This window comes from Meleagris gallopavo, chromosome 10 (assembly GCF_905368555.1).
Source record: "Meleagris gallopavo chromosome 10, MGAL_WU_HG_1.1, whole genome shotgun sequence".
Lineage (NCBI taxonomy): Eukaryota > Metazoa > Chordata > Aves > Galliformes > Phasianidae > Meleagris > Meleagris gallopavo.
Window position 1 is genome coordinate 3,442,814 of NC_139413.1, and position 287,285 is coordinate 3,730,098.

A 287,285-nucleotide genomic window follows, 5' to 3' on the forward strand; every position below is an offset into this window, starting at 1 on the left:
GAGAGGCAGAGAGCAGGAGTGATATTAAAGCAGTTTGAGTGCAGTCACGGAAGCAATAAACCCAAATCTTTAAATCCATCTAATGCCCTGTGATCAAATCCCAAATTCCCTGCTCCTGTGCAGCAGCTGCAGAGGCAGAACCTGGAGCTGGTGGGGAGAAGCAAACTCTGAGACACGAGGAGACTTCCTCTCCTCGGATGGTGTGCACGGTGCGTCCAATTTTCATATAAATATTAATATTATTGCATGGCCTCACCGTGTGCTCATGCTGTGGGTTGCAGCCGACACCGCCGTCTATAAAATGCTTATTACCAGCAGATAGCTTTCTGAAAACATCCAATAAAGCCATGTTTATAGATCAGAGGCAGCACATGAGAAACCAAATGGATTTTTCATTTTGTGTTTGAGGGAAACGACCCAGCACTGCTGCTGACAGCATGGAGACCTGTTGCTCCTTGGGAGAGGCAGCTTTAAAAGAAAAAAAATAAATACAAATGAAACAGAAAAAAAGGACCCCCAAAGGGTTGGGTTTTGGGGAAAAGTCAGCGGGCAGTGCTCCCAGGCAGCATCCTCTGCTCTGGTCCCTCTCCCTCGTCGCTTTCATGCTGTCCCGGGTAAGCGATGCTGATGTTGGCACTTCATCATCATTAAAGAGTCGTTGCTGCTACGAGCCCTTGATTTCTCATCTGTCCACACCAAGAGCATCTCCATCACCAGAATAAATTACTCCTAAAAGCGGAGGCGATAGGCTCAGTGATGATGAGCCGGGTCCCAGGGAGAGGCAGGTTGAATGCAGAGTTACCCCCTTGCTCACCGGGACAGCCCCATCCCAGGGTAGCAGTCAGCAGCAACCTTTCCTTCTGCAACATTTCCCTGCACCTTTGATTTAAATGAGCCCAGGCGAGTGGGACTGTTCTCCTGGCCACTATGCTCAGTGCCCAGGTAAACCTGTGATGCTGCAAAGCAAGGGCAGGCAAGTTTTCTTTCCCCATTATGGCCACACCGTTGTCTTTTTGGGTAATTTTCTCTTGCCGATCTTCTGCTTCGTGGGCTTTCCAAAAGCTCCTTGCTAGGAAACCTCCTTTCCCCCAGTCCCAGCCCACACCCCAGCCAAGCATTGCTGACTCCGCCGGCTTTGCATCAGCGCAACGAACGGCTTCGCAGGCTCGCAGACAGACAAATAGCTCTGTAAACAGCCACAGGAAAAATTGGCACCTGGGGGACGTTGTTCCAAGGACTGCGCTAAATGCAGGGATTTTAAACCATGATTTTTATGGCAAACAAGCACGACACGCTTGCAGGGGGAGCGCTCACACGCTGCCTTCTGCATCTCCATCCCCTTCTCGCCCTCAGGCAGAGGGATGTGCAGGTGAGGTTGCAGCATCCCTGGGATGCAGCAGCGTGCAACAGGTTCCTGGGGTTGTTAAAAATGCAAAATGCCCTTCAGTGCTGCTATTACCAAGACAATTCATTCCGATGTTACAGCGTGTTAAGGAGCATATTAAAGCAATTAAGCTCTGCGTTCAGGTTTCATACCTGGAATTAGATGAGGCTCTGGTAGCTCTGGGAGGGCTCCAGGAGTAGCTGGTGTCAGGGGACAGAGGTGGCTGCAATGGGACTCACGCATTGGCCCCATCATGTGGCATGCTATAGCAGCCCCCTGCCCACCACTGCCTGATGGACAAGAGGGAAGCTGGAGCCTTCGCTGTAGGAAGCACAATGCAGTACTGTTTGGAAGGGGGATGAATCCGTGCCCATTTCACAGATGGGTAAAACAGTCCTGGAAGGGCTGGGATCACCAACCCCGGGTCCTACAGACTCAACTTTCTGTTCATCATTGTGAAGCCCTGTTTCTCTTCAAACAGGCAACACGCAGTACTGGTGTTTCCATCTCTGGGCTGCACAGGGGTTATTAGGGAAAAGAAAGATGATAAATAAAGATAAATGGAGGAAAGGGAAGCGTGCTGGCAGTCCTTCTTCATCATCCCTTTCCTTCCTTAAGCAGATCAAATTATGATCTGAAATCACTGAATACATATTTTATTATGTGGATAATTTAAAGGAGAAGGGTGTGAGAGAGAATTCGTAAGGCGCAGCGGTGTTAGAAGACAAAGAGTTACCATTAATCTCCTACTGGGAGGAAAAAAAAAGAACAGGAGAAAATGAATGGGAGGAGGAAAGAGAGGTGAGAAGCGTCCATGGCTCACAAGCATCGTGGTGGTGCGTGTGTTGCTCCTGAACAACTTCTGAGCCCTGTGGCCCCTGCTTGCCCTTGCCAGGGTTGTGCCCAGGGCTACATCCTTGCGGTCTGCTGGGCTTTGGCTCAACTTAGGCGGCAGCTGGAGCGTGATGCTGCCATGACTTTGAGGGGTTGCCCCTCCTCGTCACCCCTCTGCCCCTGCTGATCGATAGTGGCTTTGGGATGTTTGTTGGTCGGCGTGGGATCAGGAGGAGATGCTGAGTTTGTGACTTAATAGAAATAAGCCACAGAATCGTCATGTATAGGGTGTGGGAGGCAAGGGTTGGAAAAGAGGAGGGCACGAAGACCTGACTGAAGAGGGTACATCCACACCAGAGACCCAGGGAAGGCTGCATGGTCAGGGAAGGGCTGAGAGATGCGAGTCGATGGGGGCCTGAGCACAAGACAAAGGGGCTGAATTCTGGCTTCAGTGGGATGTTATTTGCAGACACTCACATTTTCAAGTTGTCTTGAATGGGGTTTGGTCTTCACTGCCAGCAAAGACAGATACCAGGTCGAAAGGAACTTTTGGGATTAAAAACATACATACAACATCTGTATGTTTTTAGGGGTATCTGGAATTCAGAGTGCTGTTTGTTTCATTGAGGACAAGTGAGTTTCTCCCTACCCAACGAGCACATTTCCTGGGTGGAAGGACATTGGGTTGGGTTCACACCTACAGCCTTCACTCCCCTCCTTGCTGCTCAAGTGCACAAATGCAATTAACTGGGGGAAGAGTGGTCCCTGTAAGAAATAAAGGAGGGGGAATTCTGTAAAAAAAACAACCCCCAAAGCTTGTTTACCCACAGCGAGGTTCCTGCTAGAGGGAAAGGAGCATCCTCAGGTCCAGACCTGCGGTAACACTTGGCTAAAGTGAGCTCAATGATGTCCTTTGCCCCAGGGAAACACTGAATTTGCTCTTTCCCTGCACACCTGGATCCTGTATGCTGTCCCTTGGAGGGTCTGCTGGCAAAGCACAGGGTCAGAGGGATGCACGAGCAGGCAGAGCTGTGTGCAAGCTGCTAGCTTACATTTTGCAAACTGCATTACCACTGCAGCAATCCCCACAAAAATCATCCCAGGTGCAGCAAACAGGAATGAAACTCTACCCAAAGCCCCCAGGCTGCATGAGCAGTTTGGGATTCGTGTGTTCGGCTTGCACCACTGACTTGATTTCAGCTGTCATATGCTATTACTCACGACTCCTAAGGATGGCCTGTATGTTCTTTTAATTTGAACGTCTCCAAATTATGTTCCTTGGCTGCCTGAGAGGATTTTAGAGATGAGGTGGCAGTGCTGTCCAGCTGCAGCTGCCAGCAGCCCCCAGCCCGACGGTGGGATTTCAGGGAGAACGTTGGGGCTGGAGGTGCTCGTGCCCCACAGCTACTTGTGCAAGTCCTCAAGAAGCCCCTGCATGCCCTGCCCCAAAGGCTTTTTCCCACTGCTCGATTTTAGAGGACGAGTTCTTATTCTGCCTCTGCTGAGTAGCAACGGTGAATCATCATCCAGACCCAGATTTAAGGGGGTGAAATTTAAAGTAGGAACGTATAAAATTCCTGTTTCTGGAGCTAAGCTAAGATTTAAAACCGCTGTTTTTGGTGAAGCTGACTCAACTCAAATGGCTTGTCAACGGGGAGCAAGGAAGGCAGACTTGCTTTAACCCAAACAATTTCATTTCATTAACAAAGAGTGAAGACACAGAACAAATACCCCAGCATTGCCTTTTTGAGCAGAGAGCAGGGTGGGAAGACTCCCAGGACCAGAACCCATTCTCAAAGCAGAACTAAAGCAACATGAAGGTCACCAGCAGGCTGTGGGGATGGGCTCTGGTCTTTGTGTCACAAATCCTGCCACACCACTGCTCCCTGGAGGCTTCAGCTCCTTGGCTCCCCATGCCATGGCAGGCAATGGGCTAACAGGGTGCTTTCTGCCAGCCAAATGTCAGGGTTTGGCTGCCCTCTGGCCTCCTCCAACAAGGAGAAAGGAAAGATGACTACTGAGCAAGGAAGGATTGGCTTTGCTTTTCCAATTATCTGCCGGTGTCTTTGCAATCTTCTGGAGTTAGACCAAATTAAACAAACAAGGATCCAGCATGCGAGTTGAATGCTGGCGATAGCAGCCTGCCTGCACTTGCTGCTGAAGAGCCCTGACATATTGATATTAATTTAAATTTCCCCTTGACCATCACTTTCGATTCCCTCCAGCAATGAACTTCTTTTTACCGCTGAAGCGTGTTCCTCCCACTCTTCTATTAAATGCTTTAAGATTAATTAAAAAGGTTGGCTTGCTGTGTAGGATTTCGAATCCCCTTTCTTGCAGAAAAACCCTTCCTCACCCAACACCTCTCTCAGGGACACAAGCACTGGAGGCAAAAGCTGCTGTGGGGCAGCTACCAGCCACAGGCTTTGTCACTTTGGTCTTCCAAAGCAAGAAACTGTAAGGACTGCACGCACCTACCAACTGCAATTAATTTTCACAATGAGAGTTAAGCACTGGAACAAGTTTCCCAGAGAGGCTTAAGAACCTCTGTCCTTGCTTGGTTGAGCTTTTGAGCATCTCCAAGCCCTGGAGCAACCCTAACCAGCTTTGAAGCTCTGAGCAGGGGGTGGAGCAGAGACTTCCAGAGGTGCCTCCTGAATTTGATTACTCTCCGACATTAAAAAACACTGAAAACCTCACTGGGGCCATGGGTTGAAGATGGAAAGGAGGCTGCTGAAGGCTAGCACGATGCTGAAGGAACATAGCATGGTATCAGTACACCAAGTGCGTGAATTGGGAACTCACCAGCCATTAACCAGCCTGCCTGGGGATGGCTTCTTCTCAAAACAGTAGATGAGAGCTTCTGCAGGTCTGTGCAAGAGTTGTTTGGAAAAGGAAAACCACTGCTTCTTCCACAGCCTCTGTTAACTGGACCTGCTCCTTCCACGTGGGTCATCTGCAGGATCCTCACTTCTCCTGGCAAACACCACACACAGCAAACCAATGGCTTTTGGATAGCGAGCTGCTCGTACAGAGGACACGGGAAGACGACTAATTCAAAAGAAATTCAACCAAGCGCCGTTAAAAGATTATGGTAATTATATGCAACTTAATACACGTCAACACTGAGAGTTACCTGAAGGAAAGAAAATTAAGGGGATTAAAATAAGGAGCATATCACTTGTGACAAAAAGACAAAGACAAAAAATGCCATCAACCTGTGTTTATGAGCTGCTGTGTTTCTAATTAGGGCCAGACTCTGAATTTGCATTTTATCTTGATTGAAGCGGAATGAAAACCTAGAAAATAAAGGAGGCTAATGTTAAACTGTTTTCACTGCTTTATTCAAGGAGTAACCTTACAGCATTCAAAATAGCTGTTTTTTTTCTCTTCTGTTTTCAACATCTCATCCTCATCAGAGCCATTTCAATTTAAAGTCCAGAGGACATTCAAGTAGGGAGCAGAGGAGGAATGAAGGCAGCTGCCAAGTGGCTGCTCGTGGCATGGAGCAGGGGGACAAGAAATGTGCCCGAGGGGTCCTGTCACAACACCAGACACAACAGCAGCAGCTCAAATCAAAACAAATCAATGGGCACCAATAAATGAGACAGGCTGAGGGAAACCCAGCATCCAAGGCAGGGATCTCAGGCACAGGCACCCACCCTGAGAGCGCAGTGAAAACTGAGACGGACTGCTTGGCAGGAGGCCGAAGGAACCCATCTTGATTCCTTCTATCACAGCGACCCTGGTGACTCACGTGGCTGAGACCTGCAGCCCTGCAGCAAGACATTATGATCTCATGCTCTGTTCTGTCTCCCTGCTCTCCTTGCTCTCACTATCCCGGCACGTCAGCAACCCCAAAGAGACCCAGCGCACACCAGGTGCTGCCCATGTAGCTCTTGGAGTTGAGCACCCCCAGCTTCCTCCCAGCTGGACACAGCTTTCCAGAAGCCAGCAAGGATTCGCATCCCACTCCCTTCTATCTGAGAGCTACAGCACACCTGTCTGCTGCAGCTCAGCTGGAAACAAGCACGAGCATTGGATCAGGACAGGGTCTGTCCTCAGCTCTGACGTACAGCTATGTAAAACGTCAGTTCCAGGCATTTACCACCTTTCACACACAGCAGGCACAGCTGCATGACTGGCGGCCCAAGCCTGCAGCAAGACCTCGCTGTGCTCACGCACGGCACACAAAACCCCATGCAGCAACCCCAAGCCTTGGAGGCACAAGGGAGAATGAACGAACTCAAAGGGGCTCCGCTTGTGAATTGAAATGCTGCCTACAGGTATCGCTGTGTGCATTGCACCTTCACTACGTGCAACGAGAAAAAGCTGCTACACCCACCCATTCCACTTCCAGGTTTAACAAGTGCTGGCAGCTCCGTGTGACTGCTGCTCCTGGGGACCATCTGCGCCTTCTTCCTCCCCCTGCTCTTCTGACAACAAAGCAACGACAGCAACCAGACATCATGGTTTATTCCCCCTCCGTATGTACAATTAAGTGTATGCACGACCATTAAAAATAAGGCTACTTATATCATGGCTCTGAAACACGTTACAAACCAACTCTATCCCCTCTCCTGTTACAGCATTCACAACGCTCAGCTTCCATTGATGGTTTGCAGAGGGGCAAACATCAGCAGACCACACGGGAGACGAGTGGTGCAGGGCTTTGGTAACTGGATCAAGATGCTTTTTCCTCTAGCTGATGTAGTCAAAGAGAGGCAGCTCAGTGTCAATGAGGGCACCTCTCCACGATGTCTCAGTGAGGGCAGTCCAGGTCCCAGGCAGCTGCAGCTCACATCATTTCTGCACAGTCGGTGGCAGGCAGCAGAGGACCGGGCTCACGTGGGTGAAAGGCTGACTTACTCCTCTCCTTTGGAGCAGCCCCTTAGGGCCAGAGCAGGGCCATAAAGGGAAGAAGAAGGGGAAGCTGCCCTTCTCTTCTGGGTAACCAAAGGACTTTAGTCTCCAGCGACGTCTACCTGGGTGACATTTCTCAACATTTAATGCATCTAAAAAATAAAATCAAAGGAACAACTCAACCGTATCTGAAAGCGAATTGCTTGCACATCCAGGTAAGGCTTAGAGACTTTATGCCGACAGGGATGAAGGAATAGTCCAGATAAAGATGAGTGGAGATATGCAACTGAGGACAGCCCTGTGTGGTCCGGTAAGCTCCCTTCCCCAGTAAATCTGTTCCCATATGCAACAAGAGAGAATCTTCCAGCTTCAGCTTGTGGCTCAATAAATTTTATTATTCCTTTTTGTTTTTATTTAAAAGAATTTGTTTTCCTGTCATAAAAATTAGACAACCATACCACCACCAGCAGCAGCAAAGTCTGTGGAGTTAATGTTGATGGCAGACAGTTCACCGGTGTTCCCAGCGCCTCAAAAATGTCCTTGAAAGTCCATATATGGGAAAACAAACAAACAAACAAACATGGTGGTTTTGGGGAGGAACATCAAGGTGGTTTCGGTTTCTTGTCCTACTGAAGATCCCAGATGAACACTGCAGCATATCAGCAGGACCAAGTACCTCAAGCCTTGAGAAAAGCCTTCATACCAGCTCCAGTACCTGATTAATAGGGAAGAAAAGGCGTGCAGAATAGGAATTTATGATGTTCATTATCTCCTACATCAGCATATAGATCACTAGGACAGGTCTGACCCTTCTTGTCTCCACCTCTTACCCTTTATTCACCAGCATGCAATAATATCAAACAAATGAGATGAGCACTATGAGGGCTGTCACCTGCTGAGCTATTTGTACAGCTTGTAACAACCCAGGGTGGTTTTGCTGGGGACAACTGAGGGCTGTAAGCCCATGGACACGGGCTGCCATGGTGGAGAGGGATGGGCCCACAGCATAACTGCAAATCCTGCCCTTTCCTGGGCACTGCCAAACTGTCGCACCTTCCCCACTATCTGTTAACAAGCTCAAATAGAAAGACCAGAATCCAAATAACCTTGGCTGCTGACACATTTCTCTCTCCACCTTCTCTCATTAACAAGCAAAGGGCATGAGCAAAACCACTCCTGTTGCTGCTGGATTCACTTAAAGGTATCAGAAGCATCGCTGTGCTTTGCCCATTTAAGTAGGAAGGAAGTGACCAAAGTAATGAGCAACCAATTCCAAAGTCTGCCAAATAAATCACCTACAAATGAAAGGCTAAAGCATCACACACGGCAGTAACAGGAGTAACCAGGCCAATCGTGGTCTAAAAAGGAGGAAAAACATAAACCTAGTCACAGAAACACAGATGACTTGGGACTAATTTCTGCTTTTTCAGTGATTTTTCCAGGTTCCTTCAGACCATTGGATCTGGTCTGGCTCCAGAAAATTGTTGTCATATGATGGCACAAGGGAGAACTGGGAGGAGGAAGCTCAGATTCACAAGGGTGACAACACAGCATGGAACTCTGCAGACAGCAAGTAAATTCCTTTATCAGCAGACATGGAAAGTGTCAGAGCTCTGGGCTACGAGCCTGCAGCATGAACACCAAGCCTCAAAAGCACGGTGGAGGTGAAAGCTGCTGGGTTCAATCCAGGACAATGCTGGACCTGGAGCTCTCCAAAGGAGCAGCACCTGGGTTTGGGCAATATTTCTGCTCGGCTGTGTGTTTGATAGAGACACAAAGTGGGACAAACGTTATTTGACATTGTGTGGACAGAAATATGTTGAACAGATATTCTGGAAAGACTGAAAAGCACTGAAAGCCTGGCAAAACATTAGCCTCTGTGTGCACAGGGAAGGCCGTTGCTTTCGTAAAACTCTACGTTGGCAGCTGCTGTCTGTTAAAGTCAGTCCACATGCTCAGAGCAAGCAACGCGAGGGAGCAGCCCTGCTCATTTCAAGCACTGCTCTAGCTGGCTGCACATCAGGAGCTCAGCTTTCAGCTCTGCTGCACCAGCCAGAAGATGGGGTCTGGCTAATGCCAGCGAGCAAATGCAGAGCCTCCTCTGCTGTCACAAAAATCAACACGAGCGCGTGGAGATGTTTGTGCCAGACAGCACTAATTTAAAACCTCTCCATTCAAAGCAACGCCACGCAGCTGCTTTCGAACCAATGCGGAAACGCAGCGGCTGCTGTGGCAACTGAGACGTGGCACCTATTATCAGTCAGGAAAAATATTGCATACATAACACCCAGTGCCAGGCCTGTGTTTAATTTAAGCAGCACATCACTGCAGAGCATCGAGCTCTCCCGATGCAGGCCGGTTTCCCTTCTGCACTGTTCAGAGCCAAGGGGCAGTGGGTGCAGGGCAGCACCAGCAGCTTTCTGCACCCTGCTCCTACCTCTGCTGTATGCTCACTCCTCCACGTGCCAGAGGCAAATACATCATTTAAAATGCATACTTCCACGGCTGGGATAACCTCCTCTGATGCTTTCTCCTGGCTGTACCATGTCTGTGGCCTCGCTCTTTACTAACAACGGATTTGAGCGCTTAAAGAGAAGATGTACAAAATAACTTACCTTAATTGTACCCTGACTGTTAGCAGCAATTAGCACGTTGGACTCCTGGAAAAAAAAAGAGGAGGCACTGTCACTATTTGCCATTGCTTTCCCATTTTTTCCTTTTTCTTTTTTTTTTTTGGAAGAAACAGCTGTGAAGTAGTTGCTTTTTACCTTAAACATTGTAAGTGTATCTAATAGCAAAAGGAACTTAACTCTTCCCACTTCCAGGATGCTTTTGAGACTTTTATGAGTCTTCATAAAAGTTATATTATCTTAAAGAGTTAGAAAGCAATAATCCCTAGTGCTCGTACACAGCTTAAATCTCAAAAGCAATTTACAAACATGAATTAATCCTCACAGTCCCCTTGTGAAGTGGGCAAATAATAACAATCATTTCGTCTTTTGGCAGCATATGGACAAAGGTCTCTGGTGCCCTACCTAACTAAACCAACTCATCAATGTGACAAAAGCTCTCCAGCTCAGCCAAGGGGTTTCCAACCAACGGAACAAAGAGGGAAAAGAGTAGCTTTGTCTTACCCCGCTGTCAGAAAGCAACAGCAAATACACCACATTTGGAAGGAAAGGAAAAGAGGGCTTCAGCTTTGCCATGATTCAGAAAGACAGCACCTGCTTACCTCCTGTGAACCAATGGGGTTTTCTTAGGAGATATCTTGGTTGTCCGCAAATTAACGCCTGCCACACCACCAGGTAACCTCAGGCATACACTGTGTGCCAGCCACAGACAGGAGGACCTCTGCCCTGCTGCCTGAATGCCTGATGTGATCAGCAGTGCAAACACACCCTCCCAAGCAGAATCAGTTAGGGCAGGGAAATCCCAAACGAACGACACAGTGCCTAAAAAAACTGAGCTCTATAGCGATGGCAGCAGCACTGGAAGTAACCCCTCCCTACCTGGTGTCCTGCATGCCCTTTTCCAGCCATCCAGCAGCACTATATACAGCAATGCTATATGCTGCCAAACCACCTGCCACAAACTGTTTTGTCTAACGATAGCCGATATCTTTCCTCCAACATCTTTCAATTTCTCTTGCTGCTGCTATCCGTTCTCAAAGTTGCTGTAATTATCCCATCACTTAACGCATGCATTTTTAATGAATGTGACTGGAAAAAACCTGCCGGTGTTCAGCAGGCTGGAGGTGGCCATGCAGCAGGCACATCACTGCCCGGGGCTCAGGGCGATGGATGGGGCTGCATGCTGGATGGATGGAGCTCTGGGAGCCTGCACAGCCACCAGCTCCGAAGCAGAGGGAGGGAATTCCCATTCGATGTGTAAGTCCACTGATCGGATAAGAGCAGTATTCTGGTGGGCTAATTGTTAGAAATGGAATTGTTCGACCCTCCAGTTCTGTCCATTAGGGGATTAGTTACTTCTCCTGGTATTATCTCAGCAATGATCCTCCAATGTCAAAGTTCCCAAGAAGAAAATACATCCTCAAAGGAAACATATACTCCAATTTCCATAAATTTGGAGGCTAGCAGAGTCTAATCCTGTGAGCTCCCCAGCTTCTGGTTAACAGGTACAATCCAAAAAACAGCAGAAAGGATGCAGATCTAAGTGTGATCTGGTGACCAGAACAGCGAGCGGATCGCTCTGGGATGCCTGATAGGATTTTGGGGGAGAGGCACAGGTACCAATCCACTGAACAGTGCCAAAGAGTGAACTCCTGGGTACAGATGGTCTGGGGCCTGAATGATTCCTGTATGCGCTGCGAGTGATTGGTAATTCATCCCGTGGCTGCAGTCTGCTGGGGTACCACTGTAAATGAACTCTGGTTCAATGAACAGTTTTACCTTGCTAAATAAAATAAAAACGCCAGAGGGTAATATACTCTCACTCTCTAGTTCTTCAGAAGTCACCGTTTCTTCAGCAGGGCTTGAGCTAATCGCTGCTCCGCCACTTTCATCCACAACCACAACACACAAATGAGAGCAGACAGCAGCAAAATTAGCACCAAATCTGTCATTGAACAAACAGGGACTCGTGTGTTAGGCATTCCAACATTGCTTCTCTGGGAACACAGCAAGGGAACTCTTTAATCCTCTAGAGGAACAACGCTCTTCCTTCTGTGCTGCCCGTGAAACAAGCAATACATGCAAGGCATCAAAACCCTAAGCAAGTCGTGCAGCTGCTTAGATAGCAGCGTGAGCCCTGTCAGTTTATACCTCCCAGCAGCAACGCACACGTTGAGCCAATCTGTTTGCCTGGGTGGGTAGAACAGTTACCTCAAAGAACAACTGCCATGGCCACCTCATCTGGCAGAGCTATGGCACCACTGTGAGCACCCAGGCATGAACAAACAGGCTCCCACTGTTGGCTTTGACTGCACGTCCTACTTGATCTCTCTGATACCGTGCGTGGCAGGATGGTTGGAAGGCTGGCCTTTGATCCCTCTCTAATTTACTGCATGAGCCCAAAGATCCCAAAGCAGAGGTAGGGGGATGTGGAAGACCCACCACGATTGAATGCTTGTGCCCTGGAGTAACCAAGTTTTGGAATGACTCTGCTACACACACATCCCTGGGTCCTGCTGTGGGTGGTGAGCAGCTGCCTTTTGCAGCAGGAGCTGTAGGTGCCAGCTGCCTTTGCTAAAAGAAGATTGAAGGGGAAAACAAAAATAAAGAACAAACATGATAAAAATCAAGCGAAGGTTTTACTGCCTGGCAAACAGCAGCATTTTTCCATCCAGCACGCATTACTGCACCCTGATGAAACGTGGCAACCTCCCCCATGCACATCAGGGCAGATAAGGGTGATGGGCAGAGATGTGATGCACAGAATCACAGAATTGTAGGGGTTGGAAGGGACCTCTAGAGATCATCGAGACCAACCCCCCCATGCAGCGTGCATGGGTCCCTGCCATGAGATAACACAGCATTTCAACAAGCCAGGGACAGCCACAGAACTGACATGAGACTGTTGAAGATTTTTGGTCCTGTTAAATCAGTAGAAAAGAGCATGGCTCTGGGGACTGTCAGAACTATGCAGTCGGAGTTATGCACAAATTTTAAAAAGATTAATTGACAAATCTAGGTGCACCTCAGGACTTGCATCGAGATGAACACAGAGTGCAGGTTCCACAGATGCTCCAGGGCTGAAGTCTTGTCTTGTGCTGAGAACAGCCTTTCTTTCATGCTGTCTTTTCCCTCAGGTGCCCTGACATTACTATGACAAGTCTGACAGACAGTTGCTCTACGTTGGGAAGGGCTCAAGTCCACCACCAATCCCTTCCTTCCTACAGACTGGATCTACACGGAGACAGGCACTATGCAAAATGAATTCGTAGTGAGAGCAAAGGTGGCCCAGTCAGAAGCACCTCTGACCTGAACCTGGCATCCCCATCACCCGGAGCTGGAAGAATGTGACTCACGCACCCCAAGCAACTTCAAAGCACTCACCCTTGGGATCTGACGGGACTTTCACTGATTGCACCAAAAGAAGAAATTGCTACAGCACATTCTTGAAGGGAAAGAAAAACAAAATCAAATCTGGGACCTTCCTGAGTAGATGAGATACCTGCTACATTCATCATTCAAAGGAGTTATTCACCTGGTGACAGCTGGGTTTGAAGCACTCTGATTTCCTTTCCTCCTAGATGAGCCCTGCGTTTGGATGGCCCTGGGGAGGCAATTTGTACAAGGGAGGGAGGGGAAGGCAAGCCTGGCTGGCTGCTGGTATTCATGCAAGAGCAGTCAGAGAATCAGAATTGCTCTGGAAGTTTCCTGAAGCTTGAGGTAACTCAGCTGAACAACTGATGCCCTGAAAATTGTCAGAGCTGCTTCAGTGTGATAGGAAGTAAGGGCTGTAGCTCTGTGCAAGAAAACATCGGTGGGCGTAACTGGATGAAAGTCACCCCAGATGGATAGTTGTTAGAGCCACAATAAGGGCACAGCTTCTTGGATGGGCACACACTGGCACTCAAGCATACAACTCTGCAGTGCAATTGCATAACCCATCTCTGCCAGCCCCCCTTGTCAACAAAGAGGTGAGCAGGACACCCTCAGCCTCCAGATGCTGTGCATCCCTCATCAGTGGGCTCCTGGAAATCACAGGCAAGTTGCTTAAGGTCTTCCTCTCCCGATAATTTTTTAGAGGGCCCGTCCCAAAAGGTACAGGCAAGATGAACACAAATAACTTATCTTTTTTTCCTTTAATCCTCTTTGCAAGACCACTCACCCGCTGCTAACCCACATACACCAAAGCTTAAATTCAGACCTTTCCACTCTCTGCTGCAACTTTCCCTGAAGGAAAAGCTGAAGCATCATCCACACAAAGAGCTCAGATGCACACTTGAAACATCTCTGCCCCTCCAGTATGAATCGGAGCACTTGTGTATGAACACAACCTACACTTCTACAGTTTGCAAATGGAATAGTTTTGTGATTGCTGGTCCAACCAGACCGGAGTCGGAGCTCTTGAAGAGCTGCTAAATGCACTGGGTAGCTAACAGACAATGCTTTAACTGCGTATGCAAACACATAAAAGATGCAGCAGCACTCCTCAGTGCCATTAACCAGACGCAACTAAGCTTCAAACCAACTTGGCCAGCTGCTTCCCACAAGGACTGCGCTGAGGAAGAAGCCTGCTTAATGGAGAAAAGAGACAACGTGGACTTATTTCCTACTTTTGCACTCTCCCCTGTCTCCTACAAATAGCAACAAGAATGCAACGGGCTGAAGAAATTGCTTGTTAGGAAGATTAATGTACCGATGGTGGAGCAAGATTTTTCTCCAAATTATATGTGCACGTGTTCACACAACAGACTCAAAATCTTATTTGGGACTTTCAATGTCTTATAAATAATTACAGAAGATGAACTCGTGCCTCTCCTATCCCTACCCTTCTGCATAAATAAACCACATTCCCTTCAAAACTTCCAGCCCCATCGTCATTGAGGTAAGCGCGAGTTTTCTGCATTTTCAGCTAGATTTGTTCTATAGATTCACAGTTAGGATTCTTAAAGAACTTATTTTAAATTAACAACTTCTCACCTTCCCGCCCCAGCAGACGTTTTTGCTAACAAAAGCCTGGTTTGTCAGCAATTCTCTTTCAAGCAGCTCAGCCCCAAACACGTATTCAAAGGAGCTAGAGCTCTAATTAAGAAAAGCTGTTGATACAATAGCAAGATATACTAGCTGAGAAAGCTTGTGCTCAAATGGCCATTGTTTTATGTTATTTATAGGCAGAATTAAAGTGCACAGTTGGATTAAATCTAGTGCAGCTTGCACAGAAAGCCATTTTTTAACAGCAAAGCTACTTAGTCCTTACAGGAGATGGCTATTACTCAAGACATATTCCATGGAAAGTTCTCACACCGACACCATGCACGAAGCCTTTCCATGTATCAAGATGCGTGAAAGTGGTTCCCCAACAGAACACCAATGCTTGACTGCTCTTCATCTTGTAATTAGCAGATTATAATGGCTTTTCACTCTAAATCCCCTGAGATCCAGCTATTTTCTTGTTGCATGACTCAAGTCAGCTTTTGTTTTTGAAAGAAAATTACAAATTCCAACCTGCGAAACAAGATGAACCTCCGGCATACAAAATCAAATGCTAAAAAGTCCAACCAATAAATTACACCTCTCCCCAGCAGGGCAGTACTTTGCATGTGGAATTCTCTTCTTTCCATTGTTGCAGTACAATCGTTATCGATGAACAGCTGCATGGTGCAGTGGTTAGCAGCAGTTTCCAACCTGTTATCTCCCCGTGCTCCAGAGCCCACTTCACGTGCCATCACACCTGCCTAACATCAATCCCTGTGGAATAAATTCAACAGGATGCTATCTACTCTGGGAACATCAGGTCTGAGCAGAAATTAATTAATTCTTTAAACTGAGCAGCTTTTTAAAGAAAGAGGTCTTCCATACAAACCATGTCACACCAAGGCATTTCAGTAGCAGCACCATCCAGCTTTTAAACCTGGAACAGAACACGTGCCTAAACAGTCGTTTTTAAGCCTTAGAAACTGTATTTTTATCTCGTTCCGAAGGTAATTCCTTTGTACACGGAGATAAAGCCTCCTTAGGCTTATCTGGGGGGGGGGAGAAATGCAACAACTCAATCTAAAAAGGTCTCATCTGTGCCTCTTTCTAGCTCCAGCTGCACAGACAATTTTTTTCCCCTCTAGGTTTATAAATGCTACACAGCCACACCTGCACAGCATCATAAAGGTATTTTCTTAACACATTAACCTAGAGATTTACAGATGACAACACTCCTTCAAGTTGCTTTCTTTAGAAAGGGTTGCCCACAATCACATATGCGCTTTCCTCTCACGTAGGAATTCACGGGTACTCTATAAAGGAGAAAAAGCTTTCAAACAAATTAGTTTTCATCATTCTGCCTCATGCAGAGCTTGCAGCTTCTGCACAAGATGAATCTAGCCTCGCTGGGAAATGTGCACAGGTAGAAAGTCAGCATCTTGTTGAATCCCTGCTCTCATTTTTCTGCAATCCCATCCTTTCACCTCTTTACCGTGGACACTTTTATTAAAAGTTTCCTGACACATCCACAACTGGTATTTTCCAACCACAACTCCCAGGACGTGAATACATCCCTCATTCCAGCCCTACGAAAGCCTCCCAGAAGAAGCAGTCTTCTCATTTATGGATTTTACACTTAATGTATTTTTCTACTTTTATTCAGACAGAACTCAGCACAAGAAGAAACCGTATAACTGGAGGCTCATTCGCTATCATACAGACAGGTCTCTGTATTCACAGCCCACGGGTGCTCAGAGGCAAGCAGTCCAAGACTTGCTCCAATGACATACTCAAATAAATAGTAAGCCATCTCTCAGCCAAGTGAGAAATCACTTTTTCATAGCGTGACCTTTCTTTTCAGCATGTAGCTCTCAAGAAAACAAGATCAACACGGCAACTGAAGAGCAGGCTCCAAGAAAACAGGCACACGTGTATGGAGCAGCACGCGGACAGGCACCAATCTGCTCCTTCCTACACCATCTTCTGAATTCAAGATGGAAACGGAGGCCAATGGCGATGACTGAAGAGAGCAAGGCAAGCTGTGCAAAGGCAAGAGCCAGCCAGCAAAGCCCAGCCCAGGATGGTAACCCTGCTGATTACGGTTATGGGCAACAGCCTCTATCATTTAGGTGCTTTGGAACAAAACCATTTTTGATGAGCACCCAATTTATTTAGAATTCAACACGAGGATAACTTGTCAGAGCCTTATTACTTTGCATCTAATGCAGACTGAACGACACAGCTCTAACAGCTGTTGCACACTCCCCATCAGGCAAGGTAGACTGACATACATTAAAAGCAAATTACGTTGGTATTAACGTACACACCCTGCCAGCCCTCATTCTTCCCAAAGGGCAAGTCTTCTCGTCCTGTGTGTGTGGGACTGCTGAGCTCTGGTGCCCATTATATGCGGCAAAGTCTCTAAAGCTGCTTGTTTCTATCATCCTATATCCTGGGATTTCAGACACTTGCCATAAACAAACAGCTCAAGGCCTTGAACAAAGCATCAGCAGTACATAAATACAGCTTGCAATAAGCCTACAAAAAATATGTACATAAACATGCAACACATTAGCATCAATATTGTAAAGCTACAGGAAGTGGTTAGGCATTAGTTTAGTGAAAACAGCTTTTAGCATCTATTCTGTTAGTTCTAAAGCCCCCAAACATTCATTTGGCAATTCTACATATTGCAACGCAGCATTGCTTCACAACTGCATCGTCCAAGAACCACATTCTTGCTGCCCATACATTTTCCTCCTTCCCTCCCTCCTCCTGTTTGTTGTGCTCAGTCATTACCTCATGCTGGAGGTGATGAATTTAATCTCTTCCCAACCAAGGTCATACTGCCCTGCCCATCAGAGCTGCGTGTGGCAAAAGGAAGCCCCAGGGTGCTAGCACTTACTATTGCTATTGCTATACATTTCTCTCCCAAATGCTCATTTAATCAGAAACAAAACGTGTGATCCCAGACACTGCCACAAAGTCTGCCTAAGAGTACTCAGAAATGTGATCTAAATCCGGTAGTTTAGATTTTCATCTTATGCAGACCAACTGCAAGCCATCAGGGATCAGAGGCTGTAAATAGAAGTCAGTAGAACGTGAAAAGCCTTTTCAGACCAAGCTATCCTGGAATTGCACAAGCAGCTCACCCTATAAACGCAGCCTACCATGGGTGCTGAAGGCTTCCGGTGCATAGCAAAGAGCCCTGCTTCCAACTGCTGCTCTGGGCTGCGGAGTGGGGGGAACAGGTGCTGATGGGAACCCCTGAGAGATGCTAAAGCCATCTTTTTCTGTTACCCAGCCTCTTGGTCCTCCTCCATTTACAACACACTCCTTCACAGAATCACGGAACGGCCAGGGTTGGGAAGGAACCTCAAGGACCATGAATCTCCAACCCCCTGCCACACGCAGGGCCAACAACCTCCACATTTCAGAGCAGCCCAGGCTGCCCAGGGCCCCATCCAACCTGGCCTTGAACACCTCCAGGGATGGACGGGGCATCCACAGCCTCCCTGGGCAGCTGTTCCAGCACCTCACCGCTCTCATGGCAAAGAACTTCCCCCTGACATCCAACCTCAATCTGCCCTCCCTCAACTTCAAACCATTTTCCCTTGTCCTGCTGTTATCTACCCTTTCCAAGAGGGGAGAGTTCTCCTTGACCTATTGTAAAGGGCTAACTCCAATTTGTTTAAGCATTTCTTTGCATTTAGTTAGTCCTCATGTGCCTCTTTCTTTCACACTCCCATGTTCTTCCATCTCTCTTCTGTTCTCTTCTCATTTTCACCACACCAGGGCTTTCTTTTCCAGCAACACTAAATCCAGCTGCTCAGTTTCCTCTTTCTAATCTTCACACACTGGTCTGTGCAAGAGCACTCTGATCTCTCCCACACCATCTGTCCATAGCCTCAGAAGCTTTATATCTGAGACCATTCTCCTTAGCACTGGATCTCACACCACACCCCTCCATTCTGCGCTCTTTATTTAAGCTTCAGGTGCCCAGCTTTGACACCAGCTTTGTAAATCCTGCCTCCCTTCCTTTTCGACCCTTTTGCCTCCAACACGCTATCTTATCTCCCACACCAGCACACACACCTTGCTTGGGTTCTGACAGGGAATGGATGCTGGCTAACCCTCCCCTCCAGTCCCCGTAACCCATTCTTTGACCAACTGTATCTACTTCCACACATCTTCTCAGCTCTCCATCCTCCTAAGTCCCTGACCTCACTAGCACACTCTGACAACATATCTGTTCCTTTGGTCCCTGCTTTGGCTTGCAGCTACAGCTCATTTTCACTTTCACCTCAAACATCTGCCCAGCCAGGAAAAAAAAGAAAAGAATATACGGAGGCAGAAGCCTTGTGACTGGAGACTGAAACTCCACGTTACCTGGTGGGGAAAATAACTGTTGCAGGGCCAGGAGTGTTCAGCAGGCAGTGATCCATGTCAGCAGCCTGGCAGACACACATTCCCCCAGACATACTTTCTTTTGTGTTGTTTTTTTTTTCCCCTGCTTCACAGGAACAAATTTTGCATGTCATCTGCTGCGCCGAACTGAAGCGCTCTCTTCTGCATGCTGACAAACGGTTTCCAAGTTGGGCCAGGACGACATGTCATGTTCCCTGCTCTCTGAAGCTCAGTGCATGCTGATGGCATCCCTGCACCAGGCATTACAGCTTGGGTGCTGCTGTTAAATCAGCCCCCATGAAGAAATACCACTAAATAAGCCAACTGCTGGTCAAGCTCCTGCTTCCCCTCTATCCCAATACCATCCTCTACATTTTCAGTACCAGCTTCAAACCTCTACACAGGCGGATGATACAGTCTTAAAACTGACCCAACCCCCTTGATGTTAACATTTTAAATTATTAAGGCTTATTTTTTTCCTAACACCAATAAATCATTTATATGCGCACATTTAATTAACAATCCAATCAGTAAAAACAACTTAGCATTCACACAGCACGTTCTATCAGAGGAACCAAAGGCACATTACAACATTAATTAAGTGTAACAAATGTCCTGGCGAGCCAACCAACTATTATCCTACTTTGACACGTGGGGAAACAGAGGCAACACACCCGCTGGATTTGCCCCAGGTTAATCCTGATGTTCACAACTAGGAACTGAAGACAAAAAGCAGGGAGTAATGCCATTGAGATTTAGCTCTCTTAATAAGCATTTCTCTTCTGAGCTGTGGTATTTACTTATTTGCTGATGAGAAATCTGTTCCATCTGCATTTCTCTCCCAAACAGTCCAGGGGCACAAATGATTGCTGTTAATCACACTAAGCCACAGGTCTGCCAGGTGAGGCTGAACGTACTGCATCCAACATGCACTGTGCTCGTGGCTCTTCCTATCCCATAGCTCACACCTATGCACACTTGGTATACAGGGCACTTGCTTTGTAGGACCTACGCCAATGTCTGCTATCTCCCATGCACTCTGCCCACTTCTGCTTTTGCTTTGAGGGGATACCCTGGAGAAGAACAATCAAACATAGATGGTGGCAATCAGCGCAGGAGAATGGGTTAACACTAAAAGATGTCAGGAATGATGAAGAGATCCATGCTGAGGCAGGCTGGCTGGGTCAGCAAGAGGGGAACATCTTGGCAAAATCTCATGGAATGGCTGACGGACTGAGGAAATCAATTTATTTAAACTGATAACAGATTCATACTCTGCTACCGTTCATTTTGGACGGTTTGGCTGTCAAACCTTCAGGGGCAATAGGCTGTCACTTGCTGTCTGTTTGGACAATACCCAGCAAATTGGGTCTCGTACTGATCATGGCTTCTTTGCACTGTGCTAATGAAAGTCACCTCCACCTTCGCCTGATGCAGACGGGAGAAAAAAGCTCACATTAAGACAACCACATTCTGACAGTTAATTTGCAAGCTTTGAACTGCAATAACGTCCCTTTTGAAGTGAAATCCCACCTCCAAACCCTGATGCTACAGCAACAGCACAGGAGGTATGACAGCTACTGCACAGGTTGCGTAGCAGCGGTGTGCTGCTACGTTGTGCTGGTGGCAGTGCCAGGCAGGGAAATGGGGCACTGCAAAACTCCAAGCTTCCTGCTGATTGAAGAATGCAATCTGTAACACCTGACTTGTGCTACATGGAGGTTTAGGGGTAATGGTGACTCAAAACACACACTTTCAGCATCTCCCTCCACATCCAAGACAACTTTGAAGGTTTGAAACGTACGATAATATCCTCACCATTTTGTTGATAGGCCTTGGAATAATACTGCACAGAGACCCAAGTGCTCTGATACCTGTGAAACACACTGACTAACTGAACGAAGAAATATAAGGGTTTCAGTGCATGGTTTCAGTTATTCTCCTTCGGCCAGGAGTGGGGTTTTTAATAGCAACTGAAATGAAACCAAGGGTCTAGCTGTCAATACTGAAGATGCTGTCTGCAGGGCCAAAATGAGTGCATGCCTAAGATGCTATACCTCTAGCTAACATTGCATGCAGAGAAGACAGAGGTTTAGGCATCTATGCGACAAGCAGAGCTACAAGCAAGGGTCAGGGAAGCGAGACACAACAGGAGAACAAAAGCATCTGATCCCCATAGGTTGCTTCCACCCAAAGGGCTGCAGCAGTATGGTGGTAAGAACAGCAAAGGGAAGGGTAAGATAGCTCGACCTGTAGCTGTATAACCACTATAGGAAATATAAAAATATATACACACAGCCTTTTTTTCTAAAGCAGGAGAAAATACATAAACCAAGATGCAACTCTGAACACAAATGTTTCCACATAAGAGTTTTTGGCAGAGTGGGAGGAGATGTGTCAGAAAAAGCTAGGGGAGATCTCAGGGAAAGGCAGAAGGCCAAAGCCCTGTACAGCACCCTAGAACATGGTATGGCTTTGGTGTGCCACAAATGAAATCACCAGAACCTGGTGAGAGAAAAGGAACAAACTGTGTCTTGCAGAGAAAATGCTAACATTAGCGTGCATACAAGCTTCATGAAATTACCCCCATACTAAAGCTATTTATAACATACACCTATTTGAAGAAGAGGACTTTGATTTAATGAATACAAGTTTAATTAAAGTAAAACAATACTTTCCATTAATCTTGAAATCATTCATAACCTGCTGCTCTCCTTCAACATTCAATCTATTTAATGGTATAAGCAGACCAAGTGCAGTGCTACACACCTGAAGCCTCCTGCAATGTAGACAAGGCAGTGCAAGTTTTACCATATCATGTTGCCTTCTCTAGTCTCCAGAAACAGGAAGCTGTCTCTCCTGAAAATGCTGTTTTTCCAAGTGCTCCAGATGCAGCGAGCAAATATTTTCATCGATTGCACTGATGAACACATAAGAAAATTAATAGGAGGTAATAGGCTGATAAACTTGAGATTGGCAATGGAAATGGCTACAGCCTCTGTTTTCCTCTTCTGCGTTCTGTTCTGGTGCTACAGGGTAAGCATGAATAGGGCTGGAGCAGCTGAGCAGGGAGTTCTCTCCTCGCCAACAGAGACATTTCCTTGCTCACCCGTGACCACAAAGAGGGCTGGAGTCAGACTGGCTTGGCATCAGCGTGGTCTCTGTAAATCCTTATCAGTATGGGCACATGCAAAGGTGGCTCAACTGGACCTCGAGCTGGGTCACGTTAGCAAGGCTGGGAGGCAGAGTGTTATCTTCCACTTGGAAGCTAAAAGAAATCTTGGAATTGCTGAAGGAAGGTATGTTGCAGCCCACACAGCACTTCTGCAAGCGAGCTTTCAAAGGCAGGCCACACTGCAAAATATCAGTGCTGATTACCAAATGGTACTGCTGGTACTGAAAGACAGTACAGTAAATTGAATTTTAATAAGGAGTAAAGCTCTGACACTGAAGGTGAAGAACTTCATTAAACAAAACCATAGATTGTACAGATGATACATAAGAGGTTGTTTCTCTAATATCCTTCTGCTGATGCTTTCTCTATTGTATTCATCTGAGGGAGAAGTGAGCAGGAAGAGATGATGGCTATGCCTTAGGTATTGAGAATGATGAGAGCTCAGCTTTATAGCTTTAGTGCAGTAAGTGCAAAGCATGACATCTTCCCTACTTAGTTCTGCAGAATGACCTATTCAAAAGGTAATAATGAACTGCACATCATCTAAAGGAATCAATTGCGCTCCTCTGCTTGCTTCCCTGATCCCATCCATCTAAAATGCCCCAGAATCCAGAAGGACAGGTGAAACCAGCAACAGAAATGCATCCGAGAGATCAGAAATCACCGAGTCATTCAACTGTAGAAAAGCATCGCAGATTTCAAAACTACGAGAATGCAAAATTAACAGCCTACCAAAAACTGAAATTGGAGTCAGAAGAAAAAGGTAGGATGTTCTTAGACAAGTTCACTGATTGTGAGAAGAAAAAACAACCCAATCTCTGCACACAATCCTTACAGCTAGAGAGAAAACTCCCATTCTTTCTTACAGCTCCCTGTAACTCAGTCACTTCTGGAGGGATATCAGGAGGTAGCCCCCAAATTCTAATTGCATTTGCTATTATACTAATCGTGTGGATTTCAATGGGTAAAATCAGTGGGACTCACATACCAGGTATTCTCCACAATACTAGAGGAGAAGTCATCCGAAAATCCTGATGGGCTTTTTTTGTCTAAGGTCTTTAAATAATTCAGAGAGGAGTTGTCAAGCTGAATCTGCAAAGCTCCCTTGACTTTGTACTTTCACTGTTAGTCTGACTGCCTATTGTTTACAAAGACAAAAGGGAAAACATTACTGGATCGTATGCCCAGAGTGAGGGGGTCAAGGACTAGAAGGACAAGGGCTACCAGTGGAGAAGTCATAAAATCCAGATGGCAAAGATGCAATAGGTGAAACCCAGATGCACCAGCAAAACGGCAAGAGAAAGTTCCTGGTTCGGTTGTGCTCTGAATAAGCAGCGCTAGCAATTTCGTGTATAATATCAAGTCATTCTTTAAAAAAGGAAAACCCCAAATGCAAATGGTAACTTTAATTAGTTAGCAATTAAAAGCACAACTTTTCAGCTGTACAGCTGCAGCCACCTCTTCCAGATCCGTCTCACCAGGCAGTAGGCCAGCACTTAATAATCACCCGAAACCCCAGAGAGAGCAATTTCATCCTACTCGCTTTTCCTTTCAGTCTGTGGGCTCTCTGGCCAGACAAACACGGCGAGAAGATTCCCCAGGTCCCATCTGGGGACACCAGCAACGACTGCAGCGGCCCCTGGCATCCCAGGGAGCTCCAAAGTGCCTTTTAGGTATAAATACCCATATATATTTTAAATGACTCTGGGATGTGAGCAGCTTTGACAAGGTTTTGCACAGTCATTTCCAATCACAAGTGAAAGCCTGGCTTGCAGCAAATTACTGCTTCACGAAGCAGCAGGAAGAATTGAGAGGGAACAGAAACCTAGGAGCCCTGTCCCACACCTGTGCATCTCTCCAGAGGGAATTCAATCACTTCCACCTATAAACCAAATGAGGACTTTTTTTTTAAAAAAAAAAAAAAAAAAAAAAGGAAAATGCAATAGCTATGATTGTAATCTTGCTTTAAACTACATGGCTGGCCTAGCTCTAAGCAATTACACACAACTTTGGGTTGCCCAATGGCCCTCCCCATGCTGTAGGACCACTGCAGCTGGCAGCAGAACAAGCTGTCCTCACACATTTTGGCATAAAACATGTATGGAGGGGAACGATCCAGTTTAGTTGGCTCTCCTAAAGCAGACAGAGACCTCCACTTTACTCTAGGAAGACTGCAAGGGTGGACAAAACACTTGTTTTGCCCCCAACTGGTCCCAACAGCTTCCAGTCCTCGAGCATTTTGTGATTAAAGCAGACTTTTATTAGAGTCTTTTATCCCAAGCTTCTGACCGTATCCAATCTGAAACGAAACATGATTTTAATGCATGCAAATAAGCTGTCAGAAAAAGGATTCAAATACTAGAAAAGTATCAGAAAGTGGGAAGTTTAACTCAGAAGGTCAAAATCATTCTGGCCACAAGAAAGAGACTGCACAAAGCACAGGAATAACAGCACTCAGCAACACCCCAAAGACTCTTTCTTAGTCTTTCTTATTTGCTAGGTGACTGCTAGCTAGCAGGAGTGCCTGAAGCCGCAGTGCCTTTAATAAGCCCCTAAATCTCCTGGCCTTGACTACCCTCCTAAACTACAGGGAGCAGCATGCCAGCAGCGTGCTGGCTGCCAGCATCCTTACAGCAAGGCCATTAAACAACAAGCTGCTGTGTTGTTTTTTTGTTGTTGTTGTTGTTGGATGTGGTACATGCATCTCAAATGAGTACTACCAGATCCCAAATGTTCCCCATCACAAACCATTCTCAGCTGGGAGTCCTGAAATGAAGCGATGGACCACGGAGTTCATGCATGCCAGCCCAAAAGCCCTGGAGAATGAGATGCTCCTCCTTGTTCTTGGGCCTCCAAAAGGGGCAAGTAAACCCCTAGAAATCATTGTCGTGTTCTATAAGTGGAGATTTAGGACAAGCTACGAGCTCCATGCACTTCTTGCTGAAAAAGAGGAGCTACAGAAGGCATTAATTCTTAAAAGATACAGCAACTGTAGTACAAAAAAACTCTGAAAACATTATTCTTTCCAAAGAGGCAGCAAGTGAAGCAGCAGCGTCCTCCTTCACATGGTGCACATCACAAGCAGCTCACAAGGCCTGTGATTTCTTAGCACTGCAAGACTGTAAAAGGATTTCGATCAAGTGGGTAATGTTCTACATCACTGTTTAAGGACAATTCAATCACCTTCTGGATTAAGCTTTGCTCCCGATTAATCTTAACAGAGAGCAATGAATAGGAAATCCAGGTCTCAGGAATGAGGAAGATTTTATCTTTAAACCCAATTCACAAGCAAAATCACCTCTCTTACAACGGATAATTCTACTACTGTTCAAGTTATTTTCACACAGTGGGTATAAAAATTATCTCCGGATATCTCAAATTGAAAGGAGTGATTTTTACACACTGTCTTTCTGAACACAGATTAACAAAACTGTATCAGAAAGAGGAGCTCAGCTATCAAGAAATCCATTAAGCCACGACAACACTAATAGCAAAAAGGACGTTTAAAAAGATTCAAGTACATAAAGAAAAAATTGTGTTACATACTACTGGAATTGCAGGAATGAGTGAATGAATGAGCCCCTGGTGCTGAGGTGCACAGCACCTCTGGATATCCTCCAGCAACGTAAGTAGGGGGCTATACACCCGAGCTCTGCTGATGACAGCAAACACTTCTGGCATTTGATCAGTTTTAGTTTATATTTTTAACCTAATCTGCTTCCTCCTCCCTGGCTTATTGCCTTTTAAATACTCTTTCTGCAGAGATGCTGCTGTTTGCTCACTCCTCCACGTACATCACGGCTCTGGAGCAGGTACCTGCTGCTTCCTCGCGGGCTGCTGGAACCCGAGAGCAAGTCAGAGCAGAGATGGGAAGAAATACAGGACAAAGTACAGTCAATCTGAAAATAACAACAACTGTTCTTTGCCAGGACTAAGCACAGCTTATTTCCCGTCACAGCAAAACTATGTGCTCTGCCACATCATCAGCAGAAAGACAGCTCCTGCAGGGAGTTCATGATCATCTACTGCCCCAGCTAAGGCATCCAAGGAGGAAATAAATGACACAGGAAGAAACGGCCTCCAAAAAGCCCCACGCAGCACACACGCAGGGTAAGGGACAGAGACAACGCGGCTCAGCTTGCGACAGGTTCATTACTTCATCCCCTTTTATTTATAGGGAGAGGGACTCCGATTCCACATCTACGTGTTATCTGAAATTAATACAGGAGCCCCCGCCTGGCTGAGAACACACTTGTCAGCACTGTAAAAGCACTTTCAACCTGCACATAAAGGAGAATGGAAGCCTTAAGAGCCTGCCCAAACACGAGCTATCACCAGTTCTGCAGTGGGAAGGGAGCTGTAATTCCAGTTCAGGATGACTATCAAAAGCTAAGAATTGTGCAGTGGGCTCACAAGGAAGCAGCCCTTGTCCCACCTGTATGTTCAGCCTGCTCTGCTCCTGGGGAAAGCAAGAAGCATCACTCTGAGAGCCACAGGGTGATTGCAGAGGTCCACTCCAGGATACTGGGAAAGCTGCTGCCAGCCAGCTGTGCCTCCTCACCCCGTCACCGTACACCTATCCAAACATTTATCTAAAAGAAATCTTTAAAGCAGTATTTTTCTTATACAAACTTCTGAGCATCAGCAGAGCGATTTTCACAGCGTGACTCTGCTTACTCTCTGTAAGGTAAATACATCCCCTCGCACCCTGAAACAAAGCCACCTCGTGCATTCCCAATGCAGGCTGCAGCACCAGAACACAAGTTCCACAAGCTGCTCACTCCTGCTTTCCTTCACATTTTCAAAGAGTTTCCGAGAGTTTAAATTTCTTCTTTTGCATTGTCAAGTCAAGCAAGAACCTAACGAAAACAGAAAGCCTACAGAGAGATGAATTCTTTTGTACTAAATAAGGACATCTGTATTTCACTTCCAGCTCATTTTCTCTTTTTTTTTTTTTTTTTTCCTTTTTCTTTTTTCAAACTACTGCTGGCTCAAATTCATCCCTTCAAATGCTGGAGCTAACGTGCATGTTCTAAACCAAAGCACATACAGAAGCACCATTAAGCTCCTACTTTAATCAAGGATATTTCGCTCTAAACGATCACGGCTTTCCACGAGCACATACTTCCCAGATGAGACAGGCTTTCCATCACGCCGTGGTCAGGAGAACGAACGTGGCCAGAGAAGCTTGCTTGGTAGAAAAATTTTTTCCTGGAAGAACAAGGGCTCAGACAATCAAATTGATCAACCAGGAAATGAGGAAGAAAAAATAATCATATATGCTGCCTTACGCTGGAGGCTTGGCTGAGAATGTGGAGTCCCTGTTAGTGGGGTAGTGAAAAGAGAAGCAGCTTCTTCTCCTCCCGCTGCAATTAATTTATAATGCTATCTGCAGATTACAGGTAAAAGGAATTATTATTATTGCCTTTTTTTTTTTCCCTTTAAGTAGATCTGAACCAATCTTTCCTCCTTGTACATGCAATATTGCTTATCTTCCCTCCAGAATCTCTCATCATTAGAAGTGTGAAAACAATGCAGTTCTATCTGCCTGCTCCCCAGGCTGCACCTCTTAATATTCATTTCAGACATACTAAATAAATCTAGAAAATCCAATGCTGCAGCAAGCAGCTTACTTTTCTACAGCCTTAGCGACTAGATAAGAGCTCAGAAAGTGATGGTGATGGGCCCTAACATAAGAGAGGCACAACTGTTTGAAGACCTCCCCTGCAGAATTCAGAGTGCCTCGTGTAAGGGTGAGCACAGCTCTATTGAGCTGCACAACCTTCACTAACAGCATCACTCCCATCTACAAGGTACCCATTAACTTACTAAGCGTAATTTTCCAGCTGCACTGGATTCCCTTCCTCAGGCAGGGCTGATTAGTATAATTCTGTATGTACTCTACGTACAATAATTACACAGCCTAATTACACAGCCAGGCAGTTGGATTCATTGATGGGGTGACCACTGCATGCAGGTAGCTCGCTCGTCTGCCCTCAGTGAGAATTAGGCTGGGACAACAGCAGAAAGAAAAGCAGTCTTATTTCAGTAGGTTAGAGATTAATCCATTCCTGAGTAGGAACCCAGAAGGATCATCGAGTCCAACTCCCGGCTCCACAAAGGACCACCCAAAATTCAAACCCTATACCTGAAAGAGATGCATCAATCCTTTTTGCCAGGGGAAAACCGGCCCCACAAAAGCCTTAATTCTTCCTCTACCAGCAGGCAATGTGATTGAAACTGAACCAGTCACACGTTGCAAGGTTCTCAGGGTTTTTGCTACTGATAACGGCAGTGCAGAAAGCATAAGGAAACCTTCAGAACAGTCGTTCCAAAGCCAAGCAGTAACTGTTACTGTAAAGACCTACATAAAGCAAAGCTTTTGCAGACAAAACCACCTGTGCATAAATGCTTCCACTTCCCTTTCACCCAGAGATTAAATCATCTGATCAAAATCTTGCGCCAGGAAGAAAAAAAAAAAAAAATCATTTAATATTTTTTTCACTTCATTTAGATTCCGTATAACATTAAATCCTTGCCAGTACAACCACTTAATTGGGAGCACCAGAGCAAAAGGTTGGTGCAGCTCATGAACTGCGACAACGGAACGGTGGTGACCTGGCAGAACTCAGCATCAGCAGGTGTGCCAGAGAATGAGAAAAAGAGTACCCTGAGGTTGTTCTGACTGAAGCAGTGGCAATTGTTAAAGGGGATGAGGTTATAAAACCACCATCAAGCAGCAGTGAGAGAGGAACACCAGCAGTGAGGTTCTGGATGGCCTTGGTGCGGGAATCGTGCTGCTCCACTGAAGCTGGCTTCAAAGGCAGTGGTGAGCCCAGCGCCAACCTGCTCTGCTCTTACTGCTCTAAAACCAGGCTATTCCTTTAGTGCTGAGATGGGAATTTGACCCCTGCAGTTCCCATCGTAAATGGGAGAAGCTTCACTAAACACAGACTGACTGCTGCCTAGCTTGAGAATTGGCTAAAGGAGTCACATCTCACTTTGTGCCAATCAGAGACTTCGAAACAGATGGCACTTCACAAAAGCCAGATGAACTGAAGAGGGGAAAGGGTAACAGTGGTTGCTCAAGTAGCCTTTGTGATGAATTTGAAGGAAAGCAGCTTTTGTCAGAGCTTGAGATCAGTCAATACGTGCCAGCTCTGGTACCTACACATCTCCTCTGCTTCATTCCAACAGTGACTTACAGATTTCAGTGTAGAGAGATGAGAACGGGGACAGCAGCATTATTTAAAAAAAAATAAAATAATAAGGATAGGCCTTCCTATCCAAAGGCTATGAGTTCAGAAAGCAAGCCTAACACCTCTAAGCCCTAGTGCTACAGAGGGCAAAAATCCCCTGAGGCTGAGCTCTCCCACAAGAAGAACAAGCCTGGCAAAAGAGAAGCTTACAACTCACAGTAAGCAGGTTTCTAGGCACCATCTGACCAACCAACACCTCTATCAGTCATTGGATTCAGTGTCTTTACAGCTCAGCAGGACATATATCAGAATTCAGGCCAAGGGTCCAACAACAGCACTGCAGAGGACTCGTGAAGAAGAAAAGAAGTCCTAAACACCTAATTTGAAAAGCAAATGTCTGAATCTGCTCTTATTTTCCCTTCACAGAACACACAAGGGTACCCCCAAGCAACACTGTTATAGAAGTAATTTTCTATCACGTGGTATTGTTTGGGATACAGTTTATGTGAAGGGCTACACAAATCCTGCTACCTCTCTGCTGGTGCCTTGCAGCATTACGGTACAGCAGGGAGCTAAGGATGGAGTTGGGAATGAAGTCAAGGTTACAGCTGACCTCCTGACTTTGGCTCATCTGTTATAAAATTCAGACCTGAATAAAGAACTGATGTTTACAAAAGCAACAGAAGCCCGACAGGAGAGAAACAGCCACTTACAAGTTTAATGACAGCTGCACAGAGACTTCTTTGCATCCTCAGCTCACGGTGTGTACCATACCAATGTATTTTCTGATTGCATTGGGATGCTCTTCTTTTTTAAAACCAAGGAAACAACAAGAGCCTGCTTAGACCTCTGCTTACACCAGCGGTGAACTGCAATCCATTATCTGTACAGCTGCACCACCGGGATCAGCTCCTGGGCTGTAGTGCCAACAGTGCTACGCTGACCGCCGTGTCATTCACTGCTCGAGGAAACAGATGACTGTAATAAGGAGGACCTCAGTCCCACCTGCGTGGCACTTCTGGTGGCGGTAGAAGAGATGCACTGGTAAGCAAATATCAGCTGCAGAAGTTTGGGAGTGTAAGCGCTGCCTTCATTCAGGAAATATGAGCAACTTTGATCTGCCTTCGCTTCCAAAAAACATGGGCCCCGTGGCAATATTCTGTGATTATGCAGGGAAAAAAAGATGCACGCCTCACCTTGCGGAAGGAGAGAGAAATTGAGTTTGCAAATGTAAACGTAAAAGCTAACAAAGGAAAACCAAGCCACCTACACTTCTTGGAGAGGCTATTCTTAAAATAGAAGCTCAAATGATATCAGAGTGCTGCAGTACCACAGGGGACCTGAACTTCCAGAGCTGAACAAAAGCGACAGGCTCACCCCCTCTGCTCACACCAACAGCAGCTCTGCATCTAGAGTTAACGTATGCGTTATGCACCTGCTGGCATGCTGTGCTGAGCCCTGAGACAGCGAAACGAAGGGTGCAACGCATCTTTTTTTTCCCCTCTGAAATGCTCCTCACCAGAGAACCGAGTGCCTGAAACCCTCCATCTCTGCCCACGCTGGGAGGCAGCCCGGGGAGCATCCCGCAGCCAGGGAGAGGGAATAAGAAAAGCACTTACCAATATTCGTCTTCTTGTACAAAAGATTCACACTTAAACACTCTCTCCTAAAGCCTATCATTTACATAATCGCATTACCAACATGGTCTTTCACACTGAGTGAAGTGTCAAAATACTGCAATTTCAATATAGCGCGTGAAACATTAATAATAGAGTATGATGTCTTTCCCCCATGAAGTTCTCTGTGGTTGGACTTCAAGGCTTCCGATAAGGAGTAAAATATTGTTACAGTAACCTGAGCAGTTTTCAGAATCGATTCTCATTAGTCAAACAAAAAAACAGAGCCCAGAAACGAACGTTTGAAGAGATGTGGGTACAAGAGAATACGAGCACGTACAAAACTAAAGGAGCACGCACACTGAACTTGTGACTTCTTCTTTTTGTCTGCAAGGTTGAAATTATTCTGCACGCAAAAATAGTTTTCAAGCAGCATACAAAACAATATATCCTGTGTGTGTTGGTATGCATAAGTAATATGCTAAGATATGGAGGAAAAAAGAATCAAGCATGCATGATGTACGGTGTTATCTTGCAATATTCTGGGTTCCACTTTTTTTCTTTAATGAAAACCAGAGATTCCCAAGCAAGTAAAGGAGGAAAAGACATGAAAAAGATAGAAGGGAAATAAAACATGTTTACAATCTAAGACTGGAAAGCGTGAAGCAGCTAAGTAAAGAAGTCAAAAACTTCTTGTTGAAAGCATTGCCAAAGGCCAGAGAGAAGAAGAGGACACGCAGAGAGGAAGGGGAAGCCATCGCATAGCTCCCAGCTTCACAGCACACATGCTGCAGGGCTTAGGCAAGTTCCACTGACAGGAGGAAAATCTTTGAAGAGTTTTTTCAGGGGGAGGAAAGGAAAGAAAAGAAAATAGAAATCTGATCAAAGCCTTATCTCCTTGCTTTTCTTAAAAGCTGATCGTTCTCAGCTTGCCATAAACTGCTGTGCATTTCAATGATGAGGGAGAACACAAAGAATGCATCCCCGGGATACTGCATCTCCAGCATACTGCAATGCTACAGCAGAGAATGACCTGCGAGAACACCAGGCTGGAGATGCTGCACGGCAATGCTTCTGTGGAGCTCAGCCCAGGTTTGGGAACAAAGGGATGAGCCAGAGAACATCCTTACATGGCCATCCCCACCTGGGTGGGGGGAGGCAAGGACAGATTGGCTCTGACCACCTCAGACAGGTGTTTTGCTCCTAAGCTTTAGCTAGATTCCTGATTACATCTTAACTATGACCTGAGCAACAAGATGAGGAATGCTGCAAAAACAAGAAAATCTTGCCGAAAGTGTTAGGACAAAATTCTCAGCAATTTTGAGGCTTTAAGCTTTTCAGAAGTGAAGCAGAACAACAAAAAAAATATGAAGTCTTACTCTTGTTCCTTCCCTCCCATGCCTCCTTCCCAAATCCCACTGAAATTACCACCTCAAGTTACAAGAGCTGTAGCTGCAGTCAACACAAGTTACTCGAGAATGACACTGAATAAGCTTTTGGTTTTTTGGGAATGACAAAGGAGGTTTCATTTCTAATGTTCATAAGTCACCCAAATTAATTAGTGCTTTAAAACAGCAATGAATCACTTCCCGAAATAATTTGTAGTGGCTAAATTAAATCCAGTGAAGGGAGCCAATTTGCTGATTGTAAATTATCAGAGGCCCTGACTAGTTTGTGTGTACATTGTGTACTGTTTATTAGGCTACTGGGAAACAAAGGATGGCTACTTTTCATCACTGAACAAGATTACAGCCCTATTAAATGACCAGCTTATTGTGAAATAATTATGCGTTTCTATTTACAGAATTCAAGCCAGACATCATTAAATACAAAGCTGAGTGTCAAGAGGAGAGGAACAAACAAATGGAGGAAAAGCTGGCTTTCTGGAGAGCTGCACCAGAATCCACCTGATGGGAATATTTCCATCTCCACAGATTAACGAAAAGAAGTTCAGAGATGCAAAACTAATTATGTAAATGCTTCTGTCATACGACAGTGCCTAAAGGCAGCTTGAAGCCCGAGTCCCTCAGCCTCCTCCTCTCTGCTGCTGCTGCTGGACAACTGTTTCCAGATCCCCTAATTCCAGATCCCTTCTGAAGAGTGCCAACAAGGGGAGGAGATACACAACCAGCATCTGCCACGTAACACAGAAGAGATGGATTCACAGTGCTGCCGTTCTTCCACCTGCTGTGGTCCTCCCAAGCCACCCAGCACACACACACATACGTAAGTAAGGCTTTACCTAAGCTAATTTACACGACATTTTCCTGCCCATATCTTTATCTCCTTACTGGTATCAAAACCTTAACATTTCTGCTTGAGAAACCTTTCCCCAGCTCACCTGCTTATCAGCAGTAATGAATACTCATGCAAACAGGTACAAAATTAAATGGCTTCTTTACAGTGATTATGATAGATTGAGCCACGCTGAATCTACATAATCAAATTGCTTCTGTGTTCAGCAGTAATACCTTTTTGCTGTCCTGGGAGCAGGTTCAGCATTGGGTTTCTCTTCTGACAGCTTCTGAGAAATGCTAACTGCAGATGAGAAAGGGGCTAGTTGAGATGCAATCACAGATGTGTGAGGCACACCCTGAATCTTGCAATATAGGAAACCGGGTCTAATGAAAGGTGCTCCCTTTAGGGAAGGAGAAAACATCATGTCTTCAGTTTGCTTGGATGCTAACGAAATAAAAGAATGTTTCAAGACCAGACTTGGGTTTCAAATAAAGTAAGCTAAATCTTGCCAAGGTACCAGAAATAGAGGCTGTATTATAAAAAGTAGAAGAGGTTGAGGTTGGATATTAGGAGAAGCTTCTCCACAAGAGTGGTGGAGCACTGGCACAGCTGTGCAGGGAGTGGTGGGGTCACCGTCCCTGGAGGTGGTACAGAGCCATACAGATGTGGCACTGAGGGATGTGGGCATGATGGGGTGGGCTTAGGGGTCTCTTCCAACCTTCATTATTCTATGATTCACCAACGTATCAAGTCACTTGGGCCAAAAACTTCCCAAAGCTTTCTCTGTTCTAGAGGAAAAAAAAGTAAGAAATAGCATTCCTCACCAGGTACAAAAAAAGTTTCTTAAATAAAAACACAAAAACAAACCCATTTACTTATATTGAAAATGCAGCATCAAGAGAAGCATGAAGGCTTGCTTCCTCAAGTACACGCTGAAACATTTGTTCTTTTTGAATAGTCTAACAGAAACACTAGCCTACAAGCTAGTACTCATTTCTAAACATTACCTAAGAGCTGAAGAAGTGAATAAGCCTTATGCAAAATGCTAATAAGCACTTCCAGAGAACGATTTCTCTAACTCGTTATGGCTTTGACACACGTGGAGAAAATACATTGCCTGGACCTGTGCAGCTGGAGAAGTGACAGCTGTAGCAAACAGATTTCTGCATCGTCTTAAGCAAGGGAGGACCATGGAAGGGGGAGGAAAAAAAAAAGAGACGGGTTCTGGCAAGGGCTGCTGGCACAGCTTGACATTGGCTCAGGGGGAAGGAAAAGCCTGAGTTACACAAAAATAGGTTTAGGAAAGAATCAATGACATTTCATCTGAAAGTTTTAGCTTAAGTTTTAATTAGGATCCAAGATTTTGCACTTAACTGCATGAAGCAAAGGAATACACGTACTGATGCTTCCCGAGATAACTGACAGATCTGAAACTTACCCATCTCATCTCGAAAGGTTAATTAAAGAACAATCCTTGAGAGCAACACCGTAGAGAAACAGAAAAGAGTCTGCTCCACCTGGGAGTCCTAGGGAAAAGCTGGCAGGCAGCGCCCGCACCCCCACCTGGAAAGCTGCAGTTTGCAAACTGTAATCAGTGCACAGTGACCACTGCCGTGGAGACCCAAAATAATTTTGAACTGGCCCAGCAAGACACTGAGAAGAGCACAGAGCTTGCCCACAGAGCTCACTACGGCTCCTGGGCAAGTGCTGCAGTCCGGGCTGCGCTCTGTGTTTTGACACTGCTCAGCAGAGCGATCGCCACCAGCAGCCAAAGGCAGGGGTGGTAATTCTTATAATTAGGAAACTAAGGCAGAGTGAGTCACCCAGGATCAAAGGCTGCAATTAACCTAGAAACAGGCGCTAGGTTCCCCAGTGCCCGCACACACTGACTGTGCTGCAAAGCAAAGGACTTCTCTCATGCCAGCATCATTAAGAAACACGCCGGCTTTTAGGGAGCCTATATACAAAGCTCATTTGAAAATTTTATGCCTGTTTAAGAGGCATCATCAAAAAGGAGAATAAAAGTTTCATCATTTGAACAAGACTTTGTGGATGTGAGTGACCTTTGGATGTGCAGTAATTTAATTTACTGGGAACACGAGCAAAGTCTCAATTAGGTCTGAGAGGACCACTGCACAACCAGAACAGGAAGAGAAGAGTGTGGATGCAGGGCTGGAGAGCACTTCACCTCTTGGGGAGGCTGCAGGAATAGTACAAGGCAGCAGTGAGGCTTCCTGGCCAAAGCCAGCACAGTTGCTTGCTAGGCATGTAAAGCAGGTTGGCAAGTGCTGCAAAAAGAAGTGAAATACTGAAGCAAAATACTCAGCTCTCAGACCACAGGCAGTTTTCTTTAAAAACTGACGCCAGATGCTGCGGCTGTCATGGGAGATGTTGAAATTTGGTAGCAGAGGAATGAGAGAATGATAAAATCAGGATGGTGACAGATTCTGAATGCTGCTTAACAAAGGGAAGCATCAATGTTATTTGGTACAATCTTTGTGGGCCCAATTTAACTGTTATATTTTAAAATTCTTTCTCACGTTCTCATCACTCAGATTTTTTTGTTCCTGTTACAGAGAATTGTTTGACAGCCCGTGGTGACCCCTCAAAAGTCTCTCAGTGGCCTGAACAGAAGGTTTTCCAGAGTAAGGCACAGTACATCAGAGACAGAAAAGGCTGATAAGGATGGGCAGCAACAGAAATAATCCAGGAGGTGGGACCACTGTTAGTGTGCAGCCTGTAGGAAAGCTGCACAGCAGGTCAGTGGGCAGGACGACCCAACAGAGAAATACTGCAGCAAAGAAAATTTAAGAAAGGGTGTCTACAGACACAGAGTTTCTCTGCAGCACGCTTTAACCCAGCAGAAACATGAAATTACACAACTTCCTATAGTAACTCTTCATCTGAGACATGACAACTGTGTGTACCAATCGCCTGAAACTCCCCAGCCAGGAAAGTGGTGCTGACCCCACACCATTCAGCTCAAACTGAAACCGCCCACTTTTTGCTTTTGAACTGAAAAGCAATCTTTCATTTTAGATTCTTGTGGTGGTTTTTTTCCCCTTGTTTTGTTTTTTTTTGACTTAAAAGCATTCATCTGAAATAAGTTCATGCCAGTGACAATCGAATCACAGCCGTGGGGGCAGTTTCTTCATACACTGCATTTACAAAGATAACGTTTTAGAATTGGCAGATGCTACCCTTCTAAAGTGTTATCTTTGTAAATGCAATGTCTAGAAACATCAATTAGGCAACATTCCACTTCAGCTACTTGATTGACTGCATTTAGGATGAGATCCTCTCCTTCTCCTCCCAAAAAACCAGTAAAGTATCTGATCTGCAAACACTTGCACAGAAGAGTCACTCACTCAAGTTCTTTATGCAAGGTTTTCAAGGACACTCAGAATTTAAAAGCAGCATTCTTGGGTCTCCAAAGCTTCCCCACACCTAAAGGATGCTCAGAAATGTGGATTCAGGTCTGCCTGCAGCATTAGTACACGCTTTACGTATATGAACTGCCTGTCACTGATGTACTCACTGAAGTAACTGCAGCCAGGGCTCACCTCTTTTATATATTTACTCATCCACACATGGGGCACACATTTCAAATAGCAAGCCATGTATACAGGGTAACGTTTAAACCAGAGTACACAGAGAGTATCTGTAAGTGCCTTCATTAAAGCAATGCTTTTGCTAATGCACACACACAACTGAATGCCAGAAGTATAGTGCTGCTTTTAGGATTTCCAATACAAAAGTAAAGGTATTCAGAGCCATGGGTGGAAACCACCAGGCCACAGCAGTTCCTTGTCCCCCAGCATCCTCTCCCTGCAGCTCACAGCACTTCAGTCATCCTTCAGTCTTCACTTTCTTACACAGGTCTGCAACACCCACAAACAGGGAAATACCAAACGCAACCAAACCCTCAGCAATGCCACTTGCTGTGAAATCAGGAGGCATCCTTTCAGCACCCTGCTGTGTGAGTGAGCAGAAAGCTTACCCCATCTGGTAGTGCCCTCCAGCAGACAGCACTCACAAATTCATTTGTGTCATCTTCCTTCCGGTCCTTGTCCAGGACGCTCTTGACCGTATCAAACTTGAATGTTAGGAGTGTCTTTGAGAGGCCTTTATAGTATAGGTAAAGAGAATTATTTTCACTTCCTAGAAATAAAAAAATACAGAAGATTACGTTCTGGAAGCATTAAAAAAAAATACAGTTTCTTAGCTCTTTTATTCTTTCAAGAGATGACATTTCCTCCCAGTGGCTGTCATCACGCTTGTGGTGCCTTGGCAACTGGGCATGCCCCACAGCAAACTTTCACAATGCTTAAAAACAGAACAGTCTTTATAACCAAACAACTGCAGTGTGCAGTGCATTTGTAAAACAAACCAGATCCCAACTTTTCTCCAGAACTTCCTTAAGGTCAAGACTTTTGAGTACGGCACCTACACTAGCATGTGGAATGCATGCTCAGTGTCACAGCTGTGAGGCAGGTAGCACTGTCACACATTTGCTTGCAGTAATCGAATATGACAGTAGGGTCCATAGAGGTTTAAGTGAGAGAAACTAGACAGTAAGTAGGCTTTATTTAAAATCCATCCCAATTTCTGCCTTACAAGCTATGGAGAGATCAGAGAACACATGCTAAGGTCCCTGCAGTGCTGGAGCAGCCATCCCACTCATCTCAGAGGGATCAACCTGCCCATGCTTTTCTACCCAGACCTGAGGATTTGCAGAGGTTCAACAGTCCAAAATGCAGCAAAAAACCCAGAAAGAACCCAAGGAGTAATTGCTTAAGGACAAGTTAGTCTTCTGAAAGTTGTTCATGATGAGGGAGTCACTGCTTCACTAGGCTGAATGCTGAGCTAAGTGACAAGCATGTGACCCACTCGCATGGTCTAGACTGCTAACCTTTCAAAGAAAAAATGCAGAAAGATGCATCAGTTGATAAATTTGAAGGGCGTATGTCGTATGAACACCAACTATGTTAATAAGCAGTTTTTGGTGGCAGCAAGTCTGAACTGCTGTACATAAAGACCTCATCTCAAATGAAAGGAAACCAAGTAGTAGTCCCTTAGGTCAAGCTGCTTACATCATTCCCAGGAAGGCTCAGGACAATCCTCTATTAAGAAGTCCATGCAGCTACAGGGCACATTGCTGGTGTGCTCTGCAAATGAAGAAGCAGGAGCCCCAAGGAATCCCCCCAGCACCGATCAGGGCAGCTGCTCTACTCACCACAGGCAATGTAGTCTCCGTTGGATGCCAGCCCTACAAAATTCTTCTCATTGATGTGGCCCTTGAAGGAACGCAAGCAGTGAGGTTTCCCTACGTTCCACAGCTTCAGCTGACTGTCTGTTGACCTGAAAACAATACTTGAAGTTACAATGCTGCCATACGGCAGGTAATCCTTGCTTGAAACACTCCTCCTGAACACCCTACTTGCAGTGTTAACGTGGGAAGTCTTAGTGTGCTCGCAGAGATTTATCCCACTTTCAATCACGTGCAACCCAGCTTGAGCCTGGCAAAGTATCTGTTCTTTTTTAAAGCCTGTCAAAATGTTTGAATAAAATACTTCCTTGCAGTATTACTCTTCCTCTCTCCTATCAATTGCCGAGTCCTCCACTGAACTGTACAGCCTGTGGAACATAACTGCCTCCTCCAAATCCTTGCAGATCTGGGACACGATTTTTTTCCAACTTCTACAGCACAGAGGAAGTCTGTTCCTTCCTGCCTGCTTGCTGAAATTCTCATTCATGCCTTTACAGAATTCAAGGCGGTCTCCTCCCGTCTGGCTGCCTTGAAAGCACGATGTTCTCCTCCTGCCCAATACCAAGCAGCAGCACTTACAAACCTACGGGGGTTCAGCGTTACTACTTGCATTAAATTCATGTGGATTTCTCTGGTGTAACTGAGACTGCCTAAGATATAAATCTCAAACTTTCGCTGTTTTCACCTTGACAGCAAAGCCAAATATTACTTTTAGAAATACACAACTCCATAGAGATTAAATCAAAATCGATGTTTTGCATTGTTCCCCCACTTGCAAACATACCCGTCTTCAAAATGCTTTTCTATTTACTGTGAGCAAACCTCCCTTTTGGGAAGAGCAAGGTGCTGTAAGTGCAAACTTCTCAGGCTGGTAGAGCTCAAGCAAACTAGGAAGATCCCAGATCTCAGGGCTAATACATTTCCTCAGAGCTGATGGGACTCGAGCCTCTCTCACCTGCCAGGATTTATTGTCTAGCCAGGCTCTGACGTCCCAGCATTCCCTGACTTATGGCTGTGAGCACATCAACAGCTCCTGATGTAGAAGGGACTGGAGCTCAGTTAGCCCACCCTTGAGAAAACAGATAGAGCTGTTCTGAGCTTAAATTTGAAAGAGAATGGGAGTAGGACCTGTCATCTGGCTGAGATGGAAGAAAGGGGAGGCTGGTACAGGCTGCATCACCCAAACTTACTGCTTTTCAAATACTGGGAGTTGGAAGGAAAAAAACAAACCACTCATAACATCCATCAAATATTCCCAACGTAACATATTAATCCAATGTCACATTAGCCTAAAAATATAGCATGAGTGAGATGCACCTCGTGCTTTACTGCAAAAACCTTATCTCAGCCCTCAATGACAGCTGGAATGACAAAGGAGAGATAAGGGAGCTGCAGCAAGATTTGTTAGTCATATGTAATAACAGCATGAGGTCAGATCCCAACAAAGGTATGAACTGTATCTCCAAACACTGTGACTTGAGCAGAAGTGCTATCCTAGTCCCAGGGCTTGACCGGGGAGGCCTAAAAGAGAGCATTCAGTTTCCCTAGCTACACTGCAGCTCACTCACCCTTCCCTTTCACTCATCATCAAAGCAATGCAAAGAAAAGGGAAAAAAATATACGCTACTGGTTTTTGTTTTTCTTTTGTATTTGTTGGTTTTTTTTCATTGTTGTTTGTTTTTGCCTTTTTTTTTTTTTTTTATTGCCCAGAAGTACAAGGACATTGCCTTCTTTGCTGTTAGGATAGCAGTATTATTTTTAAAACGGTACATTTTAAAGCTTCAGAGTTGCCTGGAAACTAAAAATTTCAGAAGGCAGAGTGAAGCAGCAGCAGAATAATCCCTGGTCTACAAGCTGTCAGGTTCCTGTGACAGCTTCTGCTATTAGCTAACCCATCAAGACGACCTTACGTACACAGGCACTTAACCTCCCTGTTTTAGTCACATACATTCTAGATCTTCATTAAAATAAAAACACTTCACATTAAAAGCATTCAATTAGTAATAGGTTAACAATATTCTATCACACTCTAGCCATTTTTTCACTCTTTAGGACAAGTGTGCCATACAAGATGATGGTTACCTGCCACTGTGCCACAAGGATAAGAACAAGCCATTGATCCTTCTGCTGTGACACTGCTCTTCTGGTTTCATACCCTCTCCAAAAAAATATCATGGATGTGCTGCTCTGGTAAATCTGCCTCTCTGTAAATCAGCACTGTAATCGATGTGTTGTGCTAAATACCAGGCAGTTCTGAACATTCTCGAGGTCAAAACCTAACTCTACAGGGCACAGTAAATCAATGCAATCTATAAAACAGCTTTAGCTAGAAATCTAAAGAATCTGAATATTCAAATATTTTTTTTCTTTAAAGGAATTGGTGCACGGCTTTTGGGAGTCACTACTGCTGACTCCCCAGTTTGCAAAATTAAGACATCTATTCTTTCTGACGTTTCCTTTGTTCACACAGAAAGATAGGTGAACCCTAGAGTTAGCTGCCTCATCCTGTTAGTGCCTGTCCAATTCCAACAGCTCTATCGATATTCCTCCCAGGGCTCAGGGATAACTACTCTCATCTGGACAGCTCAAATAGGACAGGGACGTTCTACCCCACGGCATCCTATGCATCATGGCTGTAAAACATTCTCAGCCTCCTTATGCTTCTAGTAAAGGCTTTCTTCTTAGTCAGATCTGGTTCAAAGCATTCAATTTAATTTGATCTATGTTCTAGGTATGAATTTGCACCCTTACAAAGAGCTATAACACTAATGGAAATAAGAAGAGGAACTGATTAAATATAAACAGCACTGGAAGTCACTGGGGAATCTTCCATCACACTGCTCAGATCAGCATAATTCACCAGCAGTCTGAATACTCAGATGTATGCCTCAAGAAGCTCTGCTTTAGCTCCAGGCTGCTAGAGCAAGCTGTGAGAAAACATGGGGAGAACTGAGACAGACAGACATCTACTCAGCTCAAGGAAGCAAGCTGGGACTAGATTTAACCCTGTGATTGCTTCCTGTTGCCCCTGATGTCAACACAATCACATACAACACCTAACATTCCTCTAGCAGCCCATAGCCTTCAAAAGTTATTTGCCTTTTACCCATCGTTTAACAGGGGCTCATCTCTGTTTGGTTCACATACTCAGGCTTACAAATCTTTCCACACGTCATCTGATAGACATACTCACCCCTACATGACTGAAAACTTACTTCGAATGGAGGCAGCCGCATTTGGTTTTGGGGTGATTCCACCTGAGTTGCTTTCACGCTGTGGCTAAACACCCTCGTCAGCTGTAGCAATACTATCTGATCACTTCTGTCACTCATCAGATGCCCTTCTGCTGCAGATTACTATTCTCAGGCTGCCAGCAGCCTTGTCTGCAGCAGGGCTCTGGTCAGGAGCACCCTCAGCATATAGGCTTTTTAGAGGAGGACCATCGACTTGCAACTTCCCAAAGCTGGGGCTTAAGGTCAGAAGTTGAATCCCTTTGTCTTCATGTTCCTCAAGCTTCTCGGCTCCATAAGATAGAGTAGAGCCAAGTAACACGAGGAATGGATTTCTATTTTTGCCTTGGAAAAAGCAAATATCTGCTTCCTAAAAGCACAGCAAGTGTGCGCATCCACCCACGCTGGCCACCTTGCAAAGCTGCCAGAAACCAAGGGCTACCAAGTTCTTACCCTACATAAAAATAAATACTTACGCAGAGACTATTTCCTCCCCGCTCACAAATTTTGCATAGGAGACTGCTTTGCGATGCCCTTTGAACACCATGATGGGTTGCTTAGTGTTGCGAAGATCATAATAGTGGACACAGTGATCTGGAAACAAGAAAGAAGAGGTAACATTTATCAGCTGGGAAGGATGAACGGGACCCCTCATAGGTAATTAGTTCACAATGAAAGTGCTGTCTATGCTGTATCTCACTTCATGCTGCAACTGGGGTAAACACTCTGCACAACAGGAAAGGAGTGTTTAAAATGGGCTGCTTCCAATGGCCCCAGAATTCAGTTCTACAAACCCCACTTAGCCCATGCACAAGGCAGCAGCTAAAAGGACACTCATCACTCCTGCCTTCCTTCTTGGCATTGTGCCTTGGCAGCCTAACTGCCACTTCTAAGGCACCCCCCTCTCTCCTTCCTCAATCTGGCCCCTCTGGAAAACTGCTGAAGAACCTTAGGCTACGAACTCAGTCTGTCTGCTACTGAAACGGCAGAAAACACGGACTGAATTTCTCCTGCTTATCCTATATGGCTAACCTCTATACTTTTGTTTTCGCTTCTCTCCTTGGGCTTTATTACCAATCAAGAGAGAAGAAGCATTTCTGCTTATGAAAGAGACTAAATTTCAGTTCTTTAGATTTAATTCACGGATGTGCTGCAATGCCACAACCACATAAAAAGGATTGCAATGAAATTAGTAATACGTTTTATTTCCTGCACAACTAAATGCCAATTCCCAGGAAAACAGAAAAAGAAAAGCAAGAATTGAAGCCCCCATGAGATCCAAGCCCTAAGGCCACCCACTGCTCTTCCCAGCCTAATGAGGTTAATCAGCTTCTCCCTCCCTGACCTTCCATTGTCAATGCTGAATTTCATTTAATTATCTCCTGCTGCTCTGGACACCCAGGGAGGGCAGGCAACACCGTGTGCATGGAAGCAGAGCAGGAAGTCTCCCTTAGAATTACAGAATCATTAAGGTTGGAAAAGACTATAAAAGAGCATCTAGCCCAATCCTTGACCCATCTCCACCATGACCACTAAACCATGTCCCTCAATGTCACATCTCCGCAGTTCTTGAACACCTCCAGGGACGGTGACTCCACCACCTCCCTGCACAGCCTATGCCAAAGCCCCAACACTCTTCTTGAGAAGAAATTTTCCCTAATACACAAACAGAACCTCCCCTGGTGCAACTTGATGCCATCACCTCTCATCCTGTCACTGCTACCTGGGAGTAGAGGCTGACCCCCACCTCACCACCTCCTTTCTGCCTCCTTTCAGGCAGTTACAGAGAGCAGTGAGGTCTCCCCTGAGCTCCTCTTCTCCACACTGCCCTATCCCATTCCCTCATCTGCTCCCCATCACGCTGTGCTCCACACCCCACACAGCTCCACTGCCCTCAATCTTCTAACCCTGCAATTCAAGGTACCCAGACATCACTCAACACTGCCCTGATCTTCCTTCTGCTGAAAAACGCATCACCAGTGGAAGATTATCACTAAGATTATCCAGAAAGGAATTTAAATGCCAATAGCTGCAGCTACTTCTGTATTTGCATGGTTTCGAAGCAGGGCTCTCAGTCTCACAAACAGTGCCTGGCTGTCTCAGCATCCCACGTGCTTTGGGAGATAACTGGATTCTCATCGATCAGGCCAGGCCACAGCAGCTCTTGAAGCAGAGGCAGATTTTCACCCATATTAAGGGACTAATTGCAGGACACAGAGGGACATGGCCCTATGGCAGAACCTGCAGTCAGATGTGGCAAGCAGGCAAGCTGTCCTCTCTGCTTTAAGTGCCTCATTTCACTGCATATCAATACAGGTCTAGTGGCCTCTCCGCTGAGTTTTCAGCTCCCTCTCTCCAACCGCATCCTTCTCGCAGTGCAGAAGCAGACACTCTGAGTCTCCTCCATCACGGACACCAGGATTCAAGCAGGCAGGGCTTGGCCAAGCTGCCCCTCTGGGTTCAAGCTCTGCAGCTGCTGCGTCCCTTCCCGCTAGCACCTGGACACTGGGAAGTGCCATGCTGCCAAGCACTCCTTCTTCGTCCTCCTGTTCCTTCTACCTCCAAAACAGGAGCCTCAGTGGCTGATGCTATTGACTAAAATCCCAGAGCTTTCCTAAAATACAGGCATTTAATCAGCTTTAGAACAACACGGTGATGCAACACGCATACTCAACAGACGGGATGATTTTCAAGGAGAAGTCAGATTAAGTGTTAAACGTTCCTTCTGTACAATCTGAGCATCTTGTTCCCCTCCATCTCTCTGAAAGCTTGCTTTAAACCAGGCACGTTTGCTAACCTGGCTAGCATACACCTCCTGGAGCTACATCTCCTGGAGCTATGAAACAGTTAACCGGCAATTGTTATTTTAATGAGCAGAAATGATTCTAGCAGGGCTTCCCATTAGGAGCCAGTTAGTAGATAAGCCTTTCAAGCCTATTTTTACTCCCAGTTTCAGCCTCCTCTCCAGCTGGCCTGTCATTAGGATGCCTCTGGATCACCAGATTTTATCCTTCAGAGAGTGACAGGGAAAGGGGGATCTGCAGATGGGCTGAATGAGAATGTGTCAAAGCATCTGGACAACGGGGAAAGGCAAGAGCTGCGGCAGGAACCAGCGGTCCATTGCAGCAAAGGGACACGGAGATGCACTCGCCTCCAAAATATGGCAACAAGCAGCTGAAAGTCCGCTGGCACCCGGCACGACGTGCCTCCCTATGGCAGCAGGGCAATCAATCACTGTCTGCTCTCATCACCGCAGGGCCGGGGGAACGGCAAGGCCAGTGGGCTCTAAAATTAGCCACTTAATTATTAATTGATTATTTCAGCAGCCCAAGTGTTGGCGCGCAATTGAGGTTGGGTTTTTTTTTTTTTTTTATATTTGACTGAAGCAGCTATTTTTAAAGCAGTTATGTGAAGACGAACGCATACTGCATTCATTAAAAGCAGAACAGGTGGTCATGTTTTACAATTAAAGAGATACTCTCTCTTTTAGGCCATATGGACTTTCCGCAAACAAGATAAAAACGCCATCTGCTGAGGAAGAAAACGAAGCTAAATGAGAGGAATACAAGTCCCAGGTAGCCCAGTAGGAGCCCCATGGGGTGGACTGGGATGAGGGCACAGCAGCACTGAGTGCTGTGCAGCTCAGCAATATGAGGTCCTAGGAGCCAGCTGGCGGTCAGGAGAGCGGAGCGGGCACTGAGGGGACACAGCCCCTAAGCTCTGCAATTACCCTTCAACTTTTAAACAAGTCTGCACATTTCTAGAAGCCACAAGCGTTTGTTTCGTTGCCAGTTGTGTACAGCTCTAGTGAGATCTACTGCTGATGGGCGGACAGTTGGACTGGATCATCTCACAGGCCTTTTCCAACCTTAGTGGCTCTGTGATTTCCTTGTTTTGTTGGGCATTAAAACCATCATCCAACAAGTTTTATTACTTTATTTATGTTAAGCTCTACAGTTCCCACCCCTGACCCAAAAGCTCACTTCAAACAATTTCAACTTCCAAATGATATTTCCACAGTTAAAAAGCCTCACACGTAACCCTCAGGCAGCAGCAGCTCCCGAATTCACTTCTGCTTCCGTGTTCTGGCTTAATTGAAATATACACAAGATAATGGGGAGGAGTATGTATACATACCATAACAAATTAAACACTCCGAAGCAATTCTCATCTAATTCAATGTCACTGCAGACACCGAGCATGACAGAATTCTGCTGCTGCTCCTCCTGAATTCAGATTTATCAGGTCATATTATATCTGTTTTTATTGCATTTTTTAAATGGTCTCAGAAGGCAAAAAGGGCAGCTCAGCTCTGCTACCACTGCCAGGAGGTCACAGACCACAGGGCTGAGTTTTTAAATAGCACTTCCAGAAGTGCTTACTTCCTCAACCAAGCAGAGCTTTCACCTTCGAGCCGCCCAGCGACAACTCATCAGGAATTCAGACTTTCTGCTGCAAGCACTGATAAGTCCAGCAAAACTTCCCAGAGATGTCCCAACCCCCCCAGGAAATACAGCCTGTGTCATCAGAGGCTGCCATCACTCACTGGTCAGCTCGTAAATTAGCAAGGCAAGCAGGAGGGCTGGAACACGGGGAGGAGATGAGCATCTCCATCTCAGCTTGGGCACTGAGGAGGGGGGTGAGGTGAACAAACTGATGATGTGGTTATACCAGTGCAGGAAATACCTCCACAAAGAGAGCTGGGAATTGCTAATGGACCCGGCAGCAGCTTCCATAATTTTAGAAGATGTAATTGCTCTTGGATTTTCGGTGGTTTAAACAACAATAAAAAAGAGCAAAGTCTGTGTTTTTGCCAAAAATGCTTTTCCTTACACTTAGGGAGATTTGCTGCTGAAGTTCACAAAACAGCTGTTATCAGAAGGCTCTAAATTCACATCACCTATTGAAAAGCTCTTAAAAATATACTGAGGAGCAACTTTAGATCAAGGTTAGCAAAGAGCATCATAGGGCAGCAGATTTTTTTTCCCCCCTAATGTTTCTCTGAGTACCTGTGCATAGTGGCGGTGACGCACAGACCAATCCAACTCTCCAGGTACCAGCAGTTCCAAGCCACATTCATCTTCCACATCACGTCCTGCACCAGCAGCATTAACTACCCTACAGCTCCAAGTACCTCACAGCCCTCCAAAGCTTTTTTTCTGACTGAGAACCACTTCCTAGAAGGAATATCAAGCCAAGGACAGCAAAACAACAGCTTACCTGCAATGCAACAGCTTTGTATTCAATAGAGGTAGCGACTAGAAAGCCCCAGGAGCTGCACGCAAAGGTCCTGCAGCTCTCCTCAAGAAAACTGAATTGCTGACAAACCGGAGACCATTTTTCTTACTTCATTCAGAAATGCATATTTCTCAGCTGTTCAATATTTATGTTATTGATCTACTCAAAATATAAGCAATTTAAGTTGTTCTCATTTTTCAAGGGCTTACACGCCTGGAAATGCCAGCGGTGCTGACTGCTGCATGTCAGATGGATGCTATAGCCAGGAAGATGCCAGTATCCAAAACTGAAGCTGGAAAGCAGCAAATCAGATGCTGCTTACGGTCTGTGAGAGGCCTTCTGTCATCCAAGCACATTTCAAATTATTATTATTATTATTTAAGTAAACAAGGGATCAAATTCACTTCCTGTATCAATGCTCCAGCTCCAACCTGCAGTCCAGCATGCCTTGTGCTGCAGCTGTTTCACTGAAACAGAAGCCCAGGCTAGAACACAGCTCTCAAACATATTTCTCTTCTGCTTCTTTGTTCACCAACAGCATTACTGTTTATCCAGTATCTCATGTCAGTGGTTGATTATTCCTTCAGATTTGTCTGTTTCCTCTGTGATAGTCAAGTTTGGATCAAAGCAGTGAAATACAATACAGTGAAAATCTGTATGATAGGCAGCAAAAATTAAAGATATTTGTATAAATGCAATTGAGGAGTGGAGGGCAATATTTATACGACTTGCCCAGTAATGTTTAATCTGAATCTGGGCAAAATTGGTGCAAAATCCCTCTGCTCTCCTCCAGTTAGGTTATCCAGACAAAACCAATACAAAAAAAAAAAACCAAAAAACTAACAAAAGGGAACAAAAAAGACCACAAAAAGCACAAAAAAGTAAAGGAAGAGAGGCATGATTTTGGGGGGTTTGATTCTATTTCTGCTTTCAGTGGTTAAAAAATGATTTTGGAAATCCTGAGGGAAGCACCCATTGCTCAATAGACATCAATGTTCAGTGTTCAATGAAACCCCATTATTTATATTTAAATATCTACCTATAGAAAAAGGTCTTTCACTCATTCGTCCTCTGTATACCAAGTGTAAGCAAGAACATTCAGCAGACAGAAAGGATAGAACAAGGCCTTCAAAGCTACCCAGAACTATATCTAGGCAACTTGCTCACAAAGAAAAGAGTCAAACACACAGTCATGCCCCAGTGCACTGCATTGCTTTGAGCCCAGAGGTCCAAACAAAACCTTGTATTTCAAGTGTCTAAGCGAACAGAAAGAGCACACGTTATCACTCCCATGAGTGCCATGCCATAAAGAGAAGGGCAAGCCACCTTAATGAATTTTTGTTCACCGTACACAAACAAGCAATAGAAAAAACAGAACTTTGCCATCAAGACGAGTTAACCAAAAGTCTCTTTTTCTGCCAGGCTCAGTACATTCTGTCCTACAAAAAAGGAAACTTGCATCCTCGGAGGTAAAGGCTCTGGCTAGGCTAAAAATGGAAGCAGAATCAGGAGGCTTAAGTACAACCTCAGTCTTCCCTGTTGAAAACTTTTCTTCTGTTAATGCAGAGAAAGAGGAAGGAGGTGAAAAGGGACAACATCCTGATTTTAAAATAAGCTCACATCAACTGTGCTACACTGTCATATGATGTACTATATTGCATTACATGACTTTTCTGTAAGGACCAGTGCACATAATATGCAAGCTGAGTAAGGGCCAGATAAACAAAAGTGTAGCTCCTTCTCTCAGACATCTGAGATAAGACAGAGAGCTGCTATCGGTGCCCAAGTCTGGAGGATGAAATACTTTAAAATAGATTTCCTTTAATTTGAGAGGAGGCTTACAAAAGCTTCAGTGCTTCACCTGACCTCAAAGCTATCTAACAAGCTACACACTTACAGAGTAACTTGAAAGCTATTAAGAAGAAAGTGGAACCTCCTCAGCAGATCTTCTACCTGCCTCCACACCAGGAAACAGAGCATCCCCAAAAAGCAGTGATTTCTTCAAAGGCTGGTCAAAAAACAACTCAGGATTTAATTACGAAGTCAAAACAGAACCTTAATCTTTAAAACAGCAATTTCTGTTTAAGTCTGTTTTTTATTATTATTTTTTTGCTCAAGGGCCCTTAAAGTCGCAGAATAATGCAGAATGGATTCCAGAGATTTCTTCCAATTGATTCTACTTCTTGCTCTGAGGAGAGCCACCCGCTAAGTCAGTTTCAGGTCAGGTCCAAAAGCTGTGCCCACAGTCCCAGTTCACCTTTGGGCATCTCAAAGATGGTGAATCTGCAAACTCTTCCATCATTTTGGCTGCCCTGAAAAGAACTCTTAAGTCAAAGGATAAGGGAGAAATTTTTTTTTTTTTTTTTTTTTTTTTTTAAGATCCAAATTTGCTTAAACTGTTTGTTATTATTATTCTGGCTTCTTAGATCTTTCACGTTTTGCCTACTTACTCCCACATACTGGAGGTGGTGCGAGGTGCTGCCATGCAACCTTTGTTCACGTGTGACTAACTTTATTCTTACTAGTTAAAAAAAAGAAAAAAGAAAAGGAAAATGAGGAACTACAGAACTTTAACTTTTGCAAAGTCTGTAACACCGAACAACAGCACTTTGAGGTCTTTAAGGGAGTGAGGTAGCTTTGTTCAGAAAAAATATCCAGATGGAAAGTTAACTTCCCCTACAACACAGGGGTAGACTGGAGTCTGAGCATCCATACGTGGGTCTCACTCCAGAGAGAAGGCTGGGGACATAGGAGGGTTGAGTGCTCCAGCTCTGGGAACAATCCAATGCACTAAGGCATGTGAAGACTGGTCTTTTCCAGGGTATAAGGGAGTATGGGGGAAAAAAAAATGGGTCTTTCCTACAGCAACAGAAAGGAAGGATGTAGTTTGAGCTTTCAAGAAAGAATGGTGAGGAAGCCTTCCAGCCAAAGAAGCTCTACAAAAGATTGATTTCACTCTATAGAATAAAACCAGAATGGACTAGGATCAACACAGGCTTTGGTCTATTACAAGCCATTGCAGGGAGAAAAGACAACATGATAGTTTCTACTACATAAAGAAAATAGGTGCTTTGGGAAAAATAAAGAAGACAGCAATGCATGACGCATGGGAAACAAAGTGGACTTGCATTCAAGAAAACAAAGCCCTGCAACAAAAATTATCACAAGAATTTTCTGAAGAAATTAGACAATATCAACAGCAGTGAGTTGACACCACTGCCCTCTTTACCAACTATTTCCTTTACTGTAAGCGAAGAGATTAAATATGGGTTTGATACAGTTTGAAGCAAAGAGCCTTTGGCAGACAAAACAATCCAGAGCATTTTGCTGAAGAATGCAGCGTTCTGCACCTGCAGCATGACAAATCACATGGCAAGGAGAGAACAGAGATAAAACCATTCCATCCCAGCATTTCCCTGCTGGAATCATCACAGCACAGGCTGTGATAACTGATACTTATTTTTCCTGTCCATAGCTTCCCTTCAAAAGAACTCACAAACAAAGAAAATTCTATCCCAGTACATCAGTGTTACATGCACAATTACAATGCTTGCTAGGTACAGCTTCATATTCACGACATTCTGTTGCAGAAGTTACAAGTACTCTGTTTATGTAAGTAAAACAAAACTATCCATTTGAAGCATTTGCTTTACCTCTTCTTTTTAAAAGAAAAGAACAGTTTTCCTGGATACCCGTTTTCTTTTTGCCCTGGGGGGGGGATGTCAGCAATGTATTCAAGGTGCGATGCCCTGCTCAGCAGCAGCCAACTGGAACAACGTCCTTATTTTGTATTTCATGTGTGCACCCAACGTGATTTGGGATGCAGTGCTTCATTCATGTTTGCTCTCGGAGTTCTGTCTAGACAAGTGGTCTCAAACACCTCTGTACACCTCCCAGGGAGCTCATACACATCACAAGCATTTAACAGCCACCCACCAAGGGCCCAGGGTTGGAAAAGCACTCAATAGATTTTTCCCTGTGGGTTTCAAACTCCCTGATGTTCTCTTCCCTTACATCCTGGCTCGGAGGACTACACAACAGTAAGCAAGGTCTCTATGATTTATTTTGCTGGTGGCAAAATCTGAAATGTATCTGTTAAGTAAGCCACAGAGCAGCGATGGTAGCAGGGCTGTTAACGGGGAGTTTCTAAAGCAGAGGAAGGCACACAGGTTTTTGGGGATGACTGCATTCTGACAACTCAATCTCATTTTCTCACGCTGTAATAAAGACTACTGTTGGAGGCAACTGCCCATCATATTTAAAGAATCCAACAGACAAATCCAGCTGAGATCTCCACATAAACAAAGGCAGAATGCAGCTCTGAGATGAAGGAAATGTCTAACAGTCTTCTGTAGGGCAGATTGGATGACGCAGAAAGCAATATGGGAAAGGCTCACCCCATGCAAACTGAATTCAAGGGAGCTGCAGTCGTATGGAGCACAACTGGTAGATTCAGTCTCATGCCTGGCAAAACCAACAGCTCCATAAGCACTCTTACAAGGAAAGGCTCAGGGAGGTGACAGCAGTGGGCTACAGCTTAGCATCTGATATATTCTGACAGAGCTCTGCAGGGAAGACGATATCCTGCTTCAGCCAGTGATTGTAATTTCTAGCAACAAATGCATATATATATTTAATATATATCAACACTAGCACTTCACTGAAGATCTACATCTCCCTCTGCTGAACAGAAAAAGGGAACAGCAGCCTTGATGGGATCTGCCAACAGGGTTTTTAACCTTTGTATTCAACGGATTCCCTACGGCTTGAAGTTACCGATGACATTTGCCAGGGTATGGATAATGGTCTTTATGCACCGGGGACATTTTTTATTGACTTGTCTAAAGCTTTTGACACAGCAGCCCATAAAGCCTCCACTAAGTAACTTGTCTCATATTAAGGAGAGAAGGAGGAGACATAAAGCATTAGAGATCTTAATCTGTTGAGAAAAAGAGCCGAGGTGGGAAGGGGAGCAAAACAGATTTCTCTTGAACTCCTTTGAAACTTTGACCTTTATGGCTTTAAAGAACTGCAGAGATTTCTCATAGGAGCAAGGGATAGAAAGTCTGTATGCAATTCAAAGCTTTTCATCTATCAGATTGCTGGAAAAAAACCCAAAAGATTCAGTACAGATAAGGCAGATGTATCAAAACAAAATTAATGAAGTCAACAGCAGACCTGTAGAAAAGCTACTGTTCAGACTCTTCATCCAACTCTTCTTCTTGACAGTGAGCATGTATGACTATATCCACTGACATACCCACTTCAATGTCCATAAATGACTTTTATGACACCCAGAATATGTGAAGAGAAGTCATTTAATGGTAAGAAGTGCCCCAACCCATGCTATCATTTAGATGCAAGTCTGAAGATGTGAATCATCTCAGGAGCACCAGAAGTCTAATTTGTATAAAGTCTGCTGGCTGCATCCATCACAGCCATTAGTACGACCTCACTTGCTGAGCAGATCTCTCCTGATTCAAGATACTTGCTGCACACAACATTTGACCTTAGTGCAAACCAAAGGTCTCATTACTGATTGCCTCAAAGCTCTGCAATCATGGAGCAGCGATGGAGGTGGTAGACAGGCTCACAGAGACCACAAGCTCCACGACAACAAGTTCATGCAGGTAAGGGCCTGAGCCATTATGAAAGATAGATATGGAAAGAAACATCCTCCCTAAGATTTTATGAGTATGTTTATGGAGCAACAGCGTTAGGGTTTCTGTTGCATCAACAAATATCACACAAGAACCAAACAACCAAACCAAACAAGCTTCATAGCAACCAAACTGGCTCTAGGAAAAGAGCAGGCTGCTGCTATAGGCATTACAATGCACAACTGAGGACATAGATTTGTCAAATTCTCAGTCAAACCTGATGTGGGCCCAGCACTATATGGTGCCTGACTAGCCTGAGGAGATATAAGCTTCCCCCTGCTAGGTTTGGGAGGTGGTGATTTGACTCATCACCTAAATGGCCATCAAAGTAGATTCCAGTCTTGTTGGAAGAGATGATGACTATTAAAGGTATTGTCATAATCGCTAACACTCAAGCTTCAGATAGGAGGGTTTCGATCAAAATCCTGAAGATACGGTAGATAATGCAGATGAGGAAATAAGTATGGAAAAAGTACATGATGATACACAGGTATCCAGTATGGAAAAGAGGAAATCTACTATCTAGCTAGGCAATGAAATGATCCATGGGAAGGATAACTGGATTTGTACATACATCTACAGCCTTTCGTTTTGTCACCAGCTTGAAATGCAAGTGGCTAACAGTTCCTCTTTAGACAAGGCTCCTTTCCATCTAGCCCAAGCTTGAAAACTCTCCTCTTAAAAAACACGTGCAATCTTCAGATGTTCAGCTACTAAGAAACGGAGCCTTCTAGAGAACAGATCACACTGCATTCGTAGGTTGCAGATTTTTTCCTAAGCAACATGACGATTTTCACCAGTTTGTATGGAAAAAGTACTCTATGTTGTTTAAGTCTAAATGCAAACCGTACCCAAATAAAAGCCTGTAAGCAGTTTGAAAAGGAAGTAAAACAGTTAGGCACTAGAGAAGATGTCATTCTAATAAGTAATTTCATTAAATCCAACTATTCAGAAAAAACTGCAGCTTTGGAAACTGACGTTGAAGCAGATTCAACTCTTAGGAATACAGCAAAAAGTCCTAGCAAGAGCAATTTGGCATTTGGAGGAAAAGATGAATCTCAGAGCTGCCTATTCTATTCTTCAATTTCAAGGCTTATTTCAATTTTAATTTAAGTTTTTTAGTGTTGACTAAATGACTTCTGCACCAGTTATAAGACAAAATGTTGAGGAAAAGAATATTTAAGCAAACAATTAGAGAGCTCGTTCCTGCTAACGTCAGATTTATCCTTTTCTCCAGAAAATCAAAGGGAGCTTCTCAAGTTCATTTTATTCGTTCACTTGTCACTGAAGTGTGATGATCTTTGGATAGTTTGGTACCTCCCAGTAGGTCTCTGTAGTACTATTTGCTATGTATTTCAAGTGCTTTACCCAGAGAATCTGAGATGTTTTTTTCTGTGTACATAAAGTTAAATAAGCTTTTAAGTCCTGAAATTTGTACATACAACGTCTCCTGCATGCCTGTGAATGATTTTTTTTTGTCCCCGTCTGATCTGAATGCACTGCACGGCGCCTGGCTGACCTGGCATCTCTCTGTTGGTCCCATACAGGCAAGTCAGTTTACACGCAGCATTGGTTTAAATAACTCGGTGTGGCTGCAGTTCCTCCATTTCTCAGTTCTTAACAGGTGCAGATCCACCATAAATGTCTGAAATCTGAGCCAGAAAGACAGTCTTTGGCCAGGCATCAGGACAGAAGGCACAGTTTGATACTCTCTTTATATTACATTCCAACATTTATGAAGAGGGATCGCTTTTAAATCAAACCTTCAAGACAGTGTTCTAAACTAAACAATCTTACTAAGCTCAGTGCTTCCCCCAGAATAAGTGCTGCCAAGTACTTACATATGATTACTACCACTGGCCAAAACCACAGAATCACAGGAGCTGGAAAGGACCAAAAGAGATCGTTGAGTCCAACCCCCTTGCTAAAGCAGGTATGCTACAACAGATCTCAGAGCTAGACATCCAGCCAGGCCTTCAGTATCTCCATAGAAGGAGACTCCACAACCTCCATGTGCAATCTGCCCCAGTGCTCCATCACCCTTGAAAGAGTTCTTCCACATGTCAGGACAGAACTTCCTGCCTTCAAGTTTTAGGCCATTGCTCCTTGTACCACCACTACACATCACTGAGAAGAGCCTGGCCTCATCCATTCGCCTCCCACGTCTCTTTACGTTGATCAGATCCCCTCTCAGTCTTCTTTCCCCCAGGCTGAACAGACCCAGGTTGCTCAGCCTTTCCTCACATGGGAGATGCTCCAGGCCCTTCATCATCTTTGTGCCCCTCCACTGGACTCCTTCTAGGAGATCCATGTCTTTTTTGTACTGGGGAGCCCAGAACTGGATACAGTCTAAATGTGATCTCACCAGGGCAGAGTAGGAGGGGAAGGATCACCTCCCTCAGACTGCTGGCCACAGTATTTTTAATACACCCCAGAAACCCACTGGCCTTTTTGGCCACAAATGCACACTGCTGGCTCGTGGCCAACCTGCTGTTCACCAGAACGCCCAGGCTCTTCTCCACAGAGCTCCTCTCCAGCAGGTCATTCCCTAACCTGCACTGATGCACGCAGTTACTCCTCCACAGGTACAAGATTCTACACTTGCTCTTGTTAAACCTTGCCAGGTCTCCTCCCTGCCCAACTCACCAGTCTGCCCAGGTCTTGTTGAATGGCAGCACAGCCTTCAGATGTTATCAGCCAATCCTCCCAGTAAATTTGCTGAGGGTGGACTCTAGCCTTTCAACCAGATCACTGATGAAGATATTGAACAAGACCAAAGCCAGCACTGACCTCCAGGGAACACTGCTAGTTACACCTCCAGCCAGTCTCCGTGCCACTGATGACCACCCTCTGAGCTCTGCCAGTCAGCCAGTGCTCAATGCACCTCAACACCCACTCATCTATTCCACATTTTCTAAGTTTCATAACAACGATGTTATGGGAGACCGTAAAAAACACAGATTCTTTCTTTCAAAGTGTCCTTAGAAGACTAAAGAAGGGCTGCAGATGCTTTCCTAGGCTGCAACAAATGCAACATGTGCCATGGTTTCTGGAATTAGTTTCGTTTAAGCCATACGATGTCAAGCACGCATTTGAAAAAGCTTGGCCTTGTTCCCATCTTTCCCTGCCAATAGCCTCAGAAATTATGGACAAGAGGAAACTCACTGAATACTCATAAGGAGTTAAGATACCCTGCAGGTCCAGCTCAACAGAATTTACAGGCAAGTCCTGGACTGCTGCACGTTGCACCAGTTCCATAAAGGCTGAATTCTGAGCGTTGCTGTGAACTTTATCTGCATGCTTCAAAGAAATGCCTAACTTTAGCCTATGCCTTTGAATAATGAGCTCAATTCACAAGCTGAAGGCAATCTTGTAGCTTAAGCTCAAAGAAGTTGCTTAACTCCACCCTAAACATATCACATTTTCACACGGATAGATCCTTTCTGAGTCACTTCTGGCTCTCAGTAGAGCAAAGTACTTACCCAGGAGAATCTATTAAGGTAAGACCTTGCTTTCAGCTGGAAAACATTAATTCTCTTCCAAAAAGGCACGCTGCCTTCTTGGTCATTAATATCACATCATTCTTCTAAGACGAGTGACAAGGCAGGCAAGCCACCCAGATCTCAGGCAGCGTGAAAGCCTGGCTCTACAGAAAGATATTTGGAAAAGAGAAATCACTCCTCCAGTTAGTGCAGCAAGAAAATCAATATTTCACTGGATGAAGATGGTCTTCAATGCAGTCCTGCTTAGGCACCAGGTACATTAGCAAAATTGAATGATGCTGACTAAAAAACCACACGTGATCTTGAACTCTAAGTGCATAACAGCTGTGCAGAGAATTTAAGAGGTGGGGATACAGTTGAAAAAAAATCAAAACAAAGCTGTTGACATAGCAACAGGAGTCCTTTTTCAAGTTGTATGCCATGAATCAGAATCATTAGTTTTGTGGCCTTTCAACGAGGAATGAAAGGCTGTGGCATTCAAAGCCAGAGCGTGACGCCACTCTGTAATGCTGAAGATGGTGCAAGAAAAAGATTTTAAATAGCATGCAAAACCTGCTGGGCAAGGGCAAAGTCATCTGGGAAGGACAGGCAGTTTCTTGGGAAGTGCTCTTGCTTAGCAGCATTGTACAAGTTGAGAAGGGAAGACAGAAAAAAGACAGAATGGGCAAGGAATATGTGGACAGGAACAAGTGGAGAAGCCTGAGTGTAGGGAAGAGACTCCCCCAGCCTAGACAACCTCAACCTCTGAGGCTGTAGTTTTCTGTAAGCATTAATGCCTACACAATGAGTGCTGCCCTATGCTTTTCTGGGTCAGTTCACTTGAATCCACGCTGTCAACAGTTTGTGACAACGCAGGGAGATCTGACTGAGGTTGAAACCAACCCACCAAAATGTTAAGCTCTGAACATGATGCAGCTGTGCCACTGCACTTCTGTCTACATATACTCATCAGCTGTTTCCACTTGTTTGTACGACTCCTGGGAAGCAGGTAGTCTGCCTTGCAGCTGCGCAGCACTGAGGGGCACCTCCCATCCCCAACTCAACCTGCCACATTTATGGGTCCTGCATGGAGAAAAACCACATGAAAGAAGATGATGAATCTAGTGCAAGAATTCAGGAATTTGAAGTTTTGATGATCTGATCTCCCCATAATATATGGGAAATAAAAGGTCAGCAGTAGCTGCTGACGGTATTATAGCATGCTGGGAATAAAGCACTGCTGCTATCAATAGCTGTGCTTAGCTCACTGGAGATAGCAGACAAGCTGATCTCACCCAGACTGCATAACTTGGACTTTCGAGCTGCCAACTGTATGCATTTGCAGCCCATTTTTACTTTTTTTTTTTTCCCCCTAAAAGCAAGGAAACAGTATGCTCGAAAATATATAGGTTGAGGGCATCAATGCTGTTGCTGGAGCAGAACAATAACAACTTTGGCCATGATTTATATGGCTAATTTCAGGATAAAGACCCATCTATTTTTAAAAAGAGGAAAAGACCACAAAATTACCCAATTCTATATTCGTCAGTGATTACAGTTTATACTGCACAATGTTTCAACTCAGTAAGCATGCAAATAGAATATTTTATTAAAACAGACAAGAGGGATCTTTTCTTCTTTATGTGCCCTCTCCACTGCAATGGATTTTATCAGGTTGCAGTCTGATGTGATAGCTTTCTTCTCACCTGAAAGGCCTGTCAAATTTTAAGACAATTATTTCCTAAACCAAACACCTATTCCTCTATTTTAGTCTCTACTTCCACTTTATTGCTTGTTTGCTTTGTTTTAAGCCACAAAAATGATCTCTTGGTCATCTGAAAGCTTTCAAAGTAAAGAGTCCAGAGAAGAAACATCTATCATCCATATAAGATGGGATCTGGGATCTGATTCTGCAACAGCAGAAGCAACAGCAACTGAACCAGTTTTCTGCTGCATCTACTCAAAGCCAAGCCAGTACTTCACTCTACAGGAAGACACTTGATACGGAGATAAAGCACAGCTACATCCAACCCAAATATCACAGCCACTGCTCGCATTACCACTATTCCCAGTTACTTGTGGGTAAACTGAAGCACAGAAGAAATCCACAGATACAATAAATTCCAATCCTAGCTCTTCTCAGATGACGATGTTCAAGGCTGAAAGTTCTCCTGCCGCCTATAAAGGGCAGGGATCTTCTGAGGGACTCAGCATGGGGAAATGGATGACAGTGTCCACAGGGTGCTGCCTGCCTCGGCTCACATCATTTGTACCATGAAAATTAGCAAGCATTCAGGCATTTCAGAGAAATAGGAAGGGAGATGCTTCAAAAACTGAAGAAAGCATGCAATTACAAAGTGAATCTCTCTCTGAATATTTTACCCATAGCATCGCTGGTAAAGGTAAGCAAAGAGTCAACATTTTACTAACAAATGAGAAGGGATACATAAATAGGAGATAAGGCAGAGAGGATCTTAAGACAGCCATTCTGTTTTTGCAGACAACACAAAGCGGGGATCAGCACAGAGATTCAAGGAGATGCTGATCTGACTGTAGTATCTGATGAGGAAAAACTACTTCTAAGAGGCATTCTAAATAGACAGATGCAAGTGGACACAATGCTTTTGGCAAAGGTAGAGGAAAACCTTTTCATTCATCAAGATGCAGAAGGACAAGGCCTTACTAAAAAGGATTTCAGCTGTAGGGAAGGCTGAAGATCGAGCCTCAAGAGAAAATAAAGGGAAATAATAATTGGAAAAAGAAAATGTGTGACAAAGACTAGCAGTGAAACCCTAGACTTGTAGTCAGAATTGCAATACTTAAGCAAGGCTACCAACTTGCAACCTATCCCATGTATGGAGAAAGGGAGAATGGAAGGTGTATATAGTAATTTAATAATTAACCAATCCACATCATCCTTTTATATTTCAAATATTAGGTTCTTTTCCCACCGACCAGTTCATCAATTGCTTCTCTCCTCAAGCTTTAAGCTGTAAGGATATATACACACATACAGGCACACAAATACAGCATCAAATTCCACCAAACCAACACCATGAAGCACATACAGGAGCAGCACTTCTGCTTAAACACTGCACCCAATTCTGTTGCGTGGGCAGTGTTAGGAAATCAGGGCTCCTTTATCATTGGATCAATCACTGGAAATGTAGATGACATGAATTATCGTAACTGAAACTCCTCTGAACACCTAAGCAAGTCAACGCAGAGACAAGCCCACTTCCTAAAACTGCTCACTATACTCCTTAGTGAGTGAATCTTTTGTACTACTCACCTTTATTCCTGTGATGGCAACCAGGAACCTCCACATCCCCATGCCTTTTCTTTTTAAACACTGCTTAACATAGCTTTTCTCTTCCTTTATTAATTTTATTGCCCACGTGACAAACACACTATTCACAAGTTACAGTTTTTTGGTTTTTTTTTTTTTGTTTTTTTAAACCATGGACTCAGTGAAATTAGTAAACAAGATCAGTTGAAATTGATGGAGAAGAAAAAACTGCTTCTGTCATAACACATTAAACAGGAGAGTGCCTACTTTCATACTCACTATAGAGTAAAATAAACTAATTTCTTTGCTCTGAATTTTTAATTTTAGAAATAAAACCAGCTTTTAAGATCCCTCTTTTTTGGTTAATCTCGTATGGCATTTTTTCACTTGTATTTATTGCTGAAAGATCAATTAAAATTCTTCTGTGGGAAATCATTCCCATCAGTACAATTAGTCCACATAATTGCTCCCGCAACCACCATTAAATATCCATTTTACTTTTTATTTAGACAATTACTAAGCATCAAGAAGATGCTTGGTAATTGATGGTAAAGATGCTTTTACTTTTTACAAAAATCATCTTCTGCCTTCCTCCTATGCGCTCTTCCCTTCTACAAATACTGTTTTACCCTCAGCTATCTCAATCTCAAAAATGCACACATAGTCTTACGAAGCTTCCAGTTAACCCCTAATGTCCACTAATGCCTCTTTCCCCACCTAACTTGCTGAAGACAAGTGTGGTTTCAGTTTGGCATGAGTGTGGCCTGATAGATACAGACACACAATTTGTTTTCATCCCACGTGCCCCTACAGCTCCAAAAACCTCCATAGATTTATCTGTGCCTTATTCTCTCCTCTGCCTTTCAGGTGGAAAAGAATCTCAGCCACTGATTCATCAGGAAGAATTCTGCTTCATGGTGCTGTTACGTATCTATTTTAATCACTAGCTGATCCATTTGGAGCTAGTGCTCTCATCGTTCCCTAGAGCCTTTCACAGATAGCCCCTTTCATTCAAACGTTGCTAGTAGGTATTGTAATTCAATTCTATTCTTGCATGTAATTCACTAACCTTCAGCAAGATGCCTGTCAAGCAAGTCAATATTTTACACTCCAACTTGAATCCATTTTTTGCAGTGTATCAAAATGCAAATGTATTTTTTCCTCCTAAGAGTCAATTCTAAGTAGAACCAGTCTGGAAATCGGAACACCTAAAGAAAATGGCAAACTAGCTGTTGCAAGAATGCCATCAACATATCTCCCAAAGTCCAGAGATCGCAAGTGTCATCAGAACATCTAGTTACAAGCACATTAAAACTCCCTGAGGAGAAAGGAAATGCAGAGTTGGTTAAACATTTATAGGTACCTCTAAGTTTCAATTGCTGCACGCATAGCACAATGCAGTTTCCTCCTGAAGTGATACCCATTCTGCTTGCAAGACTTTGTACAAACACCAAAACCTATTTCATCCAAGTGAATAGAAGTCTCATCGTGCCTTTCCCGGTGACATCAAGAAATCCCCAAAACCATTAACAGAGATGCTTTACTCAACCTAGGAAAACATCAGCCCATGCACAGGGATCATAGCTGCAGCTATGGGAAACACGCACAGCCACTGTTCTACAGCACACCTCAGGTAAAACCAGTTGAAACTCCCAGTATGATTTTCTACTATTTATAAGCAATGCTGTAAATTTGAAAGAACAACTATCACCATGTTAACACGTTAACCTTGCTTCAAGACTCACAAAGCTACGGTTTGCCTGGTTGCCTTAGCTATCTCAATAAACACATTGTGCCTCTCGCTTTCATGAGCTTTTTTCTCTGATACACGGGCAAATTAAAAAGTCAAGCTGCAGGAAGGAGTTGACACTCAGGTATCATGATGCCTTCTGGGTGACTGCACATTTGAAAAGCCTTACTCAGAGACATTTTAACTGCGAAGATACTACACTGCCAAGAACAGCAGCCAACCTTGAGAAAGAAGAAGCTTAAAGGAAAGAAGAGACAATATCTCTTTGCTCAAAGATCCTTTCACCTACCTGCACAGCCAAAGGCTAGGTGGTATCTAGAAGAGGGGCTGAATTTGACACAACACACGTTTGCCTTGGCTTCGATGCTTGCTACGGAGTTGTCCAAATTGGTAGACCACAGCTTCACTAGAGGAACAGAAAAAGAATTAGTAAGCAAAAACACCCAACTTTATCTGAAAAGTATAGGATCTCATTCATTATTAAAACTATGAACAACCTCATTTGCCAAGCTGTTAACAATTAGAAATGATCAGATTCTAACTGATGGCTACTGAGCCCGATAACTTTCCCAGGTACATCAACACTCCACTCATCCCCACACGCTCAGGAGATGCTGAAGGCACACGTCCCACACAGGTGATGGGTGCAAACAGATGACTCACTGATATGTTATAATCTCAGCATTTAAGATCACTGGACTGCAGATCCATATAACCACGAGCAGGAATGTTTAAACCCCTTTTGTTCTTTGTTCCCTTGCTGAGATGTACAGAACTCCGTGCTCCAAGGCAGAACTGCTTTGCACTTAATAAATGCACCTAATTGTATGCTTAAACACAAGTGAGTAAGAACAACTTGTTTTATTCTCAAGAAACTGGCACAGACAGAAAAGAAATCAGTATGCTAGCTTCCTATGATGATATATTTCCTCGGTACAAAGAACTCTACTGTTTCTCAACACTGCTGTGTGAACACTGATTAAACTATGTTGTACAGAACAAGCTCTTCCCCAAAAGTACTACAGTGCTTCACAGGAAGATCAACAGAAAACACCAGTGGCTTTTCAAAATTTAGCTTTCTCGCTCTCCACAAAAACTTCAAGCATCGTTTAACGTTCAAGATGAAGTGATAGGTGCTCCCCACATGGTCAGTCCATAGAATGGTTTGAGTTTGAAGGTATCTTAAAGATCCTCTAGTTCCAATGCTCTGTCGTGGATAGGGCTGTCACTCATCAGATCAGGTTGCCCAGGGCTCCGTCCAACCTGGCCTGGAGCACCTCCAGGGATAGGGCACCCATAGCTTCTCTGGGCAGCCTGTAACAGCACCCCACCACCATCCTGTGAAGAATTTCTTTCTTGTCTCTAACCTCCACCTACCCTTTTTTAGTTTAAAGCTCATTAACCACTGTCTGATTCCTACACGCTCTTACAAAAAGTCCCTTCCTAGCTTTCCAGTGGGTCCCCCTTTATGTATTGGAAGGCCACAACGAGGTCACCCTGAAGCCTTCTCTTCTCCAAGCTAAACAAGCCCAACTCCCTCAACCGTTCTCCATAGGAAAGGTGCTCCAGCCCTCTGAGCATCTTTGTGACCCCTCTCTGGTCTTGCTCCAACAGCTCTGCAGCCTTCTTGTGCTGTACACAGTACTCCAGATGGAACAGGGCAGAGCAGAAGGGGACGGTCACCTCGCTCACACTGACTGATAACCGTGCTGCTTTTGGTGGAGTTGAAGATAGTTGGAAAACGTACACCACTGGCAAAGGTACAGATGCCCTGCACACAGCATACAAGCGTCAGCAAGGTTAATTGAAGTCTACAGCAGGTTGTGCTGTACGTGAGCATCACCAACTGTGTTCTGGGGCAGAGCAAGCTAAAGCCAAGAAGCTGAGCATGTAGGAGATACACAAAGGCTCAAACCCTGTAACAGCTCCAAGAGCTGGTTAGGCTTATTCAGATCTGTGGCCATCTCTGCCATCTTTTGATAGAAGGCTTGCTTTGGAGGTGAAGGAGTGAGTAAAAATGGCAAGGAAGAGTAGGAATCTTGTTTTCCACTGTAGTCAATAAAGCAGTGAAATAAGAAGTCTCATGTTGAGTCCCTTCCACTTGCAGAGCGCTCCTCTGCACTTTCTCCTGGTCATCCATTCCCTGGAGCTTTGAAGGAAAAGCAAGGCTTCAGTGTGGATTACTGGGGGTGTCTTAAGTCAAGGAGGAATGTTGGCAGGTTCTTTCCAATGCTCCTACTTTTTAATAGTACTGATATTAACAAAAAGCTGGCAATGTCTGAACATACCTTGGAGAACAGCTTCAGGAATAGAGGAAACATACAACTACTCAGAGCACACCAACACATCATTTTTAAATACAGCACTATGCTGGCATCTGACAGCTGCCTGGAACCATTACAAGGCAGCGTGAAGACAACACAAACACTGATGCATAGCAGATTTACATAAAGCCATTACGTAAAATTCAAGGAAAACAGCACCCACACTGTTGTTGGTTTTCAGAAGTAAATCTATCCTTATTTACCTGAGCTATAATATTCACCTTAAACATCTAGCCACATTTGTAAACATGGCTTAAGATGCTCCTTTTTCCCCAGATCAGACTGGAAGATATACCTCCTCCACTGTATTTCTCACTGAGGGACAGAAGGGAAGCACAAAGCAAGGAAAGATAATTTTGCACTGTAATATAACACTAGTATTTTGCTTTAATGAACAGACACCAAGATATATATACACTCTAAGTTGCAGTGGCAGTAGAGGACATCACATTTATGAATGTGACACTATAGGAAGCAAATAATGCTGTCACTGTAGAGGACGCTGTTGGCAGACACTGCTTAAACTTGAGGCATGCAGAGAAGTTAAGTGCTCTCACAATTTACAGCTACGTTGTTCCCAAATCCAGGAAAAAAAGCAAACAGACTCATCTTGAAGCCTTCCAGCTTCCACTGACATTTAAAGCAGCGTCCAAAGTAGCCTAGATCCTTCTTGAAACCATCTCTACTAAACAGCCTCAGGTCTCAGTTTTGATGCAGAAGTTACATGAGGGCTACGTTTCAGCTTCAGCTTTTTTTCATTCAAGTCTTCAGGTCACATTGCATAGCCATTTGTCTAGAGAAGAGTCAACCTGTGTGCTCAAAGCCATCATAATATTCGTTACAACTGACAGATGCAGATTAGAGTCTGCAGCAATTTCTGTGATCTGGCTGCTGTGGGATATAGTAGGCTTCAATTATATCTTAGTCAGTGCTATAAAAAAGGATATATGCAACGTGTAACACCACATAATGAAACTTGTCAAGTCCTACCTGCAACTGTCCATTATTTTTTCATAAAGAACTGACAGTTTAATAAAGCATAATTCGTAAGAGTTTATTTACTGTAGCTTTCAGCGCTGAGGTCGAGGCAGTAATTATACAATACACAGATGTCTTTATCACTTAGAATTGTGTGAATGAGGCAAACAACCATCTGAGATTGGCTAGTTCTACCACACAAGTTCTCAAAGCACGTTTCCTAGTATTGCTGCTACTGACAGATGCAGTTCTAAGTGGCCAAGTGTCCACTCCTCACCGCACAAGAAAGAAGATGCTCTGGAACAGCCTTCTCCACTTTAAATGCTTAAGTCTTTTTAAGATTCTTTTTATTCAGGACCAAATTTATAAATTAATCTTCTGTAGACCAAACACTGACTAATAAAGGATGTGGAAGCCTGCACTGCAATAGCCGAAGGGGCTGACATATGAAATCAGCAGACTGATGGTAAGGTCAGGAGCATGATATAAACTCCTGATTGTTACCAGGCAATGTCTCCTTGCACGTGGAAAGTTTAAGACTGTCAGTCAGGTATCTGGGTTGCCACTTTACCTATCAGCATCATCTTGACCTTTTGAGGCACTCCCAGTTGAATAGAATGGCCCTCAAAGCTCCAGGAAGTTATTGAACTGCTATTAGCCAGGAAAACGAACAAGCTCAAAGTTCAGCCTGATATTTGAAGAGCTGTAAACACCTAAAACTCCAGTGAGAGTCAGTAGAAGCTGAAGGAGCTAACAATCATTAAAAATGAAGCACCAAACAAACCTCTGATATCCTCACCACAGCTGGAAACATGCTCTGACCTGCAGTTGTCAGTACACTTCCACGAGGCCAACTGAGTGAACCTATCTGCCATCACAGGTACTATGAGAAACAGCTGCAGGATTGGCATCCATGGCCTCACTTACCAAGGAAATAATTTTCTCTTGTATGTAATAAAACCAATGCTTGCTTTCCCCCACTGCCACGAAGCAATGAAAAGTAACCTTTCACCACAGCTCAGAACCCTCACAGCTGACTCTGTTCTGCTCCAGCTCTCCATTTTGATCTGGAAATAGTGAAGGGACTTCAGCTAAGAAAGGACATAAAGCCAACTCTCCTTCTGTAGTTTAGCTAGTCAGTTTTGCTAGCATCTCTACAAGCATCAGAGAGCTTCAAAAAGATCAGGACAGGGAATACAGACTTGATTGCTCCAGAACTGCCTCAGTGAAGATTTAAATTCTCCCTGCGTGGCAACAGGTAATATTTTGCTCTCACTATCTCATTTGCTAACTTCATTCCGGCCGCTGAACTACATTCTCAGCCCAGAACTCATAGTAATGCTGGGTTAAGGAAGAGCTGCAAGTCTGCACTAGCTCCAGCACTACCCAGCACTTCAATATCGTCTGCATGCTGTCACAAAATTAAATTCTCTCTACTCAAAGAGCAGAACTTCACCTTTTCCTACTTACATGAGAACCATAGCTCCTGCCATTATTATGCGAATAAAAGAGCTGAAATTAAGGCCATGCAGTTTCCCTAGGCTGCTTGTATCACCAGTAAACACTAATTTTGCTGACTACCATCTAGGTGGCATGCACCTTTGGGTCTCTATAGACATACTCAACTACCTTTGCCCCTTTAAGAGGGAAGTGCACAACAACCATACACAAAATGGTGCTTTCATGCACACGGTAGCTATTTTGAGTGCATTAATGCTTTCTTCGCTCTCATTACCTACTATTGAAGTACAAAGATCTTCCACAAATAAGCATCCTGGATTATGTTCATCTAACGAAGAAGCTGATGCAGGACCCAAGACCCGAGGAGGTTGTTTCTTATTGTATCAGAAGCATTTTATCCTTTGTGACACTTCATTCATTAGCATCCTCTTTGCTGCGTCTGAGCCCTGGCAGAGACAGTTGTGAAGCACCGACGACAGGATTATTAATCTAAAATCTCCTTTCCCAATATATACCTACTGAGGATACAGAGCGCTTTCAAAATTAGCCTCCAACTTGAAAAGACTCAGAAGAGACAGCCTGATACACAGGCAAGCAGGAAGAACTGGCTAAGCTGTCACTTTTTTGCTGGCTTGTCCTGAATGCTTGACAGAAAAATTTTACACCCATGCTTTCTAGAGAAACACGGAGAGATTAGTTCCAATTGTTCTGGTCACACCAATATCTATCAAGACTGAAATTTCTTGTTAGAGAGCCCAGTGTGGCCTCACAAAAGCAGATAAGAAAAAAGAGCCCAGGAAGAGTATGCAGCTCTTGTATTTCCCACCAGATGCTGCACCTGGCCAAATATGTCCTTAATGCACATCCACAGCTGGCCAGGACAACATTAAGCACTTATTAAGTAAGAAGAAAGACAAAATTATGCAAATTTATGAGTGAAGACAATTCATAGGTGTTACCATTTCCTCAAATTTAACCCTTTTTATGTGAAACGAAAGTTGGACACCGATGACAGTTCCACTTGGATGTTTGCTACTATTGCTTTGTACCTGAAAGACTTAAAAGCGGTGCTTATTTCTAACACTCACACAGGGCTCCATTTATTTGCTTGTTTTGTATGCAAATCACAGGCAAAATGTGGTGGAGGTAAAAGATAAAATGTTCCAGGCCAGTTCTATTCTCTAAAAAACCTCACCAACATACCTTTAAAAGACCTTTGAGGATTGAAATGCCATTTATGTGGATCTGCAGACTTTATTACAATAATTTCTAAGTAAACATCACTCTTAAAAACTATTACTGAAGAAGTGAACTGTCAAGCTAGAGACAAAAGCTCTGCCTGCAGCTGGCTTTCCACAACTGGACAACTTGTTAGCATGCTAATAAATGCGTGTCTACCTGGCAGATAAGCTTCTTCAAATGCACAGCATGAGTGGGGAGCAAAGTGATAGAAAGGCAGATAATTTACAAGGTGAACGTTCACACTGCATTTAGGCACACACAAAACACTCTTGGCTATCAATAGTAAGGGGGAAAGTGTAAAAAAAATATATTAAAAAGCACCTTATATACAAAATAATCATTAAAGCTACATTTTCTAAATGAAATTGCCAATGACATGAACAGCATTAAATGCATTTGACGAACATTAACACAGCCTTCTTCTGAAACAGTATTTAAAAGCATTTTAGAGGTTTTCAAGGTTTAATTGCTGTGCAAAATTTATCATTTCAAAGCAAGTCATGAACAGCTCTGACCAGGGCTCTGTTAGCCCATCTAGCAGAGTTCATCTCCACAAAAGGAAATTATTAAACAACTCTAAAGCTCTTTTTGCTTGATAAGCAATTTGTTATTGTAAACACATTACAGATAAAATCTTTTTCATTAGGGATGAAGTATGTTACATGTGTTACACATTCCTCGGTGCTATCCCTCTTCTTTAGATGTTTCCTGTCTCTTAGAAGAGGAATGTTTACCTGCCAGGTAGGTTGGGAAAGAGCTGCCTTAAGGGTTCTCCAAAATCTCTTTGACAAATGGATCTTTGAGTATGGAAGGTTGAGAGTTGCTCCCAATGATCCCATTGAGTCCACTGCCCAACCTCATTAAGCTCTGAAAAAAACACCCTACATGTTGTGAAAGAGAGATGCTTCTTGTCGTGCAGGACATTTAATGTTCAGAACTACAGGTAAAAATGCCTGCTGCTGTTCAGTGTCTGCTTTTTGCCTGACAACCTACTTTTCTGCAACATAAATACATGCTGTTCTTTTGAAAGGCCCCGAGGCTTTAACTCAACAAGCTTAACTAATATTAAAACACACCTAATTTTCTTTAGTGCTCTGGAAGATGCTGGCTAGAGAGTATGTTACCCCAAAACTGAACGTCACACCAAGAAATCTTAATCCCCAAAAAGGCTCTCACTCTGAGTTCTGAACAGTTCGGTGGTATCTTGACATGTCACCACACCAACAACAATGCTGCAGGCAGCTGAGGAATCAGCTATTTGAATTATCACATTTCTGTTCCTCACAGGGAGTGCAGAAAGTGTAAGTCTTCTGCACAGAGACAGGGGGAAAAAAAAAACAACAATACCTTTTGCATCATCAGAGCCTGAAGCTAATAGCTTTGGGTCCATCAAGTTGAAGTCAACACTCCAGCACCTTTTCTCATGCTCCTGTTTAGAGAAAGAAGGCAAATATTTCAAGGCAGTGAGGTGTAATCTGATCAAACAGTGAAAGAAAAATGCATGCTGTTTGCTATAAATTGTCAGGCTATTCCTGGGCCTTCTGGTGGTTTCTCAAAAACTTTTCTCCCCATCAGATTAATGCTTGTAGTATGCTAAACATGGCTTGAAAGAAGCCAGCAGCATAAAAGCAATTTTAAGAACTAAAACTGATTTTTTTTCAATTTGATTTTTAAATTTGAAGCAATTATGAGTTCAAGAAATATAGGTTAAAGATCTATTTTTCCAGGATGATTTGGCTGTTTTTCCAATGTGTGCTGCTAATTATTCTAACAAAATACAGCTTTGTCTCCCAGTACTGATTAAGATGTCTGTCTAAAGCCACTTAGAACATCTTGTACCAGAAAGTCCTGGAAGCCTTCATCTTCATATTGAATTATTAAACAGCACTTCTGGTGTCTAATCCTGTGTTTCTCCACTCAAACATACACTTCCAAGCCTGCACACAAAACACAGAAGGGCTGTATTTGTTATGCTGACATCTCGTGTGGAATCAAAAGCACTGCGCTGAATGAAACCTGAAATTCGGTCAAACCCTTTGTTTAAAGCCTTTAAACAAGATGATAACATGAAAAGCTCGCCAGGACAAAGTCACTAAAGGATTTCTAATACACGTGAGGCAGATGTCAGTGTGTGTGCCTTTATCTTTGTAAATCTAAATCAAAAATTCAAGTGATCCGATAGGAAGCAAAATTAGTTTGTTTTAACACAAGCAACAGCTGGGTCCTCTCCAGGCTCATTACTTAGTCTCAAAGAAATGCAAAAAATATATGGGAGGAAAACAGACAAGATTTTGTCCGGCATCATTTCTTTTTAGTTGACATATGTACAGGATTAATGAAAACAAACACTGTAAATGACTAAAACAATGAAAAAAGCAAACAAAGCTTTAAGGAGGAATTAAAACTTATGTAGAACTGTCAAGAAAGAAGAACTGAAGGCTTGCCTGCACAGACCAGTTTCAATGCAGGGTTCTACCTACACACCACGCTGCAGCACTTCCAACCTCACAACACCAGGCCACCTTTACTTCCAACCTCCTCGTTCTGACCGCAAGGCTCTCAGATCCATTCAATGAAAACAAAGTACCACAAAGTTATCACAAAATAGGTCTTACTCTTGAGCTCAGTCCACATATGCACACACTGCTCTGCTGAGCACCGGACCCTACTGGGAAGCCTTCTGCCTACAGTTCCATTCTCCTAGGCTTGCTACATAAGCCTGCATTTTGCTCTTCTGCTTTACAAACACTCGTAACAGTAATCACTGCAGGATTTCACAAAAGGCTTTTGACAAAGACAGACTTGGAGCGGGTATGGAGAGAGCCAGACAAAGGTTTCTAAAGAAGGGTGAGACAAATAAGTTCCAGGAACTCATTTCTCCCTGTGCAAACTCCCTACCTAGAAGCAGCAGCAAGACTGGTGGCAAGAAAACATCAACTGCCTCATGACTGTGACGAGACAGAGCTGCCTCACTCAGAGGACTACAGCTCAATAACATTGCATGGATAAGACATCTGTCAAACAGAAGCTGCATCTACTTCACCTACTGCTGGACTAAAAGCAGCATCTCAATCTGAACACTGCTCCCTCGACACAGTCTGTAGTGCAGAGAAGTGTTGCTTGCTGATTACACGTTACCTGGTAGACCTTGGATCTTTGTCCCGTGAACCCATCCCACAGGATGACTGTGCCTTCATAGTCGCTGCTGGCTAGCAGGTTCTTGTGGTAACTACTCCAGCTGATACAGCTTTAAAAGAAGAAAATAAAGAGCCGGGTCAGATTTTCATTAAGTCATACCTTGCAATACGTCAGGTGATTAGACTTTAAAAAGCATGCAACCCTTGATCTTGAAGGTCTTTTTCAACCTAGATGATTCTGTGATTCATTCAGTCCATGCCACTGAAACACTTGAGAAAGGACAAAACCAAAACCCACCAGAAACAACAAACCTTCCTCCACAAGCTAAAAGAAAAACTTTACATAGGAGTGAGTGACAGAGTGACATCACTGAAGCAAGCAAGCAAAGCTCTAGGATTTGAGTTAGTTATTTTCTGGATACGTTCATCTCTAATATAGCTATTGTTCCGGCTTTAATTCCTCAAGAAGTCTCACAGAGAGGTTTTTTCGTGTTTGATGACCTAATCTCTTGCCAATAGCTACTACTTTATTATTACGACAAAGATAACTACTAAGAAAAGCTATATGTGCAAAGCACAGGCCAGCATAGAAGGCAAAACAGTCTTGCTCCCTGGCACATATATAGTTCTGGATACATGCATCTACTTACATAAGCCTGTAACTTCTGAAAAAGTATTTCCAAATATCAGCAAATGTGGAAAGCCCACTTCTTACGCAGAAGAAAACAGCAGTTTGTTTGCTATGGGCCATTTAGGAGATGCTGCTGACTGGGAAGTGCACTGCATGGGTTTGTATTTTAACTGAATTAAGTAGGCATAAAAACTAAATGACAATTCCACTGACAAACTAACTGCTAGCAGACAAAACAGGACCAACAGTACTGCCAAGTCACATTCATATCACTCTGGCACTATGCCTCCGCTCTGCCTCCTGAAAATGTGACAGAGGTAAGCAAATTTGTAATACTTGTTCACCAATTTTTGGACCATCTGGCACAAAAGCATGCCAGTTGGTATCAACTGCTATGCATGCAGCAGAAACTGAACTGACAGAGCCGGTTCACTCAGGTCATCAAACCACTCTGACACAGTTAACTAGATTAGGGCAGCCTCGGGACCAAGTTTTAACCATCAGTATAGCTAAAAGACCAGGATTCCGTAACTTTTTAGTCATCCTTTGATTACTGCAGCTGCACTTTGAAATACGATGTAGATGCATGGAATCGCTTGGGAGTATTTTACCTTGGCTAATTCTTGGTTCCACTGTACACTTGTATCCTGTTTTCCTCAGGAATAAGGCACTTGAATATGGGAAAATCCTTCTCCTTTGTTGAGGCAATTTAAAAATATAAACACCATTGTTCTTTGATTAGCACAGCTCTGGTGTCCCACTCTTGACAATGCTCAGATTTACTGGGGGTGTCAATTTTAAAACTACAAGGGGACTCTGAGTACCAACCACTAATCTCAGCTGACTGCTATTTAACTGTAGCACCAACAAGTTTATCTGAGTAATGTGAAGCAAGAAACCCAGCTGGCTTCTAAGACAAATTGAAAGAAATATGTGAAAGAAATAACATGCTGTCAGTGCTTGCATCAACAGGAAACTTTGTTGAGTGATCCAAGCCTTCTAGCTCTGACTTGCTCTTCTGTACACATTAATCTAGCTTAAAATGAGACCAAGCCATCCAACAGAACCAGTTTTCAACAAATCTCTCACGCCACTGTGCAATGCTCAGAGAAAGCTTTCAGGACTCTCCTTCCCCAGTGCATTACTGGCAACTTCCTTTAGCAGGGCTGCACTCCTTGTGCTCACCTCTACCAATGTAGAGCCTGTTCTCACCCTTGGACATTTATTTCTTGCAACAGCCATCTACTATTTGCAAAACTTCACATTCAGAAATTTCAAAGTTTCACTTAACATAAATCATTATCTTGTACCACCAGGTGCTCAGAGAAGGGCTGAGGCAATACTGCTCAGGCAATGCCTTTCCTGAACAAGTCATTAATTAGAAAGCGTGTCTTCTGCCCTTGTAGGTGCCATCCCCAAACGTATCATTAAGGAGATATCATCATTATGTCCACGCTACCACCTCTGGGTGCCAACAGAAAGGCAAATCTTGAGTCGATGATTTACCTGAAGCCTCATTCTGAGAATAAAGTGGCTCCCTGTGGACCAAATGCAGCTGGCAGGCAGCGCCCGCCAAGGATTGCAGCAGTCCAGAGATAACCATGGCTGACATCTGGAGTCCTGCTACCAGGTGACCACTGATGGAAGCAGCAACAGCTCACAGCCCTACAGCTTACAGCACAAGGCCCTGGGCTGGGAGCAGTCTCCAAGCACTGGCAGGGGGCAGGCACTGCACCAGACATCTCTGTTTAAACCTGTTCCTCCCGTCATCTTATCTTCATTCAAGCCAGCACTTCAAGGAGACAGCTTAAGAAAAACATATCTAAGTTTAGCCATCATCGAAGAGCAGTAAAAATACAGCACAGGGCCAAATCTCTGAAAATGCACTCTTCCATCCAGACAGCTTTAAGAGCATGTCAGACAGGCAGCATCAGCAGGAGCAGAGAAAGGCAGATGGGCTGGTGCCAGTCTGGCTGGTTAGAAATGAACTATGAAGAGGGTAACTGTGTAACTGCATAGTGTAAATAATAATAACAACAATAATAATAATAATAATAAAAATCATTGCTAACGATGAAACTTTAGAACTACTGAGTAGATAGAACAATATAAAGGTCAGTTTAACAGTGCTGTTTGGCTCTAGACCAAAGAATGCCTAAGAATGTAAGGAATGTCAGGCTTGTAAGGAGAAGTAATAGATTATCACAGCAATCAGTATAAACAGAGAAAAATGAAGGGTTTCTGTACCCTAAAGCATGTCCATTAGATCTGGCACAGCAAAGACCAAGCTAGGCATTCTGCACCACTTACCCTGATAGTGTTAACAAGGGGTTAACACTCACTTGGAAACCATTTGTGGATAGACTGAGAGGGAAAACAGGAGCTGACAGGTGAAAAATGTTTTGGGATTCGCAGCAACTAAGTGGTTCAATTAACACCTTTTAAGTCACACACACCATAAATCTTTCATTTTTAAGGAATACGATTAAAGGATCATAATAAGACAAAGACAATCTTGTTCCACCTCTCTGCTTTAATTCCCCCCTCATCACCACCCAACTCTCTTTACAAAGTCTGAAATCAGAGCGTTCTCCTTGACATCCAGCACTTGAGCTTCTTTATGATTTAAAGCCTCAAAAGTAACTTTTTGTAGAGCGCAATTCAGGGCTGGAACAGAGAGGGCAGTTCCTTCTCCAGGTAAAGGACACTTTTTACCTAATTGTTCTTTGTATTAAAATAAAGGCTGGAAAGAGGTGAAGAACAAGTTGTTCTGAGCACACCTACAGCTCTCTCCTCCACGTGGCTTCTCTGGGATCTACAGAGGGTTGGGATGGTACTGGGGAGAGGCTGATCATTTTTCCTGTGCCCAACACAGGCAGTTTTGTTGAAATTTCGAAGGCCTTTTATCTTCTTGGGGTCCTGTAAGATGTTATCATGGATAACAAAGTGAGCGAGACTCATAAATGCATGGGTGAGCAAGACTGCGACTGGGAAAGGGCAAAGGGGAGATGGGCCAAAAATGCAGCTTACTCAGTCCTCAGGTGAGTTAAGCACAAAAACCCCAGGAGTATATAGAAATGACCTTCTGTAGACAACCTTTGGATGGCCTGCAGCCACATACAGGGAAAAATTGAAACACGGAAGCTATGATGTATGATATAAAAGATAGATACCTAGGGCAGAGATAATGCATAATTAATAGGGGGTTGTGAAGGTCATCTCTTATTTTAAATACTAGTGGCCGTACTTCTCAGTTTTCACTTTGTTCTTTTCGACCACAAACAGTGCAACGGTTGCACCAGAGGTTTACTCTGCTGTAATTTATAACAGCTTTCCTTCCAAGAGATTAGCTAGGAGAAACTTGCTGAGAAGGTCTCACTGAAAGCTAATTATCCTCTGCTGAAGCACTCTTCTAACCTTGGCATCTGGTCCGGACACACAGAATCCCTGACCCTGTGAAGCTGTATGCTCATTTTGCTCAGTGACACGAGTGGGCAGCTCAGTGAGCGCTGTCAGCTGCGCTGATGTTTCTTTCATGAGCCGCTGTTTTTTATGGCTGAAAAGTCTCAAATCCGCAATGAAGTTACCAGGTGTCAACTGGATGGAGCTGAAGCTTTTAATAAGGCACAAACTACTTGTGGGCTGACCTGCTTTCGAGTGCCAAATGTTTCAGATCCAGTCTCATGCCATGAGTGAACTAATGCCCAGTAATTTGAGGACAGAGATGCCTTTAAAGGGATGATCTGTTACTGTAAGGTCCGTCTCTGCAAGCAATAGCACTAACCATATACTTCAGAGGCATACGGAATTACAGCATCATAGCAAATATTAAAACCAGATTTTTTAATTTTTTTTTTGCTAATCAATCCCAAGAAAGTCCCTTGTGGGGTTAAGAGACAAATACTTTTAAACAAAACCATCTCACTGCAAAATAAGGCAGTTACCTTGAAGCTGGAATTAATGGAAGTTGCAGGTGTTTCTGTTCTCTGCAGCAGAAATACAGACGCCCAACAACCATCCTTGAAGTTTTCCAGCACAAACAAAGATCATACCTCTCCAAATAGCCCACTAAGCTGAAAAACACCACACTGAGTTTTTGCTTAATTTAAGCTTAATAGTGGGGACTGAACGACACTTTAAAAATTGACAGTAGTACGCCTGCAAACTATTAGGCTAGAGCAATCGTGCGTTTGATTTATTGACAGCAAAAAATGAGAACAATAAAATACCAGCAGCCTCCTAAAAACACACAAACCAACAACCAAGCTTTTACTGCAGCCGACTAAATAGATGCAGCCGATTTGGGCGGCTTGTGGTAACATCTATCACCTAAGTACAGATGCTGCAAACACATACAGCGGTGAGCATGCAGAATATTAAACATGCATTTCAAAGGCATGTTTACCTAGCCACGCTTCCACATCACCTACTATGGATTAACGAAGCCTAAAGCCAATTTCTTTCACCTGGAGTGCTAGCCCTCTTATTTTTTCCTTTCCTGCTGCAGCCTACGGCAAAGCAGCCATTCTGCCTGGTGGGTAAATCACAAGAGGGCTGTGCTTGCTGCTCGTCCCACTCTGGTCCTCTCCCACCTCCCCTGCTCAGAGGGAGCTACAGATTACTGCCTGCCATCGCTGGGACACAGCAAATCATAATTAGCTCACACGGTGCTGTTTATAGCTCCTGCACAATGCCAGGATTTGTTTCTTGTGCTGAAGCTATGAATCTGTAAATGGGATTTTTATGAGGATTTATGTGTCATCTTGTGTTTTTCCTGGAAGCTTCTGCCTCTGCCGTTCCCGGGGGACGTGATGCACGTTTACCAGAAAACTGACACACCAACTTCCTTCCCCATTCTTAAAAAAATAAAGATCAGGAAAAGCTCAGCAGACGATGAAAAAGGAACACGTTAAAGAAGCAGGTGGGTGTAAAGAGGGGGTTGGAAAAGAGGAAGAGAGGCTGTGATACAGCTGGTGCCAGGGCTCTGCTCCAAGCAGGCCTACAATCTATTGCGGTTCGGTGAGACCCAAGCCTGCAGTGGACACCCATGGGGAGCATCAACCAGGGCTGCCCTTCTCCTCCCTTCCCCGTTTTCCTTTGCCTTCCCTTCCCCAGCTGCTCCAGGACAGCAGGCCCGGCACCAGGCTGAGCTTGGCCTTGCCTCTGCTGTCACCTGTCAGCTCGATGGAAGCCCGCCTCAGCCGCTGCTCCCCCAAAGCTGAGTCACTGGTGTTAAGCTCATGATTTATGTCCCAGCATCATCGCCTCGAACAAGGTTAACCAGGATCGATTTAGGGTGAGCTTCCCATGACGTGGATTTGGAGAGCAAAACCGCCTGCAGACAGACAGCCCTGGTGCAGTGCGCAGAGAGAAGGGATGTTACGAGCTGCGCCGTCTGCAAGATCACCATTATACCAGTGGCTTTTTTTGGTCGGTGTTTTTTTTTTTTTTTTAAGTGGCCTGCTATAACCAGCTGGGACACAAAGCTTCACACAAGGCAGCCCGACAGCAAATGGATCTTTCAACGGCAGCACCATGACAGAGCCCCAAAACCCATCCAAGACAGCAGGCAAGAGAGGTGCCACCCATGCAGAGCTGCAGAGATATGTTTGTCCCTGTAATAGAAAGGCATTAGTGAGGAGCTAGAATAAGCCTTTGGAAGATGCTGTATTTCCACTCAAATTAAGATGAAACAGCCTTAAGCCAAGGCTTTTTTTTTTTTTTTTTTTTTACCGTAATGCAGGCACAATTTCAGCATACTGCAATATTCTGTAATGAGATTACCGTCTTCCTTCCTATAATTTCTCCCTCAAGCTACATCACTTCAGAATAGCAAATTATTATACTGTTTTACACTGTGACAGAGAGCCCCAGGACCAGTGACTGGCAGTGCAGCTAATGGATATAGCAAGGATGCATTTGACTGACAGCCTAACTTTATTTGTCAAAACCAAAAGCACCCACATGCCGAAGGAAGGTTGATATAATGTGAAGGTGCCAATGGAAAAAAAAAAAAAGCAAAGCATCTTTTTGGAAGGAAAGAGAGTAACTAGGGCAGGTAAATGAATGAAGAGGACCCTGTCCATCTCTGCTGAGGCAGAGTGTCAGAGGACAGTACATTTGCATCGTCACATATATATATATGTATATACATGCATGAGATGTGAGAAGGAAAAGAAATGCTGAATGCAAGTAGTGTCTTGTCTGGAGCACAAAGCTGACAAGAGTAACATCAGTGAATGTGCTAATGCAGCTCTCCTCACCAGCAGCTGCCAGGGAAGGGAGAACAAACAATTACCTAATGCCTGGCAGGACTGTCGGGGCAGATTCCTATCAAATGTGAAGCAGTACGTTGGGAAGTAGATTCGGACAGCAAAACACCAAACTCACATCACTTTTCCCCTTCTAATTAAGGCAAGAGGTATTAATCAGCTCTGCTAGATTGTTCTCCAATTATTCTACTCTTCTCTTCAGAACAATGAAGCTGAACAACGTGAACTCTGCTACGACTCGGTCAAAAAAGCAGAGCATTTCACAGGTCCAACAAAACTCAAGCTCTGTCAGCAGTATGGTTTATCAATACAGGATCCTCTCATATTGTTTATATTCAGCTCCAAACAGGCGATAAATCAGAGTGGGAAGAGACAGATGAATGATACTGATCTAAATATCAATGCTGTGAAAAGGAGACAGGTGAGAGCATGAAGAAATCCAATAGTTGGTCATGAAGGGATCATTCCAAACAAACAGGTGCATTGACATAAACAAGCATCAAACAAACACACAGCTGCACAGGGAGACTGCCTATTATATTTGTATGCTGCCTAGCCCACAAAGAACACATTCACCCAACAACGCTCATGTCAGAAAGTCCTGAAAGCCAGCCCCTGAGCAGTTGCATTTATATCTCCTTCAGACAACAGTCACACACATACACAGCAATCACCATAAGTGACACAACACTGATTGATCTGTTTCATGAAATATACTAACTACAAAACCACCATCTTTTGCTACAGACCTGCAAACAATACTATTTCTGTTAGAGTCGGAACTGGACTGTTGTTGTTCACACTTCTGTAAGGTGCTTTACTGTTTTCAAAACATAGAGTAGTAAATCAAAACAAATGAGATGCTGAAGACTTCCATTAATGTGCTGCATTGACATCATTGCTTCCATTATTTACTTTTGAACTTCAGTCGAATTTCTGAATTGGGATTTTTTAAGTGACGTTAGCTGGATTCTTAATAGATAGACAGATAGAAGTTGGGGGATAGGCTACACTTCTTTTGGCTTAAATCACTTACAGGGATTAAAAAATAAACACTGACAGTAACAACAGAAGTACAAAAATCATGCAAGATCTTTTCCCTAGAGCTCAACATCATGAGGTCTATCAGGCAAATGTAAATTCATAGGCAGAAGGTGCAAATGAGGCACTTCTGAGGACCATTAACCTTTTGTTGCAATGCGGAGGATCTTACCAATGAATAGAAGAGCACAAATGAATTGGTGGCTGTTATAAAGAACTGGGGACAAAAGTTATCTGTATGAACTCTGACACTCCCTGTAGATCCACAACTCAGGTTTTACTCTCCTTTTACCCAAGTGGATATCCAAGAGCATTTGCAAGGAACACAAAGTTCTTCACTTCCATAAGCTGCTTTCTCTGAATACTTGGGCCCAGCATATGTGAGCAGGAGTGCTTAGTGCCATGTCATCCCACCCAGAATACACAGCAAGCTCTCTGCCAAATCTTGCTTTCCACTCTTCCCCTCCCAGCCAAGTATCACCCATGGCAGATAAAGAAAGCAAAAGAACCAAAAAACCAACACATAAGCAAGCTAGTGGAAAAGGCAGTCTGAGCGTAAATGCAGTCAATGCCTACCTGATTTTGGAATTACAGGTCATTTCATTCTCAGGGTAGTGAATATCCACTGCATCCTGAATGACTGTACCATATTCATAGACTTTAATCTTCTTTGTCACCCCAGCGATGGCAAAGTAGTCACAGTCCCGGTCAAACTCAATACTAGGAGAGAAAAGCACAGACTGAGAATCACGCGACACGACACGTATTCAGATGATAAAATACCTTTTTGGTAAGTACATTTCAGTATGGCAGAGCAGTAATAATCCTTCTTAAGACTGCAGTTAGCAAATATGCCGCACAGAACACCATATAAGGTGTGGTACCAACCACAGAGTTCCTGCTCTCAGGCACCATTTTCTGATCATCCCCTCCAAGCACATCCACTCTTCGTTTTACAAAATGAACTTCTGTTCAGAAGCTCTAAAGGTTTTTCAGTTCAACTACACCAGCTACATTACAAGGTACCCAAATATCACAGCTGATGGCTCACCCAGGAAACTTGCTTTACATTCAGCTGCACGGTCTACAAACAAGATGCTGCAGGATGCCTGCCCATTGATTTATTTTGGATGCACTGCTCCATCCTTCAGCAGTTCCGTGCAGCAGCTTGGTGAACTCTATGTATTAATGCAGAGCAAATCGGAACTTCTGGAAAAGGCCCTCTAAATTCCTTAAGCAACAACAGAGGGTTGAGACATATATCATCAATACTGTAAAACACACACATGCTATGACTTCCACTTAGGGTTGCTCTTGGAAACAGAGGTACTTATTTTCTTGAACTGCAGGGCAAGTTTGTAATAGATATCAACAAAGCAGCAAGTAAAAGCAGTCACCTTCTAACAAAGTTAGGCTGCAAATGAGAAAAGCCTGCGGTTGTACATGACATACGTCTGAGGGAAAGGCAGGCAACAGGGTATACACAGCTCAATTCATTGCTACTTCCACAGTTTGGAAGGGCTTGAAAGAAACCTATTTAACATCCAGTAGCCAGAGAAGTATATCTCCTTTCTAGAAGTAGCTTCTTACCAGCCTGTAGCCCACGTTGCACAAGGCTGGCAGGATGGATGTGTGCAGACACCTACCTAGATTCAGGAACATCACTGTCAGCGAGACTAAAATTTGGTGTTACTCCTAGAAAGAAGGTTGAAGCAGCATTTGCCCTCAGTCTCTACGTTGCTATGAGGAGTCACCAGCTCTCCTCAAGTCTCCCACCTGAGCAATCTTCTATTGCTTGCCATTCAATAATTAATTTCAATCTCCACTGTCCCTATCAGAATCTCTTAAGAAGCATTTGTGAACCAGACAGCACATTGTGACTGACAGCAGAGAACACCTAGTTTAAGCTGAGCGGATTTCACACTCTCATAGTCTGAAAAATCCTGAGCGGGGGTACTTATGGTACCTTTCTACAGTCAGAAAGTAACAAACCAATTATAAAAGAAGAGGGCTCTTCAGGCAGCACTCACAGCTGCCACAGCTCGTGTTTCTTACCCCTCGCCATAGCTGAGCAGTTGAAGGCACTGCACTGCTTTCAAGGGAAGAGAACTTCAAATGCCAACAGAGTTTTCAAATCCTTGTAGAGGAGAGATATCATCAAGTTATTTTTAAACTATGGAGACGAAGGACTTTTGATACGCTGCCTGACGATATGCAGTAATTCAATGAAGCAGCTTGTAACTTGGCCTTTTAACTCAGGTGCCTAAAATTCCCCAAAGCACTGCAGGAGACAGTTCCTCCACCACTGCTTGATTGCTACAGGAGAGATAGAGCGAGCCAGGCCGAGCCTGCCAAATCACAGTCCCCAAAAAAGGCAAAGAAAAGGAACGTGCTTATGACTGGGGAATAAGGGAATAGAGGATGCGCATGCATCTATTTATATAAAACGGGAGAGAGAAAGCAAGCAGTGAAGCAGCCGGGCTGCTTCTCTCCTCCCCAAAGGTCCCCAAGCCTCACCTCCTTCTATACAGCCAGGACAAAAGCACCGCTCCAGACTTGTCTTGTCAGCTCACTCTGCTCTGTGTGAGAATTGTATAACCGAAAGCACACCTAACAAAAGAAGGGATTTACTTGTACTACCGTCTTAATTGAACTGCAGTCTCGGCTCCTGCTTGCTGCCCCGTGGATTCAGGTAGAGCACAACTAAACTGATGGCAGCAATTCATCTGCCTGGACTCAATTTATACCTTTAGCCTTCTGCTACTGCAGAAAAAATAATTTATTACAATGTCTGGTGAAAAGCCAAGTTACTGGAATAGAACACTGTCTCACCTCGGGTAGGTTTCCTTCTCTAGCATTAGTTCAGTTTTTTTTTTATTAAAAATATACCATATATATCTAGCATATATACACATGAGCATCTCAATATGTCTGTAAAAGTTAGCATACCATTAAAAAAAATAATAAAAAGCATCAACCACCAAAACAGATTGTCAGACCTGCGACCTTCAAACAGCATCAAAGACACTGCAGGGAGAAAACTGATGCAGAAATGAAGTATCACCTGCACAGATGTGTTTGGTGGCTGCGAGGAAGGCAGGCAAAGCCAAAACAGCAAAGCTAACAGCATCTCATCCTGCCCTCCGTAACCTACATGCAGTGCTGGTAGAAAAAGCATCCCAGCTTTCTGACAATCAGATTTTCGTAAGCGACTGGCATAGAAAAATATCAACAATCTAAGTAACTAATGGAGCAGATTATTCACTATGCAAAATTATTGCTAATATTTGCAGAGCTCCGTTTCCCCCCTGCACTAATCAGGATTAGGACCAACAGCCCCGTTTGCACAGCAGCAGCCATTCCCACACTTTTTCCTACAAGTCTTCTAAACATGTTTAGTATTAAGCAAGGCTCATTTGCACTTAACTAGCTCGCTGGTATTCCTGTCACTTACTGTCTCAAATCTTTTTGTTTCAATATAAGCTGTGCCTTACGCGCCTGTTTATCTTTATGAAAATTCACAGGAGAACTCAGTTTTACATATTGCCAAAAGACACAATGGGGCTAGCTCTGAAAAACAACAGCCTGCTTTTCAGGTGACACGTTTCTATAGGCAAAATTACATAAATAAATCAAGTTTTAGCCATTAGTACAACAATAACATGCAATCGGGTAATAGGAAATAACCATCATTTTTGTCAAAAAAGGCCATCACTCAGCAAAGCAAGCAGCCAGAGCACAGCACATGCAGCAGTTAGCATCTGCTTCATGTGCAGCAAGAGGCCACCAGCGAGCCAACACAAGGCAGGAAGCGCTCGTGTGCTGGATGTTAATGTCCTCCTGAAAGAAGAGCCGTGTGTTTGGGCAGCACTGTTCTAAGCAGACCTAACGTGGGACCAACAGTGAACATTTCAGTGGAGTGCTGGAGAGGGCTGAGGAACAGCAGTGCTGGAGCTACAAACCTACCTCAGCCCTAGCTGGAAGCAATCACCTCCAGGGATGGGAGACTGTCCTCTCCCCCACGCTGGCCAAAAAGATGGCTACTTACTGCTCTGCATGCTTAATCTAACGTACAACTGCCTGAAAAGGAAGCATGAGATGTCACAGCAAGGCATGAGTAACGAGAAGAAAACACAGGTGACTTCACTAGTGTGGTTTTTACCAATATTTTCTATACTTAAGGAAGCAGCAGTGGAGGTAAGCCACATTTAGAGCATCTCAAAGGGAACACATCCAGTGAAGCCCCCTTTTGGACTGGCAGAGATCCTTGCTGCTCACATTTGTGCACATTAGGAACCATTAACAGTTGTTTTTTCTCCCCCACTTAGAAGAGCACTTTTAAAACTCCTTATTTCCAACAAAGGCAACTATCTGAATTTTTGTAAGGAATCTTCTGGGGATGCAAGAACTCCTGGGTTTTTCAAAAAATGATTTATCAATGTGCAACAGAATTTATGTATAAAAAAAAGTCAAATTCAGAGTAAGTGGTTGCTTTCTTCTAGGGAAAACAGAAGAGACATTTCCTATTCCCAAATCACTGCTTTCTTTCTCCTAAATTAAGCAATCGGCATCTACTGGAAATACCACTAACAGTCAGTGGAAAGCAAACGCATTCTCAAGAGTTCTGGTTTCTCTGCTGCTTTTCTTTATTCTTAATCTCTGAGATTATAAATCGACTTCTTCATTTTAATTCTAAAGCCAACGACCTTGGAGAGCACTTGCAGCTAACAAATGGAATTATGAAATAAATTGCTTCTGAAACACGTCTTGGACCTTGGCTTAGTATTGAGGGTAGACCTATGGGGAAAACAGTGAAGAATGAGTATTCCCCATTTTTACTACTGCATAAAGCCTTGCTACATTTGCATCCTGATGGTGCACGTGGTTGTGTTCGCCACATCCCTGGATGATGCACCAGAGTTAGAGAATGCATACAGATGGGCAATTGGAGGGATTAAAGAGATGGAGCAGCTCCCTTACAGGAGGAGTGCCAGAAAGGCTGAGGCTTTCGCTTTGGAAACAGAAGGTTGAGGGAAGGGACAAGCAGGGTGTACAAAGCCACAGTGTTTATGAACAAAGTGACAGCAAAAGTGGTGGTGAACCACTTCATATTACAAGTGGAAAGCACTCTGCCAGAAGACTGATTTGGAACAGATGAAGGTTTATCTTTGGTTCCCCATCCCCCCCCACTTTAACACACACACACACACACACACACACACACACACACACACACCTGATCCCTGCTGCTGCACAGCACAATGGTGTCAAAGGGAACCTGACACTGGTAACGAACATTGTACACATACACACTCTACAGTCACTACTACAATCTTAAGTCCTGACTCAGTAACAGAATCTGAGACTGCAGGAGTTGCCATTTCCAGAAAGCATACGTCTCAGTCCCTCCCTCCCCATGGGACTATATATAGTTTTTCTGACTGAATATACCAAATCCTTTCAATTCCACTTTCTACCTAATATGGTGCTGTTTCTATTTCTACATCTCCAGTTCCACATTCAATAGCAGTCTGGATAATTGCTCTCCAATTTGGGGGGGAAGTTAATTGGTGGGAGGGAAGAAGGAACTGCAGTTTTTGCTTTCAGTCTTTCTCACTTTGCACTTCCACTCTCCAAAATCTGAAGGATATCCTGTTCCAAATCCTATTGTTTTCAGCCTCCTTGCTTATTTCCAACACTCAAGTCAAGAGATTAGAAATTTAGGTTACGACCCAATCCATGAGCAGCCCTGCAGACTGTTTGGCACCTGGGACCAATACAGAAATTGGTATTAATATCACATTCCTTAAAGACTGTTTTTACAGCAGACTTTTATTTTAAGGCAATGTAATTAGTGCCACTAAGTGTGCACTAGCATACTAATTTGTAGCTTTTAAAAACAAAGCTACGTTCAGGCAGTGCTCATATTTTGCACTCCATCACCTCAAAGACGAAATTTTGTCACATATAAAAACAAAGATTACTGAGACAAAGCAATCAAGTTTCAGTATCAAAAAGCTGTTATGCTAAAGCTGTGCATAAGAAAAATTATTTTTTATTTTTTAATTATAAGGCAACAGTTGCATTAGTGACTCCTGGCTGCCCTTAAATCCTTGACCTGTGCCACAGGAACACACACAGACCACCCTCAGTTTAACATTTTGTCCAGCTGAACTGCTGTACTGCTAAGGGTGTTTCCAAATATACCCTGAGCAAGTACAGTGCAACCTCAGGTTACTGCAGCCCCTAAATCTTAGGAAGGGCCTCTTAAAAAAAGAGCATCTTTCAATTCTACAGTCTGTTACACAGACAGACAAGTTAACTACATAAATGAGACTCTGCTTAATGGATTCTATCATCAGAAAGCAAACATCTTCATCCTTAAGAACTGCATCAACCTGGGTTAGACACGACCATAGATTACCAGAACATTAGCTCGATTAGAGGACAAATCTGACAAAGATGTCTCAGCTACCACAATTAAGGCCTCTTAATGGATCAGACTCAAGTCTAACAGAGGTCTGATGAAAAACTAATTTTGGTGGATGAGACATCCCAGAAGACAACCTGCAGGCACAAAGCTCTAAATATAGTAGTAGAACAGAGCCTTTTAACCAATAGCAGAGCTTAGTTTTACTATCCATACATTCATTTGCTTCAAATGGTGACTTTCACGCACCTTCCTCACCTAATGCCATTTGGGACAGTGGATTCTGTAGCCTGCTTGATCTGTTTTTTACCAGGCTATAGAGTGATCCAAACAGAAGACAATAATGAAACATCCACCCCAAAGCAGGCCCAAGCAGACAATCAGGACACAAAGATGTTAAACAGGTGTATGAGCATCAAGAACAAAATGAGGTCATCATTCAGCAGCATCTGCCACTTTCACAGAAAGAGGTCGTTTCCAACCTTTATTGGATTCCAAGACCACCAAGTCCGACCCCAACTCATCCCCACCATGCCAACTGACCACGTCCCTCAGCGCTCCCTCTTCGTGGTTCTGTAACACCTCCAGGGATGGTGATGGCAACACATTCCTCCTGGGCAGCCTGTGCCAATGCCTCACCACTCTTTGAGAGAAGAAATTTTTCCCAATATTCAACCTGAACATCCTCTGGCACAACTTAAACCTCATGTCCTGTTAAACGTACCCACAAGCCCTGTGCCAAAGGTCAAGATAATTTTATTTAGGTTTTAATATAATCTAGATATGAATTGGAATCACAGTTTGGGGCTTTTGGCACTCCTCCTGCTTCATTTAATCTCATTTAGAAAGGCAGTATGGATAAGTTCTGTGGAACGTTCAAGTCAAAGTTGAAAGCAGAAGGATAATTTCAGTAATCTCAGCCACATGTCCGACCCAGCAGAAAGGAAACTTAAAGTGGACAGAAAGAATGGAAGGAGAGCATACAGCCCAGCTAATTAAACAACAGTCCATCAGCGCATGACAGCCTCTGGTCCCAACAGCCCAAAGGATGAAATTACATGAAAATTGATGCATAAAAATGAATGAGCCAGTAACTGGAGAAAGCCTTCCTTACTCCCTGATCATAACTGTAGTTATCATTTACTTCCCACGCACAAGATCTCCATCACTCAAATCAGTACTGAAGCTCACTCGGTGCCTGGAGTTATTACTATTCTGTTCACAGCAAACCTGCCAGGAAAACTGGCAGAAATATTGGACTTTGGGATCCCTTTGATACTGTGTATCCTGAGTTTCAGGAAAAAAAGAAAGCTGAACATCTGTTGTAACTGTTGCACACAGATCTCTATTTTAACCTATGCCTCCTCTAGCAAAGGCAATCTGCTTTGCAAAGCAAGCATTCCCATCCAAAATTAAATATATCACTTCTCATAAAGAAATACCTTTAGATGCTTCTCTCTGCCCCAAGCAAGTGTCTCCGTCCATGAGCAGAACAGTGTAAGAACCAAGTTCAGAAATGCTTGGAAGCTTCAGAACGGCAGGAACTCAGCCTGGAAAAGTCTCACTCAGTGGAGATCATGAAAGACACGAGCTGCATGCTAGAGGGCTCACAGTTTTGGGGTTTTTTTTTTGCTCTAGCAAATTGACTCTAGCAGTTGCAGTCAACTTGCCACAACAGTCTACAAGGTAGATCTGGATCTGAACCAAGGCCATAGATGGAGGACACAGCAAGGCTTCAGGTCCATCTCTGCTGGACTTGCTAGAGTTGAGAGACAATTTCTTCACACGCACCTCCAGCGAGGGGCAAAGCAGCAGATCCAGAAGCCCCCGTCACCTTAAGATCAGTACCATCAGGGCTCAGCAGTCCTGTTACAATGTCATCACTCCTCACCACTGTAGGAGTACGAGAAGGGATGATGTTGACCAAAAGCCCAGACTACTGAGCTGCTGCTAACAGCACATTTTCCCATCAAAAGCACAGGGTTTTGGGTTTGATCCCATTTCTTGGAGCTTTTTGGGATACGCTGGACACTGTTTGAACACATCCCAGGTAATCTCACCTACAACTGCTCCTCCACATTTCAATTGTTTTCAAGTAGAGCTCTGCTTAGGAGTCTATTTGCAGCACAGAAGCAAGGCAGTGGAGTGCCAGCCCTTCACCTGTTGATTATCTACTTTTCCCCATAGCAGTTTCCATCAGCTAGGGAACAAACAGGGAAGGACATCACTGTTTACTGAAGTTTGCGCTGCACAGAGAAGGTGAGTCCCCAGCTCTGGGTTCTTGTGAAGACATTATAGCACCAACCATGCTGCAGTCACACCCAGTATCCTTCTGACAGCCGCATTAGTCTGCAGTTTTATTCTGCTCTGTTTCAAAGAAAGGTATATAAAGGTACCAAGTTGACTAAGTAATGTCCTTAGACCTAGTTTTGGGCCCATTTCATGCTTACAAAAATCCTTTTATGTGTAATGAAATGCCATCAGTTCTAATAGATGCCACTTAGTAATACTCTCAATTCATTCTAAATTGAAATTGAGGAGGTTTGGCAGGTTTAGTTCCATCTCAGTTCCAAAATCAAAACCAACAAAGCTACTTTCATGCCTTCTCATCGCTAGATAAAATAGAAGTATTCCTTTTTAAAACCCAACAGGAGAATATGTTACTCTACGAGACAGTGCCTCCTACAGCAGCTTAACTTTCAAAATCAAGATCCCCTCTGTTTTGAGGGAAAGCAACCTTGAACATAATATCCTCTAAATACAACCCAAATATCTCTTCTAACTTTGTCAGTAAGACCACGTAGCTAGGGACATACTATTCTACTAAATAAGTTCTATTCACACATGTATTCAGGGGAACCTAGCTTAATTAGCACTAATGATGAGAAAAACCTATAGGGAACTACTGAATTTTGCAAGCAACTGAACATAAAGCGTACTGATAAAAAGCCACTTTACTGCTAGCGATGCTCTTCTGCATGCTGAAGAGATGACGACAGTCCCAGGGTTTATATGCCAGATACACAGAAGTACAATGAGCCAAAGCAACTGCAAACAACTACCATGCAAGTTAATGAGGATTAAATTCAGTTTTTCCAAAGCCACCATTTTTAAATAAGCTAGGCCAGGGCAAACGTCAACTAAAAATCACCAACACTTAAATACATGCAGCTGATGTACTGCAGAATGTTTCTAATGCAGCTTAAATACAGAATGTTTCTAATGATGCTGTTTAGAACTGAAGCCAGGTATCAGACTGCCTGCTGCAACATTTCAGGATCCTCAATTTTTGCCAGGTTTGCTGGTACACAAGAGTTTCTTGACAGCTCTGGTGGTAGCACCGCACAGCCTCAGCATTCCAAAACATCACGGCAGAAGAGGTTTTAGGTGTCCACACATACTCACCATTCTCTTTTCAAGCTTGGGAAATGTTTTCAGAAGGAAGCTCGCAGCCTCCTCCCGAGCTGTGTATGATGGAGCAGGTTTGAAGGAGGAAGCCTTACCCCACCCCATGGCTAACTCGGGCCAGTTGGAAGGCTGTCTGTACATTCTACCAGGATGATGCCATGAATTAGGAATAAACTTCTGATAGCGATTGAAATTCCCCCTAAATATAGGGCCATCAAAAGCTTGCAAGCTTCCTTTCAAACCACAATTTATTACCGTGCCAACAAAATTTTGTTTCTTCAAAACAGAGCATCACAGCTGCAACAGATCAACAAATGCATCCGAAAAGAGCTCAGCACAGGAAGCATCCGTCAGTACCAGGACTGTAATCAACGCAGCCCATCCACAGGCTCCAATTCCCCATTTTCTCCATCACGCCAAAGGCATTACTGCCTCCAGCTGACCACGTTGCCAGATTCCCCATCTCCCCGATGAGGAGCTCAGATCAAATCGGCACTCAGCCCGTGCCAGGCACGCAGTCTGCCAAACTATTAACCAGAGCCTCCAAATTCATCAGACTCCATTAGCTCTTCTGCCAGACTCCCTGCAGCAGAGCATCAGGAGGGACAGCTGGAGACAGTAACCTCTTCAGACACCTCGGCTGAATCCAACAGGCAGCACGAGGCAGGGCACCAGCCTTCATAAATACCGTGTCCGCACGCCGCAGATGAGCCGTGTCGAGGAGCCAAAGAACAGGCTGGGACAATTAATTCTGATGGCCCTGCTGCCTGGCGATGATGGAACGAGGTTAAAACGCCATTTGAAACATTTTCAGTCCACCTGCCAAGTCTGTTTCAGGGAATTGCTTTGATAGCATTCTGAATCTTTTTTTTTTTTGGTCAGTATTTTGCATGCTATTTCTTTAGGGAAAGGTTCTGAGGGATCTTCCTTGTTTCAGTTTCATAGAGAAGACCTGACCTCACTCCCACCGTCATTTACATCACCTTATACACACGCTCATATAGAGCCCTGTAACCACACAAACATCAGTGTCACTTCACAATTTATTCCACAAAACATCTAGGCAGCATACGGATCCAAAGCATCTCTGTCTTGCTTTGTAGTTATTAGTGCAGCCAACATTAATAACCATTAGCTCCAACCTCTTCTCCAAGCTGAGCTGCTGGGGGCTTTTCTTTTTTTCTTCTCTCTTTTCTCCCTCAGAACTATTCAAGCCCACACTGCTCTGCACGCCAGCCCATCATTTAACAACCTCACTCCCCCCTAAGCAAGCAAGGAAGAAAAACAAAAAATCCAAAGGCACACTAATTCTTTTCAGATAATGACCTGCTACCAAAGCGAGGCATTTCCAACAAATCCAGCTAGAAAATTAAAGAGACCACTAATAAACTACTGAAATTCATGCTCTGTTAATGACAGGCTTTGTTTCCTCAAGCAGTCAGCTATGAAACTCACTGCATCAAAACTCAAAAATTAAAGAAAGCTATAAAATTGGGAACGGGGGAGGCAAGCTCACGGAGCCGCCTTTTGCCAATGCTGTCCTCATTTGAGTTCTGCAGATAAGGTGCTGTGAAACCACAGCTTTTGTGGTTTGTAAGTCCCACGTCTGAGGTCAAAGCACTGCACTACAGGCTAATGATGGCATTTATGTGAACAGGAGGAGAAACAGAAGCACCACAGGAAAGCCTTTCGTCCTGATCGATAGAGGAAGGGTGAACACAAGGATGCAACATGACTTCCACACACTCCTGGCTGCCTCTCCCAGATATTTGTCTCAGAAGACATTCTTGACACTACTGCATTCATTCTCAATTCCTGAAGTTCTACAAAATTATGCTTTGAGAAGTCCAGCCTCGTTAGGGTAAATACTCGTGTTTAAATTGACACCTAAATACGTAGGAAGTGAATTTCAGTTCGCACAGTGGAAAAGCCACATGAGGACACTGCTTCTTCTTGAACCATAAGGCCAGAGAAAGATGCTCAGCAGGAAGCTGGAAGCTGAACCTGAAGTTTAAAAACAAGCTGACTGTGTGCATTCAGCCTAAGTGTACAGAACACAGACCTGGAAACAGGGGGATTCGAAAACTTCATTAAATGGCATTTAGCTCCAAGCTGCTTTACCTAGTGATAGAACAGAAAGTAGTTCTGGTTGGAAGGAGAAAGTAGTTCTGGTTGGAAGGAGAAAGTAGTTCTGGTTGGAAGGAGAAAGTAGTTCTGGTTGGAAGGAGAAAGTAGTTCTGGTTGGAAGGAGAAAGTAGTTCTGGTTGGAAGGAGAAAGTAGTTCTGGTTGGAAGGAGAAGTAGTTCTGGTTGGAAGGAGAAAGTAGTTCTGGTGGAGGAATATCTTGAGGACCTGGAGGTCTTCACCTACACCTACCCAAAGCAGGGTCAGCTCCTTAGCTGGGGCTTCCAAGAAGGAGGAAGCCTGCTCTGATGCTTGCTGCCCTGTGCTGCAGCCAGGGAACACTACACTAAATTTTCCAGGAATTGCTCTCATCAGCTGCATGAAATCTCTCCAAATTATTAAAAAAAAAAACAAACATGAAGAACAATAGTTCAGTTTAAAACATTTGGCTTAAAAGCTGATTCCCAAATTGATCAAGGACTCTTCAATACTTTTTACAGACTATTTATAAAAATTCATAAAATTTGATTTAAATTACAAAACTATCTAATTATCTGCAGTTGTAGACAGCTTTGAAGTAGTAAAAGCTTAATGGGAAAAAGATCTTCTTACTACAAGATAGCATGAAATTACAAGAGAAAAAATAAGGTCCCACTGGTGGCTATGAAACTTTCATTCATTAACTTCCCAATTCCAAATTATGTAAATGTTATCCCTAAAAGCAAACTCACATGTAGATGCAAGAACATATTGCTGCAATGGCAACAGAGCCACCAGAAGGTTTGCATTTCTGGTCAGGGCTGGAGAGGTTTTCACAGCTCCTTTTGGTACTGCTGCTCTGTCCTCAGGACTGGGAGGGTTACAGCATGCTGAGATGGCCTCAAAGTCCAAGTTGCACGCTGACATCTGTATAACCCTTCTGCTGGTTACACATCATAGTGAGCTTCTGCTCCAGGGATCCAGACCACAATTATGTACTAAGAAATGCATTAGTTCTGTGCTCAAGAGAAAAAGTAATGGAAAGCTTCAGTATTTTGCCCAGCTCTAAGTAAACAAAATTCCATTTCAGCCCCAGACAACCTCTGGTGTGTAGGCCAAAACCTCATGTGAATCAAGGTAACAGAGCCAGAGGAGAAGCACAGACTTCAAAGAGGTTCAGGGCTTTCCACTTCAAGCATCCTCAGCTATTCTGCAGTTAAAATCACTTTACCCAACCATTTCTCCTCTATCCAGTTATGGAGAATAATCCAAGGAAGACAGATCCATCCACAGTTTAGAACTGCCACCTTTAAATAAGGGTCTATTTTAAAAATGATCACTTTAAGGACAGGCCATAAGAAAAACTCAGCCCTCCTCATTTCTCACCTTCTCAAGCAGCAGCATCCATTGCACTCTGAAACAATCCTGTGAAGATAAACCCACTCACACGTTTCCTTCATTCATCTTTACCAACAACACATGAACATCACCGGTCGCCAGCTTAATAAAATGGCTCATCTAACCCCTGCCAGCCCAGTGCATTAAAAAGTAGGGGGTGTAGGGCAATAAAAAAAAAAAAAAAAGACTTGTGTTAGATAGAACTAAAAGGCATCTTATTAAGTACAGAACTCAATAGATATGAAAAGCAATCGTAGGCCAAAGGAAAAAGGGGAGCAGAAAAATAAAATGGTCCAGTGAATCGATGGAAAGCATGCTCCTAATGGACTTTTTTTTTTTCTTTTAATCTCACCTTTGAGGAAAGAATTTCAGGTCATGTTACTGAAAGGGTCAACTCAAACAAAAGCACAACGTTGAAACAGTGCCTTAATTGTATGTGTGAGTGCAAGGAATGCCTCTCACATCCTGTGCATGGCTTAGAGGCAAGAGAATAAAAAGCAAGTAATAAAAGAAATAAATCCAAAAACTGAACAGCGGACTCCAAAAGGTAAATCCCTAATTTGATTAGCAAGGTATCAGCAGCCAAAACACATCTATTTTATTATTATTTTTTAATGAAGTAAATCACTGAGTCACTGGGCAAACAGAGCTCTGTCTACCCAAACCTCCTCGGACGTCATTTCAAGACCTTTCAGAGAAGTGGTAAAACTAACCCAGAAGAATTGCAGTGTGAGCCGATTAGAAAAACCCACACAGCATTTGCCCCAAAATCCTGAGGGCTTCTAGGACAGAAACGCCCATGCCTGCACCCAACCTGAGGACTCCCAGCAGGGAGAAGCTGTGTGCTGATAACCCGACCTCGGGCAGGCATCCCGCCGCAGTCTTTCTTGTAGTTTTCTGTTCAGTTTCTTCAAACATGAAAGACTGCCACATTATACTCTGAAGGCCTCTGACAGCGCTCAAGCAATTTTCTACATAAATCATTGTAATGCTAACGCTGCAGTTTACAGTCTCATCTTTAAAAGAAAGCCTTCTACTATTTACTGCCTCAGTAAGTGGAGAGAAGAAAAGTTAAGCTCTGACGACTGCTCTGTCTGGTGGCATAATGAACGGAAAATTTATTCCTTGGCCCAATTCTAGCAAAACTTAATACACTCGTGAAAGCCATGTAAATAGTTTGTCCTCGGAGAACTGAGTGTATGAAAATACATTTAGCATACTGAGCTACACGTATGCTCCAATTGCAAAGCAGGCGTGTTGAAAGTGCCCCTAACGCTGAAGTGAGGCTGAACAACCGGTCAGTGCAAATCCTTACATATATTTTCACCCAATATCCTTTGTTCAGCTTTTTCTCGAAGCAAATAGAGAGGAAAAAAGGACAACGTGTTGTAGTTTTCATGCACGAGCACCGTTTCTAAGCAAAGTGAGGAAGATGACCCAGGCTGGGCTCACCATCTGGCTGCGTGCATCTTATTAAATCAGTGTTAATGCGTGATGGACGATGCAGCAGAGGGAGCACAGCCCCTGCCCAGCTCCCAGCACCGCAACCGGCGGCTGCCACCGTGTGGATGCTGCCCAGGGACAGCAGGACTGCAGAGCCAGGAGGAAGAGTTCCCAGGGTACACTCAGAGCTGGGGAAAGCTGCATCAGAGCACACGACAAGCCCTGCTCTGGAAGGCAGCAGCAGCTTCATGCTTCACTAAAACACTTCTAGGTAACACAACGTGCCCGGGGTTGTTTATGAGCTTTTACTAGCCCTCGAGAAGTCCAGGCATTCATAAATATGCTTGTGGCAAGAGGCTCAGGAGACTGCTGCTCAGCTTTGGGGGTGTTCAGTCGGCTTATATACAGCCTTTAATTACACTTTTCATTCCATTCCCATAAATCCGGTTTTATTTCCCTTCTAAACAAACAAACGTTGCTGATAAGGAACATGTTTCCATTAACGCCCTTTGCACGCAGAGCCATTATATCTTAACACCTCTCTGTTAAAGAGAGCAGAGATCTCCAAGTCCAGCATATGAACTGCTATGGGGTTAAAGCAGTGCAAACCAGACACCTTTGCATTCTGTTGGTTCGTACCATCATTTTATTAAAAAAAAAACAAAACAAAAACTGTTAGCTAAACTGCACACAAGAGAACTGAACTTCAGGTCAATCCCATGTTCCACTTCTAAATATATTTGACATATCCCTTAAAAGTACCATCAGGTTGCTTTCTGGTTGTTTCTCCACTTTTTGGTTGTTGGGTTTTTTGTTTGCTTGTCTGGGGGGGGGAAGGGGAATGAATTGATGAGGATTACTTACTAATAAGTCATATTTGCTTTTTATTTAAATGTATTTGTGTCAACAGCAGCAGCTAAGCAGTAAGACTTCTCCTTTTGTCCTTTATTTCATTGATGTTTCCAACAGCACATCCAGAAATAAGTTCAGGAATCAGTACGACAGAGGACCAGATAAACAATAAAACTTTGCACAGCATTTCACTCAGTAAGAAACCTTCTTATAGCACTCTGCTAAGTAATTTGGCTCAATACTGACTACCTACAAGCTTTTATTATCCTATGCTCTTCCCAAGACAGATTAGTTCTTGGTTCACATTAGCTCAGTTAATAGTTTAAGAGTCTCTAAACTTGAGCCTACTAATTTGCCTAAAGAACAACAGTGAATGACTGAACGCGTTGGCCAGCAAATATTACATACAAACTCCTGATTAACCAGTTCAAACTTTGAAGGATGTGTTTGGATAGCCAGAAGCTAACTGGAGTTGCAGTGGCAGCACATTTGGCGGCACTGCTTTACCAAGGCACTTAAGGACACACTCAAACGTGAACTGTCTTAACTCAGCCCACACACTGAAACCCCTAAACGTTTCTTAAATGCTTTGATTAAAAAAGGCACAAGCAAGAGAGAAACATGAAGGTGGAAGCCACGCTTTTGGGGGGTTAGATGTGTTGGAAATTAGATAACTACAGATTCCAGCACTAGCTCAGATGGAGGACCCCCACTATCTTCATTTTTAACAACAGTGAAGTACTATTCAAAAGTATATTTCACCCAAGAATTATAATACCTTCAAAACCGGAGTGAGATTTACTGCCCTTCCAGTATTTTCTAACCAAATACCACAAAAATGCTGTTCTTGCAGAACGTCAAGGAGAAGAAAGGGCAAAGGAGAAAAATCCAATCCACACTCAAGTTGGTAGCTGAGGAAGTTTGTCTGTGTTGCAGTGAGATTCCCATCTGCATTTCATTGCAGCTAGCATGAACCCAATCAGTGCAGGTTAAATACACGTCAGATCAGTGATTATTGTGTTCTGACCTCTGTGACTAAGTCAGACATTATACATTCCTGCTACATATTGCAGTAGTTAAGGGATCAGTGCTGCTTTAAAAAAATATGTATTTTACACTATACATGCCTTGATTCCTTCACAGAACACATTTCTTGCAGCCTTTCAAGGAATATTCAAGCTGTTCTGTCACTGTGTGCATGGCTCTGTCACACAGCGTTAGACCAAGGCTCAGAGTCCAAGTTCAATTCATCATGCCATTGTAGAATTTCTTTCAAGACCCCAGGTATGGCCAGATTGCAACTCACGCTCCCTAACTATAAATTAGGGATGATCCCACTTCCACAACTGCATTTAAATTTGTGAAACATGCCCGTTAGGAAGCTTGTGGGTCTTGCACGTATGCCATACAGAAAAAAAAAAAATCCCAATTAACATGTTGCATCATCTTTTCCAACACCAACAACAGCTCTAACCAAGATACCACAGACTAATTAAATCCCCCAGGGAATGCTTCCACAGCTGCTGAAGTCAGTTTAAAGTACGGCCTGCTGGCAGGTCCCAGCTTCTCCCTGTCCTGTGTGCTTTCTCAGGCTTGATCCCTAAGGGAGCTGGTTCATGACATGAAACTAGAAGAAACTGATTCTGTTGAAAGACATTTCACCAGTTTGTATGTCCAAACAGGTCCATTGCAGGCTCAGACCTTAGTGGTGCAGAAGACATGACCATCCCACATGGCAAAGGATGCAGAGTTGTTGTTGGCACGAAAGGAATTATTGTGTTGACATTACCATAACCACCCCCTCACTAGTTTAAGCACAGCAAGAAGAGCTTCCAACACTTAGCAGAGGTCAAGCAATCGCAGTCACAAACAACTCAGCTATTTAATATTTGCCATTACGACTGGCTCCACAAACAAGATTTAATAACACCACAGATTCCTAAAGTTACCAACATCAGGAAAAATGGCTTAAAATGCTAGATCTCCATTATTTTTAATGCAACTGTACCACGAATGGGACTGAGCCTACAGCAGCCTTCATGTCTTACCACAAAGGCTTCTCAAAGATTCTGCACTTGGTTTTGATCTGTATCAACTGGAGGAAAAGGTACTACTGGATACTCAAGCGCCTTCACTGATCGATGACAACCACACATTCATCACAGAATTATTTTGGTGAAGCCAAAGCGTTACACATGTATTAAGCAAGTTATGATCTGTACAAGTGATTAACTCTGCCATGAAATGCACTGCTAGAGTTACCATACTTCTCACCTGGAGACTATGCTGGAGCCATTGTAGAGGTCACTAGCGTAGGACAGCGTTGCCAGGGGTCGGACAGAATTGTAGCGAGTGAACTTGGATAGACACTCCTGAAACTCATCCAGCTGGCTTGTGGTTCTGCTGTCATCTAGGGAGAGGTGGGAGAGTTGCAAAGGGTGAAAAATGAATAAGAAAGGAAATAAACAACGGCAAACATGATGCATGCCTTCATGTGATAACACCTCTGCTTGTTATTTGGGGAGGATTCCTGGTCAAAAATAGGTTCCCTCTTCCGTCTTTTTGGCATTCCCTCAAGGCAGCAACGTTTTCAGAGCATAAATTCAGCCCTTCCAATGAACCTACTGCATTGAGCATCTGCCTAGAGATCATAAATATGCTTTACTGATAGATGAGCTCACTTATTTTAGTCACGTACAAAGCCTACGGGCCATAAGGATTATTAACAGAAAAGCCTTAAGTACATTAAAATGCATGGTAAAGAATGTCTAACATTCTATGGAAGTGAAAATATATTCCTTTTCCCCAGAACTGTACTTCAGGTACAGTATGCCTACATTTGGTGTCAATTACACTCCAAATACTTGTAGCAAGAAGTATTTCTCTTGTTACTCCAAAAGCAACAGAGCTAAGGGAGAGCTGTTTCACGGCTAGAGAAAGGAGACAAGCATGAAACCAGAAGACTCCATGTGCTGTAAGTTTTGTGAAATTATGACCTTCAGCAGACAAGATGAAATTGAGCCAGCGTGAATAATAATGATGAATATTCTGTGGAAAATGGAACAGTTCACTACAAACGTTAAAACTAAATTGCAGTATAGAGGGCTAAAAATTATTCCCCGAAACCTCACAAGTCTTAACTTTCTTCAGTACAAATGGAATTTTATTTCAACCATTTCAAAATTTAGAATTTCCTATATAAGGAAGAATTCCTAAGTTACAGCCATGTCTCATGGACAAGCCAGCTTTCCTAATATGATCAAGCAACTGCAGTCAAACATCAGACAGAGCCCTCAGGCTGTTGTAACAACCCCCAGAATTTGCAGCAATTCCCCCCTGTCTTACTTGCTTTGTCTTTCTGCTCCAATAGCATGGAAAAGAATGAGCTCAGGGAGTAGCGACAGCTCTAACACACAACACCTTGGATTATAGGTAGTCCAGCATGCAAGTCACATTACTGAATATTCTGCCTTTTATTAAACCACAGCAGCCACTGCAGCAGCAGAAAGGTACACATCACTTGCCTGTGCAGCTGAGGTCACTAATTCATGCTACAGTTAAGCTTCTCTTATCAAATGCATAAGAAAGTGATAAATCTCAACTTACTGGAAGACTTTGGAAACACCGGGGTGAAAAAAGGAGAAAAGTTGCAACAGTTATTTCTAAAATTTCTGCACTTTGGTAATTTCTTGCCATCAGAAATGATCTTGCTTTGTAACCATAAGGCATTTTGAAGCGTCCCCTGCAAGCTGTTTAATGTTTGATTGCATAAAGAAATAGTGAAGTTCAGTAATAAGCATGTTATAGGGTACAGCCATGGGTACATTACCCATGTCAGATAGATCAAAATGAACAAAGCACTGCTTTAAATTAAATCCTCAGCACCTGACCACTACAAAAACAGCTCGAGAAGCAGTATGTAAACATCTGTAAGTATTTTTCAAAGACTGATTCCTCCTTTGACACTTTAATAGGAGCAAATAGCTGCTGCTCTTCCATTTCCCTCATTTAGAGATCAAGCGCGCAGTCCTCCTGTAATTTATTCTGCATCTATGCCTGCAAAACGGAATGTTATTTCTCAAGACATTTTTCTCGTCAAAGTGTGAGGCCATTTCATAATTCCAGCTGTATTACTGCTCCGCTCCTTACTAGAAGATTTTCAGACATCTCTTGCAAAAACCTTTATATCCATATTAAATCCTATTTAAAATGTGTCAAAAAGCAGGAATGACTTTGAAGAGAAGAAAATCTAATTAAGCATTACAGGTTATCCCTTATTTAGGGCAAAAACTGCAGTAGCAAATCCTCCACTTTTGGTGCAGCTGACACACATAAACAAAACAGCTTCTCCACATTCATATTTATAGTTCCAATTATAAAGAAAGATGTCTTCAACAAGGGAGTGCTGGGAAAGTCCTATTTGTTACCCTTAGTTAATAAATGTATTATTTTAACAAAAACACAGCTCCGTATCACCAAGATAACACGCATGGAAGCATCTCTGCATGATCTGCGAAGTACTGCAGCCTGCAGAACATTGAGAGCTCCTCGCAGGAGCCTGGCTGGTCATACACAACTGCCTTCTCCCATCTTCCAGCTGCTGATTCCCATCGTGCCACAATTTGTCAGAACTGTGTTGCTGGGCACAATGGGACCTGAGTCAGCCACTGCTCTGACACAGACATGCCCCAATCTTCCACCCGAAAGTGAACTCTCCTAACACACTTGGCAGCCTTTGAACATGAAAAGGCCGTGCTTTTTTCTTTATTAATAATAATTTTTAAAAGCTTGATAATTTTTAAGTGGCCAAACCTCAATTAACAGAGAATTCATGGAGCAGGGATTTGTGCTCCAGCTTGCTTGCTGATTCATGTCCTGACAGGTTGGTCCTTGCCTTCCAAAGCTATAAGTAAAGACGCTCTGCTGCAGCAGCCTGTGACTGCATTATTTTTGTACTTCTGAGGCTCTCTCTCAACCCCCAGTAGCTCCTTGCTCTTCACTGCAGTCTCTCCCTCTTTGCATAAGCTGCTGCTCGCAGCTTGGTGCTGCACATCTCTTGCCTGACACATCCCATTGCACTGAACTTTTTTCCCCAAAAGCTTGCTTCTTCCCCAGGGGGGCCAGAGAGCGACCTTCCTCTCCCTTAAGAGGCATTTATTTGACCTGTTCACTTCCAAAGAGAATACTGTTATATAATTAAGAACCATCCATCCACCATGTAACAATTACTCTAGCTGCTGTCACACTGTTACTCAATTATGAATGAGGCAATCTAGGCAATTGTGAAAACAGCTTCTAATTCTACAAAACAAGTCTTAAATCTAAGGTGTGCCCCATGGGATAATGACATTGCTGCACACTCAGCTTCTATACTTCAAGCCATTTGTTAACTAAGACTCACAATCTGGATCTCCAAGTACTGTACTGCACATTAAGTATGGGAACATTTATCAATTTGTTTTCACCTCTTAAGTATTTTGATAAGTGTTTTAGTGATTGTGCTTATTCCACATCTAGAAGAAAGACTACCCAGCCACTGCTTTCAAACGTTTGCAGCTTCAGAACAAAGATTAGTGAAAAATTATTTAGTGGTTACGACCTTCATAGTACAGCATTACAGAGCAACACGTGTGCCCCTCTGAAACAAGACTATTACATTTTATAAGCTTAAAAATCTCAAAAATTGGTCAAGAAAAATCTACGCAGGATGACTTGAAGTACTACCTGCATATGTACAGCAATACACCCAGGCAGGGAAAAGCAAAGGCTTCTCTCTTAAAAGTGAAGCTTTCCTGAGGAGTGGGACCGTGAAAAGTAAGTGATGCCAGAAGTTGAACACCAAGCAGCAGGAACTCACCTGAGACACGTGTCATCCTTGTAGAAAAATAGCACTGCTCTAGGTCCTCAAAGTGAGCTGTGAGCCGCTTCCGTCGTGAGGCTAGCGTGCTGTTATACCATGGCTGCTTTTTGGCCTGAATGGAGAAGAGAACATGCTTCTTGAGAGAGGAAAAGCCAAGCCTGTGGTCTATTTCGATAGATTCCAAGAAGCTGAAATACAATTTATCTATTGTATCTTGTGAGTCAGAATTTTACAATAACAATAAAGAATATCTTGTTATTATTAAGTCATGACCAGGGTCTCACACTGCACCTTCTAACCTGAGAAGCAAGAAGAGCTCCTTTTAGATAGAGGTTTTCTGAATCTCTGCAAGTTTAAATTCACACACAGGACAGATGACAGCAATCCATGGGGAGCCACACATTGCATGTGTGCAGGTAGACAGCAGAGGCCCAGCATACAGCCTTTCAGCTTCCCAAACCAAATGGACTGTACAAGAATTACTTCCTAGATCTCTAGCAAACCACTGATAAAGAGCAGGGGCTGTTTATTTTAAGTAGTTAGTGAATTACTTCTTTTGAAGTAACTCAGTACCTATAAAAGTAAACAAGGAAAGAAAGAAGCAGGAATACACTAAGAGACTAAGTTCAAAGGTTAATTGAAAACAAGTCCGTGAAACACAAAAAACCACCACTTCCCAACCTACACAAGCATCAATGCTAAGAGGGAGGACTGAAACTACATAAGCAAGCTCTCCCTTTGAAAACAAATGGAGAACAAAGTACTTCTTGTTTCAATCACTAGCGAAAGGAACAAATTCCTCTGTTGCACAAGGATGAAGAGCATCTTGCTTTTGTTTGTGTTTCAAGAGTCTCACACATCACTCAGAGACAATGGGGGAGTTTTAAAAGAACCATCAGGCTCTGCAGCAAAGATTTCTTATGGCACAATACCCCTGAACACACACAAGGTGTACAATGCTTCTCAAGCACTAACAGAACCCATTCAGCACGTGCCCCAAAGAACACTGGTTCAATTCCCCCTCAGATCACGAGGCAGAATGGGGCTGCTCTCATTACAACCGTCAAGAAGCCAACAAGAAAAACCAAAGTTTAGAGCCTACTTTGAGATTCTGCTTATAACTGTACAAACAGTAACCTAACGCTCAAGGGAAGAAACATACCCCAAGCAATGAAACTTCCAGATGCCACTTCCCGTGCGAGGCCCCTGGCTATGTGCTGACATCGTGACTCACAGGCTCGACAGCTTGTTTCATCTTGAAAGCAGCTCCAATCTCAAAACACATCTCCAGTGCTGGAAAGCACTCCTACCTCAACGCCTTTTGAATATAATTTTCTAAAGCATAACAGCTTTAAGAGAGATGTAACGGAACGCTTTACAGCATCGCTCCCCTCATTTTGCACCCCTGCTCGCACGGGCTCCAGCCTCTCCCCACACATCAGACGTGATTAGGGCTGAAGATGACTCAAGCACCAAGGAGCAATCACTCCAGTCTCGTTAAGACAAACAAGCCTGTGACATGATGAGGGAATATAAGCCATGCTCGTCTCTGATCTGCTGGAGATGTCCAGTCCACGTGGAGGTAAGCATCAGTGATTCGAAGTAGCTTGCCTGCTGGGTACTACATCAGCAGAGGAAAATTCCCTCGGAGCACTCTCAGACTGGCATCTGGTGACCCAGCTGTGCTGGGAATCGGGCTGCATCTTGAGCTCAGACTCTGCAGCAAGAGGTTTAAAGTGCTCAGGCTTTTATCAAAACATTTATTGAGCTTCTAAGCAGAGAACACTGCTTGATGGCTAGTTGTTAAGCAATGCTAGGAAAAGGAGTGGAAGAAATAAGGCAGTGAAGGAGTGAAAAGGAGTGAGAACACACCCAAGTGCTTTTTATTCAACTGCTTGCTATATTATGAAAACTGAGAAAGCTATTAGTGTTGTTCCAGTTGAGAATGGTAGTTAGGGTTACCCTTATCAAGAGTTATTCTTCTGTCCGAAGTCCAGTAGGCACCCTAAGGAGTCCTCTCAAACTGTGGAAAACCTTCACAGCTGCTCTCAAGCTCCTCATTTTCAGCAGAAAAGCCAGGTACTGCAACTAAATACTACCTGCAGAACTCCCTAGTGCCTATGCAACTTGTCCCCTGTTTTCTTCTGAAGCTCAGCCTCTGCAAGAAAACTGTCCTGTGGCTCAGTGACACAAACTGTTCCTTAACATGTTTGCAAGCAGTGCAAAAAGTAACTGCACTGTGAAAGCACGCTACACTGTCCTTTCGAGCTTAGTTACACACTGCCAGCTGTAAAAATCTGAATTGTCAGTCACAACAAAAACTGTAGTGTACACCTGAATTTAAATTCTTAGAAACATTCTTACTGCAGAAAAACTTTTTGCTGTGAAGTCATAGCGAAATGAGACTACCTTTCAATGAAGTGTTTAAGAGTTCTCTCTCAAATCTCCATCCAAACACACATTAAAGTTTGATTAGTAAATTTGCACTAGAGAGTATAGATCTTGCACTGTCAAGGACAAAGAAATTGGATTTGAGGACAAAAAATAATCTCAAACAAATATGACTGTCATACCAAATGACTAGAAAATCTAGGTTGTTTGTTCTGTGCAGTACAGCTATGGCATTTTTTTCCATTTCAAAGGAAAAATTAAAGTACCGAGACAAGTAGTGTCAGTAGGGAACAAACACTATACCATATCAGTCCCAAACATAAAATCCCCATGAACATTTCATGTGCCCTTTACAGTAAGGTAGAGATGCGACGTTTTGCTTAAGCAAAAACCCCATAGACTGCAGCAGAAGGAACAACAAACTTTACACAGATTGAGAAAAACTCCTCATTACTAATAAGTCATACAGCTGCAAACAGAATTCTGCATATGCACTCAAGCTCAAAATTTAGGTGCTTTTTCTTGATGTCAGTTACTTAGTCAAATAAAATCCAGCAGCACTTCTGTTAATTTGCCAGTTCCTGACTTTCTCTGTGACAGCACAACAAAGAACTTCAGACACAACTTAACACATAAACAACAGCCTAGCTAAATAAAAACTCACCTCTATAGTCAAAACCCCTCTGACTCAGTGAGCTGGATACCAGTGTCATCTTTGCAGCCCAGATGAACTACTCTGATCTGCAAGACTACAGCAGTGCTGTTTGTCATTTGGGAAGCTGTGTGAGTCAGACCAAGTTTGGAGGCTGCCTGCCAAATGGCCTCACTGTATGCTGAACCTTTTGCCCTCTACAGTATGAATTCTTACTACAGTTTGTAAGGCCCTAACAATGATAAACTACAAGGCAACAAGGTATATTTGGAGAATGAAGTGTTCTTGGTTTAGAAGTCAGACTTGATCCAACGCTATGTAATCCAATGCAGAGCGCCAGGGATTTACCTCTCTTCTAAAGCACTGCTGACTTGGGAGAAGAGATGAAAAGCAGAAAATATCCTCTCTGCCCTGGAAGAGCCATCTTTGGGAATTAAGTCACACATCTAATAAGTTAGTTATTTTCTTAGCTTGCATCACTATGAATATTCACAACTATGCACAATCATTCCTACTGCTATAGCCTCAGCTCCAGTTTGACCACATAACCAGTTAAAGCAAGAGGCCAGTTGACTGGCACCCCGGAGATGGTCTCTGTTGTGCTGTGATGTTTCCATATCCACTGTTCCTTTCCCCTCGTGCACAGACACATGTATTACCTTACCTGAGAACTGCCACTGAAGCCTGGAGGCTGGCTGTACTCCGTGGAGTCAATAATACTACTGCAAACACAAAAGAAATAGTCTGCTTAAATCACTGTACAATCATCCTTTATTATTTCCAACCTCTTCTACTCTCCCCCAACCTCTTTACATCCTGTAGCATACTTACCTTTGAAACCCATTTTATAGACAGGGAACACAATGCTGTTTTTTATCTGGGGATTCAGGAGTGATGTGGGTTTTTTGTTCTGTTTTTAATGCACAATGTCTAGAACAGAATGCTGATCAGCTCCGTACATACAATCAATTTGTTTACTGTCACACACAATTTAGTGTAGTACAATCTAATAATTTCTAATTAGAATGCAAATGGCATATCTTTTGCATGAAATATGCAGGCTAAGACATTCTGAAAAAACAACACGCTACCATTGGTTTTCAGTTCCTTTAAATTAAAAAAAAAAATAGAGAAGTTTAAATCTGTTGCATTTGAAACAGCAGCGTGAAGAAAAAGCTAAAGGAACCAGCTTAAGAAAGACACAAGTGTTCCAGACATCTCTGAATACACACAGAAAGACACCAGCAATGAAATACAGAACTCAACTCAAATACCAACAGCCAAGAGCGCTATTACTAGAAACTGCTATGCTACATACAGCTCCATAGTTAGTATTTATAATCACACAACATATCTAAATCCCTGCTTTTAAAACATAACATACACACGCCAACTCCAAACGTTTCATTTTCAAAAATGCAAAGGTATCTGATGGAGCCAAAAAGAGGGTGGTAAGTATGCTCTCGTTTATGGGCAAGATAAAATAAAATAAAATAAAGCACAGGAATCAGCTTAAAGCACACCTACTCAAAAATGTTAAGTGCACAACACCATTTCATTAATTACAAAGAACACATTACAAGTATCACTGTTTCTGATTTGTTCCTGAAAAAATCTTTTTTCTCCAACACTTCTGCTGTGTCATTTCAATTGATTTGGACAGGAGCTATTGCTCATTATTCTCAGCTCTACTTATAAGTTAACCCTAGATTTAAGCACCGCCTGGGAGGAGCTGAACATTTCTTTAAAAAGCTGCCAGAACATTTCTATAAGTCCTGGTTTTGGAAGAGATGGTTGCATGTACAGATGTTCAGGTAATGGCTGCCAGAAGAGATGGGCAGACATGACATTCTTGGTCACAAATCAAGTGGTCTGGCTGGAACGCCAGTCAGGGTACCTGCAAATCTAGGAGGATGAAATAGTGGCACTGGTGCTTAAGCATTTCTCTGAATGCTTTAAAGCTCTCCTGGAAGTAGAAGGAAGTAGAAACGGATGAGAGATGATTTTAAAGTATCGCTAGTGGCTAACTTGCAAGATGAGATTGATTGGAGTTCTGTAACAAGCAAGACAAAAGCTGCAAACAAAGAAAATCTAAGGGATAGAAATCATTATTTGCTGCTAGCTATTGCAAAGGAGAAATAGCAGAGTTGTTTCAAGCATGGTCAAGGACAATGAACTTTAAATTAGGACGTGGCCACATGAAATAATGAAACACATACAGTAGATCCTGCCAGGAACAGCATGGATAAGACACTCGGCTGGAAAGCAATGAAAAAGTACTTCTCTCTGAGACAGGTATAGCAGCAATTAACAGCAAAACACACAGACTCAGGGTGTCTAGTCTCGTTCTGCTGCAGGTTGTCTGGTGATGTAAAGCCTTCAGGAGTGCAGACGTCATTTCCCTAACCAGAATACAAATTCAAAGCTGTTTCTGCATGGTGCCTGAAGCTGAGTTAAGCTGGCATATGTTTGCATGTTTTCCATTTAAAAAACAGGAAGCAAATAATCAGAAAAATCAAAGTTTCCTCTGAACTCCTTTTAAGAAGCTGTAGCAGCAGGCTCAGTTAGGAAGTCCAGCTACACTAAAATGACATATTTAAAAACCTGGAATGAGAACAACAACACAGCAACCTGCCTCTGTAAATCACGTTTGTTATATTCTTATGAGATGGTAAGAGCAAATGCAGAGGAAGGAGATCAGGATTTTGGTAACTGAGGCCGAGTTACCAGGCAACTATTTTTTTTTTTTTTTTTTAAACATCAGAATCTCTCCCCAGAAGCACCTATTAGAGTGATGGTTTGTTATTGCTGTTACTGCCTGAATACCTAGCCACAGAGAAGCTGCTGCTTCTACCTCCTGTTTGCACCATCTACCCATACCAAAAATAGCACACAAGCCTGTTCTGACAAACCCAGAACTATTTGTTCTTTTTCCTATTCTTCCCATCTCGTTCTCTATTAGTATACAAACCCAGCAATCTGCAGTCCTGTAAACAAGTGGCATGCTATTACTCAATTGAATATTTCCTCACGCCCTGTACAAGCATAAAAGAAAAAACACACTTGTTTCTTGAAGCAGAGAACGCACTGAACATGATAGTTGCATTTGTTTTCTTGCTAAGCAACTCAGAAAGGAAGGTGGGGGGAGGCACAGTAATTTCACATTTTGAAGATGTTGGGGATGCATGAAAAAAGCAACAATGAAAAGAATTAATGAAACAAGGCTGTAATTTAGAGCAAGTAGCCGAATAAGGGCAAGTCAGTGGAGACCAGATAAAACTCTGAATTGCAGAGAACTATATTCTTGAGCTTTAAATTCAAAGGCTAAAGTTGCTTGGTGTTTTTTTGTTTTTGTGTTTTTTAAATCTCAGCAGGGATCTCTGATAGCCTTGTGCTATTTATGAGTTGTAGCAGTAAGTTTATTTGATTGCGTTTCATTATCAAGGTGTTTAGCATATTAACAAGTTATACTCCAGTTTAATATGCCATTTTAATTCAGGTAAAATGTAGAAAGTCTTTGCCACTTTAACATCATTTTAATGGAGAAGTGAAACTACCTCAAAAATATTTGTCTTTCATCCTTTCTAATTCACAGCACCAATAAAAAGCACTTGGAAGATAAAACATATCAGCTACTACAGAACTGGAAAAACCCGCACATTTTAAAGCTCCTATCAGTTGTCCTGCACCACTCTTTCCAAGGAGGAATCACAGCTAATGTGGGAGATACTCCACAAAACTTAGACTTAACATTAGGAAAAAGAAAAAAAGAATTAAGTGGTAGAAGTTTCCGGAATCAGACTTCATGTAATTTAAGCCAATTGAATTACTCGTATTACATAAAACCACATCATCTGTCAGGATCGGGGAGGGATAGAAGCCCAAGAGCCAGGTAACAAAGGATGCCTGTTCAGACATTGCCTTCACCTACCATTTCCTCCTGCACTACTCACAACTACCTCTTAACGCAGCAATGCCATCAAGAAACAGAAAAGCAATCAGCAAACCCACGTAGTACAGAAAGGCACTGTGTGTAATATATATCACAGTCCTGGTATTATGTTGTACAAGAGGGGACGGAAAAAGAGATTCAGACACAGCCAAGATAGAACAGAAGAAGCATATGAAGGAAGAAAACAGTCCCAGTCTCAGCAACTGCAATGGCCTGATCTACCATCATCTCCCAGCAGACCTCAGCTGAAACTCCCTGAACTATTCAGGACATTATCTTACATCTTCAAAAGCAAGGACAGAAAATAATTGACCCTTGCACACGAAATAAGGAGGCAGAAGAAATAGTACGAATTTCTCAGTAGACTGAAATCAGCGTAGGTCACACACAGCAGATACTCAAACCTTCTCACAAAAACTCTTGGGCTTAAAGTGTTATTTGAGATTTCAATAGATATACTTCTCTGGGGGCTTGTTTCGTTAATTTGCCCCAAGTAACAAAGATACATTTCTACTCGTAAATACAATCTTCTCAGAAAAAAAGGTTTCTACGCCTGAAGACGCTCAACGTGTGAGGAACAAATTCAGCCCAGCCCTTGCTGAAGTTATCCCCAAGCAGCAGTGACATGAAACAAACCACAAGCAATCTGTTTAATAGCCAACAACCAGAAAACTAGCAGAATCTGACAAAAATCTCATCAGCTTCACCAAACTGCTGCTTAGCAAAGCAGCAATTAACCCACACGGAAAACACACCCACACCCAAAAGCTGGGCAAGCAGCAAAGGACAAAGCAACAAATGCTGCTCCCCTCCATCTCTGCTATATTCTTCTCCTTTCCTCTAAAGCCAACTAGAACTTCCTAGAAACACTAGTGATTCTTTTCTCTGGGTCCAAAAATAGCAACTTAGTAAAAATTCCCAGCCACTAGTGCTGCACTCCTTACCAACGCATTGTTTCTACATCTCTCCAGGAGAGGAAATCTGATCGTTTCTGTCTAGCTTGCTTCTGAGCCACCAGGTTTGGAGCTGCTAATTACAGTAACGGTACCAAGAAAATTCTGTAACAGGAACCAACTGCTTACAGAACTCTTGCTATTAGAAAAACACACTTGGGAGAGGTAGGAGAGATGATTGTTTAATAACGTAACTTGGCCCTGTGAAATCAGAGCTTTCTTCCAACTGAAAAAAATATGGCTATAAAGAGCAGAGCACTTCAAACCTTGGCACATGCAACTTGGATGTAAGAAGCATCTGCAATTTTGTCATCAAGAAACCAGACTATGCAATATTCCAGACTAAAATCCACATTGAAAATATGTTATTAGAAAGGCATTTCATTAAATCAAAGCAGACAGTAGATAAACCGAATCAACACTGTGTGTTTTACAGTCTGATTCTGTAAGCCTGTACCTTTAGTCACTCGTGCAGAGTGGAAAAGCCAGAGGACACTGGCATCTTGCAAAATTATGTTTTCATATGTCAAAAAACTGCACAATGTTCAATACGTATTTAATAGTAATATTTCATACCATAGCAAAGGCTTATAACTCACGTTAACCAACCCATACTACATCTAAAACCATCAGCTTCTCACATCATCTGGATTAGAGAAGACTTTTCATCCAACCGTAAGCTCAGAGGGCAATTTTTCAACTGCTCTGTTCATGTGAATTTGTACCAGTAAAATCAAAACATGTAAATAGTGTACGGTACTGTATGGCACTTTTGCTTGTGTTTTGTGCATGGCATGGAGAGGACTAACAAGTACAGCACAGCATGTTCAGCTGGAGATCCAAGTTGCAAGTGGCAAGCTCCATACCTGTGTGAAGGTGAGGGAGCTTCAAACTGCGGCACCGTACTGTCCTCACTGACTGGGGAGTACAAGCCACTCATTTCCTGAAACAGAAAGCCAGATTACAGCAAAGCTGACAAAACATGAAGAGTAGGCACATTTCAATATATGGAATTTACATAGACTTCCTTGCATGTTATTTTTCCTAACAAAATAATGAACCGTAGCTGCAATTCTTCAATCCCCTCCTGGAAGCTTCCCCCTGAAGCAGGATACCTGAAGAAACCTTGATTTTTTTTTTCCTTTTTCTTTTTTCTTTCAGGTATTGTTCCTGACAAACCCAGGTATCAACTGGGTTTATGAAACCACACAGCTGCAGTGATTTTTTGCCCCACAAAAGGCAGTTGTAAAGTTTATACTCAAACAAAAAGAAAGTGGATTTAGTTAACATCCAAGAGTCCCTAACCCAGGACCTCCCTTAAGCACAGCAGAACAAGCAAGCTCTAGGCATATTTTTGAGACACATGCTAACTTTTATCCAGCAGCCTTTGCAGCTATAAAGTAATGTCAGATGTAGGTCAAAGAAAGAACAGCCACAAGACAACAGGGCAAAGGTGGTATTGTGCTCCAGACTTAAAGGAGGATCTATCAAGTCTTCTGTGGAGTAGGTGCACGAGGGAAACTTTACACATGAACTTGGCTTTGTCACTTCCAGTCTAATCACTTCAGTGCACCCACTGTACGAGATTCTATCTTTAATCCATTTGAGAAATTGAAGCTATGCAGGATGCTGCAGCTCATTAGTTAAGGGCCAAAATGTTCCAGGACATTACTGGTACTTTTAAAATTCCCACTAGGTGCCCATTAGTTGTTAGGTAAAAAGCGAGATATTTGTGACAAGAGAGATCCCAGGCTTCAGAGGTCAGCTCTGAGGTCGCTGTCACGCACTGGATGCATACCCCAGCTGCAGCCTGCTGGACTGCCAGATTAAAGAGCAGAAACCCAGGTAGCTAGATATTCTCCAAGGGACCCCACAGCTTTAAGAATAGCTTCTCCTAAATTTGAAAGCCTATTTTACCAGTCTAGCAAGCTAAGGCATATTTATTTCCCAAGAGCTGAGAAAGATTCAGGGAAGCCAGCTTGAAACACAGTGTTATCTGCTGAACTACAATTTGCATAGTTATCAGCTGAAGGGAAGTTCCTGCAGCTGTCAGTTCTATTTATACTTTGATAATTCATCAGCATGTGCATGAATTCAACATAAATGTAGAAATCTAAGAGGCTTTTGGGCAGTGGATGGGAGATGGGACTGACTGCTTGAGGCAAGCAAGAAGAACAGCAGCCACGCTACCTGATTCCCAAGAAGCTCTAAGGGAAATCTACTTAGAGAGGTGGCAAAATCTGATGCATTCCTAAAACAGTTTCCTACCTCACAGTCAAAACACTAAAATGACTAGGGGAAAGGATCAAGCAAAAACCTGAAGGACTGAATGAGGATAGCAGGATTGAGCTGATGGGCTTACAAATACTTAGAGAATAATTCTTAACAAAAAAATCTCAGGAGGATCCTGAGGATCGGGAAGTAGCAGATGGTTTCTGTTCTGACATGCAGTGGGAGCTGATTCTGCTCCTCTGCTCCTACCCTGCCTCTGCATTACAGCTCTCTCGTGCACCCCTGATGCATCTCCACTTCTACTGTGGCACGTTGCTAAGATTTAAACAGCCTGTACAGACTGCCAGAATAGGGCAACACAAAAATCATAAATCATGACCAATAAATTGGCTGTTGATTTCTAGCAATTATTCTAAAACACTACTCACAAAGAAATTGAAAGATATGATTATATAAGAGCTAGGTTTCAATAAAGCCCCCCCTTACTAACCTGCAGTCTGCACACATCAACTTCGTGAACAAATTAAAGAAAGAGCATCATCTGTTCATTTTCCCATTACTGAAGCAACTGCCATAAATTTAACACATCAGCCCCACAGCAAGGCAGACAGCTTGATGGAAAAGAAAAATTGCCAGAGTCAGAACAACGTCTGGGCACCTCACCTCTACTCGTTTAATATCTTCTTCCAGAACACTTAGCTCCTTCTGGATCTGCTCCAGTTGCTGTGGATAAGAGAATGGGAGAAATCTAAATCAATCTGCACAGCACCACTGCCAAGATAAATTAAGATCTTTTCAGAGAGAAACCTTAACTATTGTAACCGTAAGTAATTCAAAAGTCGCTAGGAGATGTTCACAGGTATAGATTAACATAAGTATGCACAAACTACTTTTAAGACAAAGTTGTTATTGTGAAACGGTACAAAACAAGAGCATGATGTACTTTGATTTTAAACACCAAGATTCACATTATTCAAAGTTACATTTCTACACTCCCATAGCACCTTCCATGCAAGATATTTATAACTTGTTTACAAGCACTGAACATGATCAGGCAATGACACCATGAACGAGACCACAATCACTTCATCCTTGAAGAAAATATGAAATACTTAGCTAAAAACTATTACGAACACTTCCCTTTCTAGGGGTTAATCTACTAATTGACAAGTTAAAGTTTATGGTAAGATTTTCAGATTGGCAAAAACACCCATTATGACCAGGGAGAGATTTGCTCCTGGTACCAAGCAAGCGTGGCATCACCTTAAAAGGTGCAAAACCTTGGATTACACCACAGATTCCAGCCAATCTAACAAAGGCCTGTCTGTGAAAGGCTCAGAAGGAAACTTCTTCCAAACTCACCAGCCACCACTTCCTTTCCCTTTTTGGGGTCACACTTATTTTTTCCCCTCTCCAACCAGACAGTGCCCTGGTTTGACTCATCACACACACAGCAAAGCCACAGACTTGATGCTTACTGCTTACTCCTAAGCAAGAGAATCACCTGCTCCCCAGCTCTAATTCTCATTCCTCATTCAATAGACATCTCCCATCCAGACACCCACACAGCCTGTGCACAGCCTCTCAAGACACATGCACCATGCTAGGTCAGAGCTCTAAACAGACCAACCTCAGCTTCTGTGCAAGCCCAACTCACCAACATGCACAACCCTAACCAGGAGAACTAGAAGTCCACCTGACTTTTCTCACCTTGCCATAAAGATCTACAGGCAGCTAGCACTGTGGCATTTGACCAGAAGCTATTATCAAGTTGGCAAGTCCACTGAAAGTGCATTAAGCACAACATTCTTTGAAGGCCAGTCACATTTTTGCCTTACTCTATTTACATCAAATTGACCAAAACTAAAATTATCAGTACTGCGTTACATATCAGTACTCTTAGTACGACATATTCCCAGGAATGTTTGGCAAACTGTTTCTGAAGACTTATTCCCTCCAGGGCCCTGCTCCTTCAAATGACAATCTTTTGCTTAAAGACTAAAATTCCCACTATTGACCAGCACAGCAAATACTGGCATGCTCTGCATCAGAAAATCCATTCTTTTAATCTACCTTTTGGACATGAAGAATGCTTCTGTGCCTAAAGACAGGAGAGGATTGCTGCATTCACACCTATTTCTAAGATGGCAGCATCTTCCTTGGAATGAGATGATGCTGTACCTATATCTTAGCCACCCTACTTTGAACTCTTCAGTTCACAATTTTAGTCACAGACAGCACAAGTTTAATGGTTTAAACCTAGAGTGTCACAGATAATTTACAAACCACTACACATAACAGATAATTCCATTTTCACTTGCAAAACCTACAGCAAGAATAGCAGGTGGTGCTATAGCTCCAAGATTAGTGGTAAAGTTAAATGACACTTGCACAGTATGGGCCCTGCCTGTGCTCAGCTCTAGCAGTCAAATACCATTAGTCCCCTGCTTCTATAAACTTATTTAAAAAGAAGTTACAAAACCTCACTTAGAAGTTCCAAAATTACAGCAAGGAAATGAGCTATTCTACAATAGACTGGACCATGGCCAAACTAGAAGACTGAAAAATAACTGATGGTTGTTGCCATCATGTAACCAGGAGACCTTTTTGCAGGCAGATACACTTCATTGGCCAGGTTTTAGCAACTACTGCACAGTGCCCAAAGTACCCAAGACTTCGTTTGCTGTTGCTAAATCTTCCTTCCAGCTACATTTAGACAAGTAATCACATTTATCAAGCAGCAGCAAGCCTAAAAAAAATGAGGTGTGTTGCACATTTACTTCAGGAAGAGTCTTCTGACCCCATAAGCATCAAATCAGTTACCGGTACTTGCACTGTGACCTTCTTTTTTGGTAGCTCAAATATCTCATGGTTTTGCTTTAGTCTACCAAAGTCCTTAAATCAGTCCATGTTCATTCCAATTCTACTCTGAAAAATGAGACTGCTGAATTATAATTACCTGCCACTGCAAAACATTTAAGGAAAGCTAAATGAATTATAGACCTCATAATATGCCCAGATTTATAGGCCCTTTGCTTGATTTTCAGTCATGTTGGGCTCAAAAAGCAAGCCAAGTCCTGTCTCACTGATGGGCAGAATCATTTCCGTCAAGGTTTAGATTAAGATGGCATAATGCTTAGAATGAATGCTTAAACAAATGCAAAAAGAAAACCACTTATTATGAACTCTGAGACACGGATGCTTTCCCCAAACTGAAAGGGCCACTGTGAATAAGCAGAAGTCTTCAATTCAGCAGCTGCAACAAACTCAGTCATTTCAGCTCCGCTGTGAATAAATTACAAGAAGCAGGTGTATAACATTCTGGTCCCAGAAAAAGAGCTTCAGAACATGCAAGTCAAGAACTAATGGACTGGAAAAATGGGATGTCAAAGATCTGCATGGCAATTAAGAAAAACAAGCTAATAGTACAACTCAGAGCTAGTCTCAGCTAAGCAGAACTTCAAAGACAAACAAGCTTACGCAGTGAACCAGCTGCACAGTATTCCAGTGAGAGTGCACAACTTGATTCCCACACCAGAAGAACAATCTCTTCCAAGTTCAGTCATTTAGAGGCTGCTGAAGAACTAACGAAATAAAAGGTGTAACTACTGGCAATATTCTTGTTCAGATGAACAGGCTAGCAGTAATAGGTCAAAACAGCAAGTAAAAGTAACAGCCAAGGAAAGAGACATCACAACCACAGAGGTTAGAACAGATTCTGGACATCCTCCAGTCCAACCCTGCTGCTAAGGAAGGTTCCCTACAATAGGTTACACAGGAAAGCATCCAGGTAGGTTTTGAGCATCTCCAGAGTAGGAGACTCCACCAACTCTCTGGGCAGCCCATTACAGTGCTCTGTCATCCTCACAGTAAAGAAGTTTTTTCTCATGTTAGTATGGAACTTTTATGTTTGTGCCCATTGCCCCTGCTTCTGCTACTGGGCACCACTGAAAAGAGTCCAGTCCTCATCCCCTTCACTCCTTCCCACCAGATACCTGCATTACCATCTATAACTGTAAAAGAAAAAGATCCCCCTTCAGTTCTTCTGAACCATGTCTCTCAGCATCTCCTCACAAGGGAAATAGTCCAGCACCCTCATCATTTCTGTGGTCCCTATCGCAGTTACAAAAGAAAAAAGTTACCACAGTAGGTAACGTATGGTCTCATAGCCTTCTTCTTACACAACCTTGCAGATCAGATTCCTTTCAGATCCCCAAGCAGTTCTCAGAAACCCTCTTGTTTGAGTTTGAAGCTGTCTAGAATCACAGAATTGCTCAGGTTGGAAAAGGCCTTAAAGATCATCAAGTCCAACCCCATCCTAACCTAACCATATTACCCTATGGGTAGTCTAGATACCAAATTCTCTAAAATCAACTTTCAGCTCTGGACTAAGCATATGAAAGGACATCCTCCAGCTACAGTTATGCAGAGATGAATGTGCCATCAATATCAAAATGCTCCTGACTTTCAATTCAAGAATCTAGGTTGGGAATATTAATTGCTACTTATACAGCACTAAACACCATGGTCAGAATTTGATGTCAGTTGGTTATCTAGCAACAAATGCAGTTGGGCACAGCGGGAAAATTGTCAACCTCATGCTCTTTATTTTTCCTGGACCAAGAACTTTCTTCATTGGCTCTGGTGAATTCTAGGTGCTCCCATCTAGACCAAGGCTAGAGTGCCTTGGTCTCAGTGCCACAGAGATGACCTGGAAACAAACAGACAAGAAAAACTCACGAGGCAGTCATTTGCCTTCAGCCAACTGGCTTTCCAAGTCTAGAAAAAGGATAGGAAAGAAATAGCAGAAGTTATTTTCTAAGGAAATACTGAGAAATTCCTAACGCAACTCCCACTGAACAGTTTAAACAGAACTTCTGGATTCACACTTTTGGAAACAAGCTACTGTGTGTCAGCTACACTCCTACAACACTCTGATCCAAAAGCTTCACGCATGCATCACTCTGTATACAATAAAGACAAAAACTCTCCACACAACATCCTCTTGCCTACATCTTGTCCTTCTATCACCTAGTCCACTAGCAAATTTGAATATGAACTCAGTATAGCAATAGCTGAACCTCAGATATCCAGCAAGATAAGTTTCTTCCCATAAAACTCAATATCTCAAATACAGCTCAGATCAGCTTTCCCTAGAAATCAGCTGGAAGTCCCATATGCCTCAGTGTTTTCCTCCCATTATTACATAAAGCCTGCTACATAGATCAAGTAGGTAAGGAAGTGATCTTCAGAGTTGAAAGAGATTTTAGGCCTTTAAGCCACAAGTTTTGACATCAACTTCCATTTGTTGACAACTTTACTGATGAAGTCTTTGCATGAGCGGAAAACAGTACAAGGTTTCTTTTGGAGCATTCTTTTTATCTTTGTACAAGTCTTTGCACATTATTTTCATTGGTTAATTGTGGGATACAAGCCTTTTAGACATATGAGCAGGCCACCCATGAGACCTGTCTTAATGATATATTTCTTCCCTGTGGTCAATAGTTCCTCCAAATGGCAAATACTTCCTCTTAGCAGGGGAAGAGCTAACAATGGTTTGAAGGCTACATTCTGATTAACACAAAATTCCTGCAGGCAGGAGGAGGGGGGAAGGCTGGCTAACCAAGTATGTTTCACACTTGTAATTTCTCCCAAGCCCTCTTAAAATAAATCCTTCAGTTCAGGTTGCAGAGATGATGCTTTGACCGCTTGCTGACACACTCGGGTAGAAGTCCACCACAAGAGGAAGATCACCAAGGCAGGGAACAAAACTGTTTAAAAAATTGAGATGGAGTCAGTTTAATAAATTTGTGTACAAGGCCACTTAACTCCCAGCATTAGGTTGCACCTTCCTTTCTTTAGGGAAATCTCCCCCAGCTCATTAAGGAACAACAGTCAGCTATTACACACTGAGATTTCTATGATAATCCCTAGCTGTCTGCTCATACCCCAACTGCATCCTTGGCTTATCACTACAGTCAGAGCTCACATGTCTAATTGAGCAGCTTAGAAATGCAAATAGATTTAAAATACCAGTTATTTAAGTGCAACGCACAGGAAAGAGTACTATAGCTATAAATTTACCTCAGGAGCCCTGGAATGTAATCAAGACTATATGACAACATAAGAGCATGACTGATTTCTAGTTCTGTCACCTCCTCTTGCTTATTCATTAGTTCATCCATGTGTGTATGCACAGAACAATAAGATCTGACAGGTGAAGTGATTAACACAAGCTAATGACATCCCTGGAGAATTCATGCTTATAATTCCCTGCAATTATCCCACAATAACTAATAACTCCTCTTATTTTTAGTATTTAACATGCTCACAGGATGGAGTACGTGGAGACGGTTGGATAGATGCGTATCTGAGGCTGAAAAGGGTGACAATGATTCTGAAATGCTGAGCAAGCATTCAACACAGACAACCTGAGAACAGTTCAGGATTACTCCGCTGCCACGTGATGTTGAAGAGATGAAGACAGCTCCCTTGCACTGGCTGACACTGAAAAGGTCTTGTTTGGTAAACAGGAGAGACTTAATGTGACCTTATTAGAAATAAAAAAAATATAAATATAAAGTAGTGACAGCTGCCAAGAGAAGCACCTAGATGATATCACCTGTACAACTTGATTTGTGACAGCAGTTGTTCAACTCCACCTTGCGTAAATGTGCTACTTCACAGAAACATTTAGCAGACTGCCCATCAAATAGCTGTGCTAAAAGTGCTTTAGGACAAAGTACATATACACACAAAATACTCAGATTCATAGATATGGTGGTACCTAGCTTCATGTAGTAGCGTTCAAACCACGACAAAGTAATTGGTTAAGTCTCCTTAAACTGATAACTGAGCAGAGTAGAGTTTTGGTAGCAAGAGAGCTGATACCAGCAGTAAAATGTTCAAAGTGAACAAACAATCATTTAAAAATAAACAAAGTTAAACTTGAATAAAGTATTTATGCAACACAGCTAAGGTAATAGCATCAAATTTGTAATTTTATAAGAGTCACAGGTTGATGTATTTGGTTTCCCTTGAAAACAGTAATAAAACACAAAGTCAAGCTTTTCATTATTAAACTTGACCTTCTAGACTCCTTGGACCTTTGATTTTAATAGAAGAGCTCGATAGATGGAAAAAAAAGGGAAGCGTGCATCCAATTAACTCTGCACTCATATGGAAAGGCAATGCTAAGTTTGTCTTTGAGAAAACCAGCTATTGTGGATGATCAATACACCCATTCACTATAAAACTACCCGTTATTTTGTTTAGAAAATATTTTCAGGCTTCAGCCATTTGTTTTCAATCTTTTCCCAAGTCAGATTCTTTTTTCTCCTGCTAGTATTACCAAGGATTTTTTTTTAGCCATATTGCCACAGGTCAAAAAGAAAACAAAACAACCTTTAAAAAAAAAAAAAAAGAACTTGCAAATACCTTTGTGCAAAATACATGCAGTAAATTTCAGCTTGAAAGATCAATGTTTTGGAAAGTTATGAACACATCAAAACAGAATTTCTAATGGAAACTTCTGCAGGTACTGAACTTCACATTTATCTTCTGGAGAAATGATGAAAGTGCAAGAAAGAAGCATTTGTCAGAAGACTTGACTACAGCAATATTCTGAATTCTTAAGTATGAGTCTGTAGAGTTTTCTTCTAGATGTAACTCCCCCTTTAATAAGTGAAGTCATCACCATTTCATGAAGGCAGGAGGAAAAAACTTTTGAGTGAAACAAGCAGAGTTACAGGTGGTAAATTATATGCTCTGAACATGTTGTAATGAAATATTATACAAGTACACTAACTCCAGGGCAAGATCTGCATTAACTAACAAAATTGACAGTCCCGAAGAAATTGCAGTCTGTAATTAATAAAAGCTGTTAATAAAATCATGCAATAAATAATATTCAAAGAGGCACACTAGGAAACAAAGTTACCAGGCAATTTTGTATTTCTTTGAAGATTTAAAACAAAAATTTGAAACAGATACTCAATCATACACAAAAGAAGCTGTAACTTACTGAGTGAAGTTGCAATTACTCACTCTGCAGTCATCTGTACTGGAACCAGGTTTGAATTAGTAAAAACAAAAAGAGTAGTGTTCCTTCAGACTCTCCCCACAAAAATAAAGCCTGCTTACATGACTCACAGCTCTGTCAAATATGTTAAACATTCCAGAGTCTTTGCATGTTGAGTTCCATCTTTATTTCTTAAAGTCACCTATTAAAGCATCAAAAGAAACTTAAAATTTGTTAAAAGATCCAATAACTTTTCCTGTGCTTTACTGCTTTATTAAGATAGTCATTTGGATCCCTCTTCCAAATTAATACTTCAGTGTTTCTGCAGACATCTGCATGCAGGTTAATACTTGGATGCATCATCATCATAGGCACAGACCACATCCTTCCCCAAACAGCAGCTCCTCTGGAAGAAATCATTTGGTAAACAGAATGGAGTATTTGTAACAAACACTGCTGACTATGGGAAAGATATTGGGATGACTATAAAGAACCAACTGGAATAATTTAGCCTGTTGGTAGAACTGGAGTCTTGAATGATGAAAACAGTTTTTTTAAAACCTTCCTACTGACTAATTTGTGTTTTCCACACTTCTATCCATTGTTTCTTATCTTCCTTATCAGGTGAAAAGAAAGATTGCAAGTGCAAGTCTGACAAGGCTTCATTTCCAAAAAGATGAATGGCAAGGCCAGATGCTAACCACTACAGCAAGCTCAGAACTGACAGGCTTGCACAAATGTCTTTTGAGATGTGACAGCCTGCATTTGATGTTAGAACACAAAAGGGGGGGGTTGATAAGAAATAACATCAGAAGTAGTCTTGGCAACAGAGGGAAAACGTAAGCAGGGACAGAAAGGACCTGAAATAGATCCTCTGTCCCAGCAGGCTTCAGGATGCTCCCAAGGCCCCGTTCCTAGCCTTAAGAAGTGATGTCCATTACAACTGAAGCTAAGGGCAAACACAGATGATATGGGAAAGGTTTCCCAGGTGCTGGATATTATTGCCAGTAGAGGAACACTGCACACGCTAAAAAATAAAAAGAAAACACAGAAGTTATGCATTCCACCCAAACGTAAACTAAAGCAGGCACTAATAGCAAATCCTTCTGGGAGAGTTGTTTTAACTCCTTCAGCTGCAGTAGTGCAAAGCAGAGTAGTTTTTTCCATGGCACTGACCTAAACATTGCATAGCTGAGCCATCCCAGGATTTCTCAAGTAAAGAACACCCCAGCCAAGCTCTGCATCAGCCTCCCAGACCAACAGAGTTACTGTGAAACTTGGGCAATCTCTCAGTCCCTCAAAGCTGCACCGTATCTTCACAGAAGGTACTTACTGAGTGCAGTTGGACAGTAGCCAGAGCCCACATTAGTTCTGCTGTAAAGACGGGTCAAATTTGTGACGTTATCTGCATAATCCTAAATATTATATGAAAAAAATGATAGCAGGCATACAGCACTCCTCAATCTACAGAATAACTATTAAAAAAATGAAAGCTTAAAGATGTCTTAGCAGTTTCAAGCAGCGCTCAAGTCTCCGCTGTTTAAACAAGATAAAAAGACAGGAATATGTATTTCTTTCTTAACCTTGAAGGCTCAGACAAATAGCTTCATATTAAACCAAATAAGTGGACAACTTCATTGATACCTCTAGTATAAGATACCCTAGATATCCTCTAGCATATGTTTTGCTTTGAAGCTCAGGTATCCTGATCTGCAATATTGTGCTGTACCTAGCTTAGCAAGTCTCAAACTCCACACAAGCATTCGTACTCAGTTTTCCTCCCCAATCCCATCCCCCCTTTTTTTTTTTTTCCTTCCCCTTTTTCCTGTTACCCCTGTTGGTGGTTCTCATCAGAAGGCTGTGGATGTCTATTAGGATAACTTCCTTTAGGAAGTTTTGTGTAAACAAATCATGCCATTCTGACCAAGGTTGCTCACGTGCATCACCTTTACGTGATTCAAGTTTGCAATAAGCTGCAGACACACTGCTGGGTCTCACATTTTTCTTTCAACAACAACAACAAAAAAAAAAAACAAAAAACCAGCACTTTCTAGAAAGCTCATTCTTTTGTGGTTTTCACCATCATTTCTATAGGTTTCTGGGAAATTTCTGCTACCAGAGTGTATACTATTGCACGACAGTAAGCAACAAGTTCCAAACCATGAAAGACAATGCATGATATGGAAACATCTTTCATTCCTTGAGACATTCATTTTGAGACAACTAAGAAAAGAGCACAGACTATTCATTCTTTTTTGACACAGCATTAGTCATGGCATTTGATACTATCAAATTAAGACAGACCACAATTTCACTCCTTCTCAGTCTTACAATTTTTCCATCACAGAAAAAACAAACCTTGAAGAGCTGGGTGAAGCATGTTGGAGGAAGGGAAATAACTTTATGACAAAACAACTTGAAGATAAAAATTCTACATTAAATTCACATCAGCATGAGACAAAAAGGCAAAAAAAAAAAAAACCCGAAGCTGTCACATGGTAAATATATTAGATTGCAAGGAAAATTGTTTGTCCTCTGCATGAGGACTTCCCCAAATACGCCTTGCTTTATTTGCTGAGATAATGCCAGACTTTCACATCACTTAAATAGAAATGAAGTGACAGAAAGCAGCAGACACCACCTCACACACTGAATAAAAACAAAGCACATTACCTCTCGTTTGTTTCTTCTGGCAACTTTGAGAAATTCCATAAGAATCTGCAGCTGGGCAGCATGGGACTCCTGTAAAATAATAAATAAGGGTGTGCAACTCTTTCACAGTACGAGAAACAAGCATTCATACACAGCACATTCATATTTTCACTTAGCAAAGAAACAGCTTTCATTCAGAGATGAGGACAAGAAAACGGATTATTAAGGCAGTTTATAAGAACAGTAGTTTTACTTGCCTCACAGGTTTTAAAGATTTTGTTTGGTTCTTGACAAGTTTTAACATGAAAGAAGAAACCCTTGTAACAGTTCTTGTTTGTGTATTTCTGAAGGCTTACTAAAAAAAAAGTGTTTCTTTTTTTTTTTTCCCTTTTGCTACACCTGAAATTGCTTTTGGAATGCACATTCTCTGCACACTTGTCTATCCTGGAAGATCGTTAGCATTCACTTCTGCAAATAGCACACTGAAGTATGAAATACTTCTATGAAAAACATCTCCCAAAACGAACACTTGGGATTATGTAAAAAGACATGATGGCTGCTGAAGATTTTTCCTGAATGGAAGACAAAGTCATTGATGAAACTAAAACATATTTCTAGCCTTTCCAGAATAAGTTATCTCCATCAAACTTCGGCTTAATAATTACACCCAAATTTGCTAAAAACTTACAGAGAAGAGAAGGAGGACCTCAAGAGGGAATAAAAAACACTTCAGAATATAGTCCTATAGTTGCATTCCAGTATTCTGAAGTTTATTTTCACAGTCTGCAGAAACATTTGTCACTGAAAGACTGTGAACATTCAGTCAAAAAATTTCATGACGTCAACACACACAACCCATTAAGGGCAGAGGGGACAGAAAACGTAAGGACATTAGGATACAAGGAAATAATTTTCTCCCTTGCAATTTTCTTATTCTCTCCCTACTCCTGTGACTGTAATTAAAAAGTAAAGCAAGTAAACGCAAAAAAAATGCAGTCAGGCATTCTTCAAGTGTAAAAGGATGGCTTTTTACTTTGTTTTTTGAAAGTTAAGTACCCTTACAAGATTTTCCTGCTCATAAGTACTTATAAGCTCAATCATGTTTCTTTGTTTCACATTTGACCCAAGTGACAAACAGGCTTGAGAACAAAGAAGTTTTACTTTGAAGCTAGAAACTATACTCCCACCCTCATCACCAAATGACAGTGGAAGAGTTACGTACAAAACTTCACCCTCATACCCCAAAGAGGGATATAATCTTGCTCAAATAAATATTTGTGTTACTCCCCCACTATCAGAGGCACAGACTGAGTAAATATAGGTTCTACAGGAATAAGATACACAATTTCCAGTACAACTTCTTCCTCACCATTTCAATCTTACTCGAACTTCTCTTATCCAAAGTTTGTAATCCAGTTTATTTTAGAAGATCTAGCTCTTATAACCGAAAATGGTCATCTGAGACCAATGCCATAGAATGGCTAAATATCTAACTATCCCAAACCAATAACATCACTGATCAATCATAGGAACAGCTAGCTTCACTCTGCACAGATCTTCAAACTGTCTTAATATATAAAAGGCACAAAAAAAAATCAAACACTTACTGCTTCTAATTGCTTCTTCTTTTGCACCAGCAGTTCCAGCATCAGGTTGACATTAGCCAAGTCAAGATTGTCTTGATCAGTTCCCAACAAATCTTGAATTATCTGCCACCTGTGGCCATTCTAGAAAGAAAATGAGAGACATTGGACAGAAGGTTCAAGAAATTCAGGGCTATATCCAGCAACAAGCATCAGAACTGCACCATTTCATCCCTTTGTAAAAAATTTCAAAGCAGTCTTTGGAAATCAAAATCCCCAACTCTCCCACAAGTGCAGGAAATAGCTCTTCTGTCCCACTGCTGTGTAACTGCTTATCTCGTTTGGAAGATATTTTGAGAATCCGTGCTTTATGAGAACACAGCTACTGCTAGGAAAAGATTATTACACAGCCACAGTTTTATTTGATTTGTGCCCTAGTTTTTGAGAACATATTTCTATGGGGAGGAAAAGAACGCATGTTTATGGAAACTCAGTTGAATTATATCCACCTGAAATATTGTTAAGTGGCAATACCTTTTAATTTTTTTAACCAAGGAATACGTAAAGCCTTTATGCTAAATTCAAATGGAAGAAAGTAGCATCAGCCCATTTCTTTTATGGCCCCCCCTGCCCACACTATTCCTCTTAAGTGTATTTTCGTGGGAAACAGAAGAGCAGGAAAGGAGATGGAGCTCAGCAGGCTGATCTTTTCATCCGACTTGTTAGAGCTAAAAAGAACTCCTTGGAGAACAAGCACACTACCATACACCCCAGACTTCCTTCCCTGAAGGTTGTTTGCCCTTCTTATTCTCAGTAAAGTTAGGCAAAAAAAAGTATCTTTCAGAAGAGAAAAGACTGAATTATAGGTTAACACTAGCATAGCTTTACATTAGGAAGACTCAGGACGCAGCTGAAAGGTCTTTGGGCCTCCTAAAACCTAAAGCTGGATCAAAAACCTTGTCCTCAAAAGCTATGACACTAAATCAAGATATTTAGGTTTGCAAGAACTATAAATGCCTTCCAATCTAAAGCAGACGTTTTCTAAGAAGCTATAGAGTATTTGTATTGGCTACATTAAGACAAATAATGTAACATCCATATAGAACATTATTCCTTTTTACACAACACTTAAAACCTGTGGGAACAGCACAGACAAAAAAATCTCAATTTCAATCTGGAACAACTAGAAAAAAAATATATGTATCACTTCAAATCAAGTCAATATGTTAATAGAGAAATTTTCAATAATACAACCTAGAATAAATTTCAGGGTGTACTTTTACTCTTCTAAGAATGGAAAGAAAGAACAAGCATCAGATTCATGAAAAAGAGAAGTTAACAGTGAACTTGCTGAACTGTTGAAGATTTTTATTTATTTAATATTTTGAAGGAACAGTAATAAAAGACAAAATATTAACCTGAAAATTATCAATCTGGAAAGAAATTATTTCCAGAAATGGAAAGTAATTGGAACACTGTTCAAAGGCTTGTCAAGCTCATTAGGTCAGGTTGAGGTATTTGAGTAAAATGAGATGTACAGAGAAAGAAGGACTCGTCTCTGCAGATATCAGATTCTAGAACTGCACTTTCAGTATGGAGAAGAATGCTGTAGATTTGTTAATGCTACATGCAATATGAATCTTGCCTTAGCCATCACTGAAGGGACCAGGAAACAATCTTTATGTACTGCTGCTATTACTTAATGAATTCTACTAAATGATTCAGAAAGTTTCAGAGATCCCTTAATGTGGTTTCTTCAATTAATGAGACAAATCCACTGCCAAGAAACGGCGCTCAGCGCAGGATTCGTTTGCTGTAACATGTCTCAACTTCTTTTATTACATTTGATGTTAAGAGAACAGGCACATTAAGTGGCACGTGCAGCATCAAGGCTTCTTGTTTTAGAAGACGTAGTATTTTTGTTTGCTGGCAAAAACAGATAATAGTGTTTTTGGAGTAAGGTCATGGTAGATTTTCCACTTACTGACAGTTATCTAACATAGAGGCATCCAAAAGTATAGTTTTAATGGTGCACTGTGAGAAAGCAGAATTGATTTCCAAAAAAGCTACTGCACATTCCTTCAGGTTAGCTGCACGAATTTTAAAGCCAGGTATTAAATCCCTTCTGTTTTATCTTCAGTAGAAAGTGGGTGGTAAGTAAGCCAATGAATCTTGAAAGCAAACTCTTTTCTGAAGCACACAGCTTCCGGAAGCATTGTTTTCTACAATGTAACCCCTAAATTAAGAAGGCCTCAATAGAGATTTCATTTATTTATTTACTTATTTTAAGTGAACAAAACATATTTACTTTGCATCCTTATTTAGGAGTTACGGAAGCCAAGGAAGGAAACCTGAAGAACTAAGACAAATACTATGCAAGTTTTCTGATTAATATCATATACTGTTCCGAAATATACAAAAGCATCCACTGCTACAGCAGAGGGATTTCCTCTAGAGAACACAGCCTAAATTGCACTCTGATTCCACAACATGAACGAAGTCTAGAAGAGAACCAGGCAGTTGTATCTGGGATCAGAGCCAGTACAGCAGTACTCCAAACACATCTTTCTCCCTCTTGTGGTTAGTATTATCCTTCCTTCAATTTCTCTTCAGAACCTAACCTCTCACACATGATCAGACAAGCTCCTATTACTTATTAGTCTTAATGCAGCCGTAATTTCCAGCACTGAATAAAGATGGTTACCTTAAATAAGTGTGCTTTCACACTTATTTCTCAGGTTATACTCAGTTCACTGCAGGACATTCAGTTATGCTAAGTAACTAACAACCTGCTTCACCTGTATGAATGCTGGCAGGAAGAACTGGAGTTAACAAGGCTGTGGAGATACAGTGCCACTGGTATTGGTGTTATTCCCTCACAAAGCATATTAAAACACCAGCTCGACAATATAATCTCTAATAAATTAAGCCACATAATGACAATCATTGTACAGAATATTTAAATAAATATAAAGTAAGAAAGGTTGAACATACGGTGCTACTCACTGAATGGTCCAGTTTGAATCTTTTCTCCTCAGATCTCTGTTTTTGTTTAAGAATAAGTTCATTGACTGAAAGAAAAAAAAACCAACAAAAAAAAAAACAAGTATCAGAAGAGAGATTTAAGAGCTCAAATAAAATATGAGAAAATCCATCCCAATTCTTATTTTCAATTACACAGACAGTTCACTAACAACTAAAACAGTATGAAGTTGCAGACATTTTTCTCTAATCAGTTTACTATCTGGACAAATTTCTGCAAAGGGTATAAAGATAAATAAGAAGTCATCAGCAAATACAATGCCTACACATTAACAAAATTGCTCCAGTTCATTTTTCTAAGCACCAGTGTATCTGTCTTGGAACTAAATAACACATAACAGAAGAGTTTGAAGGAGACAAAACATCAACAGATTTACTACAGGCCAAGAACAAGTGCAGCCAAACTTTCTCCTTTATATCACTATGTTCATTGCTTAAGATATTTTATTTCACACCAGTAGTGTAAAGAGATAGAAGTAAGCTCACCCCTTCCCATACACACACCTCTTTTTCTCCCAATACAGACCCCTTAACTGTAAGTGTACAGAAACAGTGCTTCAGCCTAACATATCCTCCACGACTTGTCTTAGCACCACCTTCAGCACTGCATGTTTGGGTAAGTCAGGGTGCCTGTTTCTGAACCATGTGCTGGCTACTCTGGCTCAGAGGCTATTACTGAATGGATACCCCAGCTATGAAATCAAGATTTGTTCTATTTTGGTATTTCATACTCCAACATGTTTCACTTGGATCTTTTCTCCCTGTAACACAGTATTTAACTATTCTCCTTCTTTGTTTCTGCAGCAATTAATTAGCACTGTGCACATGTACAAATATTTTCTGTATATAATTTAGACACAAAGATGCATCACATGAGCCACACTGTGGCAGTCAAAGTAGCACCATTCAGCCTCCCCACATCAGCATCTGTACTTCAGAAACAGTGCAAGTTCTTGGTTATTAAACAAATGACAGCACAAGAAATCAGAAGTAATTATAGAGTTTGAAATCTCTACTCACCATAGAACATCATCACCTTGCTGTTGTTTGCATGCTATAAAAAGCAAGTCACAGCCTTGCTGCCATAACTTAGCATACAGAACTGCTGGAGGCAGTGGAGTATTAACAATTTATACTACTAGCCACTTGTATTTATTTATTTTAAAACACAGCTGGTCAAAGGGCTGATGCTTGGATTTCATTTTCAATCTCTGCATGTGGGTTATTTATAGGATGAATTTACAAGTACATATCTCCCATCACAACTAAGATGTTACTTACACAAACAAACCTAGAGCTCACCTAAGAAATTGGGATAAAGATGATCTATGTTGTCCACAACATAATTACATTTGGGACATCTGTTGTTATCTTCCAAGCTCTGGTGAATACATTTGTAGCTATTAAAAAAAAAAAAAAGAAAATACAAGTGAATAAACAGAAAATAAAAAGGTACACAAGCACAAAGGAAATAGTATAAACCTTAGATAACGTGTACTTCCTTTGGATGGCTAGTTAACAGCTGCATTGCCAAAATGCTACAGTGGAGCCAAGGCATTCCAATATTGACTAAGGGCAGGCTACAGCAAAACCTGGAATTCTTGGCAAGGATTACAAAATTGTGTTTAAGAACTTCACTCATTTATTTCAATAAGAATTGAAAAAAAGTGTGGGTACTTCAGTCATGCTTGCATCTTGAATTCATGCTCCTCTTCCACAGGTAGATGGGCTGCATTATTCAGAAGCAACTTCTTTTACATCAGCCAAATACTTTGCAAGTGATATTGAAAGGTACTGCACATTCAGATAATAGTGCACAGACCTCTAAAAGAGTCTCACATTTTTCCCCCCAATCTCCCAATGGCTGTTCTTAATACAAGGCACTCCAAAGGCACTGTGATAAACTAGTCAGCTATTTGAGGGATGGACTAACAAGATGCACTTCAGCACGGAGCTAAAGAAGCTCACACCCTACCTAGCTTCAAGTTAACTGAAGAAATAAACACCCCATGACACATCATTGCTCTGTTGTACCTAAATAATGGTACTTTCATGCCTTTCATCTTGGACATCTTAAAAAAACGCCAGTGATCTATAATGAAGCATTACGTACAAAGCACAAAATCAAGTGTTATCTGACCTGTAGGCAGGACAAAACACACCCTGAAAGTTAACTGAATCTGTTGCTCAAGGTGATTGTTTTATGCTCCTAAAATACTACTAGTAAAAAGTAGAAGACTATTTTTCTATTTAATATGCACTGTAAGAGTGTAGTACACACCAGACATTAAAACCTCACGGGTCAACACTTATCCCAACTCTTAGCTGAAGCCAGGGAAGCAGGTAACTCCACACCTGCACCTGGAGGGTTCTTGTCCTTCTCCAAAGAAGATTTGCTCCTTGTGAAAGCCAGAGATAACATACTGAAAAATACACGAACCTCAAGCCAATCTGATATAACAGTTTCCTAGTAAGCATTTTGCAAAAAGAAAAATATAAAGGAGTGAATATAGAAGCAAGCCTGAATCATACCCTCTCTCTTAAGTTTAACAGAATTGCAATAGATAATGTGGAGGCCCTCTTCAAATTGTGTGAGGTCTCGCTCAAAAGCAAAGAGGGCCTGCCAACACCAACAATGGCTCTCATGACCTTGATAACAGCAACACCCACTGCTTTCGATGGCAACAGAAAAAAAACTTTTCGTTTCCAGCAGAAACAGCCCTGACCCTGGACATGGAGTGCTACCAACAGTTTACGACCATTTTTTTCTTTACACAGAAATACGGTTAGCACTGAGCTTCATTTTAAGTACCGAGGAGACTTCTTTATTTTAGTCTAACTGGTGGTAACCACCTCTTAAAACTTGATTTCATTGTCTTCAATGTAAGGCCAGAAAGCAGAAGGAACAACTCACAAGGAAAGTGATCCACAGCAGTGTTAGGTCTCAAGCACCATACAGGATGGATGATCTGTGCAATACAAAGATCTTACCAGAAGCTGTGTCCACATTTTGTCATGTAGGCTTCTTCAATCATATCAAAGCAGATAGGACTGGAAAAAAAAAAAAAAAAACAGTTATGTTTTTCTAAAGTGCTATCAATCTGAAGCAGCCAGGCAAACACGTGTAATCTTTTATGTTTGTAAAATAGAAAAGAACAGAAAAAAAAAAGTGCAACAGCAACTAGACAGTATAAAGATCAAAAGGGCAATCAACAGTTCTTTGAACTCTGAGCAATACTGCAGTTTGCTACAACTGGAAACCAGGTACGTGCTCACCCTTGAAGCTTTCAACAGTTGTAAACCACTCAAAGCCAGAGCACCAATGACAAGCAAAGAACCTCCTGACCAATTCAAGCTGACCTTGGACTATTTTTAACATAAGTTATGTCTAGGTGACACCAAGATCAGTTTTTTCTTCTGTGTTTTTTTTTTTTTTCCAGCCAATAGCTAGGCACAATTAAAAGAAATGACTCAGTAGTGATGGCATGAGAATCAGCTGTAATAAACTTGAGGCACAGGTGCCAGTGAGGGCTGTGCCCTGCAGGGCACACCAGACAGCAGGCAGAGCAGAAGGACACCTGAAGTTACATACTGCAACAAGTAGGAACCAACAGCCTGAAGGTCTGATGCAACAACTGGGAACCAACAGACCAGCAGCGTCCAAAGTCACAGGAGAAAACAGAATAGAGGACATGGGAACCCAAATTAGGAAAACAGGAGAATACAGCTGGACACCAAAGCTTTAGCTCTTTCCAGAACTATTTCTCAACCAACACAAGCACAGAACTCAGAGCAAGACATGCAGCCAGGCAGTGCTCCACAGAGCCCGGGGCAGGCAGGAGGTGAAGGGATCTACTGAGATGGTAATACAGGATATCAGCCTCCTTGACAAGTGGCTAAAAAAAAAAAAAAAAAAAAAAAAAAAAAAAAAAAAAAACCACAAAAAACCATAAAACCTGCTAACAGCCTTTGCTGTTTGCACAGATCTTTTCTGAATTTAAGATGAAAGCATTTGATGTCAGACCAAACAGGCAGTGCCTAGCTAAGCAGGCTCTATTTCACCACAATTTCTCCTCTAGGGCCTGAAACAGATATCACAGGAGTTATTCCCCACATCCCACCACTCTTTTCAGAGGATACTAATGTCTAGGACCCACTGAGCAATTAAAAGGAGAAGCAGCATCTCTTAAAATATCTTTTAAACCCATAGAGAGTGGAAGCCACGGCCACTGCAAACTAAATCCCCCTCAAAGTGACCAAACTGGGAAGGATGGATGCCTCTAAGTTTGTTCAACCTGTTACACAAACTAGGTGGTCTTAAACACCCCAGAAAATCTGCTACACGAACACAACTTAACCGTGAGCAAAGCAGAACATTATTCTTTGCATCATTGCTGGTCCTGAAAAGAAGCCACTGAAGTAACTAACAGGCACCTGCTCCTCTTGTGCCCCAGCAGATCCTTTACTGTGAATTGGTTGTCCCACCTTGCACCAACATGAGGCATTAAGGTCACTTGTTTCTAAAACAGGAGCAACTTAGTTTCAAGGCTAACTATTCTAACTTTTTAGTTAGAATAAGTTCTCAGCTAACTTGGCCAACAAGGATGTATGAACAAGAGGGAAAAAATAAAAATCAAGTATCCCTTAAGGGCTAGCTAACAGAATAGAGAGTTAAAAACCTGTGGTTACAGAGAGGAAGGAGGAAGGTCTCTGAGGCTGGTCTCTCCCCACTGGTGATGAAGAGTTTCATTACCTTGCTGCCCTCCAGCCAAGCCATATAACATAGCATTATTTGAAGACGGGCTAAAAATTGCTGTTTCCTGCAGCATCAGATGTGTTTTCTCTGGTACACTCCTAGCAAAAGTGCAGGAAACAACAAAGCTGCAAGGCTCATCTGTCTGCAGCAAGACATCACAAATTAAAGCTAAAGAAAGATTATACCCTCCTGACACGACAATTATCCAAGACCATTGTTTCCCAACTTCTTCTTCTTCATACCAGTTTGACTGGAGAAGTGACAGAGCTAAAACAGCTGAGAAAAAGCAAACAGAGCCTGCAAAAATAGCCACTTGGCTCCAGTGTCATTCTCAACAGAGCCTAAAGTTTCCATTCCGAACCATTTCTCAACCCAGATACTCAATGACTTACAAAGGAAAACAAGATTGATGTCTTCGATACTTATCACAGCCAAGCTGGCTGTAACCCATAGAAGTTGCTGTGCACCAGTTGTTGTACGTTAGCCTAACGGAGGGAAAGTTAAGAAAGAGAGGCATGAGACAGGAACTTGAGTCTCACTACAGCTTGCAGCACTCACTGAAGCACAGGGCATGGTGAAACCAAGGCTCCTAAACAGCTCCCATTCGCTGTTTGATGGACTCAAGAAGCAGAGTCACGTAAAAAAGGTGCAGATGACTCCAGCAAGCCACCAGTTTCACTGCTCTTTACCAAATCCAGATACCTTATTGACTAAACAATTACCTGCCCTACACTTTCTAAACCACGAAGGCTTATCTGTGCATCTGGTTGAAGCAGTCATTATAAAACTCAAGCACATTTCACATTTCCTTCTGTTCCACAGCAAAGCAGACCTGCTAAAGTTTCTCCCTCCTATTCCATTCTTCTGGGATCTAAGAGAGCAGCACTGGCTACAAGCTCTGAATGGTCAAGCTCTGAGTAAACAACAAAGATCATTGCCATCAAGTATCTGCTCGATACAAAGCTCAAATGTAAGAGCAGATCACAAGAATACAAACAACAATGCTTACATATGTCATCATTAACATGGAAACATCTAAAGAAAGAACTGGTTTTAAAGACCTACAAGTCTACCTTTAAAGGTAGCAAGCAGAGCTTCCCACGCCCAAGTTAGCTGGGCGTACCTCTGTATGCAATATACTCTTCTCCACATGCTCTTATTTATGTCAGAGCTCAAACAAACACTGAAATGAAGCAGCCACTGAAAAGTCAGAGCCTGTAGTTCAGACTGTCCCCCTCCCCTCCAGTTTGGGAAGCAAAACAACTGGTTTTAGAAAGTTTTAGTCAACCATTAATTGGGAGGGTTAAGGTAAGGCCTGGGAAAACCAAAGGCAATTACACTGCTACAGAGGAGGAAATCCTCCAATTAGAGGATTCCCTTTCAGACACTCCTGAGGCAACTGGAAAGAGGCTCAGCTATGCAAGCAATACAAAGTCTGTCTTTAAATTCTACATCCTACACCAAAAGGAACAAGAAGTTCCCCCTATCACCATAAAGTTGTCTCATAAGTCACACATATGTGCTTTCCTGGTCTGGCGTAATGCATTTCCAGGCAGAAGCTGAAAAGTACTACAAACAGCACCTATTTGCAAACCCCCGAGCTCAAGATTTCACAACTCAGACTAGCAGCGTGTGCCAGCATTTGCATTAAAGCCTCAACCTGACATTTCTGAGAGCACATTTTTGGAAGACAGAGAGGCTGTGCACACTTATGCTACCAACAGGATTTTCACAAAGAAGTTCAGGTGAATCATGTACCTGAAGGCCCTTCTTCCAGCTTCAGTTTGGTATAGGCAGGATCTGCTGCCAAATCTTCAGCTGCATCTATCAGTAACTCACAATCCATATGCAGGAAGATCACTGAATGACCCCTGCATCTGGCAGTCTTGAAAACATCCTTGGAAAAGCTGCATATTGAAGCTCCCTCTTCTCAGACTAAGATAGCCAAAGCTTGTTTAAACCAATTCTTCAAACCTGCACAGACACCTGTCTTGTTGGATGTTACTCAAAGTTGTCAGTTGAGTTTTCACTTCTGTATTGCATAACTGTACTGCTACTTCAAAAAAAATAAAAAAAGATGAGTGCTATAATTCAAACCTATTGTTAATAGCAGGTGCTACAGCCCACTGACATACATGGCAGTGAAGAACCCAGGTAAGTCACTATAATTATTATTTGCTCTTAAAGCTTCTGACCTATAGTTAAGTAGGCCTAGTGTGGCTTTCCTTTAACGTGCAAAAGGGCAGTAAAAGCATTTTGCCCTGATTACTGCTCAGCTGATTTTTTTTTTTTTCCCCTTCTCACTTATTCAGCCAACAGTATTCCTGAATGAGGAGAAAACAATTAATTACACTCTCCTTGCAGCACTTACCTGCAGGGAAAAAAAAAATAGCAGTGTGAAACTCTGCTTTTTAAAAGGACTCAAAGTATTCAAACTGTCCTACAAGCATAACGGTAACGACTTGACGTCCCTTGCTCTCAGCAACCTTACTCCTATGACAACAAAGCATAAACTGACTGGACAGGGATGGGAAGTGATGGCTGCAGATCAGATCATAATGAATATGCAAGGGCATTCACCATCACATCACTTACTGTAACCAGAAAGAAGTAGCAAAGCAGCTATTTCCCCAAACAAGTGCCTTTAAACCCACTTCACTTGGCCCACTGTTCAGACAGAGCACACCAGCCAATTGCAGCTGTCTGCTCACCCCAACTCCACTACAGAACAAACCTACAGCAACAGGTAATGACCAAAAATTATTTCTACTACTAGCAAGTAGTAGTTGCTGTTTTTCCTGCCACCAACTTCACAGCAGCTTCACTTAAGTAACAAGAATACTTCCCGTCTACTCTGACAGACCACTTTAGGATCAAGTCCCATGGGGCTTTGCTATGACACACGTCCTGCAGACACAAACATCTAATCCTCCCCTGTAAGTCAGCAGTCAGACAGGACCACCTTGGCAGCTGTAGTCCACTTCTTTTGTTCTTGTACTTCCAGCTGATGACTTTCCTACAGTTCACGCTTGTTTCCAGTCTCTTTTCACCATCAGCTGAGAGCACTCACCCTACCTTTCTGTTCTCACGTTTTAGTACATCCATCTAGCCATAAACACCAAACCTCCTCCTGATGTTTGAAGATTTGAAACCCATTTCCAGCAAACAGTCTTTAAAGTGAGAATTACCACCAGCTCCCACTGCAGACACAGCACTGGGCCTTGGTCTTCCACATCTGCTGGGTGGGTATTTTCAGCTACAAGCAGCAGCCCTGGCTGAACATCAGAAGGATGACATGTGGGGAGGTTCAAGGAAGAAAGCTTTTCTCATCACTGCAAAAGTTCTGAACATTAGAAGGACGATATATGTAGAGGATTAAGGAAGAAAATGTTTCTCATCATTGATGAAGTTCCCTACTCATCTGGATTTAGGTGCTGGACTGACACAAACACTTACCTCCAATTAACAGAGGAAGGCCCACACCAGTTTTGCTGGATTTACAGTGATCCAAAAATAATAAAAGCGATGGCCAAGGGGACATAGGATCATAGGGGTTGGTTGGAAGGGACTTCTGCTAAAGCAGGTCCCCTACAATAGATAACAGTGCTCAAGTGGCCTTAAATATCCTCAGAGAAGGGAACTCCACCACCTCTCTGTTCCACTGCTCTGCCACCTGCACAGTATGGAAATACAGGACTGTAGGGGCTGGAAGGGAACTCCAGAGACAGTCTAGTCCAACCCCCTGCCAAAGCAGGCTCCCTTACCCAGGTTGCACAGGTACTAAAGACCCACAGGATGCGTGTCTCCACAGGAGACTCCACAACCTCCCTGAGCAGCCCGTTCCAGTGCTCTGTCACCCTTACCGTGGAGAAGTCCTTACTCACATTTGTGTGGAACTTCCTCTGCTCCAGTTTGCGGCCGTTTCCTCTTGTCCTGTCACCACACAGCACTGAAAAGACTCTGGTGCAGAACACACCTCAGATATTTATACAGATTGACCAGATCCCCAAGGAACTTCTACCTCACTTTAGTACGAAACTCCCTATCTTGCAACCCGTGCCCACCGTCCCTCATTCTGTCTCTGGGCAGCACCAAAAGATCCCAAAAGTCCAAGTCGCACGGATATACAGTCACGAGCTCAGCTTTCCATCACCAGGGAGATGCTCCAGGCCCCTAACAGAGAGATTTCTGAAACTCCTTACAGCCCCTGCGCAGTCAGCAAAGGAGTAAGCAACCGAGCCACGGGACCGGCTGCGGGATCCTCCAGCTGAGGAGTGGGAACGGAACGGCGGGAGCCCTCTATGAGAGCAGGAGAGACCGCAGGAAGGGCCGACGGCCGCCTCGGGAGGCCTCGCTCCCCCTCCATCCCCGCACTCACCACACGAAGTCGTTGCTCTTGTCCTCGTAGGAGTTGAGCAGCCCGTTGCAGAGCGGGGTGAGCAGCGGCCTCTTCCTGCCCCCTCCTCCCGCTCCGCCGCCACCAGACGAGCCGCCGCCGCCGGGCCGCGCCGCCGCCGCCAGCCGGGCCAGCCCCGCACCCGCCGCCGCCGCCGCCGCGCCGGAGCCCGACACGGCGGCCGCCACCAGCACGGGCCGCGCCGCCGCGCCGCCCGAAGAGGACGAGCCGGGCGCCATGGCCGCAGAGGAGGAGGAAGAAGAAGAAGAGGAGGAGGAGGAGGAGGCCGGGGCGGCGGGGTGCGGCGGCGGGCGGCTGCCCGACATGCCGAGGCCGGGCGGAGCGGGGCCGAGCGCGGCGGCCTCAGCGCATCGCGTGCGCGCGGCGCCGCCGGAACAATAAAGTTTGTTCGAAGAGGAAGAAAAAAAAAAAAAAAGCCAACAAAACGCGCCCGCCCGCGCGCCCCCGGCCCGGCGCTTGTTCAATCTTTATTGACAGGCGGACACCGTCGCCGCGCATGCGCAGCCGGCGGCGGGGCTCCTCCCCTCAGGGCGGGGCGGTGGAGCGAGGCCCGGGGCGGCCGCCGTACGGCCGGTGTGTTCGGGGGTGTCTTTGTGAGGGTCCTCGGGGTACTGAGAGGCTCCCAAACGGGCCGAGCTTTCGAGCAGAGTTTCAGAAATCCCTCTGTAAGCACGCGTAGGGAGCGCAGCCTCAGTGTGCCAGGGGTCTCTTGGCTTCTCCTTCTGCCTCCCCCTTCAGTCCTGGCCATCAGTACGCGCGGCAGCCCCCAGGGATGTGCTGATTGCCCTGCCAGGAGCCCCTGGCCCCAAAGACACTTTTTCCCTGGACTTAGGGTGTTGTGAGCCGTGCAGAGGGCTTCATCAAACAACAACTGTCTGCTCCTGAGTGTAGGATCATAGAACAGCCTGAGTTGGACCTTAAAGGCCGTCCTTTCCCATTGCCTGCAGAGAGCAGGGACACCCACAGCTCCATCAGTGCTCACAGCCCATCCAGCCAGACCTTGGTGTCTGCAGCGATGGGGAACCACCAGCTCTTTGGGCAGCCTGTGCCGCTGCTTCACTGCTTGTATTGTAAAAAAAAACAACTAGTTGCTTCCTTTCAAACAGCCTACAGAATCACATAGCCTGCTTTGCATTGACTAATTGTATTGCCTGCCATCAGCTCTCTAGGGTTAAAGAGATTTCGAAGCACCTGGTGAAACTCTAGGGCATTCCCCGGGGTTGGTAATCCCATTACCAGGTATGGGGAAATGCCCATAGAGCTGAGTTCTGCAGCACTCCTCCCAGCGCAGGCAGTAAAGTGTACCTTCAGTGGGCTGCAAAACCAGTATGATAGCTGGTAAAACTGGTCTGGGAGAAAGTGGTAGCTGTGGGTAGGCAGTGTTGGTCAGCTATCTGGTGTGTGCCATGGATGGCCTGATCCTGCATCTCCCAGAAGGAATGCAAACGCAGCTCTGATTATGCTCCAGGAATCCTGATGTGCAAGGACAGCTGTGGAGCCCTGTTGCTGACCTCTAGAATACAGTCAGGCATTTGCCTTCGTATTTACTGCTAATGTTGGTTAAATCAAAAACTAAAACAAAAACAAAAACAAAACAATAATCGAAACTGATTTCAGTCAGTCAACTGACTGACAATCCTGAGCCTGAGAAGTCAAAGCCGCTTCTCTTCGCAATCTGGGTCAGCAGTCTCACCTTTACAAGCTGACATCTGCCATTACAGTCACTCTCATGAGTTAACTCTTTGTTGCTGCTATTGAAGTTTCCTTTTTGGGGGATTTTGAGGGGTCTTGTTTTGTTTTGAGCCAAAGATTCTGCACCCTACTAGTATAAGTTGCCTTCTGGCTGGCAAGTGTAAGGACTAACTCCACAAAGACACCGAGACACACCAGCCCCCATGAATTTCAGTGGAAGCCAAAGAGGAGCGATAAAATGTCTTTCTTTGAGCCTGGCTGTTGATGTCTGTGTGCATTATGTTTCCTCTTGCTAAAAGAAAGGAAAGCAACACTTCCTTGTCTTCCAGAGCAATCAGAAGCTACAGGGATGAGTGTCTGCAGTGGACTATTATGTTACTCAGGGAAAAAACAAAGTTGTAGCAAGCAATAATAAAGGCAATAGTATGTCTGTATGCTTCTTGCATTCCAAAATACTGACTGGTCATTGAAAAGCCATGCAGTTCTTGATACTGTTGGTGGCTGTGCCCCAGGGAGGAAAACATGGCACAGGAGAAAGCTGTTGGAGGTGAGCTGTTTTCCCTTGGTGTAACTGTCTTTCACAACACAGTCTATGTCTGCAGGCTGGAGCTGAGCACTGGCACCTGCAGTGCCTGAAGGCCAATTCTACGACACTGAGCTTCAGGAAATCATTATGAGTTCCTGGAGGCTCTGGCAGCAAAGACATTCTCTATGCTTCCCTGATGAACACTGAGCAGCCTATGGCTTCTGCTAACCACCAGAGACCTTTCTTTCCCTGGGTTACCTTGCATTACCAGTTCCAAAATCAATGCATGCAGCCTAGGGGAAATTAGATGCTACTACTTAGAGATACTTGTGCGTTGTACCAAGATAAAGAACATGGTTTTGAAGTTCATCACAGAATCTTAGAATGGCTTGAGTTGGAAGGGACCTCAAAGATAATCTAATTCCAACTCCCTGGTTGCCACAGCTAAGTCAGTCACTAGAACAGGTTGCCCAGGGCTCCATCCAACCTGGCTTTGAACACCTCCAGGGATGGGGCACCCACAGCTCTGGGCAGCCTCTCAGTGAAAGATTTCCCCCTGACATCTAATCAAAATCTTCCCTCTTTTAGTTTAAAACTGTTCTCCCTTGTCTTGTCACATAAATTTTGGAAAACTGTAGGAAGCTGCTCTCCTTTTACAGTATTCTCCACCCTCTGAAGATAATCACTGGCCATGTCCTGCACAGCCATGTGTTGGATGAGGCAGGAACCTGACACTAAAGGAAGGAGCAGACAAGTAGTGTCTGTAGATGAGTGAGCCTGAATAGCAGCATAGGTTCTGCTCTTCTGGATACATAAATCCTGCTCATTATAAGTTTCTGCCTTTTATGCCTTCAGCTCCATTTACCTGTGCAACTGGAAGCTGTGATGCCTGCTGTCAGCACGGCTGCAGAACCCCAGGGAGACCTCATCTCCTTCCGTGCACAGCGACATGGGCCAGGGGTACGAGGAAGCCACAGTCCTGTCCTGGGCTCCACTGCTGATTGTGACCCATTAGGAAAATTACTTCTGCTTCTTTGCCTGTTGGTCTGCTCAGCAGTGAGGCAGCCCCTGCTAGGAGCTGCCCCTAGTGGGGAATTGCTGCTCCAGAGGTCATTAGAGAGCCTTATTAATAATCATTGCATTAACCTCCCAGCTAGCCAGTGACAGAAATGCCATTTCTTCTCATTTTCTAGCTGAGAAAAATGAAGCACAGACAGATTCATCACCTGGTTACAGAGTCAATGGGAACTTTAATGCTCCATAAATCTGAAAATTAGGCTGTCAGCAACTTCTCCTAAAGCAAACCTGCAGCACGGCTATCTGGGAGACCCTGTTCCTACCCATTAGACACGCTCCTTCCTCTGCTTAAAGGGAAGACACACATCTCCAAACTTTAATTCCTGAAATCAGATGCAGAGATGTGGGGATCTGCAGGGCATGGCAGCTGGGCAGCACTGTTGTTTTTGTTTTTTTTTTCCTTTTTAATTTATTTTTCTAGTTTAACGGTGCAATAGCAAGTATTGCTGGGAGAGAGGATGCTCACTGACCTCTGGTATAGTTAACATTATACAGTGCTATTAAAAAAAAAAAAAAAAGAATTTCAGTGCTTAATAGCAACACCTTTGCCTCTCCCAGAGGAAATTTTGTGCATTAGCTACAACATAACTCCAAGCTAGTGTAGAGATTTTGAGCAAAAGTGGTTCAAGCATTTTCATTTTCAGAGATGAAGAATCAGCAAAATAAAATATTAACATTTACTGCTGTGTTTAAACATCTCTTATCCCTTAAAGTGAAAAAAAAAGACCAAAATTATCTGGGGTTGTGTGATCTCTGTGCTGCTAAGTGCATCATTTGGGTCTTCTGAAACAGCATTTAGTTTGACTGAACTCACATGAGGTTGAAAGGAGGGTCTCACTTCGTTCTGACCTACCCAAGCAGAAGAACCTATTTTGCTGCTTGGTATAATGAAACCTCTTCTACAAGGGGAAACAAACAGGTGAAAAACATATCTTACTGCTGAACACCACATTTAATGCACTTACCCAGGGGTAGAGGAAAGGTTACCTTATGGCTCAAACCTTTGCTGTGAGTCTTTGAATTCGAAGGGTGAGCTTTGTGGCAATGGATGAAACCCTCTGCCCACTGCCTGGCATCAGCAGGAGGAGTGCAGGTTTCTCTTTCTCACGGATTTGACCCTAGCCTGGATTTATGCAACCCTGGATCTGTCCCAGGATGCTGCAGGTCCCTGCATGACACGGGGCTTCCTTATCCATCACACGTAAGTAAGAGTAATCTCAGCCATAAACTCCAAATCCAGCCCAATTCAGCCCCTGCTTTCGCTCCGACTCTCCATTAATACACCATGCCTAAGTACACCTTGACCAAATTCATTGCTTGAGCAACTGTACGAATCATTTTGATAAAGGTAAGCTTGGCGTTTCTGTCCGGTTTGATTTCTTTCCCATGAAACAGAATTGACACTGGTGTAGTTTATAAGCTTAATCCAACCCAAACCAAGCCTGTGCAAGGCAGTGCCTATTCTTCATTGCCCAAACCAACCAAGGCAGTGCCTGCTGCATCTCCTCCTTGAAGCCAGAAACAAAATGATGTTTCTGTTCATTAGCTGGGGAGAAGTCTTCAGAGGGCTCTGCAGCTAGCAAAGCAAAGTTGCCCTGTCTTCAGGTCCCTTTGTATGTCTGAAGATCCACGTACACATTTCCCTGATGGCTGAGCACCTCTCTTGCCTTCTGCCCATTGCTTTGCAGGCTCTGCTCCCCCGCATCAGCTCACCAGGATGGATCACTGTGATGCTGCCTTGTGGCTCACGGGCCAGGTACAATGTGGATTTTTCATAATTAAAACAGACATCACATTGTCACTGCTCTCACCCCTCCTTGCACTTGTGGCCAGAGAAATACAATGTGATATTGGCACTGGCTGCCCAGAGAAGCTGTGGGTGCTCCACCCCTTGAGGCTCTCAAGGCCAGGTTGGATGGGGGCAGCCTGTGCTGTTGGGAGGCAGCCCTGCCCACAGCAGCGGTTGGAATTTGATGGCCTTTAAGGTCTTTTCCAATCCAAGCCATTCTGTGATTCTGTGATATCCAGACTGGAAGTTAGGACAATGCACAGAATCCAGCACCTAGCAGTCCTCGCTGCCTCTGGACCTCAGCCATGCATCCTCTGCCCAGGAGATGTATTTAATCTCAGCTCTGGGCTTCTCCCCCTAATGTGGGCTTTTTCCATCCCTAGGTCGTTCTTCTCCGGACATGCTTCAGCCCAGAAGCTGAGGGTGCCTGCATGGCAGCAAAGCCCTGAAATGTTTGAGCAGCATTGGAGCTGGGCAGAGAATGGGCTTTGCAGAGCCGTCTTGTTCTCACTACCGGGGTTTGCCATCAGAGGGCAAGCTCAGCCCAAGCGAGAGCCGGTACTGCCTGCTGCCAGGCTCCTGCTGCTGGGTAATGGCAAAGGCAAGCAGAACCGATCCTTGCCTGTCCTGCAGGAGGCTGGGAAGGCGAACCCATCCCTGCAAAGATTTCTCTCCCTGTTCCCCTGAGAGCAAATCCTGCTCTGCAAGATTACCAGCAGCAAACGGTGAGGAGGATGCTGCAAGGCTTCTGCAGCTCCAAATTTAATACAGGAATGGTTCTCAGGAACCTTCTCCAGCCTCTCCTCCTCTGGTAGAGATTCTATTGACGCCTCATGATGGGCTTTGGGATGGAAAAAGGCAGTGCTGAGAGGGGCTGCTCCCCTGGACTGTCAGTGTGGCTGCACAGTCCTGGCAAACCTGCTTTGGGGATGTGCAGTGACTTTGGGTGACCGGGAACAGACCCGAAATGCCAAGCAAGTTTGGGGGAATATTCTCCATTCCCTGTGTTTGATCATCTCATGTGAAGGCATCCTCCACGAGGGCAGTGCTCCTGAGCCCTTCAGGTTGTGGCACAAGAAGAAAGGCTTTGAGCTACAGCCGCAGCCTGGCACGTGGTCCCTCTGCCAGCCCCATCTGAGACCCTCCTGGGGCATTTGGCGAGGGCTTGCATCTCGCCAGCCCCACCGCTGCGTTCCCCCTGCTTGCCTCTGCCAATACATCTCAGCCTTAATTCACACCCCCTCCTTGCCCTAGCTCTTCCTTCAAAAAGCTGTCGCTGGAGAGCTTTTCAGAGGGGAATAATGAACCAGACGCTTTCCCGGTGTCTCTCTTTGTTGTTTTCCAGCCGTGGGTCTCCCCTGAGGACAGAAGGCCCTTTGTGCTCCATGGGGTCCCCTTACAAAAGGAGGCTTGTGTATAGAGCATCCTTCTGTTGGGTACCACATCATACTGAGCTTTTTCCACCTCTGAGCCAATAGCTCAAACCTTGGCGGTGCGTGGTGCATGCCTGTGGGACAGCTTGGTGCTACCCTGCCTTCCAGCTGGACGGTGAGCAAAGGGTTAACCTGGCTGTCATCATCTCCCCTGCCCATTTGGTATTTGGATTGGAGCCACATTTTGTTCTCTAGATGGCCAATAATTGAATAAACTCTGCATCTCGGGTGAATTCAAAACCAGGGAATGAGCGCTCCCCATCAAAAGTTGATGCGATTTCCCTCGCAGGGGTTTTTGTTGGGAGCCAGAACATCAAGGCCTCTTTTGGTGAATGTCCCGGTGGCTTTAAATTTAGGTATGTATATGCGTAAGGGAGATCCCTGTTTGCTCCTGCTAGATGTGAAATATAAGTCTGCAGCCTCACGAGTGGACTCAAAGCTGTTTAGCCATAAGGAATGTGCTGGTGGCTTGGTGATGTCCTTGCCCAAATTGTTCCACGATCCTGTGATCCTAGGAGCGCTGAGAAAGAAAGGCAGAGGGTTTCACGTGCTGCTAAAGGGGATCTTGTTGTGGCTGAAAGAACAGAATACAATGTAGCTGATTAACATCACGCTAATTAAATATCGGGCACTTCTCATGTGCCCTTGCCATAAGTCACTCTTAGCTTCAGGTGGCAAATTCCCACTGTAACTTTGCATGTGGGCATGTGGTGAGCCCAAAGAAAGCCGCCTCCTGAAAACTCAAGGCTGATGATTTATTGAGCTATTTAAAATATATCTGCTTCGGTCCTTCTTTGTATTCCCTTTTCACAGATATTCACACAAATGCCTTTGAGTCTGGGAACCAGCAGCTTTTTGGCACGCGTTCATTTTGCAAACAGGGGCATTCACACCAGAAATGCAGTTCTAGGCTTTCAGATCCGCGCGGTCGGCAGGCGGAGATGCACCATGCAATCTGCCCTAGCTGAAATACCTGGCACGGCTCGCGATTCCAACTTCGCCCAGCAAAATAATTGCACGGAGCTGTTTACTGTCAATCTGCTGACTGCGTGTTATTAATAGGAGAGATGGATCGAATAATTAGGACTAATGATTAAATTAGAGAAAGTTGTCATCTACTTGAGAGCGGGGAGAGAGGCAGCGTTTGACGATTAAACCCATAGGCAAAAATGATTCACTCCACTTTGCAAACATGCTCTGCATTATGGCAATACGCAGCCGCCCACCCCAAGCTCAGCCCTCAGAGCAGAGAACATGGAGGGGAAAGAGCAGAGATAGGCTCCAAATGCACCCAAAACCACCAGACAAGGATGAAACCATCCCTTGAGGAAAAGGCAAAGAGGGACCGTTTTCAACTACAGCAAAAGTTGGGCCCTGCTGTTGTGCTATTCCCTATTGCTGGTGAAACCAAGAGGATCCAGCCTCTTGGAGATGGCATGGGAAGTGCCATATGAAACAGGGAAGCAGGTCACTGTGCTGAGTCCTCTTCCTCCAGGGCTTTTGTCCTGCCTTGCCAGTGACCGTGGAGGGCAACACAGGAACGTATGCCTGCAAACAGGGATGTGCAGGCAGCAGGAAGCTTTGTGAAACTGAGAACGGGCACCAAAGGGCAGGATTCACTTTAGCCATGTCAGCCATTCAAAAGCTGGCAGCAGCAGCAAAAGCTGCTGTCTAGGTTCCCTCAATGGCCAAAGAATGGAACAAATAGCTGTTGGAGAGTGATGTCGTCCAAACCAGTTGCCTCAGATACCTAGGGTAAAGCAGCCCCTGAGCTCCTGCTCATCCCTTCAGTGACCAGAGAGAGGTCCTGAATGACTCGGTTCATTCATACAGCTAGCTTTCCAAACACTGAATGTGAGGTGAGATGAAGTCATCCCAAGTGTTGAAGGGATTTTCCATGGAGTTGGTTATCCAAAGAAGGTGAGATACCCAACAGTCTGTTGAATGGATGAAAGCCTTTCCTAGACCACCCTGCGCTGAGCAGTGTCCATGTGCCAGCCCTGGCACACACCTTTCAGCCACCCTCTGCCCACAGACCCATTTCTGTTGACAGTGGTGCTCACCAAAGCTGGGAAAGTGCTGAAAAATGTCATCCCACAAAAGTTCAAGTGTTGAAATTCATTTGTTTTCAGGCGGGAACTGTACTTGGGGTGGTTGCTATCCCAAGAGCTGTCGAGCCAACTCATTTTCTGGTAGGAAAGGTGCCAGCACGTTGAAGGCTGAGGGAATTTTGTGGAACACGTTCAGAAAGCAAATGATTGATTCACAATCATCTGTGGTGGAAAGCTGATTCCAGGAATTATGCGCATGCCAAGCTGAAGCCCGTCAAAGCCAGAGAAAAGACATCTTTGAATTCAGGTCATCAGTCAGCAGTGGGAAATGTCCCGAGGCCCCGACGCAGGAAAGCATCGCTTCCAGCGTGTGCTTAAGTTTAACTAACCTCCGCTAACGTCAACGGTGATAAAATTAAACATGAGGTCAAGATTTTGGATAAGAGCGCTTTATGGCCTGGAGGCTTACGTGGCTGGGGAGGTCGGGCCAAAGAGCGGGCCGTTCGATATTGAGGAATCTAATCAAGGAGCTCCTGCGTAAGCTGCCGCGTGAATCAGTGAATAATTTGGAATAACAGACACATCTGAGTAATCCTTGACCTACTGGCAGACAATTCACGCAATGCCCATTAGTGATGTTATTCATCGCAGAGGGCTTCTTTGGAGGGTTGTGGGCCTGCAGCCAGCTCCACCAGGTGTTCCGTGAAAGGAGGAGCTGGGGGACGTGGAGCTGGTCCTTCACCCACCGTTGGCCCATTGGGACAACAGGGCTTTGGGCAAAGAGAGACATTCTGGTGTTTCGAACTGCCTATGGAAAGAATGGGCTCAAGGCAAGGTTTGCATGGAATAGAGAGATCACCACAAGTGCAGAAAAAGCCTTTCTTTGAGTTAAGCAAGGAATCGAGGCTAAAAAAGCTGGAGAAAACTAAGCTTCATTGATTCCGTGCATCTAATAGATAATTACCCGCCTCCAGTGAGACGTTACATTAGGATAAAATACTTGCTGAATTATGAAGTATGAAGTAGGCTTGGATACCCCAACACATGTAGGTGCTGTGGCAGAGTAGCTGTATTTAGAGCAGGGTCATGGTTGGCCATGCTGTGGGGTTTACCACGCTGTGTCAAAGAAATCAGGCTTTCCATTAGGATGCTGCTGTAGAGAGCAAATTGTGTTTAGGGGGATTTGTAGATTGTCAATAGCGGTAGCTAAACAGAGATGCTTGGCAGAGAACAAGAGCACTGGAAAAACAGAGCAAAGGAAGCAGTGACCATCAAAAACTCCTTGGGCTTCCTTAGGGTGCCCCATGCCTCCACTTGTCTCCGTGGACCTGGGGACTCCAGGGAGTGCACCACGCACCCCCATGTCATGGGGACATGGCTATTGCACTGGGGCAAGTCCATCTGAACTGCACTGATTCCCCTATTTCCCCATTTCCCCCCGAGTTTTTGCACATCCTTTGTATGGGTGTTGCTGTGCTGGAGTCTCCCCGTGCTGCCCCTGCCAGCTGGCACCTGCATTCGTGGCAGACAGCCGCTGAGACATGCCACTTAGCTCTGCAAGCGGCAGTAGAGAGAGTCTGACAAGATCAAATGCTAATAGAGAGGTTTTCTGAAGGTCAAAACTGATCTTCTCGAGGGCATTTGTGGCAGGGAGATGCCAGAAGAAACCAAAGAACCAGTGCATTGTGGAGTAAATCATTTAATTTTAAATGTTCTCTGGGCAGGATTTTATAAAGAAAGAAAAACCCATTAAGTGCTTGGAAAGCTGTGCTGTCTTCAATCTCCCCTTTGCTGCAACTCCCATAGAGCATCGCAGCCCAGAGCTTCGGGTGACAGCTGTGTCACTGCCCTGCACAGCCCTGCTAGCGGTCAGTCTTGGCTTATCCCCTTATTTGGTCCCACAGATCTACCTCTCACCATGGCAGGCAGCCAGACAGGAGCAGCATCCCCTTTCCTACCAAGGGGATTCTCCCAGCCTCCAACAGCACATGGCTCAGGACTGTCCAGGCACTCCACCTGTGTGTTGATAGCCCCCAGAGAACTTCCCTACCTGAGCCTTCCCAAAACAGTTTTGGGTCCAGATATTTTGGGAAGGGCTGGTTCAGACCATCCACCAAGCACCACTTGGTGACCCAGCACCCTGCGTGTGCTCCCGTCCTCACACTTCCACTCCCTCTCTCCCCGTTTCTCCTCCCTGCCGGTTCTCTGCTAATGGATCCGGTGGATAAAAGTGAGGTTTTGGAAAAGATCTCCGAACCCAAAGAGACAGCCGGGAGGTGGAGAGAGGGGGGAAAGAGAAAGAGGCTTTTTGAATATTGAATTAAGGCTGTCTCCAGTATTATTGAATTCCCATAAGAAGGCAGCCAGTGAGCCCACTGCTTTAGTGTCCTATGAATATTTCATTGCTTGACTTCAGCTCTGTGAAAACAGTTTCACGGCACAAAAGCACCTTTTTGGCTGGAGGGCTCCTCTCTGAGCTCGCGGTGAGTGCCCCGTGCTCGCACCGGCTGTGAAGTCACTGCGGCTTGTGGACGGAGACATCTCACACTAAATAAAGCTAAATTTATCAAACCCGGATGATCTTTTTGCAAGACCCAGACAGGAATTTCCAGAAGACAACAAATCAGAGCTCAGAATGAGTCAAGAAGGGGAAATAAAAGGGGATCGGGAGTGAGAGAGAATGGGGTTTGAACTGGAATGCAGTGACAGCTGTGTTTCCTGCCCCATTCCTGGTGGTGATGGAGACCATTCTCCACCCATCAGGAAAACGATGGTACCCATTCTCCAAGCATCAGGGAGATAGTACCCACGTCCCCGTCCTCAGGGAGATGGTACCCATGTTTCCATCCATCAAGAAGATGATGGTACCCGTGTCTCCATCCGTTAGGCAACAGAGCTGGAGATGTGTCCTGCTACCTGATGTAGGCACCAGTTTTGAGGCCCTGGTTCTGTGGGATTCCTCAAAATTTAGTCACCTCCATGGAACTACTCTGGATTATCCAAACCTCATGAGTTTCTCACCCTGGAAATCTTTCAAAAGTCAGCTTTTGCACGATCGTTCCTGCTTTCAGACAGGGAGTAAACCCCATTTGCCAATGCTACAGAGAACGCCAATGCAAGAGCATTGCTTGCCCACGTTGCATGTATTAAAGTGGTGCTGCAGGTGCTGCAAGCATTTAACACATCTGCAGATGCATCTGGAGTGATTTGAGTTCGGAGGGAGCTGGCTAATTCCATTGCTTCCTTCTCATCGTTTTTTCTTTCAGGCTGGAAATGATCTTCAAAGGCAGAGAGGGCAATTTAATGAGAGTTAATTATTTTATTGTAGGCAGGGGAGATAATGCTGCTGAGATTACCCAATACTTCCCATTATAAGGCTGTTTCCCATGTCTTAGAACAGTACCCAAACTGTGACCATTTAGGCAGAAGTCATCTGCCTAAGGTTTGCCTCAGCTTGGATTATGGATAATTTCAGCCAGACTGGGTCAGCTCTTTCCAGGAAAAAGGGTGGGGGAATGACATTTGGTTTATTTGTGCCCAAGCATCCTTCCCAAACCTCTTAGAACTGCCATAACATCTTATGCTTCATCAGGAAATGGGGAATTTTGGTGAGAGAGCACCCTTAATGCCACCCAGAGCAGAAAACCTATGGATAGGCTCTGAAGGGGTCCATGCTTGTGCTCTCTTCCAGCTGCAAACCACTGCCAGGTTACTGAAAGGAGCACAATGCCCTTCAGTAGCTGATTTGAGCTGGAAGATTGGTTTTTAGATGGACTTGCCAACTATGGGGCAGTGAGCATGCCTGCCCACCCTGAGCTGTGTTCTGTGGACTGGAAAAACTCCATGCAACCACACAACTGAGTATCAATGCTGCCTCATCCGTGACCACATTCCTCACCTGTTTCATAGAGCTCAGGATGGGAGCAGGGCATAGGGACCCCATTTCTCCCACTGGGTGCCCACATGCTGCAGGCAAAGGGCTGGCAGGCATCCTCAGCCTGTCTCAGCCACTCGTCCCCAGTGGAAGAGCAGAGAGGTGGCAAGGTGTTTCCTGGACACCTCCCCTTCCTCTTGTTGGGGAGTGAGCAGGAGTGAGGAGCTGCCTCTCCTGGGTGCTTTGCAACACCGGAGCAGCGTGTTCTTTCAATAATGGATGAGAACACACCGCTCCAGCACCGCACTGCTTTTGCAATTCAATTAGGAGAAACATGAAGCCCAGGTTCGTGGACCAGCACAGCTTCCCTGCACACGTGTGCTCCTCAAGCGCGTGTAGTGTCAGCGTGGGAGGGCTTCTCCCAGGCGCCCATTGCGTGGCATCACCAGGCCTGGCCAAAGCTGGTCCCAATTATGGCTGCAGATGGCTTCAAGGCCCATCATCCTAATTGTCCAGGAGGGTGCTGTTGGGCAGCTCGGGCTGACGTCAGTGCTGCACAAAGCCAGGCCAGCACCGCCCGCCCCACGCACTGCATGGCGTGTTGTAGAGTGGTTGGGCATGCATTAAGGTGGGCGAGATGGATTGCTAGGCTGGTAACTAGGACAGAGAGATAAGCATAATGGATGGACGGTCAGAGAGCAAGCGTGCTTCAGACGGGTGAATAAATCACTTTGATTGCTCGTACGTAAACAGGAGATGCCTGCGGGACTCAGCTCTCCAACTGGGGTGCATCAAAATGAAGACCTTCAATGGATTTTGAGGATTTTGAAATGCCCTTCATTAACTGAGGAACCTCCTGGCCCTGCACCTGCTGCACAGCTGGGGTCACCCGGCACCTGGTCTAGAGCCTGCATCCCTCTGGTCCCCTGTGAACCATGCCACCCACCGTGCCCCCAGCCCAGAGCACGTGGACGTATTGCTCACGCACAGAGCTGGACGGTGTGTGCCTAGCTTCAGACAAAATGGTTTTGGAGCAGGACAGGTGCCTGTCCCAGTGGGTGTGTGGCCATGGTGAGCTTCCAGACTGCAAGGGCACATGCACAGCATCCCAGTGAGCTCCATGTTTCGCACCCCATGATGAACACACATGAGTTGGCAGTTAGGCTCCATCTCAATTAGGCTCCATCTCAATTAGCCTCTATCTCAATTAGACTCTATCTTGATTAGGCTCTATCTCAATTAGGCTTTCATTCACACTACAGCTGCTGGTTTGTCCTCTGTAGTCCGACTCTGGAGATGCTTCTTGCCCTCCTCCTGGGCCAGGCAAACCCAGCAGGACTCCAGGAGCAGACCGACAGGGTCTGCATCCCCATCAGCCCCGTAACTTCTCCCCGCTTCAGCCTCTCACAGCTGAGCCAGGGTCTGGGATGCAGTCCCTCTCCCCTTCCATCCATCCCACCAGCCTCCCCCTCCTTCTGTCTGCTCGTTGCCTTAATCACCCTCTGATCAATCTCAGGAGGAACCAGCAACGCGGGAATGGCAGATGGGGAACAGAGCATGAATATTAATTAGCACCGAATTCCAAACAGAGGACTTTAATTACATTAAAAGCGCAGGCTCAGAGGCAGTGACTTACTTCCTGCTGTAAATCTGTTGGCAGGTCATTTGCCTCCACGGTGTCAGTGCTTCCTAATGAATGAATATATACATTTGGAGTGCTCATGCATGTGGGGAAATAGATTCTTGTTTCCAAATATGCAAAAGTGAGCGGGTGCATCATCTAGAGGGTTTCGCTGACTGGGAGGATTCGGAGAAATAATTATTAGTATAATTACTTGGTAACAACACGCCTGTTCTGGGAGCTCTGCTTGATGGGCTGGAAACCCCTGGTGCCTGGGTACAACATGCTGCTTTGTTATTTGTGGTCTGGTCACTGGGGGGAGACCAAGAACCACGGTGTTTTCATGGGGTTCAGGCATGTGGTCGCTGTCAAACCATGATGATGCACTTGGGAACATCATCATTTTCCATCACGATGAGTTTGGGAGCATCATCATCCTCTTTGATCATCATTCTCCATTGTAATATGCTTGGAAACATCACCATCCTCCACCATGATGTGCTTGGGAACATCATCCTCCACCGTAATGCACTTGGGAGCATCAACTTCCATCATGAAATGTTTGGGAGCATGCTCCTCTGTTCTCTGTTATCCATGGGAGACTCATCTGGGGTGACCTGTCCAAAGTTCAGGGTGGGCAAACGAAGAACCTGAAGATAACAGGCTCACATCTGAGCCCGGAGGACAGGAGTGGATGTGGGCACATGGTCAAATGGCAGCTGATGAGCTCCTTGCCCTACAGCTACTCTCTGCAGGGGATGCCTCTTTGTATGTCCCCAGAACAGCCTCCCACCAAGCCATGCAAGGGCCGTCCTATCATGTACAAAAAGCAAGCCCTGCAGGCACATTGCCCACATTCACCCTTTTTCTTCATTGGTTTGAAGCTGGAGACAGCGTTACCTATGGCTGTTGCATGTGCACAGCAAGCTCACCCTCGCTCTGTCCAAGGGGCATGTAGGAATACCTCCTCCTGCTGCCCTCTGATGAAGGTCCACACTCAAAGATGATGATGTGAAGATGGAAGCTCAAGGGGAGGCAAGAGGGTCTACAGGGGTCTGGGAGGCCCTGTTGTGCTCTGGTGGTGGTCTGCAGTGGGTTTTTTGGGGAGCACTGGCAGCCTAGCAGGAGCACCCAGTGCTGCAAACATGCAGTGGGTTATAGCACCCAGGAAGGCACTTGTTTGGAAAGGATGGTCCTTGTCAGCAAGATCTTTGTGGAGGAAACCCCAATCCCTGGCTGCAGAGGCTGAGGACCAGTGGTGCACTTGGATTTGTGATGAACTTGGACAGAAGGAGACAGAACGACGGTATGTTTTGGAGCAGCAACCAGGATGGACCTCTAATTCCTAGCACCAATGAGTGGCAAATACAAACACGTGCATAACTACAGAAGGCAGAGCAGAAGCTGTCTGGAGGTGGCAGGTTTGTGCAAGTGATTACACTGACACTCAGGCAAGGAAAGTCATGCTAACTTGGAGAAGAGATGCTACCGTGCAAGCCACACATCCGGGGGGAACCAGCGAGCAGATGTCAGTGTTGGCAGAGGGACACTGGAAATGCAGCAAGGACGTGTCGTTATTCCACCTGGACTTACCTGCTGTGAGTGTGGTGCTCTCCTGGAGCTCCTGCCAGAGCTCAGGGCTCTGTGGATGTGAGTTCCAGCCCATACTGTGTTTGTACTAAGATGCTCCTCGTGCAGGTGGCTGAGCTGATGTCCTTGGGACTGTGCTTCTGCCGTTGGCACGTGGGCCACGTAGCATCCTCCCTCTCCCATCTTTCCCCTTCAGCAGACACTTCCCACCTTGCTGGGATGCAGAAATACATTTGAAAATCTGGACTTAATGGGGCTGAAACTCCTGACCAACAGCAGCAGGATACAAGTGAGCAGAGCAGCGGGGCAGTCCAGCATCTCTCCTCTCTTTTCCATACACTCTCCTCCATGGCTGCTGGAGGAACAGTGTTACATAAAGGCAGCCAGGTCTCTGCCCTTTGTGAGCTGTCAGAATCACTTCCAATATCTGAGACACCCCATCTGGCAAAGGTCGTGCTCTGTTCTCTCGATGGTCTTAATTTAGAGCCTGTGAGTTCTCGGCAATGTGCAAAGCGCTGGGGTGTGGGCAGCTCCCCTGCATCAAGGTGTGTGCGTCTGCAGCATCCTCACCTCCTGCCTGAGAGCCAATGGTGTGTACTGGGGGCTCACTCAGGCACTGATGAATGCTCAGCCCATGGGCTTCCCCCCAGCATCGGCACAGGGAAGGTGCAGGGTGATGGAGATGCATCCTGCCGGCTTGCTCAGTCTTTGGCTCTGTGCTCAGAGGAGGTCACGTACATCACTTTTCAAACAAGGCACACAGCAGAAGGGGACCTGGAAGTTTGATGCCAGAATTTTAGCCAGGTTGCTCACCAGTGCTGATCTGCAGAGCAGCCGGAGGCAGGAAACCTACCGCGTTCCCAAGCCAACCTTCAGCATGCGGGGCCGGGGTCTCTGACCTCGGGGGTCCCAGCTGTCTGAACACACTCCTAATCTGCTTGGGAAAAGATGCCTCAGCTGGGATGGAGGGAGGGGGGAACCAGGCTGTGCCCTGAGCTGCTTTGATTGATCAGGCTTGCTGCTGCAAGCCCGCAGGATTTGGCTGCCCGGCCGTGAACAAAAAGCTGCCTTCTCCCCGTGCCTTTATTCTCATGTCGGGCTCTCCAATGGTTGCCTATGGAGGAGCAAAGGGTGAGGAAAGCTTTTGCTGATGGCTCTTGACAGGCGTGGGGAGAGGCACAGCTTGGCCTCAACTCCAGCAGGAATGCTGCTTCTCACCTCCCACGGAGCAGGCTGCAGCCTTGTCCCTGCCCCAGCATCATCACCTTGGGGAGCACATGGGCCTTAGAGGGACCAAGGGGTGCACGGCAGGGACCTGCAGACAGTTGCCCTCCTGCACTGGGCTCTGTGGGGTAAGGATCTCCATCCAGGCACTGTCTGCTGGAGTGCCAAATGGGATGCTAGGATGCCTGCACAATGCAGGAAAGCCCATGTGATGCTGAGATGCCCATGGGATGCAGGGATGTCCATGGGATGCCCACAGAATGCATGGCTGTTCACAGGATGCAGCGATGAACACAAGATGTGGAAATGCCCCGGGGATGCAGGGATGCCAAAGAAAGCAGGGCTGCCCACGAGATGCAGGGCTGCTGCATTCCCAGTCAAAGCATCCTGGCTCCAAGCTGGGACACATCCACTCCTTGGACATCCACTCCTTGGACATCTTGGAGGGAGGCTGTAGAATTGCATTACTCTATGGAACTGCAGAGCAGGGGCAGCTGGAGGAGGGGCTGGAGCACCTGCTCCCATCTGTGAGCACCAGTAGAAGAGGACTTGGTGACAGTTTCTGATGGCAAAGGGCAGTGGGGATGGCTCTTCCAGGCTTCCCATGGAGGTGGTGGGGTCACTATTCCTGGAGGTGTCCAAGAGCTGTGGAGGTGTGGCACCGAGGGACATGGTCAGTGGGCAGGGTGGGGATGCATCGTGGCTGGGCTTGGTGATCCTGCTGGTCTTTTCCAACTTGAATGATTCCATGATTCTCCATATTTCCTGACACCTGGGGTTTTGCCCAGAAAACCTCTGTGTGCCAGCATTCATGGTGGCTGGCAGGCTGGCAAAGCACTTGCTGTCCTTATTACTTTAACTTATCCCTAGGTCCTGCCATTTTCTTACACCAGTGAAACCTGAATCACTCAGGAGCACTGATGAGGCAAGATTGCTCTTTTTTTGTGTGTGTGTGGAAAGAAATGTGCCTTTTTGGAGGATTTTGTTGCTTCAGAGTCAGCTCCAGCCCAGAGGATCCGTCCTCAAGGGACTGGCACACGTTTTGGGGCTGCTGGGGTGCAGGCTCCTGGTGCGACGGCTGGCTGGCACAGCAGGGTGCGTGGCAAGATGATGAATAACTGCTTAAAATAAAGTCACCACCACTGAAAATAAGCCATCCCACGGGACCCACTGGTATCAGCCCTTGGTAGACGGGGCTATCAGAAGCTCGGCTCATTCCTAAACTCACACGCACTGTGAGCAGGGACCGCTGGCATTTGCCCTAGCACAACACTGTCGTGGGGCCAAGCGCTGGGTAGCGGTGCCTCCGACCCATACCAGCAGCAGGTGGGACCCCTGTACTGGAATGGGGCTGAGGTCCATCCCACATCCCTGGACAGCATCTGCATCCTCAGTAACTGTGGAGCTCCCCCTCCACGAGCTCTCCCTGTCCTCATGCACCCGCACACATCATCTCCTCTCTTTGCATCCCTGTGTCCTGGTGATGCTCTGTGCCACCCCTCCAGTGTTCCCAGTGCTATTTTTAATGCCTAAAGCGTCAACCCCCCCACGTCAATGGGAAGCAAACAGCCCCGTGCATGCAGCTCCCGCTGCTCCTGCTTCAATCCCTTCCCTCCTGCCTGGCTGCTTTGCAAGCCGGTACCCTGGAAGGGGCCTCCCAGCTCTTGCTGGCAGCCCTGCTTCAGACTGACCGCCACAGATAGTGCTTCGAAGTGAAAAAAATATACATATAATAATAATAGAAGGGGAAAAAAAAAAAGAAAGTCATCTTCTTACTGAGGTTTTCAGATGTACCCGACCATCCCGAGGGTTTCTCAGGGGAGATTTGGCAGCGTGGTGCTCGGAGAGGGTGAGGATGTGCCAGGGTGCGTCCTGGGGGGGCTGTGTTTTCCCCCAGCCTGGACAGCGTGCCTCCAGCCCACCTTTCTGCATGTGTCAAGCAGATGGGACCGTTGCTCAGGGAGGGGAAAAAAGGGAAAAATAGGGAAATATAGATCGCTGGTTGAGGGGCACTCCGGGGCTCTCTGCTGCGTGGATTGCGTGCGCTGAGCTCTCGGTGGGGAGGGCTGGGGATGGCCCCCTCCTCTCAGGTGAGGGATGGGACGGAGGATAGAGACGGTGCCACGACTGGAGTGAAGTGTGGGCACGGCTCATCTTAGAAAGAATAAAATAAAGAAAAAAGTCTGTGTGTGGCGGTGGGGGGGGGGGGGTTAGGGGGAGGAAGAAAAAAAAAAGAAAAGAAAAGAGAAAAACACGCCGGGCTGCTCGGCGATGCGCGGAGAGGAGCGAACGGGGCAGACAGCCGGGGCAGCCCGCGCTGTGTCCGCAGGTGCGGCCGCGGCACCGCTCCCATCCCCTGATCCGCTCCCAGCCCGGGGCCGAGCCGCGCCGAGACGAGCCGGGGAGCGGGTCCCGGCGGGGTGCTGCGCCCTGGGCAGCGCCCGGGAAGGCGGAGGGAGGGAGGGGAGGGCGATGCTCCGCTCGGGGTTTATTAGATTGGACATAATCATCTTTAAATAAGGCAGCCCCCCCCACCCCCCCCCAACCCCTCCCCGGCGGGGGGAGCCGAGCGCCTCGGGGCTTTCTAGATAAGGGCGCATCTCCCGCTCCCGCAGGCAGCGCTCGGCTCCCTTCTTCCCGGTGTCGGCGGGCAGCGAGCTCCGGCCCCGCCGCAGGCAGAGGGGTCTCCGCGGCCGTGCCCTCTTCCTCCCCCTCCTCTTCCTCCTCCTTTCCCTCCTTCTCCTCCTCCTCCCGGGCTCGCAGAGGGGAGGAGAGCGGCGCCGGGGAAAAAGTTGGGGTCAGCGGCACCGGGGGAGGATGCCCCGGCGCTACCCCGACTGCCGCCCGCCGCCCCCCTGAGCCTCCCGCAGTCCCGGGGCCGCCGCCCCCCGACCCCCCGTCCCCCGGGGCCATGCAGAGCCGCGGGGCTCCCTTGGTCGCGCTGCTGCTGACGGCGCTCAGCCTGACCCGCGGGGACCCCCGGTCCCCCGACCCCCCGCAGCCGTGCGGGCTGGAGGCTCCGAGCCGCCGGGCGGCCCCCCCGCACCATCCTTACGGGCTGTACCCTGGCCGAGCGGCGCAGGGGGGGCTCGGAGCCGCAGCCCCTCCGGACTCCGGGAGGCAGCGGGGTCGGAGGCCGAGGGCAGCCTGGGGAGGCGGCGAGGAGCCGCGGGGCGAGGCGGAGGGCAGGCTGCGGGGCCGGGCGGCGCGGGTGCCGAGCCCCCCCCGGGGCCGGCCGCTCCCCGCCCTGTACTTCGCCGGCGGCCGGGAGACGCTGGCGGCGCGACCGGAGGCGCTGCCTCACATCCCGCGGGAGCGTTTCACCCTGGAGCTGTGGGTGAAGGCGGAGGGCGGACAGAGCAACCCGGCCGTCATCGCAGGTAAAGCTCGACGGGGTGCGGCGGAAGGGATGCGATGCGGGGCCGGGAGGAGCGGGGGGGACGCGGGGACAGAGCCGAGATCCGGAGCTGCTCACCTGCGACAGGTGACGGCGCCCGTCCCGTCCCACCGACACCCCAAATCCCGCTCTCCCCACGTCCCGGGCACTCACCAGGAGAGGGGCTGTGTTTCCCGGCCCCTCGCCTTCCCCGGTTTTGGGGCACGGAGCTCCCGGCGGATCCCCCCGGCCCGCGGAGCCCCGGGAGCGGTGGCCGCACGGTGGCAGCCGCACCTCGCGCACCGCCCCGACCCGGGCTGCGCGGTGCCCCCGGGCTCTGCATCTCCCCTGGGTCCCTTCTTTGCCTGGTTGCCCAGGGAGGCTTCTCTCCGTGGGGAGACACATGGCACGGGGGGTTAACTCACGGCTACCCAGGAGCCAGGAGTTGGTGATGGAGAGCTGCAATAAGAATCTTAGAATAGTTTGAGTTGGAAGGGACCTTTAAAAACCACCTGGCCCCACTCCCTGCACTGAACAGGGACACTCACAGCTCCATCAGGTGCTCAGAGCCCCGTCCACCCTGTCTGCAAGGATAGGGCACTCACACATCTCTGGGCAGCCTGTGCCTCTCCACTCTCCATCCCTCCATGAACTCCTTTGCTTTACTGGGCTCTGCACTTATGCTTTTCTCCCTGGGATGCAGAAGAAGCGGATGGGTGGCAGAGAGGGAAGCTGAGCCAGTGTCTCCCACCCACCCTTTTCACAGCTGTCTGCATCTGGAGCTCAGCCCTGCAGGTGCTCTGCATTACTTTCCCCAGCTAGTTTTCTCTCTTTTGTTGTTGTTTAATTTTCTCTTAGCGGAGGGTGGGCCCATCATTACACAGCGACCACTGGCACTGGCACGATCCCCCGCTCCAGGCTTTGAGTCAGCCCCACGCACCTCCGGCTGGCTGAGTCACCCGCAGCTTCCCACCCGCGCCCTGCAGCTGGCAATGCGGGGCCGTGGTAATGGGGACAGGGATGGAGCAGTTCCTGCTGTGTTCTGTATGTGCAGGTGGCACCAGGACCTCCAGCCCTTCTACCCTCGCTGGGATGGGATCGAGCACAGGGTGCTTGGTGCGCAGGGAGGAGCCCCAGGGGAAAGGATGCTCTGCGTGGTCCTTAGAAAGCTGTGCACTTCTTCACCACTCTCCTGGCAGTCAAATCAAAAGGGTTATTTATTCCTTCTCTGTCTCCGTTGCCTGAACTTTACACCCCAGGGCAGTTTTGTGGCCAGCTTTTTGCATATTGGTGCTGAAGCACAGCTGCTTCCCTTCATGTTTTTGTGGTGTTGCCAACAACTCATGTTTTAAATCCAGCATTATCACTGTAAACCTGGGCACAAGTCACAAACCAGGTTATGTTTCTCCTTTCCCATCCTATAGACTAGATGCCAAGTTAGACTTGTGAATGCTGAGACTTGCATCTCCTCTGCAATGGCTCTTTCCCTTTGGGTGGGCTGCTTGTAAATTTATGGGGCACACCCAGACTGTGTTTACAAGGATGCTGGGTCCCATTCTCCCCATAAGGCTGCTCCACCTCAATGCTGTTTGCTCTCTTCTTGCATTTAACCAAATTTGGGGCACCCTAGATTGTCACAAAGTGAACTGCAGGAGGAGGTCCCAAGCCCTGTTTTCCTCTGTCCCAGCGATGAGCAAATCCTAGAGGATGGCTTTTGAGTGTGCAGTCCCAGCACTTCCACCCAGCACTCTGGTTTCATACACAACGAGCCAAACCTCATCTGTCCATGTAGGCTTTGTGTTTGGCTGGTTTTTTTTGCCAGCATCTTGGCTGGAGTAGTTGTGACCACCTGGCTGCAGCTTGTCCTCCTTGTAAGAGACGAGGACAAAGAACACCTGGGGTCCAGCAGTGCTTAGAGTGACCTTTGTGAAGCTTGCTGCTGGGTTATGAGGGCTGCAAGGGATACGTGTGGCCTTGGTGGCCTGGTTCCCTTGGATGTGATCCCTTTGACATGGTCCCACATCACATCCTTATCTCTAAATTGGAGAGAGATGTATTTGAAGGGTGGGCCATTTGGTTGGTGAGGAATTGGTTGGGAGGCCACAGACAGAGGGTTGTGGCCGTGGCTCTATGTCCACGTGGAGCTCAGAGAGGAGTGGTGTCCCTCAGGGGCTCATCTTGGGACTGGTGCTCTTTAACGTAATCAGTGATACAGATGATGGGATTGAGTGAACCCTCAGCAAGTTTGTGGATGACACCAAGCTGAGTGGTGCAGTCGCTACAATAGAAGGAAGGGATGCTCTCCAAAGGGACCCCGATAAACTTGAAAGGTGGGCCCTTGTGAACCCAGTGAGATTCAACAAGGCCAAGTGCAAAGTGTTGCATTTGGGTCAAGCAAATCCCAGAAATATGCACAGACTGCGATAAAAAGTCTCTGAGAGCAGCCCTGTGGAGAAGTACTTGGAGGTCCTAGTAGATGCCAGGGGGAAATTTTTCACCAAGAGGGTGGTGAGGGTCTGTCACAGGCTGCCCAGAGCTGTGGTTAGAAGTGCCTACAGAAGTGCCCAAAGCCATGGATGGGCCCTGGGCTGCCTGATCTGGAGAGGGGCAACCAGCCCATAACAGGGGTTGGAATTGGGTGATCCCTTTAAGGTCCTTTCCAACCCCAGCCATATTATGGTTCTATGACACAAGCCTGAAGGTCGTACTGAGAGCATCTATTGTGCCCTCATGTTTGTCTGTAATGTTTGGTGCATCCAGCCACCTGTGGCCATTAATTGCAGGGTGAGGGAAATCTGTGAGATGGAAGATTGAGATATCTTGGAGATTTAGGAACCCAGGATGTTTTGCTTTGGATTGACTTATTGTAATTCTTGAAAGCGCAGTGTCTCACCCCAGCCTGCAGTCATGCTCCTATGGGAATGTCTTTCTCTTTGGCCTCTCCTCTCCAACTGGCTGAGCTCTTCATGCCCTTTCCACCCAGCCTCCCCAGCTCTGACTCCTGACTCCTCCACTTGCTCACCCAAATAATGAGCAGTGCCCACTGCCCAGACCCTGTCCACTTTCATTTGCCTGTGTCTCATCCAGTGTGACCACATGGGTTAGTGGGGAAATATTGGTGGTAGGTGAATGGTTGGACTGGATGATCTTGGAGGTCTTTTCCAACCTTGCTGATTCTATGAACCTCCCCTGCTCCTTCACCCCAGAACACAGAAACACGATGATGTGTGCTTTGCTCTTTTGTGCTCCATATCCCTAAGAGTCATCTCAGTGCGGGAGGCAGGGCATGCCACAAGGATGCTCACAGAGCAGTGATGCTCTCCTCTCCTCATCACCTCCCTCTTCTCTCTCCAACCCCATCCCCTCTGCAGGCGTCTTCGACAACTGCTCACACACGGCCAGCAATAAGGGCTGGGCTTTGGGCATCCGTGCCCTGCGCCTGGGCGGCAAGCAGGACGCCCGCTTCTTCTTCTCCCTGCGCACGGACCGAGCGGCCGCCGCCACCGAGGTGACGGGGTCCCACCGCTACCAACCGGACACTTGGACCCACCTGACCGCCAGCTATGACGGGCACTGGATGGCCCTCTATGTGGACGGGGTGCGGGTGGGCCGCACTGCTGGGCAGGAAGGGCCCCTGCACAGCGCCTTCATGGCCTCCTGCCGCACCCTGCTTCTGGGAGGGGACGCCTGGGGGGACGCTCATGCTTTTCGGGGACACGTGGCCGGGCTGGCCTTGTGGCGGGATGCGCTGCCCCAAGCGCAGCTCCAGCGATCTTTCCTTGAAGGGGTGCCCAGCGGCTCTCCAGTGCTGGCCGCCGGCTTGGACGCTTTGGAGCAACAGTGGGTGCCGTTCCGCGAAGCCTCGCTCCCCCGGCGCCAGGTCCTGCTCCCCGCCATACCCCCCATCCTCCATCCATTCGGTCCTCCAGCCTGCGGGCAGACGGCGTGTGACAACGTGGAGCTGGTCTCCCACTACAACCGGCATTGGCCGCTGCGCGGTGCCAAGGTGGTGCGGTACCGCGTGGTCAGCCTGGCCGAGGACAGCGGCGGGCGGCCGACGGTGAGCCGTGAGCAGGTGTGGCGGCAGCACCGGGCGCTGAGCGAGGCCTTCCGCCCCTACAACATCTCGTGGCAGCTCAGCCTGCTGGAGGTGCGCAACTCGTCCTTGCGCCGCCGTGCCGTTCTGTTGGGCTGTGAGCCCAGTAAGGTGGGCAACGAGCGCTGCGACCCCGAGTGCGAGCACCCGCTGACCGGCTATGACGGCGGGGACTGCCGCCGACCCGGGCGCTGCTTCTCCTGGAAGCGCCGCGATGGTGTTTGCCACATGGAGTGCAACAACATGTTGGATGACTTCGATGATGGCGACTGCTGTGACCCACGGGCTACCGATGTCACCAGGACCTGCTTCGACCCCGACTCGCCATACAGGTAGGTAGGGAACCAGGCTGTGAACCATGCGGGTTCTCTGGGAGACGTTGCGGGTACCGTGGGTGCAAAATGCCTTACATGGAGCTTCTGTGCTTGCTGCTAGGGCATGAGGGCACCTGCTGCCGTGGGGACTCTGCATGCATCGCTCTTCTCTCCAAGGGAGAGCAACATTCAAGGGAAGGTTTAGGGATGTGCAGTTCCTCTGGTCTTTCTCCTTCCCTTCTATTCTCCATGCTGTGGGAGCAGCTGGGCTGTTGCTACAAACACATCTTCATTCCCAAGCCAGCTCCTGATCCCCCAGTGGGAATGCAGGAAGGTAGGAAGCAAGTGCCCATAACCAGGACAGTGGCGATGGGTGTCTTCATCCATTCCTGAGCTTTTCTCACCACCTGAGGAAGCACAGGGGAGGATGAGGCGCCCTTCTCTCAGTGCTTCCCCTCAGCCATGGCACCAGATGTGGCCCCCAGATGTTTTCCTACCCTGGGATGAAATTTGATGGCCTGTGCCCATCTTCTTGTTCCTCATTATTGGTGTGCTGAGCGGTTCTGCTGCCTGCCACATGGCTGCTCAGGATGGCTGCCCACTGCCACTTGGCCACCAGAAGAGGCTTTGCTACTTAATAGAGACATGGCCAAGGCTCTGTCCTCACCCTCTGTGTGCAGCTAGAGGAATGTTTTCATCCTCGGACAAGAAGGGCTCCACCTAAATTTAAAAAGGCTGAATTTTTGCTGGTATGAATCAGGGCTTCCATTTGTCAGGATTTTCCCCTGAAAGTTGGGAAAGAAACAAAACTAAACAAAACAAAGCAAAAATCCAACACACAAAACAAAACAAAACAAAACAAAAACCTTGCTTCTGTGGGAAAATGGGAACACTACGGAAATAACAAAACTTTTGCAATTTTTCTTTCTGCAGCCCTCATTGGTCTGCAGACAGGACAGGACTGTAGGCAAATCTCTGAAGGGGAAATCCATCTTGCATGGTGGTTGGGAAATCTGGGGGCATGGATTGCATGGGGCCCTGGGCAATGTGATCTAGTATTTGATGTAGCAGCTAGCAACCCTGTCTGTGGCAGAGGGGTTGGAACTTGATGATCCTTGAGGTCCCTTCCAACCCAAGCCATCCTAAAATTCTACGATCCAGCTGCTGCTGAGCTCCTGAGCTCTTTTTCCCCTGCCTGCGTGGGTACCACAGTAGCTGGTGTAGGTGCAACCTGAATTTGCACCCCGCTGTTTCGTGGAAGATTTGTAGTATAAGTCTGGGAAGCGGTGAGGTGAGGTGAGCTGGTTGGGTTGGTGCCCTTCCTACGGGTCAGGGGATTAATCCCAAAATACACAAGCAGGCATTTGGCCATAAAGCATTATGCTTAAATGAGTGTTTATGAGGAGCGGGGCAGCTGGGGAACTTGCAGGAGGATTTTTAGGGTAGAAGCCAAAACGGGAGGAATAACAGAAAATAAAACTTAACAAACTGAGGAAAGGCAGCACGACAGGAGCCAGGTGCCTGGAGGTAAGAGCTGTGGCTGGGGACAGCGTTGTGTTGTCTTTGATGGAGATGGGCAGGGGGAAACACGTTGTTGGACGTCTCCTTTCGGGTCAAGGTGGCACAACGGAGCTTTGGGGTTTCTGCGTGGTGAATCAGCTCAGCCATATTTTATTTCAAGGCTCTCTAAAGCAGTGGTTTGGATGCGAATGCTTCTCAGCACTGCCAAAAATAATCCAAAGGAGAAAGTCAGAGCGAGACACTGGACAATTTCTTACTTAGTGCTGTCGACAGATGCTGCTGTTTTGGTGAAGGGCCCCCAATATCTTGGCTTGCATGACATTATGCACGTGTAAAAGCTTTTGCCATCTTAGAATAGCCCTCACCTCTCTATGGCTGCATCTTTGAGAGAGGCTAATCTGATTGTTGGAGAGAGCAGAGGCAGCTCTAGTGCATCTCAGCTGGTGGAAGCCTCTGTACGCTTCTAGAGCTATGTTTGGTTCCAGCATATTGGCCACGCGTAGTGTCATCCAATATCAATAGCACAGCAGGCGGATGAGATGAGGCTTGGAAGGAAGAGTGGCAAGGCTGTGGGGCAGGGAGCTGTGCTGAACCCATGCCAGTGCTGGTGTGCACACAGCCAGACCGTGGTACTGAGTCCTTCCCATGACCATGGCAGGGGATATGGACAGCAAGTCAAGGACATGACTGACCATACAAAGAGCAAGGGGACAGATATGCCAGCTGTCATCCTGCACCCAGCTCCTCCTGCTTTTCCAGGAGCTGCTGGCAGTGTAATGCCAGGGTCCTGGAGTAAGTTTGTGTTCATTTGCTGTAGACATCATCTTCTTACAGAGCTCGAGTGTTATTGTAATTGGTGCTCTAGGAAGGAAACAGCAACAGCTCATTAACAGCAATTAACACTCAGTGTGGGCCCCCCTTGGGCAGTTACTCGGTGAGCCTGGTGTGCGACACAGTCTGTGTGAAAAGAGCAACTGGAGGGCAGCCTGGGTACCAGCAGAAGGAACAGAAATAACACAATAAGCAGAAGCATTGGTGGTGGAGGTGCTGCCATTCAGGACAGCCACAGGCACGAAGAGCCTCTGCTATGGCCCTGAAAGCTGCAGGGCTAGGAAGCTGAGGGGCAGTGCTTGAAAGGGACTGTCCAGCACGCTCGCTGCCCCACATTTTCCCTTCCCTTTTGCCAACCCCTTGTTTCCAGAGTAGCAAATCCAGTTTTGCCTCCTCTGGGATGGCCACAGCTGTGATGTTAGGGTCTATCTCATCAACAGGACGCTTGATGGGCCTTAATGCGGGCTTAGCCAGCCTGCCTTCCTCAGGGAGAGATGCTTAATTGGGTTAGGGCTGTTGGGGAGCCTCCTGCTGTTTAAGCGGTTTCTTCAAGCGCTAATCCAGATTAACCTCACCGAGTGTCTCTTGTGGACAGGCCCCAAGGATGAACTATCACTCAGCAACTCTCCTTTCCTTGCTACAGGAGACCTGAGCCAGAACAGCGAGCAGTCCATAAGTGCTGGGCTCAGGTCTGGGGGCTGTAAGCATGGTGGTGAGGAGATGGGCATCTTGGGAACCCCAGAGGGAACCCCAAAGCTAGCAGTACTGGTCTTGGTGGCCACTTCCCCAGGCTGGTAGGCCCACTGGGGCTGGGCAGGTGCAGTAATTAACAGGGCTTTTTGCTGGAGCCTGATGGATTCCTTGGTGGGTTCTTTAAAGTTTCATGAGAGAGGTCAGACTGAGCTCATAAAAACCTGAACGGGAAAGAGAGCCCACTCTCTCTTGGCTCTTCTCATTGATTACTAATTTCAAAACTTGGCAAAGATGGATGGGATTGTCCTTGGTTGTTGCATCCTGAGGACAGGATCCACCGAGGTGCTTGTTCATAACATGAAAAAGAGCCAGGGCTGAGTTCACCCAGAGTCCTGGTTTGGGTCAAAGACCCCAAATTTGCTTTTGATCCTCTCAGCCCAAATGCATGAGATAGCACTTAACACATCCTTTGCATCTGATATATTGTGCCAAAGATGAACCCAACAGTAGAGTTGTGTTCTGAGGAGCAATGAACTCTGAGAGGGAGTGGTAAGAAGATGGGCTCTGCTCTTGGTCAGTGTGACTTCCTGAGCCCTGCGGCGTGTCTGCACTCACGTCACCCCCAGGTACTGCTGGGGGGCTGCTCACCTCAGCCTCCAACTGCTGCTTTCACCTTCCAGTGGGACGTGTTTTGTTTGCTAAGATGTCCTATTTCTTCAGTCCGTTCTCTTATCTGCTGTGAGAGCTGCTCCTTCCCTGCTGTGGGATGCAGTTGTCCGTCCTTGTCTCTTACAGGAGTTGGATGTGTTTGTCTCTCTGGTTTGGCCACTCTTCCAGGCTCTTGGAGGAGAGAGGTCTCCCAAACTTCATCATACATCAGGCTATGAGTTGAGCGTCCCAGAGGGCTTTCAGGGCATCTGTTCTCCCGAAGCTGCGAGAAGGAGGATATAACACCTCCAGTTCGGGCTGGCAAAGGGAAGGGCAGCACAAACTGCCAGAGACCTGCCCGGTGCCCCAGGGTGGCTGGGGCTGTGCAGGAGGACAACCCGATCCGCGTGTGAGCGGGAGCAGCAATCCCTGCCCAGCAGCTGTAGGAGCCCAGACGCTTTCAGGGAAAACAACCCGTCCAGATGTGAGCTATTGTTCTAGCAATACCACCATCCTGGGGGCTGATCGAATCCAGACAACAATTGTGAAGGAACAGCGTGTGTCCGAGGGCTGGGCTGGGGAAGGGGGGGAGTCACTCTGTTTCCAGCTTTTCAGCACTCCCTGGGGTTCCTACTCATCCGTCCGCATGCAGCTGAGATCCCAGGAAATGACCCAGCAGGGTGCTTGGCAGCATGCTGGTGGGACTCCATCAGCCCCACGCTGATGGGCTCTTGTGGATGATTGATACACGTTTGGTTTGGCAGGCTGCGCCGCGGACACTGGAGCTGTTGAGCGAGCATACCATTTTTAGTTTGCCTTGGCCCTGCCGACACCATTAGATAGGAAATCAAATTGTCCCTTTGCAGAGGGTGATGTGGGGAGAAGGATGGGTCCGACGCAGCCCAAGCCCACCAGAACTGAGCAAGGCAGAGGGCTCCGGGGAAGGAAGCAGCGGTAGCCTTGGGGCTTCTCTTGTTTGTGGTTAACGTAGGGCTGTTACATTACAAAACTTCCCCCAAAGAATTATCTCTCATCCTTTTTACATTTGCGAGAAAGGCATTTTTAGAATGCTGGCTTGTATGCACTCCGGCTGGGATACCCGATTGCTTGGGCCTAAAAATAAGTTGGGGGCTGGGGACTTGATTTTTCCCCTCCTTATTTACTTATTTAAGAAGAGGGGGGGATGTTTGGATTGAATATATTTATTTTCCTCTCTTTCTCCATATTGATCTCTTTCTGGACTAACACCAAGAGTATTTGCCCTTCAATGAGCAAATTCATCCTTGCTCAGCAAATTCACCCACTGCTGCCAGCCCTGGGAAAGGTCCTTCACCCACACAGCAAAGGTTGTCTTTCTGAGGTTCCCACCTGCCTGTGCTGTGGGGAAGGGTAATTCCAGCTCTTCAGATGGGGAAACTGAGGCACGAAAATCCTAGCCATCTTGTGCAGCAATGCAGTGTTAGGGCTCTGCTCTGCTGCCTCCTAGCCCCTGGGTGGTTAAAAGAGGCATTTAATGAAAGGAAATGAAGCTGTTCAGGCCTGACTAAATGCAAGCCACGAGCTGGCACTACTATCTGCACAATTTGCCCCAGCCTTAGCTGGCTCCCCATGCAGCAGCAGCAGCAGGAAGCAGAAGCCTTGCACCCACTAGTGTTATCCCGCTTCAGGCTCCTGGGGACACCTCCCTGCACCTGGACTGCTACTTTGTTCATTGGCAGAAAGGAAGAGAGAGCTGATTTACAACAGATCTCCTGCGGTTTAGATGGGGACCAAGCTTATCTGTACCGTCTGAGACAGGGAAAGAGCACTGCAAGTCTCAGCCCTGGCCCTGGAAGTTTTCTATTTTTCTTTGAAACAAACAACCCAGGCAGAAACTGAACCGTACCTGGTTTTGTTTAGCTTGGAGCCTGCTCTACAATAACTTGCCACTGTTGAATTCTGCCTCGCGAAACCGCAAGGGGCTGCAAACATGTTCCTTCACACGTGTTCTGTGTAACGCGGGTGGCTCAGCAGCCAGCATCAACACTGCGAAAAGGCAGCGGGTGCTCAGCCAGGCGGGGGACAGCCAGGCTTTCCAAGGCGTGCTGGCATGTGCTGGAGCCACCCTGCTGCCCGTATTGGGATTTGGAGCAGAACCACGTGCAAAGATGCTGGGCTCCTGGCCTCGCCGAGCTGCTGCCGTGCTCTCTGCAAGGCTCTTGCCTTCCCCACCTATTCTTGATCTGGGTCTCCTGCTCTGCTTCTCTCACATTCTTCCCATTAACTCCCCTCACACAGTGCTCTTTCCCTGGCTTTGAAAGTGATGACATCCCATGATGTCAGCTCCACTCTTCTTCCCTGGGACCAGTCCCCATGAAGCCCTGGTAGGTCTGCAGGGGCTTTTTCACTTGCTAGGCCTGTGCTTTTGCAGACGGCCAAGGAGAAACCTTGGGTGAAAGAGGGTGGATATCTAGAAGCCAACGCAACTGACTGAGCATCCTTAGTGTCTTCTGCAAGTGAGGGATCAGCACAGGACACAGGTGGAAAGCCCAGACCATCAGGGTCCTGTCACTCATGCACCTACACTTGGCCATGGGCATCGCTCCTTCCTTGCATGCTCTCAGAGCATGGATACTTTCAGGGGTTGGATGCATTATGGACCGCCTCAGGGATGACACTGGGAACCACCTTACAGGGCTGGAATACTGTCAGTGAATGACAGTATTTGTCTCCTTTCCAACCGGTTGCTGTTTGTTGGGTTTGTGAAAGAGAAGGTAAGAGGGAGTGGGAGAGACAACATCCCTTTTGCAGGTTTGCAATTTTCAGGCTTGTTTATTCAATGATGTTGTTGCTGGGTATATGGCTTGGGCTCTCCTGGGTTTGGCAATGATGATGTCTCAGAATCACAGAATTGTAGGGGTTTGAAAAGATCTCTAGAGATCATCAAGACCAACCCTTCTGCTAAAGCAGACTTCCCAAGAGGAAGTCACACAGGTTCAGGAGGGTTCTGCATCCTTCCAGAGAAGGAGACCTCGCAGTCTCTCTGGGCAGCCTGTTTCAATCCACGATGCTCTTTGCAAAGCCTGAACCCACAGGCTGGTTTCAGACAAAGAAAAAATTCTATGTTCCTGCAGTCAGGAGATGAGTACAAAGAGGGGAGTGATTGCAGCCTTTGCTGAGGCTTTGGAGATAATCAGAGAGCTGTGGGGCTGGAAAAACTTTAAATCCACGTTTCACCTTGTGGGTTTGGAGTTCCTTTAGAGTTCACTCCTATTTAAATTTCTGGGACATGCTAACCTCCAAATGAACCAAGTTTTCTACGTGGAACTTTGAGCGTCTGATTCTCAACCTGTAGGTTGAGCTGAATCCCAGGAGTCCTTTGACTTTAATTGCTTGCGGGAAGCAAGGGACAGTGTGTGTGGCCAAGGAGGATGAGATGCTCCACGTGTCCTCCGCTCCCACCACAAGAGGCCAGCCATTCTGAAAGCCTGGCTCTCCCCTAATGAAAGATGTCCTCCTACCTCGATGGGGCTCAGATGTGTCGCACATTTTAGGATGATCTCACTTGTGAGGAAATTGAAAGTCTCTTTGAGGAAGAGATGGCCGTGATTCATGCTGATAGAAATAGAAAGGCCAAACAAGCAAATGGAAACTCCCTATTGACCACGTCCCTGCAATTTAAAAGGGTTTTTACTACCTATTCCAGTATTAATTTGAAAATCATATGCATTTACTCTTACATACTACAATCAGATGGGTTTTAAGCCATTAAGGCCCATTGGGTCAATAACTACCATTTTCAAAAATCTATTAAATACCCATTTCCGTGGAAATAGAGCTCCTACAATTGATCACAGCTACCAACTCCCATTAAAATAAATCCCAAACGCTATCAACTCCCTCAAGATGTACAGCACTAAAACACAGATTGCTGGGACAAATTTATCCCAGGGGAAAGTTGATGGTCCATTATACTTAAGCAACACAAGAATTGTCACATAAGCCAGGAAGTTTATGGGAGTTGCATGTGCTAGTCTTCCCTGGGGGGGTAAGGAGGAAGGTTCATGGGGTGAATCGGTAGCTCTAGCACAAACTCAAAGCCAGGCACCCATGGGACCTTTTTTGGGAAACATTTGGCTTATTTCTTATGAACTTTCAAGAGTATGTAGACCTTGGTTGTTTGGCAGAAGCAAACGATGCTTTAGGGCTGAAATGCTGGAAGAAGTTATGAATCTGTGGCTCTGTTCTTGGTGGAGCAGGATTTCAAGCAGTCTCTCAGCTCCATCCAACCATCAATTTCCATTATTTTTCGGGAAGCAGGGTGGGAGGGTGGAAGTAATGACTTGGAGACCTTGAAAGCTGAAGGTCTATTGAGATTTGCAGGTGGATTTAAGGTCTGTCAGCATGAGGACAACTGGATCAGCCTATCTTGTTGTGATCTTTGTTCACCTTCGCAGACATCGCAATGGCTGTTCTCCAGTCACACGCCCTGTGTCATTCCTCCTGGATTCAGGGTGGCACTTCCTCAGCCTCCCACTGCAAATATACACTGAGTCTTATCTGTGAACATCTTGATTTCTGCAGTTTAATCTCAGTAAAACTGATCTTCAGCCGCACTTTCCCTGCTCAGCAGACCTCCTCGTTTCTTCTGTTGCTTTTCTTATTTCTGAAAGGGCCTTTTGCTTTTTGTTTTCACTGGAGTCAGCCTGACTTCAGGGAATTCCCATTCCATCCTGCTCTCCCAGCTTCTCCGATGCAGAAATGCCTGCTGCTTGGTCCTGTTTTTCCATTCTTAGTTCAAGAACTGTCTTTATTCCTCCGTCTAAATTAATCTCAATCAAGCCATAATTAGTTCAAGACAAGTTTTCTTTCTTTCATCAGCTCTTTCATAATTCTAACACTGCCTACCAAAACCCTGTCTAAAATAGCATTGGCTTCTGCTGGTGCAGTGATGATTTACTAAAGAATTTTGTTACTGAGCACTTCCAGGAATAACTGGACCGTGCTGTTGTGAGCAGCATTTATTCTTCAGCCTATCTCAGGGCAAAGTGCCCTGCAGGGCTTTCTAGTCTGACACTGATGGTATTGTTCTTTTTTACCCAAATTTGACCTCAGGAAGTTACATGCTCCCATCTGATGTAGCTGGCAGTGGGTCTGCTGTGTGCTATGGTCCGCAGCCTTCAGCTCTCTGTGCCTAGTACATCTGCATGGAAGGGGCACACAGTCTCGAACCACAGCCCTTGTTATGATCCTGTCTGCAGCTGTGCCAGAACAGCAGGGGCAGAGCTGTTCTGAGGTTTTCCTCAGTCTGACTGCAACAGGAATTACTCCTGGGGAAGGAAACCCTGAACCCCACGGTCCTCATATGGGAGCATTTTGGCCTGCCATCCTTGCTGACATTTGGATACTCAAACCTTCATGAGAAGTTTGAACTGTCTCTCATATAGTGCTGCTAGTGATGGCTGCTCCCTGTTGCTCTTTGACCAACGCTACCAGTGCCTCAGGGTTGGTCTTCCCAGGCAAACCCAAGATATGATGAGATGCTCTCGTCCTCTGCACATCCCAAATGGCTTTGGATTCTTGGGCTGGAGTCCAACGCACAATGAAGCTGATGAGGGACTCCCAAGGATTGCAGAGAGCATCCTGCCAGTGGTGCTGTGCCTCCTGTCAGCCTAGGGAGTGGTCTGTGTGTTCCTCCCGTTTTCCTTTGCCCCTCAGACAAGTTTTGTGCCTGCCTGTGCTGCTAGATGCCCAGATGACTGATCTGCCTTCTTAAGCCGCATGATGCCAGCAGTGACGCTTGTGGCATGGCAGCACAGTGCTGGGCTGGAGTCAGAGCTCAAAAGTTTGTGGTCTTGGGGAGTTGAAGAGCCTTAACAAGTACAGGAAGACTTCTGGTTACATATCACTTGGGAGTTCCTCTGCTGGGAATAGGAATGAGGATTCCCAAATCCTAGGAAGATTTGTGTATGCAAGCCTGAGTTTGGCAGCGTACCTCTTTAGATTCATAATGCAGTTGCCATGGAGGGAGAGGCATGGCAGGGATGAATGGAAGATCTTTGCTTCCTGGAGGAACATCTCTTCACTGACGAGATGGAGAATTCAGAGTCTGCCCTCTGATGATATTCATGCCACGTGGCTCAGCACCTGTCTTCAAGGACTGAGTCGTGGCTCTTTGTCTTTAATACCTTGTGTTAACCCTTTGCAGCCCTTGGGGGAGCATGCTGTCAGCACAAGTTACTGGCAGGCTGGTTCAGGTTCCTGGGAAGTCTGAGGGATTCCTCATTTGTCAATAAGAGGTTTGGGGAAAGAAAGGATCCTCCCTGCTTGGCAGGAGTAGGAATTTCCTTGCGGTGGATGAGAGACATGAAAGCAGAATCCCCTGTGACTTCATTAGGCTGGATGGTTAGCCTGGAGCTGGCTGTGTCTCAAGTATTTTCCAGCTGTCCATGGAGGGCACTTGGACAATTTCCATTCAACCCCACTCCCACATCCCTTCTGAAAAGCCTACAGGGAAAAGACTTCTATTTTTGCACTGCAGTGGAATTCCTGTGGCATTACACACTGTATCCTCTGCAATACCCAGAGAATTCAGTTTGATTTATGGTGCTGCGTGGTACATGTTGGTCTTGCTTTTCATTCAAAAGTGCCATCTTTTGCCTTTCCTTGGTAATGGCCATTTTTATGGCACCAAGACTTTTTGCTGCTCTTGCTTCTCTTCTCTCAACTTACACAAAATCAGACTTGAGTTAGAGTTTGGTTGCCCATTCTACCACCCAGTAGATTAGCAGATTCCTATTATTTTTGCCAGAAATTGGTGCTTGCTGAAGAACACCAAGTCTTCTTTATTGGCTAAGTCAACACAGACCTTAACTTATAACCATGAGTAGAAAGATTCTGTCTTCCCCACGGATTAAGAAAAAATGGTGCAGGTAAACACACAAGGTAGGATGTGAAGGCTTTCCTTGGAGGCTTGGAACAAAGTATGATTTTTCAGCTGCTTAGAATGGAATCTCTGGTCTTCAAACCTTAATCAGAACATCAGGAATTTAGATTAGGTGTTAGGATTTTTTTCTGTGAAACCAACTAAATAGTGGAGTAGGTTTCCAAGAGAGGTAGTGAAACCTCTGTCCTTCGAGCTGTTCAGGTTTCAGTTGGGCATGGCCCTGAGCAACTTGATGTAATTAGACATGTTTTGTACCTTAAGAGGTCAGACTATGTGACTTCTGGAAGCCCCTTCCGGCTGCTCTTCTGAGTCTTTGAATCCACACCTCTTTGGAGACAGTCAAGGAAGCTGCTGGACTTCCTGCTTTCATCTCCTTTACTGATTGCATGAAACTTCACACAGTGACAGTACATCTTGTCCCATACACAGTCCCGTGCTCCTGACCCTTACCACGACATCATCAGTGCTGCTCCACCGCACTGCTGTAGAATAGTACAAGATCTAGGCATCCCCATGCTGCTTTTTCAGCAGCCATGAGTCCTACAAGCATTCACACGGTACCTAAGCCTGCCTTGCAGTCAGATTATTCACTAGCACCGTTCAGTTAGCAGTGCCATAGGTGAGTGCTGGTGAGCACTGGCATGATAGAAGCTCTCATATCTGGACTTAATCCTTCAAACATCACCATTCCAAATGGTGTTCACGTCCACACTCCATGCTAGTAATGGCAGGTTATGATCTTTCCTACCTTACTCTCCATCCACTGTTCTTCTGGTGAGCTGCACTCTCCCAGGGGTGCACATACTTTCCAGGCCCAAGTGGCTTTGCCATGCCTCTAGCTGCTCACCACATTAATGCTCTTGGAGAAATGTCTGCAAAACTGAAGACATTTTATGCCTCTTTTCTGTCTTCTCCTTTATTCTCTGTGCAGAGAGGGTGTTATTTCTTGGGTGTTTTTTTTTTTTTCCCCTCATTATTTTTTCCCCCCCCACCTATCCTTCTGGCTTCCCCTGTGCTTGTATGTCAGTGCAGCACCCACCATGCCGTAAATACCATCTAGTTTGGAATTCTCCAATCTTGAAGGAGCTGGGAATCTATTTGGGGAGCAGAGGAGATGTCTGTGATTTGGTTCTTTCATGGAGACCAAAAGCTTCTCTGCCATCCCCAGGGAAAATGACAGAAGCGCCGAAAAGGAGGGAGAGCATGACCTTGGCAGTAAGCGACAGGCAAAGACGCCAGTTGCATGCTCCTTGTCTCAGCTAGGAATGCCAATGGAAAAGAGAGTTTGAGGGGAACCAGAGTTGCCCATTCTAAGGCTGTTTTGGTCTTGCTCGTGTTGTTGGGGATGCTGGCAAAATGTGATGCTTTCTTTGCCGTGGTGGGAGGAGTCCCTTCCTCTCTTCCTCCATCCAATCCATCTGAGCATCTCCGTGCTGGGACTGCTCCCCCTACCCTTAACACAACTCTGAACCATCTAAATCTTTCAATGGAGGAAATTAGTTATTTATAATTAAGGGGTTGACCAAAAAATGTTGCTAGTGTCAAGGGAACGGCAGGCGACAGCCAGAAAAACATGATGTCTCCAGAAGAGAGGCAGCGGGAATATCCCTCTGAATAGGGTTGACGTTAGCTCTCGGAATTTGGACAGCCTGGAAGGGTTTGGGGCTATTTTTCCAAGATATCATAGGTCAGGAATCAACATTATTTTTAATTCTGCGTCCCCCGAGCAGCTCTGGTGCATAAGGGAGGCTTTTTCTCCCCTCCTTGTACTCTATTTCTATGAAATTTTTGCTTTCCTTCCTTCCGAGTCATGCCACAAATATGTCCTTCAGGTTTATTTATTCTTCTCTCTATCTATTCCTCCCAGCCTGCTCCCATCTTGGTTGGGTTGCAGAGATGGCGTCAGCGTGGCGCGTGTCTGGGATGCTCAGGCGAGACATCACAAATAAGAGATCATGTTATCCTAATTTGCTGTTTCCGGTTGGGAGAGTTTTTCTTTCCACAAGCTTATGTGCCTGGGGAAAACGTGCTGGGAATGCTGCTTTGTGGTGGGAGATCTCAGGGCCTGGTGAAGAAGAGATGGTCGTCTCATCCGACCGTTAAATGCTGCCTTATGCTTCAGCCAAGATTTTTCTGAAGTGGCTGATGTTTTGGAACTACTTTGTCACAGAGAAGGTGGCTGAGATGTCCAGGACAGGATGGCCTATCAGTATGGAATTATGGGGAACGTAGTCAGCAGACTCCAATTATTTAATACTCACAAAGTCGGTAGTGACTTCCGAAAGCCTATGCTATTTCAGATTCAGCGAGATGGTCACACTGGGTTCTATGTGCTACTTCCCATATGCCATCCTGCTTTAGCATGCTTTTGAAGTCTTGTTCCTTTAAATTTTTGATTCACTTTCTCCTTCTTTTCTTCCATTTGCTGTAGCAACCTCTCTCTTTCTAAACAAGTCTGTTGGTATAATAACTTCGCTAGGGATCTTGCCATTTCAAACAGCGTATTTGCACATTTCTCACTGGTTTCCCTTCTCATTTCACATCTTGGACGAGAACGTGCCTTTTTCCCTCTCAGACCATGTTTAACTTTTAAGTTCTCTCTTCCACAATTCAGCGTGGTGAGGAATGCTTTAATGGATACCACTTTTACAGAAGCTGCTAGTTCAAACACAGCCGGTGAGCCTTCATGGCTGGTCCAGTGTAAAGAAATGGTTGCATTCCCTTCGTGATCCCTCCACGGGGCTCGAGGATGCCAATTGCTCCTGGAAGCATGGGAATAAGTGAAATGCTTTTCACCACCTTAATGTTGCTGTTGGCCTTATGCTGGGGATTTAGTCATTCTTATGACATATTTCCACAATGGTGCGTTTCCATCATCATTCCACAGTGATGTATTTGAAGCCTTTCCATGTGTTTTCTTTCCCCTTAGGATCTCTTAAGTTAATGCAGCCTTCCCCTTGGCTTCATGAACTGTGGGGTCAGGCTCCACAGATTTTGAAGACTCAGAGACAGCCTAGGGCTACCTGCCCCAGTGCTGTCTCAGCTCACGAGGTTCATGGCACCGATAGTGGAAACACTAGTAGTTAATTTTAAAGAGCACCTGGCACTTGCAGCAGAGCCCAAGGCCCTACAATCCCACTACTATTTTTATTGGAATTGTTGTTATTGAGTTAGATCCTGATCCTTTTACAAAGCTGAGGACATGAACTCTGTAAAGATCAACACTGCTGGTATACCAGCAAATGCAGAATAGATCTGACCTGTGCAAAAAGCACCCCATAGATAGGAGAGCAAAACCTAAACATCCTGACTACCATTTTTTCTGAGACATGCCAGCCTCGCGGATGCAGTAGGGATCATTTCAGAGATGCCCCAGCACCCATGAGAGCTGCTGCTCTGCTGTTCACTGTAGGACGGGTGCAATGTTTCTCACCTCCCCCAGTTCATCATCTTCTTGTGCCCTTCAGAAATGGTTATCTTGGATATTCCAGGATTTTTTTTTTTTTTTATTCCAGTAACTGTTTAGTCACAGTTTGGAGACTGGAGGAGAGACAGGCAGGACTGTCACCATGAGGTTTCCCCACTAAACATGGCCTTTGGTGGAGCCGTTTCCAAACTTGCTTCTCTCTCCCTTATTTCAGAGTTCCAGAACTTCTCCTGCAGCCATCCCAGCCCAACCTACTCAGAGGTAACTTCCCAAGGCCAGGCCACGCTCCATTTTGAGCAGAGCTGGAAGAGAGATGTCTTGGAGCAAAATGTTGTTCATATTCTGCTTCCTTGTGCAAAATGCAGGCATGGGGGTGAGGCTGCACACCCTCTGATGCAGTACATACCTGTGTTCTGCAGGGATTCCCCATTCCTTACCACCCACCATACTTGTTGCCTGGAGGAAATGAGTAGAACCATGGTTGTGAAATCCTACAAACAGATTAGAAATGTTGGCAACAATTCTTTGTATTTGCATGACTGCATCCCACCCAACCTCAGCACTAAGCCCTTCCAGCTCAACCGTGGGCTGCTCTCACTTGTCCTCTTCACTGCATTGATGTGTTTGCTGACTGTCTGCTCTCCCTTGTCCTTGCAGGGCATACATGAGTGTGAAGGAGCTGAAGGAGGCACTGCAGCTGAACAGCACCCACTTTCTCAACGTTTACTTTGCCAGCTCAGTGAGGGAAGAGCTGGCTGGTGCTGCCACTTGGCCATGGGATAAAGAGGCCCTTAGTCACTTGGGTAAGCAAGCTGCCTGACTAATGGCATCTCAGGGTTTTTCACTTCTCTCTCGCAGTTTGAAAAAAATGCACTAGAATTTGTTCTCAGGTAGAGCTGGGAGAAAAAGCAAGCTTGTATTTTGAGACAAAGACTTTTGTCTTCACTTACGGGATGCTTAAGGAAATTCTGGGATTGTTCCTCCAGCTTAGCCCTTCTTTGGCATGGTTGGCATTTTGGCACTGAGCAATTCTGTTCAGGTAGCCTGTGAAACACTGGTGAAGAGATGGTGGGGAGAGCTGCAGGCTCTGGAGAGGGAGGCAAGAGTCACCTCAGTCCTGTTGGTTTAGGAAAGGCTGATCCTACAAGGGGGTAGGGTGGATTCTCTCAGACCATCCAGACCCATCCACCAGGATGCTAGGAATGGTCAGCTTCACCAATGACAAACATAAACCAGGAGTCTCAGCGATTCAGAGCCAAGATTCCAGATATGAGCCACTCCAGAGCAGAACACCAAGCATCATCCACTTCCAAATCCAGCTGCAAATGTGAGGATAACTATCAAATTTAAACCATGTCTTTATAACTTGGCTTGCTGCTTGCTGAAGGCATGGTACTCTTTGGCTTCAGTGAATTCAAGGCAGCCCATAAAGGTCATCAGTCCTGGCAGGCTCCAGAATTGTTAAAACTGCAACGCTTCACTAGAATGTAAATGCACTGTGTGTTTTCTCCTATTTCTACTGTCTCTCTTTTTTCCTGCCTCTCCCTCCACCTCTTCAATGTCGGAGTTTTCTGGCAGAGCTCTTTACGCTTTGTAGTCAAAACATCTAAAGTGTTTCTCAATAAGTTACTGGAAATAATTACTCGTGACACCTGCACAGCAGACCTAGACCTTCTGCTTTTACCAGCTCCTGATGTGCAACTCGTCAGTTTTACACCGCTCTTAAAGACCTGTTTTAAATCTCTTCTTTGCCAGCTTCCCTCCCTCAATGGTTTTTCAATGGCATAGTGCTACAGTCGCTAGCTGAGGAAGGCAAATCTCCATGAAGTTTATTCCCTCAGCTTCCAGAAATCGTTTCCAAGGTTCGGCTTGACAATCATCTTCCTACAGCAAGTGCTTCAGCCGCACATGTTCTCGTCAGACCCCACCCAATGGCTTGCAAAGGGTTGTACAGAAGGGAAATCAGGGTAACTGCTTTAATCAAAAGCTTGCATTTAACTCTGCTCTTGGAGCCCGTGTCCAGCCAGAGCCCTTAGGCAGAGTGGCACCATCTGGAAATGTTGGATCAGGGCTGTACCGCAGAGGTTCAGGGGAAGAGGCGTGTTGGCCTGGCTCTGGTGCCAGAGCTGTGAAGTGTGAAGCTGGATCTGAACTTCTCCGAGGCTCTGGCACAGACCAAAGACTTTGGTTAGAGTCTGTCCTTAGGTTTAGGTTTAACGAGCTGGGAAGGGAGGGCGACTGACTCTGTTCTCTGTAAACAGTAGGCTCGTCAAGTGTTTCGTACCACACACAATGTATATTATTGTCAGCACAGAAGAAATTTAGGACTGAGTAGGAGGTAACTGGAGAATCTGAGTAAATGTGAAGGTACAGCAGGGAGGAAAGAGCAAGGAAATCTTGGGAGGAGTGAATAGTAACTTGAGAAAGTTCCCTGAGCTTTAAGGACATAGCAGTGGCAAGGGGTGGTGACAGGTCTTCACAGAGCAGAGGAGCCAATCTGCAACAACACACACTCCCTCCCTCCAAGCGATTTCTGCTAGGCTCCTGTCCCTCCTGATGGTCGCATTTTAAGGCCAGCCTGCAGACTGATGAGAGAGAACACAGAAGTGCCACACTCTTTGTTCTTTACAGACATAAGCCTCCACCAAAACTGATCTCCTCTACTTCAATTCTCCTGCTGAATCAGATTGGTCTTCAGGTTCTACTTGACTTCTCCTAGAAGCTAGCCTGCCTTCTGGTCACACTCTGCTCTCTACTTGTATACATATCTCTGTCAGAACTGGATGTTTATGGATGATTTCAAGAGAAGTACCAGAAGTTGAAGACTTTCTTCAACTCTTTTCTTCTTTTTCAACCCTTTCTCTCATCCCAACACTCACAGAATGACTGTTCTCAAGTTATCCTTCTTTACTCCTCTAGTAGTTTTTCAGTCTGGGCTTTGAACTCTGTAGAAACTTTTTCATAACACCACATCCACTGAGCAGGCCCTCTCCACGTTCCTACAAGCATTTTCACTTTCTGCAATTCCTCAGCCAACTAGTAACATGATGGAAAGCACAGCAATAACAGCAGAGCAGCAAGGTCCTGTGTTGTAGTAAGTGAGGGTTTTCACAAACACAACAACCACAAGCACAGAAAGAAAGAAAAAACTTCTTACCTTCAAAAGGCCTCAGGTATAGCAGGGATCTCCAGCAAGATACCCTTACCCCCACTGCCACCCCCTAAATGAGGTCAGGGAAGGGGTGGATCCTGGCTCCATCTCTTCTGGTCATCAGGTTCACTGCATACATCTGAGCTCCCCTGGGTTGGCCCTGCCTTCCACCAGGTGCTCAATCACTGCTTCAAGCTGTGACTTAGCATTTCTGCTACAAAATACCAGCAAGCAGCAACTGTGCTCACGGAAGTGCAAAAGGCAATGACTGGCTTGGAGAAGGTGACCCAGTCTGTGGCGTTTCTGTAGGCCATGTTTCAGCTGCTGTGTAGCTACAAGACAGAGATAACTTGCAGCCAGCCAGCAGCAGGGGCAAAATCTGAAGTCTGTTCGTACTGCTCCATATAGCCATCGTTACTACCTTGATGTTTCCACTATACTCACACTCAGTTCTTCTCAAATTCAGCATGTTCTTGCTTGGAATCCAGAGTTCATATTCTGAGAACTTTCTTGTGCATCTCTTTAACTACAAAAGACAGGGACGAAGAACTCCCGTCCTATACAAAATTCATCCCTCCGCAACGAAAAGCCTTATCTCAGAACCCCAGCAGTGCAACAATATAAACACTTTAAATTTTGTGTATCTGCATGAGAACTGTGTTTGCACAAACACGGTAGGAAGGCAACAGAATCATGAATATTTGAAGTTATAAACGTTTTCGGTGGTTATATAAGCTGAGGCCATCTTCTGTAGTTATATAAGCGGAGGCCAGCTCATATATCTGGCTGAGGTCACTGGATCCTGAAGGAGGGCCAGTCGTTCCATCAAAGGTACCTTAGGCAATGGCCATCTTCCTGTCTGACTAACGGTCATGGGTTTGTTCCATTAATTGCCGTGACTCAGTGCTTGGGGAAGGCTGGCCTGCGAGACAGGTTTAGCTTTGCAGTTTGCTGTTCTTGAGCATGTGTTCTCTGAAACAGCCCTGAACCAAGAGCAGCTTGGCTTCTTTGGGGTCAACATGAAGCAGAGCCCCTCTGCATTTGATCGGTGATTACAGGCAGAAGAAGAGCGGGGTCCTGGGACTGGGAGCTCCTGATTGTGTAAATGGTGATCCTGGGGGTCAGGCATGAGAAGGAGGGCTCATGCAAAGCTCAGTTCAGTCCATCTCCCAGAGGAGAGACAGAGATGAGGGGAAGATCTGATGTGCAGAGTGCCAGAGAGGAGACTGGTCTTGGTGCAGCGGGATGATGCAAACACTTCCATAGCTTCATAGCTAGAACCCTCCAAGAGGGGAAACAAAGCATCTGGGTCTGAAGCAGGGGCTCTCTGCAGCTCTTTGCTTACCAGGGAGCTGCAGGGAGAATGGAGGTTCTGGAAATCAGGCACAGTTCTCATGCTGCTTTTAATCCTGCCATCTAATTAGCCACACAAAGTACTAAAAATACAAATGTCCTCATGGAGTGTGGGGGAGGAATGGGCTAGGGGAAGCCAGCAGAGAAGAGGGAGCGATAGGGTATCCCAGCCTTGGCATCTCTCCCTCCTCTGCAACAGCTCTCTCCCTCCTTGTATTGGAATCCCATTTTTTTTCCCCCCGTTTGAGAAGAATATCAGATTTCTGCTGGAAGGAGGACAGTTTGGTTGCAGAGCCTCTGGTGCCCCTCTGACTGTCTCTGCGGTTAGTGCTGCAGCATGCATGCAGGGCTTTCACATCTCACTTCTTTTATTTATGAACCTTATTTTCTTTCTGCATGCACATTCCTCCTTCCAGACCTTTGGGCAGGCAACTCCCTGCCTTGTTCAGGCTTGGGTTTGGCTGCAGAGATGTCTTTTCTTTCTGTTTTGTTTTGACTAAAGTGAAAAGTAGCTTTCTGTCTGCCCACTGGGCTCTCCACCTATGGGGTGCCCTCTGTAGTACTTACCAACGTGATAAATGGGAGAGGGGCAGCGTGCAGAACCCTTCTGAATGAGAGGACGCAACTGAATGTGGAGGTGCTGAAAGGATTTTCAACCCTTCAGCTCCTTATGGATCGAAACCTGTCATAGACCAATAGGACCAGAAGCTTAAGCAGTGCAAGGTCCTTTCTCTGGTGTTCTACAACTGGGGTGAAAGAGAACATAGCAATGTTGTAACCATCCTTTGCTCTGGGCCAACAAACTGCTCTCCACGCAGGAGAAAGAACAAGCAGCATGAGTTTTCAGCTAGGATATGGTGCCACATCACAGCTCGTTGTTGTCTCCCCCCTTTCCACACACCACACAACACAGGACACTCCATGGAAGACTCCGCCCCTATTTCTTCACCCCCCCCCTTTCAACCTGTTGGGTTTGTAAGCATGGCTCAGGGCACCTCTAAGGGCTCCTTTCCAGCCCAACCCAGTGTTTGTCCAACATGGCTCCACAAGAGGAGTCACAGTTCTGCTGATCCCCTGCCAGGGACACTGTGATCTGGAGGCAGCCCTCTCTTGGAAGGAATGCCTTGTACTCGAGGACATGAGGGAGTCTGGTAGTGCACGGAGCTGATTCAGGAGCAGAATTCAAGCTGTCCATGCTGTGGCTGGAGATGGGATCACACCGTGGCCCTCTGCCAGTTTTAACTTTGCTGGCAGGGGCAGCAATCAGCAGCAAGATGCAGTAGTCGAGACTTTGCTGCGAGGTAGCTGGCACAGTAAATCCTCCAGGGTCTTGCAAAGGAGGGAGCAAGCTGTGTGGGAGCCAACTATACACTGCACTGCCATTCAGGACAGCTAGGTTAACAGCAGTGGGGTAAAACCAGCTTGCCATGCCATTCTCCAGCCTTTGTTCCTGCACCATAGCAGTGTGGAGGAGTGGGGGAGCAAAGAAAGGGGAGGAGATGGCCACTGAAAACCAAGAGAATGGGGAGAAAAGAAGAAGAGTTGGATGGGGCCTTGGGCAGCCTGGTCTAGCATTAAATGTGGAGGTTGGTGGTCCTGCATGTGGCAGGGGGGTTGGAGATTCATGATCCTTGAGGTCTCTTCCAACCCTGGCCGTTCTGTGATTCTGTGATTCTGTGAAGAGTTTCCATTGAGGTCTCCATTGGGGCAGAATAAAGAAAGGGAAGGAAGAGAGAGGAGAAGAGGGAGAAGTTTTGTTCTGGAGCACCCTACATGGGCAGTTTCCCAGCAGGTGTGGCATATAGTCATTACAGAACTTGCACCCCGGAGCAGAAGTCAGAGATGCTGGCATTGAGCAAAGGCTCTGCTCCTCTCAGCTTTCCTCAGCATCACTGCTCCTTGCTCTTCTCACTGCATACAGGTGGGCAGGAAGGAGAAACGCCGTATCCTGCAGGGTGATTGGGACAAGGTCAGCATGGACCTGCCCCTGCTTTTCAGTCTTCTTTTGGGCTCATGCTGAATGTTGCTTCCAGCTGGCAAAGCCAAGTGTGTCAGGACTTTGCTAAGCAGTTTGTTCTCCTCTTCTGCCTTAGGAGCTGACGTGCTTTAGCCACCTGAGCCTGTAGGCAAGCTGTCTAACCTAGGGGGTCTTTTGTCCTCTGGTTCAAAAGACAATTGCTGCAAACTCTTTACATTTGCTCTGGCTCCAGACTTTGCTTGGAGTTATGTGCACCAAAGCGGACGCTGACTTATGGGAAAAGACACAGAGGGAAATGCCAGCTGAAATTATTGAAAGCTTTGAGGGCATCAGTGTGAAAAAAGAGGAGAAACCACTCGATCTTTTCCTGCAGGAACGGTGGATATGTCCACCTTCTGGTCTGAATCTGGCACCTCAGCTTGACCTGAGCAGCACAGAGAGAGGAGTTTCAGAAGCACAGGTGAGTCACTGCAATTTGCTGTCACTTTCTCCTCACGATGTTCTCCGTGCTTGCAATTTCAGGTGGAGTTGTCCTCAACCCTGCATATTACGGCATGCCTGGCCACACGAACACCATGATCCACGAGGTGGGGCACGTCCTGGGGCTGTACCATGTCTTCAAGGGAGTGAGCGAGAGGGAATCTTGTGATGATCCCTGCAGGGAGACAACTCCATCTATGGAGACAGGAGACCTCTGTGCTGACACCGCCCCGGCCCCAAAGAGCAAGCTCTGCCGGGACCCAGACCCTACCAACGACACCTGTGGGCAGATGTATTTCACGGGAACACCCTTCAACAACTACATGAGTTACACGGGTGAGCTGCTAGAAATTGGAAGGGGTGAGCGTTGCCAGTAAGCTGGGTTTTCTCTTCCTTCCACCTTCACACACAGCCCCCTCCTTGTGTGCTCCTCTCTGGTGGGCAGGGATGCGACAGGCTGAGTTCAACACGTAAGAATGTAATGTCGGACCTTCACGTTCAGCCCTTTGGGTTCTATTTTTAAGGGCGTGCTGAGACGGGACGGTGTTCCTATCAGCATAGGAGCACCGAAGCCCGCAGAGTGATTCTGCTGTACGGCGCGGCGATGGGCGTCGCAGATCGGAGCCGCCGTGCGGCTGCTGAGGCAGTGCCATCTTGTGGCATTGGGGACACACGACAGCAGCGAAGCCTGGCCGGGGAGCCGCAGGCGTCTCGCACGCGTCCCCCAAAGGAGCGTTTGGGGATCGGGGAAGGTGCACGCTGCCGTGCCCCACATCCAGTCCCTGCCACCCCCAGCCCGACCTATATGTTTCCCTTCGTTCCCAGACGATGACTGCACCAACACCTTCACCCCCAACCAAGTAGCCCGGATGCATTGCTACCTGGACCTGGTGTACCAGCGCTGGAGCCAGGGCAAGAAGCCCACGCCCATCCCCATCCCACCCATGGTCACGGGGCAGACGCAGGACTCCCTCAGCATCTACTGGCTGCCCCCCATCAGCGGTGTGATCAACGAGAGGTGAGAGCTGCTGCTGTGATGGTTGCTGCTGCGATGGTTTGGGGCTTGCACGGGAGCCTGGTGAAGGGTCCAAGAAGCTCCCTGAGGTCCAGACCCAATCTTAAGGCTCTCTGCCCATATGCTGCAGCTGAAGCCTCATGAGCGATGTTCTCCTTGCATTGGCTTGTATGAGTGGGGATCTGCTGGCAAAGCTGCTCAGCACAGAGCTGGGAGGTGGACAGGAGCCCTTCTGGAGTCGGTGAAGGCTTTGAGGGGGCTGGCATGCCTCTCACACCCCCCGCCAGCTGGCAAGCCTCAGCCCATCCATACGGGCAGCCACCCCCACAGCTGCCTGGTGATGGGGGGAGATACACATCCCCCAGCCTTTCCCTGCCCCTGGGCAGCTCCAGCAGAGCCCCCTGCTATGACAGCAGGCTGCTGCACCAGGCTCTGCCACCAGCCTTCTGCTGTCGGGGTGCTGGGAGGGGAAGCCAAGGAGAGTTGGGAGGCGATGCCAATTCTTAAACCCAAGAGTGCAATCACGGAATGAAAAATGAGCTTCATTTAGCACTTATTGTATAAAATAGCCATTTACTAGGAGGAAATGCAGCCTTGTGGTTAAGGCAGGGAGCTGGAACCGCAAAAGCTGGGTTTCGTTCCCAGTGCTGTCACAGGCTCCCGGTGTAAGTAACTGGGGGTAAGTCAGGAAACGTTTCAAGCAGGAGAAATGATGCTGAGGAATCAGAGTCATTGAGCTAGCGAGCTGTGCACAGCCTCAGTGTCTTCTCTTCCTCCTGATAGTGCTGAGAGGTCAACGGAGATTTGGACAAGCCTCCAGCACTTCTGCTAAGCAGCCCCTCTTACTAAAACTGTCCAGTTTCCGCCAGGTTTCAGGTCTGTGCTTTTATTACTGGACAAGAAGAGACTTTGAAGTCGTTTTAAAGATTTTTTGCAAAGCTGTCCTTTGCAATTTAAACAAAAAACATTGTTTAAGGGCAGCTAGGACAAGCAGTGGGTCTGTGCTCTCTGCCTTCTCAAATAAATGGTGATAGTCAAGAGCCTGACCCTGCCCAGACATGAGAGCCTCACAGTGCTCATGGCCTTGAGTCAATGCAACAAATCACTTTGGTGGGACTGGGGCAGTTTGTGAGCGGACTCTTCCAGGACTCTCTGGGACTACCAGAGAGAATCATAGAATCATGATGTTTGGAAAAGACCTCTAAGGTCATCTAGTCCGACTATCAGCCCACTCCACCGTGCCCACCAAACCACGTCACTCAGTGCCACATCTCCACAGTTCTTGAACACCTCCAGGGACAGTGACCTCACCACCTCCCTGGCAGCTGGTTTGAATGCCTTACCACTCTTTCTGAGAATAATTTTTTTTTCTAATATCCAACCTGAACCTCCCCTGGCACAACTAGAGGCCATCCCCTTTTGTCCTATTGCTGTTACCTGGGAGAAGAGGCTAGACCCCTAGACTGAAATCTAGGTAGACTACAATCCTGCCTGGGTAAACTTGGATGGTAAATGAACTGGTCACAGTTACACATGTTGTTCCTTTGCACTTCTAATCTGCAGGGAACTGGACCCGCTCTGCGATGACTGTGCTGAGGATGGCACTTTTCGGCAATACGTGCACGAGGCCTCATCCCCTCGGGTCTGTGATTCCTCTGGCTACTGGACCCCAGAAGAAGCAGAAGGTAAACTCTTCTCTTTCCTTGGCTGTGAATCCCCTGAGCAGAGATGAGGTTGGAAAAAGAAAATGGAGCCTTTCTCTCAGAGAGCGAATTGTCTGCTTGTCGAGGAGGCTCACTAATGCAGGAGACCAGGTGAAGTGATCTCGCAGGCTGTCTGTAGTGTCCAATGCTGTTGTTGCAACGTGTGGATCCAGAGGACCTGCTGGTTCTGTGCATTTGCATGTGCATCAGCCACCAAGGCTGACAGAAAAGGAGTGAGGGCTGAGAAAGTACAGCTTGGACTTCGTTGAAGCCCATGCACTGAGAACACGAGTGTCAGGATGTAGCTGATGCTCAGCATCTGAAAACTCATCTCTAGATTTTGCATTTCATGGAATTATTGCTTGCCAGCAGTACAAATCACACATACACGCACAAAGGCAAGTTGAAGAAATACACAATTTTGTGCTTATTCAGTGATACCAAACAAATGAAAGCTCGGCTCATTTATCTCCAGTGGTTCCTGTTTCCCCCGCCTGTCTGATTCACTGGCAAATTAAAACTACAGCTGGAAGTATTAGATGTTATTTTCTCCTTTGCATCAGCCTGTAATTACCATAAGCGCGTGTTGGCTCTGTTGAAAAAGAGACAGGTTTGGGGTTTGTTTTTTAGAAGACTGATGCAGGCTTTAAACAGATGCAGGCTTTGAACTACTGGGCCCCAGGGGATGCTTGCAGTTTTTGGTGAAGATGAGAGTATTTCTCTACACAAGGCAGAAATCTGGTGATGCTTGGTGGGACTGAAAGCCCGGAGCTACCTTTCTCCTGCTGAGTACAACAGAAATGCACTAGGTTTGCACCTGATGCAGCATGCCTCCCAGTGTCCTCATCTCCATTGGTTGAATGGCAGTAAGACAAGACTATGCAGATCTGATGCTCGTGTGTGTAACCAGAAGGTGGGTCCTCACCCTTTGCTCTTCACTCCTCCTGCCCAGGCCCCCCGGACGTGGACCAGCCCTGTGAGCCCAGCCTGCAGGCCTGGAGCCCGGAACTCCACCTCTACCACATGAACATGACAGTGCCCTGTCCCCAGCCGGATGGCTGCATCCTGGAGCTGCGCTTCCTGCACCCTGTCTACCCCGACTCCCTCACTCTCTGGACCACGTACCTCTCCACGGATGCTCCCAAGGCACTGGCTGACATTGAAATCCTGATGGAGCAAGGGGAGTCCATCCATTTGGGCCCGCTGGACACTTACTGTGACGTTCCCTTTACCGTGAAACTCAACATCCACAAAAAGGTGTCCGGGGTCAAAATCTACACCTTTGATGAGAGGATGGAGATAGACACGGCTCTGCTGACCTCCCTCCCTCACAGCTCCCTCTGCTCCTCCTGTAAGCTCATCCAGTACCGCGTCCTCCGGGATCCCCCCTTTGCCAATGGTTCCCCTGCCACCTCTGTGCAGGTGCACCGTGAGTTTGTCGACACGTGAGTGCTGCCTTTTGGTCCCAGTGTGAGTTCTTATTGTGAGAACTGCCGCGCTCAATGCTGTGAGCAGATTCCTTGTTCAGAGTTCAGGAAGCTTGCTGCAGCCCCATTGCGCTAGCACAGCCCTTGTTAACGAGAAGCAGCTCGTTAAACCCAGAAACACGACCAGTAAAATGATTGTTAGAGTTAATGCAACTTCTCCCCAGCTCAGACCTTAGGGGAAAAAAAAAAAAAAAAAGGCAGGCCCCTCTGCATGACCTAGCAGCAACCCTCTTCCTACAACCCCCGCCTCTGGCATTTTAATGTATGAAGACATATATCAGACCATGATCCTGCCTGGGTACAGACGTGATTTCTATACCCTGGGTGAGGAAATTTGTTGCAGATGAATGGATTCTTCTCTCCTGCTCTTTGCTCATGCCTTCTGTTCCTGCAGGGAAGTCACACCTGGGCAAGTGTACCGCTATCAGGTGCAGGCAGTCTCTGGGACAACCTTGGGAGAAGCATCCCCACCACTCGTACACGTCCATGGAGCACCCTACTGCGGGGACGGAAAGGTGACTGTGTAAGTCAAGAAATCCCTTTCTCTCAGTGGAGGGTCTTGAAGCTGTTGGGTCACCCTGCTCCAAAGGGAAGCATGGGGTTGGTCCTCCACCCAGGGGTATATGACTGTGTTGAGTCCTCTCATCAGAATGGGCTATAGAGCTTGTTTGTAAAACATCACATGTAGAGGAGATGGAGGCACTCTGTGTGAGAGGCAGGGTCTGGATGAGCAATCCAACCCGAACACTCTCCCTTTTTTAATCTCCTGGAAAGATGCAGCCTCTTCCTTTATTTCACATGTTGTCCTTCTTTGGAAATGGACCCAAGATATGGAGTCCTCACTTGTTAGTAGGAAGAAGCAACTAGGAAACGTGAGTCAAAGGTGTGAAAAAATCCTGCTGTGGTCCTTATAGGAGCCTAGAAGAAGAATGCGATGATGGGGATTTGCTGGATGGAGATGGCTGTTCCAGGAAGTGTAAAAAGGAAAAAGGCTTCAACTGTGTTGGTGAGTCCAAATGGATTTAGGCAACCTTACTCAGCAGTAATCAAACCAGTGAACTACTCACACCTCCCTCATAGCAGTCCATAGCATCACATCACAATAAAATGTCGGTCTGCAGCTGGGGTCATCTCCAAGGCATTTCAAGTCCTTGAGATGGGAAATCCCAAGGCCAAGTGGCCAGCATGCCTCCTAGGACAGGAAATGCACGTGGCTGGATCCTAGTTTGTAAGCAGGGCATTCTCCATCTCCTTTAGGGGAGCCAAGCCTGTGCTACGTGCATGATGGAGATGGTGTGTGTGAGCCCTTCGAGAAAACCATCAGTGTCATGGATTGTGGTCCCTACACGCCAGATGGATACATGGACCTGTGGGCAGCAAAAGCTTTTGCCTCCCATCAGGATGAGAAGTCCTGCCCTGTTTCCTTGGTCACTGGAGAGCCCGTTGCAAAGGTGAGATAAGGCATGATCAAAATAAAAATTAAAGGAAGCCTTCAAGACTTTTCTAGCAATGTCCATGTAGTAAAGCTGGGGAATTCACTGCCTGTGCAGGAGTGTACTAAAGAAATTTAAAAAAATAGATCAGTGCAACTCTGGACTACTGTGTTCCCATGCAGAGAGCCAGCAGACGTCTGGGACATTTCTTACATCCCTCTTTCAGCAGTTACTAGGGCCAGGAACTGCAGTGCACGGAGGTCTCATCCAAACAAGGAGCATCTCCTCTGCACCATACAGCTTGACAAATAGTGACCACCCCATCCCACCAACTTGATGTGCAACTTGGAGCATATAAGCAGTGCTATAAAGTCAAATAAATAAATACCTTATAAGGTGAGGGTCTGAAAGGATAAAAATCACACGTGCATCAACATCTGTGTTGCTCTCAAGCTGTCTGTTCTGGAGCCAAAGCAAAAATCAATGGAAGAATTCCTATCTTTCATACAGGCTTTGGAGCAGGGCCCTGGAGGTCTAGAACAGGATTTCACATGATCAGCATTAACATAATGTGTGTATATTCTTTGCTAACAAACTGAAGAAGGGGAAGAAGCGTAGAGAGGGCACATATTTAGCTATCTGCACATGCACTTCAGTTGACCTAACGTAAGGCACATTCTTCACAAGACCCAAATCATGATTAAACTGTTAGTTCACATGTGTTCAGTGAGCAGCCTTAGCCTTGGGTGCCTGCTGGTCTAGGAGGACACACGTACCTATCTCCTAGGCTTTGTCCTGCAGGCCTATGGAGATGCCTGAGGTTACTCATGTGGTTGAAATCTGGCATTTAGGCAAACAGTTTGCATCTTGAGATCTTTTTGACTCAGTCACAGAGACTGTGGCCCTCCTACCATCCTAGAGCCTGGTCATCGCTACCGCAGGCACTACCTCACAATCTTATTCACAGCATCCTAAAAGGACAAATGTCTATTGTGCATGTGGTGAGTGGTGAGCTGTCAATCCCACAACCTAACTACCTTCATGCTAGGAAATACCTTATCTCTGCTTCACATTGCATTGTGCCTTACTTTAGAGAATTAGAGAGCCCGCAAAACCTTTCTCCCACTTTCTTCTCTTCTTTCTGCATTAAAAAAAAAAAAAAGCAAACCAGAAATGCTCTCCTTTCAGGCATGTAAATCCTACCTTCATGCTGTGCCAAAGGACCTTTCCCAGGCTGCTTGGTTCCCATGTGCTCCCAGCCAAGAGAATGCTCAGGATCCAGATGAGAAGATGCCCTTGAGTGGAGAGAGAATTTGGCTGAAGGTAAGCAAGGTGTGCAGTCAGGGATGAGAGGATTCGCTTGCCTTTGCCCCAGCACTTTGGTGACCGAAGCCACTTCTTTTCTGTTCTTCTGTAGGAACTATAGGAGTCAGAACTGCTGCTCAGATTGGGCTGTGTACCTCACTGAACTCTTTGCACAGCCCACAGCAGCCAGCCATGGTATGCAGGTGCTGCCCCTGCTGACCCCATACCAGGGCTTTCGGGAGAGAGCCTGGAGCATCAGACCTCTTCATCCCAGCAGGCAGAGGAGCAGGGAAGGGAAGAGCTAGGGGTTAGGCCTAAGTGATTTTTACAGCACCGATTCTCCGGCCGCGGCCGTGGTGCAGAGGTCTCATAGCTCCTGTCTGGTGTTGTTGGAAAGCTGGGCTTGCTGCCTCCCTGCAGCCTGAGGAGCACCTGGCCTGCATTGCTGGAGGCCTTCTGCACAGGACATCAGCCTGGGGCTCTCAGAATCACACGGCAGAGTCATAGAACAGCTTCAGCTGGAAGGGACCTTAAAAATCATCTAATTCCAACCCCCTGCTATGTACAGGGCTGCCACCCACTCAAACCAGAGTCAAACTTCGCTGCTGCCTCTCTACCCTCTGAGCTCCTCTGCCTCTCCAAAGAACTTCCTTTAACTGTTGTTTTTTTTTTTTCCTCCTTGTGTCTGTGCTCACAACCTACTTTCCAGCTTCAGTCTCTAGTGCCAGCCATGACAAATGGACCTCCTTTCTTCTTTTGCTAGCACGAAGGCAGAAATCTCCCTCTGCCCTACCTAGATGAAAGCTTGCTTTCCACCTCTCACCAGGGGTTAAAGCATGTTCCAGTTTTATTGGAGCTTGTGGTCAGTTCTCTTCCTCTATGGATGTTTATATTAAAGACTTTCATTACTGGTTCTCCATGCTCTCTTTAGGAGTGCTATTATTTTCCATCCATAAAATTATTTATGGACTAGTAATAAATATGCCTCTTTTTTTCTCCTCTCTTTTTTTTTTTCTTAATAGTTTGCCTGATTGGTAACATATTGGGTTGGGAAAGACGGATTCTTGTTGACAATTTGCTTAGCACACCCGCCTGCATGGGCAGGAACCATTCACACATGCTTGTGCACAGTTTCATGGCCACCAATCCCCATGGCCATTTTAGAGCTGCACCTGTGTCACCAGGGCTAAAAACATGCCACAAGGCTTGTCATAGGGTAGGAATTACTTCCCACTGCCTTGCTGAAGAGGTTGCACCAACGAGCAAGGGAAACTTAGAGTCAGGCTGTAGGCAGGCTGGGGGCAAGAGGTGCACATGGCTATGCCACCTAATGAGGCATCTACCGTGCAGATGGGAATAATTACCATTTGCAGATCTGTGGCCATGCTTTGTTCTCTGTTTCCAACACATCTGAGGAAGAGAGGAATCAAAATCACTTGGAGGCAAGTCAGGATGCGTAACACACAGGAAATTAAACGAGAAGGGGGAGAGAGAGAGGGAGAAGAGAAATTAAGATAGCTTGCTGTGGTCAAGCATGAAATATGTAAAAATAAATTAAAAATATTAAAAAAAAAAAAAAAAAGGAAAGAACTGGGATGTTAGATGAGTCAGCTGCTGTGGCTTTAACTTGGGGCCACTCTGCAGGCTGGCAGACCTGAGCTGATGCAGAAGGATTTCTCCTGCTCCAGTCTATGCCAATGTCTCTTCCACACTTTGGCTGCTGAGTGAGGATGGGGAATGGTGGGGATAATACCCTCCTCAGCCCCATACCAGCACTAGGGTAGAGCTGAATCCCACAATACCTATAAGCAGTGCCTGATGTGATCAGCTGGGACTTCTCCCAAACACAGCTTTGCTTTGAATTCCTGGGATCCAAGCATACCTATGTTCAACAAAAACACTCTGTAGAGTGGATCTGAATCAAAACATATCTTGGTGCCAGGGTGGGGGAGAAAAACATTTCTACCCTCTTACTTCCAAGGAACATCTGCCCCACCGTACTTGATGGCATGCATTTCCTGGTTGTCTCCTGTAGCTTTCATGGCTGCAGACAAGCAGGGAGCTGTTGGCTCCTTGAGCAGGCAGGACATCCTGCCACAAATCTTTCCCCATGCTGACTGACAGACAGCCCACAATCACTCTAAGTGCTGGGGCCAGTTCTCATCTTCGATGGAAATATTGCAGTGGTGCTATTTGTGGCTGTGCTCTCTGGATGCACCACTTGTGGGGTGCATGGAAGGTGAGAGAAGGGGCTGTCTGGCTTTTGGTTAAGTGCTGCCCTAGTCCACCTCCCTCCCTCTCTCTCATGGGATCACAAAGGTTACATGAGATGTCCTCGCTATCAGGGTCTCCTTTGCTCTCCTTGCCCAGGTGTGCTTCGAGAGACCTGTGGTGCCAACCTCCATCCTACTCTTCCTGGCCTCCGATGGCACCATCCCAAGCAACCAGCACAAGCCGCGGGTGACCGTCCAGCTGGGTGATGTGGATGGGCTGAACCACTCTTTGGGTGAGCATCCTGTGTGCTGTGCAACCTGTCCATAGTGTCTTGGTAGGGACATTGGCAGCCATCTGTCACTGATTTGGGAGCTGGTATCCATCTTTCACCTTGCAACACTTTCTGCTTCCCAAACATTGTTCCAAGCTGATCTATTGAGATGTATGGGCAAGCATGGGAGGAAAACCAAAATGAGAGAAAAAGCTCCCAGCTAGCAACTTCTTTCTACCTCTTGCAGGGACACATGAGCTGTCATGCCAGCAAAACCCACTCATCATTAGCGTGACCCACGGGCAAGAGCCATCATCCCTCTGGGCTGGATCAATGCTGCTCAACTTCTCCTCACCACTTGTGGGCATTGCAGCTGTGGCCCTACGGACACTGGCTGCGCCCAGCCCCTCCGAGCCCCCCATCTGCCTGCTGCAGCAGAAGGAAGGACATGGCCAGCAACACTACAGGTACTGCCTCCCCAGGTTCTTCTCCAGGGGCTCTGGGCTTCAAAATATAATGTTTTTATATTTATATGCTTGCAAGCATAAACTTGAGTGGTGGGGCTGGATCTGATGGCTTTCAGAGGTCCCTTCCAATCCCAACAATTGTGATTCACTCTGAGTTTTTTTCATGGCTATTCTCTGGTGGGCTTGGAGCTGTCACTGGAAAGTCTAGTGTCAGTAGACTTGATTTGTTTATATTGCTGTGGAGGGAATAGGGCAGGGAAGAAAAAAAAATAGTGTATGGCCTGTGCATCTGTATAGAGCTACAATAAGGGCTATTTCCTGATGGCAAAACTAAGTTCTCTCTGCTAAGAAGTTGTTACTGAAGCTGAAATGTGGGTTTCTTTTACATACACTTTACCAACATCAAGGTCATCAAACCCAATCACCGACCCATCACCACCGTGCCCAATACAACATCACCTCATCTCACCCCATTCTTCCACACACCACTGGGCACACTGGTCCCCACTGCAACTGGCACCCTCCTTGTGCTGCCTCACTACAATTTGCTGACAGTAGCAGCCACATGCTAATTAATTGATGTCAGGCACTCAACAGTGCCCACCTGTCTTTGTAAAGCTGTAAATGAGAGGCAGTGTTTACAGAATGAGGAGCTCTTTCCCAGCAAGAAAAGTGAGGAAAAACACAAGGAAGGACCAATATCCAAGGTAGACTAAGCCAAGAGCATGCCAGAAATGCAGACACGAGGAGGATGAGGGGATTGTGCTCAGGTTTGTCCAGGAGGAACAGTGGGGCTGGCAGCCCCTGGTTATTAAATCCATGAGCTGGGAGTGCTGAGTTTGAGTCTGTGCTTTTGTGGAAGCACTGAGAACAAAGGGCTCTGGCTGGGGTCATCATATCACTGCTGCCATCCTTACTTTTCTTCTGTTGATGACTCTAGATGGACAAACATCCCTCATAATGGATGAGTGTGTGTGCCTGTCTAAAAGCTTGTGTGATCACAGTGTGATTGATTTATGTTGAGCCCTGGAAGCTGTGGATATCCTGCAGTCACTTTTGACTTTTTTTTTTTTTAAGTGCAATGTGTGATTTATACAGAAACATAAATCAAGGTGAGTCAGCATATAAATATTATTCTCAGCCTTACATTAAAGGATCAGCGTCCACCTGAAATGCAGACTGTTTCCTCCTGGTAGCTGTTAGAGCTATGTACACACATGCTTCCAAGCCCCCAGCCAACTGATGTGGTTTTTCAATTACGTTTTCTCATCCTTTAAAATAATTTTATTCTCTCATTGCTTGGGAGCTTCCCATCCCCGCTCAGAAGTGACTGAAAGGAGGAGCAGACTAACCAGACATAGCTGAGCATCATTTGTGTATGGGCAGATGTAAAAGGACAAATACAGAAAGTGAGTGTTATTCTCTTGAAAGCTCCATAGAAACACATAGCTGGTGAAAGAGGAGCAAGTCCAAGATCCTGTCAACTTATTTCTGTTAGACAACAGTAGCACCACAGCAGGGAGGATTCCTAGGCACATCCCACCTGTGGGAAAAGCACTCTAAGTCTCCCACAACCAACAGGCTCAAGTGATGAAGTGCAAGCCTGTGTGAAGCCAGCTCCCCTAGCACCAAAGCACACAGTGCCTGCTGTCCCTTGCAAATGGCCATGGAAGGACCCAATGGGACCCTTGAGCCTCCCCTCCCCTTTCTCTTGCCTGCAGCACTGAGCTCTGAAGGTGTAGTGCCTTGGCTTGGCAACAGGAAGGCAGCCAAGGAACTGATTTCTGGAGAAGACATATTCTAAAATGGCTTCCCCGGCCAGAGATTCCAGCCATTAGCAGAGGTTGGGCACAGGGCTGAAATAATCCAAATTACACTGTCTGAAGATGTTTCTGCTCATCAGCCAGGCTGAAAGAACACCCAAGTGGTTCTCTTCAGCTCTCTGTTGCCATGAGGCAGCTCCAAGCACCCCAAACATGGGATGCTCACCTCTCTGCATGGCTTTCCCTGACCAGCTGTGAGGTGATAGTATGTCAAATTATAGCTTATGCTCATGCCCTTAGCAAACACACTGAGTGAATCAGATCCACAGAGTCTTAGGAGTAGGAAGTGTTATTTATAGTATTACTCTCTTGGATAAGAGGCTTGAGTATTTAAAGAGGGGTTAAGCTCTAATTTACGATCTCCAATAGTCTCACTAATAATAAAGGATCTGCCTCTGCTAAGGCAAGAAATATCCAAGCGGGTTTTTTTCCCCCCCCCCCCCTCTCTTACTGTATTCTTTAAAATCTACTTTATCTCCAAAACAAATGTACAGCGGTATTTCTGTTTTTCAGGAGTAATAATTGGTTTCCCATAAAGGCAGGTGGAGTCTGGGGAAAAAAAAAAATAATCCCCTATAAAAAAAAAACAACAGAAATATAAATTCTTAAGAGGTTTAGAGATATTTGACTGTAAAAGATCACAGAAGATCTGTATTATTCCAATAAAGAGCTGAATGGACCATTCGCACGCACCCAGCCTCACATACACAGTATGTGCATGTAAGTGCTTTCCTAAAATAACCCAAGAGAGGGACAGTAATAAAAGAAAGAAATGAGGTTTGCTGACTTTGGTCTAGAAATGCTCATTGCCAAAATAATAAATATGGTGGCTTGGTATTTCTGTAACATCTTTTATCTTGAAGGATCTCAAACTGCTTTGCAGGCTTAGGGAAACGAAGGGATTGCATTTTTACTGGTGAAATGCAGCAGGCATCAGATATTAGGAAAGCACATCTGTGTTTGGAGGAAAGAGCTGCCTTCTCCTTTCAAAGCTGCTTTGGCCATCACAGGTGGAAGATCAAGACCACGGCAGGTAGATGTCCCTCCTCACACATTGCTTCCAGCACCACAAATCCCCTCTCCGCTGTCTCTGCTGGCAGCCAGGGCACATTTTGCCTTCTAAATACAGTTAAAATAGGGCAAGGTCAAGCAGAAACCAGGCTTTTAATGAGTTTCTTGAGAATTCCCATTTGCAGATATGGGTGTGCCTAATGTGAAGCCTGACCCAGGGGATCTCCTTTGGGATTGTCCCTTCCCAACCTTAGCAACCCCAAGCTGCACCCAGCTCGAGGAATGCTGCTCAATCAGGATGCCATCCCACTGAGCTCCAGCTCTCAAGCTTTCATGCTTTTCTTTACATTTTAAGAACTGAGCCACAGTTCTCCTGTTTTCCTTGGTACGGGCTATAGATCGAACCAAGGGAACGTTGTTCATTTCCTCTGTTATTTTTATTTTTAGCTCAGCTTTGTTTTTAGAGCGCTTTATTTTATGTTAGCATATGCTGGGAAGTGACTTGGCAAGTTAACAGGAGAGGTGCTACAAAATGCAGTCTGCATTGTGTTTGTGTTTCCTGTGCGACACCCTCAGAAAGCTCATTTAACTCAAAAGCTGGCTTTGGCTTTTTTCTATATGGAAAGGGTGTCAGGGAGAGAAGAATCTGACAGAGAAGGAGCATTTTTAAACACATTTCCAAGAGGTAACTGCTCATCAGAGTAGGTTGCCTTCACAGCACCACACACATCTTCTCCTGCAGGAGAAAACCTCTCAAGAACCAGAGCCATGATCCTGACCACCACCTTCCCCACAGCAAGGGCTTTGCCTTCACCTTGCCCTCTGCAATCACGCTTATGAAGTGGATGAATGAACACCCTAATGAGAGTGAACTTCCCTGAGAATGAGCCCAAGCAACACATCAGCATCTCTGCGTAGCCCAGTCATCACAGGATAGATGGGATAACAGACCCTATGCAGGGACTGAGAGCCACCTAAGGGTAACACTATAATGGGATGAAAAGTACAGCAATAGTAGCGTGGTGGCAAAGTCTTTTACTGCTGCAAATGAGGATAAGCACAAATGAAACAACAACAGATGTGAAGGAAAAAAAAAAAAAAAGCTGTTTACCTTTAGAAGGCCTCAGGTAGGCAGCAATCTCCAGCAAGATGCTCTCACCTCCACTGCCAGCCCTTAAATTAGGTCTGGGAAGGGGTGGATCCTGGCTCAATACCTTTTGTCACTCAGGATCATTGCAAACACCTGAGCTCCCCTGGGTTGGCCCTACCTTCCCACCAGGTGCTGCATCACTGCTTCAAGCTGTGACTTAGCATTGGATGAGGAACTATATGACATGAATGAATAATCAAATCAATCTGTATCATAGAATTATAAAGGTTGGAAAAGACCTCTAAGGTCATCTGGTCAGACCCTCAACCCATCACACCATGCCCACTAATCACGTCCCTCAGTACCACCCTGGTATTGAATGGACCAATGAAAATGATTGGATGGACTGATGTAAAGCCCCCACTTTCTACACTGTAAATATGTTTTGGTGCAGTAAACAGCAGGAGCTCTCTGGAAATATATTAAGACTGAGCTCCTCTTCTTTCTTTTTCTGCTTTTGCCTCCTATGGCTACAGGAAGGCCAAAAGATCATTTGACATCTTAGCAGTCAGTGCCTTCTCTCTATCTGTGGGGTGGATGACAGCGGATGACTCACAGGGATGTTATTGTTTTGGCAAGTTTCTTTGGGAGTCACGTAGAGAAGCAAACACCTTCTCTTGAGGTGGCAACCTCAGTGAAGATCTTAATCAAGAAGCATCACCACCGTTGGGTCTGTACATGCAGCCTGCTCCCACAAGGATGGTTGCCATCAGACTTACCGTAATGCTGTGAGACCTTTCCTCTTCATGAGAAACATGCCCGAAGGGAGAAGAAATTCCCAAGTATTTCCAAAACACCTTTCCTCATTTCCTAGCTATCCTTTTTTTTGAACATTGGAGTAAACATCTTTTATCTCCCTGATGTTCTGTGCTACAATCTGGACTCCACCAGCACACATGCAGTGACTACTTTTAACTTCAGGAGGTTTGGCTGAAGGCTTTGCCTTTCCATCAGCACCTTCCATAGCCCCCCAGATTTGCACTATCAGATGAACTTCATATAATAATAATTTTCCCCTGTTAAAGTTGGATCTCGAGCTGTTTTAGCAGCAATGTTTGGGTTGAAAGCTTAGGTAGATACTACAGCAATTTATGGATGATTTATTATACTTTAGGCAGCTGCACTGTATTTGACTTGGCTTAGCTTGACTTGGGTAAATCCTTCAGTATTCTCTAAGTCCTCTGAAATAATGACTGTAAAATGCAAAACTTTGTCTATTTCAGAATTTTGGATTCATTACAACAAAATTAGCTCTTCTTACTGACACACTCACCTCTGGTTCAATGTGTTCCCTTGGAGGTGGTTGCCTCTAGCATTGTATTAAAAAAGGATGCTGAAGGAAAAGCTCTACACTAACTTTGTAGAACTGTTCCATTTTCAAAACAAAGCTCTTATCATTCCAGAGCAATCAGGGCCATTGCTTGGCAGAATTTCTCAAATTTCCAGATCTGAAATTTTCTTTGATGTGTGTTATGGAACTTGATGAGCCCAGAAATCATGCAGGCTGGTGCTGATGTGGAGTGAGTTAGGAGAAAAAGCTTGGTATTTTGTAAAAATGTTGTTGACAAATCATTAGTCTGAGCTTCAAAAGATGCTGAGATAAAAATGGAAAATGGAAAGAAGAAAGCCAAAACACTGGCTTGCCATACATCTTGTATGGCCTAAATCAGAAATGGCCAAGTGTCAGGACTTTGCAGCTGTGATACAGGAATTTCATTTATCATCAAAAGGAGAAAGATCTCCTTCATGCTGAGATCAGAACTGGGCTAACTGCACCGTTCCCTTGTCCAGCCTTCTCTGGGGTGTTCCAGCAGCTGGGAGCAATGATTTATGCCATCGTGCTACCTGAGTAAGCAAGGCATGTGGGTTGCAATGGGGATCTTCTTGTCCTGCATTTGTATGTCAACAGGCTCAAAGGATCCTGTCCCAGAGTATTACAACAGTATTGGTAACCATAAAAGAAATGATTGAAGCAAGGGGATAGGTAGAATGATATTTTCTTAAACTGAGCTTACTGGTGTATTTGGGAAGAACAGTTTTCAGCGACGTGAGCCCCTCTTTGGGTCTGGAATAACAACAGCAGCCTGAGAGCTCAGCACCACTCAAAGCTTGGGTACATGCCTCAGATCATGTCCCAGCTGAGGCGTGGTGGGTTTTTGTTAGTCACACAGAGAGTGGTGATAGGTTAATTATCTTCTGGGGCAAGGAGAGAAAGCTAATTATTTCTGAAAGATAGCTATATACACATACAGACAGTGTGCATGAGTGTACATGTGTAGTGCATGTAAAAATTAATGTTTCAATCTCACGTTTTGATCCAGAATTATAAATCTCTTACTACCTCTATATAATACTGTCCGTATATAATGAGGAAAGAAACTTGCTTGTCTCCTGATCTGCTTTCTACCAGCACCATCAGCTGTTTCCTAACGAGTTGAAAACAAAGCTGTGCCTGGCAGTGCCGAAAGCAATCTGTGCTCTGCCATTTGTTGTTCAGTGATGGCATCGTCCCAGCTGCATGGTTGTCCCAGACAATACGTCTGTCACCACTCGCTCAGCGCCCTCAGAGTGGCCCCATCCCAGCTCTGTCCTGGCTGGATGTGCCCATAGGGTGCCACCACCATGCAGCCCGGGGTGAGCATGCCCTCTGAAACTCATCGTGGCTTCATGAGAACATTTCGTAGAGTCACAGAATCTTTAGAGTTGGAAAGGACCTTTAAAGGTCATCTTGTCCAATTCCCCTGCAATGTGTGGGGACATTTACTAACCCATGAGGTTGCCCAGTGCCTGGGCCAGCCTGGCCTTGAAAGTCTCCAGGAATGGGGCATCCACCACATCTCTAGGCAACCTGTGCCAGTGCCTGACTGCCCTCAGTGTAAAGGACGTTTTCCTTATATCCAGCCTAAATCTACCCTCTTGAAGTCATGTTGCTTTGGCTCACAGAACCTGTGCAGAACCCAATGGGGCAACCCAACCCACAGGTGTCTGGTCATCCCGCTGCTCAACCCCCAGCCATTTCCTCAGTGGGAGGGCTGTGACTTGGTGAGATAATCCCCCTGTGCCCAGAGGTTATAGGGGTGAGGAGTTCCTTGCTGTGGTGTGTTGTGATGGTCCATCCTACCAGGGCAGGAGGGATGCTGTTCTTTGCTTGCGGTTTCATAGAATCATAGAATCACCAGGGTAGGAAAAGACATCTGACGTCATCCAGTCCAACCATCCACCTATCATTAATAATTCCCACTAAACCATGTCCCTCAGTACAACATCTAAACGTTTCTTGAACACCTCCAGGGACAATGACTCTACCACATCCCTGGGCAGCTTGTTCCAGTGCTTCTTGTGGTCTCCAGCACACTTCCATGCACTGATTTCCTATGTGATAAAGGAAGGGTAGAAGAGGGAAGCTTGGTCTCATTCCCCTCGCACACAGGGCTAGGGCAGAGGCTTTGTCACGGGGAGAGGGCACTGGTGGGGAGCAGAGAAGACTGGGGAAGGTGGCTGCAGGCAGGAGGGAGGGGAGAGGGCTGCAATTGGTACCAGATGCCCTCAGAAGCTAATGACCTGACAAACGCTGCGCTCGTAAAACAAATTCTTTAAAAAGGAAGCAAATGGAAATATAAACTAGTGAAAGAATTTGCAGCAGTTGCCCTGAAACCATTTCTCACTTCATAAACAGGTCTGCATTGAAAAAACAGCCCCTTTTTTCTTGTTCTCCTTTGTGGTCCCCTCCCGTGCCATTCCTCCCCTCTGTCTGTGCCCACCAGCTCTTTGGAGGCTGTAGCCCACAGGTTTCCACTGTGCCTTTGTCCAGATCTGACAGCACATTGCGTTCCCTTTGCATCCCCGCTGGCAGCAGTTTCTGTGCATTTGTGGAATTCCTGGCCGTGCGTCCTCGGCTGGTGGGGTCGGGCAATGCAAGAGGCAAAGGCAGCACTGTGTTTGCTTTTTGTGTGCCAAACAGTGCACAAAGCTGTGGGCAGTCCCACGCAAAGCGAGGCTTGGCCAGGGAGCAGGGGGAGTGCTAGGGGGCTGCTGGCATTTTGGCATTGATACTGCTTGCAGATGGTTAAAAAAGCAAATGAAACAAAACAGTCCTGACCACCAAATGTCCTAGGCATTAGCTTGTGGGAGCAGTTGTGTTAATCCCATGTCGTGCCCTAATTCCATCCCAGTTAATTCATCCATTGGTGCATTTCACTGACGGAGAACTTGGTCTCCTGGCTAGTGTTTTTCTCTGCTCTGGGGTATTTTGTGATACTTAATCAATGAACAGCAGGTTTTTGGCAGGGACCTGCTGTAGTAGGGAAAGGGCTGCTTGTTTCCTGGGAACAAGTGACACCTTGCAAATCTGCTCTGCCCTCTCACAACTTGAGATGGTTCAGAGAGGAGGGTTGTTCTTCCCTTATCCATGTCTCACCTTGGTGGCCACAGAGGAGCTTTAGAGTTGGGCAGATGCGTGTTGAGGTGATCTTGTTGCCAAAGAGCCTGGCAGGTAGTTGGAAAGACATCTCATGGTTGGCTCTCCAGTATCTGCGGAGGTTCTGTCTCCAGCTAAACCCTCTCCTCCAGTTGGACATCTGCTGAGGGTTTTCTGATGTCTTGTGTAGAGTTTGACATACCTGTTGCCCTTCTAATGGTAGAGGATTTATCGTAGAATCATGGAGTCATAGAAAAGCTTAGGTGGGAGGTGACCTTAAAGATCATCAAATTCCAACTGCTGCCATGAACAGGGTTGCTAACCACCAGACTAGCCTGTCCTTTGCTCCATCCAGAGCTCCCTTCATCTTTCCTTCCATGTGCATCCATGACCTGCTGAGCATCCCATGCAGGTGCTAGCTGGCCAGTCCCTTGCTGCAGAATGCTGGGAACCTGGGGCTGATCCTTCCTCTTCTCCTCCACAGCTGTACCCATGGTGCCTGCACAGGGCTGGGAAGCTGCACGCAGCCGCTTCTCGCTCACGTCGCCAGCCTGAACTGCTCCTCAGATGGCCCGAGGCACATGGAGTGCTCCGTCACCTGTGAGCAGGGCTTCGTGCCACGCTCTGGCAGCGGGAAGAGCTTGGGCTATGCACAGGTGAGTACCACTGGGATGGTGGAGACCCTTTAACTGACTGCTGATTTCCAAAGGTTTCCAACCCCAGGCTCCTTGCAGCTTTTCCAGCACAGGCTAACAGCAGCTCTGATGCTGGACTGCAGTGCTGGTTGTCCTGCTTTGCTGTCATACTCCTGCATCCCCACGCTGTCCTCAGCTGTTCCAGGCTAAGTGCCACAGCAGGGGACATCTCAGGCCAAGGCAACACGCTCCTGCAGAGGGAGAGGCAGCCATTTCTCTTTTCTGGAAGGGAGGGTTAAACATCCCACGGACATTTTCTCTTTTAAAGTTGAAGTTAGTGGCTTGGGGAAAAAATGAAGTCATTGCAAAGTGACTATATTTAGATGGCTACAGAGAACAGCCTCTGGGAGCTTTTCTTCCTGTGTGCTTTCTTGCTCGAGCCTGTGAGGCAGGGCAGAGGTCAGCATGAAAGGGATCATCCTGCTTTCCAGAAGGCCAGGATCTGCCTTGTAAAGCTCTGAGCCAGCTCCACTCTCAGCCAGTGATGAGGAGACCTGGGACTGGTGGTCCTCAGAGCAGAGCAGCTTGGATGTGGGCAGTCACCTTGGCAGGGCCTTGGGCACAGTGTGTCCTATCCTTACCTTATTCCTGGAGAGGGGACTGAAGTCTCCAAGACTGAGCTGGCTACCCCACAAGCCCGAGGCAGAGTGTGAACTCACCCAAATGGAGACAGGCAGAGGTGAGTCAGGCCACGGGCACAGGGTGGGTCCTGTTTCCTTCAGAGATCCCCAACTGCTCAGCCTGCTAGGCACTGGGAAGTGTAGTGAGCAGGAGGGATGCACCCCTCAGCCCTTAGTCACTGGTGAGCTAATTAATTACACGGCACCACAGCTCTGTGGGCCAAGGCAGGCCCTTATCACAGAAGGAAAACAGGATACACGTGGAGCCACATGAAATAATTCTGCCTCGGGTGACAGTTTTTCTTTGTTGGGCAGCAAGATGGGAAACTTCTGGACAGAGCTTTGGCATGTGGCTGTCATAAGTGGTAGCAGCTTACAGGTGCCCTGCCCTGAGCCCAAAGTGATCTTCTATGTTGGGTGTGGGAGAGGGCACCCTGGGGTGTCTGATATGCAGCAGTCCTTTGGTGGAAGGGGGAAGACCATGAAAACTTCTATGATAAGTGCTGCTGCAAGAAAAGAGGTGCCACGTAGTCCTGTCCTAGTCTGCAGATGAGAGGGAGGAGAGCATGGCATGGCCAACAGGTTGGTTTCCATGCCCACAGCTCCACATTTCCCCAGCTCTTCAACGATTTGGCTATATGACCCTACATGCCAGTCTACATCTCCAGGCTTTTTTAGGAAAAAATGCACAGCACTCCACTGGATGTCCTCTGCACCATGCCATGCACCAAGGAACACCCACTACTTTCAGGTTCCAGCAAAACGCATTGGCTGGGAGCACAAATCATGGGTCTGAGTGCACAAGAAGCATGATGTTGTTCAGATGAGGAAGAGGCAATGAGAAGAGTTGAAAGAAATCTTTTTTTTTCTGCACACCCTCTTTGGGTTAGGAGTCTGGGGATGGAAATCATAGCACACCATCATGTACTGCTCTGTTTTGGCAAGGTCAGTACCCTGTATTAATCATATGTAGGGCTGGAACCCCTAGCAGCTGGGACTCAGGTTCTCATGCAGACCGCCAGCTGTGTAAGAGGGGCTATGTAATGACAACCTGAAAATGAGATTTTACAAATCTCTGATTTCAGTAAAGTCTGTGGGGATGACAGGAACAGGACATTTGGGGAAGACCAATCAACAAGAGAGGTGCCCATCAACACCTGAGTTAAGACTTGATCTTGTGGGGAAGAAAATGATAGTGGGCAGAGCTGGGAATAACTTCTTGCTTAGGAAGCTGTTGTGTACTTTCAAGTGCTTAACTTTTTCCCTTAAAGTTAGTAAAACACTGCATTAGAGTGCTCTTGCTGGAGTCTGATGGAGACTTGCTTTCTCTGTAGCAGGAGGTGGTGCTGACATGCAGTTCGGGGCGGTGGGACCGATCTGTGACTTGTGACCCTGTTGACTGTGGTGTCCCTGACCAGTCACACGTCTACTATGCGGAGTTCTCCTGCCCCAAGGGGACCACCTACCTGAAGAGATGCTCCTTCTCCTGCATCCACCCTGCCAAGCTTCGAGGTACAGTCTGAGGGATTTAACTCTCCCTTTTTGGTGCCTGTCCAAGGTTGTTCAAGACTGAGCAGTGATATTTTGAATTTCCCAGTTTGCTTCTGCCAACCAGGTGGGCCTTTGAGACTCCTCCCCAACTGGTGGGCACACATCCCTTTTGAGCAGGGGCACCATGGCATGGGGATACTCTCTGCGATCCCCATTCCTGGTTTGCAGCCCACATCCTCAGGGATGTCTTCTGCTAACTGGTGAAGTCTGGTTGGCTGTGGCATTACACAGATGAGTGAAGCAAGAGTGCAGACAAACAGAGAGGATTTCAGAGAACCGCAGATGGCCTGATGCCTGGCGGCTGTGGGAAATCATGTGGTTCAGCAGGCCTGGGGCCTTATAACGCCATAGAGACTGATGCCCACAGCTGCAGAGCAGTCTCAAGATGTGCACCACCCAGACACACAGCAGTCCTCCAGACACACCATGGCCTGGCTTTCATTCTGCCGACTCCATCAATACCCGCAGGAATGTTTTTAAGCCAAGTCGGAGAAAGAGAGCTACTGTTCCTGTCTATGCAAGGCTGAGCTGGATGGGATTTCGGGGGTAATTGCCTTGACAGCTTCAAGCATTGGGACTTTATGTGAGTTTCCACCAGTGCCTTCGCTCTGAACAATCGCATACAACAAATCATTTTAATGGGTGCCCTATTTTACGGCGACATTTATAGCCGAAACGCATGAAAATCATTTACTGTTTTTTTAGTTAAATCTAAGGAGCAAAACCGGTGGAGAATTAAAGTCTCATTTCATGACAGGAGGGAGCGCTGCAGATCCCAGTGTGAGCTGATCAAAGGGCAGCGCCCGAGCGACAGCTCGACGGGCCAAGTTCTACACAGAGCCATGCCGTTGCCTTCACTGGGTCAACTGAGGGCAAGCATGAAGCTGATATTTCCCTGACAGCCTCCTCTTGTTCCCGCTGAAGTCAACGGGAGGTTTGCCACGGGCTCCCTTGGCGTCCCATCCACGGGTGGCTTCCAGCAGCTGACAGCGGTCCTGGTGGGGCTCCGCCAAGGCCTACAAGGCGAGGGGGACCGCCGAGTCATCAAGGCAGGAACGTGTCTGCTGCTTGTTCTCCCCAAAGGCTCTCAATGCTCATAAATACTAAGAATAGGCAAGGAAAGGATTACATGGCTCCTGTCACGGCACTCGGAGGTGGGGACAGCCCATGCACCACAGCCGTCAGGAATGCTGGCGCTGAGCAGGAGCACTGCCTTGCCCATGTCTATGAGCTGTTGTAGGCAGAGAGGTGAGCCTATAAAAAGAAAATGATGCTTGAAGGGAGCATGGAGCTGTCTGGCTGTACCGTGAACCTGCTGGAGGCCCAATACAAAGCTCCCAAGAGAAGGCCCCAGTTCTTCAGTTCTACTTTTCTTCTTGCTCAGCAAGAAGCGGCATCCATAGCACGTGGTGGATGCAGGCATGGGCTCCTCTGGCAGGTCATGTGGGGTGAATGGAGTTGTGCTGAGCTAAACATGAGGAAGGGCCCATGTTTGTGTTTTTGTCATGCACGAAAGCCCTCAGCCCACCAAAGGCTCTCCTCAGGCATCATCAGAGAGAGGGGTTTTAAGGGAGAGCCTGGGGGAAATATGCAGAACCAAGATCATTTCTCCATCCCTTTGAAGCTGTCCAACTGTGCATATAATCTTTGTATGTATTGCCTCCCACGGTGTCATTACCACTCTAACAAGAGGATGTGTGCTGGTAGCTCAGATCTTCCCTCAGAGGTGCTCCAGCAGTGACCCAAACTTTCTACTTCTCTCCTGGGCTCAGGGATGAACCAATGGCTGACGTGTCTGGAGGATGGGCTCTGGTCGCTCCCTGAGGCCTACTGCAAGCTGGAGTGCGATGCTCCACCTGCCGTGCCCAATGCCAGGCTCCTGGTCCCACGCTGCATGCAGGGCAACCACGACGTGGGCTCCGTCTGCCGCTACAAGTGCAAGCCTGGGTACCACGTGGCAGAGAACACAGTGGGCAAACCTAAGAAGTAAGTCTGGGATGGGTCTGCTGTCACTTCTCCTTCCTACTCGTGAACAAAGAGGACAGGTCGTGGTACTCTTCTCCATCAAAGCACTGCTTCGGCTGCTGGAAGAGATATGAGACAGAGCAGCTTGCTCTCATGCTTAGTTCTTCAAATACAAGAGGCGTTCCCCCACTTTAGAATAAAGCAGATGGGAACTCCATATAAGCTGCTGTATATATTAAGTGCCTTAACCTGAAGCATGTGAGTTGTCCGGTGCAGCTCAATGCACTTGCCTCTTGCTGAAAAGTAAGCATGTGCAGAAGTGTTTGCAGGCTCTCGGGTAATTCAGTAGGGATGTGATAAGGTGACAAGTGATTAAAACAGGTCACAGCACTAGGATTGTAAGAACAAATGACAGCTTTCTGTTGGGGTTAAAGTTTTACTCCTTGCACGTCTTGGCTAAATTTGATCTCGAGCGTTTGTATTTCAATTGGAGAAGATTTTCCAAGTGCTTTGGGGAAAAATCCTGGTGATTCACTACCAACACTGTGATGCTGGAGGGCTGAGCAACGTTTTGTCTGTGACACCTCCAGTTAAAGTCCCCTTGGGTATGGTCACAAAAGATTCCCTGGCACCAGCAGGGTCCTCCCCAGAATCCCAATGCTAGCCCCAATCTGATAATTATGTGCTAATTGTTTAATGCCCTCTTCCAGTTTAAATTGGATGCAGACTTCAGCTCTACTTTGCTCTGGGGTAGGGTTGTTGTGCACTGGGAGGCAGCTGCCAAATTTCTTGCCTGGTAATGAAGGAAGTGGTTTCTGTAAACAGTTTTTCACAGTGTTAGGAGGATCTCTTGGGCCAAGAGGAGCAAAGCAAATTACGACTATGGCTACAGTCACATGGGCTGCTTTGCAAACTGTGGAGCAGCTTGGATGCCTGTGGCATTCAGGCGCTGGAGGTGCAGTTAGATCAACACAGTCCCAGCCCTGCTGCCACCACTGCTGTGGCAAAGGGAGACATCGTGTGTTCCCTGGGAGACCTCGTGCTCTTCTGGTGTGTGTGTGGCATCTGTGTAGGCCATCAGAACAGCCTGTAAAGCGAGCACCAACCTTGTTAAGGACTGAGTGCTGCACTGATGGGCGCAAGAAAACAAGTGCTGCTTTTTTTTATCAGCCTCCTGCAGTGCCTTTCTCCCATATGTTGTGTAGAACACCACAGCTACTACGTCTGTACTGGCAGTCCAAGCCTTGGGACTTTGCCACTAAGACCACCACCCTCTGGCCTGAGCCCTGGCTGGAATTTGGCTGTCTCTACCCAAGCCCAAATGCTCTTGGTTGCAGATGCTCATGTGATTCGCTCAGCTCTGTTCTTTTAGGTGAACATTACTGCAGTGGCAGGCACTCGTTCAAGAATGCTCAGAAGTCTCCTGAAAGCTCAGTTGAAGTTCATATCCAATAGCATCAGTGGAAGAGAAGGAGGATGACAAAATATGTTTTTTCAGAGAAGATGTTCTTATCTGTTAACTTGGGTGAGGAAAAGCCCCTCACAGATCAGTGCTCAGTCAACAAGAGATCCCTGAGGGAAAGCTGATTGTGTAATTAAAATCCTGCCAGGGATGTGCTGGCAGGATCTCTTGACTGACATGAAGAGCTGAAGCTCCTTCAGCTCTTTCCAAAGGAGATCTGTTTTTAGTCTGGAGAGCCCAAGGAACAGCCTGCTTTCATAAGCTGAGCTTTCACACTCAGCTCCTAGATAACAGCAGTGAGGGGAGCTGTATATACACATTGATGCTTTGTGATGGGAAGTCTGGTCTGGGGCAGTGTCTAGGCAGCACCACTGCACCCATCTGAACCACCAGAGAGAAACAAACCACCAAAGTGCACTGCTCAGCATTGAGAAGAGCCAGCCTCAATGTCACATAGTTAACAGGAAAATGAACATGGCTCCCACCCCACACTGCTCCCTGGTGTCACTTCTATTGCTAAGTGCCTGAAGCATGTGTTCGAAGCAGCTCTCCAACAGCAGCATCTGAGGCATTCCTCCTGAGGCCATCCTTCCATGGAACCACAGAAAAATGCAGTGGCTTGGGTTGGAAGGGACCTCAGTCATCATCGGGTTCCAACCCCTCTGCCACAGGGGCCAAACCCCCTGCCCACACCCCTTTGGAGGGGTACTGTGTTGCAGGGGTAATGCAATGAGCTGGGAACTGGAAAACCCAACCCTGGAAAGATCTCTTCAGCTCCTTGTTTGCTTTCCCCAATATAGGATGATTCTTGGAAAGGTCTCGGAGATACCTTGAGGGAATGAAGCAAAAAAGAAACCAGGTCTTTTGTCTCCTATTCCTGCTTGCGCCCTCTCTCCCCATGTCCAGTTCCTGGGATGAGCCCTGAGAAGCTGGCAGGACTGTCAGGAGATGCATTGGTGAGACTGAGGAATAAATGGCCCTTCACCAAGATCAAGGGATCCGTGAGACAGCCCAGCCCCATGGAGATGTCAGCCCCTCTACTTCTTGCCCTCTTCAAAGACAGCAGCAGGCTGGTGGAGACCATGAGGGAGAAAGAGGAGGTGGGGAACATGGATGGGAAGGTGGCCTGGAAGGAATTAGTTGGCTGAGGACTGGAATGGCATCAGAAGGATGGCAGCGGGCAAAGCAGGACAGCCCAGCCCAGGGATATCAGAGCCTAGCAGGGCACTGGGCATGCACATTGTGGTGGGTACAAAGGTGCAGGACTCTTGCTTCTCCTGCCCACATCTGGCCCCTTCCAGATAGAAGACAAACACACAGGCAGCCGGGAGAGCCAAAAGCCAGGAAAAGAAAACAGGCTGTCAGCAGGGCTCCATGTCATTTCCATTTCTAAGACTTTTGATAAAGATTTACTGCCAAGGTTGCCCAGGCTGTAGAATCCTTACAAGCTAGCCTTGCTTTCTTTTAACTTCCCATCAAATCTCCTTTCTTCCTCCCCCTCTTTTCTGAAGCCACCAGTCTCCTGCCATTGGAGATGAGGTGGCTTTGGGCTCATTCATCATTGCTCCTGTGTGGTGGACCCCAGCCTGGGGCTGGAACCCAGCCCTGCTCCTGCTCCCACAGCCCTGGGGCTGGATGGGGCTTGTGCCTTCACATTGGGTGCAGCCCCAGGCGTCTCCTGGTCTCCTCTCCCCATCAGACATCACGCTGCCCAGCTGGAGGGGGAAGCATTGACTCTGATTTTCCTGGCTTCCTCATTAATCCTTGCAAAATGCCTCTAAGCCAGATCAGAAGGAATCAGGGGGCCTGGAAACTTCAAGCTGCTTCAAGGTATTTCTTATTTTTATTTTTTTTAAAGCCTCTCCCTTCCCTCCTACATGCTTGAATACAAGCTTCATATGTGCAGTGGTGGTCCACGTACCCTGGGGTTTGAAGGCACAGAGACAGTGGGGCAAGCCTCCAGTGAGGAGGGATTCCAGTCCAGGTCTGGATGGGCTGTGGAGGGACAGGGAGAGATTATGCATGAGGTTATCCTGGACCTCAACAGGGAACCCCAGTGAGGGCAATGGGACTGCATTGTATGACATGCGTATTTGCAAAGACCATGAGCTGCCTCACCCCAGCCATCCCCAGCTCTGTGCCAAACGGCCTCTGCTGCAGCTTGGAAGAGCAACAGTGGCATGCAGTGGCTGCATCAGTTACACCCAGGTGTCCAGGTGTGCTGCTGCTTTGAGAAGGGGTTTTCATCAGTGATAGAGGCTTTGTACCACTGCTTTGCTCCTATTCCCTTAAAGCCATCAGCTTAACCTCCAGTGTAGTTGCAACACAGCAGTGCAAGGAAAGCCCTTCTCTGCTCTGATTTACTCCATGTGCCAGGTAATGATGGAAGGGGGAACTGTTGCTTGAGGTGTTGGACAGAGCAAGGTGTTCAAAGCAGTGAGATCTGATGTGGATGTCTTTGAAAGGCAGTGAGCATCATTCTGGTGGAAGGGGCAACAAGCAAGAGCAAGAAACCAGCAGTATTCAATCTGCTGAAGCTGCAGATGTCCACTGTGAGATCTAGAGATGTTTCTCCCCTCCACCCTTCCAAGATTGGATGTAGTTTCAGTTCTCTTTGGTCAATTCAAGGCTCCTGCTTGAACTGGGGTCCCTGCCATGTACCCTTCCTTCCTGTACCTTCCCCGTGTTACTGCTTATGTTCATCAGAGCAGGAAACATCTGCCACTTTTATAAAGTCTCTAGAAAAAATCAGGTCTCTGACTTCTGAAAGCAGAAACAGATTCTCAAAGAGCTTCAAATATTTAAAAAGACAGGAATGTTTTGAAAAGACTCCCAAATGTCCTGTCCAGCAGCACCCAGCAGAAACATACACACCTGCCTTGGGGTCAGGCAGACACTTGTCCACAGCATGGTGCTGCCTAGGATCATGAGTCGCTTCTCTCCATATGCACATGGTCCTCCAGCCTTCTGGGTTAGCTGAGTATCCAGGCAAGCAAAGCAGGGTGCACAAATGGACATGAGAAGTGGGGGTTGACCTGATGGAGACATCACCAAGCCCACTGCATTGTGCTCTGACAGCAGGGTATGGCCACGGTCCCCACTGCTGTGGTGCATGGTGGGAGCACAGGTGGCCCCAGGAAGGAGCTCAGAGCAAGGGTTTCTGCAACTCAGCACTGGACGTTAGATTCCCTCTGCAGGATGCCTGGAGCCCTGCTTGCTGGCTTCAGCAGCTGGAGTGAGCAGAGGTAAGCAGCAGGCATGGGCGTTTGGTGGGAGTGATGGTACAGAAAGGAAAAAGATGAAACAAGAACCAAGGAATCAGCACAGGTAAAACTCATCAGCATTGTAAAAATCTATGTGTCAGTAACTGGGTCAAAGGAGTTGGACTCGATAATCCTTACAGGTCCCCCCCAACTCAGGATGCCCTATGATTCTATGATATGTCCCCAGCTTGCCCAAAGTCCCAGGGTTTTCATGCTTCTATGCAGAAGATGTGAAGTCTGTCTTGCTGCCAAGGCGAGGAGACAGAGAAGCGGGTGGGCTCTGCTCCTGGCCTTTCTTTCCCCTTCTTTTTCATCCTCTTTTTGGCAAGCATTTCACGCTGGGGCTGTTTCAGCAGTGCAAGCTGGTGTTGGTCTGCTCTGGTGCGGCAGCTCCTCAGCGAGAGTGGGATTGACAGCTCTGGCCGGCGTACAAAGAGGAGCCTCAGCAGGGCTGGGCATGGGCCAGCAGGATTTACAGAGGAGGCTCACTCCTCCAGCAAAGTATGCAGCTACTGGCGGCTGGACAAGGCAGCCATGCACGTACCTGCGGGGGCTGCGGGCAGGGAGAGATCATCCGGAGGTGCTACAAAGGATGGAGAGTGATGGGGAGCACAGGAAAATGTGTCTGGGGTTCCAATACCAGTGCTGTGGGAAGCACGAGAAAAAGTGCCTAGGGCTCCCGAATCGTAGAATTATTAAAGCTGGAAAAGATCACTAAGATCATCTAGTCCAACTGTCAACCCATTGCCATCATGCCCACTAAATTGGTGTGATGGGGTGGTGGGCAGCGTGAGAAGTGTCCAGGATTCCTAAATCAGCACAAGTGGAAGGAAAGGTCCTGGTTGAACCTAGGGTTACCTAGAGATGCATGGAAAGCCCCATGCACGGGGGTTTCAGAACCAAGAAGGATGCTTTCTGGAGTCTGCAACCCAGCTTTCTTTCCGTCTCTCTCCCCAGGAAGTTCCTGAAAGTGCAGTGCCTGGAGAGCGGGCAGTGGGAGGAGGGACGCTGCATCCCTGTGGTGTGCGAGCCACCCCCGCCAGTGTTTGAGGGCATGTACAACTGCACCCAGGGCTTTGAGCTGGACAGCCAGTGTGTCCTGAGCTGTGAGCCACCAGGATCACGGGTGAGTGATGGGACGGATGGGCGTCAGCCACACGTTGGGCTTCAGAGCATTGCAAAATAGCAGGGCTCGGCATGTTGGGGCATTTGGGTACCAATAAAAGCAAAACCAGAGCTCTTCTCACTGCTGGAGATGACTGTGGTGGTGTGGGCACCATTCACAGCACAGCACGCACCCCAGCTTAGGGTGTCTCCAGAACCTGGTCTCTCTCTGCTCTCCAGGTCCCTATTGTCTGCACCAAGGAGGGCACGTGGACAGAGGAGTTCAAGCTGTGCAAGAGCCTGCAGGGCACCTGCCCGCCACCCCCAGAGCTCAACCTCGTGGAGTACAAGTGCGAGCAGGGGCACGGCATAGGTGAGGGCAGGAGAACACCCTGCAGAAATCCAGACCCTGTGTTGAGTCAGCCGTCCTGGAAAGTCAGCTGGAAGGTCACGGTGACTCTTCTACTTGGGCCAATTCCCATTAAATCTATGAAAAAATTGTTTTTTCTTCAATCTCCTCTTGAACACAGAGCCCTAGGATGGCTTTTGCCCTATGCATCCCCTGGTAAGTTAGAATTGGCATCGGCTTAAGCACTTCTTCAGAAGCAAGGACTGACTCATCTCTAGGGCAAGCCCAGCCCTCTGCAGTGCTTTATCTCACCCTCCAACTCTCAGTCCCACCGCAGCCTCTGCACTTAATCTGACTGCAGACATCTGCAGGGTTAATGGGGCAGGTCTGAGATAAGAGCTGGAGTGACAACTGTGTGTAACAGAGCACTTCCACCAGACGAGGGACCACATCATCCATTTCTTTCTAAAAGACTTGGTTGTTTTTCAGCTGCAATGCTGTCACAGTCATTACATCCCACCTGCCATCACACTGGATGGGACATTAGTTTAAAACCCAAAACTGGCTGAGGCTTGGCCACGGGTAAACTTGGGAAAGATCTGATGTGAAGCTGGGACTGAGGTTGGGACCCATCTGCTTTGCCGAGTGAGAGTTTTACAGCTTTTTTTCCTCCTGGATCATAGGAAGTCATGGTAGAAGAACTGTTAGAAGTACTTTCTGACACATTGACAAGCAGCCGTAATATCTAGGCCAGACATGTTTTCATGTCGGGTCTTACGTCTTGCCATCATGGCTTGGGTTCACCTCTTCAGACATGTTTACTTGTTACCTCCTTCAGGAAAAGGGTATCAGCTGCAAAAAGCTTCTGTAAACTCTTGTACAAGTCAGGGCTGGGGGAAGAAATTGTCAACTGTTGGTAGGCAAAGGATCTCCTTCACATGCACCTCTGCCCTCAGTGAGGAGCCGGCACTGTTCCACATCAGGCAGTTGCCTGGTTCCTGCTACAATCCCTTAAGGCTGTCTCTCCTTCCTCAGGTGCTGTGTGTGTGCCTTCCTGCATTATCCCCCCCAGCGATCCAGTCATACTGCCCGAAAACATTACTGCTGAGACTATGGATCACCGCCTGCAACCCACCAGAGTCCAGGTACGTGAGGAAGGAGCATTGCTCCAACAGAGCATTCACCATCCATATACGTGGGGATCCTCAAAATATTTACAGTGTGGCCAAATCAGTCTTTCCTCCTCTCTATCCAGTGTTTTTTTAATACAAATCTCTTTGCTTTCAGTAAAAAGAAATTTGTAAAAAGAAATTTGCAGTAATTTGAGTGAAGAGCTCAGGGTTGGCTGGTTTTCTCCATGAGTGCATGCTCAGGAGACACCTGCTGGTTGCTCATCCTGGCTGCCTCTGCCCTGATGTCCACTTGGAGTTGGGATGAGCTCCAGCAGGACACATCCTGTTGATAAGCAGGTGTAAGGCATTGAAACGCGCTGCCCAGGGGGATGGTGGAGTCACCATCTCTGGAGGCATTCAAGAAAATGGAGATGTGGCACCAAGGGACGTGGTCAGTGGGCATAGTGGGATGAGTTGAGCTTGGGCTTGGTGATCTTAGAGGACTTAGAGGACTTTAATGATTCCGGATGTGCAGTTGCTAGGCTTAGACATAGTGGCAAGTCCTTCATCAATGACATTTGGTTCTTGTGAATGTTACCCACAGCATAGAGATCAAATATCTTCCCTAACGCTGCTCTTTGTCCATCTGGACCCTTTCTGGGTATATCTCTGTGGTGCTGGTGTAGCAGGTGGTGATGGATGCATGTAGATATTCAAGCTCCCCTTTTCCTAGGCTTTGGTTAGCCCTGGTGGAGGTCTCTGTAGTGACCACATTCATCCTCCCAGATACGTCTTGGACCTGCTTCACCCAGGCCAGCAGAGGTCATGCCTGATCTCTCTGCACCATGCCTGCTTCATCTGATGCCACGAGGCTTCAGACTGATTCTTCTGGTTCATAACCAGTGCCCAAGTCCTCAGTATTTCTTCCTCCTCTTCCACACACTGAGGATGCTACTGCACAGCCTCCTGCTCTCTGAGACCAAAGCACAGCGTAAGCTACTGGCTGTAACGTGAGCTTTCCAGGACTTGCAGGATACCTCTGTGAATGAAGCTAAACACAGGAATCCTGCTGACTTTTGGGATGTGCCACACGCGATTGGCAGCCAAGGTACTGGGATGACAGAGCACAGATCAGAATTCACTCCTGGCAGAGGGCAAAGCACAAGCCCTGGTCCCTGAACACCTGGCAGCTGCAGTGCAGCCCCGGGCAGCGTGTCCCTGCCAGGAAGGAGGCATTGCCATCAGCTGGGAGCTGGCTCTGCTGCCAGGACCGCTGGCCACCCGCTTGCCTCTCCCTCCCCATCCCTTACTCATTCAGTAGGCAAAACAGCTCAAATAGCTCACATAGTTTGGATCTCCGTGGCACTACTTTCTCAAAATGCAGCTCCAACGGGGTAATATTTCTTAAAATAAAACCGAGATGCAGAAGGAAAGAGGTGGAAGAAAGGAAAACAAACAGTCCTCCTGGGAGCTGGCACCCTTATCCAGGCCTTCCCCTCCCCCTAGGAAGCTGCAGGAGGCCCAGCAGCATCCCCACTCCATGTCTTCATGCCTTTGCAGCAGCAGGATGCCCATGGCGTGTGGGATTGTGGAGCCTGAGTCTTGGACAGATCACCGGGTGGCTTGGCCACAAGTTCTCATGCAAGGGAAACTTTTTGGAGAAGTGAAGAGTTGTGTTATTTTAAACATTGGCACTACCCCTAGCAGCATCTTCATGCATGATCTGCCTTGCTTTCTTCTCTGCCTCCTGCTGTGCTTGTGTTCCCAGGAGCTGCCACGCTCCCAAGGTGATGGGGAGGATGCGACAAAGCACACTGGGGCTGCAGAGGCTGCCTGGGGAGGGCACTGCTGTTTTTTATGCTCTCATTCATCACATTCCACAGCCAAGAAAGTCTGGGAACTCATTCAAGTTGTACAGCAACCATTTACAACACATCCACTGGGGTTGGGATCCAAGCATCCTTTGGGGTGAGCAGGAATTGCTCTCTCCAGCCTCTCTGTCCCATCCCATCACAGCTGCCTTCCCTGCTCTGGCTGAGGACATTACCTCTGGAGCTTGCTCTTGGCAACCCATTGGGTTGGACTGAAGACTTGGAGCAAGAAAGAGCTGAAAAATACAGTAGAAACACAGGGGTTTGTCTGCTGCCACTTGCAAGAATGCTACTACCACCCTGCTCTCTGGCCACCAGTCACTACCCTGGAGTACATGGGAAGCAGATGGAGATGCCACCAGCCAGCCTGCAGCTCCCTCATCCCTCCCATCATGTACAAACCCAGGAGTAAAGCACCCCATGAAAGCAGATTGAGGCAGAGCTGCTTCATCCCATGCTGAGGGTGCTGGAGCCACATTGGTGGAAGAAAGACGTGTCCATCCATGTAACAGCCATGCTGTGCAGGGCATCCTAGGACACTTTCATAGGCCAGCCGTCATTTTATGGGGCCTCAGATTTCAAAGCCTGCTTGAGCTTTACAAGGAGGAAATTGCCTGTGTGGTGGGGCTTTTCTTCCCCCATATAATCATGCGTGCTCCCAACATCCCCCTTCTGAATTATGGGGACAGAGCGTTCCAGTTAGATGAAACTCAGTCCTCCACATTCAGTTCTCATGTCCAGTTGGCTGCAGCTGCTGACTTAAAAGCTCATAAATACCTCTGCGGCGTGGGTGAACGTGAAGCTGGTGTATCCAGACCAGTCAAGTCCGGGGAGTTGAGTTCCCAGGTGTCTCCCTTGTGGACACAGCTCTTGGACCTCTACAGGGTGCATTGATGCTGGTGTCCAGGGACAGCTGGCTGGGACGTGAGGCTGGTGCAAGCGAGAAGTTGCTAAATGCAGCACGGTGTGGTGAGATGAATGGAGGACTCCATCTGTGGTGGTCCTGGATGGCTGCTTCCCAGGTTGGCTGCTGCCTACCATGTGTAGTGCTGCCAGCCAAGTCTAGATCCTGGTGATCCTTGCCATCTCCCCTTTTCCTCTCCTGGGAGTTCATACATATACATAACACATACATTTATCTCTTATCCAGGCTCTGCTTTGAGCAGTGTTGTCTGGTTTGTGGGCGAAGCTTGGGTTCAATAAGCTCCAAAAGGTTTTCTCTGGGCACAGATGCAGGAAGGTCCTAGGATTGATCGCATTGCTCTGCCCTGTGGAGTTCCACAAGAGACCCTACACCTCTGGGAGCGTGCTTGTGTCCTCCCTCCACCATCTCCCTAACGACTCTTTTCTCCCTCCTCCTCAGCACATCGTATGCACGGGCAGACTGCAATGGTACCCAGACCCCTCTGCCATCCACTGCATCCAGTCATGTGAGGTAAGCTCCCTTTCCCAGCGCATGGGACAGCTCCAGCCCTGCGGTGCAGCTGGGTAGCGTGCGGTGCAGTGGGGTCTTTATGATGAGGTCTGTGATGGGTTGGCATAATGGAGGTCTGCGATGGGTTGGCATGGAGAAGGTCTGCTGGTGTTTCAGTGTTTTGGCATTCATCTGGAGCATGTGGCCAGGGCAGTGCTGGGGGTGAGCTGCAACGCGCCGCGTGGCCACAGAATGGGTCCAGGGCTTCGTGCCGCGTTTCCTTCCTCGCACTCCTCTCGGCCAACCCGGGAAGAAAATTCTAGCAAAAGGATTTCACTGGCAAGGGGTATCCCCAAAAAGCGCATGCTGACTCCAAGCCTGAATATTTCCTTAACCAGAACTGCAGTTCTGGAGTAATACGGGTCCAGAAAAGCCCTGTGTGACTCACGCGTCCAACCAAAACAAGGAGGATTTCCAGCGTCGTGTGTGCAAAACAAACCGCTCCCCAAGAATCTGCAGACAAAGAATTCCTTGCAGAAATTGGTTAGCCACTCATTTGGTTTTGAATAATTACCCGGCAAGAGAAAATCATAGGCAGCCTGGAGTCGGTTCACAGAGGAAATGAAAAATAGGCAGTCTTTGTCGAGCACGATTTGTTATTATGATTGAGGGTAAAAAAAAATAAGGGGGGGGGGGGGGGGAGCGAAGAGGGAATTTTGGAATGTTGTCTGCTGAAAATTTGGGATTTCTACCAAAAAGGAAAATGTAAATGAAGTCTACACACCAAAAATAGCTTTGGGTTTTGCTGATTTTTTTTTTTAATGAACTCATTTCAATGCAAATGATCGGGTTTTGCTCGCTAGTTCTGCCTAGCTCAGCTCTTTGTCAGCTGAAGGGTGGAATAAAGGGCAGCACATGTGACCGTGTGTGACCGTGTGGCCTCGATGCTGCAGTGGACATGTCCCCAGGGAGGAAATGTGCTTGGCAGGACGTGCAGCAGTTATCTACCAAACCTGGCGCCTTGTTGTGTCTCGCTCCTGTAATCTGTAAGGCAATAGGCTGCTGCGTGTTAGAGAGGAGTTGGATGGTTGAGTACCAGAGCTCAATGGTGGATCCAGTGCCTTGGGAGCTCCATGTCTCTTAAAGCTCAGCTCCAGGGCAGTATATTTGAAGCAGGAAGGTTTTGTGGCTCACCTTGGGTCTGCGTCTTTTCCATCATCCCCATAAGGGATGATGGAAAAATGCCAGCTTGTTTGTGTGCGTGAGAGAGAGGCACTAACTCTAAAATCCCAGTGTCTCATAGCAGTGCTCTCAGTCTTCTCGTTAGAGCCGTTAGCATGCTCATGGTCAACACAAACTCTTTCTGTTCCTGGGTGTTGTTATCCTCATTTACTTCTAGGGAGCATTTCCAGACAAGAATTGTAGCCCACAGCTGTAACTTAAGCAAGCCAAAACCTTGCAGTGCCCTAAAAGCAGATAGTCTACTCTTGTCATTACTATCATATACTTTTCTACACCTTTTCTGCTTTTAATTACTCTTCCAGTAGAAATGACCGAGCAGTACACGCTCTTCCAGCTGCAGTCTCACCAAATCCCTGCACAAAGCCTATGTGTAAATCTCTTTTGATAAGACCCAGGAACATATCTGTCATTTCTGCAGTTGCATCAGTCTGGCAGCTCAGAGAGACCTGAGGTCAGCAAGTACACCCAGATCTTTCCCTGCATCCTTTGTTTCCAACTGATGAGCTCCAAGCTAACAGCAGATGTTTTACTATCAGCACAAGAGCTTGCCCTTCAATTTTACACAAGTGAATGTCATCCTGTTTCTCTCCCTAGTCCTCAGGTCATCTCTTTGTCAGATATCCTGATCCTCCTCTGTGGAACAATGCCTTCCTCCTTGTTAGCAATTTCATCAGCCAGGCCTGTTTTTAAGGTCACAGTCACTCACTGCAATACTAATGAAGATTCATCCTTCGGGTTGTTTTCTTTGCTTTCCTTTCAGAAACAGCTCACAGCCTCCTCCTCCCTGCTCTCCTCCTCTTCTCTCATGTCTTTGATTACTCTTTTTGTTGGACTGATAAGCCAATCTTTTAATACTTGCTTTAGAGTAGACATTATATTGCCACAACTCTTCCCCGAAGGTATTGCTCAGAGGGCTGCTAAGCACTGGGAAGATGAGAAGTGTTACCAGTCCACTTCTCTGACCAAAGGAAGTGCCCCAAACTTGGTTTCCATCTCATCTGTGCTCTCTTGCACTCCCATCCCCATACTCCCCTTCCTCTCCTGCCTGAGTGATCTTGCAGGCATTTCACTTGGGGGCCAATCTCTTGTGGACCGTGGAGATGCCAGACACTGAGAGTAAGGTATGGATGGAATACAACCCATAACCTGGCCTTGCTGCATGACATCCCCCACTCATCCCCATGTCTCCTTCATCTGCCTGCTCAAGGAATCTGCTTTTAGAGCTCCTCCTGGGTTTGGTGTGGTTCAGTTCAACTTGCCAGCTGTGTGGGATGTCTTAGGCCCAGATTCCTCCCTATCTAAAAGTAATCCCTCACTGGAGGCATCTCTTTTGGAGCCCAGCCTCTGCTCTCCACACTGTTCCAGTGGCCTCTCCAGGTCCCCTCAGGTCTGAGTCACCCTTTGGAGATGCTGTTGTCTCTTAGTGAGTGCACAGAATGAGGAATTGCTTTCATCTGGCCGCCTCGTTCAGGATACAGCCCTATTCAGGAGAAGTGCAGTGCTCCTGGCTGCTGGCACGGTCCCTCCCCTCAGGGTCCTCTTCAGGCTAAGGCACAGTGAGCAGCAGCCAAGCCCAGCTTTGACCAACCCAGCCCCACCTCGCCAACCTCCTGCTGGAAATTTCAAGTCACCAAGTAATGGCATCAGTGAGATTCTCGCTCATCTCTCTCCTTCGCTGGCAGCAGACCAGCCTGCCTGCTCATCCCTCTCACTCCTCTCCCCACCTCCCTTCCCTTTCCATTAATCTGGCCATCCATCTGCCTCCTGTCTCTCGCTGCTCTGCGCCAAGTTCCCCATCCCCTCCGCGTGGAGGCACGTAGTTCAAGGAGAGAGGGAGTGATGTGAACCCTTCCAGAAGCCCATCAGGAATACGAGTTAGCACCGAGACGCTTTGCCTCTCAAGGGCCAGCGGAACATCTCATCCCCTTCCATCAGTAGGAAAACAGATGGCAGCAGTGGATGGAGAGGGGAGGGGGCTTGGGGCTGGGGGGAGGAGGAGGGAAACCGCCTGTCCCCACTGCTGACCTGGTGCTGTGTGAGTCCATGCATGAGGGTAGCTAGTGCTCGTCACACCTGGGAAAACACAGCAGTCTCCAGCCCACCATCTCTGCACTCTCCTTACCCCCACTGCAGGAGAAGAACACTGTGGTTCAGGTGGAAAAGCCCACCTCTTTCATCACCGTCATATTCACAGGATGGAGTAAGACCACCATCCTGAAGAAAAATGTAGGCTCTTGCGGTGATCAAGCAGACATGGGCAGCCAAACCCTTCTGCACCATTTCCACTTGCACAGGTAGCAAAGGGTTAACTGTAGCAGGTGTAGGCACCCTTTTTGCCTTCTTAGTGGGGAACACATGCGGTTCTGGAGCTGGCCTGAGCTCCCAGGCTCTGCCTGCCCTGCGTAAGGCCTCCTGGCTGGGCTCTGAGCAACCCTGCTGGGGGACAGCCAGGGACATCGGCACGAGGCCACCACGGGGTGATAGCAGCCCATGGCAGGAGGCTGTGGCTGGCGCGAGCTGCCAGGGATTTTGCAGGTCTTTCCCCCATGAGGACAAGGTCTCACTGCCCTTGCGTGCGCTGCCGATCATGTTATCACGATCGTAAAATGCTAAGCTGTTCTCTCTTTTGTGGTTTTCCTGAGTAATTGCAGTGGAAATTATGAGTTAGGGATGGAGGCGTGTTTGTGGCTGCAGGCTGTTCTCGCCTCTCGTGACTCAACAGGTAGCCGGGACCCAATGGGTCTTCTCCTCTTCTCAGTGCTGTGCACAAAACCCTCCCTTGGCACCTTCACGGCTTGTGTCCAGCGTTTGGCAGCCACAATTAACCCCTCTGACAGCATGTACAATAAAGATGGGGAAATCTCACTTAAAATCAGGGTCCCACTGTAACTTGATGCCATGGGGGATAGGATGGAACCCTGAGCAAAATGGGGCTGCTCAGCAGGTCGCTGCCTCTTCTCCACATCCATGAGACATTTTGCTGCCACACCACAGGGGCTCTTGTGTTACACCATGCTCAGCACAGGGAACCATGCAGAAGTATAATGCTGGAAGAGGCCTCTTCTCCTGGCCCGTAGGGCAGTGGGGAGCCCCTGCTGCTCTGAAAAGCAGCCAGGTTTATATCAACTCGGCCATTTAAATTCACTCTCACAGGCTGCCCAGAGAGGTGTTGGAATCACCGTCCCTGGAGGTGTTCAAGAGCCGTGGAGATGTGGCACTGAGGGGACATGGTCAGTGCGCATGGTGGGGGTGGGTTGACCATCAGACCATGATTGACCATGGCAATCCTAGAACTCTATTCCAACCTTAATGCTCCCTCCATGGGAGCATTTTGTGACTCTTTTATCCAGCCTGCCTTCTTCCTCTGTCTGCCACCTGGCCTTGAAAGCGTGGAGAAGATCCTTCTGCAAGAAGCAGGGTGACTACTGTTCCTTCAGGTGCTCCACCAGAGCCCACAGGGCCATGTGCTCCAGGTGAGCACACACCTAACGAGTTGCCCAAGACTCTGGCACATTCCCATGTAGGACAGCGTGTGCCATGTTTCAAGAGAATGTGGTGAAGCAATCCATGTGACTAAAATTAAGTTTGTGGTCATTGTGGGCTTAGACGCAGCCCCTGGCCTGAAAGGGGAAAAAGCCCTGGGTGGCAGGCAGCTCTCTGGAGATGGAGCTGTCTAGATACCTGTTGGGCACATTTCCATGCTGCTTACCTTTGGCTGTGGGCTGACCTAGCACAGATTGCTTCTCCTTCAGCATTCCCCTGAGGTGTGCCTTTCCTGCCCTGCACACAGGTGGAGTTTGTTTTCCTAAGAGGCAAAGCAAATGGAAGGGCACCCAGAGACCACGCAGCAGCACCAGGCCAGGGACAGGCTGCAGAGCCCCAGGTCCTGCTTCCTTCTCGCAGACATTGCCATCATGCAGCTGGGGACGCAGACAGGAGTGGGAAACCACGGAAGGCACCCGCTGAAATCAAAATCATTGAGTCGCATTTGACAATAAACAAACATCCCTGAGCGCAGCTCGGCCAACTGCTCTTCCAACACGAATATTCCCCTTCAGCTCCTTCATCCCTCGTACATTGTTTTTCTTTCTGTTTAAGATCTGTAACAAGAACTTGGCAGAAACTGGATACAAGTGGGTCAGGAGGCCCTTGTGGTTTTCAGGGCTTGTTTTCCATAACCCGTCCTATCCTGCAACATACTTTGCACGAAGGGCTTGGCTGGCGATGGCTCTGCCAGCAGTGGGCATGGTGCTGGGGGCAGGATGGCAGGCTTATGGGATGGGGAGCCCTGAGGACACCCTTCGAAGACCCTTGGGCTTGCCAGGAGTGCTGCCTGCATGTGGCATTTCCCTGCACTGCCCCGTGCTTGTTCTTTCCTGCCTTTGGGTTATTCCTCCTTCTGTGTCCTCTGAGGAGTGAGATCAGGATGTACAAGGGACAAAGCTAAGGGGACACCTGGAGAACCTGAGATGTGATTGATAACGAATAGCCTGGGGACAGCAGCAAGCTCAAAAACAACTGATATTTCTTCATTTCACTTCCAAGCCATCCTGAGGGCATGTGGCTTCGAGGGCAACAATTAGCAAAAATTTCTTCTCAGAAGGAGTGGTGATGCAGTGGCACAGGCTGCCCAGGGAGGTGGTGGAGTCACCACCCCTGGAGGTACTTAAGAACCATGGAGATGTGGCATTGAGGGATGTGGGCAGTGGGCATGGTGGGATGGGCTGGGGTTCACTTGGGGATTTAGAAGTCTTCTCCAAATCTAATGATTCTGTGATTCTAAAGGAAGCACAGAAATGGCTCGGGGGAAAGAAACCAGGTGACACAGAAATAGTGGACAAACACTAGGACTGCAGGAATTTATTCCTCTTTCGTCTTCTCCCAGACACTTGGTCTCAGGTTCTTCTTGCCAAATTTCTTTAGCTCTCTTCCCTCGAGGTCTCTTCTCCTGGGCACAGCGGCTGGGCAGCACTCACTTGCTGTTCAGAGTGGCTCAGGGCAGCGAGGCATCCCAAAAATCTTCTTGACCAGATGCCAGCGCTGTTCCCTCTCTGTCCCTCTCTGTGTTTTTCAGAGCTGATTTCCTCCTTGCGTGCCAGAGAGCCTCAGGAAGGAGAGAGGGAGAGTCAGCATGCTCGGGGTGTCGGGGAGGGGGGAGAAAAAATAATGAAATAAAAGGCACGCTGCAATAGAGAGAGGGCCAAGAAAAATATTCAATCCAAACAATGAACATTGTCATTTCCTCCCACAGTCTGCATTCCCCGTCAACTTCCCTGGGCAAGCTGGGAGAGCCAAGAATTGCCGGGCTCCTTGCCCCACCAGCGGCAGCGAGGAAGGGGATGCATCCTGGGGACAGTGTGCTGTAGCATCCCTCTAACTGTGGCTGTGGCTGAAGGGATGGAGAGCAGCCTGCTTTCTCTATAGGGAAACAGTGCTTTGGACTGGTGCTGAAGGGATGGGACAAGGACTTTTCCATGAGGGGTTTTCCAGGGACACAAGTGAAGACCACGGGGTGGTGGATGCGTGGAGGGTTGAGTAAACCTGGCTTTTAATAGGGCTTTGGGCAATCTATGTGTCCTTCTTGAGACTTCCTGAAATAGCAGAGCTTTCCTAGGGCTGCAATGGGGTGGCAAAGAAGGAAAGGCATGGAGGTGATCCCTGCCTCCAGCACCAGGACAGCTCAATGTCCTGTGGCCATCAGCCTGGCTTTGGGCTGACACTCATCTACCACCAACTGGTTTCCATTTGTGCAAGGTGAGAGTCGCTGCTTTCTTGCGTCTGGTCCTGAGACATGTTGATGCTCCTGGAAAACCAAGTGCACAGCAAGTAGAGGCATGTCCCTGCAGAGGTTATCAGCCAGCCACGACCCTGCTTCCTTTACTGCACCATCTCCCTTTGATCTCCAGTCTTTCCATGGAGCTTGGCAATGACATCTCCAGGGCTGGTCTTTGCCTGTTGCCCATTCCAGAATGGTGCTTCCCTGCTCTTCTGGGGCTGCTGTGAAAGCTACAGCTGAGAAGAACAAAGGCACCTGCAAGGTAAAACATGGCCATCCCAGAATGCAAAGGGTCTGAAGTCCATCAAAGCCCAAAATACTGTTGCCCAAAAGAAAGGACTCAAAGACAGCAAGAGGTTTGATGGCTTGGTAAAAGCACAAGAGCAGTCTATATGCTCTCCTTACACAGAATCAGTGTGGCTGCAAAGTGCAGGACCTGCACAGCATCCTAGAGGCTGGGAGGAAACATTTTGCTTACGGAGGCTGAATTCTGAAACAAGGATCTGGGCTTTCTCTAGCTATAGGCAGATGGAAATCGCAAGCATTTTCCACAGCAGCACAGAAGAGCTGTTCAGTACGTAATTGGCCAGGTGCACATTGCATTTTTTTTCTTTTTTCCACCTTTCTCTGAAGCATCTGGAATGGGTCATTGCCAGTAGATAGGTACTGGGCCTTCAGGTCTGCTCAACCAGAGCAAAGCCTGCATTTCTGAGAAATGCTGTTCACCAAGTGCCCGTGACGCAGCACCAAAATATGTGCAGTACTGATGGCATCTGTGGTTTATCCGTTCTGCTTTGCTGCCTTCCCCAAACCCAGCCTCTCTGGCTGCCTTGCTCACCACTGTTCCTGTCACACCCTTCCAAGCTCTTTCACAGTGAATCAACCTACATATAAGATTGAAGAAAAGCATCTGGACGCCATCCACCTAGCTGATGACTTTGGGACAGGAACAAAGGAGGTGGCCCCATGCTCCCATATTGTCCAGTCTGGTTCATCTGCAGGGACAGAGCCAGAAGCCTCAGCTCCTTCTCTGAGGACTCTACAGGGGTGAAAGAAAATGCTGTGAGCAAAACACTTGGTGCAGTGTTACTATTTTTATTAGGGCAGCTCATTGCCTGGCTCTGTGGTGCCAGGTGCCATTCTCCACGTGCTAACACATGCCCTGGCGATGCTTCTGCCAAGACTCAAGATGGATGACAAAGCCCAGCTCTTGGTGGCATGCAGCCTGGCCCTACAGCTCCCCATCGTGTTCTAACACACTTCCAAGTACTCCTGGAGACCTTGGTACAGTCCAGCCTCTCTTTGCCCCATGCTGGTGTATTTTTCTTCAGAGCCACACAGTTTCAATGTGGGCTGGTAGCATCCATAGGTGGCTTTCTCTCTCAAATCACCTGCTTATAGTTGGTTGCACTGTCTGTGTCCTTCCCTAGACTCTTGGAAGACCATGATGAGACTAATGCAAGCATGGACCAAAGGAAGCCAAGGGCAGCACCACAGTTGGCTCTTTCTGCTTGTAAAAATTGGAGATATCTGGAGGCTCTTTGGCAAAGCAGCAGGATTCATGCATCTCCGTCGGAGATCCGATGAGAGCTGCAGCATCTCCTCATCAGCCCAACTCTGGTTGATCTGCCACTGTCCTGTAAGCAGTGAGGCTGTGAACCTGTCCCGGTGCAGAGGAACAGGGCCAGTGCCCCCAACCCGTACTCCTGGCTCTCAGGAGTCTCCAGTCCAATTAGTCATTTCTTATTTTTCCCTCATATGTTTTTCCAATGTAATTTGGAGCATGAGCTGTTAAGTTTCCCCAACATGTGTTGCCATAGGAGTCTATATTTGTTTGGGGTGGGGTACGCGTTCTGGCGGATAGAGGAAAGGGGGCAATTAGCCCTAATAGTTATAGAGAGAAAGTGAGAGCGTCTCCTTGCCCATCCTGTTCCTGCCTCTGTCCTCCCCCACCTTGCACACAAAGCATGATCTGGAAATCGTTTCAGACCTGCGCAGCTGGGACCAGCAATCCTCTGCGGTAATTAGATGGAAACTACAGAAGCAGCGGGTGTTGTTTTGCCAGTGAGTCATGAAACATGGAGTGAAGGTCAAGGAAAAACTCCACCATGAAAGAAAATCATGCCCAGAGCTCGTCTCCACCAGTGGCCAGTCCCCTGCCTGCATCCTGCACCTGCCAGCCCCAGCTCACCAGAGACTTCTTCTCGTCATTCTTTAGAGCCACTGGGGATCTTCATTGGAAGAGAAGTGTTTACCCTTTTGTATTTGTGAAACTGCACCCTGGAGTCCTCTGATTTATCATTTGGGACCACTAGACCCAGTCAAATGAGCTGGCTGCTTTCCTGAGCAAAGAGGTGGCCAGGTTTCTACCAGGAGCCTCTTCTGATGACAGCAGGAGGATGGCCAGAGTTGTTCAGCCAGTAGCTGCCAGTGCAGAGCAGGAGAAATATTTCATTGCTAATCACCCAGATAATGAATGGTCTCTCCATTCTCTTAGCACATCCCATTGTTGCTCGGCGGTACTGATGTGGATCTGTGTTAAATAAACTTCGGCTATGGCTCCTGACAGCTCTTTGCAAGCACTCCCCATGCACGCTGCTGGGTTGCACCAGTTGTGCAGCGTTGTTTCTCAGGCCCAGCTGGCTGCTGCTCAGCCCCAGTTACTTGTTTCTCTTCTCTAATCAGATGACTCATGTAGCCAGACAAAAAAAAAATTAAGTGGATTTCTGAATGGCTGTTCGTGCCGTTTTATGTTTCTGGTCAGAAAACTATTCTGCTGGAATAGCTTTCTGCTTCCACAGTATAGATGAAAGTATGGAAGGCTTGTTAATGTTGGGGCATTAGTTTGAGCTGCACAAAGACAGGCTCTGCTCATCCCCAGCAGATCAGGGAGACCCCATGGTGACTCACAGCAGAGCAGCAAAGGGCACTGGTCTGTGCCACTCAATGAAAGTCCCCCACTACTCAACCATACGGAGCCATGAAGCAGAGAAATGAAAATGAAGATGGCCAAGTCTGAGGCTAGAAGGTGGCCGTGTTGCCAATATTTCTCATTATCAGTAGGGTTAATGTCTTCTCTATTCAAGCCAGAGTTGGATTTTGACTGCAGGGAGTAAGTGCTTGGAGATCTCTTTTTCCCATCTGACCACTGGATAAGTAGGCTTGTAGTCCAGCCTGGCAAAGTTTGGTGGGGCTGTGTGCTGTAGAGAGAGCTAGAGCTACCTCTAGAGTCTAGAGTACTGCAGGGACATGTCCTCTGATGTCAGAGTCAGACCAAGAACCTTCTGGAAAAGGCTTAGTCCTTGCCACCAGTGCTTGTCAATTCTTGGCTTGGCTTGGGCACAGGATCTTCTGGGATACTTCTGACCTTGGACTCCCTAATCCAAGGGAGATAAAGCATCTGTTTTCCTAAAATTGACCCTTTAGCAGGATGCTCTATTGATCCTAACTGCCTCTCAGCTCTTAGCTGCCCAAGTCAAGTCACCAAGCTCAACTTCAGAGCCAAGCTCATTAGAAGAAGGGTTTCTGGTGGGAAGAGTGGTGATGGAGAGAAGAGCTGGGTCAGCCTCTTACAGAGCCCTTCTCAGGCTGTGAACATGCACAGCTGCAGTGCCATTGCATGAGAGCAGTGCACAGAAGGCTTGCTGAGGACATGGGATTTCTGCTCTTGGGGGGAACTTTGCACCTTTGAATAACCCTTTCAGCAACAACTCGTTTCTCTAGCCCTTCCTAGCAGATGGCTGGTGTGACACCATCAACAACCGGGCATACTGCCAGTATGATGGGGGTGACTGCTGCTCCTCCACGCTGTCCTCCAGGAAGGTAAGTCAACATTCTCCACAGTATGGGCATTTGGGATTAAGTGGTCACCATTAGCTGTGCTTTGCTGGCTGTGGAACCAGGCCTGCAACACAATTCTCCCATCAACAAACCCATGATTTTAAACCAAAACCAGCTGAAGCTGATAGACATCATTCCACTGATTACAGTGAGGTTTGGACCCATGCCAGAGGGACGGAGAGCTCAACCCAGCTCCTGCTGAGGCTCACAGGATTCCCTCTCAATTTGGGAAATAAGTCCCAAATACATGCCTTCCATAGGATGTAGCGCTAGTCATGGTGAGTCAGAAGTCACCTTGTTGTAAATTTGAGTGATCTCAAGGGAATTTGGTGTTTTGGCATGGTCCATTGGCATCTGCTATGAGTTGCCTTTCCCAGTTCTCCTTGGGAGGGAAAAAAAAAAAAAAAGGAGAAATAGCATACAGGGAGAAGCTTGGCATTAGAGTTGTGCAGACCCTCTTCTGTCTCCCACCACAACCACCCCTCCCACCTAACTTGCTACCCAGCACTCACAGCCCATCCTTCCCAAACATATCCAGCAGCAAAACAAACCATAGGGCACGAGAGAATTTCTCAGTGCAAAAATATGTGAATTTGGATCTTCTCATCTTTGTTGTGGAGCTTGAATCATTTTTCCTTTCATCACACGCACACACAGAGTAAGGTAAAAATGAAATCCTGGGAAGATCCAGTTGAGATAGGAGAGAATAGGCTTTACAGCCAGGTGATGAGTGAAACCTCCACACTGATAGCACATCTCAGAGCAGGGCATGGCTCTTGGAGTTTGAGGCATCTGGATCTCTGGCCAAAATAAAGGACAGGCAGTCCCAAGGAGACACAGCCCAGTTTATGTGCCCCACAGGCAGCTCTCCAGCAGCACAAGTCTTTTGTGTTTCCGTGTTAAGGACAGAACACTCCAAATTCTCCAGCCTCTCACTGGCTGTCAAAAATCAGATATGCTCCCACAGTTAGAAAAACTCCAGGCTCTGAGCCTGGTTTGCATAAAGTCTCCATAGAAACTGGTTACCTCAACTCCCATGGCCCACTGCTGGGCATCTGTTGACCAGGAGCCAGATATTCTGCTGGTGCCCTTCCACCCTGCTCTGCTGTCATTGGCTGAGGTGACATAAGCTTGCTTGGCTGGATACAGTTGAGGTAGTCAACCTTCTTTCATGCTTGTGGATGACCATAGATGGACCCACTGCCTCTCCTGCTGAAGGCCATTCCTGCCCACACTGCATCCAGCTTGCCTGGGTTTTCTTTACCTGTTGCATACAAGAACTATAGGCATATAACTTGGTTCCTACACCAGGCAATATGGAGGTTGCTGTAGGTGGGAGGTGCTGAGTTCCTCCAAGAGATGGAAAGGACAAGGCCATGCTATGGCTGAGCCTGGAGAACCAGTTCCCAGCTGGAAGGACCGGACCGTGGGCTCAGACATACACAACGAGGCTCAAAGTAAAACTGAAATCTAGACATGTCTCCCCTAGTCCAAATGGCTAATGCCCATTGGGCATTTCCCCCTAATGTTTGGAGCACAAGACTCAAGCTCACCAGTGACGGCAAAATTTGAAATGCAAATTGCTGAAGAGGAAAACGCTAAGAACAGAGCTCAGCCGTGGGGCACAGCTTGGGACACCCCATAGCGGAGCTGTTTCTCAGTGCTGGTGAAGCCTGGTGGTCTCCTCTACACCATCTTCAGCCCAAAGCCTGCCCATACCAAGATGGAGAAGTATTATGGAGGTGGGCAAGGGATCTCAGAGCGGAGGCCTGATCTGGGCTAACATCTCCTTTGTGTCATTGCAGGTGATCCCATTCGCTGCTGACTGTGACCAGGATGAGTGTACGTGCCGCGACCCGGCGGCTGAGGAGAACCAGTAGTGGTGGCATGGAAGGCCTCTATCAGTCAGGCGAGTGCCGGAGGAGCGAAGGGACACCAAAGGAGGCGGCAGGATGCCGGGGCAGGAGGCACAAGGATGAGCCAGACAGGAGGATGGCAGTGGAGGCCGCCGAGTAGCTGGTGGCTGTGGAAAAGGAGGCCAGGTGGTCCCATCCCCATCCCCATAGGCTCCTGCCGGGGACTTCGGGTCCAGCCCAAGGGGCTCCGCATGGGGTCCGGCACCGGGAGCCTGGACGCGGCTGCAGACATGTGTCCTGGTGCAGCGTTTTTGCTCTGGATTTTGTCACTATTCACTCCCCTCCCTCTGCTGTACAGGCTTCTTTTAGCAAGGTCGAGGTAGTTGTGATCTCTGCAAATATTTAAACTTAATTATATATATATATATATATACATATATATATATAATATATATAAAGTATTATATATTATATTTTCTTTGCTCTTGATGAAGCTGAGAAAGGATACCCTTTGTCACACACCCATGCTGCTGTGAAGTACAAACCATTGGGAAAAGTGCAGGGCAGGGCAGGAAGAGCAGGGAATTTCCCCTCGTTTGCGGAGTAAGAGCTGGAAGGACGACAGAGAGAGAAGCCAAACATCCCAGCCAAGCTAGGAGGGAGTTTCTGGTGGATGGTGTGGAGGCCAGGACCTCGAGGTACTCTCAGTATCTGCTGATGGCAAGTGTTGCCCTTGGGATTCACTGGAGCTTCGCCTTGCTCTGGTCCTGAAGCAGGATTTTGAGGTTGAAAAGGAATGTTGTGCCCTAGACTTGCCTTGGCTGTTGAGACCCAGATAGATGGGGGATGTGATGGGCAAACCAGAATAACTGTGATGCTCTGCAATGAAGGAGGCTGAAGGGGTCCTCCTTTTCTTTCCCCATATCTCCAAACGTGAGCTTCAACAGTGCAGTCAGCAGATCTTGGAGGAAGTCAGGCCCTGTAGCACAGGGAGGAGCAGAACCCCAGTGACTCATCAGGATTCTTTGAGCACCATCTCCCACTGAGCTTTTCCTTATCGCCGTCTCTGTGGCCCACTGCACTGCACGCCCAGTATAGCTTTTCTTGGGTTTCTTTCTCCTGTACATACCCAGTGAAAACCTTCAAATTTGCTCCTAGCCTCGAAAGAGCCCAGCAAAAAACCTTGGCTCCCAGAGCTGATTCCACAGGCCTGGAGTCTGGACACGGCCCCATAGAGACAGAGGGTAGGGAAGGTACCTGCTCAGCTGGGACTGTCACTGCTGGTTTTATGCTACAAAGAGAAACGGGTTGGAAAGAGCAGAGGACAGACCATGGAGCAAGAGCATAGAAACCCATCCGTGTCCAGGAGCTCTGCACCCCCATTCTGTGGCTGGGAGCCCCACATCTGCCCCACTACATCCCCAGAGCACGAGCTGAGCCAGTGGAGCCAGGCTCCGAGCCAGGGTTTGTCTGGCACCAAGCAATGGAGAGAGGGTGACACGGTGTGGAGAGACTGGGGATTGTCAAGGCATCCTTTGGCTTTTTGCTAGCATCCTTCCTACAGCCCACGTTGTCAGGAATTACATTTGGCTGAAGGAAAGGAGCAGGGGGCAGAGGCACCTGGACATCCCAGCAGTCCCAGGCAGGAGATGCTGTGACCTCCTCTGAGCCTTTTCCCTATCTCTCATCCCACAGCCAGCCTCCTCCTGCCTTGGTGTCCCAGCCTACCCCACCACAGACATAGCAGGGCTGAGGGACACCTTGGGGAACTGCTGGCCATGGGGCCATGGTCGCCACACATACATGGAGTGCAGGAGACACACGGAGGTAGATAGGAGAATTTCAAGCCCTGGATCTTGCCACCGCTCAATATCAGCTCTAGTTGGGCACCTATGTGTTTAGATGCCAACATTTGACTTCTTTTTTTTTTTTTTTTTTTTTTTTTTTTGCATTAAAATTGTTGTCTTGGGCATGACCCATCCCTGATCACCATGGGTATAAAGACTGGTGAGCAAGGTGCTGGCTTGGCTGGGGGAGATTTGTGCTTCTCATGGATGGATAGCTTCTACGTACCAAAATATTGTTCTTCTATAGCAACACTGAGTGGTTTGTGTCCCCTTTAGGGTTTTATTCACAATGGAGGCTGCTGCTATTTTTATTTTTTTGTATTTGATAATTATTTTTTATAAAAATCTATGAAAAATAAATAATCTTCTCATCCTTCACCTCTCCTGCTTCCTTGCTTCAACTGAAGTTGGTCTGGACTGGGAGGGGAAGATGGTTGGGCACGTAAACATTTAGGGAAGCACTCTAAGTACCTTCCCTTCCCTTCCTTCCCTTCCCTTCCCTTCCCTTCCCTTCCCTTCCCTCCCTTCCCTTCCCTTCCCTTCCCTTCCTTTCTTTCATCCTTCCCTCTCTTCCTCCCTTCCTTCCTTCCTTCCTTCCTTCCTTCCTCCCTTTCTTCCCTTCCCTCCTCCCTCCGCCCATCCCCCTCTCTCTTCCTTCCCTCTTCTCCCTCCCTCCCTCCCTTCCTGTCCTTCTTTCCTTTCTACCAGATATTCCTTGTATACATGCACAAAAAAGCCCTGCATTAAGTGGGCAACCTCACTGTGGCGCCCAGGTACAAGGATACAGGGACCAAAATGAACTGATGCCATAGTACCAGATGATCCCTGTCCCATGGAAGACCCCAAAGCCCACAAACACCCCATGTCCCCAAGGCAGAGGACACCAGTTGGTGGCCAGTGTCCCCTTCTCCACATCCTAGCTCCTAGCACTCACCTGCCCTAGCACACAGTGCAGAACTCCGGCTTCACCTGGCAGGATTTGAGCAGCCCAAATCTGTGCTGGAAGCTATTTGTCTTACCTCTGCCATGCCTGCCTTGCAGACAGGCTTAGGTTGGAGGGGACATTAAAGATCACCTCGTTCCAACCCCCCTGCCATGGACAGGGTTGCCAATTGCTAGATGGGATGCTTCTTTGAAGGTGTGATGAAGCAGCTACATTGGACTGCTCATGCTTGCAACCACGCACCCTGGAAACACATGGCCCCTCTGCTTTTCCTCCACCTCATCACCAACCTCCTTCTCCCCCTCTTCCATAAGTTATAGTGCAGTGGCTGCCACAGCACTTAGCTGTGTGGAAAATAGCAGGAGGAAAGCATTGGGTGTATTTTTAACTTATTTTCCTGCAATTTAGCAGTGGGAAGAGAGAAAAAAATTAAGTTGTTCCATGATACTTAACAGAGCTGGTGGGAAAATAATCTTGGTGAAGGGGCCAACTATGGGCATGCTGTAGTTATCATGAGCAGTGGAACCAAAAATCACACCATACAAGACTATCAAGGCATCCTTATTACCTGCTGTATCTGCTCAGGCACTGATTTTCAAATCACCTGTAGGCAGTCAGTGTTCTTTATACTGCTGGACCTCTGTCAAAAGTCTGCCAAATGGAGCCCAAAGTTCCCAGGGGTGGTTGGCTGCCAGATAGCACCTTCCATTCACATCATAGCTGAATAAAACCAGGTTAAGTTGAGACTCTACTCTCAAATTCCCAGCATTCATAGAGGTTTCCAAAACCAGGGCTGAGAGCCCTTGGCTGAAGGCACGCCATCCTTCCCAAAACCCAAATGCCCGCAGGCATCTGTGCCATCCCATGGCCATGGAGCAGGTAGCAGGTGTGGGACGTGGTTCCAGCTGTGTTTCGGTACTTGGCTACCCAGAGCAGACAGCTAAACTTGTGGGAAGAGGCACCAAGTTCAAAGGCTGTGAGCTTCCATCCACCACCAACAGATTACATCAGCAGGACCAAAGCTACAAACAAACACCCCCGTTTGCCAGAGCCACGGATTACTAACAGCTCCGTTTAATAGTCAGTTGAATTATCATCTGGAGTTTTACATAGTGCTACAGTGATTTTTGAAGTTGTTTTCATTTAAAACCTTTTTAAAGTAACCCGTAAGGGTCTTGCGTTTCTTGCCCCGTGGCTATCCCACCCTAAAGCACCCTACTTTCAATCTACAGTAGTAAAACGTCACATTAGAGTTTTAATATAACATCAAGGAACATGAATCGTAGCCATCTTCTGAAATAAAAGGACAAAAGGACCATCTTCATATGTTAAATAACGGCACGACAAGTAAAAGGTAGTAAGGCTAGTATGGGGGAACGGGCATAGCAGAGTAAAGAAAATGGCCCAGAGGTTCTTCTCAGGTGAATGATCACTCGTTAACTCAAAAATAAATCAAGGAGAGAGAGCAGAGGAGTGAGGGAGAATAGGAAAGGGACAAAAACCATCCTCTTCAGCAGCACAGAAAGGGGCAGAGGTCCAGCAGAGGAAATACTGCACAGAGCCATGGGCAGGATTTTTTGGCAGATGGGGAAAGACATCAGCTCTGCAGGTATGGCACACCTGGGGCTCTCCCCACACATCTCCCCGGAGATGGGTCTGCGGCCATGGGGTGAACCCTCTTGATCTGAGACATGGTGGCACGTAGCTGGTGTTTGAGTTGAGCTCTTGAGGTTAACTCAGGGATTTGGACAAGAGAATGCAAATTCAGACAAATTTCTAAGTTGCTGAGACAGGGTGAGAAACTGAGAAGAAAGCCTCCTTAAAGCCAGGGTTATCGTGGAAAGGGGCAATGCACAGACGGGCAGCAACACTGTGACAGTCAGTCCCATGGAGCAAAACCCACCTTGGCATGGGTCAGTGGCCAGAGCAGCACAGGTCAACCTGGGAAGAGCTCAAGCCAGAGGGATGATGGTTCTGCAGAGCTTTTATTAACCACACAAAGGCTTTGAAGTAGGGGAATGGGAGCCCAGTGGAAACAGCCATGGCACCCCATCATCAATTTTGGGTGAAGAAGCCCACAAGAAAGGTGCAAGTATTCAGGGTCTTCCTGGCAGCATTCCTGCGCAGTTCTCATCTCAACTGCTGAATTTCATCAGCAACGAAAGACAGGACGCTGCTACCAAGAGGAAACCCTTCTGTGTTCCATATAAAAGCCATGTAAGCAGTATTACTTGGCCAGCCACCAAGCTGTGTATGGGCCAGAGCAGCCCTGGCCCAAGCCTTGCTCCGAGGCGCTGGGTGTTGTGCCCTGTACCCATCCCTGGTCAGCTGTCTGGCTGAAGTTAAAGGATGACTTGGTGTCGGCTGGAAAAAGCAAAAAGACCAACTCAAAGCATCCTGGTCAGGATTCCCAGTGGCTGGAAGGAAACGGGACACTTGCCCAAGTACATGTAGAGACAGTCTTGTTTTGAGCACCAAGCGTTTGGCATCGTCTGGCACATCCAAACATAAGGAGACACGTGGGAGAAGAGGCCCAAAGGTCCTGGTTGACTTTCTCCTTGCAAAAAGCAAGTGTTGGCCCACCTAGCCCTGCTAGATGAATTCATCACAGGTTTCCCACAGGTGCCCAGGTAATACTGACTGCTGCTGGCTGCTCACAGCAAATCCCAAGTGCTGCCCTGAATGAGAGGTCTGTAAGTGGGAAGGGAGGAACAGAGCAGCGTGGTCCTGCAGGAGGATGCTCCTGTGCTGTCTGGCTGGCTGCTGCGCAAGCACCAGAGGGCAGTGCTGGTGGCTCCCATCCAACACCACACAAATACTCCAGCCGCATCCTGGGCAGGTAGCAGTAGGAACGAGGTGGGAAATGGAAAGAAACAGGCTGAAGATTGTTCCTGCCAAGACTGAAAAATGGAAAGGAAATTTCGCTCCGAAGAGGCATCATAAGAAAAAAAAGAAAAAAGAAAAAATACAGCAGGGTTCCTGTCTCGTCCACATCAAAGATGAACAGCCGGCAAATCCAGGGGTGCCTCCTCTGCAAAGCAGGCTGGGAGCTGAAACTAAAATGAAGCCTTGTGCCGCCTCCAACAGCAGCACTGGTAGAAGGGTTCTGGAGAACAGTTTGCTCTCAGCAAAGCTCAGTGTCCCAGAACAACCCCAGTTCTCTGATTTATTTTTTTTTTAGAAAAAAAAAAAAGAAGTCACTAGTGAGAGATGCAGATGTGAGCCTGAATATGGGAAAGCAACATCCCCTCAAGAAAGAGCACAAAGGACAGACAGCCCTGTAGGATGGGTATGCTATGTCCCACTCCTTTTACCGGGCACACCTTGGGCTGCTCTATGGCTCAGGAACAGTGGATGCAGAAAACAGCCTTGTTCATGCCAACCGGATGCTGCTATCTTGGCTGGGGTTCTCCTAAACACTACTTTGTCATCGCTTTCAAGTCTTTACTATGGTGGATTTGAAAAATAATAAAATAGAAGGGGTTTTCTGGTTGACTTCCTAAGAGTCTGATCCCACAAAAAAAAATTAAAAAAAAAAAAACATGATGTCCACATAGCTGCTGGCCCCGAGGCCAAGCTGCCTTTGCCCTTGAGGACTCACATCTTTGAGCAGACATGGGCTTTGACCATGGCAGAAGAACCCTGAGGAGTTGGGTTCCCTATCACCACCTCCTTTCCTTTCCCCTGGGCTGGTGACACCAGGCCAGCCCTGCCCTGCAGTGGCACCAGAACTGATTCAGGTCCCTCCTCATGCCTTACAATTAGAAAAAAAACCACAAAACCTCTAGGATGCCCAGTGACTGTTTTGCACCATGATGACCATTAGCATCTCGACCTGACTCGCATCACCATGCTTCTCCTGTGACTGGGGCAGGGACATAACGTGGTGCAGAGGGCTGTGTCCTCCAGCCTGCCCTCCTTGTGCCATGCACCCACACCCACCAGCTGAGGAACCTCTTGGCAAAACAAAGAAAAAGAACCAAGAAAACTGGGTCCCACAAGACTCCTACCTAGAAAGGCTGTTGGCCAAGTTGAAGAAGAAACTAATACTGAGTCAGTCCTGCACAGAGCAGCCATTTCATTCCCTAGTCCAATTTTTATCTCCAGAGATGCCCTCCCCCCACCCAGTCCATATATAAAACCCCCACAGCCACCCCGGGAGGGCCAGCGTGCGGCCCTCAGTAGTCCTTGTCCCCATAGTCATTGTAAAGGACGCTCAGAGTCTGCTCCTCGCACGTCTTCTTGAGGTCACGGCTGAGCTCTGACCAGTTGAGCCCGTAGGGCTTGATCTCGCTGTAGCGGCAGGCCAGGTACTTGAGGGACGAGCGCTGCAGGCTGATCTTGGGCTCCCGCAGGAGCCCGTTGCACCAGCTGCTCAGGTCCCCCAGCTGCGAGAGAATGAGGCCAGCTTTCCTGCAGAGACGTGATGGGGTGGTGGGAAGGGGATGAGAAGAGCGGGAACAGAGAAAAGTAAAGCGGTTAGGGACGCCCGTGACTTTGCCCATGTCCTGTTCTTCTACTCTGCATCATCTCCACGCAAGTTCAGGTTTGGTGAGGATTTAACGCCCCTTGGGGAGTGGTAGCAAAGAGGTGGATGTCAGCGATTAATCAAGCAGCAGCACCTCCTTTGCTGCAATGGAGAAGAGCAGCTGAGCTCTGAAAGATCTAGAGCACAAGTCTGATGGGGAACAGCTAAAGGACTGGGATGGGTCAGTGGGGATAAGAGGAGCTCAAGGGGGACCTCATCGCTCTCTCCAATTGCCTGAAAGGAGGCAGTGGTGAGGTGGGGGTTGGCCTCTGCTCCTGGGTAACAATGACAGAGTAAGAGGTGAGTGCCTTAAGTTGCAGCAGGGGAGGTTCAGGTTGGGTAGTAAGAAAAGCTTCTCATAAAAAGTGGCGAGGCACTGGAATTGGCAGCCAGGGAGGTGCTGGGGTCACCATCCATGGAGGGGTTCAAGAAATGCATAGAAATGACACTAAGGAACACAGGTTAGAACCTTAACAAGCATGAGCTGATGGTTGGACTAGATGATCTTACTGGTCTTCCCAATCCTTAATGATTCTATGATATCGGACCCCAAATCACAGCGCAGGAAAGTGGGAGCAAAAAGGCAGTAGGGAGAAATCCCATAAGTCACAAAGCATGACATGCCTGGCCACCACACATATCCTTCCCCTGCACTGCACCTGGCAGCTGTGCTGCTCACTTGTGGCTCAGTGCAGGGCATCTCTAAGGAGATGTAGGAATTAGATGACCTTTGAGATCCCTTCCAATCCAAGCCATTTTGTAATCTACATGGGCATGGCATAGGCAATGCTCTGGAATTATCACTTCCCTCATAGGCACTTGACAGGAGGGATGAGATGGAGAAGAAATGCACAGTAGTAACACGCAGTAGTGGGAACCAGCAGGCTGAGTGTGGAGAGTTAGGGGAAAAAAAGCATTCACAATTTCATGCTTGTTATCTGTATTAGTTTGGCTTGTGGGGGTCTGTTATGAGCCCCACAAGATGCGATATCATAAAACGTAAGTACAATCAATGACACTCCTGATACATGACTTACAGTGTTCATAATAATGGTTTAGGAAATGCGTCTCACAGGACAGCATGCTAGCTAGGAGGACTATATTGAGGCATACAACATAAGTTGAATTCCAAAAAGCTCTGAAAGAAAAGGGGATGTGGTGGCACCTCCCTCCCCCTCCGCTTTTTGGAATGCACATTTTGCACCTGCCAGTTGCAGAGAGCAAAACAAGCAGTAGCATTTGGTAAAGAGCCATCAGGCAACCCACACTGTCTGTACAGCCCAACTAAAAAGCCAGGAGACAAGGTCAGGTGGTGGAGAGAGAGGGGAGGAATCCAGTGCAACAGAAGACAGACATGCAGCACCCTTGGGGCAACACAGCTTTGGGGTGGGATTATCCTGGTAATGGGAAGTGCTGAATGTCCAACCTCTTGTGTTGGAAGAAGCAGTGGAAGAGCACAGACAATCCCAGCCAAATATGAGCTAAACTATTTTCTCTTCTTTTCATGGTTTTCTTCTGGAAACTGCACTTCTAACACACTTATCAAGAACAACATTTTGTCCAGATAAAACACATTATGTTCATCTTAAACTTGTCTAGCACTTCCAGCAATCTCCAGGGAATCTGGCAAATGTGAAGGTAATGGATCTAAATAAAGTGTCTTGCAGGCAAGTATTACATGTGCCTGGAAACCCAGACGAAAACGGAAGTGATCCAAGGGCTGGAAGGAGTTTTCCAGCCAGCTTTAAGGTCAGTTGGTGGGGTCAGGATAGAAGACATTCCATCGGTAGCTGTAACAGCATCCACGCAGCACGGGGCAGGTTGCAGACACACAAATCATGATAGCAGGGTGAAAATAACCCTCTTGGCACATTTTTGCTTGGATAGGCAAGACATGCTTGTAGAGCATACAGCTGTGTTGGTGCTGGCTTAACAGCTCAAGGGTATATACAGGGAACGCAGAAATACCCATAGCCACACCATACTTCCAACCAGGGCAGAGCCACTTGGAAGATGACGATGACCCTTGAGGCTGGGCTGGATGGGCAGCCTGAACTGGTGGAGGGCAACCAGCCCATCGCAGGGTTTGGAGCTCCATGATACTTAAGGCCTCTTCCAACCTAAGCCAGTCTATGATTGATTCTATGAGCCCAGGCCCAGCCAAAGCTAACACTGGCTTTCCTGTAGCTGAAACCCTCCAGAGGTCCAACCTGAAGAAGGGATCTGAGCGTTCCCCAAGCAGGCAGAGCCAGAAGATGGCACGACAGCATGGAGGTGGAAGAACATTGCAGAGCCAATCTCGTGGGTTCAGATCCATGGCTTCAAAGGAGCATCGGCAACATTCAAACAAACACTCTCTGCTGGCTAAATAACATCATCTGCAAGTGATTTGTCCTGTCACCACCAATCTGGCTGCTTTGCCCTTGCAGACAATCAAACAGGAGGCCTGCTTTCCAAGATTTGTCATCACCAGATCTGACTGCAGCTGCCTAAACGACTTTCCAAGCAGCGCGAGCTGCAAACAATTCATCAGCAACTCATGTCATCCCATCCTGAGCATTTCCAGAGGGTGGAATTCATCCTCTGACATGTAGGTTCATGCAGGAAATGGTAATATTTGGACAATCCAGTGGCATTTCTTGTCACCCCATGCCAACGTCACTGCCACGTGGGGCTGGAGGATGCAGCTTCCACCCCGTTCTGGGGTTCATTTGTTTCCTCACTGATGGCAATACTTGTGGCTACGTGACAAATCCAGAATCCAAACTAAGGAATTTGATGCATTCATCACAAAAAAAAAAAAAACCACCACAACAGATGTCATGGTGCATGCAAACTGGGGATGGATTTTACATGTAGCAGAGAGGACAGAGTCGCACCACCAGAAAACAAAGGTGAGACATGAGTCCAAGCCTGCTGGTCTCACAGTGCTGTGGGAATGAGGAGCTGGTGGAAACCTCAGCAGAGCTGAACTAGGAGAGGTTCCCAAGAGACCTTGCATGCAAGAGAACAATCAGATACTTGCTGAATTCTTCTGACTCCCCTTCAGGGGGACCTGAGAGCAGCTTGTCAGTATCTAAAGGAGGGCTGTAAGAGACAGATTCTTTAGCAGAGTCTGTAGTGACAGGATAAGGGAAGTGGTTTCAAACTGAAAGAGGGGTGATTTAGGCTGGATACAAGGAAGAATTATTTTTACAGTAAGAGCACTGAGGCAGTGGCACAGGCTGCCCAGAAAGGTGCTGGTGCCCCTGTAGACAGACAAGGTCAGGCTGGATGGGCTCTGAGCACTGAAGGAGCTGTGGGTGTCCCTGCTCAGTGCAGGGGAGTTGGACCAGACAACCTTTAAGCGTCCCTTCCAACTCAAAAGATTCTGTGATTCTACGTGGAGGAAAGGGGATCTCTGATCCACTGCTAGAAATCTATAAGTGATGATCTGGAGATGCAGGGCTGGAAAACAGCAATGCAGCAGAAAGAAGAGCTGTCCAGAGGAGGGCACTCAGGGGATTGTGCATTTTATAGATAGGAACTGTTGCTGATGTCCATTTGAAGTAATCCTGACTACTAGCCAGACTCAAGAGTCCAGTTCCTTGGAGGCCAGATGCTACAAAACATCACTGCAGCCCACATAACTTCACAGCCCAACTTGCTAAGCTTTCTGGAAAAACCCATATTACTAGGAAATTGCTCAAAGACAAGATGCTGGAGGAGATGGGGAGAAGGGAACATTTGTTTGGCTCCCTACACCCTGCAGCTGGAGGGGCCACAGCCACCTGAAGCAGCCCTGGTGGAGCTTAGCATGAAGGGACTAGGCCAAATTCCAGGGTCAGTGTAAATCCGGTGGGGTGGCAGAATATGATGGGCTGACTGATTTTCCAGCACCTAACCCTACTACATTTATGACCTTCAAGGGAGATGGCCAAATCCTAAACCTACACACAGGACTGCTTTCTGAGCCTACCTGGGTCCCAGCTCGTCCTCACAGCGCCAGGTGAACTCCCCAAAGCTCTCGTAGTGCTGGTTGTAGTGGTAAAGGACACGGTGCAGGCTGGGGGAGCCAAGGTCCAGCAGGGTGTTGTAGGCTGTTTGCTGCTCCTTGCCACTGGTATAGCCATTGAAGAGGTTGTAGATCTTGTCTGCAATTTCTGGGCAGAAGAACGAGGGGTATTCAGTGGGGTGCAAAGAACAAAGTCCACCAGGATAATGCTCAGCTCTAGTGAAGCCAAGAGACAAATCCTCTGTGGCGTTTACTGGAGCCAAGATTTGTCCCCTGCGGTATGATTAATGTCATATCAAGGCAGTGGAGGAACAACAGAGTAGATGGCATCCCCCAGGCTCAGCTGGACTAATCAATCCAGTTTAGGTTCTCATAGCTTGACCCAATTAGAAAGAGAAATGGTTGGTGACATCAGGTACTGTTAGTAAAATGCCATTTATCTGAAAGAAGGAACACAACTGGGATTTCTTTAGACACCGCTTATGCTATCAGCTCCTTTCTGAGCAGGTCAAGCAAGATTTTCCTCAGCTGTTTCTCCACCCATCCTCAACATGTCTTGAGTTCCTACCCCTTCATCCATCGTCTCAGCAGCACTGAGTGCATCTGTGTTTGTCTGGGGTGAAGGAAGCATCACAGCCAGGACAGGAGATACGTGCAGAGACATGACAGTCAGGAGAGCTCCCTGTCACTGGTCCCAAGCATCACCCTGTGGACACTCAATCCTATGCCCAGGCACAGGATACGTATGTACCCTATGCATAGCCTCTCCAACCCATATCCAAATCCCAACCAAGTCTCCCTGCCCATGAACAACGAGGCTGCTTTCCAGTTGTGTAGGCACACATGAAGCCTCGGGTCAGCGCAGGTCAGTGGCTCACCTTGAGCTTTGACATCATCCACCACGGGGCAGGGCGTCTTCACCGTCACATCACTGGACCTGGAGCGTCTCCCCGTATTATCGACTCCCCAGAGGGTGAACCTGGCCAGAAGGACAGCAGTGAAGCTGCAGGTCTTGGGCCCTCACATGAAGTGAGGGAGGCTCGCATGGAGGAGGTGACTCACATGTAGATGGTGTCTGGATCCAGGCAGCGGATGATGAGGGAGATGGTGGAGGAGAGCCTGTCAGGCACCTGGGCTGGCATGGCGCAGGGGGACTTGGCACCAGAGATGATGTCATCCACAAAGCTCAGCACCGTCTCTAGGGGGAGCGAAGAGGACATGCCACAGATGATGACACTGGTGTCCCCAGGGCTGTGCCCACCACCATGCTGCGAAGGCAGACCAAGGCTCACACATGAGTTTGGTGTGGAGACAGACCCACTGCTCTTCCCTACCATCTGTGGGCCCCCCTGCAAGGCTCACTGTCATGGCAAGGAGAGAGGGGCTACTTTCTCTCCTATGGGATAAGGAATACTTTGCAGCACCCCCTTGCAAACAGGGAGCTAGAGATTGTCCTCCAGCATCTCCATCCCACCTTCCCTGCAGTGAGACCCACTCACCAGTCTCCACCTTGGAGTGGTCCATCCTGTCGGTCACTTTCTCCTGGCGGAGGAGGTAGTCGACGATCTGCACCCCGATGGGGGGCTCCGAGTGCCCCCACTCCAGCACTACCAGTGTGCTGCTGGGTTCATGCACAGTGGAGAGCCGCAGGCTGGAGAGCAATGCTTGCTGGTGAGCACCCTGAGAGGGCAAGGCCCACCGCCCCACAGACCTGCCCCCACAAAGCCACCCTAGCCCCGCCACCCCCATCACCACCCCATTAGCCATCGCCACCTCCTAGACCCACCGTACCACGAGGCCAGACAGAGACCTACATGGGGTGTGGGAGAGGTGCACAGGTGGGCAGTCCATCGGCCCCAAAGGCACTTGAGTCGCAGCGACACCAGTCCTCGATGACATCCCCGCTGCCTGAGCACCACAGCGAGCTCATGGTGGCTTCCTGCAAGAGCTGGGAGTGAGGAGAAGGGGTTAAGTTCAGTCTGGCATCCCACCACCAGAGCACGCGCTTAGGGTGGCGACAGGCTGATGGTTGGACTGGATGATCTTAGAATCATTAAGATGGGAAGAGATCACTATGATTCACCTGTTCCCTGGTGGGTGACACTGAAATGGTTCAGCACGGTCCATCCACCCTGGGGATGGGGTCAGCAAGAGCTGCCAAAACTTGGTGTGATGCAAGCTGTCCGTAAAGAGCTTCGTAATGCCATCCCACCACCCCCCAGCTTCTCACCCGCTGCGTCTGGTTGTTGGTGACCAGCTCGTAGATGGGGGCTGCTTTGGTGACCTCAAGCAGGATGGGCTCTGCTGGTGCATCAGGGCTGGAGGTGACGTGGCAGAGGGGACAGGATGAGGGGCAGCGCCCACGGCTCTGGCACTCCATCCGCACACCCGCTGCCATGCGCTTGGTGCCTGACTCAGAAAGGCTGGCGATGTACTCAGGGAAGGTGAGCACTTTGGGGTCCCGCTCACGCTCCTCTGACTCATCTGATGGAGAATTGCCTGGGGGAGGGGAGAAAAGAGGGAGGCAGGGATGGCCTCCATACCATTGCCAAGGGGATGCTCCTAGGAGAGAGGGTGCCCAGACCCAACCCTCCCCCCCACAGGGATGAAGTGCCCTCTGGTTTTGAGAGCAGAAATCAAGACCGGAAAGTCCACCCTAGCATCATCTGTGCCTCAGTTTCCCCAGGCCTTTGCCTGGCTGGTGATGGGCCAACCCTTGCACTGGGTCCCCACGAGAGGGAGCTTCGTTCTTGCAGCTGGAGGCTCATGAAGGACCCATCTGGTCCCTCCCTCTAAATCAGCTTCATTTCTGATTTCTTTTCTCTGCTCCCCTGGGTCCCAAAAAGCCCCTGTCAAGGCCGGCAGCCCCCACTCACAGAGGCACAGGGAGCACATCCCTTTTGTCAGCTGCTTCATGCCTGCCTCCTTGCATTTGTCCCCAAGAATTAGGTGATTCTTAAGAGGATAGCAACGATGAGGACAAGGCAGTAGGGTGGGAAGAAGCGAAGGAGGCTGAGGGCATTGCCAGCTGTGGCTGTGGGATGCTGCTGGCAGCACATCCACAGCTCTGTGGGAAGAACTTCCTATGGAAGGGTCTGCCAAGCCAATCTCTGAGACCCCTGCGAGGAAAACAGGGCTGTTAAACAAAGCCCTGGATACAGGAGCACTGCTCAGCCACCCCAGCGAGTTGGAATTGGATCACTTTGGGCTGGCTGTGAACTGCAGCTTCACAGGCACAGAGGGAAAGCAGAGGAGCCAGAGAATGAGATGTCTCTTGCAATTTCTCAGTCGATATCCAGCTCCTGACGTTTGCAAACAAAAAGCAAAGGAGGGAAAGTGGCAGGTGCCAGAGCAAAACCAAAATGTGATGTTGTGGGTGGAAAGAGACTGCCAGACCTGAAAAGCCTCCAAGCAGGAAAATCAAAGAGGAGGAAATTGCAGGAGGAGAAGAAAAAAAAAAAATACCCCAAACAAGTACTTGCAATCAAAAGATGCTACATCTGGATCCAGCCCTCAGCAAAGCAGCAGTAGGGCTGGACACAGGTGGGCTTGGGAAGAAGCCCAGGCTCCAGGAGCCTGTAGCATCCATTATCAGAAATGAGTGTTTTACACCCAAGTGGCCCCTAGTGCCCCAGAATTCCAGCTCTCTCCTTGCCTGTGCTGTTTCTAAAGCAGGCTGCAGATGCTTGCTCCTCTATAGAGAAAGCAGAGCTGTGTTGGGTCCCCCAGCCCCCCACCCAGTTTTCCAGAACCTGGTGACCAGTACAGCACTGGTGTGCAGACAAAAAAAGTGAAAGTAAAGTGCTGACAACCCGAGAGAGGAGCACACATCAGCAGGAGGAAAGTCTGGCCCCGGGATGCGAGTGGAAAAGAGCAGATATGCAGGAGACAAAGGAAAGGAAGGAACAGGATTAAAGGCAAATAGCAGCTAAGTCCAGAATCAGACAGGACAGCTTGGTGGGATTAGCGCCTTCGTCTTTCATCTCCCCAGGGATGTGGGTATTTATTTTCCTTGCTGGCCGGGCTGATGCTGGCTGCAGTCCATGAAGTCCTTGGACCAGCTTCAGTGAGTAGGAGCCGGGTGGAAATAGGAAAACGAGGTGGGGCGCAGCTTTTGCAGAGACTGGCCACTGTGCCTGCTGTGCCAATGGCAAACCCAGCTCCTGTTCAGCCAGGGGTGGCTATGGGAATAGTCCTGGGGCTCCTACCTTTACTGATGTCCTCATACTCCAGCCAGAGCTGCCGCTGGACCTGCCTGTTGGGGTACCAGATGGAGCAGGACTCCTCAAAGCCGTACACGGCCTCTTGGATGTAGTGGTTGCCAAACTGGTCCAGCAGTGCCACAAAATCCCTGCGGGAGGTGGCCCCATCCAGAGAGTGCAGCGCGTTGCTGAAGGCTGGGGAGAAAACATGAGGGGGATGCTCAAATCTCTGGGGATACCCTTGGACCCTCCACACATGCAATGTGCTCCCAACCCCAGCAGCCACCACCCATGCATCCCATTGCTGCCCCTTCTCCCCACATGCTTACACTGGGAGATGGTCAGCTGGTTGAGCCGGACGTGGTACATGACAGACTGCACCTTCCAGTGCTGCAGCAGAGGGTACCCCGACACCTCACTGAAGTTCACCATCCCTGCCAAGAGATGACACAATGCTCAGACATGGGGTAACCACAGCAGCCACAGTCCCTTGCACCATGACCAGGGTGAGATGACCAAAGAGGAAGGACCAGCACAAATCATATCTCCACCATCAGCTGTTCCGCACTCATTAACACTGCAATGTAGCAGGAAAACCCATGGGCTCACTTCATCCTGCTGGCAACAAGCCCCCTCCCACATCCCTCCTGCCTCCCCAGACATGCCCAGGTGTGCTAATTGCTTTGTTAATGAGAGCTGCGTTTTTGAAATGAGCTGTTAGCAGGCCTAGTCACCATCACACAATGGTTGTGGCCAGCCCAGGGGCTCTGGGGACTGAGCTGGACACGTGTGCACAGGGAAATCACCTTCCTATGTCCTTTGGGGGCATCATGGCAATGCTGGGGTTAAGGAAGACTTGAGACCCCTTTGAAACGGCCAGGATGAGAGTTGGGGTGGTCAACCCAGAGACAGACCCCACTCCTGAGAGCAGAGTGACCAAGAAGCCACCAAGCCTGCAACAAAGCCCCAGAAAAGGAACTGAGGGCTTTGGTGGCCTTCATTTTGGTGGCCAGAGCATCCCACAGTGTGCTGCAGAACGATGCTGGGACTCAGCCACCTCCTCCCCAGTGCTGCCACTGCCACGCATCCCACATGGCAAACTTCTGCTCAGCAGGGAAGCAGTGAGTCCTGCTGCTAAACAGCCCCACAGCAAGAGTTCAGGAGGAAAACAACGTGCATTCACCCTCCTCAGCAAGAAAGGGAGGCGGAGGATAAGGAGGATGAGGTCTTCTGCCTTGCAGTGCTTCTTCCTTCAGTGCTGGCTGCTACAAACAGCTTCAAAGCATTGCTCTTCCCTGCAAAGTGTTTATGCAAAAAACAGCCCTTCCTTACTCAGCAGCTCTGCCTCTTGTGTATTCACAGCGATGCCCAGATCTGCCTCCTGACAGCACAGATTTCACTTCTTTTTCATTTTTTTTCCCCACCCTCTTAATCAGCCACAAAGAGCGAGCAGAGCAGTGGGAAATGAATAGGATAATTTGCCGGCTTCTGCCTCTTTGGAATTATTGCCACTGATGTCCCCAGTCCCTTCACGATGCTGTGGCCGTAGTGGCACTGCCTTAAGTCACATCTGTGATATCCTGTGGGCACTGCCAAACAGAGCTAGGACCACACCTCAGTCCTCATGGCCCATAACACACTGACAGGACAAAACAAAATGTATTTGGGGTTTTGAATACCTCTTTACACCAGTGACTCTGATTTGGAAACCTATCAAACTGCCAAAACTACTTGGAAAACATTCCTGCTTGGAATAAAAAAAAAAAAAAAAAAAAAAAAAAAAAAGAAAAGCCTTTTTGCAAATTCCCCAACTATCTGATGGACAATTGAGCTTTTACACCACACAATTAATTTGCAGCCTCTCCCTTGCAAATGGACAAGCTGGCAGAAGGCAACCCATTGCAGTGATGTTACAGGCTCCCCTTATTTGCTGTTGTCTGAAAGAGGTATGGGAAATGCATCGCCTTTCCTTACAGCTGCTGATGCAGGTGGGCACTGGGTGCTGTAGCCAGGCTAAATACATCTCATTTTTCAGCATCCCCCAGGAGGATGAGGGTATGGCTGAGCTCACTCACCAGTGAGGAATTCAGGGTCGGGCGTGGGGTCTGAGAGCTCCTCTTGGCACTGGTTTTCCAAGGGCACGGTGGCCACCACCAGCCCATCCGGCAACTGCTGCTCCAGGCCCCTGGCAAAGTTGTTCTGCCTGGAAGTACAGTGGGGAGAAGAGAACAGGGCAGGGAACAAGGGCCAGTGATCCATCCCCAAAACTCCACCAAGCACCATGCTCTTCCTCTGGTCATGACTTATGAAGGCCATCGTGGCTCTTGGTGGCCATCTTCAGATGAGCCCTTACCCGCAAACCCATCCACCTCCTGCAAAGCTTGCCCAAATGTGGTTGGATCAGGGTCTTGGAGACCCAAGGGCTGCAGAGAGAATGGGAAAGGCTGACCCACTGGTGGTCATCTCTCCACATCTCCGCTCACCTAAAGGTCCCTTTGAGCACCTGCCCTGGGGCCACCTCCTTGGAGTGGTTGTTGTAGCCATAGAAGACCTCCCCAAAGAGCGTCTGGTTCATAGGCAGCTCACGGGGCTCACCACAGTCCACACCATCAGGGCACGACTCTGAGATGAGCTGGCATGACCGCCCGTCTGTACCCAGCTTGTAGTCCTCAATGCACCTGGGAAGCCAGCAACGGGGCACACCATGAGCTGCAGCCCCACCAGTGGGGATCAAGGCCACCCCAGCAGGGGATGATGATGGGCTACTCACCCGCAGAACATGAGGATGTTGTAGAGGAGAGGGTCATCAGGCAGAGGCACCATCTGCTGCAGGCACAGCTGCTCACAGCCCCCATTGAAGCCATCAGAGCAATCAACACCAACGTGGCGGTCATAGCAACCCGTGCCATCCTTCATTGGGCTCAGGCCCGTCGGGCACTAGCGAGGGGAAAAGAGAGAGGTGAGATGAAGGTGGTGCTCTCAGAGGCTCCCCCATCAGAAAATACTATCAGAGAAATTTGAAAAGGACACAACTTGCACCAAAATCAGCTCATTCTGCAATAAATATTCATCCCAAGCTGGGCACGCACCACGCAGCCCGTTGAGTCCAACTTGCGATCCGCGATGCAGCGGAAGTTCTTGCTGCAGCCCCCGTTGTCCCTGGAGCAGTCACGGACAGGGCCAAAGGAGTCAAGGAGAACCTCCAGGCTGTCGAAGGAGGAGGAGGTCATCAGCTCTTCCCTGCGGGGAGTAGGAGGTGTTTCACCACTCTGTTTGGTGCTAACAAGGCATACCCAGCTCTCACCAGCCCTTATGTCCTTTGGGGTGCCCCTTTGTTCCATGGCCACACCACCAGCATATTTGCTAGAGAAACTATTCAACAGCCTTGCTTTCACCTTGCTTACACCCACCTGACCTCCACGGCATCCTCCATCACTGTCATGTCGGTCTTGCACTTGGCCGAGGGGTTGATGGCCAGCTCAGCCGGAGGGATGACAAAGCTCTTGCTCAGTGGCAGCCACATACCTTCCCCCAGCGTGTAGGTGAACCTGTCAGGAGAACGGGCATGTGGGGAAACACCAAACCCCACTGATGCGGGGACATCGTGCCAGGGCTGAGCAGGGAGTGCTGTTGCTGAAACACAGCCCTCAAACCTCTCCCCTCTCTACAAAAGGAGCTAGGCTGGTCCCAAATCTATCCCCAGCTGGATACAGGTTTCTCCAGCACCTATCTGCCAGGAGCATGCTGCTGGGGAGCGTGGGGAACGGGAAGGATAACGAGAGATTATTCATGTATTTATTCCTCCTCTCCAAGGTGTCCATGGCTGCTGCAGCTCCAGGGCTAGCAGAGGGAGGCAGCAGAGGCAGGCGCTCTGTGAGATGCATCAAGAAGGGACAAGTCTTCCAAATGCACCCAAATGACCCCAAAAAGCAGCAGTAGGATCCTTCCATCTCACGTGTCCCTAGGTGGTGGCACAGGTGGCACTAAGATCAAGCCATGGGGGACCACCTGCTGCACCTTCCCCCAGAACTAGCACCAGCACCTGGAGGGGAGATCCAAGGATTGGTGGTGAAGCTGAAGGTAGGCTTACCGAAAAATCTTATCTGATGGCTGCTCACCCAGCACCAAGTCAAAGCCGCGCTGGAATATGGTGTATGGCCAGGGCCTGGAAGAGAAACACAGGAGCATCACATACCAGCATCCCAAAATGCCTCCCCAGATTTGCACTGCAGCAAGTACCTGTGATGCACCCACAAGGTGGTAAAATAGTTCCATACCCAAGATTCTGGGAGAGCGGGGGATCTTTAGAATTTGGGTGTTCCTACATAGCTGGTGCATCCAGTGAACAGCATATCTCATCCTTTACTTTGGAGTACTGTAGGCTCCAGTCCCCCCCTTTCCCACTGCTGCAGCATCCCTGAGCCTCACAGCCCTGCACCCTCAGGTACCACCCTCCTATTCCCAACATGGAAATGTTAGCACATATCTAGGGACAGCTGCACCCATGGCCAGGATGCTTTGGGATGTGCAGCCCACAAGCACGGCCCCATTCGAAGAGAATCCTTTGCAGAGCATCTTCTGCAGAGCATCTCTTGCGCAGGGTCATTTGCAGAGAGACTAACAAGTCTGAGACCAGCAATAAAAATAAGGAGTCCAGAGGAGAAACAGCCAGATCCAACCGAATCTCATTTCTGAAATGAGCTCAGAACTGGAGATTTTTCCATCCTGTCACCTTTAAAGCGTCTGTTGAGGGCACGCATCCGCACGAGCAGCATGGCAAACACCTGGTGAGCCTGGGGATTTTCTCTGACGGCAATTACAGCTCTCCTGCACAAGCACTTCAATTCCTAATCTGAAGTTATTTCAGCAAGGACACAAAAAAATCCTGATTGCAGGATTAGAGCACTGCTCATTTCCTGCCTGGGACACAATGGCACTTCTGTGACCAGGCACAGGATTACATCCAGCAGCAGAGCACAGTGCCCTGGATAAGGTCTGTGCGGATGGGAAGCAGTGCTCTCCTTGCATCTTGCCAGCTCCTTGAATGTTGCCCACAGTCAGCATCCCACACTGCCACAGATGGGCTTTATACTCTCTTCCCCAGAGCGCACAGGGCTGGGAACAAAAGCAGAGGCAAGGTATTGTTCCTTATCAGCTTGGCTGGACAAATGGTCATGAAGAGCCGTGCTGCACTTCCAGTGGTTCTCAGCCCACAGCAGTGATGCAGAGGCAGGGTGGCCAGCCCAGGGATGCAAGAGCACAGCGCCGTGTAGATTAGATATGTGGAAATCAGCACAAGGCTAGCCAACAGCCCCTCAAGGGCACAATTTCCAAGGATGCCTAAAAGTCAGGCAGTGATGGGTTTAAGCCAGAGCACTCTACCCAACGCATCTCTCCAGGAGCTCCATGTTGATTCTTCCTCTCATGAAGCCGAAAGTTCCCTCCTTGCTGCCTTGTTAGTCCTGCTGTTGAAGATGAGGACACGTCCTTCCCATCACTGCCTCTTCCCCCGCTTGGTTCTGCCACTGTTTCATTCCATCTTCCTTCTCCTATGCATCACTGCAGGCTCCTTGCTGCTCTGCTTGCAGGTGCTTGTGTTGCACGGTCTTCAGAGCCCACAAAGTGAACAGAGACAGATTAGTAGCAATGCTGTGTCTGATCAGATTGGGTTAAACAGGCCAGAAAGGACAGCTCTTGACTCCTTTGGCAAGCCTTAGCAAGCAGGTAGGCATCTGAACCAACAAAATGGGGTTCACTGGGCACGAGACTCAACAAGCTTATCCAACGCCATCAGCAAGTTCTTACGGACAAGCTCTGCAATGCATCCCCAGCATGGGCATCTTCGCAAGATACATGGTGCTGAGCTGGTGGAAGGGAGAAAGGGGCTGAGCAGAAGATGCTGAAAAGTCACTGCAAGTGAGCATGGCTGCAATGCCACCAATTGGTGGTTAAGCACTGAAAATAGGCAACTCGATGTCTGGTTCCTGAGCTGCTGGTGCTTTTAGGGACTCCCACTCAGACAGTGGCATGAGATTGCTGTGCTGAACCCCCGCAGCCGAGCACCAGCCAACGTGGCCATCACAGCCCTTCCCTGGTGGCTTCAAACCCAGAGAAAACCAGGAACACACCTGCAGCATCTGCACCCCACACAGACCCAAGAGACGCAGTCCAGATGTGGGCACAGCTGTGCAGGGCAGGGGGCAGGTGTCAGAGAATCATTAAGGTTGGAAAGATCAGTAAGATCATCCAGTCCAACCATCAATCCACACCTATATCCGCTCTAGACCACATCCCTCAGTATGACTTCCATTGAACACCTCCAGGGATGGCGATTCCATTACATCCCCGGGCAGTCTGTTCCAATACCTCACTGCTCTTTCTGAGAAGAATTTTTCCCTAATATCCAACCTGAAATGTGATCCAAGAGACTATCTCCCATCAGCAACGCCCATCCTAGTGGCACCACCAGCCCTGTTTCAGATCTGCCTTGCAAGGGTTTCCCCCAGGCTTCAGCTTCCCACCTCCCTGCCTGCTGCCATCCCTTCCAAGCAGCTCTTTATTAAAAATGCTAATGCTGGCACTTTCTCTCCGGGCTGCTCGTAAATCTGCAAGGAGAATGGGGCGGGGAGGAGGAGGCGGAGGACTGGTTTGGTGAAAGGATCTGAAAGAAAGAGGAGCTTTTTATCCGGCCATCCTTCAGGCTCGCAGAGCTGAGGCACACAGCAGGGGATGGAAAGAGACAGAGGAGAAAAAAAGATAGGCAGAAAAAGAGTGGGGGGGGGAAAAAAAAAAAAAAAAAAGATGATGAAAAAAAGAGCAAAAAGAGTTTAAGCAGAAAAAGTGCTGTCCTTGTCACTTGGCTGTGTCCCTGGCTGCTCCATTGGGTATGTGGGGATGGATGTGACAGGGTGCACAGCTCACAGGGGGAGAAATACCCCCCAAAAAATGGCACTACCTCAGAGGGTCTCAAGCTGTAGCAGAAAGGTGGGAAAGGGATGTATCTGCCCTCACATAGTTGTCTGAGCCCACCTTGATGCAGTGCCTACCAGGCTGACGCGTCTCAGTGATGAAATTCACAGAGTCATAGAACCATCAAGTCATTAAGATGTTAAAGACCACTAAGATCACCTAATCCAACCATCAGCCCGTGCCTGTGACCACTCAGGCCACGTCACTCAGTGCCACTTCTATCCTCCTCTTAAAAACCTCCAGGGATGGAGACTCCAATCCCCACGGACCCCAGATTTCCCTATGCAGTAGTGAAGAGCAACAATAGTGGAAAATAGAAAGGCACGTTGATCCCCTTATATGCAGAGGATCTAAGATCTCATTGTGCTGCCTTGGGTAAGAAGAACATGTGGTGATGGCACAGCCATGGGGCATCACATAATGAATCCACGGGCTCAAGAAGTATGAATGTGGGCAGGAAACAGCTTGCTAGCTGAAGGCACAATTAGCAATCTGATTTTGGGTAGTCATACCACGCCGCAGCCACGGGAATTTGGTTCAAACAAAGTTGGCCGGATTGCTGGAAACCATTTCTCCTACCTGAGAAACGTTAGAGGAAAAGCCAAAAAGCAGCTAATTAAAAATGCATAGCGGAGTAGAAAAGCAGACTGCTATCAAACAAACAGCGCAAAGCAGATTTGTTCAAAACAGCTGAAGAGCAGCACACAATGCAGGCGATCAAATTTATCCGCTGCACATGATCAAAAAGATCTCATTTTTGAAAAACTAGTGCTGATTTAGGGACCAGATGCGTTTGGTAAGAGATGCATTGGGAAGGTGTGGATCTCAGCATGGTACCCAAAATACATGCAGCACACAAAGCCTCACTGCTGTCACCAAAAAACTTCCAAAGCCCCCTGCTTTTCTGACCTTCCCTGTGCTCAGAAGCAATGGGATCCTATGGGGCCAGACTCAGTGCCTGGATTGGGTCGCGATATTGGAGGGGTTAGGAATGTATTGAACAAACACCTGCCAGGAATGACTCAGATGCCATTGGTCCTCCTCGGGATGTAAGATAGAGTAGCTGATTTCCAGCATCTCCAGAAAGATACTCGTTACACATCCAGCTTAAACCAAAATGCTTCACATGGCCACACTTTCCAGAGATCCTATCAACAATAAAAGCTGCAGGCAGGGATGATGGAGTTACTGTCAGTTTCTGCTGCTACTGTTTTTCAAAACTAAAATCTGATGGGCTCAAAGCAGAGGCACAAAATGATCCCTGTTTCACATAGCTTGAGAGAGGAGCTCTTGAAGGACAGTGAGGGAAACCCACAGCACTGAAGCCCTCTGGGGAGCACAAGGAGGGGCAGGAGAACCATGGATATCTCCTGCATGGTCTAGGGCTGAGGAAGAAAGACAAAGATCTGCTTGTTTTTTCTGTCCCAGAGAGAAAAGAAGGTGTGAGATGCTATGTATGATTTGTCACAGCATAACTTTGGCATCTCAGAAGAACCACAGAATGGCTGAGGTGGGAAGGGATCTCTGGAGGCTACCTGAGATGATGCTGAAGACCCCTTTCACAATTAAGCAGAGCAAACAACTCCTTAAAGGGCAGGAATGCATTTGTCCTCCCTGCCCTTGGCTTCTCTCCTGCTTGCTACCATCTGCATTTTCTTTTCCCAAAACCCAGCCTTTTCTCCCCTCTCCCTTTAGATGGAGCAGTTCAGCCAGGAAGAAGCTAGAGAAGAGCAAGGTGCACGGAAGCAGTGAGGCTGCAATCCCACACCCAGCAGTAGCAAAAAGCAGAGCAGAAGGAAGCAAACACACCTACATATGTAATTACATGTGTTTACAAACAGCCTTGGTAGACAAAATCATTTGCCCCTTCGCTTTGTGAACAAGGTATGGGTACGGCACGCTGTGAGAGGCTGTGGGCTCCTTCCAACCCACCCTGAGACACCCAACATGTCCTGGGCAACCAACCCCATCCCCATATGCCCCTGTCCTCATCATTCAGTGCTGCCACGAGAAGAAGCAGGGGAAGACATGGGGAGCTGCAGACATCACCACACGACACTTGTTCTCTGGAGATGAGACTGGGGACCCAACCATGCTGCTCCACGTCCCCCATCTATGCATCCCATGAGCATCAAGCTGTCTCCAGCCCGGCTCTGCTCACCCAGGACAGCCACCTCATCTCCCATGGCCAGCACAGGGATTAATTGCTAAATTGCTTTAAAATGAAAGAAGGGGAGAGGGGCTGGGGCTGAGCAGCAGGGCCCTGCTCAGAGGGAGGCAGAAGCACAGCAGGAATTCTGAGGCCAGCCTTTGATAGCTTTCTCTTCCTGCTGTGAGCACTAATGACTTCTGAGAGGGTGTTGGGCACTGTGAGTGAAGGGGAAGAGGAAGAGGCTGGAGGTGCTGGTGCATGCATGCCTGCAGATTTTTGATGTCTAGAGTACATCAGAAGTTTTTCCTTTCACGCTTTCAGGAGCATAAGGACGTTGAACAGGCATCTCCTGGTGCAGGATGCAGAAGGAGTGCCCAGAAAGGGAAGAGGAGCAGCTCCGATGCTCTCTGGGGGGTTGTTTACTCTGAAACCTAATGACTTCAACACGATTGTACCTCAGCTCTCATTATTCTGAACAATACAACCTTCCCCTCCTGCGGAGTGGCTGAAGAGCCCACACCCCTCTGACCTCAGGGCTCACTGAGCTGCTTTTAACTCTTTCACCAAAGAGGATTTCCCACAGCCCTGCCTTGCTGCTGCAACCCAAGCTGGGCACAGCACTGTGGGTACACTCACCCCTGGTTGGTCCCCCACTCATTCCGGATGCAGAGATGCTTATGGACAGGGTCTTTCATGTAGCCCTCATAGCAGAGACACTCACCTACAGAAAGAGGGTGCACATCAGGGACAGGGGGCCCTGCAGGACCCCCACCATCCCCCGCTTACCGGTCTCAGGGTCGCACTGATGCTCGCAGGGGTCAAGGAGGCGACGGGCACAGAGGTCCAGGGCCCAGGGGCCACTGGAGTTTTGCTGAGAGAAGAGGACGACCTGCGCCGGGTTCAGCCAGTCGCTGGCGTCCAGCTGGCTGCCCTCCAGCAGGATAAAGCGGCTCCCTGCCGCCCGGGGGGCAATCAGCAGCTGTCCCCTCTATCCCACAACAGCACTCTCCATCCCATCACAGCCCCCTCCATCTCATGAGAGTTCTCTCCATCCCATGATAGTCATCTCCACACCATCATGGTGCCCATTCACCCCATGATGGTTCCTTCTGCCCTGTGATTGTCCCCTCCCTCCCACAACAGTGTCTCATTAACTCACAATAGTCTCCTCCATCCCACTACAGTGCCCTCCATCCTGCAATGGTCCCCTCTATTCCAAGAATCCCAGGCCCCCTCTGCCCCACAATGAACTCCTCTGTCCTACAAGCCCATCTCCACCCCAGCCTGTATTCTCTAAACCATGTCGGCCCCCTCCATCCAGTGTCCAAGCCAGCCAAACCTCCCGTGGCCACTACTCATCCTTTTGTTGTTGTGCTGGTGCCATCCATCTCATCCATCCCACATTCACCTCCTGCATCCCACATCCATCTCCTCTATCCTATGACACCCAACTCCATCTTGTGCTTGTCCCCACCATGCCATGCTCATCCCCACCCAACCTTGCCCACACTCATATCCTGCATCCCACAGTTTTCCCCTCAATCCTGTACCCACTCCACACCCGTCCCCTCCATCAACTCCCCTCCCCTCCATCACAGCTCCCACCCATGGCTGGCATAGGTTGGCAATTGTAGGACTGTGGTCACTCACCATCAGCAATGAGGTGCTCAGGGACATGGAGGGTGATCTTGACAACAAGGGGGCAGCTCATGTGGGAGGAACACACCAGGCTGATGATACAGCTTGTCACACTGATGAGGGTCAGAGTGGTCTTATTCACAGGGCTGCGGGGGGACCCCACTGCAAAACACAAGAAGTGCATTCCAACCCCAAACCCAGCATCCTAAGAGTAGAAAACAGGACAGAGGCGGGAGAAGCTCACTGCCCAACCTCCTACATTCACCTCGGCTGCGCCTTCGGCTTCGAGAGGGGTCTGTGTAGAAGGTCAGCTGGGGATCAGTGTCTGCCTCCGTCCCCGAGTCCCCTTCGGGGTTCAGAAAGGCTGAGCCAGCTGAGGGTGACACCAAGCATGGTTACAGCCATGGCAGCACCCAAACACATCCCATCCCCACATTGCCACAAAGGGCTGCAGGGTGGGTAGGCACAGAGCAGCGCATCCTGTCCCATCCCATCCCATTACGGGTCACCTCGCGCCTTGTTGTTGATGCGTTTGCGTTGGCTGCTGGAGGTGTGGGACAGCAGGGTGGCCTGCTGGTGGTTGGAGTCCACAGGGCTGGTGGCGATGATGTTGTCCTTGTATTTGTTCATCAGGGACAGCTTTGCGTTATCGCTTCCTGGGCGGGAAGAATTGAAGGCAACATCTTTCAGGGAGAAAGACCAAAAGAAAAGAAAAACAAAAGGGAGGTGAGAAAAAGATTTCCTTGGATCGATCCCCAGCATCCATACAAGGTGACTGGGGTTGGCGGACCAGCCTGCTCCCAGTGCAGCTCCTCAAATCCCCAAGGGGACCAGCACATCCACCAAGCCTGGTTAAACGTGGAGATTTAACATTCAAAGCACTCCTGCATAGTCAGGTCTGCAAAGAAGGCCCCTGGAAGTTTTAGAAAGCACACTGCACCCTGTCAACAGAAGGACTTCTGGAGAGCCACTAACATCTCACATGTTCAGAGCAACGTGACAAAACACTCAAGGCAATATATATATATATATGCAATGATGGGGAGAAGAGAAGATGGACATGGTTTGAGGGACACGGATTTGTGGGCAGGGTGGTGATGGGTTGATGGTTGGACTAGATGACCTTAAGGTTGGATGAGACCAGTAATGATTCTATGGACCCAGCTCAGCCCCGTTGCTGCCCGACCTGGCGTGAGGTCCATGCTTGATTTCTCATTGCAGCCCTGCAGCGAGTCGAGGGTGCGGGTGACCTGGCTGGCAAAGTCCTCACCGCCATTCATACATTCACGCTGGAGGTGGTGCCGCAAGTCGGTGATGTCGTACTCGTAGCCATCCAGGATCGGGGTCTCGCGGATGCTGAGGGTGCCGCTGGAGTTGTGGCCCTGCACACGGGCATTGCGCAGGCTCTCCCGCCCGTGCCCCCCGATCAGCACCGAGGGGATGTAGTGGATCTCGTTGGCAGCCTCGGCGCTGGCACTTTTCTGAGGTTGTGGTACACGGCGCCGCTTGCACCACCGCCGCCGGGTGTAGAGGATCATCACCAAGCAGAGGATGGAGAGCAGCAGCGCGATCATCCCTCCCTATGGGCACAAAGCAGCAGGGCTCAGCTGGGACTGCAGAACAGCCCCGGGAAGTGGGCTGGGAGCAGCCCGACCACACCAACAAGAGCTCCTGGCACTGCAGGGTGAAGCCCGTCTCGAGCAGAGCCAGCTTTGAAGTCGCCACTGAGCCATAAAAAAAGCAGCATTTAAAGCAGAGCGTGGTTTGTTTGTGTTCTCCCGCAACGTCTTTGAAAGCAGCAAGCCGTTTTATTATAGGCAAACACTCCTGCGGGCAACTTTTTCTGACCCATTTCCAGCCACTTTCAATGCTGTCACTCTCAATCTCGGTAGATTTTCTCAGGGCATCCTGTGGAAATTTCAGCGCAGATTAAGTGAGATGAAGGCTTGGGACAGCAAACGAAGCAAGGTTTGGGGGACGCAGAATGGAAGAACTCAGTCCCCGCAGCAGCCCTGAGCACACCCAGCCTCACCACCTCCCATCATACCCAAGGTCACCCAGAGACATCACCACCGCGGCACGGATGGAGGCGGTGAGATGAAAGCTCCAGATGGCTCCTTGCGCCTGGTCTGCCAGGAGTAATAATAATAACAACAATAATAGTGAAAAAAAAGAGCACATGGAGCCAGCTGAGAGCTGCCTGTCCGGCCATGCCTCCGGTCCCCCTCTTCCTTTTCATGAAATAGGTGTTCTTGATAAAATAAAATAGTACTCATAATCTGCTCCATTAGGACCAAACATTAAGGAAATTATTGAACGAGGAGGGGGAGACGGAGCTGGGAAAGGAGCCCTAATGGCCATTATGGCTTCGCCCTCTTCCATTCCCAGGATAATGGAGCTGCAGTGTATCCTCACTGCCCACCTCCCAAAATTTCTTTAAAAGCAAAAAAAGAAAGACAAAGGAGGAGACGCCAGCAGTGGAGGAGACCAGCAGCCTTGCAGACACATCTCCTCAGGCAGGAACCAAGATGACAAATCTGTCACTGCGGATGAACAGTGGTACAGAATTCTCACCTGGGTGTGCTCACGTGGCTCCTTTCCATGAGAGCATGGAAAAACCTTCATCCTTCCCACTGGGACTTGGGCAAAGGATGCATGGGGAGCCAGTGCTAGGAGGGCTTCTTGCACGTTCCCCATGCAGAGTGTTGTCATGATGGATAAAACCCCTTGCTTACACTACACTCACCAACCAAATGGAATGATGGAAAATCAGCCTTGAAAGCTACATGTGACTTTGACCCCAGGCACAAAAGCCAACCTCTGTTTGTCAAGGCAAAGGACGCTGCTGGAGCTGAGTGATGGAAAAGCAAGGGAAAGCAATCTGTACTTATACATTTTGGTGCAAGAATCGCAGGCATCCTTTCACCACTTCGATAACAGGACTCATTTCATATGCTCCTGCCTGGGTCTGGGTATTCAGCAGTCATCAAAAAACCACAACCACAGCAGCAGAGCGGCCTGAGTGTGGGGCTGGCATCTCCCCAAGGCAGTGCTCTCTCTTGGGGAAGGAACCAAAATGAGGAAACAGACCAAAAGTGGTTTGGGGTTGGCTTTGCTAGTGATTTTTTTTTTTTTCCCCCCTCAAGACTAATCAAGTGCAAATGATGGGGAAGAAGCCTGGCCTCCAGCATCAATCTGGAAGAGCTACAGCCTTCTCATTAGGGTAGGCACCATTAAACAGCCTGTTTGCAGCCTCGGCAACACATTGTCTCTAGCTAATTATCTTCCAATGGCTCAAAAATGGTCAGTCCTTCAGACTTCTCCAAGATTAGGAAACATAAAAACACAGCCCCCGTCCCCTCCCCCATCCCAGATCTCTGCCCTGCCCTCCTTCCTCTGCCGTTAAACCTTGTCCCTGTGGTTCTGCGCGGGGAGTTCCCGCATGGAGCTGTGCTGAGCAAAGCAGTGGTGACAGTGCCTGGTGGCACTGTGACACCACTGCATGCAGGCACCCGAGCAAAGGGCTGCCAAGGGAGTCACTGTGAATTAACCCCGTATTAAGCTGGATGCAACCTTCAAAGCCCAGGGTGAAGGATTCCTGCAGAAGCACTGGGGTACATTTAGGTGGCGGAGAGCGTGAGTCATTTGGAGATGTGAATTCTGGGACAAGTGTAATGCAGCCCAGTGCTGAAGCATCCTGTATAGCATCCTATCCACCTCCGTCCTAAAGCAGGAGGAGAAGGGATGCACGTACCATGACGGAGATGTGCAGGATCCTCAGCTCCTCCTCGGCCGACTCGGTCTGGGGTTCCTCAGTGGGCTCAAAACCAGGCAGGCTGGGAGCCCCATCCTGGTGGTGGATGTGGAAGAGCAGAGTGCCGTTCTCCAGCCACTGCTGCCGCCAGCGCACCAATGGGATGTCATCTGTGTTGCCTGAAATCTCTGTGAAAGCAAACGTGGTCATAAGAGGGCTACCAGGGGAGTATCCACCTCACCCCAAAAAGCAGGTGTAGGGTGCAGCCAGGGATTGGTGTATCACCATGGATGGCCACCAGCATCCCTGAGGCTCTAATTCAGCCAGTTTTTGCCCATATGCTTCACGTTACACGCAGTCCCAGCCGCAGGGAGCAGAGAATACGGAACAACTTCTCAAGAGCGCTAATGGGATCACTGGGGCTGTGCAGCTAATTACTGTAAACGGAAAATATAATGACTGGAGAGATGAGCACGCGGCTGCAATCACACCTGCAGTGCAGGCTCCCACTGAAGTACGCTCAGAGCTTTCAAGTTTTTGCCCACACATTGCAGCTCCCCGCACAGGACGCAGCCTCAGTACCTGCACAGATACCTCTCTATCTCCTGCCCAAGGACCCTGACCTTTCTAGGTGCCTTCAGCTAGAGGATCTTTGGCACTAGGGCAGATAGGCAGAGCTGAGCTGGATAGCGATGGCACTGGATGAAACCCAAGCAAAGCAGCAGAAGCTGCATGCCTAACCAAGCCTCATGAGCTCAACTGGTCCAAAATTGCATAGACACACAGAATCATTAAGGATGGAAAAGACCACTAAGATCATTGGTTCCAACCCCAAGCCATCCCCACTGCACCCACTATCCATGTCCCTCAGTGCCACATCTACAAGATTCTTTAAAACCATTTCAGAGATGAGGCTTAGCAAAGTTGGGTGACACCAGCACGTCACCATGGCAGAGCTGGGCACTGCTTTAACAGCCTGCACACAGGAAGCCTTGATCTTGCAGCTCCAGTGTGCTAGTTCTACTTCAGCTATTCATTTTTTTTCCTCTGAAAACGCAAACATTATTTGCATTTGCTGTCATGACCATGAAAAGCAAGATGAGCTTCTCCCTTGCCATATGGGTCAGTCCAATGTGGTCTCATTTATACTGTGTGTTTCGGTGGTGCTGGGAACCAGCCTGAGCTCACTTAGCAAATTGTCATCCTCATTTTGTTCGTCTCAAACCACCTTCAAATGAAAACTGGAATTCAATTATCGCATCGAAAAACAACATTTTAAATTTACCGTTAATTAATTTCATTAGGCTGCCCTAAGTGAGCTAGCTACCAGAGGGGTGGGGGGGGGGAAAATGCATCAAAAACCAAGTCCAGCCCTTCCAAAGTGATTTGATTAATCAAAAGAAACATTAACAAGTGAATTGGCAGGCGGTTTCTGCTCAGCACGGGCTGTATTTCTGATGGCAATCAGCGTGCTTTCACTGTCCCAAGCAGAGATGCTGAGCTCTCCTTGGGCTACTGGGAAGCAGAGCTGGGAGGAGTGCACACATCCCTGCAGCCAGAAGCACTTTTGAAATTCCCTCTAACCACTGAGCTGCATGTTTCAGCACAGGATCCCCTTTGAAAGTCTGGTCCCGGGAGCCACAAGAATTTGAAAGAGCTGATCTCCTCCTCTCCCACCTGGTCTTTATTCATGGGCTGAAAGGGGAAAACAAGCTTTCCTGCTTTCTCAACTCCCTGTGGCTTCCCAACTTCAAATGAACTAGCTCAAATTGAAGAAAAATATTCTCTCCACACCTGCTTGCTAATGTGAAATTAAGAGTAATTAAGGCAAGAGCTTTTACGCACAACAGGAACTCAACGTCCGTCCTGACATTTCGAAAAATGTAAATACCAGCATTTCCCCCATTGTGAAGACTGGAAATAATAAATACTAAGTATACGACATAGTGACATTTAGAAAGCTGGAGTAAAAGATGTTTTCCCCTGATCTGACATATCATTGAAAAATCAGCACCCTTCAGCTCATTAATATTTGAGGAGGACTCCTTCATGGAAGTCATTTAAATGATTAATAGATTATAGTAAATTTAAGCCTTAAAATAGGTTGTCATAATTTCAAATTTATTTAAACAGGCTTCTTTCTAAAAAGAATAATGTATTTCAATGAAAAAGGGATTCTTATTTTAAAAAGAGCACAACATGTGAGCTTCAGGGCTGACATGTGCGATCCTTCTCTCACCCACCACCCCCCCTCCTGCAGCTGCATCGCATACAGGTCAGAGATGCTAAAAACAGGGAAAACACTTCAGGAATCAGCCCCCATCACTCCAAACAAGTAGAGTGTGACCTCTACACCACCATGAGGGGCAAGGCTCCTCCATTGCCTCTGCTCCCGCAGAGCCTGGGTAGGAGAGCTTCATCCTTGGACTCCCTCCTCCTCTCCCTGATGGTTTTAGCAGCACTGCACCTGCCCCACCCCATTCTATTTCTACTTTTAAAAACAGATCTACAAATATTTTTCTGCCTTGATGATGTTTCCCTGCAGCTTGGCTCAAGCATGGCCAAGACTAATGGCCAAGACCATGGCCATTCTTTCTCGTCTCTTTCTCTCGCATCCCCCAGTCCTGCACCTCTCACATTTATCTTTGTTCTGCTCCCCAAGCAGACATCTCATTGCCTGATAGGACTACTGTGACCCATGGGGGACCACTGGGGCCATTTATTGGGCTGCTGATGGAGATCAAGTTCTACATTAGGACTGGTGGGTGTCAACCTCATTGACCAGCCCAAACACAGGGTGCAGGAGACCCCAGAGGAGGTAGGGAAAGCAGATAGAAAGCCAAAAAATGGCAGTAGGGAGAGGATAATTTCAAGTTCAAAGTTTGAAAGATATTGATGACAGGCCTTGTCCCTGCATGGCTTTCATTAAGGCCTGGATGTGAAGCCATTAGCACTAGTATTAACTTCTTGCACCTCTGTTAAAAAATAGCCTGCCTGGGTCAGGAGTTAATAACTGTAGGACACCACTAATTATGCTGTGCCATGTTTGCCTGCTATCAAGAGTGGTCCAGGTCTTTCCCATCCATGGGAGCAGCAGCCCCAAAAGACCCCAGCAGATGTGCTCAATGCAGCCACTGTGGTGCTCCCCTCTCAGAGCATCTGTAAGCAAAAAGAGCAAGCCAAGGAGAGGAGAGCAGCAAAGTCTGGATGGTGTTGCTGGAGTGCTGGAGGCAGTGGAGTTACACCTGCTGCATTATAGATCACCTGAACAACTTAATTTTCTTGGGACAGCCACCCAGCCTGCAGCAAACCCTGCCTTTGGGCTCTGCGCACTGCTTTGAGGCAGGCCAGTACTGCATGTACATGCAGAATCAATGCTCTCAAGCCTCTGCAACATCAAAAGTGTTGTCCCAACACTGACACGCAGCCATCACCAAGACCCTGCAATGTGCTGGGAGAAGAAAAAGCACAAAAAGAACAGCACTCCCTAAAAACAAATGCAATCTTTTGAGCGGGGAAAGAAAAGAAGTAAAACATTTTTTGTTTCCATTTGGAAACATTTTGCACTAATAAATGCTTCTGATTAGGCAAATGAACTCTGCCATAATGCCAGTCTCTGCAGAGTGCAGCTTTTGACTTGGACTTATACTTCCTCATTAACATTTAAACCTGGCTTATTTTCCATCGGAACCCAACTGTGTTTTTATTTAAGTTCCCCATTAGCTTGTGCATTTACTCTATGCCTGAACCTTGCACGTCCTTTAAACAGCTCTACACCAGCTGAAACAAGCCCTGGTCCAAAGGCCTCTAAAGCATGCAGTAGCTCAGGAGCCCATCCCACAATGAGCCGTTGTGCTGGAACCTCAGGATGTGATTCATGGCAATTCAGATGTCAAAATGCATATCTTGATATTTAAGCAGTTTTTTTACCCGAGATTTTACTGACACATCTTTCATGGGATAATACTCGCATTTTTTATTGGCCTGCTTAAACAAAAATCACATTCACCGCTGACTATTCGTATTTTATTTGCAATTTTTTCCCCCCTCTCCAGGCTCAGGTAGAGACACTAGCTTGCTCTGTAGGTCACCCTGCCTTTCTAAGACAATCCAGATTTTCCATAGCAGCAAACACAAGTCTCACCCTCTGTTAGGTACCTGCGTCACGGGAGATGGCACTTGGTGCAAAATTTCAAACAGATCCATAGACCCAGGACAACCTGGAAGCTCAAAGAAGATGCACCCAGCTATATCTGGAGGCGTTCCCCAGATGGGTCCAACGTCACCCCACCATTTTGCTCAACCTGAGGCCAGTACACGTGAAGACATCAGCTACTGTAGCAAGGCTGACAGCTAACCAGGTTTCTCTTTGAAATGCTGGCTGCCTTTGCTTTTGGGAAGGTCATCAAGGAGTTCCTTTTCAAAGCTGAACCCATGTTTTACCATGAAATGGGATTTTTATCCTTAATATGCTACAGCCCTAATTTGTCCCTTTCTTTAACAGCAAAGCCCTCCATCACTCCTGGAGTGACACTGTGTAACACCACTGTTTTCAGAGCAAAGGACACCGATTCATCATTAACAAAAAAGAGTCATCTGGGTTTGCTCCATAGCTGTTGACCCTACAACATCACACATCTCATTGCCCCGCTCTTCTCTGCGGACACAAGGACATGCTCAACCACACCTGTGGAACATCCACTCCAAGGTTATTTTCTACCACATCTGTTGATTTTGACCAAAAGCTGCAATAAACAAGTTGGGATACTTGTTGGTGTTTGGTTTTCACTTGTTTTATTAATAAGGTCCCATTGACCATAACTATGAGGTAGGAGATGCGCAATGAGAACAAACCCATGTCTTGAACTAACACTCAGGAAAGCACCTCTGCTTTATGATCACGTGGGGAAAAAAAAGAAAAAAAAGAACACAAAATTCCACACCCTACACCATGACAGTAAAATATATGCCAGCAATTTAAGAAATGCAACATTGGTATTTATGCCCTGGAAAGGACCACATTTGTAGTGGGCATCCCATCTCAACACCCTGCAATACCATCACGTCATCCCCTCCAGAGGGAAGCCCAGATCTCCATGGAAAGAGTCCAAATGATGGAGCTCTCAGCCAAGAAAAGCTACTGCCCTGGCTACACCGCTTCCAGCAAAGCCCAGTGCTATTTAATCTTTAGTAAACTGCAGCCACCATCCACCACATCCTCCTCTGCTTGTGTCTACAGGCCTTAAGAGCCCCATAGCTCTCCAGTCCTCTCTGCTGGCCTCCTTACATCTTGGTAATGAGATTAGAAAGAATCAAGGTCAAAGGGCAAAGTGTTCTTGGAGGAGATTTCATAACAAATGTATGACATGTAGGGCATGAACCCATCGTTCCAACTACAAGAGAAGGAGGACAGCTGCTGAGCTCTGGCACAACTGTACTGCTCAGAAATGGCAAACAACTGGTGGAACAAACCTCGGTGGAAAAGACTCCAAACTCATAAGAAAATGGAAATTAAAGACCAGTAAATTCTACTTCTGCCCTGGTCAACTTATTAGGAGAACCACTTGGTTGCACGGATAGATGTGGGTCATTCAACTCTGTACACCAGTAGATAAGGGTGATCCAGTTTGACGGACTCCTTTCAAAGAGGTCTTGTCAAAAAAAGTTTCCAAAAGAATCTAAGTAGGGATGTCACCAGCAGGAATGTCCTCTGGAAGCCCACCATGTAGGGGAGGAATAAGGTTGCATTCCATAAGGAAAGGAGGTTACCAAGGAACCCCACAGAGATCTTTGTCAGGACCTCAGCTGTTCTGAAGCGCTCTGGAAGAGGAAGCGAGTGACAAAGCTGGTCACCAATGCTAAAATTAGGTACCTCAGAGCTAAAGCTGTGATACTGCTAGAGAAAAGTGGGCAAAAAAGTGGGCAGGTGAAATCCAATGTTGGTGACAGCACGCTGATCTCAAGAACTGCCAGCAGTATTCAGGTCAGCCATCTCGTGATGGAAGCAGCAAAGGAGGCTCCAAAGAGGCACGTGAAGAAGACAAGAGGTCTGAAATGTTTCCATGGAGAAGAGAAACCAACTGTGTTAGTACTCAGCAAGGAAAACAAACAGCTGAGCAGGGAAAGGATAAAAGCCCATAAAATCGTGAAGCCAGCGGAGCAGTGGAAATGGCAATGATTATTCACTATTTCTCACTTTGCGAGAATTAGGAATGTAAAAACTAACAAAAGGCTCTGTTTCATCCACCATGAAGCATGAAAGCCCGGAGAAAGGAACCAATTTCAAGGCAGACAGACCCACCAGCGGCGACCAAGCCAGACAGCCCGCAGACAAATCCTAGCTTTAGAAACCCCTGCAGCATAAACCTTGGCAGTATGAGGGGTAAGAAAAATCACACAATATATGCTTTTTCACATTTTTCCCCAATTATCAGCCACTTCCTGCTGTTGGAGATGAGTTCCAACCTGCTCTCCACACACCTCCCAGTGCCTTGGGGTTGGAGGGCAGCTGCAGGTCCAGTTAGGTGCCACCAAAGCCACACTTACATGTCTCTTTTATGAGTGCCTGAGGCTTCCTGCTCCTCCAAGTATGGCCTTGATGAGAAAGAAGAACTCACAGCCTGCCTCGGGACAGCCCATACCCAAATCATAGAACCATGAAGGTTGGAAAATGCTTCTAAGATCATCCAGTCCAACCATCAGCCCATTCCCTCCACGCCCACGGACCACATCCCTTAGTGCCACATCTCCACGGTTCTTGAACACCTCCAGGAAAGGTGACTCCATCACCTCCCCAGGCAGCCTGTGCCAATGCATCACCATTCTGTCTGAGAAAAAGATTTCTTTCCTCATTTTTTCTAAGTTTTCCTAATCCTCCAAACCCTCCACACCATCAAACCCTACAAGCCTAAGACACCTGCTTCCCAAGTCAGTTTTCACAGGGAGGAGAGCACTATTTATATCCATCATGGGCTGGCAGGAATGGTAATGACCGGCCACCGCAGCCCATCTGGCAGGCATTAGTGGGACATCAGAGCATATCGTACAGGCGAGGTCAGCAGCAGTGGTGGGACAGGCAGGGGAGGGAGGGGGATGCATTACAGCAGTGACACAGACTTCAAGGGTAAACTCCAGCCTGCTCCTGCAAGCTAATTTGTTTAAGTGCTCGTTACGCCAAGGCCGAGAGGTTGGGAGAATTAGACATCATTTTGATGGGACCCAAATAACCCTGCCAGGAGGTCCTCCAAGAGGTGGTCCGCCTCCTCCCAACTCCTCAGCATGGACTGGCACTCAACTTGGGGCAGGATGGAGGTAGAGCTGACTGCAGCGTGCTGCCATAAACCCCTTGTTGCTTAGAAGCACTACCCAATTTCAAGCTCTGCTTTCAAGTTTGTGGAGATGCTTGGAGGTAACAGGGAGAAGGAAACAGGAAAGAAAAAAAAAAATAGGGAAGAAAGACATAGAAGGGGAAAAGTTGACTATGCATCTTGAATTTATCACTCTTGAGAGAAGAGCTTGTCAGGAGGGCCAGAGACCAGCCAGTGCGCGGTGATCAATGGGAGGGCTTTTGGGTCTAGTCAGGCTTGTTTCAGATTTACAGGAACTGAATAGAGGCATAAATCTGTCTCTGCCTGACGAAAATGGAGGTAATTAAATCTGCAGGTGTATATAATTGTCATATTGATGATCTATATAAATCAGCAGAGCCAGCAGAGGCACTGAGCACTGAGTTGAGCGTGGAGTCTCTCCACAAGGAGTTTCCTGCCCACCTGCAGCACATGGTGAGACAGCAGGTGAGCACAGCGGTCCCACATCACCCACAGCGACGTGCACCATCACAGGAATTCCCCATGACCCCAAGAGGATGAGGAGACCAAGAGACGATGCTGTGAGCCCTGAGCTTTCAGATGCCTAACACCTGCTTGCAGGAGGTGGATGCTACTTTGAAGCTCTGAGCCAGGGTGCAAGTGGGGCACTGACTTCATCTTGTAGCTTCCCCCCCCCCCCCCCCTCTGTTTAATTTATTTTAACCTTTGTTATTTTGGGAACTTTGAAGCCTAAGCTGCTTGGAGCCAGCTGCCTTTGTTGGAAGGACAGAAAATGCAAAGCAGGGATCTGAAAGCAGTGGGATAAAAGGCCAGCATCCACAGCTAACCTCCATGGAAGCTCCTGCCTTTCTCCCCCTACATCCCAAGGAAGCCACTCTGTGAGCTACTCACTGCTCTTTTCCCAGTTGCTGGAGATCTGGGTGTGAGCCAAACCTTGGAGCACACAGAAATGGATTTGCTACCCAGAGGAACCTGAAAGACCTCTGAAGACAACCCACATGGCCAATGCTGTTCACGCCCAGTCCCATTTCTTAGCATCCTAAGCCAAAAACTGGAGCATTGTGATGCCCAAGCAGGAGAGATGGAGAAAGGAAGGAAAGGCTTTTGTGCATGGTTCTCCCCAGCAAGGACTCCACGCCTGCATGCTGGCGCCACTGCCAAAGAGGGTCTGAAATGGGATAATTAAACAAACATGGAAACAAGCACTTCTGCATTGCAGTCCAAATTATGTAACAAGTTCCTCATCCCCAGCATGGTTCAGCTGTAACATGACTGCATGGCATGGCCCTGTGCTCACCTGCCTGGCTCTTCAGGCAGGTACTGCAACCATGAGGATAAACTAGAGGACAAAAATAAAGAGCTGTAGCCAACTGCAAATACCTGCACCCACAGAAACAGCTCTGCTTTGTCCCCAGGGCTCCCTTCTCCCTGACAGCTATGGGTGCAGGGGCATGGGAAGAATGACCAGGATAGATTTACCCTGCCACTGCTTCTGACCCAAAGGATGCTTCTTGTGCATGAAATCAACTTCAAAAATATTTTTATAATTTTTTATTTTCTTTTGCAGAGGCTGAGTCCTCTGGCTGACACACATCCTTGTACCTTACTCTGGGACCAAGGAAGGGAAAAACATGGTGTAATACTGTAATGTGATGGAACATACAGCAATGATAGCAGAGTAGCAAAGCCCTATGCTGCAATAAGCAAAGACGAGTCCAAATACATCAGCTGTAGGCACAGAAACAAAGAGAAAAAAAAAATCTGCTTACCCTGGGAAGGCCTCATGTAGGTAGGGAACTCCAGCAAAATATACTTGCCTCCACTGCCAACCCTTAAATGAGGTCTGGGAAGAGTGGAGCCAGAATTGCATACACCTGAGCTCCCCTGGGTTGACCCTGTCTTCCCACCAGGTGCTCAATCACTGCTTTGAGCTGTGACTTAGCATTTCCACTATAGGTGGTAACAGAAAGCTTTCAAAGCTGGACCAGGTCAGGGTTTGAGCAAACAGACATGCTAATGCTAATGCTTCCACCATCCACCCTACTGCATTGCTCTGGGTCTGAGTGGTCAAGGTACAGTGCACATCCAGGAAGAAAGCATCTCCCTCTGGCTGAGCGCTGCAGAACAGGTCGGTGAGCTGCAGCCAGCTGTGTCTCAGAAGTCACCAATGCTTTCTGGTAAAGCTCCGCTGGCAGTTTGTTTCCAATGGGAAAGCAGCTCCTCACCAGCCCAAGTGCCTGTGGGAAGGCTGCCTCCAGGGATGCTCGGAGCTGCTGAGTGGCATGTGGGCCCTCTGTGCAAAACCAATGTTTCCAAGAGGTTTCCCAGAGGGTGGGGACACTGGGGACATCATTAGAGGACTGGGCAGGATGTGAGCTCCGCATGGATGTGAAGCCCATGCTGAGTTGGGCATAGCACCCCATGGGAGCAAAGCATTCTTGGGACCTCAGCCAGCTGTCCTCTCTTCCCCCACCAGGCAGATCCAGCCCTGAGGCACATCCTGAGCCCAAGCCTCCAGACCCAAAGCCAGAAAGGTGGTTGCAAACACAGCACTGGGTTCCCAGCCCTGTGCCCTCGCTCTCCCACTCCCCTGGGGATGTTCAAATTAATTGGCTTGTTTCCTGGAGCTGTTAGCTGGAACAAATAAAAAAGAAAGGGGGGTGCCAAACCCGTAATAAGGTCTACAGTTCCTCCAAGCTACAAGCACTGCTTTAAATTTCGGGATTTTTTTTTCTTGTTCTTTTCCCTTTTTTTTTTTCTTCCTCATTTGAAGGAGGTTTCCATGGTAACTGTCTCCCATCACACAAGCGCCCGTCCCCAGGATATTTCAGGGTTGCTAATACCTGCCTTCCCAGGCAGCCACACCACACTGTGATGGTGACATCGTGGTTGGGTGTCTCAGTGCTCTCAGCTCCGGGTGCCACCTCCAGCCCTGCCCCAGTGGAGGAGATCACAGGAGCTGCCATCACAGGCCACCAATGCAACCATTGACATTCTGGGGAAGAACTGTAGGTGATGGAAGGCTCTTCCAGGCTCTGCCATGCTCAAACACCCCAAATCCCCACGTGAAGGCACAGGTGGGCTCTGCTCAGCCCTTCCCCATTTCCTTCCCCTAGCAGGTCAGTTTTCAGCTGGATCGGTTCCCTGCGGAAGCAAAGCCAGCTCTTTACATCCCTGATATCTGCTTGCTCTGCTATGCTCATTAGTCATACTAATTACTGAAATGCCTCAGAGCCAGCCAGGAGAGGGACCGTGTCTCCTCCTGCACCGCATCCTCACATCCAAGCTCCCGTGACCGATGTGCCACCACTGGTGCTTCTCAGTGTTAAGCAGCCACAAACCAGCAACCAGAGCCTTCTCTTTGCCACGCAAACCCTCCCAGTCTGAGCAGGAGAGTCCCAGCAACGTGCAAGGAAAAGGACAGCCAGCTTGAAATGACAGCGCTGTCACCATCCAGATGCTTCCCCAATCCCGGGAGGCAAAAATTATTTCCTTTAAAGGGCTCCTGCGTGTTGAGACACAAAGAGAGATGGTCGTCCAGCCTTGTTTATCACAGAATCATGGAATCAGAGAGTGCCTTAGGTTGGTAGGAACCCTAAAGATCATCCAGTGGATGATCCATCCCCTGCCACGGACAGGGTTTCGAACCACCGGATCAGGCAGCCAAGAGAGTTTAGCTGGATAATCAACCCTAAAAATGAAATAGAAAATGAGATGTGGGATGGGACCCAGGCACAAACTCTGCTGGCCTGGGGATAAAAGGGCAGAGGTGAGACCGCAGCTTTAGGGTACTTTTAGAAGCCCCAGTATGGGCAACATCACCCTCAGAACATCACCCACATAGGACGGGAGCAAGTCTCAGGATCCCCACTGGGGCACAGAACCCAGGCTGTCAGCTGGGGATGGGAGCAGCACTCTGCACTCCCAGCAGCCAAAACGAGGGCTGGGACCCTACAGCCACCCTGTCCCATAAACCCATGTCCCCCCATGGGATTGGTCCAAGCATCACAGCATGCTCCCCCCGCTGCTTTCTGGGTCAGCGAGATGCCCCGGCCCCACTGCTGCTGGAGCTGGCTGGATGCGCAGTTGCCATGGCAACGGGTACCCAGAGATGAAATCCCTGTATTTGTGAGTTGGAAAGGAAAAAATAAATAAATAAATAAAACAAAACACAACATCCCTCCACATCCGGAGGGATGCCACCAAAACGCTCCCAGCCAGAGAGGTGGTGGGGCACAGCGGTGGCCTCAAGAATGCTTCCAGCCTGCAAAGCCAGCACTGAAGAACCAGGGAGAGGAGGCTGAATAGCAGTGAGATGCTTACAGAGGAGAAAGGAGGTGGCCAGCAGGGATGAGGAGGGCGGCACCCTGCATGGCACAGTGGGTGGCTGGGTCTTAAGGACAACATCCTGCCAGCAGCAGGGTGGGAGCATAGATCATCACAACGGGTCTCGATGCATGCGACAGTGTCCAGGATCCAAGCCAAGTTCAATTAATGGCTCACAATCTTATTAGAGAAATTATTTCAGGATCTTGAGTAAAAGTCCGATATATCCACTCCATTCCATTAGTCAGGCTCATTTAGTAATTCAATCAATCTAAGCAAGGCAATTGAGCTCCTCTGGTATAATTTAACTCGGTTATTCTCTGGGTACTTAAGAATTTCTTAATATTTGCTCCATTATTTCACCATTACACCTATTCGCAGGTGCAAGGTTAGCAGCGAGGCGATGCTGTGGGTCCCAGAGCACCCCAACTCAGTGCCCTGGTTTGGGGGACATGAGATGGGGATGGGGCAGCAGGGTCGGGGTGCCCTCACCTCCCCAAAGATGAAGTCTTCTCCAAAAGATTGGTGAGGATTTGACACAGGCTGCCCAGGGAGGTGGTGGGGTCATCATCCCTGGAGGTGTTACAGAACAGTGGAGATGTGGCACTGAGGGATGTGGGCAGTGGGCATGGGGAGTTGGGGTTGGACTTGGGGATCTCAGGGGTCTTCTCCAGCCTTATTAAGGCTGTGATCCTAAGCTACTGAGAAACATTACATTCAGTGCAACACACACAGTGGACAGGTGATGTGAAAAAGCCAGCTCCAGGGGTTGTGAAATCTAAGGGCTGCCTGCTGTTCTTTGGCCATAGCAAGGATGAGCTTTGGTTGGCTGAAGGATCTGTCACCCCAATTACTGGCACCCCGTGTCCCCATCTCAGTGCCCCCTGGCTCCAACACATAAAGGAGTCACAGAGAATTCTCCAGCGGAATCCGGAGCTTAGCAGAGAATAAAAACTAAGAAGGACATGAAAAGGAATAGAAATGATGAGGTATTTCAGGGAGACATTCTGCAGTGGTTAAATATCCCCGGCTCATTGGTGCCTTTGAAAAATCTCACCCCTCTAAAAAATTAGAATTGATTTTGTATTTAAAAAGGAATCTATTTAATTTAAAAGAAAGATAATTTGAAATTGTGACGGTTCATATTAAGGCCCGAGTTTAGGATAATCTATTAAGGATGCTAAAGTTCAGAGTGTCTGTCTGCAGGGCAGGTGAAGTTCCCTGCCACAGCCTGGGCAGAAGGGACACTCCTGGGGACATGGAGGGACATGGTGCCACATCCCAGTGCAGCTCAGCACAGCTTCATGAAGTCATTAAGGTTGAAAAAGATCACTAAGATCATCAAATCCAACCAGTAACCCACCCCACCATGCCCACTGCCCACGTTCCTCAGTGCCACATCTCCATGGTTCTTGAACACCTTTAGGGTTGGAGTGGGGAGACAGAAACAACTTATTCAGTTCCCTCAAACTCACAGGAATGGGACATTTTGGCAACTGGAATCGCGGGGACAAAAAGGCAGCATGGGTGTGAGGCCAGGTAGTGGGATATGGAGTGTGGGTTGATGCTGCTAAAAGGCTGGGAGGGAACAGTGAGCGGGATGGGAATACTGAGCTGCAAATTAGCATTTCCTAATGGCCACCAACAAGTGAGAGTGAGGAAAACCCGTAACTAATGCAACAGGCACCAAGCGAGATGAAAGCCAATGACTGAGGCATCTTTGATTCAAATCAGGATTGAGCCGAGTGCTTTCCCATCCCCACATCCCAGTGCAGAGCAGCTGCAATCCCTGTGCATCACTTCCCCATAAAACAGAGGCGACAACCCCACAACCCACCCCCCACCATGGCTCTGCCTCAGGAGGAATGCAGGAGTGGGGACCAGTGAAGAGGAGCAGCTCATGGAGCTGCTGAGCACCAACTCACCACCCTTCCAAAGCTTGAAGATGCTGAGGAGGAGGGACAGCCCTGCGTAACCCAGAGGAGTCGTAAAGAATGGGGCAAGCACCTAAAATAACCCAACCGAGACAACACATATCCCAAATAAATTCATGATGGTGAATAACAATAATGACACTTCGCAAAGGGGCCGTGCCAACCCGAGAGCCGTGGGGGCTCTGATTCCCCAGGAGCAGGTCCCAAAAAGGGAGGAGCACCTGTGTGGCTTTTAGAGCATCAAATGCCACAATGCCACGCGTGCGCGGCCCCGCAGCATCCATTGCACTGCGGCCCCGTTGCCACAGCAACGCTCTCCGGCCTCCGCCGCAGCATCACAGAGAGGGGCCATGCTGGGGATGGGGACATCGCATCTCACAGCCCCCTCTGGCCACCCCCTAACCCTGGGCATAGCTTTGGGGGTGTCCCCACTACCCTCCTATGGGCTCCCCAGCCCTGTGCCTGGCTCTGCCCTTTGCGTGGAGCAGAGGGACGCAGTCAGCGCTGCTCCGAGCTCAAAAATAGGACCGCAGGTTTTGTGCATGCGGAGAGGTCAGGGGGAGACAGGAAGGTGACAAGGCACAGGGGACACAACCCAGGTGGAAACACTGCTGTCCCCTCCCTGCACAAAGGATGGTACACAGGATGGCATCACAGCATAAAGGCACGTGCAGGCACGTGGTTCATGTGAGGTGGGGGCTGCATGCAGGAAGAATGGGAAAACGGTATTCAGCACAAAATTAAAAGATTGCAGCAGATGCCACAGCTTGGCTTGGTCCCGGGGAAGCAAGCGATGGAGGCCTTGCTGTGAGCCCAGCATAAAGAAAGCAGCAAAGGGTTAGCTTGGGGGAGAGAGAGGGGGGCTGAAAATATAAATGATAGTAATAACGATACATGGAGTGAGCCCATCGGCGGTGGGGAAGCGATGCTCGGCAGCACGTCGCTACCTGCCCGGGGAGGGACCCGCAGCGGAGACCCGCCGCTATGCCCGGCTGACAGCGCTCTGCAGCGCGCCGGGGGGAGGCGGCTCCGCTCGGAGAAGCGCTGCGGGCTGCGGCCTCCCGACGAGCAGAACCTCGGGGGGGGCAGCGGGCCGGGCCCGACCCAGAGGGGCTGCGGAGCGCAGGGAGGAGCCCCTCGGCCGGGCAGCGCGGGGAGATGCTCACCCAGCACGAAGTAGGGCAGTTCCGTGTTCTCCAGGTCGTCCACCACCACCATCTCTCCGGGAAAATCGTTGCGCACCGAGAAGAGCAGCTTGGGTTCGGCGGCCGAGGGGCCGTGCATGATGCTCAAGTCGTTCTCCCGGAGGAAAGGCAGAGCCGACACCGTGATGCTTTTCAGTTTGCATTCCAGCTCCTTGGCCGCCGCCTCCGCCGCCGCCTCGGCGGGGCCGCTGCCGGCCGCCAGGCAGCACCCGGCCAGCAGGGCGCACAGCCCGGCCCAGGCCATCTTGCAGCTCCGGCGCCGGGCGGCGGCGAGGGGCGGGGACGCGGGGACCGGCACCTCCCCGTGCGGCGCGGTGCGGTGCGTTACGGCGCGGCTCGGAGGGAGAGCACCACTCAGCCCCTTCTCGACATCATAAGGAATCGCGGGATCCTGGGATGGTCCGGGTCGGAAGAGGGTCTTAAAGCCCGTCCGGCTCCGCGCTGAGAGAGGGGGTGTGATTGAAGGGCGGCACCGCGTCCCCATGCGTAGAGCGGAGCAGAAGTAGTGACAAATGATAGGGGAAAGGAAGGATGAGGGGAATGTAAGAGAAATGCAAAGAGGGTCTAAAGGAAATGGAAGGGAAAGGAGAAGAAGGTATGGAGTCACAGAATCGCTGAGGTTGGGAAATACCGCTGAGATCATCTAGTCTAACTGTAGGATATATGTAAGGGAAGTGCAAGGAAATGTAAGACAGCAAAGCAATATAAAGGAACAGTAAGGGAACTGTAAGGAAAAAAAAAACCGAGGGAAATAGGAGAAAGATGTGGGGAAAACATTAAGAAAATTATAAGGAAAGGGATAAGGAAAAGCGTAAGGAAAGGTATAAGAAATACTATAAGGAAAGGGATAAGAAAACGTGTAAGGAAAAATATAGGGAAAAACACTAAAGGAAAAATGTAAGGAGAAGCGTAAGACAAAACATAAGGAAAAATATAAGGAAAATATAGGGAAGAATGAGCTCAGTGACGTTATGTAGGACAGAGCGCCACTCTCTCTTTGTGGGCAGCGATCCTCTTGGAGACCCCCAGTGTGCCCATTGCTGCCTCCATCCCACGGGCACACAGAGCCCAATAAGGGCTTTGCCCAGAGCCAAGGCTGCATACAGAGGTGATGCAGGGCATCCTGCAGGGCCCGGCTGGGGGCTGAGGGCCTCCCCAAGGGCAATGCCTCGTGGGCGTCCGACCCCACACAGAGGGCAGAGGACAGGGCTGAGCGTGGGAGCAGAGAACTGAGCTGCACGCCACGTCTGGGTCACACCCACACCCTCACGCTGAACCTGGTTATCCTTTCACCCAAATTCATCCCTAACCAAAACCCAGACAAACCCAGGCCGGAGCGCTACGGTCCTAGGAGGGGGATCTCAACCTTTCCTTGGCAGAACCACTTTTTGGGGGGGAAAAACTCCACTTCTGGGGCTTGGGATGAAAGATGACGGTGGTACACGATTACAAGCGGGGGGTTAAGCCCGGCGTTAGGCACGGGGCTCTGCGCAGGGTTAAGCCCGGGGCCGAGCGCTGCCCCACGCGCGCCCGCACAGCATCCCCACGCGCGCCCGCTCCCCCCGCGGCTCCACGGCGCCCACCAATGGGAGGACGCGGAGAGGCAGATGGCTCCTCTCATTGGCCGCCGCCGCCGCATATATTATGGGGCGGCGGCGGCGGTGGCGGGGTGAGCGTGGAGGTGGCGGCGGCCGCGGAGCGCGGCGGGACCCGGTGCGGGCTGCCCGCCTGCGGGGCCGCGCCATGGGGCGGCGGGGCCGGCACCGGGAAGCCTGAGCCGCCACCGGACCGCGGGATCCGCTGCTGCCGCTGCCGCCCGGAGCCTGGGGTAAGCCCGACGGGATCGCGGAGTTCCTCCGCTAGCGGGGATGCTCCCCGTGGGGTGGGATGCTGCGTCGGACGGCGCGGATGGGTGCGAGGTGACCCCGCCCCGCTGGGTGGCTCGGTGACCTTGGGTGAGATGTCCCGGAGCGGACGAGGGGAGGCGGGAGGCTGTGTCCCGCAACGGTTGGGTTGCGGGGTTGCCTTCGGCTGGGAAGAGCGAGAGCTGCGGACGCACCGCTGCTCTGCTGCGCTGCTCCGGGGAGGCAATCAGCTAAGGTGCCGAACTGTGCTGCCTGCTGGGAGAACCTGGAGCAACAGCTGGCTCTCAGCGGGACGGGAAGGCTTCCAGAACGGTGCCGCAGAGCGGGGCGAGGAGCGGGTAAGCCGATAGCAGCAGCCCGCTTCCCTCCGCTCACCGCTGGCTTTCATCATGTCCAGAGGAGCCCAAACTCCGGCCGGACTCGAGAGCAGCAGCTCTCGGCGCAGCGCTGTGCCTCCCGCCCCGCTCCTTTCCAGGAGCCCCGTGCTTGGCCCCGAAACGCAGCTCCGGGGCACGGGCTGGGGGTGCCGGGCTGTCCCCTCCGTGGTGCCGGAGTGCGGGACCTGCCGGCAGGTGTCAGTGTGCCCCCTCCGACCGCAGCCGTGGGGTCTGCACCGGGCAGCCCCCTGCGCTGAGCCCCGGCTGGGATCGGGGGGCTGGTCCCATATACACCGCATGTTTTTCCCCTGCTCCTGATGCTGCCTATTCGGATGAAGCCACTTCGCACTGTGCTTGCTCTGACAGTAGGAGGGGATGCCGCTGTGTGCGTGAGCCTCCCTCCCCCCCAACCCCCCCTCCTCTCCCGGGAGCTGACTTCGGGGATGCTCGGGGCTGGGAACTCGGCCCCAGGCAGGGGAAGCAGCCGCCGTGCTGAGGGAGCTGGATTTGGTGCGTTGCTCTTTCAAGAGGGTCTCTGCTTGTGGGTTTGGAAGTCTCTGGTGAGAGAAGCCAGAGGGCACAACACATGGCACTGGTGTGACACAGAACGCGCAGCTGCCGTCTCCCTCGATCGCAGCCCGGGCTTCATCTCATCTGATGTCTTATGCAAATCCTGAGCTCCCCGAGTCCTGGGATTTTCTGACATTTTCCTTTACTCTCATCTTAAAGTTCCTTGCTCTAAGAAAAGCTAATAAAAGGAACCCAAATCATAATGTCTTGCAGGTTTTTAAACCAGTCTCATGGGCGGGGGGAGAGGCAGTGACTTACTGAAGTCGTTCAGCAAGAATCAGCTCGGGGCCGCGGTGGGGATCACCAACACTGCTGCTCAGGCAGGGACAGTGGGCTCAGAAGTGGCTGTCCCTGTGCTCGGGATTCAGGTCCTGCACGGCCCTGGGTGGGCAGAGAGTGGGGCTGACCCCACAGTGCTGCAAATAGCATCGGCATGCACAGCTGAGCCCATCTGCTCCAGGCACTTAGCCTCTGCCCAGCCTCTCTAAGTGGCCTTAATTTGATAAATCTTTCCCACATTTAATAAGAAGGTGACTCGGTTAGATTTTCATCCCTGCTAAAAGGCATCGGCAGGAGCTCGAGGCAAGCCCTCTCCTATTGCTCCCGCATGGATGCACCTCAGCTGGCCCTGTCCCCAGGGATGCTGGAGCAGGATGTCACCCGTCTGCCAGCATCAGCTACCTGGGGGCTCAGACACATCCCCAGCCAACCCCCTTGTGAATGCTTCACAGCATACAGGCGGCCGGATCAGTTTCTGCAGCGTGAAAGGGCAAAAATCAATGTTAATGTCCCTGACAATTAGCTAATGTCTTAATTATCGAACCCTGCTTGATTAGTGGAGGAGCGTGTTGCTCCAGAGCTGCTTTGCTGGCGGCATCCAAGCAGGCAGGACATGGCACGGCTTGGCAGGGTGGTGCTGCTGCCGGGTCCTGCGGCTTGCCCAGCTGCTAACGAGGAGTCCAGCATGCCCTCCTGCCCCTCGCTTTCTGGGTGAAGGCACCAAAAGCAGAAATGATCCTATTGCCATCTCAGTGCTTAGGGCAGGAGGAAGCCTCAGAACATACGGGGTATTGCAAGAAGCTATTTTTTGAGATGCAGCTCGTGGAAATCCCAGCAATGCATGGGTTGTTGCCTGCAGGCAGCGGGAACACAGAGGGCTGCACCAGGACCAGGCAGAGCTGGCCAGGAAATAGGCTGTGCTCCTGGGCACGTCTGCCAGGGACATTTGTGCTGAAATGCCTCTTCCTTCGTGTTAAGGTTTTTATAGACAAGGGGGAAAAAAATAATTAGCAAGCTGGAAGTTTTCCAGCTTTTGCGATACAAACCCTAAATCAAGAAAAAAAAAAAAATGAGTAGTCAGATGCTTCTCATCAAATCTCCATTCTTTTGGATCAAGGATAAGTGATTAGAAAGTTATTTCCAGCTCTAGTAGTGAGGTCAATGGGGTTATATGCTACCAAAGAGCTGTGCTGTCCGCTGCTTCTGCAAGTACAGATTTGCACTTACATACTTATTTTATCCTACCCACCTCCAATATGAGCAAATAGAGCAGAGTGGCTAATGATGGTGTGGGATAGCCGGTCCCTGGTATCAGTTTGGTTCCTATAGCATCACCAAGGCCAACCATCAACCTAATGCAAATGGTACCACCACTAACCTATGTCACTTAGTGCCATGTTCGCAGGGATGAGGATTCTCCCACTGCCCTGGGCAGCCCATCTCAATGCTTGGTTGACCCTCCCCGTGAAGATATTCTTCCTAATGTCCAACTGAACCTTCCATGGCACAGCTCAAGGCCATTTCCTCACATTCTATCACTCATATATCTTGTCTTCTAGCCCTTCACCAGCCTCGCTGCTCTTCTCTGAGTGCAATCCAGCAGCTCAGTGTCCTTGTAGCAAAAGTCCCCAAACTGAACATCAGCACTGTGTACTAGGGTTGGTCAACCCCCTGGCCCTGCTGGCTGTGCTGCAGCCCATGGCAGCCCTTAGCCCACCTGTGCTCTGCTAGCACCTCCATCGGGGTTATTGCAGCTGACAAGAACTTCAATTTTGGTTCCAAATTGCCAGGGAGCCGGCTGAGAGCACGTCATCAAAGCACACCCTTAAGGGTTTAAAAATAGAAGAAAAGGGGGAAAATAATAATAATGCGTATTTAAGTGCGATGATTCATCTGCCAAAGCCCTTGTTTAGGAGAGTGCGGGGCTGGTGCGTGCTTGGCAGGGATGAGCATTGGGTGGCTCCTGCTATGGAGAATAACGGGCATATCCTAGAAGAACTGTGAATATATGGTCCCCAACCCTTGTTCCCATTGACCCCTATCCCATCCCAGAGCCTGCCTGCTGCTGCTGGCTTCTCCCAGGTTTTAACTGGCCTGGGGATAAGGCATGGAGCTGGCACGCAGGCTGGGTAAGCCCCAGCTCCGTCCGTTTGAAGTCTGGAGCCTTTGCTGGGCTCCAGAGATAAGCCCGGGAGCCCTCCCTGCATCCCTGCTGCCCTCCCCTCCGTGGCCCAGTTCCATATTTTTATACCCAGCATTTACATCGGCTAATGAAGAACGAGTCAGTTCTGACGTTCCTGTGCTGACTTTGAACTCCGCTCTGTTCAAAGCAGGTTTTTAGGCAACCAGCCCTTGCTGCACGAGGCAAGAAACCTCTCCCTGCTCTGGCTCAGCCCTTGCACCTTGCAGCTCCTTATCACTAGCTGCCCTACGGAGCACAGCAAATGCAGGCTCCGACCCCAGGCTGCTGCTTCCAGCAAACTTCTCGTGTTTTAAGATGCTCAGTGCAGATGCTACAAGACCAGTAAGGTCTCAGCTCAAGATAAATGCTGGTTATCTTCCAAACACTGATGTGGCCAGCCCAACTGCTGCAGGGTAGACAAACCCATCCAACCACCTGGCATAGGCTGCCCAAGGAGTTGGTGGAGTCACTATCCCTGGAGGCGTTTATGAAATGTATAGATGTGGTACTGAGGGACATGGCTTAGTGGGCGATACTGGTGGCAGGTGGATGGTTGGACTGGAGGATCCTAGAGGTCTTTTCCAACCTTTATGATTCTATGATTCTATCCATCTGCACACCCACTCATCCACCATTTCAGCCACTAACATGGCACAAAAGGAAGCCCAGCACCACACCAACAGCTAGAGCAGTTAATTTTTCCTATGCCTTCAGGCTGTTTTTTAACCAACCTAGGAGAAGCTATGCACGGTCATGATGGACACCCCCAAAATGCTCCACATCCATTAACTCCCTCCCAGGCTCTCCCTGGGATTGTCGTAGAATCATTTGAGTTGGAAGGGACCTGTAAAGGCCATCTGCTCCAACTCCCCTGCACTGAACAGGGACACCCACAGCTCCATCAGGTGCTCAGAGCCCGTCCAGCCTGACCCTGGGGGTCTCTAGGGACAGGATCTAAATCTCCCCTCTTTTAATTTGAAACCATTTCTCCTTGTGCTATCACAATAAACCACGCTACAGAATCTGTCCCCTTCTTTCCTGGATGACTCTCCATCCTCTCCACACCAGTCCCCGGTGACCTTAGGACCACAAGCCACTCACACCCATGTCACCTAGCACAAAGTTGCCCCGCACTCATGATCTACCCATCGTGCGGTGCCATTGCAGGGCAGGATCCGTCCCCAAGGAGCGTGGCGGGGCGAGAGAATGAAGGATCCGGCTGGGCAGCAGCAGCATGGGGCAGCAGAACCTGCGGCGTGCTGACGGGCTCCTGCCGATGCTCTCGTGGCCCCTGGCCCTCCTGGCCCTGAGCGTGTGCTGCGGGGCAGGCGGCGTGGCCACCGAGCAGCATGTCTCCAGCCCAGCATCCCCTTCTTCCTCATCCTCCTCCTCCTCCTCTGGCCGAGCACCCCTTGACTGGCTCCTCACCGACCGGGGTCCCTTCTACCGAGCCCAGGAGTACGTGGACTTCATGGAGCGCTACCGGCAGGGTTTCACCACCAGGTACAGGATCTACAGGTGAGAGGCAGCAGCAGGGCTCCCAAGGGATGGGGCTGGTTGAATCCAGGTGGCTGAAGCTGGGGTTGCTCTAGGGGACCCGTGGCGGGATGCAGCACCTATGCCAGGCTCTGCCAAGGGGAGATGTTTTGTTTTCGTGCCTTTCACCATCCCATTTACTTCAGCTGCAAAGGCTGGGGAGGCCCCTTCAGTTCAGCCCACCACCAGGTTGCAGCCCCAGGCAGGTTTTGCCCCAGACCAGCAGCAATTTGCAATGCTGGTTGAGATGTGCATGCCTAGCTGGGATTCCGCCAGGACAAGGCTGATGCTGGGGGTCCTTGCAAAGCCCACGCAGCCCAGGAGGGGTTCACGGCACCAGAGCAAACCCTGCATCCCACCAGTGAGCTGACGTCAGCACACAGATTGCTGTGTTGTTATGAATCCAGCCCTGAGGGAGCTCATTTCCCCTTTCCCCGTCCCTGTACGCTGCCTAGGGATGCTCCAGGGACACTGCTGGTGACGCTGGAGGGACAGAAAGGAGCACCCACAGGGATGGCAGCCAAATCACTCCTCCTCCAAGGAGGATAACCTCGCATTTCCCATGGGATAAGATCAAGGGGACCAAAGGATCAGTGGCCCCCATCCCACATTTCCCAGGCTGAGGGGCAACACCATCCACAAGGAACATCACTCCCTCCCCAGCATCAGACTTATTTAGCTCTGAAGCCACTGTGGGAGGCAGCCCAGTGCTGTCTATGTCCAATCTTCCCCCCTTCCTCCTCTCCCTTTTCTCTTAATCAGCTCTAATTAAACTGTTGGAAAGCCACCACCTGGTGTTAATTAGAGCAAAAAGCTGAATATTAGGCTGAAATTGGCCACATGATGTTTGCGGGGCTGTTGTTTGAGGCGGAAGCAGGCTGAGGAGCTCTAGGGAGATATATACAAAACATCACCCCACGCCAGAACGCCACACTGTCCTCCATCCCACCACGATCCCACCATCCTGGCAGTCAGCTGTCTGCACAAAAACCCAAGATTGAATGAGAAAGGCCGGATCCTGCCCCTCTCAGAGCTACCCAAGCTTCCAGTGGGGACCAGCACCAGAGTTTCACATCCCACCGGTGCCATGCCCACTACGTCCAGCACCCTCACCCCATGCACTTCCTCCACCTCCAGCTTCATAGATAACACTCTCATCATCCACAGCTGTAAGCACCCAGGATTTCTACCTGGATCCACGGGAATGGGGCTCAAAGATGGGTGAAGCCAGCAGGATGGAAGAGGTGACATCAATGCCACGTGGATACCTCTGCTGCATGCAGCTCATTATTACCATCAGTGGTTTAGAGACTGATGAAACCTTGTCCCTGAGCATCCCTTTCCCATCCACCCCCTGCCTCTGACCGTCACTTTTCTCTTTCCTGCCGCAGGGAGTTTGCACGCTGGAAGGTGAACAACCTGGCTTTGGAGAGGAAGGATTTCTTCAGCTTACCGCTGCCCCTTGCCCCTGAATTCATCCGCAACATCCGCTTGCTGGGGCGCCGGCCCAGCCTGCAGCAGGTCACCGACAGCATCATCAAGAAATACGGGACACACTTCTTGCTGGCCGCCACGCTGGGAGGTGAGCTGGGGGCAAAAAGAAGACGGGTTTGGGGGAGAAATATGACCAAGAAGGAGACACATCGTGTGTCCCCACAGGAGAGGAGTCCCTGACCATTTTTGTGGACAAGCGCAAGCTGAGCCATCGGGCAGAGCTGTCGGGGGCTGGGAACGGCTCAGCGGTGTCACTGGAGACGCTGCACCAGCTGGCAGCCTCCTACTTCATCGACCGCGAGAGCACGCTGCGTCGGCTGCACCACATCCAGATTGCCACGGCTGCCATCAAGGTAGGCGAGGGGGCAGCGAGAGGGAGACAGCGGGTGGGCAGTGCAGCCCAGCAGGGATGGCGGCAAGGCAGGGCAGGGCGAGCCCTGGAGAAGTGTGCACATCCGCATTATTTATGGGAAATTGGGCGCGCTAATGAAGGCGCATTTTTCAGCAGGCTGGAGGCCGGGCTGCTGGCTGTCAACAAGCCAATTAGCAGGCAATTATTTCTCCTCTCCAAGCTGCCGCAGTGTTGCCTTGCTAGCTAGGAGCTGTCTGCAGCCCCTCTGTGCATAGTGGTACGCATCCTCTCCTATGTCCCTCACCATCTACGGTCCCAACCAGGTGACAGAAACACGGACAGGGCCGCTGGGCTGCAGCAATTACGACAACCTGGACTCGGTGAGCTCGGTGCTGGTGCAGAGCCCGGAGAACAAGGTGCAGCTGCAAGGTAGGGACCGTGCTGCAGGGATGGCAGAAGGGCCACCAAGGGATTTGTGTAGGGGGGGGGGGGGGTGCCAGGTCGGGCTGCTGCTTTAGAGATAAATAAGTTAAAGTTGGGCAGGAAGGAGATGCGTCTCCTTTGCCAAGAGGAGCTACGATCAATAGAGAGTCCAGACAGGCGGCTCTGCTGCCAGTGGATGTGAGCATCCAGGTGGTCTGGGAGGGGCCCAACGAGGTCCATCTGGGAGTGCTGAGCCCTCTTATCTCCCCTGGGCTCCTTTTCACCTGCAGGGCTGCAGACAGTGCTGCCCCATCACCTGAGGGAGCGTTTCGTGGCAGCCGCTTTGAGCTACATCGCCTGCAGCTCGGTTGGGGAGCTGGTGTGCCGCCGGAGCGACTGCCGCTGCCAATGCCAGCCCACCTTCCCCCACTGCAACTGCCCTGAGGCCGACATCCAGGCACTCGAGGGCAACTTGGTCCAGCTCCAGCGTGCCTGGGACAGCCACCACAGCCAGTTTGAGGAGTCAGGTAAGGATGGGAGACACTGTGCCGGGTGCTATACCCCGGCTCCAATAGCATCTCCTTGCCAGAGCCTTCCCTTGAAGTAGGTCAGGTTAGCACATGTGGCCAGGAAGCATCCATGGGTGCTCAGGGTGGGCGGAGGCTGTAAGGCAGGGTCCAGACAAGTAGTCTCACAGCAAGCACAGAAGATGGGTCTCGCCTTGAGGACCAAAGAGCCTACGGGCATTTTTTTAATGGAAAACAACAACAGATGACACCAGGTTCGCTGACTTGGTGTCTGTCTCCCCACAGAGGAGTTTCAGGCCCTGGTGAAGAAGCTCCCAGGGGACCGCTTCCTGAACAGGACGGCCATCTCCCACTTCTGGGCCATGGACCTGGACATTCAACACCGCTACCAACAGCTGGGCACCAGCCTCAAGCTGCTCTCCAGGAAAACCCACCACATCATTCGGAGGCTCTTCAACCTCAGCAAACGCTGCCACCGGCAACCCCGCTTCAAACTGCCAAAGGAGAGGTAGGATGCCACAGCCCCATGCTGCAAGTCAGAGCCCTGGGGAAGCTCAGTCCTATGGTCTATCTCCCCCCGGGACTCAAGGAGCTCCCACCTTGCCAGAGGGAAGCCTGAGGACAGCTTTGCCACCCAGGGATGCAGTCCTCACAGGTTGGGTTCAAGCCTGGAAGTGGAAAACAAGGATTGGTTCGGTGGGAGACACCAGTGGTGTTGTGTGGCCCCCCCCCCAAAAAAAATGAACACAAGTTGGGTTTTTCTTCCAGCCCTGAAACTGTCTGAGGATCGTTCAGACCAGGAGACCTTATTGCTCTCTACAACTACCCGAAAGGAGAGGGGGGGCATGGTCAGCGGGCATGGCGGGGATATTTGGACTAGGCGATCTTAGTGGTCTTTTCCAACCTTAGCAATTCTACCCTAAGCAGCTGTCCTCCCGTGCTCTTTCTCCCCTGTAGGCCACTTCATTACTGGTGGGGCCGCGCTCAGTCGCTCCTCTACTGTGGTGAGACGACAGTGCCTGGGACCTTCCTGGAAGAAAGCCACAGCTGCACGTGCCCCTCGGAGCAGCCCTCCTGCCAAGGGGCCATCCCGTGTGCCTTGGGTGAGGGGCCAGCCTGCGCCAGCTGCGCCGAGGACAACAGCACTCGCTGCGGGACCTGCAACCACGGCTACGTGCTGGCCCAGGGCTTCTGCCGCCCCGAGGTGGCCGACTCACTGGAGCATTACCTGGGACTGGAGACAGACCTGCAGGACCTGGAGCTCAAGTACCTCCTGCAGAAACGGGACAGCCGCATCGAGGTGCACTCCATTTTCATCAGCAATGACATGCGCCTCGGGAGCTGGTTTGACCCCTCCTGGAGGAAGCGCATGCTCCTGACCCTGAAAAGCAACAAGTACAAGCCAGGCCTGGTTCACGTGATGTTGGCCCTCTCCCTGCAGATCTGCCTCACCAAGAACAGCACGCTGGAACCCGTCATGGCCATCTACGTCAACCCCTTTGGGGGAAGCCACTCAGAGAGCTGGTTCATGCCCGTCAACGAGGGCAGCTTCCCAGACTGGGAAAGGACTAACGTGGATGCCTCTGCCCAGTGCCAAAACTGGACGCTCACTTTGGGCAACAAATGGAAGACCTTCTTTGAAACAGTCCACGTCTACTTGCGGAGCCGCATCAAGTCTCTGGATGATAGCTCCAACGAGACCATCTACTATGAGCCCTTGGAGATGACAGATCCCTCCAAGAACCTGGGCTACATGAAGATCAACAGCCTGCAGGTCTTTGGCTACAGCCTGCCCTTTGAACCGGACTCCATTCGTGACCTGATCCTACAGCTGGACTACCCCTACACGCAGGGATCGCAGGCTTCAGCCATGCTGCAGCTGGTGGAGATCCGGGACCGGGTTAACAGGCTGTCACCCCCTGGCAAAACCCGCCTCGACCTCTTCACCTGCCTGCTTCGTCACAGGCTCAAGCTGGCCAACAACGAGGTGGCCAGGATCCAGTCCTCTCTGCGAGCCTTCAGTGCACGGCTGCCCAATGCAGTGGAGCAGGAGATGGGCAAGCTGTGCAGCTAGCAGCTGCGACACTCAAATCACAGAGCGAGAGAGCCTGGTGAAAAGACTCTCCTGAAAAAAAATAAAATGAAATATTAAAAAGCACTCCGAAAAGAATGAAATCAAGGCCTTACCTTCATGCCAACAGTGTGCTTCCATGGTACACCCAGCCACCGGCCATAAAGATGTGGGGCACAATCCAGTGGGCCTGTGAGCGCAGGATGGCTTCGTGCCCGGGGACATTGCCAGCAGTCACCTCTTCTGTTTGGGGACACACGCTGGTGGCAGGGGCATGTGTTGGTGGCCCCACCGGAGCAAACAACCCAACACCACGAGGGCTCCCAGTGCCCATCATCAGTTCCTCTAGCAGCACCCCAGTTTTTTAGTCTTTTTAAGATGAGTTTCTACAGATGCCTTTGCAACGCACTATTCCTGTGGCTGTGTCCTCACAGGTGGCACAGGGGGACAACACGATGGGCAGAGCTGAGACATCACTCCCTTCAGTGCAGGCAGGGACCTGGCATCTGCCCCACAATGCTGCTGTTACGGACGCCAGTGAAGATCTCTGGGCCGCTTTTCCTTACAAAGAAATGGAAACAAAAGGAGGAAAGAAAAAGATAAAAGAAAAATGTTTTATTTATGTATTTATTTATTTGGCTTGGGAGGGTTTTTTTTAAGCTTATCTATTTGGGGAGGATCATTTCTTGTTGGTGGCTCCAGCTGAGAGACATCTTAGTAAAATGTATCTGTTTAATATATTTTTTAAAAAAATGCCTTTTTTTGAGCAAAAGAGCAACCAAAAATAACTGAGGAAAAAAAAAAAAAAAAAAGAACAAGAATGATGTCATCTCTGGCCCTGGCTTTTCCATTGCTGTGCTGGGGGGGGTGGCGAGGAGGCTCCAGCACCATGTGCCCCAGTGTTTCCTGCCCCATCATGCAAGCCTGGCATTGAGCAAAGCCTCCTGAGAAGGCATAGGCAGGGAGCACTCTCCATGCTAGCTGGCCATCTGACTCCTGTCAGTGGCCTCATTAACCCAGAGGGGTGCTCAGGATTCTTAGGTGGCTCATTAAGGCCATCTGTGGCACACTGCACCCCCTCGGGCATGCCAGAAATGGGCACTAGGAGGTTTGTTTGGTGCCTCTCCACTGCACGTGGGGGAAGTATGGGAAGGGATGGGGAGTCACTGACTACAGCCACCCTTTCAGTCATGTGGATGACATATCTTTGATGTGTCTTCCTTATTAGGTCTGTATATGGAGGCTGCTCCGAACCTGCGGCATCCTTGTTGCCCTCCACATTCACCACTCCCTTAGAGCTGCTTCATCTCTCTATCAGCTAGACTCAGTGCAGGCACCAAGGGCATCTCTGCATCTTCCTTCATGTGCTGATGGGGCCTTCAAAAGACTACGTAAGGCCAACATCCCCAGCAACCCTGCAGAACATCAGGAGTGGAAAAGCTCTGCCTCCTGGAGCAGCCCCATTGCTCAGGGTGATCTTCACAGCTCTGCCAAACTTTCCCCAGCTGCCAAAACTTTGCTCGAATGCCACAAGAAACACAGCAACTTGAGCTCACCCATTCTGCTGCTCCTCCATCCTCAGGCTGGATAGATAGAGAGATAAGTGGGTGGAAAACAAAACCAGGGTAGATAGGGAGACAAGTGGGAGGAAAATAAAAGTGGGATAGATAAACAATGCTATTTATATTCTCTGTCTAATCTATCAATCTATCAGGCAGCCTACTGTGCTTGTAGCATTCCTCAATCTGTCACCTGGACTTCTGCTTTCTGTACAACTGGCTTCCTTTGCTTGTGTCTCCTAGTCCTAAAAGAAAAAAAAAATGAGGCATTTAAAAGCACAGGGGAAGTGAAAACAATCCTCTCTTTGTCACAGCTCTCTGGGGACAAGTGGGGGAGGGGGTGTGGATGTCCTGCTAAGGGGCACCTGCACAGCTGGAGGGTTTTTGGTAACACACGTCACCTCAAGGATTTGGCAGAGCTTGTGGCTTGGTCTCTGGTCTCCCTGGGTAAATGGCCATCCGCAGAGATGATGCTCAGGTGCACCTTCCCCTCATCAATCAAGATGAGTATCAGGCTAATGATCCTCTGCTCCCATCCTCTGTGTTCCCTGGGGACTGCATCTCTTACCCAGTAACATATGCCCAAGTTGCTTAAAAACAAAGAGGCAGTACATAAAGGCACCATCCTCCCTCTCCACCAGCCCCAAAGTGCCACCACTGCCCCAGTACTGCTGCAAGAAGCCCCGGGGGTTGACACCCTGCATCCTTCTCTGGGAATTTTGTTTCAAACCCGCCAGCTTTTTTAAAAATTGAATGTTTGGGGCTCTCTCTACCTGTGCACTGGGTTGTGAGCCTCTGCATTTATACTTTGCAAAGCTACTCTTCACATCAGAAAAGGCCAGAATCCCAAGTGTTGGCCTCAGGGTGTTACCACAAGGGCGTTTCCCTGCCTATACAAATACTGAGCTCAAACAGCTCCAGCAGCATCCCCACAACCCAGCAGCATCCGCAGAGCCCAGAGGCAAGATCGAGCCTTGCCGTTCCTTTTTCAGTTCTGTTTTTTTCCCTCCCCCCATCTCCTGACAAGCTAAGAAGTGCAGTCGAGGTGGCAAATTACCACCAGAGCCTCGTTAATTGGCAGGCAAGATCCTTCCCCTGCTGTTTGGGTTGTCATCAGCTGCTTCAGCACGATTTCAGTTTCTCTCTTTAGGTCTATTTTCTCCCCTTTCCGATGGTTTTCCCCCTTGATCCATCTCTCTGCCATCACTTTCAAAGCTCTTGAGGGCTCTCATCCGCCCACACTGCACTCCCTGGGGTCCCTCTTTGCAGAAGCTCCATGGGGCCGTGGCAAATGGCCACTTCTCTGAGAGAATGGGGATCAGTAGCCCTTGAGATGATGATGTTGATGACCTCAATGGCTCCTTTCTCCGCCTCCCACCACCTGCTGGGACCTCTTGGGAAGACAGTAGGGGAGATGGTGGGCAGGAGACACACACCATCACAAGGAATTGAAAATGCAGATCCACAATGCAGGAAAGATCCCATCACTTTCATTTTCTTTGTCCAGAGCTTTCTGTGCTCTCTCTGAGCTTCTGGAGCTTCTCCTACACCGAGCAGCAGGGGAGAATAAGGAGGGATGTGGCACTGTCAGTCACCAGTCCTGCACATGCTTGAGCATCACCTGGCCCACAGCCCATTGCAGAGTTGCTTTTTCCTCCTCCAATTCCAACTGCCATCACCTCCCAAAATACGTGTGCATGCCCTTGCCAATCACTAACGTGTTGATGGTTGGACCAGCTGATCTTAATGGTCTTTCCAACCTTTATGGTTCTAAGATTCTAACCCTGCCACCTTCCACCACCCACGGGCACGTACACACTTGTAGGTGACTAACTTAGGTGGCCCACTTCCATCCAGAACATCTACCTAAGGAGTGACAGCAACCCTAGCACAATCCCCACCTCAAGATGCACTCAAGCATGGGACACTGCAGCTCTCCTTCTAATAACACCCCCAGGATCCTGAACCACACCAGCATCCCTAGCTGTGCCACAAGCACTGATGAGCAATGCATCATAACTGCCACCACAGCCAGTGCCAATCGGCACAGCTACGTCCTGACTTACATCACTGGGCTGACTCCTGACTCTGCTCCCAGGGGACTCCTCACAAGATCATGGTTCTGCTCCTGGACCAGAGGCTGAGACCACGAGGGATTTAGCAGAGAGCTAATCACAAGGCAAAGGTATGCAGAAAAACACCCCGAGCTGTCTCTGAGCTTGTCACCACTGGAGCCAGTGAGGGACCTGAGGGGATCACTGTGACACATCTCAGAGCACACTGCTGCCCAGGGATGGTGCACAGGCCAGGTTTGCTGATAGAGTGACTATTTTTTAAAAGCACTCTCCCAGCCTGCAGGCAGGAAGGCATGAACCCTCATAGCCAACTGCCCACCAAATCAATGGTGCTTACTGTATCCCCATGACAGGTTGCTACTACATCCCTGTGACAGGTTACAGCACCATCTAGCTGAGCAGACACACTGAGTTTTGACCCATTTCTACGCAAAAAATTCAGCTCAACATGTATTTTGGCAGTGTAGATGAGCTTCTACCTTCCCTCACACCTCTGCAGCTCCAGACAGGGACATGATAGAATAAGAGGGAATGGCCTCAGATCACACCAGGAAAGGTTCAGGTTGGATATTAGGAAACATTTCTTTTCCAAAAGAATGATGAA

The 287,285-nt window shown here is 47.4% G+C and overlaps 4 protein-coding genes and 1 non-coding gene across 9 annotated transcripts; 2 read left to right on the plus strand and 3 right to left on the minus strand.

Moving 5' to 3' along the window:
* Nucleotides 1–6,676: 6,676 nt before the first annotated feature.
* On the minus strand, nucleotides 6,677–134,973 carry COP1 (COP1 E3 ubiquitin ligase). Of its 3 annotated transcripts, none has more exons than XM_085232296.1 (20): nucleotides 134,427–134,971; nucleotides 128,284–128,343; nucleotides 126,595–126,692; nucleotides 125,257–125,321; nucleotides 122,275–122,394; nucleotides 120,689–120,757; nucleotides 110,659–110,718; nucleotides 108,630–108,706; nucleotides 103,523–103,580; nucleotides 99,813–99,927; nucleotides 96,230–96,365; nucleotides 78,898–79,041; nucleotides 70,379–70,487; nucleotides 68,588–68,669; nucleotides 61,525–61,641; nucleotides 42,293–42,410; nucleotides 38,554–38,678; nucleotides 37,318–37,478; nucleotides 9,697–9,741; nucleotides 6,677–7,796 (listed from the first exon to the last, which is right to left on the minus strand). In XM_085232296.1, the coding sequence occupies exons 1-20, from the start codon at nucleotides 134,768–134,770 to the stop codon at nucleotides 7,779–7,781; spliced, it is 2,121 nt and encodes a 706-aa protein (XP_085088422.1). In that variant the 5' UTR covers nucleotides 134,771–134,971; the 3' UTR covers nucleotides 6,677–7,778. The 3 variants fall into 3 exon arrangements, with proteins under 3 accessions (XP_085088422.1, XP_085088421.1, XP_085088423.1); XM_085232295.1 differs by having other exon boundaries at nucleotides 125,245–125,321; XM_085232297.1 differs by lacking the exon at nucleotides 61,525–61,641 and having other exon boundaries at nucleotides 125,245–125,321; nucleotides 134,427–134,973.
* Nucleotides 24,360–24,492, minus strand: LOC116217021 (small Cajal body-specific RNA 3). The gene has a single exon (XR_004160858.1).
* Nucleotides 134,974–153,898: 18,925 nt separating the features above from the next.
* Nucleotides 153,899–228,776, plus strand: PAPPA2 (pappalysin 2). Of its 2 annotated transcripts, none has more exons than XM_085231559.1 (22): nucleotides 153,899–154,722; nucleotides 158,090–159,146; nucleotides 173,831–173,976; nucleotides 180,178–180,471; nucleotides 180,961–181,153; nucleotides 182,714–182,835; nucleotides 183,806–184,298; nucleotides 184,735–184,863; nucleotides 185,255–185,346; nucleotides 185,598–185,791; nucleotides 186,962–187,096; nucleotides 189,449–189,584; nucleotides 189,811–190,030; nucleotides 198,916–199,087; nucleotides 201,084–201,258; nucleotides 203,070–203,283; nucleotides 208,945–209,113; nucleotides 209,332–209,464; nucleotides 210,476–210,585; nucleotides 213,787–213,858; nucleotides 224,579–224,677; nucleotides 226,501–228,776. In XM_085231559.1, exons 1-22 carry the CDS (start codon nucleotides 154,254–154,256, stop codon nucleotides 226,573–226,575), a joined length of 4,899 nt encoding a protein of 1,632 aa, XP_085087685.1. In that variant the 5' UTR covers nucleotides 153,899–154,253; the 3' UTR covers nucleotides 226,576–228,776. The 2 variants fall into 2 exon arrangements, with proteins under 2 accessions (XP_085087685.1, XP_085087686.1); XM_085231560.1 differs by having other exon boundaries at nucleotides 153,912–154,722; nucleotides 201,081–201,258.
* Nucleotides 228,777–230,399: 1,623 nt separating this feature from the next.
* ASTN1 (astrotactin 1) lies at nucleotides 230,400–271,733 on the minus strand. Of its 2 annotated transcripts, none has more exons than XM_085231733.1 (23): nucleotides 271,333–271,733; nucleotides 256,579–256,766; nucleotides 254,011–254,404; nucleotides 253,334–253,480; nucleotides 253,090–253,197; nucleotides 252,837–252,986; nucleotides 251,973–252,140; nucleotides 251,823–251,907; nucleotides 246,156–246,230; nucleotides 245,476–245,613; nucleotides 245,155–245,305; nucleotides 244,836–245,002; nucleotides 244,549–244,743; nucleotides 244,141–244,268; nucleotides 242,395–242,499; nucleotides 242,072–242,260; nucleotides 240,094–240,362; nucleotides 239,678–239,811; nucleotides 239,363–239,514; nucleotides 238,926–239,061; nucleotides 238,742–238,842; nucleotides 237,828–238,011; nucleotides 230,400–233,754 (listed from the first exon to the last, which is right to left on the minus strand). In XM_085231733.1, the coding sequence occupies exons 1-23, from the start codon at nucleotides 271,613–271,615 to the stop codon at nucleotides 233,520–233,522; spliced, it is 3,882 nt and encodes a 1,293-aa protein (XP_085087859.1). In that variant the 5' UTR covers nucleotides 271,616–271,733; the 3' UTR covers nucleotides 230,400–233,519. The 2 variants fall into 2 exon arrangements, with proteins under 2 accessions (XP_085087859.1, XP_085087860.1); XM_085231734.1 differs by having other exon boundaries at nucleotides 253,334–253,507; nucleotides 271,333–271,630.
* Nucleotides 271,734–273,043: 1,310 nt separating this feature from the next.
* On the plus strand, nucleotides 273,044–283,868 carry BRINP2 (BMP/retinoic acid inducible neural specific 2). Its single transcript, XM_010715806.3, has 8 exons — nucleotides 273,044–273,199; nucleotides 277,812–278,162; nucleotides 279,572–279,762; nucleotides 279,840–280,027; nucleotides 280,350–280,455; nucleotides 280,740–280,976; nucleotides 281,262–281,484; nucleotides 281,934–283,868. The coding sequence occupies exons 2-8, from the start codon at nucleotides 277,879–277,881 to the stop codon at nucleotides 283,048–283,050; spliced, it is 2,346 nt and encodes a 781-aa protein (XP_010714108.2). The 5' UTR covers nucleotides 273,044–273,199; nucleotides 277,812–277,878; the 3' UTR covers nucleotides 283,051–283,868.
* The last annotated feature ends 3,417 nt before the right edge of the window (nucleotides 283,869–287,285 follow it).

Bases quoted from the DNA above. Each gene is read 5' to 3' on its own strand.
- ASTN1 (XM_085231734.1), bottom strand. From the start codon at position 271,615: ATGGCCTGGGCCGGGCTGTGCGCCCTGCTGGCCGGGTGCTGCCTGGCG. The intron at 254,405-256,578 runs GTACGTGCATCC...TTGTGCCCATAG, and splicing joins TCCTGCACATCTCCGTCATG to GGAGGGATGATCGCGCTGCT. The intron at 245,306-245,475 runs GTGGGTGTAAGC...TACTCCCCGCAG, and splicing joins GAGGATGCCGTGGAGGTCAG to GGAAGAGCTGATGACCTCCT.
- BRINP2 (XM_010715806.3), top strand. From the start codon at position 277,879: ATGGGGCAGCAGAACCTGCGGCGTGCTGACGGGCTCCTGCCGATGCTC. The intron at 279,763-279,839 runs GTGAGCTGGGGG...GTGTCCCCACAG, and splicing joins GCTGGCCGCCACGCTGGGAG to GAGAGGAGTCCCTGACCATT. The intron at 280,028-280,349 runs GTAGGCGAGGGG...GGTCCCAACCAG, and splicing joins TTGCCACGGCTGCCATCAAG to GTGACAGAAACACGGACAGG.
- PAPPA2 (XM_085231560.1), top strand. From the start codon at position 154,254: ATGCAGAGCCGCGGGGCTCCCTTGGTCGCGCTGCTGCTGACGGCGCTC. The intron at 187,097-189,448 runs GTAAGCAAGGTG...CTCCTTGCCCAG, and splicing joins GAGAGAGAATTTGGCTGAAG to GTGTGCTTCGAGAGACCTGT. The intron at 209,465-210,475 runs GTGAGGGCAGGA...CTCCTTCCTCAG, and splicing joins CGAGCAGGGGCACGGCATAG to GTGCTGTGTGTGTGCCTTCC.
- COP1 (XM_085232295.1), bottom strand. From the start codon at position 134,770: ATGTCGGGCAGCCGCCCGCCGCCGCACCCCGCCGCCCCGGCCTCCTCC. The intron at 42,411-61,524 runs GTAGGTGAAAGG...TCTTGTTTCCAG, and splicing joins CCTAGCCTTTGGCTGTGCAG to ATCACTGTGTCCACTATTAT. The intron at 37,479-38,553 runs GTGAGTAGAGCA...TTTTATTTCTAG, and splicing joins CGGAGACTACATTGCCTGTG to GAAGTGAAAATAATTCTCTT.